We start from the raw sequence: 286,521 nt of genomic DNA, 5'->3' as shown, positions 1-286,521 counted from the left end.
CGAAAACACCTGGTCAACCCTTTTTTTCCTTTATTCTTGACAATACAATATTTACCTATGCGTGAAGTCCGCTTTCATTCTACTCTTTGCACGGCTATAACCGCCACTACGTTCATAATATTTATAGGTACCTATATATATATATTAATAAATTATGCGTGCAGGTACAGTATGACGTTAAGATCGTACATACTATACATTTACTACGAGTCATATTATTCTAAATATATATAATATATATAAATATTTATATCACATAAAATAGGTATATCCGAGTCTTAGATTTTATGGTATGTGCGCATACCGCTAATACCCATAAAAGGTTGCACGTAAGTTTATAGTTTTATTCCTATAATTTATATTGACACGTTTAGGGTGGTTTTGACTGCATGCGCGAGACCGACGTCCAAATCATACTAATAAACTGCAGTTTGTAATGCGCGGTGGTTGTTAAAATACTATTTATATTTGTCATCACAATTTATTTGACGACACTTGTTGTAGGTACAGTAGAAAGAATATTCTTCAGCGTTCAACTTCGAGAGAGAGATTTCTGGTGACAAATTTAATTTAGTTGCTATATACTTTGAAGTGTCAAAAATCAAAATATTTTCCATATTTTTCTTATTAACGAGAAAAATTAACATAGAACAACGAATAACCGGGAACATTATTTACAGATAATGTTATTATTTTTATAATTTAAAAACTAATCACCATAAACACTTGAAATCTCACTAAATATATTTTAAATGTCTTTAGACATATTATGATTTTAAAAATATGTTTGCTCTATTTAGGTTATTAAGTTCAATTAAAATAAAAGTTAAAACTAAAATTGAATTCAGGGTTCATCATAGACAATTTTTACTAGAATTAAAAAAAACACTTTATAAAGCTATGCATTAATTTAAAAAAAAATATTAAGAAATTTAAATAATGGAGACATTGAACTCGTGATTTTTATAATAATATTGGTCAACAAACATCTAATGTAATTTTGTTGCAATTCAAAAGATATTAATGGAGAAACTTGAAAATCTGTAGCATTATTAATAAAACTATTATCTTCAAGTTTTCAACACGGAGAAATTTAAAAAAACTTCAGTTTAATTTTAGCTATAATCATCGTAGTACTACAAAAATGCGAGTTTATCTTACCTAATAATATAAGCTTGATAAAATAATAAAGAACTTCTTCGCATTGCTGCGGATAATAATTTTTCATATTAAGCATTTTATATTGAGCAATTATATTTATTAATATTATTATTTATTACTTAGTAAATTATTCCCCCTCCTATGGTTTATCCATAAAAAATTATTTGTATTTATAATTCTATTTATTTATTTTATTGTTACTTAAGGCATAAGCTTATTCTTCAAAGCTTAAAAATAAAACTAAAAACAGTAAAAACTGTTTTCTTACTGCAAACAAAAAATAACGGACGGAAAATAAAAACCAGCAGTTGAACTGCACTCGCGTCTCGCTCCCCCCCCCCTTTAGCTCAATGTTATGCTTATGATATTAAATTTGAAGTTAATGATAAATCTGCACCGCATTCAAAAAGTTATTGTATGTACAGAGAATCTACAGATATCGGTAAACAAATCACATTGCTAACATTTATTTAATGATTTACCTATTATTATTCTTAAGGAATTTTATCAAATTGTTTTGACTTCAATAAATTATTATGTGAACACATTCAAACCAGAGGACACGTAAGGAATACTGGCTGTTATCTAAAAATAACATTTTACTATGTAATATAATATAGTTAAATCGTACAGGCTTGAGGCTATAACTAATTATTTTAAAACATTTATCATATCCCTGAAATAATAATATAACATTTAAGTCAATAGATTATTTATATCAATATACTGAACAATTAATGACGTAATAGAAGAACGCCAGAAGAATAAAAATACTGTAATAATGTGATATATGTGATATATATCTGCCTCTCACGCACGGATATTTCATCAAATCCAAAGAATCGTATATGTTATTGGCTGATATTGGGCTCTATGCATACTTTCACAATATTATTTATATGTCTTATACACATATTATTATAAAGTGTATAACAATATATATAATACAGGTCGATTCATCGCCAAACATATGATCACCTATATTTTTGCTTCTGATTTTTGAAATTTTTTTATATACCTATACTTATATGTATCCTAGGACTAAGATATTTTAATGACACATGCGTTGTGAAAGGGTACCTATATATGATATTGAGTTCTACAATAAATTATCATATGTTATGAAGTTCCAATATACAAGAATGTTATAATAACATACAATATAATACCTATTATTAGGTATTAAAAAATCAAGTATAAGATCAATATTGTTATTCTGCATCAGAGTTAAACAAACAGCCAGAAAAATAATATCAAATAAATAATGAATACACATATGTTATATACAACTAATACAAGTGTATAAATATACGTAGGTATATATACTTGAAGTAGTATATAATAATGTGGTATGCTCTCTGCTTTGACTATATATACAGATCACATATTATATATATCTAATGAAAGTATATAATGTATATATGATCTTATATAGGTACAAACCTATATAAGGTATAGGTATACCTATATATATATATAAGTGTATAATAGTAAATGTATTATTATACGCGGAGAACTATTATATATACTTATATATTATACATTATACATATTATTATTATAAACTTATATATTCGACGTCTGAGTACCTATGCACGACCTATCCAGCATTGAAGCAGCCCTCTACTCGCCCCTTCACCTTCATTTCGACGGATTCTTAACGCGACAGTGTCTTACGTATATTATATACATATATAGCGTACACATCTTACAATATAATAATACAACATATAATGGTAATAATACACAACAAAGCTATATATATATGTGTGTGTGTGTACTATCGCGTGTATATAAACTTATATATATATATAGACGCGTTTTCCATTGGCCGGCATCATCACACGCGGGTCGTGAATCGTGATTTTTATTTTTATTTTTTACTCGCTTAAGAAAAAATGGCGGCCGTGGCGTAATGGATTTCTGTATAATATATACTTTACATGCACTCTATGATTATAACACCGCCACAACGCATTTGTCTAAAAACCGCTCAACGACTGGTGCGAACGCATTTTTTTCCTGTGCTGATTCCGGGGAGGGGGAGGGGGGCGTAGGCCTATAGTGTATGCAAATGTCACACCACACTGCATTATATATAGTGCCTATTATATTATATATATAGGTAGTATTATTATAATAATAATATGGGGTATACAATTGCGTGTTTTTTCTACACACTAATATGGGTATACCTATATACGGTTTTATACCTATCGGCAGGTAATAATATTATATTGTTATTATAAACTAGGAATGTTATTCGAATACAATAAAACGAACAACGTCGCCGTGGATAGTTTGTTTTCACGGTATCCGATCATCGTGTGGATAATAACAATAACGCGCATACGTGTTTCGCGCGGTCTAGATACCTATATATATATATTTTATATATTTATTTATATACATTTTCGTGTGTATATATTCACTTATATAAGCATAGGTGTGTATACAGCCTATTCGGGCAGACGTAAATATGTGCACTATCCGCGGGGGCGGCGCCTTTGACACGGGACAACTTAACCGGAAACGTGTCAATACACGTCAACGCTATTCGGTGCATCGGCGGTGCAGTCGTATTATAGTATAACTATATACCTCTCTATCACTTTCGCGCACAGTCTCTCTCTCTCTCTCTCTCTCTCTCATTCTCACTATCTACTTTATACCTGTTTATATATATATAGCTGCAAAGGCGAGCAGCAGTGCGCGAGTGACGGATAGAGATAACAAATAACAATATATGTTATAGCATAATATCTAAAACGCCGTCGTCGTGGTGTCGGTTTCGTGCGACAACGAGAACCGCAACGCCGCCATCGAGTATAATATTATAATAATAATATATATATATACAATGCGCGCGGGTATCGAAAAAAAAGAAAAGGGAATAAGATAGCATCTCTCCAAGCTTTTTGGTCTCTCCGTCTACACACAAACAGTGCAGTATACACGCATTATTATATACCGTGACATCTATACCGAATAGGTAGTATATACAATGATAATAATATGCAGCGAGGTCACCATCATTGTTATATATATAATAATAAATTTATACATTATTATTATTGATAATAATAATAATAATATTATACATATGATATCTTAACACAATAGGTATTATAATATAACATATCATCATACAATAAGATATCTATATACATAATATATTATGTTCTTCTCTATGCAATACTACGGCGTGTAGGTACAACACTAGGTATATTATATGATATGATAAAATCCATCGTATAAGCATGCACAAAACATTTTTTTGCAAACACAAAACAATGACGAGATTACACGCACGTATATCTATATAATTATTATTATAATAATACATGATGTGCATACCTATACTTGAAGGTCGTTTTCTTTTCGAATACTACGTCTCTGCACACCAGAAAAAATGTGCTTCATGGTACAGATATATTATTATTTATTAAATATTTATTTACACATAAAACTAATATAGCCCTAATATATAGGTAATAAAATAAATTATATATCATGTATCATAGAATCACATTATATAATATATAATTATACGCCTTTCACACAGTAGTAGATATTATAGTAGATACCCATATTGGTCACATTATTGGTATAACGATGGTTAATAGAAAACCGGTTCGATGTGTAAAATACGCAAGTGTATTATAATACCTTAATGATCTGTCAAATATTTATATTATAGAAGACGCAATTGCTATTTTTTTTTTTTACCTATGGCTATAGTGCTTATGTTATAAAGCTTTCTCTATTTGCATATTTTGTTTATTAAGATGATGATTTTTTTTCACGGACGTTTGGGGTATAATAGATACCTATTATGATTTATGTAATATGGCCTATAGGTCTGAAGTATATACTCGTATATATAATATATTTTATTTATAAGTTTTTCCGACTTAGTCTACTAAACTTAAACCAGAAAATATAATCGTTTAACATTGCGGAACAAATAATAAAACAACTTATGCATTACAATATAATATATAGCTTCACAAAATCAATAAATATAGAATTTAGGCATGACCCATAAATAATAAATATTAAATACTATATTACTATGATATATATATTATAGAACAGCGTTTTTACTCTTCTTCTACATCTACTCAGTCTATATAGGTAACTAAATATTGAATTTATTGAATGATAATTGTTCCATTGTACCCTATCTGTAGATTAAGGACATAAGAGCTCTTATATAGGAAATAACGTTATTTAAAAAAAACAATTCAAGTTTGATAGGTAAACGCACGCTACACCTATATGATCATAATTATAACACCCTTCCTTGGCTTAAATTATTGTTAAGTCTAGTTAGAAATAAAATTAATTGATGTTCATATAATAGTTGTGACTAATGTGACTTATTATGAATACGCACAAGAAAAATATGTATTATCTATATTGAGAATACGAATATATTAAAATTCACTTTTATTGTTCCTCTAGCGTGACTTATAATAACCAATAGCAATGCATATTATTTTAAATTATAATATATACCTATAACTTCTTCTTATTTTAGACTTTCAGCGGAGCGTTGATCGATGTACCTATTGATTTTACATTAGGTACCTATGGTGTTTTTTTTTAAATAATTAATTTTTTGTGTCTGTCTATATCGTTTGAAGCAATAATGTAATTTAAAGTAGGCTAAGCAATCATTTCAATCGTCAATTATTAAATGGCGATATTTTCTGGACAAGAAAAAGGTACCTATATAGTAATCTATCATTGCATTAAAATTTTACACACCCATTACAATGGCCCACCTATAATAAACAGATAAAAGGTACACTCGGAATCTAATATACAGGTAATAAATACATCACATGATCAAGCGACTTCCCTGGTTTTTATGTTTATTCATCATTTTCTTATTTAACTAGTAAATTTAAATCCACTGCAACAAATGGATTAAATTTTTTTAAGTACAGTGCAACTATATCTATATAGTTGAAATATAAATTAAAATGTGGCTTGAATGGATTTTTGGAGATATTGTTATTTTATAGCTTTTTATGTGCTGATAATGTGCGATAAAAATCACTGCAAAAAACGTTCAGCTGATGAGTATTAACATTGGCTGTTGAATGTTTCTTGAATTAAACGGGTTATATATAATATAAAACGTGTGTTGAGAGTTATTCTAATGGCGGAATATAAAGATAAACGTCAAGCAGATTAGAATTTGACCTAAGAACACGAAAATAGTATGTATTAAATAAATCTCTTATAAATCTCTTATAATTAAAAAATTAAAAAAAGTGATGAAGATAAGATGGAAATAAAATACATGTTATATTTTTACATGATAGAAAAATAAAACATAAAACCGTATAAAACAATTAATATAACCATAATATTGAGTAAAAAAATCGAAATACAGTGAAACCTCGACAACTCGAATCAATTGGGGGTGGAAAAAAATTCTAGTCATTAAGAATTCGACTTATAGAGGTTCGAGTTATCGAGATTCCACGGTATATAACAAATACCTATCAAGAACACAGCATTAAATTGTTTTTATGTGATGATAAAACCTAATGCACAAAAAATATGTTTAGCTTTAGGTATATGTTATTAAGACTTGAAAAATTCGTTGGTATAAACGTATTGCAATTTAAATTTGTAATACTAAATGATTTTAAAATGTTTTATAGCCTCGCAGGTTTCGGGTGTAACAACTTTGTATGGTAGGTAACTTATTATAAGATTGAAATTACATTTTACCATAATATTATTATATCTATAATATATTTTATAAAAACTAAACATCCTGTAGGTATGTAATTATTGCGTCATCAAACCTTTTTTTTTATCAAATATGATGAATACATATTATATTAAATACATAACTCAATATATAATATTATGTATTACGTAGGAACTCACGCAGTGTATAGTAATAATAATAATAATATATATTTTGATAGTAAGCCGCGGGGATTTGGTTCGGTTTTTTAAACACGAATTAATACAATAGGCAGCCAACAAAAGACTACGCGCTGGTTGGACGTGCAGCAGAAGAGCGGTCGTATAACAGTCGAGTTCCTATATGTTTATAATATACATAATATATTATTATGTATAAAAATACACTCGCGAAATGTACACTACATGTTTATATAATATATAACATATATTATATGACACGCGTAAAAACGGGTGTGCGCAAAGCGTGTATAATGCGTGTAAAAACCGGTGTGGTGGACTGTCGGCACGGTGTACAGCCGCGGACGGCGACGAGAGGGTATGGAAAATGCAAAAAAAAAAAATCGAAAATTCGATGTGTCCTTTATGTTTGATAAGTAAACATTTACTGTAGTGGCACACAATATAAATAATAATACGGACAGACCGCAGCGCCATTTAAACCGCAATATTGTACCTATATACCTACCTACGACGATAATATATATAATAGCACGCTCGTCTAACAGTTATTATTATATCGCATATGGTATATATGTATATACATGAGTCTTTGGTAGGTATGTATTATATTATGTGCTTATGTATGGTATAATATAATAATGTAATGTTATAATAACTCGGAGCAGATGACAAAATGCCGCCGGTTCACGGGCCGTCGGTTCGTCTCGCGCGTAATCCTCGGTGACGATATATAGAGCTGCCACAATAGGCTCAAAAGCCGCGGTCCCATGTGCGGTGCACACACATTTCACATCATAATCGCTTATTATTATATTATAATATAGGTCTGTACTATACATACACCTATCGTCAGTACCGCGGTATACATATAACAGCTGTGTATTTATCTACTTCGGGATATTATATATATGTATATCGACGCGTATATTATAATTACAATCTCGTAACAATTAATGTAAAGAATTATTGCATTATTTACTTATATTGAGTTAGATTATTTTAGTATTTATTTATATGATTTTAGTTTTTTACCATAATTATTGATGTTTGAAATCGTGAACTCGTGAGCCCCCACACGAACATGTTCAGCGGGGCCCACCATTATCTTCTCGAAGAATAAATAAATATAAAATATAGATAATGGACGCGTTTAAGATAATATACTATATTGCAATACACTGTTATCTGCATAGTATTAATTATTGTGATATATACCAACATAAACATAAGATCGACTTAAATATTAAAATTATTATACGTATTATATAGGTAAATTTGAACAGTATTGCAGTTAAAGTGTACGAAAGTTTATTACGCTTATATAGGTAGATATATACTATGCTAGTGACAGATGCGCGCGTATTAAGTATATAATATAATATGAAATAGGCATTATTCTTGCAAGAAACCTGTGGACCTTGAATTGTGGACATAACATTTAAATATATAGGCGGTATAAGGTATAATATATGTTATATTGCATGATTGGTGCCCTACCATCATTACAATCCATCCGGCGTGTAATCCACTAGCACAAGTGGCGCGTTTCTTGAGGCTGGAAGTGATGATATGTCTGGATGGAGACTATATATATTCAAGACTAAATACAGACATAATATTATACGCCGCACCTTCGGACGACGCAGCGAAAATCATGTTATTGAAAATATAAACTCCGATCGGGCGATTGTGGCGATACAGACGCGCAGAAAAAACGAATGGCGCTGCAGCGGTTGATCGTAAACTGCAGCCAATAATAACTGCAAGTCTCCATTAATATATATATAGCTTTTATGTGTATAGGTACAATGATTTCATGAAATATGATGGGCGTCCCCCGAGCTTTCTACGGTTGCTGACATTTGGTGGAATACAAGTTTATACATATAGAATCTCACTGAAATTCGTCCGCGTTCGAAAGGTTGCCGTCAAAACATGTTTGACAAAATCCGATTAGTTTTTAAATTTGTGTTTAGAAGTTTGTAACCTCGAAATCTTCTGTCGATCAATTTAACAGTGATAGTGAGGTTTATTATAGGCACACTACATATTTGCTCACTAGAATTGTTGATGTAAACATTGTCTGCACTTGCCAGTATTTTGAGGAATATCAAAGGATAGGTATAATTTTCGCAAATTTTGCCCATTTCATAGAATAAATGAAAATATATACATAGATAATAATGTATTTATTAAATTAGATTACACATTACCGATCAGCTACCAATATTATAGGTACGCGACCGGTATACTTATAATATTTTTTAATAGTAATTAATTTCATAAAATATGAAACATGATTTAACAGAATCATATATTATGATTTATGACACATAACGTCGAATTAAATTTTACAATACGGCGGTGTACATGACACGCAAGCAATACAATTTTATTTATTGATATATGGTGATTGTTAATAAATGTGTATTACAAATTTACAAACATTGAGTTTTCGCAAGTTTGATTATAAAATGATGAACATTTCCAAATTATATTTGAACGACAAGTTTGGTGTAACGGGTCTACAAAACTTGTTGTTCAAATAAGAATTTTTTTTTAAAATAATTCTGTTAAATGTGTTTTACTCGTTTGAAATAATACATAAATGGAAAATCTATATAACCTATAACACAACTAACAATATTGTTTATTTTAATTAAACTTATTATCTATTACCTACATGTTTATATTAAGCATCATAGTTTATAATACTATTATTTGTATATTATTTTACTATAAATGACAACACGCTTAACTATGTATAGGTATATATAGTGATGCACTGAAAATTTCACAGATCCGTCGACATATACTTACAATATTATATAGTGTACACGCCATGGAAACACTATATATGTAGGTATAGTACATACTAAATAATATACAACTGCTTGCTGCACCACAACTCACAGGGTTTATAAATTATAATGTTATACGCGAATACCATGGAGACTTGTAAAATATCATTATTAAACCTCTTACCGTGCGCGTCAAATTAGTAAGTATACATATAGCTGTGTATAGGTTGGTATAATATATAATATGTATATCGCTTATTAAATGTGCGTGTGCGTATGTATTGTAATATGAATATATAGTCTATACATAAGCACCTAGCTTTAACCTATATAAATGTATATAATATCATGTATATAACTTTACTCGCTACTACGCCCTTGGCAAATATACTGCACCAATCGTACCGCAGCTATATAGAAAAAATGTTAATTTTTGTTATACATTTTATTTATTATTTTGTAGATAACAGCGCGATATGATTTATCATGTAAGTACTTATATATATGTATCATATTATTCACATTACACATGAATATATATTTTTTATATTCATATATACCCTCGTACAATGTAATAATATTTAGTAGATGTATTTCTTATCGTCCATAATCATAATAATATAGGAACCTTTTATCTAAAAATGTCAATGTTCCGATTAATACGTGATAAGTTTGGTTCACAAATATACATTTCCATATACATACACCTTTTGAAAATTGACATATATATATAGGTCCTGTATAAGAAAAAACTCAAAGCAACAAAAAAAAAACAACACGATGGTGAGTGGTTTATAAATATATAATATTGACACACCTATAATATTATGTTCTATAATGAAAAAACCATAAAATATAAAATATCATGACATCATTTTTTATATTTATTATTTATAGTTATTTTCCGCCTGCTTTTTAACGGTTTTTAATGAGTAATAACACTTCATAAAATTAAATTAAAATAAAATTTTATATTAATTGAAAAAATCTGAGGAAAATAATTTATTTTTCGAGGAATAATACGAATAGTATTTAACTGATATGTAAGGGTGGAAATACGCTTGGGCGCGCATTTACCCAAAACAGAACACTTTAAGGCGTAAATCCATAAAACGTTTGAGCGTAATATTTCCCTTTATAAAAGTACGATTGGGCGCATTTATTTCTTTTCATGTATTAACATATTTTACTAAATCTGAGCCTATTAGCGTTGCCCAGAAGACACCGCGAGGAGGTTGGCTCAATAGTCTTCCAAAAATAAAAAAAACGGCATCCTCGGTATCTGTACTAGTAGATAAATATCTATAGCTTTATTTGGTGTGGTATTTTCCAATAGTATTATGGTCTACAAATCAAACGATTAAGTACTTATTAGATTAGATTAATTTTTAATATACTTTCGATTACTAGTTGCAATAACCATAGGCGTGCAAGTGGTGCATTCCTATTTTACAATTTATCACTATTCAGTATTCACTTCTATTTTTGCCACCATGCCAATAAGGCAATAACATACTTGAATAAAAAAATAGTTTTCAAGTTTCCGCAGGTGGGGCATAGGCTCCACCACCCGTGCGCACGCCTATGGCAATACCTATTGTGCCCAAAGGTGTTTTCATTATATGCGCCCAAACGTGTAAACAATTTTCAGGTAAATTATTTACACTGCGCCCAAACGGGTTTTCCCCATATGTAAGTACTTAAATTATTTTAAGGTACCTATAATATTAGAAATTTATTGCAATATTTTGGGTACAGTTTAAGTCTTAAAGAAAAAATTTTCTTGAAAATAATTCATTAGTAAGTGCAACAGTAAGTACCTAGTGTTGTATTTCTGGTATTATTTAGTTCAGAAATATAACATAATAGTATATAATATCAATAATTCAACATTTTAATTTATATTATTACTTTATTATAAGTACATAATGTATATTAAACTAATTATATATATTTAAAATAATATTAAATTAATGAAATATTATAGAAGAATACAATTGTAATACACAATCTGTTATTATTAATAATTATTTTTAAAGTGGGTCTCTGTAAAGCCTCTGGTCTAATTATTACCTATTATTTAGAAAAAATTTAAATATTTAAAGATTTATACTGCTGGAAGTATTAAAGAAAAATTCATTGTTTTCACGTACATATTCCGTAAGCCGCGGGAGTTCGTTATTTGCACCAGAATAAGTGTTTGTAATCTGCACCATCGTAGGTAGAGTAAATTAGTGTTCGTAATTTGCACCAAAATGAGTATCTCTATGTACCTATATTTGGTTATTCTGTGGATACCCTCGTTGACGTCGATATTCGATAAATTATCAAATGACAATAATTGTTCAGGATTTCTAACTGACCGCTGTGACCATATCTGGAAATCATTATAAAGTTTGAAATCCAATTCGTTGCATATTCGAGTTATTGGTATGAAATGTATTAATTTTTGATTAAAAAAAAAATCTTTATTGTATATTATTTAAGATTGTGTTAAAGTCGATACTTGCGACATACCGTGCGAAACGGTGTCGTCGTATCGGTTTGGATAGATTAGTGAGATAAAAACTAAAATGGAAAATTCTGTTTTATTACTTATTATTTAATTATTTATTGCTATTAATAGCTTATCTTTTATCAATCTTTCATAATCTTAAGTATAAGATAGTACCTATGTCCTATACTATATAAAACATGTATAACGTACCTATACTATCAAAAGAATTGATTTGAATCTTGATGCAAATTACAATTGATATGGTATGCATAATATAAATTTTTGTTTAAACTAACTACCGTCCGTGATCGTATACCCTAATCTAATGGTATAAGCAGGCCCTAAACACCTAAATGTCTAAACACCCTATACCGATATTATAGCCAAAGTGAAAATCAGTTGTCCTAAAGCTATTATGTTATATATATATATATATATATATATATTCTAAATAATGTGTGTATTAATTTTATGCTTTTATATCTATATTATACATATATTGTATAGATAAACGTTTATATTATTACGGACCATAATATACCTAAGTACTTACTCGTATAATCATAAATCTATAAGCTAAACATATATACGGAAATGAGAATAAAACTATATTTCCTTTACTAATTGCCAGTAATTGGTATACCTAGACACCTAGTGTATATGTGTTCCTCTATATACATATTTTATATCAAACGACATCGACTGCCTGCCGAGTGCAGTGAAGTATAATACTATTATATAGTGTATATGATATAATATATTATATTGATATACGTGTCACCGCGCCGCAAAGAGTCGACGACGTCTCATCGGCAGGTACTCGAACGTATATGAACAAAATGAACACACACACTGCACACGTATATACGCGAGTTGTCAATATAAGTATTTATATATATAGGGTGTGGTGGCGGTGCCCGATCAGGGCTAAAAGAGACAGTTTATATATATATTGTATTGTATAACTATATATATATATATATACACACACACGTCATTGTGCATAGCTCGTCACGCAGGGTGGGTGGAGGACGTGTGTTTTTGTCGCGATGCTCACACACACACATACGCAAATAAGTCGACGAGTATAGTGTCAGTCGTACGATGACGAACGACGACTGCGGCAAAACGAGAGAGACGCGCAGACGACGCGGTATACTACACAAGCATAATATTATGTGGCAGCGCTGTGATGCCGCGCGACTGGCGTCAAAGGCACCGCCGCCGACGACAAGTGGCCACTCGAAAACGCCGCGCGAACGATCGGCGGCGGCGGCGGCAGAGGCAGAGGCGGCGGACGACAGGGGGAGGGAGGAGGGCTGTTTGCACACGCACACACATCGCGTACGTTACGCGCGCGCGCGCGCGCGCGCTCGTCTTCTTCCCTCAATGTCGGACATCGAGTGTTCGATCAACAAAACGCAGCGGCGGCGGCGGCGTCGCGTACACGCCCGCGTGACGACTAAATATTAAAAATAATAATATAGTATAACATTATAATATACCTAAACTGTGTGTGCTGTACACTGTTATGTACATAGTACGACTATAATATATACGTTGGAGTGACATTTTTTTTTTTCGTCAAAAGAACCCGTCGATAAATCTATACCTAAACGTAGGTGTAATACGTATATAATATTTTATTATTATATTATATTATATTATATTCGTATAGTGAATATTATATTCAGTTGGAGTTTTGGAAAAGAAGAAAACTGTTAAATTGTCTTAGAGATTTTGTCACGTGCGGATTACGCTATTTTAGCATAATATTATAGTCTTAACTATCTTGAACGATTTCACGGAATGTTTGACGTACAATAATATGAATTTCTATAATTTTATTTTATATTTTATCTTGGGGTGTAACATTTTGGCGCTTGTCTATAAAAACAGTTTTTTCAGTATGCTAAAAATGGCACCATGACCTTAGTAAGTACTGAATTAGGTAGTAAGTATATAATTTAACAATATATATTTATACATAATATTATTTACCATAAATTATGGTAATAATCGTGTATTATTGTTACAGTAATAAATGATGTTATCTATATATATATCGGAAAATAACGATATTCGCCAGTTATTAACATTATTTATCAACAAATATGTGATTTATTGTTATTTTCTAGTGAATAATGTCCAACGCGAGCAATGGTAAGGTGATTGCTAAACTGATTGTGGTACTAATTAAATAAAAACAATAACCAATAAGAACCAACTATTGAAGACGAAATCATAAATGAAATCACAGAAAAAATTCGGAACTTGGTAGGTACTTATAACGATAAATAATATCTGAACCCTAAATATAAGACTAAAAAATATAAATATTTTTTTAGATAATTGTCAAGAAAATATTTATATTGCAGGTAAAAAGTCAGAATACATTTAGAAAAACAAGCCGAGAAAACGATAAAACTTTCTATAGAAAAGTTTTATCGGCTTGAAATAGGCACAGCTGTGCGTGTAACTATACCGGACGTCGATAGAGCTCATGATTCTCCACGAAATATACTAACAGTTGTCACCCAAGTTATGTAAACTCTGTAAGTTAATTCTTAATGAAAGAATATGTCATTAAAATTTAAAAACATTTAATTATATTAAAAATAATTTATAAATATTTCTTTTATAGGTACAGAACGTGGTTTTCTTAAGAACAATTATTAAAATTACATACACCAAGAAATAGTTGCTTGAGAAGAAACATTTTTAGACATGAACAATGTGATCAAATTAGCAGATGGTACACAGTTGACAGCGTGAACACTGAGGAAAGCAGTTAGTAATAGTTCTGTTACCGGCCCTCAATGGTACCAGCGTTGTCATTGCAAGATTGGTTTACAACAATAAACGTAGTTGTGCTTGTCGTGGGGCTGAAAAGTTGTGTAACAGTAGATTTCATGGTGGTACAACTTGTAGAAATTAATAAATATAATAACAATGCATTTTTTCTATTTTTAAAAATACCTAGGTACCTACATAATTTTTCAACTTGTAGTAGATATTTGAGACTCGCATGTATATATCTGGTCCATAAAAATAATTATCTGTGTATTTGGTGATTAACGTAATTCTCTAGTTTATAACGATGATTTACCTGTAGGTACCTATGTATTTGGTCAATTACGTTAATAACCGGCGAATAACGTTAATTTACATTTAACGTCATTTACCGTAACATATATATATAAGTATAAGCAGTGGCGTGGCGAATTCGAATATTTTCAGAGGCAAGTATATTTTGCGATACCCACCCACCCACCCACCCATCAATCAACCATAATTTTGTCTCTCAATTGGAAATAGAGTTGGGGGGGGGGGTGATTGATTTTCACAGACAATTGTACTTATTAGGTAGGTATTATTACCAACTAATGGTTAGTAACCACTGCCTACTGGATACTAGCTTTCGTTTATAATATCTATATTAGACAATATTAAAATATCATTTTGTGTTATTTTCCTAAATTCTTTATTATGAATTTAAATTATTTCCCATCCACCCAGTGTCACCCATCGCCACGCCACTGAGTATAAGTGCCTTACTGATGTATTTGTCCAATACCTATCATATATTATACGTATCGCGATGGTTGATTTTCCGTTCTCGTTGTTTGGTAAACCATCCACAAAAATAAAAAATCACATACCTTCATAAACTCAAATAGTAAATCATATGCACTACCACAGCGCTATGAGTATAACAATAATGGTACACACAAAGTGTTATTTCGTAAATGGGAACTTACCTTGGTATTATAATACTCAATGTACCTACTTATATTATACAATTTAAATATTATCTATTCACTGTTTTTCGAGAAAAATATGTGAAACTGACAATTGCTTTTTTCCATCATGTTTTTTTCAATTTATTATATAGTTTAAATATAGCAAATGCATTAAATGACTGTCCTTTCTAACAACTATGTAGTAGATGAGTATCCTATAAACTATAAGATATTATACACTACGCATTACGCCAATGAAAATAGAAGTTAACACATTTTTGCTCTTGTACATAAACCATATAAAATATAAATTACCTACTCTGACCGGCGTCGATGACGTCGTGTCGTAACACACAATAATTGTATGATCGTAATTCGTATTATCAGTGCCACGATTATTGGGAGAGAGCTAGGAGGGGTTTAGCTTCACTGTTCAGAAACAGCCTATACCAGATTTAAAAAAAAAAAATCAACAGTATTTTTGTGTACTATATTTTTTATGATAACATGTACGATCGTTATCTGCAATACGAAGGTATAGAATTAAAACTTGGCTATACGAACATGTTACGATGTATGAGCAGGTTCTCATATCCGGTAATTTTAAGTATATTATAGAAAATAATTATACTACAAATAATATTAACTCAGAAGAAATGTACAAATATTGTAAGAAAAATGTATAGCTTTGAAACTATAGTTTGTTAACTACTTTATATTTTGTTGTTAAATATTATGATACTGCGTACCTAATAATATAATACATAAAATTATTGTTTGTCCAAATTAAAACGCACAAACTGTATATTGTATGTTGTGGATGTAATTTTAAGTTGGTTAAGATTTTTTTAAGTTCATTGCTTTTGAAATTGCAGTGGCTAAAATTACCAAGCACTAACTCATCAACATTATAATATATACCAACTCTCCGTCTATATTTTGCAAATCACACCTAACAACCAACTTACAATTACTTACAAGCTAAGCTTTACAACTTTGAATTTGTCAGTGTAATTTGAAAAATTGGGGATGGAGGGTGAACTTCACAATATATAATACATAAACACTTCGTTTTTTCGAATTCAAAAGTACTTTTTATCTTGGTTAAAATAATTAATGTTTATCAACAAATATGTAAAATAAATAAGATGATAATATCATATAATATATCCATAATATCCATCATTGTATAACAAGTATATTATATGATTAAATAATTGTTTTATTAATTACCTTACGAAGACACAAACAAGTGATTTTAATATAAAATGTGATGAGAACGTTTTCTGTACAAAACATTTATTCCTTTTTTCCCCATGGCATTATATTATATGTAATCTCAGTAGACGAATCGAATTATACCTAACAAAATTAAGATTAACAAACAGTTTAATTTCAATTCTTTATCAGATTTCAGCTTTAGTCGGGGTGATCCATGTGTGGGCGTTTATCGAAATAACCAAAAATCAGGTCAGGTGAACCCCACCTTATGTGCAAGGCAAGTATGTATTCAGTATTTCAGTCTACACTCATGAATGTCTGAATGAAAGATGTTTAACCTGATATCGGATTGGAGCCATATAATATGTATTACCTATACAGTATACATCCGTTTTAAACCGATTCATTGACTTTTATCGGACCCACAAATCAATGTATACGCCCGAACGTCGTCGCTGTTGTGTCATTTGGGTAATTGCATCAAACAACAGAAAATACAATTTTTTTTTTTATTGATCATATTTATCGTCTTTTTTATGTGCGACATTTTATTATTGTATTATTGCCGGTGTGCGTATACATATAATATAATATAATACAAAAGGTGGTTGTAGTAAATAACGTACAAAAGTCGAATTTTCCGAGCTGTTTGATACGAAATGTTGTTTTTGGTTTTTGGGGGCATAAAAAAGAAAAGAAATAATTTCCAATATTAAATTTCCAGTCGATTGGGCAGGGCGGACAGCGGCACGGCGAGGAAGAGGTCGCACGTGGATCGTTAGCACAGTGTTCAAGTGTCGAGTTTCCAATATATGTGTATATGTGTGTGTGTGTGTGTGTTCATGCTATATGTACACCCTCTAAATCGGCAGCTGCAACCACACTCGGACACATATCATCATAATATAGGATTGTGTGATTACAAAAATTATGCAATTCCTTTTTTTTCATATTATATGCATTATTGCCGAGTCAGTTAGTTTGCCAATCGGCGTAAACTAAATAATTGTTTTTTTATGCATTCATGTCTGTTAGTCGTTATATACTTAATTCACGAACATCTGTTGAAAATAAACAATAATCGCCAAAAAGAGGATTCTTGCAATAAAAACGTTTTTAATACAAATGATCCATGCAACTATACGTCTATACCTGATACCATATATACATATTTGTTCTAAAACCAATAAATAAAATCAGTCATCAGGACATATGTTATGTGTAGTGTAAACTACGAATTAAGTATTAGGTATACCGTATACATAAAACTGTACTTTTTATGCGTCATATATATATATATATATATATATATATATATATATATATTGATGACTATTGTTTTCAGTTTCAAAATAAACCGAAATAATAAAATATACTCGAAGAAGGCCAATATAATACATGCAGTACAATGTTACATTAATAGACAATTTAGTCTAATCCTATGTACAAGCAAGTATGTTATGTATATACATTTGTGATTTTCGAGACTGATATTTTGGGATTATACTGTATGTAATTGGATCAACTGACGGTTAGATAATTTGTTTATAGCTGCGGTATTACAGGATATATTATCCTGGCGGAGAGTGCCTAGAGGAATATTCAACACCCGCCCACACTTACTATCCCTTCACTAATAATCCACTTATTGCTTAAACCCTTTCAGCATTCCACTTCAACCCCTCAAGAATCTACCAGTTGGGATACGTTTCTGAAATTCTATATATACATAGGTATACGCTATAAAGTCATAATTATAATCTATTTAAAAATACTATTTAGAGATACAGCCGAGTACAAATAATGACAAAAGTGCATGGTATAAATGCGCGGGCTATATGAATACACAAAAAATTCAGTATTTAATGTTATATATCCATATCTATATAAGTATACCTATATAGCACTATATATAATAGTCAGTAAAAAAATAATAATATAACGGTGCATACAAGGCATGTAACGGAAAATTGTAAAAAAAAATTCATAATTTGTAAGGATAAATTAATCGGTTGCCGATGAAAAAAAAACCATACGTATATTTCATTTAAACAATATATTTTATAGGCTCTGAGTGGTATGATGGAAACATGACGTTTATTTATTCCAGTTCATTGATACGGGGAATTATACGAAACCATAAACGAAGAAGGGTTAAAACCATGCTCATGCCGATTGAAAGGGTTAACACTAAGCAACACATTTTGTTGTGTATAGTAATAAGTAATAAATAATAATACATTCGATGGCGAATATAATTGAACAACTATAAATAAAAAAAAATATAATATATATAATAATAGCGCAGAGTTAAATAGATGATGCGTGGCGCGTGCAATTACATAATATGTGCAGAAAATTTATAAAAAGGTTATTATGTTGAAGCTATGTTAACAATTATTCTTTTTTATTTACGTTACAAAATAATTGATTAAGTTTTTGCACCTTCCAGAATCCTCTTTTCGCATACAAAAAGGGTAAAAAATTGTTTTATTGCCTATATAGAGCGACGATTTTTATTTGTATACACTTTAGTTGTCTAAGTTTCATTTTTATGCGTTTACGTGCCAAATATTTTATGTTTATTTTGATTTAATATGTCTGTTTAAGCAACAGCGCATTGTTTAAAATCAGCTTCACAGTTTCAGATGCGGGCCACGTCATATCTCGTCGCCGAACAGTGGTCTCAAACTTCTTAAAGTTTAAGGCAAGTGATTACAACTCATTGTTAAGTGTCAACTGCTGCCTATAGATATCATGACAATATTCATTAACATCTGTCATCCAATACCCAACGGAAATAAAATGTATTAAAGCGGTTATAAATCAGCGATAGTGTATAATATAAATACATTTACTATAATATATACAAGTCATAATTATACGTTTATTTTTTATGCAGTTTGTACAGTTAATAAATATAATATGCAATACACAGCAGGATAGAAGATCTGGCTTGTATCCAAACAACTTTTGTAAAAAAAACAACGTTTTTGTTAATCATACTGCACATATTTTTTTTTCGCATGGAGCATGGGGCACCCGTAGGTTTCTGCCATGCCCCGGAGCGAGGGATGGCGGCACTTGTTCTCCGGACACCGTGACTTGCCCGGAAAAAATGTCGCCCGATGGTCCAGGATCGAACCCGGTCCGGCTGAGCCACAGCCGACGCGTTAGACCGCTCAGCCACCTCGTCACCGCTGCACATATAAACTAGGCGTATTGAAATATGAAAAAAAAAAAAACAAATTTTGACTGCTATATAAATTATTAGAGCAATATGTTTAAATCTTTAAATATGTGAAAATATTCAAATCTTCACGACATACATATACCTATACCTATACGTTTATGTTCTTATGGAATATATTCAAGGGATTAAGGATTTTGGATCCTCCCCGAAGTTTATTGAGAATTTTAGAAAATTATTAAATTCTATACCAATATATGCCTCTAGAGAAATATTATGAATATTGATTAAACGTTTGTTTAAAATAATAAAATCATATGTAAATTTACTCGGAAATTATTGTCTTTGTTTTATTGTTTGAGCAAATAACATAAATAAATAATATATCCCAATCAAAGACCAAAGTTAATCAAAATAAATAAGACGTAATATTAGATTTATCATTATCACAGTCGCAACCTATAAAATGTTTTTATATCCGCAATAAAATATCAAATGGAATCAATAAAAAAATAATTCTTATTAGTTGCCAGAATGAAATCGTGAACCCCATAACATTAATGTACATAGTTTTATTTTATTCATTACCTACTAATTTATTTAAATATAATCATACGTAGGTTAGGTTAGGTAAGAATAATGCGAGACCGTTTTAACAAAAAAATGTTGACTATACATTTTTGATATTTTTTAATTGAGGTGAAAACCAATTATAAGAAACCTTGTATTAATTTGTGGAAACATTTAATCAAAAGCAAAAATGAATAAGTTTAAAATTGCAAATCTCTTTAAATAGCAAAAAAACAGTCAATATTTTGAAAATCATCTCATCTCTAAGAAATGCTAAATTTAAATATAGTTATTCGGTAAAAATTAAATCTTGTTTACTTTTGAACAAAAAAAAAACATAATTGATTTTTTTCAGAATTAGCTAATCATAACAAATTAAAATTTTCAATTTTCAATTTATTACGAAAATTACGCAAATATTTCAAAGTTGAAGAATGAATCATTTCTACTGCTTCAAAAGTTGATGACAGATACACATTGCAATAATTAATTAGAATAATAATAACTCGTATCTTTGTAAAACTAATATAGGTACTCCTTATTCATTGCTAAGAATTTCTGAAAATAAAGAGTCGTTTAAAATGTCCGAGTTTATTTCTTATCTCGGTGGCTAATATAATAATATAATATCAAGTTTCAACAGAAGACAATCAATTAAAATATATTTGTAATTTAGATATCGTTTTGAGTTTTTGACAAGATCTATCAAGATTCTATTAGTGTAATAGTGTCTATTATATAGGAGTACCTATTTGTGATGTAATTGTACGGTTTATGATGGATCTAAAACTTATTGCGATATCTAGGTATAATGTGTTTAACATTAAATCACCAATAATTTGTAATATAGGTAAATATTATATACATCACCGCAGTATACTATATTATTCCCTCGACAGCGTATGATAATAACCGTATATATATATAAGAACTAAATGTTCGTAGATGCACACGTGTGTGTAAATTAGTAAATATAGTAAATAAAAATAACATCGAAAAGAGTCGTGTGTCATACTCGGAACTGTGGTTAAGACAAGCCTGCATAACATATAGTTATACTTTTATATAATATTATATGATGTACTATATATACTTCTGAGCATAATATAGGTACACGTTTTACGTTGCGCAGCTACCTAATAGATTATATATAGTAATATATCATCCGTTTTCGAGCGGCGTTTATTGCCGCGTACTATATACCTATATACATGCTTGACGTGTACATGTTTTTACCCTGCATGGTTGTTTTCGGGATGTTCGGGTCGTATTATACATATATATATATATATATATATATATATATATATATATATATATGTATAATATATCCATACAATAACATTATACACATAACAGACTAGGTGTATAATATTATTGTATGGATATATTATACATATATATATATATATATATATATATATATATATATATATATATATATATATATATATATATATATATATATATATGTATAATATATCCATACAATAACATTATACACATAACAGACTAGGTGTATAATATTATTATATACCTAGTCTGTTATGTATACCGTTTTGAACGCGCGCTCGCGGACGACCGACATGATGGCGTGTTGTTAACCCAGCTATACATGAGCTGCTGCTGCACTGGTGAACCGTAACTCTGACGGGTTCACAGGCCATCTGTTCTCGAATATTATAATATTATGTATCGTTTTCTGGGGGCACTACGCGTCTCGTGTGTGTGTGTATATATATGTGTGTGTGTGTATGTATAAAAGAGCCACTGTTTTGACGTCACGACGCGTCAAAAAATTGACCATTGTTTCCGGTGCACGCGAGTCATATCTGACTGTGCGAATATCTTTGTCTCCCGCCCCCGGCGCGGTTGTCAATCACCGTGGCCGTTGCGCGTAAATTATTAACGTTTTTACCCTATGCTCGTATTATATACTGGTCCAGGAGACCCAGTCACAGAGATAATATATATATATATATTGTGAATATGCATATACGAACGCACGGAGTGAAATAATCGGATTTACATGAAAAATTATAATTCATCGAATCAACAACTACCATCGGACCAAGTCGAATTCGGGGTCCTGGAAATCTGTTATATTTATACAACAACGAGAATTTATTTTTTTCAGTTTTTGCGAAATAAATTTTAAATTGATAATGCGCTCCTTTTTGATTAAAAGATATTCAGAAATATGATTATTATTTAATACATTTTTTTTTCTAATAGATTTTTCTTGTGGACTAAGATCAAATCTACACCGATAGAATACATAACATTAAATTGTCATATTATGCTCATTGTATAGCGAACACGTTCATAATAATTTCTTTCTATTTTACGTCAATATTTGTAAAGATAGTAGATACTTTCAATATAATACTTAAATCGCTACAATATGAACATAATATTCTCTGTAAAAGTGTAAATAAAGTATCAATATTAATTGTACTAAAATCTAATACATATTAATACCTTTCGTCTAAATGTTAATTAAATGTAGGTTAAAACCTTGTGTTGTTTAATCCTTTTTATCGAATATATAAAAAAATAACTTTAATTAAATTATGATGTATGTAGTTAAAATGTTTATAATATGTTAAATAGGTAGTTTATTTATTAATTATGGACGCTTTTTTTCATCTATATTAAATATTAATGCATATTCGATTATACCTATAATTTATTAATTTATGACTATAATATATTATCTCTTTTATCCAAACATAAAACAAGGTTCGTTATTATTTCACTGAACACTTTAATATTATCTAAATGTTTACAATTATTGGTTTTAAATTTAATTTATTAAATAAGGAAAATTATAAAAATAAATAAACTGAACACGTTTATTGTACCTAATATATTTTTTAAGCTGAATACATAATATTAAAATCTTTTTATGTATACTGATGTAAAGGTTTTCAATATTAAAATCCCATACTATTGAATGATTTTATTTCTAATTATAAATATTATCAACCATAGAATAAAAGAATAAAAGAAGAAAAGGGGGATTACAAAGATATGGCGATATTATTCTAATGCTTTAGTAGTTATTACGCTCAATTTATTGTCCCCTAATGTCTATAACGCACAGTAGATTGAACAAAATGGCTTTATTCAATAACACTTCAGTTATTAAACCAAACCAACAGAAAACCCACAATCACCCACACACAAAATATACGACAGTAAAATAAAACTGATTCTTTTCGTCAGTATTGAGTGGTTTTCAAAATTATAAATGAATAATTACACGTCAAATATATCATAATATATCATGATTATATAATATTAATCATTAATCAGAATTTGATTTTTAAATATTTTAAGGATAACTCTTTTTAACATTTATTAGAAAATAAACAAATGTGTATAAACATAATTGCAATAAACATATTAGCAAAAAGATATATTGGCAGTGAATACTTGAGGACTCCCCTCAGGTATATACCTATATCCTATAGTTATACCCTGCAGTATAGCAACACTCGACGAGATTTTTAGGATAATAATTAATACATTTTTTTCCCTGAATATACGTAATACCAAGATGAGATTTACTGTCGAAAGCGTATAATCTTACGCATCGCAGTTTTTATTACAATATGTTATGAGCATGTTTTATATCAAATTAAATTAACTATGGATTTTAATTTTGATCGTTAAGATCAAATCTGTAAGTCGTTTTATTCACACATCTGGTTTAAAATAAGATGTGAAAAAGTATGGTGTATTATATATAATATAAGTATGTAAAATATGTATAGTGGTCGTATATTGTATATTGTTTAAATATATATATATATATATATATATATATATGTGCGTGTATATTTTTTTTGTATATAAGTGATTCATGGTGGATGTGCTACGTCATGCGAAACAAAATTAGCCGTTCGAAAAGGAATAAGGACCCACTTGTGAAATGGTAAATCCGTCACAACGAAAACACAGGATATTATATTATATATAGTTATAGTGGGAACTGTATACTGTCTACGCACATATATATATATATATATACATACGTATATTATACATAAAGCTGGCGCTTTGTGTCTATATGCGTATATACGTATATATATATACAAACAATCGGCGCGGCTGCTATTGCTGTGGCTGGTGGTGGCGGTGGTGACTGCTGGTGATGGAGGTGGTAGTGGCGGTACGCGTTTAATTTGGACTGTCGGGTTCTGTTTGTCTGCAAACAAAATCTGGTTACCAAGTGTTTGGATAACGAGGAATTTTGAATTAATCCGCGATACTTCAATTATCATTGGCCCATACAACCCTTTTTGAACCCCACTATATTCTATTACGCTACTCATCATCCGCAACGCATCATAAGGATTTTCGTTATTTCCGTTAGTATATATACTTTATCCAAATGTACAAATATACCTATACCTACCAATAGAGTTGTTTTTTCATGTATATATTTTTTATTAATAATACACTATATGTAATATACATCTTATATGGCTATATGTATTGTGTTTAAATAAAAATTGAAACCGTGATGAGCACCTGAAATTTTCTCAGATATTTTATTTCCCGTCAAACTACGTTCGCTGCAGTACGAATTCATAGGAAATTCACGTCCCGAATCGCATCATAAAATAAATCATAAGTATTCTTAAACATTGATATCAAAGCACCATCACTATATATATATATATATATATATATTATAATATATTATGTATATGTCTGGTGCAGCTCTCTCCGGATATTTGGTATTTTTCGACATTTTTATTTCTCCTCTCCCTAGCTATATATGTCTATGGTCTCTGGTGGCTTTGAATTTAGACAACCGATTCCCATGAGGTGGACAACAACGGGCCACATGCTTTGCATGGAAATACGATATACTTCCCCCTGCATCAATGCACCCCACAAACGGTAGTTCATCGTATACAGATATTATTTTATGGACAAAAAAAAAACAGGAGCATCATCATTATCATTATGACGTGTACGTATGTCTGAGTTTAAACAATACATAATATAGTTCCCAGTTCGGTGACATGTGTGGGTTCCCGGAGATCTGACCCCATTATTTTCGTCTCTGGATTAAGATATTTGCAAAGTACCTATAATATACTTATCTGTATTACACGCAAAAAAAAAAAAAAACTGTAAGAAATCTTCTAAAATTAATAGTAAAAATAAAAATGTATTCTGCTCAAAATTAAAAAAAAACTTATATTTATTATTTTATTAACTATAAAGATTATTTATGAGTTCATAGGTACATTTATAATAAAAAAAAAAATGCATTTTTATAAATTGCATACCACATAATATAAACTAGATTTATGAAAATACAAAATAAAACGTTATATTATCTAAATAAGCAAAAAATAACACCAAAACTTGAAAAATAGCACTAAAAACCTAAAATACTTCAAATATGCAAAAAATAGCATTATAAAATTTCATATTTGAAGTCCCTGGTGCATAAACCAAATTTATAGCTCACTCTACTATTTTTATCTCTATCCTATAATAATTAGCAAATGCTATAAAATCCGAGCCCTGGCTTATAACTAAATACAATAAATAAATAATAAACCGCTAAAATTTTGAAACGTTGACAAATTAAATTTCAATTGCATGCATGAAGAATGTTATTAATTTACGATATAAATGGAATTGCCAACGGTAATAAACAGTAAAACAAGTTTTTCTTAAATTGAATATTATCTATAATACTCGTGTTTATTCAAAATAATTAACCCCTAAAAAATTATTAGTTTTAGCATAAGCCGTTGCTTATAATATATTACTAGCGAAATATCAAAAATGATTGATATTACAAAAGTATACTATATATATCTACCTATTATTAATTTAGAATAATACAAACGAAATTATTTGAAGTTAAAAATAACGAATGATAGAATTTATTTATTTAACTATATTTTTGATAGTTCGTCGAAATATAAAATATTCACAATGCGTATTACACGCAATATAGCTTCGTGTATTTGTTTCTCAAAATTATTGCTCTATTTATAGTTGGGGGAATGGTGAAGTTTATTTGAAATTTTACGAGTTGTGCTTGCGCTGAACAATAGACTAACGGTGTTCGGCACGGAAGAAAAACGGCTAGTTGTCACGGCCACGTTGACCGGAAGCTGTTTGTCTGGACTATAGCTGACCGGAAACGACGGACTTTGCTCACGAGCCGTTTCCGGCCGGTGCGCTGCCGAAACGTCCGCGAAAACGACTTGGTCGGAGGATTTTCAGTGGGGCGAATTTCTGGGAATGTTTTAATTGAACTGCAGCCCCACGAAAAAGAGTCAATAAATTAAGCTACTGAAATGCCGCATCAATGAAAACACAAACAGGGTTATACTGTCCCTTGAGACCGTGCGGTTAATTATCGAGCCTCGAGAGTTCAGCAAATACCGGGACGGAATACCGCGTGGCCATGAAATGAAAAATTAAATCCAATCTCTGCGATTTGTTTTGTTTTTTTGTTGTTTTTTGTTTGTCTAGTGCGAGCATCGAAAGTTATTTTTTCATTACTCCGAATGAAATTCATTATCGGAGGGTCATCGTTGTGCATATATTATACAGTTGTGAATGTATTATATATTATTATCTAATGTGTAATCATACGAGATTATGCCAGTGTCAACAAGGGGTGAAATAATCATATTATATTGGCAGTATTGTGGTTAGTAATTCATATTTAACGCATATACCAATACGTATACATATTTTCATATTTTAACACATATCGTAAAAAAACATTTAAAAGTAACTATAATAAACACGAAATCGATAATTAAATTAAATATTTCCATACATCACGAAAAAAAAATAATTTGATTGTGTCATATAACGATGCATTCAAAACTAGGTTAGAGCGGAATCTGTACCTAACGAATTTAGGTGTGGTAATCGTTTGTTACACTATCGTGACCTTATCATTCAAATCAAAATGAGTTCTTTCGAAAAAATTAAATTACCTAATGTTCTTACCCTTAATGTTTTCACCCTGATCAAATTTAACGTTATAATATTATACAAACTTTAAACGATATTTCGTATATTATAGAAAATTATGAGTAAATCATATAAATAGGTAGGTATGCACTTTTAAACCATTTATTTCAACTCTTGCCAAAGTCGATACAAAGCGATAATGCTTATAATTTTATATGTTTTATGAATACAATAAGTTTTAACTAAGGTTTGGGAAAATGAGTAAATAATTTTGTAAAATATATATATTTTTTTTAAACGATTTTAACCAGTTTTTTTGTGTTTTACTGTAAATACTATAGTCGGGTGAATGAAAAGTGGCCGCTGATGCTCACGCACCTAGCGGTGAATTTTCATCATTGTACCGCAAAATTATGGAAAAAAGCGCGCGCATTTTGAATTATTAATCATTATTAATCGCATTTTACGTGATTCACTTTGAGAACCCATGGCTTATCGATAAAAAAGGTTCCTATCATATATTGCCAGCGGCCACTTTTCATTCACCCGACTATAGGTAGGTATTTACATAATAATACAATATTATAATGTTTATCCAACCCAATATATTATACCATCGGTAAAATTGTAAGACTTATAACCATGGCTGTGTACTAATAATGTACGAGACGCTGCAGTGATACAATATTAATAGTTTTTACAGATCAATTTATTATTTTGATATGTGCGAGTTGATATACCTTGAAAAAGCGGACACAAAAAACGTGTCTGGACGAATAAAACCGACTAATACATTTTGTTCTGGACAATAAAAACGAAAATTAGGTGTATATACGTAACCATATAATAATCACCTAGTCATCACGCCTTGAACGAGATCGAGCCTGCTCACGGTTTCCGTACGTATAATATATATTATGACCTGCGATATTGTATAAATGTCTTAAATTACACACTCCTATCTATGTCGAATAGCAAATAATAATAGCGATGATAATTTATAGTGTAATGCGGTTTGTGCAGGTTTCTAATGATCGCGGGGTGACGATCGGACGTTGCAGTGATGATGAAAGTTTAACATATTAAATTATTATCCTGGAGTGTCACCAGTGGGTGGCTTCTCCTTCATATTTTGCTGGCTGTAATCTTAATTTGTTAACACTTAAGCTTATTATACATAACTTGTATAGATTGTTTAACTCAAAAAAAAAAAAAAATTATTATGACTGGTATTTCAACGAACGTCATAATATATGAACATAATATATTATTAGAGGACGTATATATATTATATACCTACACGTGACATGCCACTGTGTCAGAACCGTCGCTTATCACCACCACGCAATATAATATTCTAATGTCATATCATTACCTACGCTTGAATATAATTCGTTTTCCCCGAAAACCGTCGTCCCCGCGGATCGTTGATGCGATGGGTTGCGCGCCGTTTTCGAAAAACACGCCCTCGTTTTCGGCCGCGGCGCGCGCGTGTCATTGCGCGCGCGTATACGCATAACAATAATAATAACAACAATAATAACGTACGAATTACGGACGAACCGGCGGCGGCGGCGGCCGTACGGAAGGAAATAATATCGCAAACCGCGGCGCGCGTTCAATCGGCGGCGGCGGGACAAAAATAAAATAATAGAAAAGTGTGCTGTGCACATACTATATAATATAAAGTGCGTACAATACCGCACGAGGCTCGCCGCGCCCCATTGTGCGACGCCCGCGCGAAATTGATATCCGCCGGCTTGAATCCGCGCGCGGCGGCGGTGGCGACGATGACGGGCCCCGTCGCGTACCTGCAGCGGAACGGCCGGGACGACGGCAGCCCAGTAGCCGCCGCGTGCGCGCAACAACAACAACAACAACAACAACAACAATACGCAGTGCGATAATATATCATATACGCGCGATGACTACGATAATAATAACCGCACGCCCGCCGAGGACCGCCCGCCGTTGTTTTATATCACGAAAATAATAATAATAATAATAATTAGTCCATCATCGTCACAATCTGCACAGCGTACCGCTCACCGCGACGATGATAATAATAATAATAATAGGTACAGAAATCATATACGCATTCGACTTTTCGGTCGACATTTTGCGGTATAGATGAATCACAGAGAAAGACGAATTTTCAATAATAATACCTCTATTATAATATGGTTATGATAATATTATAATGGCGAAATTTGCGTATAGATTATAATAATTATAATTTAAAGCAAGGTCAAAAGGAGTAAGGTCCATGTCATATTGGGTACCTACGTGAGAGGGAGGTGCGTACGAAAAAACGGAAATTCGGTGTAATTACCTATACTGCTTATCGTGCTCATCACACCTATATTTAGCTACCAGAACCAGTATAGATGAACCGCTTCCTTAGCTCGTAATTATTATATAATTTCAATAAAACAACATAACATAAAGTTTTACAAACATAACAATTATTTGAATTAAGTACTTACATAATATAGACACTTCTACATAGTTAAAAGTGATTAAATTAATTGCATTATTACTTATTTAATATATTTAATTCAAACCAACAAAGCCAAGTAAAATAACATATACCTACTGACTACTAAAACATAATAAATAATAATTCATTATCATAAACAACACCGCTCAAAAATTTTATTTATTATCTTTTTCTAAATATAACAAATAATTTTGGGGGATTTATCTCCTCAATAAACTTCCCACCCGACCATTCCTAATAAATTCCTCTTATGGGCTTTTGGGGTCGAAATGAAATGTTGTAAACTAAAAGGAATTATTATCAATCTAATATCTATATATAACCACTTTGCGTCTACAGGTTACCAATTACCATACTGTACTGCTGTACTCAGTATAGACACACTCCATAAGAAATTATTCGCTCTAATTTTGGTAGCACTCTCCTTTTACTGATAATATATAACTATAGCTTTAATAAGTTCATAGGTCAAAAATCTGAACACCTTATTTTGGGAACATCCACGGAGTCTAGACTTCTCCACGACGAACTAGATTTTTTTTTTAATTTGTACTTAATACCTATGAGTGTGATGGCAGTCGTATATACTTTTTGGTCTGCGCGATGAAAACTATAAATATATGTAATTATATATTTTGGCATAAATTAACCTTGTATATGGTACGATTTGGCACCGCGATCGATGATAAATACTGCAATGTCGGTCTAAATAATATAATATTTAATAATAATTGATAAAATATTATTTTTTTACACAATATTTTGAATTTTCTTTCATATTTTTAAAACAAAATATTGTTTTATATTCATGATTTATAGTAAATATTTTTTTTTGACAAAACAAACCAAACTCTTTTGAAGAACCTCATGATAATCACCTCGTTTTATGCTCTGATCAATTTCAAATGTCATTCATAATTTACTCTTATAGATACCTATGTAGTAATTGCAGTATATAGATGTCATATGTAGTATTATGTTTTGTTGAGCGTTCAATTCAAAGTAATAATATATGTATGGTATAGTACAGTGCCTACTCGTATATTAATTGTTCATAGTTATATTTCACATTTTATTTATACACTCCGTATAATATGGGCTATATATCTAATATTATGATAGTTCTTGTATAGCCCAATATAGGTAGGTACCATCATTACTTTTGGCGAGTGTCTTAATATACATATAAGAATAAAAAAAAAAATTAAAAATCCGTAAAACGTTCCATTATATATATATTTATATATACGATACATTGTATATATATCACGCACACGTATATATTATGCAGCTATATACACACAGTTGTTTATAATATACGCAGTCCGTGTCGTCGCATGATGGCCGCGGGGAGTCGCGCGCGGGACCGATATGCCACATATATGTATGTATGTATGTATATACTATACATATATATATATATATATGAGCACGTGGCCCGGGGTACATTACACAGATATGCTTTTAACTCCCGGGGACTATCCGCTATTTTCGTTGTTGTTGGCCCGCCACAGCCGCTCGTTCTTCCGCTCTCCGACCCTTGCGGAACGCGCGGCGTATATATTGCGGCGTTACAACCCCCCCCCCCCCACCACGGTTCCCCGTCATTGCGGCTGCTGTTATAAAGACCCTGCGCTCTGTGTACATATATACAGTACGTTCTAAGCGTATATATATAGTGATGGTCCCGTTTCGAAAGAGACACAAAATAACGGGAGAGGCGGCGAACCCCTTTTTCTTCCACTGCAGCAACGGCACAGCCCAGCAACATCATATTATACATAATATAAATATATTTACGAGTATGCGACACGGCTGTATACCTATTTTATATTATAGAAAACGTTGCAGGGCATTATAACTACAGTTTAAAAGTTATATATTTTTTAACTCCTTAACTTCATAACTGTAGTTATGTTTTATATTCTATGGTCAACTTATGGACCTGTCTATAGTTTAATTGACAGTTTAAATAACTTAACTTTTCTCATTTGATTTAAAAACAATCCATCAAGTAAAAACCATTTTGAAATTGTTCGTTTATATGCGTAAATATTAATATAAGATTAAAATAATCCAATACTATATAATAACACAAACATTTGTGTTCATTTTCTTGACAAAATTATTTTGTATAATTATATATATTTCATTAGATTGTAGATGGGCACAGTCAAACTTTATGTGATTTACACACTACAATTAAGAAAAATAGATTGACTTTTTAGTTAAATTTATAACTATTGTTGACTGTTACCTTTCAACTTAACGACCTCGAGAACCCTCCGACGATCAGGAGGAAGGTAATAGCGCAATTTTAATATTTATATCTAGTAATATATAACTATTGGCAGGAGCCTTAGTTATATAATAGTTATATTAACTTAAATATTTTAGTTATATTATTATTTATTTTAGAGTTTTATTTTTATTATTTTTATTTCTTTTCTTTTATTTTTGCGTTATTACAATGTGTACTCTTAACTTGAATTAATTATTTTCATTACCTTGCCCATCTTTGTATTATAGGTAATAGGCACACACACATATATATTATATAAATATATTATTTGGTCGGGTGTAGCAACGCTGTAGCTGCAAATATGTAACATTTAAATATGATTTACACTTTATTTGCGACGATTAACATATAGCGTCGCTAGGTACATTATACACACGATCGTGTACATTATCTAGTAAAATGTATAGCGAAATACTATAAAATAGCGCTCTAGAAATGTACGGTTAGCGAAGCGAAAATAAAATTGTCGGCTATCCTGTCGTGTGCGTTCTACCGCAGATTGCGGTCTACTAACGGTTATGGGATGCTTAACGCGAGCACTGCGTAAAGTACCATGCTATTTCAATAATGATGGTACTTAATGCTCTCTAAAAGGGTAAACATTTTGTGGAAGATTCCGAGGCCAAATATTTAAAAAAAAAAAAAATTAAAAAATGTGTGGTTCAACTTCTGATATTTGCTTCCAATGTAAGATTATAGAATTAGTTATACTTCATAATAAGATGTAATAAGCAATTATGCAGTTGAAATATATCTTATTGAAACGTAGTGATGACGAAGAATCAAAAGACACGGATATTTTAATTTTTTTTCTTTTCTTATTATTTTATTATTTCTAATTGCTAACTTTATTTTAAAATAATTCAAACTTTGAAGGCATTTATTTTTAAGTGATTATTCATAAAAATTACCATATTTTTATTCGTATCATTGCCCTTGAACTTTGTTGGACTGCACATATCTATCTATCCAAACAACTATATACACCTTTACATACCAGCTACGACGACATCCGTGCAAAAAAAATTATATATATATATATATGAATAAATAAATAATAGTTTATTAATTATATTGTGTGCCTGTTTAATACCTTACAAATATAAATCATGAAGAATATTTGTTTTTAAATATAATTTCAAGTCAACATAGTATTAACTATGAGTAATTATAATAATAGTTACAAATTTTATGATCGTGCAGCTATCACTTATATCAATAACTTCGCAATAAAATTTATTTATTATTCATATAAATATAATGAACCTACGCTTCTACTATATTATATACATGTATGTAAAAAGTATAAATGTTGATAATATTATGCAACATTATGCGTGATGCGGTATGAATGATTTTAATGATGGCTTTAATGTTCAGAAAAATAAGTACAGTTTGAGAAATATACATAAAATGTTATTTTTAAAATTTTGTAATATACTCGTAAATTAAATTAAGAGATTGCCTATGTATAGACATGTTTATTTGTATCTAATATGTTTTTATTATATGACTTTGAGACATGGCTAGTTTTTAATCTTATATTATGACAAATAAAGTGATTATAATTTATCATTAATATTCTTTTTTATGTACCTATTTTGCACATATACTTCAATATATTTAAATTTAATTATATTAAAAACTCAACCTAGCTAATAGGTAGCCTATTACAAACTGAAAATCGCAAATATTTGAACTAGTCAAAATGCCTTATAATTCAGTTCAAAAATTGAATCAATTTAAATCGAATTCATGCTAAATTTGATAATATAAAAGATATAAAAATAAAATGTAAGCACGCATTTGGTAGGTTGTTTTTTATATTTTTTAGAATTTTTAAAGTTTGGTAAAAGGGTTCGATCCCAAATAAAAACTGCATGTCCAATTCGGTTCGAACCTGTTAAAATTCGGTTTGTTTTCAAAAATTCATCATTAAAAATATTTTTAATTATTATTGTTTTAAAGATTTTTATGTGTGTAGCGTGCATCTGCTTTAGTTTATCTCTCGATTTACAAAACAACTAATTAAACTAATGTAAACTCATATGAACGAATTAATTGAGAACAAATGTATTGATATTTTTAATAGTAGAAGTAGGACTAACTATTATATGACAGAGTAATATTCTAATTCAAAAATAACGTTTTACACCCTATTGAAATTAAAATTGTCTATATGATATGTGCCTGTCAACAATTTAAATCATTTAAACGTGGTAAACATAATATTATGGTAAAAAACACGAACATTAAAAAAGTTACACAACTGCAGATATAGACCATTATTGTCATCACAGGAAGTTTAGAAACGTTTTACATGTAGGTATATAGTGCGTGTATACCTATTATAATATTAGTCGGTTCACAAAACAATAGAGACGAGCCATTGTAATGGTTCAGTATATAATATATATATAGTGAAGATTACTATATATATATGCGAATCGCGGGCTAAATATACTTAACAATAATATATTAAGGTGCAGTAAAACGTGCGCGCGTCAACCATCAGGAAGGACATTGTTCTTGGCAAACCAATTACAGGGAATTTCGACCAGGTGTACACGTAATTGGTCTTATATACTCTGTAAACTTAATATAATACACTTACTTGTCGGCAAACGAGAGACAGCGGCAGCAGTATAGGTATATAAGGCGGCGTAGGTTGATTACCATCGAATATACGTATATATTAGATTAGGACACGTTGCAGGGTCGGTGCGGTTGTCAGAAATCAGTCTTCGGGTGTCACACGTATTCCGTCCAGTCATCGTATACGTAGTCTGTCCGATGATGATACCCTTTTTTTTTTCCGTGGCCATATATTATTTTGACGGCCGGCTACTTTATACAAGCGGCCATCACGAATACATTATCTCGTCAAAGAGGAAAATGGACTTTCCATTAACGTTAATGCATGACCTCTGAAAAGAAACGTTAAAAAAAATATGCCGGCGTATAATTTTGGACTATACTTATTATTATATATACGCGCGCGAAGGGTAATGCGACCAACCAATCTTATATAGTAAAGACCTGGGCGGATAATATTAATATTGTTTTTTTTTCCAGCAGATCCCGTAGGGAGATTGTCCGAGGTTTTTATTAGTGACTTGCCGTATACGTAAAAATGCTGTCAGTTGTCACAGACGCATATATAGTAGGTGCCACGGAACATCAGCGGTGACGTCGCAGGGATGAAAAGTAATAATATAATAATATAAATATAGGCGGAATACTTTGCACATCAAAAACGACGCACGGAAATATTTAATCGATTTACATCTAATATATCTATTGAAATTCACTTGTCACTATCGGGTGAAAATTTTAAATCCATTTTTTTAACACAAAAAGTCTATATATACACACATGACCTACACAATATTGAATGTATGTGGTGTAGATCACTATATATTCTCACGTTCGGGCAAACACGGCTGTTCACTAAATCGAAGCCGGCACTTGAAAACGTGTACAAAAACCACTTAGATAAAATTACTGCGTTCAAGTTGAATTATTGGAACGTTTCAAAATCGATTAAATGTGTTCCAAATATAAATTATTTTTATTATAACATTTTTGATTATCATGTAAAAAATTAAAACTATAATTTTCTATAAACCGAAACTTATAACCTCATACTTTTGTGAAAATAATTTGGTACCGTAAATTCGGTTGACATCATGAAATACTTTTTTTATTATTATTATCAATATTAAAAAGATGAAACGTGTTTGGTTTTCTAATTTCTTTTGGAATTTGAACTTTAATAATAGGGTCTAGATAAAAAATTGTATTACACATAGGTATTTACTATTTAGTTTAATAAATTAGTATAAAATATTAATAATAAATATGAAATATGAATGAAATAAATGTATACTAAAATAAAAAATACTTCAATAAATAAAAATAAATATTTAGTATTTAAACAAATTAAATGAATAATATAATAATAAGGTTTATATAACATTATGTACTTTATTACTAATAATAGTAATTTATTTTAGAACTCGGCATCTAAGTAAAACAAAAAACAATTTTCCTGTTTATTAATTTGTTTGTCGTAGGAATAACTTTTGATCTAATATAGTATTATATACAATTTTTTTTTTATATATATACCTATATATTAAGGCGAGTCGTTATTTATATAATATCATTAAATTTTAAACTAATTTTAAGTGCATATTTATAACATAAAATTAATTTTAATTTCTTGTTTTAATTATAAAAATAACATTTGTAGTCCTTATTCAATAATATCCAATCTCTGGAATTTGAGTAGACATACATTATGTGTAATAATTAAAACAAAAATAACAAAATATTGTTTTCAGGTTTGTGTAGATTAACAATTCGATTAAAATCTGAAGAAAAAACAGTAGGTAAATTTGAAATGATTTCGATGTTTTATTATAAAAATACTCTGTCCCTAACGGCTTACACGCAAATAAAATGTTATTTTTTCAGACAAAGATTGGTATCCGTACTATGACGCCAGTGGGTGGTCGTGGGTCTCATTAAATAATAAGTATATATAAGATAATATTACTTGTTTTTCGATCATAAATATTTACCCATCATGGTTCTGTACGAATTAAATTACACTAATAATGTCTATACTATAACAACTAAGTAATTTTATTTGAGACTATCGAAAATTATTATTACTAAGTAAAGTACTCAATATATAGTATTATTATAATATTATTTTACTTGGTAGTTGGTACCTATCGTTTATTAAAAAAACATTGTAATAAAGCACACACTGTACTTAATAAAATATAAAAACTAATCAGTATCATGGTCATGATCATATTAAAACGGTAAGTAATATTTACTTTTGTCATAGTAAATTTACATTTACTATTTACAGTTTACACTTTTAAAGTGTAAACACATTAGGTACCTTTATATCGAGTAAATACGAGTAACTTCTTAGTATAGGTTTATAAATCACGTAATTTCAATAACATTATGAAGGGCGGAGGCGATCGTTTAGACTCGTATTTTTAGAGAAGCTTTTTTCATGAATGAATGGACCATATGGACACATAGTTTCTGCACGGCTGACTGCCGACAAAGGTCTTTTTTTAGTCGGCCAAAATGAGAGGGTTCTACATTGTTCACCCCTTCCGGTTTAAGTAAATTATATAAAATTCGCGAATTAACTACCAGACACAGTTTCCAATCGAATGGGCTCCCCTGTAAAACATTGAGGATACTAATTCCAAAGGCATTCACCGTGATTAGACCCACCCCATGTGTAATAAATGTATGACTCCGTTATTCACATAACTAGGCACCTAAACATATTCGAAACAAACAATTTACTTTACATAAATTTATTTAGAAAGTATATAAAATTAAAAATCAACCGGTTCAAGATATTATAAAACTAAATTTTGATATACTCTCACCATAATATTTATATTTATATAAACACTTACGACTTAGTCCAAATAACGACACGTAATAATCTTATTAATTGTAAGACTTTAAATATATTACATAAAATATCGTATATTAAATTTGTCGTAGATTGTTAGGATAATTGAATCAGAATTTAGCTATATGATGATTTATTTAATTCATACAAGTTCATATTTTTTAAATAATGAGTGCAATATAAGAAAATAGTAACTAGCTATGATATATCTTAATATCTATCAGCGTATTTTTGATACCATACTTTAATCAATGTAAATAAAAAAATAATTTACATATTCAAAGAATTGTTTTATTTTAGAACAATGTAAATTAATGTTTGAAATTAACGTTGAAAACCAATTATCATTCTGAATATTAAAACTTATGAATTATAACATAATACCTACGAATATCTAAAAATACTAAAAATGAATATTTCTTGCAGAATCTTTGCATAATTAGTAATTAACAATTAAGTAAAAACAAATAAACAAGAAATAAAATACAAATAACTAGAAGGCATTAAATACATTTTTAGTACTATAGTCTCGAGCTTGTTAATTATAAATGCATTGATTAAATGCGTAAAATACAAGGACGACATATTAAGCAAACTAAAGTAAAATATAAATGAACATCCAATTCTGATAATTCATCAATATTTTGTAGTTGGTTTTTTTTCTGGTGAAATGCATATGCCATTAATAATACATAGTTTATTACTATTTAGTATACCTATATAGTATATATAGTATGTATGTATATTTTTTGATGATACTATATTTTTTCTTGCTACTCAATTTATTAAAAATTGACCAACGAAATATAAAACTCAGTATTTTATTCCGAAACGTGATCCCCAAAAATCTTTCTCGTTCAAGGCGGATAATGTCAAAAAGTTAATGTACCGTAATCGAATACGTCAATGACCGACTGTCCATTAGTGCTCATACGTATACATATTATATGTATGTGTACATACAGTGTGTTTCGTGACTGGGGCTTTTTAGGGGTCCGCGTGACTGATTAGAAGGATGACCCTATGTATAATATACTCTTGTGTGTGTGAGGATAGCATAAGTCGTCGTGACCAGCACACGCAAAAGCCTTGCGCCCTATACAACTTGTTTGTTGCGTGCAAACATTCGATCCTCCTGGTTTGCTCCCTGTTGACTTCACCACTCAGTTGCCCCTACCCCATACCAATGCAACTACCGATTTCTCATAAACTAAAACAATATATCGATATTATATTGATGATCGTATGAAATTAATGTGAATGATACTGAACCTTTAAAATAATTAATGAGTTGAGACAAGAAACTTTTTGTTTTTTGAAAACATTTCTATCTTTTCTATCATTTCAGTCTTTAAAATCGGTAAGTATAGTATAAAAACAGAATGTCGAGTAATATTTATAATGATTTTTAATTTTGACATTACACCTAATTACAAAATTAATTTGTATATATAATATCAAAAAGAAAGAAAGAGTAGTTTTAAAAAGTGTCTAGAAGTTTAGACGGGATATAATTGGATGACCTAATCCGGAGCAGAACTTAGTTAAAATCACGATCACTTAAATTTCTTCGACTTTTCTTTTAGGTAAATATACATATATAGTACATATATATCGTTATTTCTAACGCTTTAACGCGTAATCGCTTAAGCGTATGGAATTCCTGAGAAAATTATCCTAGGTTTCAAAATATCAATTATATACAATTTTCATTAAAGTTCCAATTCCTAATAATTTGCATTTTTAAATTACTGAATAAGATGTGTTATGTTTTAATATTAAAATAAAAACATCACCAGACTTTTTTAAATATTGATACCTTTAGTACCTTTGCATAAGTTCATTCGTCCATTCATATGTTGCTAAATTCAAAGTTCAAATAGATATTCAAAATTAAGACATCAAATATTCTTCAACACACAATATCGATTATGAGATTTAAAAATGAGGTATTATATGTATACGGACCTACAAAAATAAACAAGTCACAAAGAAGTCTTAATTCAAGATTTTCGTGGCACGCGAAGGTGTAGGTACACAGTGGGTGGTTTGGCACATAATATGACTCATATCAACCCCTCCGATGAATCGACAGATGCTGCTGCCCCGGCGCCCAATACTTCATGGCCATTAGTTATGGTTAATCAGACAGCCGGTTATCTATTTGAGGCGTGATAATGTCTGATTATTCATAATATTACAGATATTATTGTCATTTAAAATTTAATTTTTACACCCTTTCACACCCACTATTTAGTATTATATAAAACATAAAAAAATAAATCATAATACGTCAAAAATATAATATAGGTAAGTACACAAAAAAAGTAATCATAAGTTTAAAGACCACGTCGTAAAATATTTTAACAATGATAATTAACTAATTCATTCATGATTACATAATATAGATTTTTTTTTGAATTTTTTTTAGCTTTGTTATATTATGTTAATTATTCAATAAACGTTAGATAAATGTAACTAAGTAGGTACCTATAATAAATGAGTTGATTAAACAAAAAAATTTTATTTATAAAAACGATTATTATAAGATATTTGTAAATCTATTAGATTTATAATTTATTTAAGCTGTTGCAAGCTACCTATTAATGTTATTGAAATAATATTTAGGTCATCTAACAAATACAATTATAGTTTTCCAAAATACAATTAAGTACAAAACCTGAAAATGTTGGTACTTACCTAACATAATATGTATTTTATGAATAATTACTGTTGACATTTTTATCTGAGCCAGATAGAATCGTCTTCGATCGCCACCCGACTGAAGCCGTAGGTGTAAAAAAATAAATAAATTAGGTAAAAAGTTCTATGATTGGTCGATTAGTGTTCACTATAAATTACGAATAATATCATTCAATTGTGTCCATTATACTGCAAGGGAATAAAATAAAACTACTCCGATGTTAGTTAAAATTTAAATAAATATCTCATCATAATTTACAAAATATCAATATCAAAAACATAGCTGCAGCCTCTAATAATGAATAATTTTTTTTTACTAGCACCTTTTAAAGTCAATATAAATGACAAATCGATAATATGTCCATATTATATTATGATGGGTATATATCAGTTTATAGTTTCTTATGTATTATGCGACTTATTGTACTGCATGCTGTTTATCGCAAAGTTTGTTCAATAGGCATATGTTTAATTATGTTTCTAGTTTGACTACGCTTAGGTATTATGCATAGTATTTGATTTATGAAATTATGTTAACAATAAAACACACGATTGGCGGGTGTATAAATATTAAATATAGGTACTGTGGCTAAATTCTGTGTATAATAGTCACTAATTCGTCGAGATAAAATAAAATAATTATTTTTTGGTGGACTACAGACGGGGGATCGTATTATGTATTGAAACTTATTCGTTCGTTATTGGGTCGGAAAAAGGGTGTCGAAATGTCATTTCCGGGAGTGACGTTAAATTAAAAAAAAAAAAAAAATCGTATACAGGCACACGCAATATAATATAAATGTAGGTGATATCGACGGAAACATTTCGTGTGAAACGTTTTCTGTCTGATTGTTTATCCCTCTGCGGTTCCCATTAAATCGCCTCGGCGATATATACATAATATATTATAGGTATTAACGATGAATAGGGTACAGGTGAATATAATGCGCGACGTCGAAAAATAATACATATATAATGTAAAGATATTGTATCCTATTAACGCGCGTCGTCATCCAGGGTATGTGTGTGTTATCATTTGTTTACGGTGGCGCCACGTGACGTGCGGTACGCACAGACACAATACGGCGTTAATTATTATTATTATTATTATTGGTGTCTACGCGTTGCGGCGCGACACGTGTCGCAGGCGCCCGCGTACGTCCACATCGACTACCGTATAATGGTAAAATATTATGCACAGTCCCCGGACTATCAATTTTTTTTTCTCTTTCGCCCACGTCCGGTCTCTATTATACGCACACGCGCGCGCGCACACACACACACACACACACACATGACATTATAATATTATTGCTGTATTCTATACATATAACAGTCATGGCCGATAATATAGTCTCCGCAACGTCGACGGCGGCGTTTTATTCGATTCCTTCCGTTGTCGATGTTGTTGTTGTTATTATTATTATTATTATTTTTTTATCGTCGCAGCACGCGCCTGTATCGTGAAGTATACAATAATACTTGGAGAGGGTCGATGACGGCAGCGGTATGGCGGCCCCGGTGCAGACGGTGGCTGCAGTGGCGACGGGGTCGTGTGAAATCGTGGCCGCAGCCGTGACATCGAGAGGTTCTCGATGATTAATATCGGACACGGTGATGGTAATCGGAGACCGGAAGGGTTCGGGCACGTCGCCGACGACGAGCGTTACTATTCTCGGGGAAGGTCGTGACGAAGAGCCGTGGGGACATTTTTTTTTTCCGTGTTTATATAAATTATATCGTCGAACATCAGCTATTATCCCGACATGAAATAAGTGAAAACAATTTGTAAAATGATTTGCAAATTAATATCCGAGCTATGGTCACATAATATATATATATATATATACCTATAGCCTATATATTTTAAATTTATTATGCCTATATGCATATAAACTTGCGATTTCAATGAAACTATGAGTTTTGAATGATTCTATACGGTTTACGGGCCGACTATCGTAACTCACAAGAACATAATTTTTTTTCTTAAGACGATGCATGCGTATTTACCAGCCCAATCGTTGTCAATCTAATTAGTACTTACCTATCTAAGTATTTATTTATCCTATGATAATACTGATGAATCTATAATCTTAAGAATTTATTATTTACATCACAATTCAATTTTTATTTGTGATGTATAGGTGTGTAGGTTTACCTAGGTTATACACGATTTTAATGCAACGACGACTGATGCAGCATTTTTTATTAGGGACCTAAATTGATTTAAGTTTGATTAGGAGTTATTATATTTTAAATAAAAATAATATAGTTATACAATATTTGTTCTCAACAATATTCGGTAGATGAATCGTTTCATTTTGAAAGTTTAAATATGTTTATGTTATTTCTAACATTTCAATATTTGTCACACATAATGTTGCAGGCTTATTGTGACGTCCAAATAAAATAAAAATGGAAAACTTGTTCAATATAAAAATCGTATTGCTAATTTTTTATTTTTTCATAATATATTTGATATTTGTATATTTTGTCCAATTTTAGCTCCTATGATTTTTCTACTCTATATTGATAATGTTCCCGTAAACATATAATAATAAACACAATTTAATACGTTATGGGAATAAGTAAGATTTCAATACACATAGAAATAAAATAACACTTGAGGTAAAGTGAAAAAATATTAATTTTATAGTTTGAATAATGCGTTTGTATTTATAACGATTTAAACTGTTTCTATTGGATAAGAGTGCGTTAAAAATGTCTCTTCTTTGTTTTCGATTACAATAATATGTCAATCGGAGGGTGCAAATTCAACGATGTCCAAATAAATAAATAAAATAGTAAAAAAAAAAAAGGTTCGAATATCGCCGTGTCGTCTCCAAACCACACGCGAATCGTCTGCGATGGTGCAGCCGATAACGACGGCGTGGCGACGATCGGACGGGGTTTGTGGAAAAACATACAAAATAAAAATAAAAATAATATAATTTAATATGACCCGTACAATGTAATACTACAATATAATAATAAAAGACCGACACGTCCTTGTTGTGACGTTTAATTGGGGTGTCCACCTATACATAAACGCGTACGCTTATATATATCGTATATACCTTTATATGTATATAATATAATAATATAACATGTATATATGCCTGCAGATACCTACACTATACATTATATATATATATAAAACGACGAACACGCGAGTGTCTCGGAAAAAAAAACACTGTGACATATAGTGAAAAGGGAGAAAAAGAGAGTCATCGGTGGCGGGGTGGGGGTGGGAGAGAGAGAGTGAGATCTCGACAGACGAGAGTTCTTACGTGATAGATGGCGTCAGATTAGGGCAAAACAGGAAACGCCCAGGGTCAGCCCGGCGCTATATTATTTGCCCTGGGACTGCTCTGACGCCGTGTCGCCGCGGTTTTTGACGATCGGCAGGACACCACAACGGCTGTGGCGACATCACCGGCAGATATATATCGTACTACACAACAGCATAATATATAATATACCTACCCACGTCACATGGCGTGTTCTTATACAATATATATATATATATATATATATAACAGGTACTGATGTCTACGACCATCATCGCCGTGTATATCGTATACATGACCTGCTATACGCTATGCACACGCGCGTAAAATATAATATATATATACATAAGTGTGTGTGTGTGTGGGACCTATGCCGATAATTTATTATCGCGTCCGTTGTTTCCTGAAGAAAAAAAAAACGGACACGAATGATGTTGCTGCACTGCTGCAGTATGTGCGCGTGACGATCCAACCCTTCGCAACGGGCGTGTACCGCATATATAGTATGGTATACAGTTTATATATATATATATATATGGCATATGTATTATGAACGCGTACCTACCCATATATGTATATGCATATTGTGTGCGTATATATAAATATGATTGCTACACTGTCCAACTCGCACGCTTTGTCTTTGCCGATCTACGATAGCGATTTTCGAGGAATATACATTATTATATACAGGGTGATTCTTTTAAGTGGGTACATTAACTATCTCGAAAAGTATTTACTTTTTTCAAAATATTTTTTTACATGGTTTCAATTTGTTAAAAAACCAACGTTTTTATTAATAAAAATTATATTTTTAAATATTTTTTATCCTTATATAATTTTTTAAGTTTTTTACTCTTTTGAATGACAACATAGAGTTTTAATTTCACATTCCAAAGCAGAGTATTTTTCTAAGTATTTTGATTCATAAAAATCGAATTTAGGACGAGTAGTTTATGAGTTATAATATGTATTTAAAGTTTTGACAAGCGGAGTATTATAGTGGACAAACATTTTGCGGGGTAACCCCGTACCACTCCACTCTGTCAATCTACACTTTAAATACTTATAACTCAAAAACTACTAGCCCTAAATTCGATTTTTATGAATCAAAATACTTAGAAAAATATTCTGCTTTGGAATATGAAATTAAAACTCTATGTTGTCATTCAAACTTAAAAAATGATAAGGATAAAAAATATTTAAAAATATAATTTTTTAATAAAAACGTTGGTTTTTTAACAACTTGAAACCATGTAAAAAAATATTTTGAAAAAAGTAAATACTTTTCGAGATAATTAGTGTGCCCACTTAAAAGAATCACCCTGTATATTGCTCCTATAAATTATATATATATATATACACGTTGAAAGACAATAATAAATATTAATATATATTAATTGTATGTAATATATTATATACTCACCATCGCGCATTTCTGTTCGGTCCTTACATCATCATATTACATAGTATCTACCGATAGTGAATATATGGTAATTGGTAACTACATATGTCATAAATAAAAACAATGTTTTAGTTTAAAACCCGTCGCTACAACTGTGGAACCTTATTTAATTAATCGTTGACAACTTGTGTCACATTTAAAAATTTGAATTGTCTGTAAGTATAGCTGAAAAAACCAATTATATATATTATATGAAAAAGTCTATAAAATGATATAATTCGGCAAAAATGACAAGTATATTGGCTATTTGTTTTGAATCACAACAAAGTATAGATGAAAGCTTGTCGAAAATTGGTGTTGCGTGAATATTATTCCCGTGTTTCGTTTACTTGTTTTTTCAGAATTATTATTATTAAGCAAAGTACGTGGAATTATAATGTTCTTTTTACCTTCACAGTAATTAACTACACAAAATTCAATTTTTATACCAATAAAGATTAAAATATGTGATGTTGGAAATAAGGAATTAAAATGTGCATTGCTTACATTCAAAAAACGCGAAAACTTAAGAAATAATAATAATAATGACAATAGAAAAATATACACGCAACTATTATCAAAAATGCTGTTTATTCAATAAATGTTTTCAAAACCTTTAATACGCGTTTTGGTAAATAAGTTTTTGCAGATATCTACCATGTACCAATTACCTATAGGTATTAGTATAGGGTTAGGTTAGGTGATGGTCATATGTTATGCCTGTTTAGTTACTAAATATTATTATAACTCATAGGTAGAAATGGTGGAATACACTTTTTTTCAATTCAATTTTGCTTGTAAAATGTTTACTATTGTTATTTTTATAAAGACGATAATTTATTATGTTTCATACACATTTCTGATGTTTTATTGTAATAAATTACACATTAAAATAAAATGTATTTCGTTTTACATAATACGCATAGATGTCTCTTACGTTTTGGCCACCACACAAAATCAAGAAACTTTCGAAGTAGATGACGTACACCCATGTCATGTACACATAAATAGTGTTAAAGTTATAAATGATGGCTGAAGAAGATTTTTCACAGAATTAGTTGGCATATGCTGACTGCGATAAAAGTGTTGTTTGACTCTTTGGAGTTTGGAATCGTTCCAAAAAGGTTGAAAATGGTAGATTTGTATTACGTGAATATTGAACTTCAAGAGCAACATTTAAACAAAAACCAGTAATTGAAAGGAATAAAAATTAATCTCGATTTAATGGTTGTGCTGAATTAATTTAAAATAACATTTGTACCACCTTAAATTGTATTTAAAATACAATATGCGTACTACTATGTTGGTGAGTAATACTACCTACAGGTTTACAATATTTTACTCACATCGACATTAAAACATATACTATTACGTATCTATTAGGCAATGCCGTGAAGCTGTTTTAGTTAATTGATATAAGCCAATTATTGTATAATTAATTTTTATCAAGTAATAATCAAGCATAAACATCAACTCAAGTTAAATACTGATTTTATTTTATTTTTTATTTTAATATGGGGTTATATTTATGTCTCGATAAAAATTCGGTATTCGTTTAGCATGTGACCTACCCAGCGATAATTGAGTTTAATATTTGACCTAGCAATAAGACGATTATTTATATATATTGTATGGCCCTACCGATCTAATTAACAGGCAGGATACATTAAAAAAAAATTTTTTTAGAGATGTACAAAAAATGTATTGCTAAAAATTTTTTATTAATAAAATAGTTTTATGACATTCTTTTTACTGATATTTTGTTTAACTGATTTTTACATTATCAAATGTAACCCTGTATTTTTCATAATTGTATTACTAACTAATTAATTGATTGTAAAATAACATGATTTTATGATTTTTAGCTTCACTAAAAATATTATGCGAATACCCAATTTGGTAGGTCACACGGTCCGGTAGTTCACATACTCAACGAATACCGAAAATTCTTCAAATACTGTTTAAAAATGTGGAAGTGCATTTTATTATCTATGTTGTATATACAAACTGCATGCACTGTACTTAAGCAGTAAGCATGCTGAGTGTAGGTACCTATAACATACATTTTTTTAAGCTATATAATTGATTAAAATGCAATTTGAAAATATGCAAATAAATTAAAAATATGATAATATTTTTCTAGCGTTACTACTGATAAAATCAAAACTTCACCTGCAACTACAGCAGTTACTTTTGTTACAAAATACAAAATCACTTAACTTTTATTTCTATTACATATTCTATTTATCGCACAAAGGTTTTACCTATACTTTGTATAAAAGGTTGAATTAAATGAAATTTCTTATGAACGTATATTATCTTATAATACGATTATTGATGCAGATGTTAGATGAAAATATGCATGTGCTCTATCGCGTAATTAATAGAATATATTATTATACTATATGTGTGAAATACTACGAGCAATGGTTGTAGATGTAGAAATTTATTATATACGTAAATTATCATTGTGAAAACGAACTAGACTGCAGTATATAATAATACTGTGTTTGTGTGGACGAATTTCATTTCATATTTCATGTCAAATTCACATTGTGAGAATCTCAGGGTCCTCATGTCAGGTGGCCAACTCATCAATTTCACTCAAAAATCTTCTACTCGTGCTTTTCCATACGATATCACATCATATGCACATCATTTATTATTATTATTATTATTATTATTATTATTATTACGTTGTGAATTATTGCTCGAATACTGCACACGTGGGAGAAAATCTCGAAATATAAATATACATTATAAGCAGTAAATATGAATAATCTCACATTTTTAACACAAGATTAAAAAATACACAACAATATAAATTTTTTTAAATATGAATTAAATACATAAGTAACATTAATTGCATTCAATTTACAAACTACAACTCATTTCTATGAAGATATCTAATTAAAAATAGGTACCAAATCAAACAAATATTTTTCAATACTAAATATATAAAGATATAACGCTAAACTAAACAATGAGTTTGATGGTTATCTTTCAGTACTTACTTCCTACTAGCATAGGTACATTTAATAAAGGTAATAAATTTTATGATGACATAAAAAACCTATAAAACATAGTACATAATACCCGAAGATAGTATTTCGAGATATGTACTTTGAACTAAATCTATTTATCTTTAAATATAGCTTGTTTGTGTTATAGTTTGTTTTGGTTTACAAACGTAAGTAAAATATTATAAAAATCAATAAAAACAAACGCATATCTTTAATTGCAATACGAGTAGGTACTCGTAAAAAATCATTAAAAATCATTAAATACCTATTCTAACAATCTAACATAGGTACATTTTCTGAATTCTAAAAAAAAAATAGGTATATTTGAAGCGGGTCGATAACTATTTTAGTCTTGAAACTGAACAATTATTATCATACCATGTTAATTTAGGTTGTAACTATAATATGACATAATATATTTATAGTAATATTAAGTCTTTTGATTATTGACAATAGCACATCAATTCAATTTTAATCGATTTCAAATACAATATTACCTAACTTAACCTAATCTTTACCTAAGTATATTAGCAAGTATACTAATATTGCAATAATTAATACTTATATTCTATTATATTTTAACGTTATTTTATCTTTTATTACATTAAAAATTAAATTTTAAAATAAGTGTTGAAAGTTATATTATTGTTTTTAAAAATTATGCGATTTTTATTCAACATTTTTTTTTTCTATAATATCTATTATATGAATACGAATTATTATTGAATTAATGGAAAGTAAAAACTATTAAAATTAAAAATCAATTAATACATATATTACTATTTTAAATACAAACAATTACAATATTGTTCAGTGTATAAAATAAGTATTGAATACTCATTGAATTTGCTTAAAAATAAACAAAAAATGGATTTTTACTGTATTGTGTAACACATGTGTTTATAACCAGTCAAGTCAATTTTATCGCATAAGGGAGTTATGGTTATTTTTTTGTCGGATGAATTACCTGGCGATATATGATTAGTAATTTTTTTTTCAACCTAATTTGATCACTATCCGATATGGTATCATCTGCCGAGTCACGCGAATCAACCCCGGGGGCCCAATAATTACCCCCACACCTGGTCAATGACGTCACGGAGAAACGGTATAATATGCACGCGGACAAAAAATAAAAAATCATTAATCATCCTACAGTAAAAAAAAAAAAAATAATAGAAAAAAAATATAATATGATAATGATACTTAACTGTGCACTCTGCAGTGTATGTATATAGGTTCGGAAACTAAAAAACCACCAAACAAGAGAATTAGAAGAATATATAAGCAGTGCGGTATTTAAAACGAGATAAATCCTTGCCCGTGAATATTGTTTGGATGTCTCCTGAATGTATTTTCAAAGGAACGACAGGAGCTGGAGCAATTAGAGAAAATGGATTTCCGGCACTCGGAGAAAAATGGTGAAACATTGGTTTCCGCTTTCCTCCCTATACACACATAAAAAGAATTTCCAAAGATACACGAATACTTTACTCTCTCTCTCTCTCTCTCTAACCGGCCACCCCTTTTTCTTTTCACGTCCATAGGGTTTTTTTTTTGTACCTTACATGAAAACACAAAACAAAAAATAAATAAAAATATACCGTTTCACTCTGCCAGTCGCTGCCGAATCGATTATTCGATCGAGACTCTTTACTAGCACTCATATAGAATTCAATAAAAAAAAAAACCTGTAAGTGTATATTATGTAAAAAAATGTACAATTGTACAATTGAAACATAGCAATCACAATTACTCGCGTACACCCTCTTCGTTTGTTTCTGTCCCCATTCGTCTAAAGCGTATAGAATTCGCAATAAATAAGAACAATTGATTTTTAATGGACCACATTTCAATAAATGGTCGAGTGAAATTGTTACTATTTTATTTTTTTACCCTGAATCTACACCTCCTCACCTATTGTGGTCTACCCTATTTCGAAGCTACTACAGTCATCTGTCTAATTTTCATTATATTGTTTCAGTTTACGAATCGCTGTTAGACTTTTATATGGCGTGATTACTGAAATTATAAGTGGTTGTGACTTTAAGTATGTCAGAAATTAAAAAAAAGAAACCTTAAGATAGTTTTATTGAACAAGCATAACACTCTATAAACTAAATTTGATTTCTAATAATATATTTACATGATATATTATATACATGCTGTTTGATGTATATAAATTATAAGTTTATAGGGCCATCTTGCTGTAATGCTATATTTCTCTTGCTTGTATATTTTATTAAATTTACATATTTGTCAACTGTTAACGTAATGTAAAAATTGTTATCGTACTGTGCTTCCAAAATCTATAGTTGTTACTTATAACTACCACAATATTGTTATCTGATTTACTAAAATGTCGAAAAATTGTAATTTTATACAACCAAGTTTAAATGACACATTAATAGTAGTCGGGGAAACTTAAAAATTTAAAAATAAAAAAAATCCTGCTGTTGCGCTTTACTGGAAACATTGTGACTGTAGTTGTATACGCTATTTTGTTTTTTCGACTGTATAAACATAGTTTATATATAGGCATATATATATATAGATTTCAGTAATATTATGTTCTCGTATGAATTAGATGTCACAGAAGAGGTTTTATTGAAGAAAAAAATAATAATAAAAATTATATTATAAATAGGCGCCTAGTATTGATGTGGCTATATAATATGTTTTTAAAAATGATTTAAAACAAGAAATAGATACCTATTTATTATTAAAAATGATTGTGTTATATCATCGGCGCTGTCATAGTCGTCGTCTCGATATTTATCACTTATCATACTGTGTTTCACCTTTTAAAAAACATATTATAGATAATTCTGATAACTTCAATAATTAAGTAATAATTAAGGGTATAAGGCACACCCACTTGGAGATTAAGTTCCATACTCTTAAAATTAACCAGCCACATTCATTTTTAATGAACGTTTAAAGATATCAATTAATGTTGATGATATATTTGATATGCAAACGTAAAACAACGATTTTGCATCAAAATATTGATCATATTTTATTGAAACACAAAATTTTATTATTCACACCGTTTTATGATGACTGCCTATTACCGTTGTCAGAATTAACTTTAAAACTTAATATTTTAATAAAAGTGTTGGTATGCGATAAAATATTTTACAATTTTATAATAGTTATTGTAAAAATTAGTTTTAAGTACAATAAGTTAGTTATTATATAATTAGTTTTAGCTAGGTACCTACATATAGTAAATAGTAGGAAATATAAAGTGATTAAAAAATATTCTTAGTAATAGAAATATGACCATACTAAAGTTTCCTCTCAGAACAGTCAGAAGCGATTTTGTATGCAAAATGTATTATTGAATTCAAACGTAATAGATTCTCATTACAGTGACCTATACACAATGAGCTAAGATAGTACCTATCGAAACCTTCTTCACAGCAAATCGATTAATCCGGGTTTTTCCTATTATAATATGTTAACGTTTTAATTTATTTTTATTTTTTACCATTAATCGTAATAGGTGCCTTTCTAATTCATACTTAATGATATAAAACGACTGAACAATAAAAAGGATGTGATGTGTAGCCAGGTGCAGTTAACTTGTTTAGATTGCCTGTACAGCTGTATTGAAATATTCTGATATTTTTTAACTAATAATTTAATGATAATAGTCTTAAAAAAATATGACAGATAGTCTTGGGATTTTTAAAAAATCGTTTTAATTTAATGGAATTATAATATATAACAGTAATTAACTTCCAATTAAACTTTAAGGTTTTTTTTTTAAAAGAATATTTTTATCGTGTTGATTTGTGATTTTTGATTGCAAAAACTTTATAAATGTATACGTTATGAAACACTATTTTTTAATCCAATCAACGCTATAATGATTTTATTTTTTAAATGTTACGTTTTTATCAAAATTTTCTTTACCTCGATTTTTCATATTTATTTATTTTGCTTGATTTTACACATCATCGAGTCGTGGCTGTTGTTCGTGTCCTGCCATGTCATATTGCATACTTACCAAATAATTGGATTCGGTGTAAGTCGAGGATGGCCATCGGGATTTCGACGACGAGCACAACAAGTTCAGTTTAAATTCATTCAATATAATAATATGGGACATACTCACAAATTACGTCATAGGTGCCTACTACTGGCCTATTGTGATGACAAATTATACCTACGAATATTTTAATAATGATATGGTCGGGCTGATAGTCTTATAGGCTAGGGTTGCGTAATTTGAACGACTGTAAATTTATTTCACCAATGTGCACGTTACGTAATTTCACCTCAGCCCACTGTTATTGTATTTTACGTCGTTTTTACTATAGGTAGTTTAAATATTTTTGTAAATCATCATAAATCATATATAACCTACAGAGTGTATTACACTTATTTTGACCAACATTTTTTTTTTTTTTTCAAAGTTTATTAAGGCTTCAACATCACAGATTTTTAGCCTACTTTAGTTAAAATTTATACAAGAAAAAGAAAAAAAAATATATATATGTATACATTAAATTTTGGAATACATTTTACTACATTATTATAGTTATTATTTACAATGGGTATTTAGTGTTTATATTATGGAAAAATGTACTGATTGCAACTGTGTTTTCATCTTTGAAGGCTTGATAGAGTGATGCTGGATTTTGGAGTATCTTGCGTGCTTCAGTGAATTTGGGGCAGATGATTACGATATGTTCAATTGATAGAGTTACGTTGCAAGTATCGCATATGGGTGCTGGTTCTTTTTTGATGAGATGTACATGGGTTAAGAAAGAGTGGCCTATTTTGGCTCGAGTAATTGTTACTTCGTCTTTTCTTTTTCTGCCGGGAGGATAGTTTAATTTCTTGACGAGTATTTTAGTATTTCTCAGTTTGTTGGTAAGGGGAATATTTTCCCAAAAAAGTTGCCATTCTTCCATTATTTTCCGATGGATTGTGCTGAAGATTTCAAATGGACCAACATTTTATAGGTAGAAAGTATAATGATTATAATAGAATTGGTAACAATGTCTTTGTGGACTTACTAAAGTTGACCCTTAAAGCGAATACGGTAAACTTGTTTGTTATTGCCCCACTCCGTAAGTCGGGTGTCTTTATTAGGTGGTGGGTATATTATATGTATTATGTAAATTATAAATAACGCATTCAACAAAAATGATTAAATCATATTTTCGTAGTGCTGTTAATATCATGTATATTAAAACTATGTATTTTATCAGTGAATTTTGAAAGCTAGCTTAGCTACCTACTTTTCAAATCCCGTATAAGACCGGCGAAGTTAACATAATATCATAACAATTCACTTTTTATTACTCATATACCTGATAAAACTCAACAGTAAAATATCAAATTGAGATCGGGTACTCGCATATTTCATAATAATGAAATATTATTTAAGTATTTGAGAATCCATGAATATTATTTATTCATAAAATTTCAACACATCGCTAATATATAAAACTAGGTACCTGCTAATTCGTATTTATCACAATAATCAATAATGATTAAATAACAATAGAATATTGACGTCATGCTGTCAATCGTAATATAATATTTAATGTTGATACAATAGTCCTGACCCTTTGTTTAATACATTGTACCTACAGATTAATAACCACAATAAACAACCCCACTTTACACATATCGATAATATATTCTACCAAATCGAGAAAAATATTATAATTTCAAATATATACCATGGTAACCAAAAATAGCCATAATAAATGTCACATTTAACACATAGAGGTTATAGGTAAGTCTTCAATTTACTTGTTTTTTTTATATTTTCTGTTCAATTACTTTACGACTAGAATATACGCGCATCGCGTAAATATTAAATTATAAGAATCACAATATAATGTGTATATTGTATAAAATTCTTGTTTGATTTTTAAAGAGTTCTAAAAAATGTATATCAGTAGAAGAATGTTATTTTAAACGAAAAAATATTTTTAATTTAAATTCTACATTCACATTGAACACAGCAAATAATTATCATTACCTCAGTATCATAGTAATTGATTACTAAAAATGCTTTGTATTTTATAATTTTTATGAAATATACTTTTATAAAATCTCTATAATATAAGCTCATTGTATATATAATGAACAAATACAATTTCCTATCATTACTTTCGACCGTCTATACAAATCTTTCATCAACTGATCATAACCGAAATAATGTCGTATATAATAGTAGTTATGTCCCTCAAATGCACATCGGAAACGCCGGTTTTCGATTCCGGTTTCAGCCACAAGCTCAGTCTGATTCTCTCTAATAAACTATATAATAGTTGGTAATAATAATAATAATAATAATTACGGTAACTACACGTAATGGACAGATTTATCGAAAGTCGTTGCACCATCAATAACGCAACCGTCGATACAAGGAAGTGTTTTACCATTAGTTCAACCCCCACACCTACCCCTCGTACTGAATATAGTAAGGCTTTCCCTTCTAGTATTTTTTTTTTTTTTTTGTCCACACCACCCCTCGTCCGTCACTATATGTGTATATATATATATTAAACCGCTTTATTAATATATTGTATACGCAGCAGCATAATACAACGATAGTGGAAAAAAACAACAAAAAATACCTCACACAGGCGTTAATCTCTGGGCCTCTATCCAAAATCGTGTTTGTTTTCGTCCGCCAAATTTAAATCCAATTGGGGGCGGAGGGTGCTTTTAAAAAAACAGCTTTCAGCAGAATCGCGTAGGATTCAGTAAATTTTCGGAACTAATCCTCGAACCCGGCCACATGCGAGAGGATTTTAAAATTAATATTTTTGCGAGGGTAAAAACGATCGGCTGTTTACTTTTACCACTTCTGTGGTATTGGAAAAACCGTGACGAACGGCCAGGAATTAGTACGAGGGGAGTGGGCAAAGGTTGGAGGATGGATTAGGATGACCACGTAAATCGTCGGTTAATTAAATGGCTGGATGCTCTCCTCCATTATCGTCTAATAGTCATTTCTGTGACAGAGGTAAAGTGCAGACTCTACAACCCTGGCATAACGGTCGTCAGGGATTTTGTGCAGCTGTCTCCGAAATAGCCAACGGCAACTTTGAAAATTCGGTGCGTATTTCATATAATATAAGTCAACATATGTTATTTATTTTTTCATACAAACAATATGACGGTCATATTTTCCTATTATTATTTCAAAATTTAAATATAAAGATAGGAATTTTTAGTCAGATAGGTTTAATACATTTTTGGAATAAATAAAATATACTAAAAAATTACAAGCATTAATAGTGTTACACAGTCAATTTTTGTTAGAAAATAACATGTAGCTTATAAGATATAGCCATATAGGTCATTATTATAGGTTAAGCGAGTCGATCAATATAAATACAAAGCACAAAGTAAATATACCAAATAAAACTAGGGGGAAATAATTAGAAATATATAGTAACAAGTAGCAATATATCCAAAAAATGTTAATACATACAGTTAAATAATACTTAATGCAAAATTATTTCTAAGGTTTGTTTTGATTTGTTAAGTAGACGTTACACAAACATTATTTGTTGTCTCCATCAAGTGCGTAACATATCAAATTTTAAAGTTAATATTAATATCTAGCGCATCCCATAGGATTTTTAATTTGATTTTGATTTAAAACTTATGAGATGCCCTAGAGTACTGTCTAAAAAATGTATTAAATATTACGACAAATTTTTAATTTAACAAAAACCATAATGATTAAATAAGACTTATTCATACTATAAAATACAAAATGTTAGTTTTAATATCATTGATTAATTTGATAGTAGGTAGTAAACAAACATCAAAAAATATTTCCTTAATTAAAATGTATTTTTTTAATTTAAAGATTTTGATAAGCAATTTACTTAAACCTACTAATATTAATAGAACCTTATTATACTTAATTAATAATTTGTATTTGTAAATAATAAGTTAAATTGTGGTTATGTTACCATGCATATAGGTTATAGGTATAATGTATGTATTACAATTGTTAACTATCCGAAGGTTAGGATAACTTAATACATTATTTAATATTTACACGATTATACAACATAAATAAATGAACCTAAATATTTATATATATAAAAAAAAACTTTACTTTGGTAGAATGATTTTTCTTTAGACAATTTCTACAAAAGATTCACCACATATAGTTAAATGTTTTATAATCAATACTTCATATTAAAAACAACTGAATATTTCAAACTGATCATCACAATAGCATACGACAATGAACAGACGAATGAAAAGGGAAAAAACAGCGTTTTGCTTCCTGTGTTACGACGGTAGCAAAATCTTACATCTCTCCTCTTCTACTCTTGCCTGACCAAGAGCTTCCAACACTTAAGATGGCGCCAGTCTTGAATCACGAGGCGGCAATGATTAACGTTAAAAAGCATCCGGGCTCCGTCGAATCATACTGAGACGATAAATCATGGTCTATCAAGGGCAGTATATACTTAAAGAAAAAAACGTGGCGTAAAAAATGAAGAAAAAATACATACACAAGGCATCCTTAAGTACATTCACGTTAATAAACAACTTGTGTTTTGACTTTTTCCCCTCGCTAACGGATAATAATTTATGAGCAAGCCAAAATATAAAATAAATACTTTTGTTTTTTTTAAATAATAACGACGGAATGGGAAAGCACTCAGTATGTAAATAGTTTTATGTAAAATTATTTAAATTATGTTTATCAATATTGATAATACATAACATATTTATTTCGTTTTTGAACTATTTTAATACTTTTTCTGTTAATTTAAAATACAATAATATAATATCAGTAGGTACTATTGAGTCCTATTTTAATAATATTATAGGTAGTATAAATGCATAAAAATATTACTATTTTTAAACCAACAACACTTAAATGTGTATTTGGCCATCTACAAAACAATATTATGATAAGTATAATCTGTAATGGCTAATATTCCCCCGAGAGGCCTACACAGTCTACATTCTACATTATGTGACGATGAAAAAACATTGCGGCTTATATGCAGCGTTCTAAAAGATTTCGGTAGTCCGTAGACCCACCCTTACAATACCAGGAAAATTCAGTAATTCTGTTTAAGCAGAGGACTCGCGGGAGCCGGTCTATAGGGTGAAGTATAAGAGGGAAGACAAAGCTCCTAAATGAATTCAGATGACAAAACCTCTTGCATGGATAAACAGAAATATTCTTTTTTACTATGCTCGACTTACGTACGTTGTTTTTGTCTAGTATTGTTATTTATTTTTTTCAGTAGTGTGCCTACCTTTTGTTTCAAAAAATTCTCTCCAAGAAATATTACGATTTTATTTCACGTTTTGTAGTCATATTGTACACCATCAACGATATGAGAACAGTTTGACAGTGACGTGCGTATTTATGTATACATATATTTTCGCCTTATTTTCAGTTGAATAAACAATTTCACCATTCATTTTCGGTTCACGAAGAATAGTTTATCGACTTGGTAGATTTGCGGGTGTGTAGAAAAGCACTACGATGAAAATGTTAATGTGAATTCGCATAAAAGATTTTCATTCGCGTATAAGGACTCAATGTACCAATCGGGGGTGGACTCGTTGATCCGTAACCTGAATCTACTCAACCATAAACAAATTCCCTCGCATAATATTCAAATTAAAAATGTCGAGTACACACGTGACAGAACTATAAGTCTAAATAGAGATAGTGAAAACGTTTTATGAAAAAAATTTAATATTTTTGTATAAAAGCAAATACCTACATACAATATATTATATATTTATATTTAGTTAGATTTACGTCAATAATGCATCATTATAGTTTAGGTGAATTGAAAATTACTAAAAAAAAATAACTGATTCAATATTCCAAAAAAATAATCAATATAAATAAAAATTGTTTTTAAACATTTTTTAATGACCGAAGTAAGTGCTTACATTTTGTGTTACAAAAATTAGAGTACCTAATAAATATATACAACTAGGTAATATATATATTTAGTACGATTAAAGTAAATACTTGTGGAAAATAAATACTAACTAATTATTATGAATAATAATTTATACAATGTTAAAACGTTTATATTTAATATGCCTTTTTGACTACGATCACATAATGTCTTCGTATAGAAAAAGATCTTCATGACACATGTATAATGTATATAAACTTAAAATTATAATAACGAAAAAAATTGAATATTTTAATTATCAGTTTCATGAAAAATGTATTGTACCTAACTGGTTGTTGATAAATGTTTCTTATTAAACATAATACTTAAAAACAGCTAGAATAAATTAACCTCTGTTTAAAATCATTTTTAAAATGAGATGATTCATTAATTATTATTTACTATCAATATATCTACTATAGAATATAGATAATAATACTAAACTGGTCTTGAACTGAAATTTACAAAGCAATACGATCACGTCCAATTAAATTATTTGTCATCGTGATTTGTAGAACTTACATTTTATAATGTTTTATGTTATAAAAATAATTTTTATAATATTCGTTTTCAAGTATACAAAAATGGAAAAAACTATGAATGCATAATTTATTTTTATAGTAATATTGAAAAAATAATGAAAATGTTAATATTGTTAAAAATAAACACTTCAGATGCAGGAAATGTGTTTAGAAGCAAAAGATTATTAATGCGTTGGCTAAGTCGTGTATTTTTGGAATAAACATTGCAGGGCTTGTCTGCTGTCGTATATCGTCACATAAGGGGCAAATGTCAAAAGATGTATAATATAGTTGTATGTAGTAATATTAAGTTAAGTAGATCGTGTTTATGTATCACAAAATAAGGGTAAACGTCAAAAGAAACGGCCGCATAAATTCCCCGGGGCTAAGTGGTAACATTTTGTTGTAAGCATACATGTACTACTGCAACTGTTCCGTCACGTGTTTCCCATTGACATTAAAATTTTTCAAGTTACTTCATCAAGAATATTCATATTGGTTGAATGAGATGTTTTAGTCAAAAATATAAATTTACCTATGATATACATGAAAAAATCCACAGTGATGAAATTATATCCAAGTTATAGATAAATTATAATAACCTATTTAAACCTATAAAACAGAATTGAATGTTAACACAATATAAGCTTCATGCTACGCTCAATTAATATAATTTTAAATTAAATAATCATTTTAAAATAGACCATTACCTACATGTTTTAAATAGTTTATAATTATTATTGTCAAAATTATAAAAAAAAAAAAACATTATTTTTGTTTTTAGTTGATAAAACTATTTTAATTTATATTTTATCAAATTAAATTGATTTTCACCCGGAATTCATTTTTAAGGTATACCGAATACATAATATTATAATATCTTTTACATTACTATATTGTCTATATTGTAAGTGGTTTAACCACGTACTCAATTATTAAAATTCTGTTCAAAGATGAAAGATTTATAGTTAAATTAAACCACCATAAATTCTCGAAGTGCAAATATTTTTGATTAAAAACATTTTGAGTGATAAGCTCAGCAAAAACGATATGGATCAGTTTTAATTAAAATAAAGTCGTCGCCAAAAGTTGAGAGACAATATTAATCCACACTAAATCCAAAGTAAAGCGTGTAAAGAACACAGTCTGCAATTTATGGCGGGGCTTTATGAAATTTAAATATTAGCAAATGGATTTAAGTATATGGAAGCCAAGAAATATAATTATTAATAAAAATAATAATTGTCCGTAGAATAGATTTGTTATTGAAAAATTCTTATATGTATCCATATTATAAAATTAAAACATAAGTATTGATTGTTATACAGACTGAAAGTTTTTAATTTTTTTTATAAGAGTAGACACTTTAGTTAGATTGTACTGTATAATTTTTAACTTAAATTGAATTGGTGTAGCCAATAGGCTTTAATGGTTTAGGAAGTATCAAACACTTATAACATATAATTTATTAATAAGCAAATATGAATCATAATATTTTATATATTATATAAGATCAAATGTATTGTTTACGTGTATTATTAGCAATCAAAATTATAACTTTTAGTTAATTATTATAAAAGTTAAAAAATAGGCGTGCGTTTTAAAAACACTCTCTTTCAGTTAAATTGTTAACCGTTAAATGCAATGTACCTAATACATATACATATAACATATTAACGCTAAGAGTTAAAAATGATTTGACCATTTACCACTTTTTACAACACAAAGTGAATAGATATCTATAGTATTCGTGAAAACTAAAAAGTCACGTTTATATGAGCTAGGCACGATTTCAATTCTTATGTAATGCATATAAATTATACACAGACACATGAGACATTACTGGTTTTAGTATTTTCTCGTGTTCTCCTAAGATACTAAAGCTATTTGCGTATAGTTAAAACTTGAAACTCCTAATGTGTTTTTTTATGCTAACCTTAGTTACTTTATAACAGCACTAAAAAAAACATAATATTTTAAATTTTCATGAAATTTTTTGAAATTTAAGTTTTTAGTTTGGTCAACTAGTGAAAGGCTAGGTACATCCATATTTATTAATACTATTATTTCTATATAAAAAAAAAAATGTATAAAAATCGAATTTTCAATAAGTATAAAATTAGTCTTAATTCTTAAGTATTTAAATAGAGGAATAATAGACCAATATTTTTAAATACCCCTGACCAACTTCAATTGTCTCATCTAAAGTTTAAATACTTATAATTTATCAACTACTAGTTCAAAGCTTAATTTCATGTACCAAAATACTAAAAAAAAGTTCTGTTAAAAATACGAAGTAAAAAAAATGTATGTTTTCAATCAAAAAAGTAAAAAATTAAGAAATTATATAACGGTAAAAATTGTATATTAATATAACTTTTTTAATTCCTATATTAAGTTTGGAAAAATGGAATGCTTAAAATAAATTGAGTACACGTCATGGTGATTATTTTTCAAATTCTATCTAGACTTAAAATTAATAAAATAATATTAGTATATAATAAATTTTTTGAAATCATTTCTGGACACTACCAAAGAAATAACAACATTTTAATAATTCTATATTGTTTTATTATTACTCATTATTCGTTTCTTCTAAATCATTAAATGTTTTGTTTAAAGTTTATTTAAAAATAAGTTATTCATTAATAATTATTACTATGATGTTTGAAAGTATAATGCACTTATAATAAATATAATCATTATGTTATGTAAATCATAAACCATCACTAGGCATCTATAATGTCCATTATTCTAGTAACAATGTTTAAAATAATTTTTAAATTAATTTACTAATTATAGTTTAAAAATGAAAGATTTTGTATTACATTTAAGATAATATCGGTTGACAAAATAAAATATGATATCATAAAAATTTAGAACACTATAGATACCTATTATTAATATAAATTGACATGCTTAAACATGTTTCACTTGTTAAATAAGTTTTAAACCAGATTCGTTTTTAATGACGTTTTTATTATATAGTTACTATATATGTATGGTATCGAATTACGAACATAATGTTATTTTTAGAACATATATATATAGAGAGAGAGAGAGAATATAAAAATTCAAAAACGCCCCTTATACATTAGTCGAATTTAAAAATTTATTTGCATACACCCTTACAACCCCATCACAGAGCAATAATCTCTTTGTTGCTCTGGATGCAAATGTGCTACGACCAGTCCTCCCCTAAATATAATGGTATAATGTCTTAATTTAAAGCCCACCATCATTGACACATAATATGCATACTGTCAGAATATATAGTTTAAAAAAAACGATTGAGCTCGTTACAACCCTTTCAGTATAAATTATTAAAACATATCAATAACTTATTTGAACATAAAATACATAATAATGGCGATTATTTTCTAGAAAATAAAACGTTCCTCGGTGTCATTTCATATGAATATTTTCAAACAGATTTTTAAATTTTACACCATATTGTTATACTTTTTAGATTCTGAGCGGAGCGATGAATGTATTGATTTTACCATGATGTGGGTTTTTTTTTTTTTGTGTCTGTCATAACGTTTTGGGGCAGTAAAAATGCTTCGATTTTTGACTTCAGTACCTCGTTCGATCAGAAAGTGAATCTAGTTGGTACTTTGGGGGGTCAAAAGTAAAAAATTCTTAATACTTTTCTAAATAATTGAGAAAAACAAACTAAAAATTAAGGGAAAAACGGGAAATTTTACGCACACTCATTTTTCGACAAAATCGATTTTGGTTTTTGATGTAACTAAGTAACTTTAAAACAAATGACCATAGATACATGAAATTTTCACCTAATGTTTATATAAGTATATTCTATCCACCATGCAATTTCCAAAAAATTTCGACTTAAGTTGAACTATTCATAGGCATTTCAAATTTTCGATAATTATTAGTTTTTTTTGAATTAATATCGATAAAAATTTATTTGTTAGGCAGAAAAGCTTGAAAATTTAATACAAGGCTCTTAACATATTGTTACAATAGCAGTTGAAAAATAAAAGAAATTCATAGTCACAATTTTTTTTATAAGCATTCAAAGTTTGAATCTTGACAAAATACGTAAAAATCACGAAAATTCACAAATTATTTTAAGCTAGAAATTCATAAAAAATTTTCTTTTTAAATCTAAGATTTTAAAATTTAATACAAGATTCCTTACTAGTTTTTCAATCTTTATCACAAATAAAAATTCCACCGGAAATTCAAATTAAATTTTTATGAGCATTTGAAATTTAAATTTTTACAACATTGGATTTTCACTTTTAGCGATTTCCTTATTTTGGTGTAACTCTAAAACAAATTACCGCAGATACTTGAAATTTTGACTGAATGTTTATATAGGCGTTTTATATATTTGATAAAATTTTCAAAATATTTAGATTTGTTTTGAGCTGTTTACTGACATTTTAATTTTTCAACTTTTTTAGTTTTTTTTTCTATAAATATCGATAAAAATTTATTTGTTCGGTAGAAAAGCTTGAAAATTTAATACAAGGCTTCTAACACATTGTAACAATAGAAGTTAAAAAATATTAAAAATTCGTAGGCATGTTTTTTTTTATAAGCATTTAAAGTTCAAATTTTGACTAAATACGTAAAAATTACGGCAATGTTCAAATTATCTTAGATAGAAATTCATAAAAGTTTTCCTTTTTAATTTTAAGATTTGAAAATTTAATACAAGGCTCCTAACATATTTTTACAATAGAAGTTGAAAAATAAAAGAAATACATTGTCACGATTATTTTTTATAAGCATTCAAAGTTTGAATTTTTACAACATATTATGTAAAAATCACGAAAATTCGTAAATTATTTTATGCTAGAAATTCATAAAAAAATTTTCCTTTTATATCTAAAATTTGAAAATTTAAAACAAGGCTCATTATATATTTTTACATTAGCAATTGAAAAATAAAAGAAATATATAGTCACAATTTTTTTTTATAAGCATTTAAAGTTCAAATTTTGACTAAATACGTAAAAATTACGGCAATGTTCAAATTATCTTAGATAGAAATTCATAAAAGTTTTCCTTTTTAATTTTAAGATTTGAAAATTTAATACAAGGCTTCTAACATATTTTTACAATAGCAGTTGCAAAATAAGGTTTTGACAACATATTATGTAAAAATCACGAAAATACAGAAATTATTTTAAGCTAGAAATTCATAAAAAAATTTCTTTTTATATCTAAGATTTGAAAATTTAATACAAGGCTCATAATATATTTTTACAATAAAAATTGAAAAATAAAAGATATGCGTAGCCACAATTTTTTTTTTACAAGCATTCAAAGTTTGAATTTTGACAACATGTGTAAAAATCACGAAATTCACAAAAATTCGCAAATTATTTTAAACTAGAAATTCATAAAAAATTTTCTTTTAAATCTAAGATTTGAAAATTTTTAATAATCTATAATATATCCTAGACAGATAATCCGTCTTCGCTCAGAATCGTTTTTTGTATACAATGATATAATATCATTGGATTCAAATTTAATTCCATCCATTACAGTAACATACTTGTAACCTACTGTACAGCAGAGCGACATACACGACTTACCAGCTTTTTTATATAATTGGCTTGAGATTGTTAATAATTTTAAAAATTTTAAAGGCATATTTTAGTCAACTTATATGAAGTTTAAGAGCATTTTCCTGATTTTTAAAAATAATTAAGGTTTGAACTTTAAAGAAGAAACTAGATCAAACTTTTCACTAGAAACCATCCTCGTGTCTTCAAACATAAAATAACATACATACATAAACAAAAAACTAATTCATTTATCAGTTCTCAGAAATCAGAATCTAAAGTTACAACTAGGTACAGTAAAAAATATATTTTATATTTAATCAGATTACCTACCTATTGAAAGTTTTATTATAATTCGTATTATTTAAAATAGCATCACGTTATATATTATAATTATGTATCTTCTATTATAAATGCAAGATAATATTTTAAGAAATACCTTTATAATTATTGTATTAATTATTTCCTTATTGGTTTTCTGAAAATATACTGTAGTAAATAATATATTATAATATTCTACGCTATGGCGCATTTATAGTATATTAAATTCTATGACATATTATTGTTAAAATAGTTTATTATGAAAAACCCGAATTCATGAAAATCTAGGAAGACAACATAAACCCAACAAGGATTTCACCTAAGCCTACTGATTACATGAAGTGGCTGGGACCACCCTCTTAAATAGCTGCTAATCTGAAAAAGGGATGAGTCGGCAGGCATAACAACCATATACGTATACTGAATCAATGTTTACAAGTTCATGCACGGATAGTCAGCGTTCGTATTTGGGATTCGAGTGGCAGATAGCGGTAGGGGATGATGGTTTGTTTTAGGTGCCGAAATTGAAATTGTAGTTTTACAAAAAGGGTGGATTTTCCAATGCAGAAAAGAAACCACGAACTTTTTGGTTGTAAAGTAAAAAAAAAAAATAATAATAAAGAAATAAATATTTACCAATGACTTGAACGTGTTTTTTTCTCTTGCGTTCACAGACTTGTTTCTAAATTTGTGTAAATATTGTTACAGCGGTGGTACTTAAATTGGTTATGGGCACAGTTACCTAAGATGCTGCTGCTAAACTTTAGTGAGTTTAGTCTCCTGCTTATACAATTATTACACGCATTGAGTATTTTTGTAGCTCTTCAAATGATATTAAAAATGTAAGCAAATAAACATATTACAGTTATTTTATACAATAAATAAAGAGACTGCTTATCAAAACTCTCCACCATTTATGTAGCTCAATAATTATGTTAATACAATTTTCAAAAAATAAACAGAATATGAAAAAACAAAATAAGTTTGATAAATAATATTGAAAATAAAAATTTAGTTAAAAATAATAAAATTGTTATTTAAATATTTGATTAATCTATTTATTTTTATATACGTTTTTCATTCACATTATATAATAGCTCGTGGGTAGTGACATTTATATAAAATGACTAAAAATTGACAGAGGTCTTCCAATATCTACATAAATATTAAATAATATTAATAATAAACACAAATTTAATATCGATTGACTTTTACATCATCCTATCACACACCATGTGATAATTTCTACGGGAGCATTTTAATTTCGGAAGCATGTTAAAAAGTAGCCCCGTTTCACGAATAACCGGATTAGTTGTAATAGGCGGGAAGATAGTTGCACTCATATAAAACATGGTGACGGGGCTACAGGGTTACCATATGGGTCTGATAAGGTATATTCGATAAAACACTCACCCTCCGGCCAACAGATGTTTGCACTTCGCACAGGAGCTTTGATCGGGATTACCGAGGCAAGCTGTATAATAATGGGGAAAAAATATAATTCTAATGCTTTTTTTTACACGGCAACGCGTCAAGTGATTTTAACCTCCTCGCCTCAACGCGCCCTCTACGTATGCACTGGTTTCAACGAGCATATAATAATAATACTTAGATTATTGGGGCAGATAAGAGTCATCTCTATACTTGAGCGCACAAGTGCACATTTTGGATCATATACAAATGTATAGTATAATAATAATGATTATATATAAGTACATACTTCAATGAAAAACTACCGTAACTGTTATCTTATTGTATAAAAATAAGGACATTTTTTCATTACAGATATATAGGTAATCCTTGTTATATTATACTATTTCATTATAAATTAATATCAAAAAAACCTAACAGAAAAAGACTTATTTTCGTTTGTACCTACTACCTATTGTTTGAGATGATTCAAGTTAGTTCAAAACAGTTTTGCATGCAATGCCTACCTTAATAAAATTTAAACTTCTTTGAACGCACACTAAACTTATTTTTACAACGGTTTTTCAAGTCTCTGCGAATATTCCTTTTTGTAAAATCGATTTTATTAATGAACTGGTGATGTAGTAGGTACCCTGTATTTTTTCACCGTTTTGTTAACAGTTTTTATCTAATTATTTTTAAAATCACTAGAAATATAACCCCCACAAAGTATCATTTTGGTCCACTTTTGCTAACTATATAAAAGCCATTTATTATTATATATAACAGCTGTTTATGTTTAAATTTAAAAATATCGAAAACACATAGATATAATTTTTGTATTAACATTTGAAGTTTAGTTTTTTTGAAAATTGGATATCTTAACGAAAAATTACAATTTTTTTCTTTATACCAATTTTAGATATTAAGTTGAATTAGATTCAACAAAATATGAATTATAAATTTGAAACTTTGTACCATTACGTATATTATTATTATTTTCGAATTCGATGTTTATTTTAGATGTTTAAAATACTTAGGCTATAGATACCTAATTTAAAGCTACATATTACAAGCATTGAACCTAATATTCTCACCAATATGCGTGGTAAGTCGGTATTCTTCATCAGAGTTAATTATATTCATATTAGATACCTATAATTATAATATTATAATTTATTATATTTTTGTCAAATATATTTTATCACTATTTACCCTTAAAAATATAGAGGTTGACACCATCTCAGATTAAAATCGTTGTTCGTATAAACGTAAGATTTATCATTGGATTCGAGTTAATTGCACTCATTATTGTATAACTCACGTATTCGAGGTAGGTACATTAAAAATCTGTTAAATAGCAAGTTTTCCAGTTTTTTTTAAACAATGAATTCGACTGAATGGCAACTATCATAACTGTAAATGTTAATATTTACCAATACATTTGTTTGGCTAAAAGTTAATAATATAAAATAAAATAAATAGTATAAAGAAGTAATAATGTTTATATAATTCTGGGTAAAAATATAATAGCCTCAAATTAGTATATATTTGTACATCAATGGAAAATAAGAATGATGAATGATAAAAAATGTTAGCAATTAAAATTTTAAATATAGCAGATATTAATATCAAGTAGATACCATCTATAAACTATTATATATTATTGAACACTATTTATTATACCGTAGATTTATATATGTTACGGTCAATAACGAAAATGATAATATTTACGTTAAAGTCCGGCCAATGTCGAAAAGGACCTTGTAAAATACAAATTTACGTAAATGGCCGGTAATTTACGTAAGTGATGACACATAGTGGTTAATGTTGTAAACACGAGTATTATTTTACTATTAACGTCAATTCCCAACTCCTGTTGGACGTTGTTGTAAATTATACATTTATACTTTTATAATAACATACTGTCAATTATCTACCTATAGCTGATGGAGTGATGGCCAAGTCAAATAATGCCGCGATAATCTAACCAAAGGTAGATCATTTATTTATTGGATTTTTTCCTATATCGTATTTTAGCTATTTTAGTATCGCTGCGGACATCGTATGGTTTGACATCGCTTGATTCGCAGTTCGCCATCTTACATTTCATTTAATTTTTAAATATTTACATTTTATTTACGTAAAATATTATGTATGGATGTAAATTGTAGATACTAAAAATGTCACAACAGCATGCCTTGCGAAAATAAATAATTACCTAATAAATAATAACTTATAGGTTAGGTATATAATTAATATTTAAAAAAATAATGTGTATTTTCAGTCATTTACGTAAGTGACCAACAGTCAATGGTTAATAATGTTAATATTCGGTCATTGAGGTAAAATTGTTTTATTTTGTTTTATAATTTACAACAATAAACTATTATCTTGGAAACTGGCGTCATTGACGGTAGTTTACGAAAGTAACCTAGCAACTTGGTTTATAACGTTAATGACGTAAATGTTCAATTTTCGTCATTGACCGTAACATACCTATATATAAAGGTTAGATAACTACCTAGCAAAATACCAAATCCACTAACAGAATTATAATACAATAAAAAATAACGTGTCATATAGTATATGTCAAACCTGCCAACACCGCTCTAGCCTGAAAAACAATAAACTTGGAACTATTGAGATTCCCCTAAATATGTCTGCCGAATGAAATAATATCCTAGTGGTTGGAATACAACAATAATAAAAATGAAAAAAAAACATTTATTAATAATAATCGAAAGAACGGGACACGAACATAAGGGATGACAAGGCGGTTTCCGATGATTATTTCGACGATTGCATCGGTTTATTTGTGCAATAACTGCGGACAAACCTTCATCCTACCCCTACAATGCTAATGAATATTTACCCGCGAAATCCACCCCACCAGAGTTTGTATTGCATATGTAATGTTATTTATATAATGTAATGCCATATATACAATATTCTTGAAAAATCCCTCCGACAAGAAGGTTATGCGTGCTCGCGCGTTTTTAATCATGATTGAAAACAGTACACGACTATAAAACGTCGCGCCACATTGCCTCCAATTGGTGACCGTTTTACTACGGTTATAACGGAGAGAAGTAATATTTTGATCGCTTCAACTTCTCACACTTCCTTATATAGGTAAAAAGTATTTTCACGTTTCAAAATTATTCACGAATCTTTATTATTCTACAATATTTATTTCACTTCGTATATGTTCATACTCATCAAGTATTTCGGAATTTATATTAAGAGTTCACGATTCATAAGCCTGCATGTTTTGAAAACATGTCTAATCATTTTGTATCAACATGACAACTGCTCATAATATTTACTGTTTATAACGCGTAATTGATGTACATCGTATAGCTTTTGGAGTGCATAGAATCGTATATATATATATATATATATATTGTATAACATATATACCTATTAATTTAATTCATTGGCATTTAGTCAGAGAATAAATATTATTTTTTCAATCATCACACATGAACTTATTTTATGTATCTACATCTGTTCATTCAAAATTTTTTTCGTAAAAAATTTAAATATATCGAAATTAATGAGTTTATATCACAGTGTTACTCGCCTTTCCAAAACGAGCCGATTTCAATACTATTAGTATACGCTGCAGCAATAAAAAAAAAATAAAAAACAGTAGTCCCCCACGTGTCACTTGATGCTGATTATTATTTGCGCGCTATCGTTTACGCCCTTTTACGTTTAGTCTATGGATGGAGTAAAATTAATAAAAGCACACACTACAATATACTATACGTACAATATAATATTATACTGGTTCTCAGTCCTCACCGACACCCCTGTTATATCAGTGTTATTCAAATGGTTGCATTATGCTTAGCTATACTAACATAAATTTCTAATATTTCAAGTAAAATACAATACACAACATAATTATTAGTAATTAGTTATCATGTATATCATGTAATTAAATATCTTCTTCCGCAATAACAGTTAAAAGAGTTAAGGCTTTAAGTGTTGGGAAAATAAGTAAATTGCCAAACAAATGAGTTATAATATTGTGTACGTATACTATATTGTGTTATTATAATATACCAATATTAAATAGTTTAAGTGATTCAGAACAACCAAATTAGTTAATTTAGACATAGGCAATAATTTTAACTATGACAATCATTATTTGAAAAGTTATTTTCAAATAAATATATAGGTACCTCGTAGTAGAGCTCAGTATAATATTGTCATACAAAATATGTGTTTGTAATGAAATGGAAACAATTTTCATTAACCTTATCCAAATCAATACAATTTTCATAGTTGATAGATATGTTATTCTTTAAACCAAAACAAATATTGGAAGAAAATATATAACATCACATATTTTGATCTTTCACTGCATCATCAAGATTAATTATAATAATATTACCTGAAATAAAATGCCTTAATTAAACTTAATTAGTTTGAATCAATGTAAGTATCTGTTAAGTATAAATACCATTTTTGTTAGATTTTCAAATATAAGAGAAAAATTCAAATTATTTCAAATGTTTGAATCTACAGAACAAGTAAAACTGAGGTGAAGTAAAATTGACTTTGATTACAAATAATATTACTGTAAAATTAAAATATATCATGTATGGCTCATCGAATGATTTAATAATTTATATGAATACAATTTAAAATATTCAATAACTAGATAACATGAAAATAAATTGGTTGAAGACATTAGATAAGTATAATCATTTCAGAAATATGTTAAATAAAAAAGAAATTGGTATCGTTTACCTTCAAATACATTTATATTAACAATAAAACAATTAATAATAATATAGTTGAAAAACGTTCTGAATAGTATTAATAGAAACTGTAAAATATGAAGAGCAAGTCAATCTCCCAGTGAGCCGCTAAGTATGGAAACATAAAAAATTACAAAAGGAACTGAAAAATAGAGCAGGGACGATGACAAACAAGAGAGGTGCGGCAAAGAGGGTTAAAAAAGTGCAAAAATATACTAGGGACAAAAGATCCCCGCCGCAGTTCCCGTGCTTTAGTACGCACACTTTGGCCTATTGTCACACTACTCGCGCGGCCGCGCCCGCCGTCTCTGCATTCTCTCTGGGATGTTGATTAAAGAAAATGAAGAACGTTTATGTTATTGTGCGACGGACGCAATTCCCTTTAATTTGCTCGACAATCGTTCCCCCATCAGTGTGATTGGAATGGACAAAAAAATTGTATATTATGTCCCCGCGACAAAAATATTATTTCTCTTTCACTCAGTTTTAGTCAGTTTTTTTTTTTAACTTAGGAAGTGAGGAACTTCAAATTAAAAGAGCAATACGGCAATGCCATGTAATAATTTAGTAGAGAGTATTTAACAAAACTACGCACTATATTATAAATGTGGTGTAATATATAAATAACATAGAAGAACATTTTTATTATTTTTAAACTGCTTCTAACGTGTTAAAACGGTGAAACAGAATACAATAAAAATGATTGAATATTAAAATATCGATAACACACTTATTTCGATTAAGAATAGCCGAATCACCTACATACACCTATATTATTTATAAAAATAATATATATAATCACCAAAGTTCAAATTTTAAACTAGCTGTAACTAAAAAATATAATATTTTTAGTACCTATGCATGTCATTATATAAAAAAAATATATTATGTACTATATAAATGAGTATTCACTATTCATGACATTTTTTAGGTTTAAAACATAAAACACTTAAAGTAAACTGCCATATATGATATAACTCAACATTTTGAAAATATTTATAACTATAAACTTAGTAACATATTATTACATGTTGCGGAATGATTCACCAAGCATTGCTCACCCTCTCATGTCTTTTAGATTCTGAACGAAGTGATGAATGTATTGATTTTACAATGATGTGTGTTTTTTTTTTGTTTTTTTTTTTTTTTGTGTCTGTGTACAGCATAACTAGTCGAAATAATGCTTCGATTTCAAACTTTGGGAGTGGTTTCCGATGTAAAATTGAAGATCCTTGGTGCATTATAGAGGTCAAAAGTAAACATTTTCCAACAGTTTTCAAAAAAATCGAGAAAAACAAAAAAAAAATGACAGAAAAACGGGAATTTTTACGCAAAATCAGTTTTCGACCAAATCGATTTTTTATATGGTTGTAATTCAAAAAATAATCACTTTAAATACTTGAAATTTTCACCAAATGTTTATGTTAGTGTTCTCTATATACAGTTTAATTTTCAAAAATTTTTGACTTTTTTTGAGTTATTTATAGACCACTGAAATTTACACTTTTTTTGAGAATTTTTTTTTGAAGTGTCGGTAAAAAAATGTTGGACGACCAAAAAAACTTGAAAATTTAATACAAGGTTCCTCATGAGTTTTTCTTATTGTAGCTAAAAACAATTAAAAATCGTAAGTCACAATTTTTTTTAATAAGCTTTTATAGTTCAAAATTTTACGAAATCTGTCGAAAACGCGAAAATTTGCAAGTAATTTTGAAGTTGAAAAATCATAAAATTTTTTGCGTTTATAACTAAGGATTAAAAATATAACAATAAGTTCTCAATAAGTTTTCCTTCAAGTAGCTATAGAGAAAACTCGAAGTATCATTATAGAAAAAATTTTAAGTGCGTTTGAATTTTAAATTTTTACGAAATAGCGTAACGATAACGATTTATCCTGAAACGATTTTAAATATTTGTTATTATTCAAAAAGTATAAGTCCTAAATACTTGAAAATTTTACCAGTTATTAGGATTGGTAATTTCTTTACATGATTAAATTTTCAAAATATTTTGACTTTTTTTGAGATATTTATAGACGACTGAAATTTTCAATTTGTCTGAAAATTTTTTTTTGAAGTGTCGATAAAATTTTTTTGGCCCTATCAAAATACTTTAAAATTTAATACAAAGTTCCTCATAAGTTATTCTTAAAGTGATTAAAAAATTATAAGAATACATAGGCACAATTTTTTTTTATAAGCGTTTATAGTTCAAATTTTTACGAAATCTGTCGAAAATGTGAAAATTTGCAAGTAATTTTGAAGCTGAAAAATCATAAAATTTTTTGTGTTTATAACTAAAGATTAAGAATACATCACTAAGTTTTCCATAAGTTTTACTTCAAGTAGCTATAGAGAAAACTCGAAGCGTCATTATAGGAAAAATTTTAATTGCGTTTGAATTTTAAATTTTTACGAAATAGCGTAACGATAACGATTTATCCTGAAACGATTTTAAATATTTGTTATTATTCAAAAAGTATGAGTCCTAGATACTTGAAAATTTTACCAGTTATTAAGATTGGCATTTTCTTTACATGATTCTTACCGGTTCTTTTGGTTATAGCAGTAATAAATAAAAATAAGTATTAACTTATAGGACTATATATGCGTATATGCCACCAGTCCCTAAAGTATTCAAATTTTCGTACTACACACATAGTTCCAAATCAGTCAAATCTAAATTATACATAGTACGTATCAAAATAATAATATGTATTTACAAAAAATTTTTTTTATATAAAACTCATTTTAAGGCTTCTAACACATTTTTACAATAGCAGGTGGAAAATAAAATAAAAATATAGTCACAATTTTTATTTACGAGCTTTCAAATTTTGAATTTTGACAACATACGTAAAAATCATGAAAATTCGTAAATTATTTTATGCTAGAAATTCATAAAAAAATTTCCTTTTATATCTAAGATTTGAAAATTTAATATAAGGCTCCTAACATATTTTTACAATAGCAGGTGAAAAATAAAAGAAATATATTGGCACAATTTTTTTTTACAAGCGTTTAAAGTTTGAATTTTGACAACATAAGTAAAAATCACGAAAATTCACAAATTATTTTAAACTAGAAATTCATAAAAATTTTTCTTTTTAAATCTAAGATTTGAAAATTTTTAATAATCTATAATATATCCTAGACAGATAAACTGTCTTCGTTCAGAATCGTTTTTCGTATACAATGATATAATAATATCATTGGATTCAAATTTAATTAACCTAACCCACTTGTAACCTAGCTACTATACAGCAGAGCGACATCCACGACTTACCCGCTTTTTTTCAAAATACATTTATTCAATATTTGTTTTTTGATATAATATAATATTCAAATTCTTAAATTATTTTATGCAGTTTAAGGATTATTCTATTTCGATATAAATTTCTCTTTTACTACTGAATACACTGTATTATTACTTGACAATTATTATTTTTTGAATAAAGTACTTACCGTTAACTTATAAACAAAGTTATATTGTTTAAATACCTATGTGTGCTGTCAGTTAATTTTTTTTTCCAAAACTTAAAATGAGAAAGTCTTGTGTAGAAATCAAAAAATAAATATATTTATCATCTTTAATGTTATCTTTGTCGGTCGTAGCGTTATTTAATCATTATTTTGACCATAATATATAAATAGCAAATGTTTATACCTATACACATTCATATTATATTATGTATATTGTATACTTATAAATATATAATGCAATAGCAAAAATTTTAAATTCTGTGTAAATTACCCCTATTCCTCTCTCAAACCACTTAGACAACGTACTGTTGACAGTCCATCACAATAAAATTGTAGTCCATTTCTATTTACGACACATAGCAGACATAAAAGAGATAAAATATAAATATAATATAAGCTTTGTTTGCGTATTAATCACAAAGTCCGGAAGTAATGCTAATGCCAGTTATTGCGTAGTAAAAGGCAGATTTATTTATAATAACAGGCCTCGGGCGAAACCTGACGCACATAGGGTGTTTTAAAGCGCTTTATTCGAACGTCACACGAACCCCAAAACAAAACTTACACCCCCTAGGGCGAAAAAAAAATAGAGAGAAAAACGATAATGAAATAAACATTATACATACACTATATAATATGTTGTATACATGCGTACTGCATAATGTGTCGGATTCGATTAATGCCGCAAAACATCGTATTGTGTTATTCAGCGATAATCCCTGAATCGAATCAAATATTGTTTATTTTCCACGGTTTATAAAGGAAAACACACGGATATGGAACCGGAACCCGTATATTGAATCCCCGTTCATTTCAACACCACCTAATACCTATATATACAAATTATATTTTTTACGTTTTAAAATTCCCCTTGACCAAAGCACCTGCGCACACAATAAACTGTGAGTTAAATATTGTTCTGCAACCGCATATTATTATATTATAATAGACAATAGTCACGGTAAACAGTAACTAAATTGAAATTGTAAAATAAGTTTGACATTACTCTAGAAAAAACAATTTGAAATGTATAGGTTTGGCGAGTATCTATATTTTATACCAATTTCAAGCACGCTAGTTACAAGATACCACACTATAATAGAGTTGTATTTTTTTACAGTGATTATATCACTATCTTGTCAGCTCTTATAATAATTAAAATTGTAGCTACAATGCTACATATAGGACATATATATTTATATATAATTTATATTAAATATATTTTAAAAAAAAATCTTTAATGCAAATATTGCAAATTATTACAACTGACTCATTCTAAAAATATTTTATGAGCCTATATGATAATAAACGTACCTAATATTAGCTCACAAATTTCTCAAAGAGGAAATAATACATTCGACACTTTTATCATCTCTATATTATCTTTATGATTGTAAAAAATGAATTGGTAAGTAATGCGCTACTGCGCTAATTAATTTTGATTTTATTGTTATTTATATTAGGTACCTATATCAAAGGTATTATAAATATAGGGTATAATAATAATTCCCATACTTCTCGTAAATAATACAAGCAGGATGGCGATCGTGAAGTACCTACCTACAAAAATACTGAAATTTTTCAAGTTAATACTACAATGACTATCAACTATATGATTAATCTCTAATAAACATTACTAGTAGTGGCTTACTATATAAATCGATTAACTTCATAAAAGTAATTACATTTTATGTATGGGTAACTAACTATATTCTTTAAAAACAAATTGCATAACATAAATTTATACGTAAATATTATGTTTTTTATCTGAATATCTAATCAAATAACACACATTAATTATTTTCAAATTTGTAGGTATAATGATTTATTCTAAAAACTATAGTAATTTCTCATAACACTAAACTATAAAACACAAACCGACCTCGCTAAAATAACAAATTAAAATAACTCTTGACCTGCACCTGTAACATTTGAAAATCACACGCTCAAAAAACTGTCATACCGGATACGACCCCAAACATTATAATACAACCGAATATTAGGTGTGTATATTGTGTATAATATTATATTATACTGTACCTGTATAATATATAGGTACGCACATATTAAGTTTGAAAAGAGGAAATGTTTCGGTACAAATTGTGCATGTTACTCGATTAATAACAATATGCACTACGACCGTTGTACATATTATATTATACATGTTAGTATTTAACAGTCCTGAGGCTATAATAATAATATAATTGTCAATATACGAACGCTAATGATGTGTGAAACGTACTATGTATAAACACGGAGCCGTCTCGGAGACACCTGTGCCGTTACCGCTGCTACCCTGTGGGAACTTGGCTACCGGCAATTTACATTTTCTGTACTAGAGTATGCACTTTATTATACTACTCCGCCTATCCGTACATATATCATCGTTTCCGCTCTACCTTTACGTAGTTCGAATTCGTAATTTCAATGTTTCGCCTGATTTCAAATAGGCCCATTTAGTATTTTAATAATATTGTATCATCATGTAAACGTGTACAACGGTGACGGTAGATAGTATATGTACCAATATTATGATATAGCTATGGAGAAATTATACAAATACCTAATACTCGTATATGTGACTAGTGACTGCGTACAATATATACAAACACAAATTGAGAATGTTCTTGAATTTTATACTGCAGGCAGAACGATAATTACGTAGATAGATACGAGGTAGTACCTATACGTAATTCGAGCTTAATGGTTATATTTGGACTATTTTGAGAATAACTTGCACTCAAATTTTGTGAATATCTTGACATTAACTATTACTAAATAGTTTTCTTATCGCATCCAAAAATTCTTAAAAAACAATATTAAATGAAAAATGACATTTTTTGTTTAGTTTTAAGTAGAGATTATTGTATATTTTTAAATGTTAATAAAATTAAATAATTTAATGGAATTGTGAGAAATAAATATAAATTCAGAAAAATACAAATTTATTTTAAGGAAGCATAAATATATAAATTTATATATAAAACAGCGCAAACTTCTATTTTTCTGAATAGTTTTTTATTGTATAGATATTCAAATTTCAAATTTAAGAGGAATTGAATTTTTTAAAGAAGAATTATGATTTTAGTTATTTTGTTGTAATTTAAAAATATTATTTGTAGATACTTGATACCTACTTTTAAAGTAGATAATTTTTTTTATTTTACGTATATATAAGGCTTTAATAACAGTTTTCTAGCCTACACACAATTAATATGAAGTGATCTTTTAAATGCCACTGTTTTCAGTAAAAATTAATTCAAGCTACTGTACCTACATTATTTCAACGTCTACTCAATATTTTGGAAACTCTGTGCCCCTCTCTTATGAACGGCTGTGGTAAATTATTGATGGCGACATTTTTTTTTTTACACTAAAATAGAAAATATATAAAATTAAATAAATACGTATTTGAAAATTAGTATTTAATTTTAGATACAGATACTTTGAGAAAGTATTTTAAATACTTTGTTCAAGTAATTTAAAAAAATATATAAAATTAAAATACCTATTTGAGCAGGTGCTTAAAAAGTATTTTATTACGGAATAGTACTTTACAAGACTTGCCATGGTCAATTGTTTATAGGGCTTGACCGCTTCGGTACTTTAAAATATAAAAGCTTTAAATGATAACTATAGTAATTTTTAGTTTTTCTTATTATTATTAATAATTTATTAATTTATTATATAACAAGACATTTTTAGCCTATGTAGGTTATTTATATATATATATCTACAGTTAATGAAAGTCGGCAGAAAGGTAATTATTTTAATTATTAAACATGATAATAATTATAAATGACTATAATAACAATGGTAATATATTAAAGGTTTGTTTTAAACGTATAACAATAAGTACTAGGTAGTGCTGCACTACTAGTGCAGGTGTAGAAATAACGAATATATATAGACATAATAATATATATAAATCTAAAACAAACAATTTATTTAATAGGATGGCGGATAACATTTATAGTTGAATCTGTCGTATAAAATATTGTCTAATGTCAACCCAGAACTCGGCACTATTGGAAGTACAGAAACCAATGTCACTCAGTAAGTAGGTACCTACCTATATCTATGTATATGTTACGCCTAATGCGTGAAATAAACGTAGATGAGTGATCCCAGATTATACTTATAAGTTCGTTGTTACTTGTTCCACTTGTTAATAACTATATAAATGTTATTTACCAATTTGTGAAAAAATTGTAGATATACAATATCAGGTGTATAACGTATGTATAAGGTATAACCACGAGAAAAAATAAAATTAGTAAATCTATAAACTACATAAGATAACTAAAGTCCAAATTCCAGATTAAATATGTTTAACATTTACGTATTTTTATTTACTTTAGTATTACCTATAAACACAGACTGTATAAAAGAAGTTCCGCCTGAGGAGATTTCTTACCTCACCCCTAAATACATAACTGTATTAATTATTAGTTTTTACCTATTCATTACTTATTAAAATATATTCAAAGAAAGTTTAGATCAATATGACATCTGCAGTACTTACCTATATACCTACTAACTATATATACTTTAGAACAATAGTCGATATTACATTTTATTTATAATAGTTATTTTTAGGTAGATTAATACCTATTATATAACCTATTAATTTATTTTAAAATTAAAAAAAAAAAATGTAAAAACAAAGATTATGTTGAAACAATTAAAATTTAATAAATGTAAAAAGAAAAAATTTAATTTTTATAAAGTCAAAATAGTTAATCAATCTATGTAGACAAGTGGACTGATACAGTCTTATTAACAAAAAAAAAAAAAAAAACTAAAATTCAATCTTCTGTAAAGTTGGATACAAAGTAACTCCCTAAATAGACCATATTTTTCAATTATGATCACGTGCGGAGTTTTTACGAACAAGAGAAGAGGGAAGTATGTAGTTTTGCTAAAATTACGTTCGTATTTAATTATTTATGTGAGATAAGCGATTACAAGTCACAACACCTGAGTCCACTTAACACAATTGAATTTCACCTACTGAAAAAATAACCAAGTAGGTAGTTTGTGAAACAATGACTTTGTTTTTCAGAACAAAACTTTTATCTTGTCGTGTCGTTAATTTTCTTTAAATTTGTTTTCTCATTCAGTTATAATAAATTAAATATAGTAAAAAATAGTAATAATAATTTGGACATATTGTATATAGCAGGTGCTTACCTACTTACTATATTATAGTATAACCTATATGTTATGATTAACTTTCTTCAAATTTATTAATTGTCAATTTAAAAACATCATGCTGTTTTTAGTTACATAGTTTATATTATAATTATAAATTATCATGTAGGTACTATTATGAAGAAAAAAAAATACTGTTACAATGACAATAATTGTCTTATTGAATTTCGTAGAAAGTATTGATGAGAAGGTTATTTTGGCATTTTTAGTTTACCAATTTAATAATCAATAATCTATACCTAATAGATACCTGATACCTTTACAAATCTGCCCACTGTATTAAAGAATTGGATCACAGCGGAATTTTAGTTTGAACATTTTATTTAAGAAATTAAAAAATTAAAATATTTTGAGAATTGAAACCATACGTATAGGCAGGTAGGTACCTACTTAAGGAAGTTTTTCCTATGCGATACCATTTTTATGACACAATATCTTCAAAATCACAGCAAAGATACCAACGTTTAAAAATATTATACCCACTAAATAATCGTCGAACTTCGTATCTACCGAGTTGGCATTGTTCTTTATTGTTTTAGGAGTAAACAAATTATTCGTCCTCTTATCTATTGTATATTTCTGTAAGCTGTCCAAGTCTGTTATCGATGTGTTACAACTCACCTGAAAATTTGCCATGTTATATACTTGTAAGAGAGAGAGAGAAAGAGACAACAAATGTCAGTTTGGCTACGTCATCTTACTATTACCTTGCAATCTTGTGTGGGTGAGCATTGGTAGGTATAATGTGATATACAAATTTAAAAAATTTTAAATTCATATAATATCTAAGTTTAGATGATCAATGTCAGGAAAACTTTAGTAATGAAAACTAAGCGTAATATAACAAAAACAATTTAAAAATATTTAACCATTTTACCCACACACGCACACTGTCCAAATAAAAACGGTTTTCTATATAACATTGAACGTCGTAGTATTGACGTTTTTTACCCCAATCTTAACCCATCACTCGTGAAGAGCGAAATCACGTATTAAACCGCTTAACCGCGCAAAGAATTTCTTATACCTTGGTAACCTACGGGTAACACAAACCTAGTACGTATTCGAATAAATTGCAAAAATTGTGGCTTTCTGGTGGAAATGCAAAGTAATGAGCCAATGAGGATGCGACCAATATCTAACCAACATTTTATAGCGTGTTATTATAATTTGTATAATATTTTATATCACACGTGGGCCGGCGTTGAAAGATTATCAATAATCGATTTGATTATAAATATTGTAAAAATATTGAATTGATCTTCAGATTAATTGGGGATTAAATACATTTTTTTTCCTGTTCAAAAACCAGGAACTGTTCAAACAAAATACTGCCACCCCGGGGATTAGATACCTAGATGCTACATTAGTATATTAATTTTTTTATAGGTAGGTAGAATGTTTGTTTTTTCGTTAATACTTTGGTAGAATAATTTTTACATTGAAGCTCGTCTAGGACATTAAGATTTTGTTATTTGGGTGCTTTTTACTTTTTATAGTGATCTTATTTCTTGTATGCTGAACGCAACAATTTAGGTTGGTGACAATGCTAACATCCACTGTTTAATACATTACATTTATAATTAGAACTGAAGTTAATGCCTAGCAAATTTTATCATAAGCTTATTACATACAACGAACTACACAATTCAGAATTCGTTCGAATTTTAGTTTATTTTTCATTATTATTATTATTATTATTATTATTTTGATTTTTGTAAAATGCCTAGATGTATTGTAAAAATTTAACAATGTCAAAAATGTATTATTATTATTATTTTCAATTACATTTACCAAAATTCTGTCGGTAGTTATAACTATTAAATAAATAAATAAAACAGTTTAACCACATAAATAAGTAACCATTTTATTTGTCTAAAACATATTTAATATTACTAAAAATCGATAACATAATACATATATATTTCAATTTATTGCAATAAACCACAACGATTAAAAACAAAAAAAAATTAAAATTAATTTAGGAAAAAAACATTAAATTACTATACCTACTTTAATCAATAATTATTATTTTATATTAGTATTATTTTTAGCTTCACAATGAAATACTGAAGAAATACCAATAGAATAATAATTTATCACAAGGTTAACAGACTAGTATGTTAATTTCACTTGATGGTGGACCCTTATATAAATTTAACTCATAAACAATGTTTATTTAAGTATTAGGTGAACATAAGAACATAACTAATTAATTTTAAAAATAATTATAATGATAGACAAATTACTTAATCAATTTAATAATTTGAATACTTTGATTTTGAATGGATTTTTGAAATTCTTCAAGTAGCTGTTAAAAAAAAAAACACAAAATAGTAGTAATTTGAATATTAAACTATACTAAGTTAATTATTATAAGTAATATTTTAAAGTTGTATTCATAAATATTTTCAACACCTACATCAAAGCATATTTCTGATTCCACTAGTACTCTGTTGTGTGCATTATTTGAACAACATGCCAAAAGTGTAGGATATAGAATTGAAGTCAATGTGGGATTGCTGAAATACTGAAATGGTAACGTACAAAGTAATTGGAGCACTGTTGGGGATTGTCCAGATTGTAACATTGACTAAAAAATAGGAAAAACATAAAGATTTAGTTTTGAACTTGGTTACACGTTTATTGTAAGTATTTCATAAATATAATTACTTGATGCTGAGAACTGTTTAAAGTGAAATATCCGACAGCAACAATAACTTCATTTAAAATATCTTTAGTTTCTGGTTTTTCTGAACAAAACCATAGCAAATATCTAGCTATATGCCGGAATTGAACTGACAAACTTTCGGCTCTAAGCACTTCCTGAAATATAAAATTTGGTGTTACACATTTTGTACACTAAATACATTATATTCTTTTAAAACAATAATTTATGTTAACAATTAATTTTACTTGGAATGTTTCTGGATCCATTTTAGCAATTGATGTCAACATACTAAACACAGCTTTGGTAACTTTTAATGCGGCAGCAGATATATCGGTGGGTCCTAGACCATTAGCACTACAGTCATCACGTAACAGCACACTGTATAAGACTGGCATTACACCTAATAACTCGGTGTTTTTAAGAATTTCCGTGAACTTTTTAGCTGGCATGCCAATGCTAAAATGATAGAATTTGAAAAAAATAAATAGGAAAATATTTCAATTATAATTTTTTTTACTTGACTTCTGAAAGGCTGCCGATAAAGGATAAACAATGAACCACAAAATCAGTCACATGTCCATTGGTTTCAGGGTAACTATCTCTTACTAAAGTGAAAAATTGTACAATCTTGTCTATTGTGCCAATATAACACATATAACTGAAAATACAATATGATTGATAAAAATAAATAATATAATTTATATTAGATAATTACCTGATCAAGTCATGAACATGTTCATCATCTTCTTCATCAATGATTTTAAATGATAAGAAAACAGTCAACAATAATTCTAAAAGTTGTCCACTAACTTCACAATCAGTTTGAGCTTTAATCTTAAAATTTTTTTCAATGCCAGTATCAGGTAAAATTTTCTACAGAAATAAAAATATTTAATGTATCTAAGTAAATAAAGTTATAATTAATAGTATGAATTATAATAGTAATAATTACATTTAATTCAGCTGTAAGTAAATCTAAAATAGTAAAGATATTTTCTGAAAATATCACATTCTTTGAGTTTGCATCACTGTGATTACATACTTTCAAAAATAGTTTAATTGCCTTTGTTACATGCCTGTGAACAAAAACCACAAACAATTAATTCTTTAGATTAAATTAACAAGACAATAGTAAAATGTATTTTAGGCATTTTAAGAAAAACATAATAAGCCATAACAACTATTATTTAGTTTAAAACATACTTCATCATAAAATCTGAAGTATTTGCACTTTTATCTTCATTCAACCCCATCAATAGTATTTTATTCAAAATTGTCAAACCGTTGCTTCGAGAAACTAATGATTGAAAATCTTTTACCTAAAAAAACAAAAATAATTTTATAATAATTATTGGTATAGATTTTGTTAATGTTTATTTTCATTATTAATCCTTAACCTAGTTTGGTGTAGATCTCTATGCCTCCCTACTTTAGTTTAATTGATTTAGGTTCTTGTATTTTTACAATTTATATAAAACCATTTAGGCTGTAGTTCAAGCAACCAAATTTCCATGATATAAAGAGGAAAATATTTACTGTGCAACATCGTTTTTATTTTTTCAACATAATAAATACAAAAAAAAGCTCTTATCATTTAAAAATGCATTATTTTTAACATTTCAAACTTGAATAAGCTTTACTGTATTTGTGATAGACTGATAGAAAAGAAATAGAAACAATGTTTGCAGTAAATATTTTCCTCTTCATATAGTGAACATTTGGTTACCTAACTTGGACTACAGCTTGAGTGGGTCCTCCATAAAACAGTTTTAGCTATGTTATAGGTTTTTAAGATGAAGACAACACTTGCAAGTGTGGTATTCTCCTTATATGTGCCCTTAGTTAATTTAGTATATTAGTCTGAATTTATATGCACTAAAAAAGGTTGAAACATTATGAATTTGAATATGCACCTAACGCTCATAAATTGCTTAAGAAATATGAAATATATGCTGTTATATGAAATATAAAAAATTTAACGTAGGCAAAAATTAAAGTAATACATTTTAATATTTTATTCATTGATTATAAACAAACTTGTTACTAGAAGTATAATTAAATAATATACATAATATATATAAATTTATCCTCTGTATACCACACCTATATGTGTTGTCTCAGTCTTATTAACGTGCAACATAACAAATTTTACATCAACAATAATTAATTTTACTCTGTTATTTTTAAAATTAAAGTGAAAAATAGAATTTAGTGGCAAGATTATTCAGAGAATCTTAGAAATTTTTTTTTATATTTTTAATAAGAAGCAATTAAGATCATTTTTAAACTGACAATTTTAGAGCGTATTTAAATTATCATAATTTACTTAAAATTAATAATATCAATAAAACCCTCCAAAATGTCCTAGATAATCTGGCCATTTAATTTTATCATGGGTCAATTACCTATAATTTTAAAATTAACTGAACAAAATGGATCATTTATAATGTAAAATTTGTTGTGTTGTATGTTTGAAATATGGAGACAACACAAAAATAAATTGTGACACTTTCTTACTTCCATCCAATTGCACTTTCAAAAAAATAATAAATGCAAATACATACAAACCAGATTAATTACAAACCAAATTATAAGTCAAGATATTTTGTTTACATTATAATTTAAAAATATAAATCTTAGATTTATAAAAATAACTAATATTGATCATTAAATTATCCTAAAAACCCAAAATATATAATCATAACTATTCTATAACTATTTTAGAGGTTAGTGTCAGTAGTATCTAATAATAATACATCAAATAGTAAAGATATTGAATTAAAAAAATTAATTAATATTAAAAAAATTTTTACATACTGGAATTTCATTTGATCGTTTTTCCAAGAATAATAACTTTGTTTCCAAGTTTTTTAAAGCATTTTTAGACCACTGTTCATTTTTGAGTTCATTCAGATGTTTATCAATAGTATTTACACAAATTTCAATTGTTGTTTTGTCCACTGATGAATCTTGTTGTGGCAAATTATCTTCAATTTTTTTACTTCTATGGGATTATAAATTAGCTTTGTAAATAATCGTATAAAATATAAAAATTATAAAAAAAATAATATTATTAATACCTAGTCAAAATTTTGTGTCGTAACTTCATACATCGTTTTCTGTTGTTCTTCATTTTTAATTTGGTATCATTATTTTCATCAGTTACATTTGTATCTAATGAAATGGTATCAAAAGATTCAACTCTTTTCAATTTTTTCTTCTTCATATCTTGACTAAACTTATCTATTATAGAATGTTCAATTTTTGTTTGTTTTTTAATTTTCTTTATACGTTCTTTATGGGTTTTTGTGCGTAAGTGGTGATGTAAAGCAATCACTGATTCAAACTACAAATTTTAAATATTAAATAAATAACAGTGTATTTTATTAAAACTTGGTTAAATTATTTTATACATAATTTATTGATGTTTAAGCTTGACACTGTTAAGATTTATTATAAAAATAATAGTTTTATTAACTGGTTCCACATTAAAACGGTAGTGTAATTAAACAATTTAAATTTATTAATATAATACTGTTGATCTATGTGTTTTTTTTCTAGGTATATCTACAATCCCATTGGCAAATTAAAAGAATTAAAATATTGACAGTATTAATATTAATTAGTTTAAATAATAACGCATGAATAATTATTTTAATCTATAATATTATACATACCAAGATTTCACAAGAAGGGCAATATCTGTCCATATCAATTTCATTTTTCTGAACACCTAACTCAAGAGCACGTTGCCTAATATGCTCAATATTTTGTTCATGTCGCTTGGCTGATTCCTTTTGTTTTTGTTGAATTTTTTTTTGTAATTCTTCAGCACTAGCTGATTGAGCTGCATATAACGCTGTTAATTTATTTTCTCTCTCCTTGGCTTTTTCTCTAGCTAGCTCAAGTCTTTCTTTTTCTTTTTCTTGTTGTTCTCGCCCAATACGTTCTTCTTTTATTCGCCTTCTTTCTAATATTTGTTCGATACGTCCTTGACGTTCAGCTTCCAATGCTTTTAAGCGTTCTTCAACTGCTGCTTCTTTAGCAGCCTTTCGCACTTGGTTACGTTTACGTTCTTCTAATATTGTTTGCAATCTGTCTTCTTGTTCTTGCCAGAGTGTAAGAATATCATGCCGTCGATTTTGTGCTTCCAACTCATTAATAAAAGCTATCTCACGAAGTTTTTCTTCTTCATCATGCGCTTTTTTTTGAATTTGTTGTAAGTGTAACTTACGATTTTCTTCTGCACGTTTAAGCTTTTTATCTATATTAATTCGTTTTTCATCAATAATTAGGCTCTGCAGCATTTTTCTCTCCCCAACCTAAAATAAGGAAACAATTTTTTGAGTAAATCACTTCATTTTTTTTTTTTATACAGTTATATAATAAATTATAAAATGTAAATATTACCTTTTTTAGCAATTCACGGACTTTAGTTGATTTGTCTTGCAATAGTTGTTGACGTTTTTGATGAGCTTTAGCTTGTCTTGCACTATATGTTTGTTTAATGGATTCTGTGGATCTGCTTATATCCCATGAAGGCATTGCAATAGAATCAATAGCACTCTCATTACCATATTGTATCAATGCTTTTATTTCATTTATCGTGTACATTCGTTCTGTTAATATCATGTTGTCTAAAAGGTCTGAATAACGATCAGATTGTGTCATATCATCACTACAGCTACTTTCGGCATTTTCTAACTCCCGTATTTCTCTGGCTAGCATCATCTCTTCATCAAAGAACTGTCTATTGCGCATCAATTCTTCATCACACATTCTACGTTCTTCGATTTCGTCTTTCAACATCTCTTTTCTCATCTGATCAATTACTTTATTTTTAGGAGCAGGTGGTTTATCAAGCTTACGTTTCTTCTTGGGGAAAACTACTGCATTAGAAATAATGGGACGATCATTTTTATCAGGTAAAATGCTCATAGCTTCTGGTTTATCTGGACTAGATACTAAATCTAAAGCTAAGGTAGGCATGGAACTAGCAGAAGATGGTACTTGAAAACGTTTCTTCATATCAAATGGTGATTTGAGTTTTATACTACTTGAACTTTGTGTCAATGGATTACTACGGCGTGACCTAATAACAGTTTCCCATCCATCATTTCCTTTTACAATACCACGTTTTGACATTTTTGGGACTTTTATATCAATTGAAGTTTTAGAACGAGTTAATTTTTCAGTTTTCTCAACTGTATTTACTGCAGTCATAGACTCAATTGATTTCTTTTTAGATTTAACTAAATTAGATTTCTGATCACAGGTAGTAATATCTCTGTTGTTTGAATAATCAACAAATTCTTTTTTAGTATTAATAAATGTTTGCGCATTTGTTTTATCTTCTTTAATATTGACCATAATTTTACTCTCATTACATTTTTGCTTGTTTTCTTTAGAGATTACAGTATTTGAATTATATTTTACATTTTCAATAGTCTTTGTGTTTGTAGGTTTTGTTAATCGAGGAGTTGACGTAGATGACACTTTTAACAGATCTTTTTTAGTCTTATCTTTTTCATCTACTTTTGATTTCAATACTTTTAAGGGTTTAGGAACAAGAACTGGAATTTGCTTTTTCTGACTGGAATCTGAAACCAAAGACTTAACAACTGGTTTTGTAATAGGTTTAAACACTTTTTTAGAAGTATCTAAGTCTGTATGTTTAGCAATAAGATCAAAGTCAGTTTGACAACACTGATTAGTATATAACTTTTCAGTTGAAATATTTTCTATGATAATCTCTTCACTATTTAATTGAGTAGAATTAATTGCACTTTTATCACTAGATATTGATTCAGATAGTAATTCCAATTTTCTTCGAGTTAATCCTGTTGAAGTAATAGGAGGCTTTTGGATCATCTGAAAAATGTAATAACAATAATAATAAAACATAAAATTAAAATAACAAAGTAGTTAAGAATTTGCCTTTCTAGGAGAAGCGCCTCGGATTTCCCAAGCAAGAAAATTTGGTCTTTGAGGGGGATCAGTATGCTCGTATTCCCATTTCAATCGAAACCATTCAACCAAGCTATGAAAATCATGTATATAATTTTGTAAGACCATAATTGCTTCCTAAAAAAAAAAAAATGTTAACTTGAATAACCAATATGGATATGGATATTAATAGAAATATAAAATAAATATAATTATAAAGATTACTCACTTTACATTCATAAACATTTTCATCGGACTCGCATATTTGGTATATTTCATCAATATTACGACGTAAGTTATCAAATAAAAATGCCCATGACCGATTTCGCAATTCTATTAATTTCCAGAAGTAAATAGGCCAGGTAAATAAAACATAAAACATGACATTAAAATTTAAACCACCTGAACGCTTATCCCTGCCTGCTGAAGCCGATCGTATGCGTAAACCGATCCTTTGGCGATTAGGCCACATTCTCATTCGGTTGCCCATAGTACTGTGCATGCTGACATCCATTGTATAAGGTACCAAATTCAGTCGCAAATCATAATAGTTCAGGATCTCTGAAACCGAACGTCTCACTTCCAATAAACTGGTAATACATCAAAACATTCAAAACCGTCTGAAATTTAAAATGTACAACATACGCACGTCAGTAGATTTTAAAAACAGAAAAGGAATAGATTTGAACTTCGGTCGCAATGCGACACATAATGTGTATTTGAAGTTGGTCTGATGAATTAATTAAAGACGGTTCATAGGTAAATTTACAGAAGAAACTGCAAACAATATCATAGTAAGTACGTACCGTTGGAATAAAAATCAAAACCAAAACAAGAAAACAACTGCTGCTACACTGTAGTAGTATATTATCCAGAATTGTGTATTGTGTAATAATTAATACGGTTGGTTATGTATATCGTTATTCGTTATTCGTTGTGTTTGTGTAATGATTTTTCATCGTCAGCGGTTTGTATTCAACTTTTCAGTGCGTACTGATAACGATAAGGTTAACGATCAGGCGCGGACAAAGTGGTTTGCGCCGTCGTCGGTCACACGTCATACACCATACGAATTACGAACACACTCGCACTGGCCGAGTAGACGGTGAGTAGTGGGCACACTCCGAGCTCCGGCCGGCTAAAGAACGCCTTCCTTGCTATATAAAATCAAGGCACTATATAACACTATAATATTATCGACAATGCCATATACTCGTTCGTCGTTCATATTTTACGCGCATTCCCATTTGCCATCACTAACCAATCCAACCTACGCCGGTAGCCACCGCCGCTGTGAATAGAAGGATTTCAGTATTTCAAGAGTGGGTGATGGAAAACACATTTTAGCATAATAACGTAATATACTTATTTTAATTTGAGGCTTGAGCACGAAACCACAGACTATATTATTGTAATAACGTAATGTTATAGTCTGTGACGATACTTACTGTTGTCTGTTGAGCTCATTCATTTAAATTCGTGAAGGCGGAAGGAGTGGCGTTCTCTCGCCGGCTGAAGTATGGTGGGTGGTGGGCACGGTTAATTGATATTATATTATTATATTATTATTTGACAGCTATTATAGAATATAGGCAGGTATATGAAATATGAACAAATAAAAATATATTATTCTATTAATCGCATTTAGTACAATATTGTACCAAACTACCAAGTACTGTAATAAGTACAGAGTTTCAGTCCCTAAAATATCCAAATTTTCGTACTATACACATAGTCCCAAATCAGTCAAATATAAATCTACATAGTATCTATCAATATTAATGATAATATGTATTTACAATAAATAATTTTATTAAAATAAAGTAGGTAGTACTTCAAATAAACAAATTTAAAAGTTCTTTAAAAAAAAAATTTGTGAAATAGAATTTTTGTTGAAAAATTATTTTTTTGTATATAAACCATTTTAAGTGTACAAAATGCATGAAAATAATAATACATAATATCAGTAAATAAATAAAAATGAATTTAAGTTACATTAAGTTATATTAAGTATGTAAATTATAGTTTTTTTTTATTCTTTGTGGTCGAAGAACTTTCTGATATCCTGAATTAATATTGTTACATTAAAATTGTATAGAATATAATTATAAGGGTTATTATAACACACTTTTACACTTTTAACTACACATTGAATTTTTCGTACTACACACAATTTTAGGGACTGCAGAGTTTTAAAAAAAAATGATGAGATATCCCGAAACTTTTTTATATATTTTTGGTCGTGGCGGATTCTGATAACAGTCGTGTTATGTAATCATATGTACGAGGTAATATATTACATAATCACAGAATAGATTAAATAGAGTAAATACCAACAGCAGAGCGTTTGTTTCATTTTGCATAACGTTCGATCGAAAATCGAAAAGGTGTGGAGAAGAGGAGTTTATTTGTGAGTTTCGCGTATGTGTAAGGTAGGTAGGTATATTATTATTCTTAATTCATATGTTATGTACCTATACAGCATCATCTAACATTCGTTTACAGCGTCATGATTAATAATTACCCTGTGATTTTTATTCATGTTTACCATGAAAATATTTTATTTTAATATATTATAGGTATAAAGGTGCTGATAATAATAATATTATAAATGACTGATAGTATTTTGTATTTTGTAGTCAATTCATAGAGTTGAAATTTAATTACATTCAATGTAAGAATTTAATTTAGACTTGTTTACATAACAATTATTATTAATAATTTAATATTTAAATTACTTTAATCAATTCACCACATTATACATCTAATAATTAATAAATAATAATTAAATGATTATTCATTGAGCGGAATTAGTTTTAACCAAAGTTTTTCATCATGAGGAATCGCTACCACAGATAATTTGGAGAGTGCTATAGGTATTTCGGTTTTTTCACACGGTTCCACTTCGAATTTGGATAAAATTTCAACTAAAGCTAATTTCATTTCCATTTCAGCAAAACGTTTTCCTAAATATATAAAAAAAAAAAATCAACAAATGTATAAATTATTAGTCACTCGACAATAAAGCTTTTATTCTATGACTATCATCTACAAGGAGGAACATTTGAAGACAGTATTTTCAATTTTGTGAATATTTTTAACTGTAGCAGGTAGGTATTTTTCCAAATAAGAATCATGAAAACCCGATGAAAAACATAACACAAAAACTCTGACGATACTTCGTAATCAGATAAATAATGAAACATTTTTCAATCAAGATTATTATTTATTCATTTGGCCATTCTATATTATATACCTAATTCTAAATATAATATCTGGAATTAAATACATAGGTATCTGGGATTTTGGTATTTTTGTACGATACAATACATTTTTTTCTGATTTCGTTTTGGCGCTTATGTTTTCTAGTTTTCTACTGAGTACTAATAAAATTCAATATATTATCTCCCATAAACGATATAAGGTTGACAAAAAGTGATTGGTTCTCAAAATATATATTGATAATCATGTAATGTCTATACCATCTGAGATTTGAAAAGTAAAAATTACACATAGTAATAGAATATTATATTTTTGTCATTTTATTATTATCACCTACCTTATGTGCGTCATTTTACCAATATAAGCAGTACCTACATCCGTATATCTCCCCTCCCCCCTTAGATCATATACATATGATCTAAGCCTCCCCTAACAATAAATTACTGCATATACATACCAATACAAATCCTAGGTCCATCGCCAAATGGAAGATAAACGCCGTTAGGCCGTTTTGCCTTTTCTTCGGTGGTAAATCTTTCCGGGTTGAATTGTTCGGGATCACTATAATATTTAGGATCAAAATGCAGTGAAAAAATGGGAATAATAAGTTTCTGTCCCTTCTCAATTATTAATGAATCGTTTGGCACATGATAGGTTTTTGTAGCTACTCTAAACAGAGCAAACAGTAAAGGATGTTTTCTGAGTGTTTCTGAAAGCATTTATTAATTTTAAGTATTTTTATGGTAATTTAACATCAATATTAAACTTGAAAAGGTTTAAATGAAACTCATAAGTACAGTGTCCTTATATAAACTGATTTCAACTTGACCAAAAAGTAAAATTTTACTTTCTTGCACTAATTCACAATTATAATAGGTACGAGTAAGCGTGTAAAACTTCAATTATATTTTTTTAAATCAACGAAACACTAATTTTCAAAATCGCCAAAAATAGCGCAATGGCCAAGATCCTACAGGTATGCAAATTGATTGTTTGGGATGAATGCACAATGGCTCATAAGAGGTCAATGGAGACACTGGACTGAACTTTGTAAGATCTTCGTAACAACCAAAATATTTTTGGTGGGGCCATGATTTTGCTGTCGGTGAATTCGTCAGACTCTTCTAGTTATTCCCCAATCAACTGTTGATGATGAATTAAACAAATGCCTAAAACCATCGCATTTGTGGCGGTACTTAAAGACGCTACAATTAACAGCTAATATGCGAGTTTTTTTGCGACAAGATGAAACTGCAAATGTGTTTGCGAAGAAGTTGTTAGACATTGGAAATAATTAAGTCACAGTGGACACCTCGACCGGTTTAATCAGAATACCCACAGATTTCTGTCACATCATAGACTCAATAGATGAGCTTATTCAGCGTGTTTTCCCAGATATAGCGCCACAGTTCAATAACTATAATTGGCCGAGTGAACGAGCAATATTGGAGGTGAAAAATAAAGATATCGAGGGTCTCAATGTGATTATTCAGAATTTTCTTCCGGGACAGTTGGTTACCTTCAAATCAGTCAACAACATTATACGAACCAGGATGATGTAGTCAACTATAATCCCGCGGAGTTTTTAAATTTACTGGAAATTCTAAACCTGGATTACCACCTCACAATTTGCAGCTTAATGCTAAAAATAAGATCAGTTGTCATCATGCTGCGTAATATTAATTAACCTAGACTATGCAATAAGACAAGAGTAGATGTGAATAAAGTGATGAATAATTTCATTAAGGCAACAGTCATAAAAGGAAAATACAAAGAAGAGTATGTATATTGATCCCGCATAACCGATGATTTCAACGGATTTACAATTCGATTTTAAAGTTTACAATTTCCAGTACATCTGGCCTTTGCGATGACGATAAAAAAATCGCAAGTCTAGTCGTTTGAAGTTAGTGGAATTAACTTGGAGTTTCCCTGTTTCACACATGGACATATTATACGTGGAGTGTTCGCACGTCGGAAAACCGCCATCTTTATTTATTTATGCACCACAAAACAAAACAAAAAAATATAGTTTATCAGAAAGTTTTAAATTGAATAACAGACTGTATCATAACTATGTGTGTCTGTCATTATCAAAACGAAACCTTATAAATAACCAGTATTTCAGGAAAATCTGTTTTGTTAAAAAGCAGCATCGTGCGTAATTAATCGAAAATAATAATAAAACTTCATTCATATCGAGCATTTTTTTTGATTAATTATGGATTCCTTTTGTTTGTTTTAAGTTTATTTTATACAAAAGTTTAGGTCTTTTATTTATCGATTGCGGCAGTACGAATATACGTACTGATATACGCTTATATACAAATACATATAAAAAAAAAAAACAAAAAATGTTGTATATCATTATGCATTAAAATAAATAAACACCTTTTTTGTAATATTTTTTTCATTGATTATAAAAATTCGAATTCAATATTTATAATTAAGACAAGACAACGTCTGTCGGGTCAGCAATTAACACACAGTTTAATATATTATAAAAGAGGTAGGATTTTTAACGGGCTACGAAGTGCACGGGTTCAGCTAGTATGATATAAAATTATCTTATATGTTCAACTATGGAATGATACACCCAATACCCAATCTCAGTAACTCGTACAGTTTCTTACTATTAACCTTCATTAATTACCTTACCAGTTATAAAATGGTGAAATTCAAAGCCTATCCATACTAAAGGTAACAAAAAAAATTGTCAGCATCTTATGGTTATTTTTACACTACCCATGTCAAATTATAAACAATGCGTTTAAAATATGTAAGCAATTATGAATTACCTGCTATAACCATATCCAAATAATTAAGATCATTTAAAAAATCGTGATTAATTACTCCATTGTGTTTAGATTTTGTCAAATTTATCTCTTCGCGTACTCGATCTTGAATGTTTTTTTTCAGCGCAAGCTCATACAAACAATAAGAAAGAGTAGAGGATGTAGTTTCAAACCCAGCAACAAAAAAACCAAACGCATTTGAAAAAATTTGAGTTTCCGTTAATCTTTCTACAAAAAATAAATTTTACAATAGCTATGGTTAAATGCTATAATTAGTTAAGTATGTTATTTCAAACTTCAAACAACAATGTTTACCATCTTTTGGTAAATTGCTATTGACAACCAAGTCTTGATGTGTTTGCATTAAAGCATGAACAATATCTTGCCTCACTATATTATTGTTTTTTCTGTACATCATTGTTTCTTTAAATACTGATCCGAAAAATGAAGTTGCACTTTTTGGGAAGAAAGGAAGTCTTACAATTTTCAGAATAGCTGGTGAAATCATCAGTAATATTTCTCTTAAGAAATAAAATATATTTGGCCCGAATGTGGTTTTTCCATAACTGCGAAATGAAGAAGTATCATCTTTTGCTACATTTAACTTCAGCCCAAAAGCACAAGTAGCGATAACATCAATTGAATAATCTGCCAAAATATCTCGTATATCAATTCCGTTGGGATTTTTCTTTAACTGAGCAAAAATATTAAGTATCAACTCTTTACCACACTCTTCAATTTGACTATACATCTGTTTAAGTTTTCCCGATGTTAATGAGGGGCTCAATTTATTTCTAAGTGTTTTCCATCGAGGATTTTCCATTAAAAACAGTACTTCTGACAGAGGTTCATTTGAGACATCCAAGTAAATCCCACGATCGGTAAAATACGAAAAGTCCTTTATCATTACATTGTTAATGAGTTCAGGATCGCGGATCATTAAATACGGTGTTCGCATCTGAAACATACCTCCATACTTGAATCCAGCCAGTTCATGATAAATTTTCTTGTACGTTTGCATTGGATTCTCTATGCCCAGTGCTACGTTCAAGTAGTTGCCAAATAAAGGAATTGGACGGACGTAAGGCACATTCTTTTTTTTCCATATATTGAATGTCGAAATACAATAGTAATAAAAAACTGAGAATAATACAGTGAAAAGTAAGATAAAGTCTATCCAAAAGTTGGTAAACATTAACATCGTTCAGATTTATGTTGTTTTTAACAGTAGAAAGAAAATACTAAACAATGAACATTTGAATAAATTTAAAGTTAAAACAATGACTATTAATTAGTCTGTATTCATATCTTTTATATACCTATCAAACACTTGAAACTCATATTTTAAGTTTATTAAAACAGTGTTATCAAACTATAACTATTTACACATAGATTATGTTTTGTATGTACCTAATAGCTTATTTATTTTAACGTTGTTTGATTAAATTAGATAAGTAGGTACTGATGGTAAGTTGTTTATTTACTATTGAGTTAATAGATACTTACATAAATTAAATTAATTTTTAATCATCAACAGGTTTAGATATTTACATAATATACTTAACCATTGTTTTTATAAAAATAAAAACGCATTGGAAATAATTTTCAAAATGCCCACAATAGTTTTCTACACATGTTACATATTGCCGTAATATCGATGATCTAACTGACTTTAACATTTCTGATGTGACTGTTTTACATGTTTTAGTGATACGCTCTTTTAAATCATCTAGCGAAGTAGACTGTTCTGCATGTACGGTGTTCTTTATTAAGTAACCCCATAAAAAAAAATCTAAAGGAGTTAAATCAGGCGATCGTGGAGGTCATTCCAGTGGACCATGGGTACCTAATCATCTTTGAGGACAATGTTGGTTCAAGTAATATTTTATCATATTAGCATTATGAGAAGGAGCTCCATTTTGTTGTAACCACATATGTGTCTTTATCTGAAGAGAGATACAGTCCATCAAGAATGGCAATATATTTTGTATAAACTCTAAATTAACGTTCCATCATAAAAATATGGACCAAACAATGTGTTATTCAATATAACACGCCATACATTTACAGACCAACGAACTTGGGCATTTGTTTCCCGTGTTCAAGTTTGGTTTATTTCATTCCTGAAAGGGGAATTATGACGATTCACAATTCCGTTGTTATCAAAACGGCTTTCATCAGTCCATATTATGTTATATGAGAGGAAGAAAGGAAAAGCCATTCATTATTCACTTCCTAAATGTTGGCCAATAAATAGTAAATAGTCTCAATTGTGCACAATCAAACAATCATACAACACAATCTCCTGGCAATTACAAACATATTTACCGCTGAAAACTTTGCAATTCTTGAATCAATCAAATTATCAAACTCTCTTCCAACTAATAACTTTTTGATTATTAGTGACACCCCCAGCGTCCTAACAGCTCTAAAAAACCCATGGCCAAAAAATGAAATCATCCAAACAACTCAATCGGAACTAATAAACACCCTAAAAAATATCGACTTCATGTGGGTACCTTCCCATGTAGGCATAAAAGGAAACGAAATGGCCGACGAAGCAGCCTCCTTAGCTAGTTAAAATGTACACGATATCACCATTGATAAAATATCTTCCAACGACATATTCACATCAATTAGACATAAAACCCACAAGTCATGGCAATATCTTTGGGACTCCATCCCCCCAACCAACAAACTAAAATACATTAAAAGTTCAACTAAACAATGGTATACTCCCCCGAACCCCAACCGACGTCAAAATATTGCCATCACTCGCATTAGAATCGGCCACACCTTTCTTACACATTTTTTTCTTATCAGTAAAGACCAACCCCCAATATGCAACACATGCCAAACTCGCATCACCATAAGACATATTTTTGAAGAATACCAAATACACGAGTAAACTCGCACACTTCTCAACCTCCCATTCAACATCAAAGAAGCCCTCAATGAAGAATCTACTCTAAAAATCATCCAATTCATCACCAACGAATATCTTATCAATAAAATATAGATTAAGCCCATACTTAATTGTAAATTTACTGAAATAACCTATTTTAACCAGATTTTGTTTTTTTTTTTTTTTTTGTAAATGTTGGCTAATAACCATAGCAGTTGAAGCCTGTAAACCTTTAAATAATAAAAAAAAAAATAGTGAATAAATCATTAAAAATCTTATGAATAACATTAAATTATTAGTTATTTTAATATTATTATCGTGACATTCATTACAATACCTTAACAAATAACAGCAATATTAAAATATGTATGTACATGGAGATAGTACAATTAATCAACTAAATTTGACTTGAAACAGGTGCTACTGAAATGTTAAATATTTAAATAATTAAACACTACAAAAATGCAACAATTTTAATGACTCAGTGGGACTCAAAGGGTTCAATAATAATAATGATGTGAAAGATAACATTTGCATAATTATATATTGGAAAGATGTACTTACCGATTTTTTAACCATATTGATGTACCAAGGTATTAAATTTTTTTTTCATTATTAAGTAATGATTAATGATCAAATCCATCATTAACTATTTGTGACATAATTTCAAAATCTCAAAATCTCTTGTGAACTCTTTTTATTATATTACTAAATATATATAACTTTCAAGTTTCAATGCAATGAAGTAAAAAATACGAATCCGATATCGTAGACCATGTGTTAAATTTAAGAATCATACTAAATTTATTTGTTTTCTTGAGTGTAGCCGAAGTCAACTATTCTAGGAAATAACGTTTAACTTCAAATTAAATATTTATATATTTATTATAAAGTAAATAAATTAAAATTTAATCTAATTACTATTTATAAATAACTATTTTTTTAAATGTTTAATTTATACAATTTTTCAATAAACATTAAACATTGAGTTATATTAGTATAAAACTGAGTACCTATTAAATGGCATTATTATTTCCACGGCATAGATGAAATAGGTACCTACTACCTACGACCTACAAATTTAGCTGTTATGTACCTATTATGAAATATCAAATATGAAAATTAATTATTAAATATTAACTGTGGACAAAATTTTGAATTCGTGTACATAGTAAACACGTAAAATCACATAATACATATTTTTATTTAGTATTAAAATGATTACGCATTTACGCATGCGCAATAGATATCAGTCATCTTCATAATGTTGTCTTCAACCACGAATTATTAATTAATATAATATATTAATCCGTGTCTTCAACCCGTAGTACACGTTTCTAAAGCAGTTGTAGGCTTGTAGCTCAGCGGCCAGTGCTGTCTAATGATCTATCCAATATCCATTGTATATTATACTATTATATGAATATGATCTAAACATTCTAAACCATAGACATAATAATATTATTATGTCTATGTTCTAAACGCATATTCCATGATAATAGACCTTATATACCTATATTCTTACTCTATGCCTTATACTTATCTCCATTTTTTAGTATCTCTGGTCCCGGTCGCTGAAAATGTCAGATGCCGAAAAATGATAAACAATAATATTGATAACAAATATCGAGTATCGACATTAATTATTTACTTGAACTTAATACTTAATAATAATTAATATTATTACAATTTGCTATAATTTTTTAATTATTAATATTGTTCTACTAATGCCGAGTTAGGACATTTTAGTTCATTATTTATTAGTGTTTAGTACTTTTGAGATTTGACACTAGGTAGTTAGGTGTTTGCAACAATTTTGAATTTTTTTCATGATCTCGATTTGTTAAGTTGTAAACTATACTTAAACAAATTAAATTACAATTTCAACATCCACTTTAAATTTATCATATTATCTAAACTAATAAGTTATTGTAAAATATATTTTGTAATTTTTAAAATTAAAACATTTTAATAGTATTATAACCACGGCTTGATTATAACTAAAGGTAATAACAGCATGCAGTATGAAATATCTGACAAAAAGCTCTTTATAATTTAACCATTATAATTTTTGTTATTATTATTATTGTTTAGATGAGTGGTGGATCTTTGGATGTTTCAAAAGCTGGAAATGCTTTGTGGCTTGTTAAAGTACCGAAATTTGTAGCAGATAAGTGGGACAATGCCCCTGGCAGCTTAGATGTAGGTAAAATTAAGGTAACAAATACACCAGGAAAAAGACCAGATATTTCACTTCATCTGTCTGAAGCTGTCTTGTGCTTAGAGGGTGAAAAAAACGAACCAATACCTAAATCATTCAAATTAGATGTGTCACACTTTACTAGCCAAACAATGGTTGCATTATCTGAACAAAGAATGTCTTATAATCCTGATGCAGTTGTTCAAGAAACTGATAAATTAGCCATTCTTGGAAAAATTAGTCAGAAACTAGAGTGTCGGCCAATTGGAGATCAGGTAATTTGTATAATAATCATTATTCCATGTTTTTGCGATTATGATACCTTGATGATTTTATTCAGGTTTATATGGACTTAAAAAAACAAGCTATACGGAAAGCACATATTCCAACTCGACAAGTTCAAAAGTTAGACAAAGTTGTACAAAACTTCAAGCCCATATCTGATCATAAACATAATATTGAATATAATGAAAAGAAGAAGTCTGAAGGTAAAAAGGCACGTGATGATAAAGATGCTGTCATGGCTATGTTGTTTAAGGCATTTGAGAAACATCAATACTATAACATTAAAGATTTGGTTACATTAACTAAACAACCAGTAGTATATTTAAAAGAAATCCTAAAAGAGGTTTGTAATTATAATCTCAAACATCCTCATAAGAATATGTGGGAGTTAAAACCTGAGTATAGACATTACAAAGAACAGGAAGATAATGAGACGAATAAGTAATAATTGTAATTTACATCATACATAATTATAATTTATAAATATTAAACCAACATTTTTCGAATCTTTTGTGTGTTTTTTGATCTGCAATATTCAATATTATTTTGTTAATTGTTATTAGTTATATTGCGATTTTCAAAATCTATTACCTTTAACTTAAATATTAATCATATATGTTGTACTATATATTATTAGCTATTAGAATGATGTCGATTGGTAATAAATAATAACTTATTAGGTATAAATGACAAGATAAATCAAAGTGTGAACATTGAACAAGGATACATATAATTTGTAAATTTATGTGATGGTTGAGGGTAAATTTCTTATGGTATTCGTGAGATGATTACTATCCCTCAAATAATTTACCAATAGTAAAGACTTATCTTATTGTAACCTTAGAGCTTTGTAAGATCAGTGTCAATGTAACAAGTTGTAGAGTGCTGCCATTACCATTGTCAATATCAGAAATCGGGAATTATTATTCCACTCGGCTCTTATATTAAGTGTAAGCCACTTAATTATTATTTTATAAATACAGCTAAAATGTTATAAATTCACTTTAAAATCGTTGAAACAATTTTGATACATTTATAAAATTTACTGTTACATTATAATATAGCCATATAGGGTAGCTAATACTATGATGGATATAATTGTTAAGAACATGGATACTAAATAAGTTCATAAAAATAAATCAAGTATACAAAGTTTCAGCATGTCTTCTTTTACTAATTTGGAGTTTTGAAAATTATTTTAATGTACTTAGCTTGTGTTAAAAAAAAAGTTTCCAAGATAATACTATGAATAGTTTACAATCCGAATCATTAGATTTTTTTTAACATCCTCTTTGACTTAGAATAAAATAAAGCTTTGATGATAAATAATTTAAACACAACACAACTTAGACCTATATAATATATAAATCACATTTATTGAACGAGAGCACATCACAGTACAATCTGAGCTAGACAACTGACTATTAGATAAATATCGAATTATCTAATTCATAAAGGTAATCATAATTCTTATGACAATAAGAACTTATAATAATACATTGTCAATATTTATGATACTAACTTCCAACATTTAGATAAATTCTTGCTCAGAAAGTAAAAGGTGCAGTTTGTAGATTTTTAACTTAATGAATTAAAGACTTAATAGTTTATGGATATAATTATCTACTCACACTTAAGAGGACGTTACACCCGCATGTGTTGTCTCCATCTTACAAGTGCTTAACATTGCAAAAACTGTTTCGCGCGGGAAAGAACCGAGAAAGCTACAGCTATAACGAAGAAACAACATTTTCAACACATAAAAAGGAGAATTTTGTCAGTGCAATATCGTTTTTATTTTTTCGATCACTTATACAAAAAGAATTCTTATTGTTTCATAATACATAAATTTTGTGATTTTTAAGCATGAATACATATTTTTTTTGCAGTTATGAAATCGAAAAAATAAAAATAATATTGCACAAACAAAATTCTCCTTTTTATGTGTTGAAAATGTTGTTTCTTAATTAAGACTGTAGCTTTCTCGGTTTTTTTCTGCGCGAAACAGTTTTTGCAAGGTTACGCATTTGTAAGACGGAGATATCACATATGGGTGTGTTCTCTTAATTCAAGTATTACATTAACTATTATTTTATTGCTTAGATATTTAAAATTGCACTTTCTTTAATATGTATAAGAAAAATAAATGAATTACAAAAAATAAAAAAAATTAATGCCTACCAACCTGTTGAGGTTTTTAAACAATTTAAAAATAAAATAAAACTACTTCACAGGGAGCATAGCATATTATATTAGATGTTTTAAACAAACATGTTGATTCATTAAATTAATTAATACCTAACAAATAAAACATTTTTATGTTTTACTTTTTGTTCTTATATTTTACAATGCAATTATAAGTGTTGAATAATTTTATAGTATATTGAAATTGTTAAGATTATCATTAGCTTAAAACAAACTGTGCTCCCACAGGTTTCATGTATGACCATAGAGTAATAATATTGTATATGACACAAAAATATAATTTATCTCTTCAGACTTGATATACTTTTAAATAAGAAAAAAATAATACAAATAAATAGATTGATTGTTTATTATTAAAAAAAAAATCATTCTAAGGCTTTTTCACACATTTCTAGTACTCCTTCTCTAGTCTTGTTACCACCGATGAATCCACTGGCATGGCAAAAAATACAACCTTGTACTCCAGAAATTGTGCTTAAATCATCATCTCTAATACCACACCAACTTTTTGGCAATGGTCTTCTAAGTGTAAACGAATGTGGAGTTAAAGGTATACATTGTATTCTCCATGCATCATTTGCAGTATCTTTAAAAATAACATAATCAATTTTTGGTAAAAGGTCATCACCCAGTTCTTCTTCAAGCACAAAATAATGTTCTTTCCAAGGACATGGTGCACTGAACTCTATGACACGACCAGACTTGTGTGTTTCGTATCGTTTCTCGAGTGCATCAACTACCAATGACCTAGCAGGTAACCATGTTTGATATGCATACAGTACAGTTTCTTCAAATTCACTTTTAATCAATTGCATCGCCTGTTTGAATGCTTTCATATCGTCAAATTTTCCAACATGGTTCCATTTTTTGTTAAAGTTACCGACTCGACTACTCAAATGAGTGTGTATATTGTATTTAGGTAAACCTTCACATATTGGAACACCGTTATCGATAGCATCTACTTCTTGTACAAAGGTTTCATATACTTTAGAATAAATAGTATTCAATTTATCTTCAGGTACGTCGGTTGCCAAAATTGTTTTCAAAACATCGTGGCCGTAATGTAAGTATACCAAACCTGCACTACTCAATTTCGTTGTCCATTTGGAGTTGGGTTTAAGTGTGCTCATCGAATGATCAAAACTCCTTTGATGATGATCATAACGGCGTTTACCGTGATCATACACACCACCAACGTCGATTACAATATCGCACTCGGCTAGCAGTTGTTCATCTCTCGTACGAATTATTTCCAAGTCAGGAAATAATAACTGTAGCATGTATGAGCCAAAAGCTTCATCGCAGTGGAATATACCATTGTGGGTACCCAATTTCTTTGGCGAAAATTTGGTGGTTAAATTCATTCTCGGCTCTCGGGTAATTAATGTAACAGATTATTATTTATTTATTTATAAATTATAATCAACTGTTGTAATAACGGTAAAACTAAAAGTATTGTATACACTATACAATATTATAGCACGATCATTTGATACTACATACAAGTACACAACATATACATCAGCAAGCTGTCGTCTACCGTCTACTTTACTGATGCTAGTAGCTAGTATGCTCCTAGACAATAATTATTGTAATTGTAAGTTAAATAAAGCTAGATAGCAAAATGATACCACAGATATATTATATATATACATATTATAATATAATATGCCCGTCCAGCTCAGTGTTGCCAACCAGTTATGCCACAGCCTACTATACAAATTATAGAAGTCTGTCTGTGCGGGGCTGGTACTCGTGTTTGTGTTATCAATTTTATTAATTTCAAATAATATATCACAGAACAAATTGTGAATATATCCCACGAACCAAAAATCTTAGATATTTAAGGAGCAAATAATTATATATTTTGTTGATTTGTTCTCAAATTACGATTATAGACAATCATTATTATTATTGAACATTTTTAAATAATATTTTAATTATTTAATTAATAAACAATATAATAATATTCTATGCTAATATGTTTATTATCTTGTTCATGAACGACATGAATCACGGACTAAGATAATAAATAGACAATTAGTAGATATATGTTAGTTCGAGATCTTGCTTAAACGTGCGGATAATCTAAAATAATATCTACTAATTACTATAATGTTTAAGTCGCAGGCGTAGATAATAAATAAAACCTGTCAGCAGCTGTGCAATTTGTTAAGTACAGATTAAATAATGGATCAGTATAGATTTTTTTCATCAACTCTATCTATGTGAAAAAACAGTTTACAAAATTGTAAATAATATTTGGGTATATAGTTTGTGTTCTTAAAGTTCTAGACTTTCAAGATACAAATATCTAATTTTAAACAGTTAAAATTAATTGATTAACCAAAACCTTATACCTATTGTTTATTTATAATAATAATAATTTATTTATACGTTGATTACTGGAGGTTCGATCATATTATTTTCATAATGTACGTGGAAATGATTTCAGATCTACTTGATTTGTTCAATAAACTATTAAACTTCGTAAGTGTAGTTAACTTAAATTATTTTTTGTTGAAATATATCACATTTGTATGTAGTTGAATGTAGCTTAAGTGACTTTTAAGTACCTAACACATTTTTCACTGTACATTTTATTTTGTTTGTTGGTACAATAAAGTATAAAACATATACATATTTTACATTTACATACCTAATATATTCATGTAATATACTTATTAACGATATGATAATACTTTTGTATGTCTATTTAGAATAGTTATATAAATATATTGTATTTACAAATTGTATTACTTTTAAATTTTGTGCTTAATGTTGGTATACTTATAAGTAGGTCTTTTACAGTTTCAATAGTATGTAAGGCAATTTTTTGGTGCATAATTACATGAGCCTTAGTTTTTACAGAATCCATGACATTGAATGAAAAACAATGTACCTATGCGTGATTTAAAATTATTATTATTATTATAGATGACTGAAGTTGGAGTCTTAGATTCTTTCACATTTGTACATTCTGCCATAAATCTCAACCCACAGCATGAGCAGTTCCTCAAAAGAATTCAATCATCAATTGATGAATTGAAGGTATGATTTTAAATATATGATTTTTCAAAATAAAATATTTTACTTTTTTTCTGTTCCCTGTTTATTTTATAGAAATGGTTACAAAATGTATGTACAGAATGGAAAGCAGAAGATTTAGCATCTCTTGGCAATGTAATAGAGCCACCAATGACACCTAATAATATAGATCTCAACATGAATGGCACTGATTATATCACGCCACTTATTAAAGAAAAAATAGACTCTGTGTTAGGTTTTCGAAATCCAGTTAGTCCAATTTTATGGAGTGTTGGATTAAGACCCATTCAAGATAGTAATTCTAAAGATGGTTTTGAAATAGATGATGATCAAAGGCTACATACAGATTTTGTTGCTCCGTCTTTTGGAGATTATGGAAGCCCGTCATCAGAACCTTGGAATGTTTTTCAGGAATCTAATTATGATCTGGATCACACAAATATGGTAACTTACAAAATATTATGTAAAAAATGAATGCTTATGAGATTAACAGTTATAAACATTTTTAAAGGATGAAAAAGGTCCTCAAACACCAAACATAAAATTATATAGAAAGGAAGAGGAATCAGACATTATACAAGACATAAGTTCAAATTCATCATGTTTTCCTAATGAGATTAATCAAAGTAAGGTATATTATGTCATTTATACTATATTCCTATCAATCCGTAATTTATTTTTATTTTTGTATGATGATTTCCAGTCGATAATTTATTTCCATGCCAAAAATGTAAACACCAACTCGGGTCTATTGAAGAGTTAGAAGAACATTTAAAAACTCATCAATTTAAATCAAAATTTACAAACATATATTTAACTTGTGGTAATTATATATCTTACTCTTTTTTATTGTCACTAATGATACTTTGATAGCATAGTTTATTTTATAATAAGGTAAAAATCTATAAAATCAATATTACTTTTGCTACAATTTTATAAAGATTTATCAATACCTACACTAATGGATTAAATTATTAATTTTTTTTTTACTTATACCTGTTATATGTTATGTAAACAGAATTTAAACCGCTATGTGTAGCAAGGCCCTCACAATATGCTGGTTTCTTTTTTTTAGTATTTTGTTTGCAATTTAAGTAAAATAAAATTTTTGGTGTGGATAAAAGAAAAACTAGAAAATATAGATTGTATTAGTTTTTTCATAAATTATTCTTATCACAGTTAAAAAATATCGAAATTAGCTTGTCACAATTTTTATTTATAAGTGTATAAACATACAAATTTTACAAAATTCATCACTTAAAAATAAAAATTTGATATGTAATTTAACATGTTTTTTATTGGAAATTTAAAAATATATATCATCATTTTTTATGAGTATCATATTTGGACAATATTAGATATTCAAAAATGTAATAATGGTTTATCTTTATCATCAATAAATTTAGTTTATAATATTAAGTTTTTTATCCAGTAAATATTATTGGTTTATATTTGAAACAATCTACTATTACTTAAATCATCAATTTTTATCCTCAATTAAATTTTTAGACAAATTTTGTACTATTTATAGGAAGGCATTATTTATTTTTTTGATAAAATGTTTTATTGTGAGTAAAAAATCTTAAAGATGTAAAAACATTTTTTATAATGTAACGGGGTCTTACAAAAACCAAGTTACACCATAGTTTTTTGTTGTAATAAAACATACATTAAATTTATTGTGAATACTATAGCTTTTCATTTACAATGATTTAATATTGAATTCTATTATAGTGATTTATTTTACTGTTAGTTTTTAGTAATATTATACTTAATAGTCAATAGCATAGCCGCATAGGTATGCTTATGGTAAAATAGACAGCTAAAAATTAATCTCAATATTTTGAAAAAATGTGATTGTGTTTTGTAAAACATAATATATGTAGAAGTTTCATTTGTAATAATATTTTTCTACTGACAATAAATAAAATAAATATATATTAAAATATATCATTTTTCAATATTTGAATTTCAAATAATATTTTATATTTATTTATATTATACAGTAAATGCTGATATGAATATTTTCTTGTTTACTTTTTATTATTTTAGATTCTGAGCGAAGCGATGAATGTATTGATTTTACCATGATGTGTGTTTTTTTTTTTTTGTGTCTGTCATCACGTTTTGGGGCAGTAAAAATGCTTCGATTTTTGACTTCAGTACCTCGTTCGATCAGAAAGTGAATCTAGTTGGTACTTTGGGGGGGGGGGGGGGGGTCAAAAGTAAAAAATTCTTAATAATCGAGAAAAACAAATTAAAAATTAAAGGAAAACGGGATATTTTACGCACACTCATTTTTCGACAAAATCGATTTTGGTTTTTGATGTAACTTTAAAACAAATGATTATAGATACATGTAATTTTCACCGAATGTTTCTATAAGTATATTCTATTCACCATGCATTTTCAAAAATTTTCGACTTAAGTTTGAACTATTCATAGGCATTTGAAGTTTTCGATCATTATTAGTTTTTTTAAATTAATATCGATAAAAATTTATTTGTTAGGCAGAAAAGCTTGAAAATTTAATACAAGGCTCACATATTGATACAATAGCAGTTGAAAAATAAAATAAATTCATAGTCACAATTCTTTTTATAAGCATTCAAAGTTTGAATTTTGACAAAATACGTAAAAATCACGAAAATTCACAAATTATTTTAAGCTAGAAATTCATAAAAAACATTTTTTTAATCTAAGATTTAAAAATTTAATACAAGATTCCTTACAAGTTTTTCAATCTTTATCACAAATAAAAAGTCCACCGGAAATTCAAATTAAATTGTCATGAGCATTTAAAATTTAAATTTTTACAACATTGGATTTTCACTTTTAGCGATTTCCTTATTTTGGTGTAACTCTAAAACAAATGACCGTAGATACTTGAAATTTTGACTGAATGTTTATATAGGAATTTTATATATTTGATAAAATTTCAAAATATTTAGGTTTGTTTTGAGCTGTTTACTGACATTTTAATTTTTCAACTTTTTTAGTTTTTTTTTCTATAAATATCGTTAAAAAATTATTTGTTCGGTAGAAAAGCTTGGCAATTTAATACAATGCTTCTAACACATTATAACAATAGCAGTTAAAAAATATTAAAAATACGAAGGCACGATTTTTTTTTATAAGCATTTAAAGTTCAAATTTTGACTTAATACGTAAAAATTACGGCAATGTTCAAATTATCTTAGATAGAAATTCAAAAAAGTTTTTCTTTTTAATTCTAAGATTTGAAAATTTAATACAAGGCTCCTAACATATTTTTACAATAGCAGGTGAGAAATAAAAGAAATATATTAACAAAATGTTTTTTTTACAAGCATTCAAAGTTTGAATTTTCACAACATGTGTAAAAATCACGAAATTCACAAAAATTCGCAAATTATTTTAAACTAGAAATTCATAAAAAATTTTTTTTTTAAATCTAAGATTTGAAAATTTTTAATAATATATAATATCTTCTAGACAGATAAACCGTCTTCGCTCAGAATCGTTTTTCGCGTATACAATGATACTATAATATCATTGGATTCAAATTTAATTCCATCCATTACAGTAACCCTCTTGTAACCTACTGTACAGCAAAGCGACATCCACGACTTACCCGCCTTTTTTTAAATCATTATATTTTAGTGTATTATCATTCATCTGTAATTTTATAAATGATTTCAAAATTGTATTATAAATTAATACCAAGTATCTGGTAAAATAATTTATGTGATCTATGTTCTTATTCATTATTTATATGATAGTTTGTTCTGCAATTGTTCTAATATGTATAATTTATATTTAATTGGTAATAGAAAACAATTGTTTTTTTGTAAATGTAATCCAAACTTTGTTTTATTTTTCTAGCTTACTGTAATAAAACATTCTATAAAAAAAGTAATTTACGTCTACATATGTTGATACATGAAAACATCAAACCTTACTCGTGTTCGTACTGTGATCGGCAGTTTACTCAGAAAGCAACAAGGGATATACACTTAACTAAACATACTGGTTGTTTTTCATTTAATTTATGTAGTTTTATAATTTACTGTTTTAATTTATTGCAATAATTATTTAAAATAATTTAATATTTTTATTGGTAAAAATATTAGTCTTTTAAGACTGCAATTTGTTGCAATTAATAATATATTTACAATTTCCAGGTGAATATTTATATTTGTGTTATATTTGCAATAAAAAGTATGCTACCAGAGGAAAATTAGACTTTCATATGAAAACCCATCAAGAAGCACAATATGAATGTACATTTTGCAGTAAAAGATTTTCTACCCAACAATATTTAAATAATCACATGAAAGTACATCCAGATCAGGTATGTTTACTGACTAGATGTAGCACATTTGCCGTACATATTAAACAATTCATTAAGTCACATAATTATATTGAATTTCCTATGTTTGACCAAAAATAATAAATGTTCATTTTAAATTTCAATAGAAACCTTTAAACTTCATAACACTTTATTTATACTTAAGAGGACGCCACACCCGCATGTGTTGTCTCCGTCTTACAAACGTATAACATAGTAAAATCTACTTGTTTGATAACATAAATATAATTAAAATTATAAGCTTAAGAAAATAAATTTATTTTTTATTTTTTCATTAAATTACTTAAAATTATTGGTTTGTGCTATCAAAAAAATAATGACGCTATGACAATGACACAGTTAAAGTTCTTACCTATGCGTTGTGAAATTTTGAAAATTCTATTATAAATATTGAGGGAGAAAAGTTGTCCCGCGCTAAACAGATTTTGCCATGTTATACGTTTGTAAGACGGAGACAACACATGCGGGTGTGGCGTCCTCTTAAGAATGCATCTGCAATGTAGTAGTAAAACCAGTATAAGTTTATAGGTACTTAAATTATGGTTAGGTTATATATATATTTTTGTGTTTAAAGTATTAAATGGCCAATTATTATTACGTAGAAAAAGTTTATTAAACTATTTTGTTTTTTTTTTTTTAAATAACCCTAACTTGTTAATTATGTTAAGTTTATACTAATAATTAATATACTTTATTAACTAAAAGCTTAAATTAAGGCCAAATTCAGAAATATATGTTAATATGTTGTATTGACCAGATTTAAAACCTATATAAAACTAAATAAAATACTTAATAAAACTATAATACATTTTAAATCATATATTTAGAATACAAGTGGATTCAACTGTGATGTATGTCAAACAGAGTTTAAGAAAAAAAGATCTTTCCTTGCACATAGAAAACAAGAACATCCATTTTGTATGTTTAAATGTCCAACTTTTCAATGTGATAAGGAATTTTCTACGATCCAACTGTTAAATAGACATATTAAACGATTACATGAAGCAAAGGAAAGGTAAATCATAATAACTTTTAAATCTTATCATTTTAATTTGTTGAAGTTAATTTTATTAAAATACTGAAATATTTAATTTATATGGTAGAAATGTGATTTGTTCAGAATGTGGAAAATCCTTTGATTTTCCTAATTACTTACAAAAACACATTGTTCGAGTTCATGGACCTAAACGTTTACCAAAATTTAAATGCCGACAGTGTCCCATGCGTTTTGAGAATGACGTAATGTTACATTTACACATGCAATCTCATCCAAAGGTATGGAATATTTTAGTATAAAGAAAATAATTTAAGCATTTAAAAAATAAATAACATTATTAATTTTAATTTAATTTCAATAGAATAATTATAGAAATTACACGTTTATACGTTTATTTTTTTTAACTCTTACTACCTACCAGGGCTCCTATTGCTCCTAAGCTCATGTTCTAAAAAATGCCTAAATAAGCATGCTCTTATACACTAAAAACTAGCCAAATATGCATTGAAATATGTCTAAGTCCAGAAATATGCATTAAAAACAAATAAATCATAAATAATTTGTATTACTAGATAAGACTACTTCATATAAAATGTTTTCTCTAATTGCTTAATGTGGAGCAATTCCATTATATTTCATATGATGTTAAAACCATAACATTGTTATATAGTTGATACATATATTGGCTATATCAAACTAAATTTGTGTTTTAAAACAATAGGATTTATGCTCTATAAATTGAAGGGGTTTTCAATGTGATATGTTTTGAAAATAATTGATTACATTTTTCTGTAAATATATATATATTTTTTTTTGTTTGCAGGATAATAAAAAGAAAGAAATCAAACGTGTGAGTTGTCCTCGAGATTCTTGTAATTTATCATTTTACAACCGCGTTAGCCTTCGATATCACATTGCAGAAAAACATGATAATATTTATCGGTAAGTTTATTCATCTAACAGAAACCATAAAATGTATTAAATTTTTAATGCAAAATATGGTTGTAAATTATTTTTTTTAACATGTTAAGTTTAAATATTTTTTTTTAAAGGTATGAATGTGAAGTATGTCAAAAAAAATTTGTTCGTAAAAATCATTATGAACTACATAAGGCTATCCACTTGAAACCAAATTTTACTTGCAACATGTGTTTTAAAAGATTTCGTAAAAAAAATCGCTTAGCTGCTCATTGGAAAAGGACCCATCAACAAGAGACTTTTGATTTTGGCATGCTTTTTAATGTTGATACAATTCACAGATTAAATTTATAATGTAACTAGCTTATCTACCCTTTGTTGATAGGGATAAGTATACAAAATGTATGTATTGTTATTTGTTAAGATTAAATATTGTTTAATTTTTATTTAGATAAGATTATTTAAAAAATATTTTATATAATATATTTATTAGTTATTGTTTTATTTATTATATCTTTTGGCAGTAGCTTTGCTTGTGCTAGTATACAGGTATAGACTACTCGGCTTCACCCATTGTTTAAATTGTTAAATTGATCAGCTGTTTGAGTGTTGAGTTGTTTTATGTTTTATAAAAATCTGACCAAGAAATAACGTTTTTCATTTCAACCCCTATTACCTTTTAATCACCTTTAGATGTTGAATTTATGAAAATGAGTTACCTACAGAGTCCTCCTATGTATCCTTCACCTATATGTGCAGTTTTTTTGTGTTACTCTATTATAGACATTTTAGTGTTACATTTTATTTTATCGATGTATTATTATAGACCGTGATTTAAATAAAAAATTATTATGAAATTGGAATTTTCTAAAATATATTTCGATATAATTATATGAAAAATGCGTGAAATAATTTATGGATAAGATAGCATTACACAATTTTTAAATGAAAATAAAAATTTCCCTGCAACATGTGCACCAAACGTAATCAGTTTACTAGCTGCTATAATTATTTATTATTTAAAAGTTTATTATATAAACACGCAATATGTACCTACCTATTTGTTATTAAGATATACATAATAGATACACGTAAAAATGTATTTTTGACAATTTCAACCTCTTAAAATCAAAATTTAAAAAAAACCTATCTTAGTTGAAATTATAATATTAATTTATCCCCAAAATTTCAAGTCAATGACTCTAAGGGCTTGTTTTACAATCATAGTTTAATTTAAACCTCGGCTACGCTTGGCCCACTGATTTTACCGGTCCAATTGCGCGGTTCAACCTAACTTTAACTATTGTAAAACGGGCCATAAGAGCCTCTGCGTTGATTATGAATCAGGAAGACACTTTTTTTAGAACTAAGTAAAGACACCAACATGTAGGTAGATAATATATTTAATAAAAGTTATAGGTCAACTGTCATAGTGTCATTTATACCTAAAAATTAACCAATGTTAAAATAAGATGCAAGGTAATTAGGTAAACCAATCAGACAAGAATCCACCGGTGGCTAATTTGAGGCATTACTCTCCCTAGTGCCTACCCTTTCGAAGTGTCATATAATAATGTTTTATACAGGGTCTATCTGAACAAACGCACTTCTTTCAAAATAATGTTACGCTCAAAGTAATATTTCAGTAAAAAAATTTTTATTATATCAAAAAATGCATACGCATTACGCATCAGTGGCGCACACAGGATTTTTTTTCGGGGGGGGGGGGGGGGGGTCAAGGTAAAAATATAACACATTTTACAAATAACAAAATATTTACTTAATAATTTACTTAAGTATTAAATATATTTAATTAAAAAATTAAGAATTTACAAATTTAACTTTAATCTTTTATTTGATGATTTACTCATCTCATTAATTATATCATTTGTAATAACTTCTATATCCCTATGGATATTTAATAAAGCTAAACTATTAAGCCTATTTTGTCTCATTGTATTTCTTATGTAGGTCTTAAGGCGTCGTAGTGTTGAAAACGATCGTTCTCCAGTGGCCGCGTGGTTACTGGTAAAGTAATAAATATTTGCAGCAATTTTGAAATGATTGGGTATATTTGAGGATCACACTGAAAGTACAGGTCTGTAACAGTTTTTTTTGTTTGAATAATATCTGACTGGTGCTTAAAACTATTTTGCCATAATTGTAATTCAGCATTTCTCGAATATTCACTTATATCACACAAATTATTTTCATATATTATATCTTTATACATTTCTGAAAGTAATTTAAAACTTTCTTCGATATCATTGCTAATTTTAAAGTCAGAATTAGGAAATAATCAAGTACAGCTGCTTAATATATTCTTGTGTGATAAAAATCTATCGTGCAGTTGATCTATAAAATTATCCAAGAAAGGGATAAATATTGTAATACGGTAATAACTTTCTGGACTGTTTGTGGCTATATTACTTCTATTATGTGCTTGACGACTTGATATTCTGGGAATGCAAATATCAATTCCAATTTTATTACAATATGTTTCAACAGACTTAAATATTTTACTAAACTCTTCAAAAGCATTCACACGAATACCTTTTAATGTGTTTTGAGTAACATTAGCAAAAGAAAGAGCTTGTTTTAAATCTAAACTTTCAGTTTGTAGAAGTCTACTCAGTGGCACAGATATTGAAAATAGTTTAACTAAAATCATGAGTGATACTTGGAACTTAGATTGTGTTATTGAAGCTAAAAGTTGATTAGCTGTTGATGATGTATCAACATCTGCCCAAGAAGAAATTTCTTCTAGAGAAGATATAATTGCAGGCTGTAATTCATGAAATAGCATGACAGCATTATGGCGCTCTACCCATCTGGTGGGGCAAAATGATTTTAACTTTTGTGATTTTTCACCTGGAAATAACTTTGTTATTGTAGACTGGAGAATATTTAATCTTTTAGGATATCCAAAGAAATTAGAAATTGTCTGCATAGTACCCATACAATTTCTTATTTCAGAAATTTGGCAAGCAAAAGACACAGCTAAATTTAAGCAATGGGAACTACAGTGAATATATAACGCCATTGGATATTTTTTTTCTTATATGAGATTGGGTACCATTAAACTTCATTTTATCATTTTAATAAATTCAAAGACCATATTATTAATAATGAAGATAAATGATAATGACATAATTATTATTCATGTATCTACCGCATTGATAATAGAATAGACTATTATATAACTGTGGGGACACGGCGCACATGTACCACATAACCAATGATAATAGGTATTACTCGATATTAAAAACTTGTAAAATTTGTAAATTGTAACCTAATTTCGGGGGGGGGATTACAACCTCTTAACCCCCCCCCCCCCCTGCGTGCGCCACTGTTACGCATATATGTAGTTTTTTTATATGTAACAAAATTTAGGTTTTGAAAGTGATGTCATACATATGGCTCATTTCGTGTTTTGGGGACATTCAGTAGCCTCCTTGCTCCCCTGACTTGACAATATGCAATTTTTAGGTGGAGTCACATAAAATCAAAAGTCTACCACTAAAAACCACGAACCCATGATGGATTGAAAGACGAGATCACTCAAGTGGTGAGAAAAGTTTCGGAACAGATGTTGATCGACACGATAGGATCGTTTCGCGAGTGCCTACGCATCCCTACTTTGTGACTCAAGGGCGCCATATGCAGTGCCTTACATTATTTTCAAAACCTAAATTTTGTTGCATATAAAAAAAACTGCATATGTGTATGCATTTTTTGATGTAATAAAACATTTTTTACTGAAATTACTTTGAGCATTTTGAAAAACATGCGTTTGTTCTGACGGATCCAGTATTTCTGTGTATTAATGGCATTTAAAACATAGCTATGTACAACATATGGCACTGTCAATATGACCATATATAGATTATTGACTTAAAAATTTAATTGACCAATTTTCAGAAATATGAGGTAAATTTAGAGAGCAGTTTGAAGTTTGAACCACGTTCGATAGGATACCAAGTACCATATCTAATCCATCATTGGCGGATTGCCCAAATCGGTTGAATTGATTCATTAAGCGAAGTAAACTGATGCAGGTTAATACTCGTGAATAAAATTGAGGTACACGAATAGGTTCTGTGGTACACCTTAGCGCGCCGTATTTATGTTTTTTAATTTTTGCCATGGTGAAGTCGGGTTGTACCGCATAGAATAATTACACAGTTATTACCTATGCCATATGGCCTATTTTTTTTTTTTTAGCTTATACAGGTCATTAAGACCCTTCGCTGCTTCTAATAAGCCTCTCCATCGGTCTCTGTTGTCTGCATCCTCAATTATTGCAATTTCATCTACTTGCATTAGGTATTTCTTTACCCAATCTATCCAACGCTAACACGGTCTTCCTCTGGGGCGTGTTTTATTTGGTTTATATGTCATAACTTGTCTCATTTGGCTGTCCTTATCTCGCCATATGTGACCAGCCCATTCCAGCCTCTTTGAGACAAGATATTTTTGGATATTTGGTCCTTTAAAGATTCTTTCGATATTTGCATTTGTTCTCCTTTCGTATTCCCCTGTTTCCGTATATTCTTCCAAGGACCTTTCTCTCAAATATTAAAAGCTTTGTCTCGTCCCCTTTAGTGGTGGACCACGTTTCGCACATTACTATGGGACGTAAGTAGGAAATATAAAAGCTTTTTCTTAGTTATGGCCTATATTGATATTATAATATGATAAAATAATAACCATTGACCAGTATGTACCTAATAAAATTATAGGAACAGTGAAACCTCCCTTAATGGACACCTCCAAATAGCGGACGTTTTTTCAGGGACGGGGACATTTTCAATATTTATGTATAGGAAAACCTCTAAATACAGGAGACTCTGAATAACGAACACTTTTATGGCATTGATATTAGTAAATTTTATCTTAAATTAAGAATAATTTTAGATTATAGGTACCTGAATAAAAACCTGAATTATTAAGTTGTCTTATGTGTACATTATTATACTATATATGAAAATCTTGTCCTATGTGCGTTTAGTTGTGTTTGTGATGCAAATGTTTATTGTAGTGCGAATTTATTATACGTATTGTTTATACGAACGTTTATTGAAGTGCGCTATGGCCAACAAAAGAAAACGATTTTGACTCTAAAAAAAAAAATAGACATTATGGAATTTCGAACATCAAATACAAATACAATGCCCGTTCGTGCATTAGCAGACAAATTTAATGTTAGTAAAACACGAATTGCGGATATTATAGCAAATAAAGACGTTCTTTGCAAAACTTGGGCTGAAAATGGAGAAGAGAAACGAAAATGGACAAAGCTACAACAAACAGAAACCTCTATAATCGACAATGAAGTATTTAACCGATTTGGATGCCAATTCAAGTCAACCTATCAACGTGTTGGATGCAATTTACTGCGTGTCTTCATCTACAAAATCATTCAACCCGAAACAGTTAAGAAATGCTTTTTGCAGTCTGGCTTTAGGCACCGTGATAACAACGTTACAGACGTTGGTGATCTACTTACACCAATAGAAGAACTTGGCAATCTTGATCAAATTACGGAAAATGAATACATAACACTAGACGATTGCGTAGAGACTATTACGACGCCGATATCGAAAATCCATCTGATAGATCGAGCACGTGACTTCTACACAAAATGAAGAAGAAAGTGATGAAGAAAATTATGGGTGCGAAGGTCAAGAAATTCCACAAATAAGAAGTCTACGAGAGACATTGCTGGCAGTAAAAGACATGCGTAAATATATTTCTTCTATCGAGGTGCAGAATAGTTCATTGTTCTCAAACACAGTACAATTAGAAAATGCCTTAACATACGAAATAACTGAATGTAGGGAAAAAAACCAAGCAAAAATAAATCCAGGGAAAAAAAGCCACGGAAAAAAAAGTAAAATTACAATAATTAAATGTATAACAATTATTAAAATTTAAGTATTAAATTAGGTATTATTTAAAAAATCTTTACACATTATTAGTCATATTGTATATATATATAATTATTAATTATACACAGATTATATGTTATTATTTATTATTCATAGTAATAAATATATTTTAGATTCTAAACTAAACAGCAATGAATGTATTGATTTTATTAAATAAAAAATATACATAAATTAATTTATTTCAAGATAGCTAGATACCATGTAGTTCATACTGCAACATGTACATTTAAAATAGAATCACTCTGTACAAAGTATATACATTATACATTTATACTTTACATAATATCTAGGATGTAAGACATAAATCAATTGATTTCAAGATAATATCCACAAAATATTATGTTATTTTTATTCAATGTATATTTTTATATTAACAATTTTATTTTTATATAATATGAATCTAGACCTACTTAATCCCTAACACAAAAAATAAAAAAAAAATAATAATATTAAGGTTAAAATAAAATAATTAAAGACGTAAGTGTCATTGGTAGGTGGCTTCTTCATTCAAAATTTCATTATATTGTCATTGTCATTAGCTCATACTTTTATTGTGCCGATTGCGTATAGATTGTGTATTTATTAATAAAGTAATGTAAAAAAAAAATATATGAATCTGGACAATACAGTATGATCAACTGTGTTAAAAATTTTGAATAATACTTTAGATTTTATTTTTTTATATATTTAATTATAATTATTTTTTATATATTTGACCAATAATGTGTAAAAAATGTTTAAATAATACCTAATTTAATACTTTAATTTTAATTGTTACATATTTAATTATTGTAATTTGACTTTTTTTCCGTGGCTTATTTTTCTCTTGGATTTTTTTTCTTGGTTTTTTTTTCTGATACCTAGCTGAAATAACTACACCTGCAATTTGTAAACAAACTAGCTAAAGTAACAGATTTTATTCAGAAATGTTAGTTTTTATTTTTTAAGATGCATTTAATTACCTAATGTAAAAATAAAATAACAATTTAGGTGACTGGTTTTTTTTCATAAATGTTAGTTATATCATATTGTAGGTATTTAACTAATGTAAAAATAATATAAAATAAAATGATTGAATTTATTTATTTATTAAAAAAAAATGTTTTCCACTAAATAGCGGACAAAATTTCGGCGACTGAGAGTGTCCGCTATTCAGAGATTTCACTGTAGGTATTTGTTATCTAATCGAAAGCAAAAATAAAGCTTCCTTCCTATTTAAAATTTCTAGATCCATGTCTGAAACTAGTGATAAAAATATCATGGTGATTTTATAGTTAGTTATTATTTTTTCATTATTTTATCTTATCTGATTATTTTTGATTAAATGTTTTAATTATATAAATGCCACATTTGAAAAATGTGTTAATGTACAAAATTGTATTTTATTCATTATGATTAATATGACCCAATGCATATGATGTTTTCATCAAGTCTTTAATGTAGGTACCTAGATAATTACGCAATTATGATGTGTTTAACGTTGAACTGTTACTACAAAGGTACGTACCTAAATACATAATAATTTTTATAACCCATAATTTCCTAAATATGGTGTTAATCTAAGTAACGTTAGAAAAGGTAAAATCAAAAGGGAATCTAATATGGACGGAAAAACTAATTACATAGGTACCTAATAGTATTTTAGTGTATAAGTAATAAATAATAATCATATAAAAAGTAGGTAGGTAATTTAAATACTAATTAGTTTACATTTATGCTTAAAATATTTATTTATGTACACAATCATATATAAAGTAGTTGTTTCAGTTAGTTTGTGGTTGTAAATTATTGATTTAATTTTTATGTGATATAATCCACAATGGTAACATATTAATATGAAAGTATCGTTATAATGGAAATGATAGGTTCCTACCTAGGTAGTTATCATCTCGTAATGCTTGTCCTAGACTTCTATATATCTTCATACTCGTTATAAAATTTCTATTAGTGTGACGTGTATTGTGTATATCCGTCAGAGCGAAGAAATAATAATAATAGTGGATTTTTGTGGATAGGTAACAAACAACAATAGTTTATGAGTGGCTTGGTGAGGCGCGGTCGTACGCTCAATCTGCGGAAACGCACTGAGCGTACGTACCGGCCGCAGTTGCTAGCTCCCGGATGGGTGACCACCCGGGATTTTTAGCAACATATCCTTACCACACTTACACAAACACGTGTTACAACCCTACCCAATTAAAAACCTACAAACAAACTTACAAAAATAATCCCTACCGTACCTCCCCACACCCAATGGCCTATGTTGCCGCGGGTTCTCCTTACAAAAAAAAAAAAAAAAATAGTTTATGAACATAAGTGATACCTCTACCTGGCTACTCGTGACCACAAACCTTTATGGCTGACTTTTCACATAATTAAAATTTAACACAGCCATTAATGTTAACCATTCAACGATTCAACACGCCTACCTACAATTATAATTAGTAATTATTAGTTATTACCGTACATTAAAGCGGTAGGTACCTACTCAACACTTCCCACCTTTTATAATAATATGTTCAATTTAAGAATTGATACATTTTTATATTTTATTACTTATCATGATTAGTTCTTCTAAATCTTAAAAATCAATTTTTTTCCAAAAACGTATCTGTTTGATAACATCAAAGGCGTATTTAGGAAAATGTAACCATAAACCATTTTAAAGAATCATATATTTTTATGTAATTAAATAATTTTAACGACTAATAAAGTACCTAAGTATTTTTGAAACGTTGTTCGAACTTGTATCGGTGAGATACACACTAATACACACAGATTATCTAATAATATTAACATCGGTAATTTTTGTAGTGGAGAGGTTTTCAAGCCAGGGTAAACCTAACTGCCAACTGATAGATTCCCTCCACTATAAATAAGTTTCCGGTATAGGTATGCATTATATTATGTATGATACAACAAATATGTACAGCCATAATTTGTGCCATTTAATACTCATTTGCGTAATATATACTCGCGTACGGTGTGGGCTCATATACAAGGGTTGTAGTAGTATTATATAAGTAATATATATATATATATATATATATATATATATATATATTAATTATTAACTATATCGAACTCCCTTTCACAGCATATAATTCTCTCTCTATATATATGTATATATGTATATACACATATCTAATATATAATATATCGATTATATCGACAACGGCCATCGTAAATCGTAATATGTTTTATAGTATATAGGTACTTATCTACATAGCCTATAAGTAACCCATTCAGCCGTTTCGATAATGTACATATATACATGTACATTGTGGGTCTTCGTAAACCTACACAACATAACTAATATTATAAGCGAATACGCCATGCAGCTGTTCGGTCATCTTTTTGAGTTTAATGCCTATAATATGTTTGAATATAATTTATACAAGGTGTTGTACTCGCCTACTACCTGTCCCTGTATGGCTGTATATATAAAAATTAAGCATACATAAAACATAAATAAATATAAATATACCAATACCCATCTCGGCACCTTCAACAAAAGAATTAAAACTTATATTATCCAGGTACCTATACCTAAATTTTTGAATGCATAGCTATTATAATATAGATACACTCTTAGTGGAAATTAATTGATTGTTCAACTATTAAAATATTTACATAAATTATCTGTATAATTTATAGTATACAGGGTGATTTTTTTATCGAAGAACACTCATTATTTAAAAAAGTATGAGTGTATGAGTATGAGTGTTCTTCGATAAAAAAATCACCCTGTATTTGTGTATAGAATTTTTTTTTTTTTTAATAAGCCAAAAACTGTTATGGAATATAATAGTTTTGGCTCTCTAATGTTCTATGTTACAAGTATAACTATTTTACATATTAGATAATTATACTACTCAAATTGATTACTAAATATACTGCTATATGTACAATATACTACCATATAGGTAATACTACTAATACTATATAGTATACAGTTTAGACAAGCGGAGTAGTGGTCAAACATTTTTCGGGATAACCCCGTACCACTTCACTCTGTCAATCTAAACTTTAAATACTTATAACTCATAAACTACTCGTCCAAAATTTGACTTTTACGTATCAAAATACTTAGAAAAATATTCTGCTTTGGAATATGAAATTAAAACTCTAGGTTGCCATTCAAAAAAGTAAAAAATTAAAAAATTATAAGGATAAAAAATATTTAAAGATATAATTTTTTAATAAAAACGTTGGTTTTTTAAGAACTTGAAACATGTAAAAAATATTTTGAAATAATGAGTGTTTTATGATAAATCAATCATGTATATTATACCTACTACTATACATATAAAAGAGAAAAGACACTATAAGTCTATAATATACTTGATTGTTTGATTGTACATTTATATTTATACCATTCATTGTTGGACTTGTGAATGGATATTTTTTAAGTACCTATTTCGAAAACCAAGTTACGCAGTAGGTAGGTAACATGAAACAAGATTAGTTAGATCTTGGATGGTACGCTTACTATATTCATCGATAAAGAATTATAAATAAGTATCATTTAACGGAATAGGTACCTATTTAAATAATTAAATATGTTTGAATATTGAAAACAAATTCAGCTCATTTTAATTACATTTATATACAGGATGTCTCAGAATGATCCGAAAAAAAATTATGCTAATTAAACGTATGACAAAAATTGTTAATATTATATGATAAATAAATAATTTAAGAAATATACTCATATTAGCAAATTCTTAAGAATAATATTTAAAAAAAAGTTATTACATTCCAATGTTCCAAATTAATTTTTATATATATATACATAAATATTTTTGCTTTTGTATTACATATTTACATACATAAATCTTAATCTTGGTAATATCTTCTTCGATATAGGTAATGAAAGGATCATAAATTCATAAGGTTAAATATTACTTTAGAACACTATTGTTATAACTTATAACTTATAATTAACATGCATGTGCTATATAGTACTTATAAGAAGTATCTACAGTTGTTGCCCGCAAAATATAAATTATAAATACGTTATTTATGTGTACACTCATAGTTTATACAATACTTAAAGTTTAAAGTCACAACAATTTCTAATTAGCGATTAAACTTAAAACGTTTACGACATTACCTTGAAAAATTTAATCAAATAAAGTGTTCTATAGGTATTCGAACATTATGTGAGACGTAGGTGAGTAAAAAGGAGTGTTAGATACACGAGATATCATCGATAATTCATCTATGATTAGAATCACTAAGTCTGAACGCAACACTTAAAAAAAAAAACTCAGCAGATAAACTCTTTTGGTCATTTCAACATGTAAAGACTATCCGTGGTTATTGGACTGAGTTGTTTGGAGGAGAGGCAATAATTATTCAAGTCATGAAGGGGTGATCATCCTCAAATACACCTCTGAAGAATGTAAAGATTGAATTTTTGATTTACGATTTTGTAATAACTATTTGACTAATTTTTTCATCCATCTCCACTATGTTAATATGTCATTAAATTTCTCTACCAACTGCAATGTTACTTCTATACCTGCTTAGGAAACGAACATAGGTACTATAGGTATATATGATGTATGATGTAACATCCGTCAGTCCTTGCATAGTTCTAGATTTTTCTGAGTTATTAATATAGTATTGTTTTCACAGCTTTTTGATGTACTTCAGAAAGAATTGGTTGTAGGAATTATAAACTGAAATTAAATTGAATTTAGATAGTTATGTACACAACGCCGTATTCTATATGTTTATTAATATTTTTCTGGGCGAAGTCAGATTACACACTTCAAATATATTTATTTTTTTATATATTGGTTAGGTTAAAAAAAATCCTATATTAACGAAATTGTAAGTGTTTTGTAATATATTACAACACAAATGATAATTCTTTTTTTCTCTCCCCAATTTTTATAGTTATGCATGTTGTACAGTATACACAACTTGTCATCACACATTAACACACGTAGCTCATCACCATTTACCTGACAATCTCGACCATTGGTGATAGAGTTACTCACACGCCACTACACTCGCAAAAAACTTACACGGTTACACATGAATAGTGGTAGGAAAGTAATGGTACACGACAAAGCTTAGGTAACCGAGTGTGTGTATTTACATTGTATGCTTCTGGCTCCAACAATTATAAAGCTTTATGAAAAAAAAGGTTTGATACATCAATCGAATAAAAAAAAAATTAACACGTGCAATCGAGTGTTTTAATCAGAAAAAAATAATTAAAAAAATATATTTTTTGTTATATTCCTATAAATACATAAAAAATCTAAAAAAAAAATACCTAAAATCTTTAAAAACTATGAAAAATGTGTTGTTTTATTGTATATACTTGAAACTTGGAACACTCTTAAAACGTTTATAATATTATGTTCTTCGCAGTTTATGAAATTGTACTACAATTTATATAGAAAGTGTTCAAACATTTTCGAAACTTATAAATGTTTAGAAGACACAGATCTAGGTACGTGACTACGTTTCTTAACTTTTAACTTTATACTATATGTCATATTGATGAACCCATTTTAAATATATGAAAGTAGTAATAGGTACTAAAATGGTGTGTATGCATTGTAGGTACACATGTTATATTTGGAATTTGATTTTGTTTAAAATACGCAAGGTATACATTAATACAAAATACATAAACATATACATTATACATAACTATTAAATTGAAACACCCCAACCTTTCATAATTTTATTAAATAAGCTTATGTAATCATATGTGGAATTAGAGAACTTTGAGGAACTTAGCCCCCAGTTTTATCAATGACACTCTAGTTTTTTTAATTATATTTTAATTTAAAATATTAACCATCAATATTTGTGCTGCTGATAGAACTCTAGCTTTTTAGCCCACTCCTATCAGAAAAGGAAAGCTTTCCCTATAGTTGCACCTATATGTATGTAATATGAAGTTATACGTTTATCTTTTATCTATTATTCTATATTTTGTTCTCCCAATTTGTATAGGTATTGTCTATTGCTTAGCGATTATTACTTAAAGTTGAAATTTGTGATTTTAAGATAGGTTTGAACAAACTACAAATGTCACTCTATTATTATATAACGAAACACTTATAAGTTATATATTATTGATTTTATTACTAGGTAGGTAACATTAATGTATAATAACTAACAGAACTTTTATGAAGGTTGGAAGGATAACATGTAGTTTATGAAGCCAATTTGAGTAGGTACGTTGAAGAGCCACTTTTAAAAATGTATAAAATTAAAACAACATAAGCCAGATACTTATAATGAAAGCCAGATGAATACATATGAAATTATAATAAATTAATCAATATCACCGTATTATAATTTATAAGCGTTGTTGTAAATGAGAACTACGAATAGAATATTTGTGTATAATATGTTATTTATATTTAAATGTCTTAAAAACTATACTTTTAGCTTGCGCGATAAAAAAGAATTATAAAAGTAGTAGTATAGAAATATTATAATGTATTTATAAAATCCAGTACCTATTGATTTTTATCCTGAAAAATATTTAGCTTGAGCGCTCAGTTATAAACTGTTTATAAATGCGGGGTTTTCAAGAAAACAGGCGTTGACATTTTTATAATATGAAAAAAACCCATTTCAATTTATCAGAGAAAATAACATTTTAAGTTAGGAACGTATTACTATATAAAATATATGCACACATTGCACACGCTATAGCTAAATGCCTAAATCCATTGCTTTAAAACTCTTTTAGTATAATAATTGCATTTGCTAGGCAACATTTTATTTACACTTACAGTCAAAATAAAATTAGTTAAGTATTCCAACAATTTATTTAAAGCCGTAATAAAAATATTTTATATCAGTTTAAATAATATTAGATCATTGAGATAATTTTTATAGGCAAAAAATAATTTGATAGTTTTAAAATAGGATAGGTTACGTCTTACGTATATAATCTTTATGCTATTAAAATATGATGACAATTTAATAAGCATATTATTATAATATCAACAAATATAAATCCCGGATTCTAAATGTCAAACATCATTATTATAAAGTGAAAATTTCTGAATCGGGAGATTTTTTTTTAAAAGACAACCTATTTTTTAAATTGTTTTAGCTATTAGTGTATTTAACCAATGAATAAAACTCTGATATTACTTTGAATTATATCTGCTGTACCTACATTTTTCTTTAAAGTCGTTTAATTTGATTGATATATTTAAAACAGATATACATTCATCAAAGATTAGAAATCCTATCAGTTTCCATCCCTTGAAAATGCCTCCCTTGGATAAAATTAATGAAAAAACTATATGTGTAAATATTGGAAATATAATAGATTATATGTGTAAAAAAAGAAGTTTTTCTTTAAGGAAATTGATTTATAAATATTGAAATTTAAACACTATCTTATAATACTAAAATAGAACGAACAATCCTTCAAGATTTAATGATCGTAGATTTGATAAGGTTAAAATGATTGGAATATTGTACTCATGATTAGGCAAACATTAAAACAAATTATACGAATTTAACCATCTACCTACATAACTATTTTTATTTTTTTAATACTTCGAAAATTCCAAGTCTACGATTATTTCTTTTTGAATTTGAACAAAATCAAATTACCACAAACTACTTACAAAATAAAATTTGGTATCAGAAACCATCATTAAAATAATTGAAGATTGGAATAAATGTTCTGCTTCGAAACTCAATGACATAGGCACACACACATAGCACATGATTATAAAACCAATACAATCTTCAAAACCTCAGAATCTAAAAGAATGTTATATTATTTTTACTAAATTATTAAATTACATTTACCTAACTATTGAAGGATTGTAAATACAGCATGGTATGTAAATATCATAAATCATCCATTAAATCATTAACTTACAATATATTTTTAAGCTTTGTAGTTACTAACGGCTAATGGCTATAAATTAGACATTGTGCAGCCATAGTTAATACTACTTCGTATAAGTAATACATGCTTCACAAATTCATATTTTTTACACATAGGTACCTTATAATAAAGAAAATATTAATCATTATGATTTACTTAAAGATCTTTGTCAAGTACCTATAGTCTTACTATTCTTATTAGGTATTTAGGCATAATGTGTAGTGAACACTACAGGTTTATGATAAAATTATATACGTAGCTTAAAAGTAGTCTAAATATTTTGAAAATTACTGCATGGTGTTTAGAATATCACAATTAAATTAATAGCGGGATGTTTCAAGGTTATACGATTAATTTTTTTTAATTTTTTTTTTGGTTTTCGGTCATTGAGACCATACCGCCAAACAAATTTCTCTCCATCTATCTCTATTTTCTTAATTATTTTTAATTACAACAATATAACAAAAACTGTTTGAGTAAAAATCGTTGTAATCATTTAAATATACGATTTCGTCAAAATTTGAACTCATGCTAAACTTTTCACTAATTTCAGGAATACTAACTGATCCTATCTTGTATTGTGTTACAGTTTATATTATAAACTTCAAATTTGAATAACTTTTAAAACGACTTTTACATATTCTAACAAAGTAACAAATGTCTAACAACGTCCAATAAGTGATTGTTGTGCCAACTTTGATGGTAAATATATGTGCGCAGAATCAATTTTGGAATTCCAAGAATTTCATTCCCTGGTGGGGAAACAACTGATTACGATAGTTTTGGGACTGATCGTGCAAATAGGCACATGCTAATAACATGTTAAATATTTGTACAGGAAAAATTGGAAATAAATATTGTTGATATGTTATAATATGTAAAAAGGTGTGAAACACGTATAACTATAGGCCTTTATTTTTTTATGATTTCGTGGTTAAATAAACTACTAAGAGCATGCGCACTACAAAGGTCAGCATGTAAATACATATACAATTGCATGTTAAATATTCAAGCCTGGGCATAAACGCGTTAAAAAGTTAAAAGTTAAGTTAATTTTAACTTTTAACTTAACTTTTAAAAATTTAATTTTCATAAACTTAATTTTTAACTTAACTTATTTTAATTGATATAAACTTAATAAATAACGAGTTACTTTTAATCAAATTCGAGTTAAGTTAATTTATAAATAATTAAATAATAAATATAATGAAGTATATAGTTGGCTATATTCTCAAACAGTTTTAGACTTTTAGTTTCCTGAAAAAGTATTCAGAGTACATTCTTAAATACCATGTTATTTTTATTTAATAATTTAAAAAAAAGTGCATAATACTTGTCAGTTGTCTGTATTAGTGTGTTAATAAATCATAAGATTGTATTTGTTTCGGCATTTTCAATTTTGTATTTTTTTCATACCTACTACATAATTCTATTAATTTAATACCTATGTATAGAAAAGCTATTGGCTATTTCCTGTGGTCAATAATATTTATGAGTTTTATTATTTATATAGATATTATATATAAAAAAAAAAATAACTTAACTTAAGTCAATAAGTTAATTGAAAATGTTTATATAACTTTTAACTTAACTGAGTTAAAAAGAGAATTAGATTAACTATTAACTTTAAACTTTTTAAAATGTTTTCCATTAACTTAACTTAACTCAGTTAAAAATTATCATTAACTTGCCCAGGCTTGTAAATATTTGCAAAAATCTTTTGAACATTTTTTTTGTGGGAGGGCTGGTGACTCGTACATGGTATACGTCATCAATATATAATTGCTCTATTTAGAATCTTAAATGTCAAATATCTATAAATAACCCAATAACAGATAGTTATATCTTATATAGTATTTTAAAAAATAAATTATGTTTAGAAAATTGTAATAAGTTTATAGACTATTCATTTCAGAATTGCAACTAATTAGCATTTACAGTAAATTATATTTTCATTTTCAAAATATTTTGATTCTTTTAAGTTATTTATAGACGTTTCAAAGTTTCTAAATTTTTAAAACAGAAATGTTCAAGTTAAAAGCTTGACAATTTAATGTAATTTAACTTAATGCAAGGTCCAAGTTGTTTTTATTTTGTTAGTTATAAGTAACATTTTTTTAAATCATTTTTTTCTTTAATAAGCGTTTATTCAAATATAAATGAATGATAGAGATTTTCCTTTAACGTTTTTAATTATTTTGTTTTAATTAAAAAAATATTATTCATTGAAAAATCATAGTGTATAATATTATTATTTTCTATAAATAATGCTATTTTCAAAATATTAATTATATTTTATACCCCGGTATTATACAAACAGTGTTCTAAATAAGGTTACGTATAGGTACCTACGTCATTATTGACTTAATACTTATAACTTATAAGCTATGAGTTGATAACAATATTATGTTTTTATAATGTATTACTATAAATTACTATTATTTATGTGGTATACTGTATCCAGCGACACGGTAGTGTCGCGAGCTAAGTAAAAAAAAAAGGAAGGCGAAGCACTCGACCGTGTATATATACAGAAACCTAAACATTCCCATTTAATACGTGTTAATATTTTGGTATTCTTTATTAAAGGCTGTAGGTCTAATAAATGAACCAAATAGTTAGAATGAGATATCAATCGATCGAGAAAATCATAGGCTACGTGCTTTTATAATTTTAAATAGAATCGGTTGAATAGTATTTTAGTTATGATCAAAAAACTGTGGATATTTAAGTGATCATTTTATATTACTTTCGCCGCCGGCTGCCGTATTAAACGCGTCATGTTGACGGGACGAGTGAGAGGATTCTTGCGACGGCGGCGTGTGTCTCCCACTACTATTGCTTCCCCCCACCGCTAGACACATACAACATACTAACACGCGAACATGGTCCACAATCGCTTATCAGTTATCGGTATCGGTGCATTCTGTTTTCGTAATTTGAAATTTCGTTCTTTCGTCTCGCGTCCTGCGTACGAGCTTGTTATCGGCGTTATTGTCTCGTGTCCATAATATTATTATTCAATGCACGTGGTATCACCAAACCTAACCGTATCGACTATCTATCATTTTCCATTGAGCATTTTATTGGTAAATAATATATAGTCGTTATAATAATAATTATTATTATAACAGTCTTTATTATAATTTATAATACTTTATTGTGACTGTCTTCATATTTGTGTCGAATTGTGTCTACATTAAAAATGGTAACTTAACTCCAAAAGGCGCGAGATATGAGGAAAAAAATATCAGGAGTCTACTCAATCTAAAATCGTAGTTGAAAGTTATAATAGTACTACTATTAAACAGTGCAGTATTAACACGGTACATGAAGTACCACTAAAAAGAAAGAATCCAAAATCCAAACAGTTATTTCCATTTTATTAAATATTGAAAAATGTACCAATAGATCAATTGGTAAATTAAAAATGCCTCTGGTTCAAGGTAGGTGTACTGCAGATAGAGTATTAAAATGGGTGCTGAAGTATAGGAAACAAAATGTACTTTTGTACAGAACGATATGTTTAAACATCTTAAAAAAATTATAAATAAGACATTACATCATAATAATGGAAAAAAAAATAAAAAATATCTTGACCCTAATAAAAACTAATGATATCTCAACAAAAACACTACGTCAACTCCGTGTAAAAAAACGCTAAGTAAAAAAAAAAAATATATAAATGCAATAAAATGTGTGATATAAGGTGGAATCTAAGTAAATAGTTTAATGAATAAAATGTATGTATAAATAATTAATTCAAATTTAATAAAAATTGGTTATTTATATTAATTTATAATATGAATTATTTTAACTCAAATTGATCCAATTTTGGTTTACTTGGCCGGAAGATTCAGTCTAAAAAATGTATAGCCAAGTACTAATAGTTTATGTAATAAATAATGAAAGCACCATTACAATAAATAAATTGTTTCCGGCTAAGTAAACCAAAATTGGATCAATTTGAGTTAAAATAATTCATATTATAAATTAATATAAATAACCAATTTTTATTAAATTTGAATTAATTATTTATACATACATTTTATTCATTAAACTATTTACTTAGATTCCACCTTATATCACACATTTTATTGCATTTATATATTTTTTTTTTTTACTTAGCGTTTTTTTACACGGAGTTGACGTAGTGTTTTTGTTGAGATACAACATACATTGTTTTTTTAAATAGAAAAATGAGTTATTAGGTAATAACAATGTTATAAAATATTATTCGAAATAGAGTCTGACGTTACAAAATGGATACAACTATATCGTTGAATTCATATTCAACACATCCATTTCAGTAATCTATAGGTACTCAATGATCAGTTCGGAGGTTTACTCCTGAAACTACTATACTTTACTACCTACTGTGTACCAAAGATACTTAGCTTGTTGCTTTTTTGTAATGCGATAAAATTCTTACAATAGAATTTAGAGCTTTTAAATATATATTTATGAATTTTAGTTATAAAAGATAATCTACTAAAAATACTCTAACGAATTTTAGTTTTCAATACATTATTTTTTTTAACCAAATGATTTCTATACTATTTGTTTTTGAGAATACTAATAAATTCTGAAATGTATAATTATGTAATAATTCATTGTTGTTGTTAATATTATAGAAATTAATATGTAACCAAATAATTTTCGACAGTGATTTGTAGATTTCCCTATTTCGGTCTTGATTCTATCTACCAATATGCTTTAATATATTTCTTTGATATACCATTCGTTACGTATTCCCTGTAAGTGAATAATGGGTATAATATATTATACAAGCGTAACCATTTGTCCCGTTTTGATCATCACATCCCGCTGTCTCGTTGTCCCGTTGTTCCTATATACATCAAACGTGACGCTTTTTGTCCCGTTTTTAGAAGATGGTCCCGTTTTAATCCCGTTATCTCTATATTAATATATGTCAAAAAAATTAATCAAAGAAATAAATGCAAAACAATAACAATATAGAATAAAACTACAGTTAAAAATTTGAAGTTTGAAAAGTGATTAAGTATTATAGTTGTTGTGGAACGAGTGTTGATTGTGATGAATTGTAATTAAAAAAATTATGAGTAATCAGTTTATCAATCCAAAAAGAGTAAGAATAGTTCGACCAATTTTTTTAAGCTCACAAAGTCACAACAAAAACTAATCCAAACAAGACGTGTTTTATTGAAATATCAAACTTATTTAAATTGTTTAGATTGTTTTTTTTTTTTTTTTTTTTGAGGAGTAGATACCTAAAAATGTTTGTCCCGTTTTTTTTTTTTTTTTTTAATGTTCACTCTATAGTATACTCATCATATCGAGCAATTATTTTTAAATTATAGGTAGCTTATTATATAGGTATTATAAGTATTCTACAGACAACGGACAAAACTGATTTGAAAGAATACTCAAACCGCGTATCCATACGGCCCACACGGCCCACACGGCCTACACACACACACACACTTGAGTGCACGCGGGGGCCACAGGTATACATATATATATATTATAAAACACGCTCGTGGTCGTCACTGGTGGCGCCACTGCTTTCAAGCACGTTGGGCTGGGCGAACATTTCGCGTGTTCCGCCCAGCGCGCAGATATACGTCGCGACGCGCGCAAACACGCGTTAGCGCATTCGCATTCGTCCACGCGCGCACACGGACGGACGAGTGTTCATCACCTTCTCCGCGGAGGCAACTTAACCGCGTACACTTACATATATGTATATATAAACGTATTATTCTCCCGCCACAGCAGCAGCAGTAGCAGCCGCCGCCGCCGACAATAACGTCACGTCGATCACGCACGCCGGTCGTCCAAATAATAATAAAATACTACTCCTCCACCGCCGCGCGTGTGTGTGCGTGTTCCGTGTGCTCTCGCCGCCGCCACCATCGTCGTCGCGGTCGTCTCGCCGGACTTTACTCGCTCGACGTCATCTCACCACTACACATCATCCACTACCACCACAATCGTCGCCGCCGCCACAACAACCACTACCACTACTACCACCATCACCACCACCACCGCCACCACCACCGCCACCACCGCGACCGACGTCACTACTGCCTCCACATATCCTCCGCTGCTGTAACCGCTATCATAACCGTCACCAACCAACACCGCTGCCTAAACCCATCCTATCGAGTACCCGTCGGATGGCTAGCGGCCACCAAACGTAATATAATCGGCTTGATCGTACATAATAATAATATAGTGTTAACCCACATGACGTTTAACGTGATGTGATGTGCATATAGTTATTGTGCGTAATATTATGATTTCGTAGCGATAGTAATTTAAATTTTAACACCTATATGTTGTATTCCCAATTAGATAATCATATATGTATATATGGGTACCTATATGTCTGTACTTAGGTGAAGGCAGCCAAAATTCTTGTTCCCGTCAGATCACTGTACACGATACTCCGCTGCCAAAGCTCATCGCCACCCAACCGGTTCCAGGTAATTTATAAGATAAACCTGCTGTCGCCGCTACCATCACCAAAATCACCGCCACTACCACTACCACCACCACGAGAACCACTTCCACAACTTCCGACACCGGAACTGCTGTCATTCGCCTGATCAACCATTACAGCACCGCTCAGCGTACACGCAATCGGACGCTACAAACCAACAGTCAATCAAAGGTTAGTTAGGTACCTATTATAAAACCTATTTCGTTTTTTTACACAAATAATCTTTCTATATATATATATTAGAGTATAAGGATATAATTAGGTGTACTTATAAAATTAGAAAAATGGTATGTTACGACTGTTACGTGTAAGGAAACGCGTGTTATAACTCGCTAAAATGACGATACATCAACTCAAACCAGGGTATTCACTAGATTTTTAAATTTTTTCCATCTGTCTCTAGTTGTCCTCTGCAGCTTCTCTCCTTCTGATTCCTGGATCTAACGTTTTTAAGTCCTTTTTACACAGTCTTCCCACCTCAACCTGGGTCTTCCTAAAGGTCTTTTACCTATTGGATCTTCCTCAATTACCTGTCTAACTAGCTAGAGATCCTTGCTTAGATTTTCAAATAAGGTTGTAAATTGTTAATGATTTTCTAGTGAACGGATTAAACTAAAATTTAACCAACTATTATACTATAATAACATGATAAGAATTGTTTTCAAATAGTTTCTAGTCTCGGTATAAACGAGACTTACTCTAAAACACTATTATGCGGACAACCTTATCAGTTGTCTGCAAGTATCTACTGGAGAAATACTAGATTTTTTTAGAACGAGTGAAGCTTATATTTCAACTATGTTAATACAATTATGTAGATAATTAGGGGGTTACAGTTTTTCCGTATACAATTTGGTAGGCAAGACTTCTGGCAAATGAAAATATTTATTATAAATTTAACTTGTTAGTTTTGATATTTTAATTGAACATTTTCACTTTCAGAGTATTTAAGTAAAGTAAATCACTTCAGATAAATTTGAACGAATCCGTAATTTTTAAAATACATAAATATAATGTTTTATGTATAGATCATTTTTAGATGGTTATGATTTGATCTATTTTTAGTCGATAAATATTTTTACAATGATTAATGAGTATTATTATATTTGTCAGAATTCTAATTTACAAATCTTCATATTTTTTTGGAAATAAACATAATACATTATTAGTGGTTAGTAGTTATTAGTTTTCAATATTATAACATATATGTTTTTAAAGGTATAAATTATATTTGGGTATTTTAATAACTAAGTATTATAAAGTAATTTACTTATAATATATTGATCTAAAAGTTTAATATGGTTTATACACTGAAAGTGAATAGCTTAGTTGGTACATTTGTTATTCATAAATAAGTAATAACAACACTGAGCCCACTTACCAGATAATCCTGAGTCCTGACCAAATAATTTCTAAAATATCCATTAACACTTTTTAAATTAAAACTCCGTTCTTTTTATATGAAAATGTTGTCTCATTTTTGTTAATCTTTTATAACAAATTTTTAAATATGCCTATTTATTTTAATTAATATATTACCCGTGGAGTTTTGATTCATTCTTTACATAATATATTATATAGTTTTTTCTCCAAAAATATTTTTTATGTAATTTATTATTTGTCGGTACCTACCTATTTTCAAGATATTTTTATTAAAGCAAATACCATTATTATCATACCAAAATTATTGTAGGCAGTAGGAACCTATGCATCTACGAATAAGTATTAATAGCAGAAAAAATGTATGAAATCCATATATATTTAGAACTAATCAATATATGCAGTTATTATATATGAGTGAAAAAAATACAAACATAAAAAATTATTAATTATTTATATAATGAAAAATATTTGTGTTGTTAGTTGTGTTTTTAACTTTTATTTAAAAAAATATCTTCTAGAGGCTATAAGTTCCTAGTTCTAAAGTTAAATTTCGATGTTAGGTACGTATCTTAAGTTGAAAATAGTGACTTTTTTGATAATCAAGTGTGAAAATACACAAATTGTTATATCAACACAATAAAAATTGAATTTCATATATTTTGCGTTTCACTTCACGTAACCTTTATAGAATCCTTTTTTAAATTCATTAACATATGGTATTTGTCTGTATAATAGACTATATAAGCCATTTTCTAGTTGCAAACTTACAGTTGCTACCTTATACACATATATCTATAACCAGTAAACCCTATATTATGAGTTATGACTATATGAATAAATCTAGACTGGTGAATAATTTCTTAATAAGTTTTTTTAATTTGTTAAGAATACGTGAAATATTAACATTTATAATTCTTAACCTGATTGTTGAGGACTGAGTTCATCTATTTACTGATTAAAAAATGTTGGGTGTAGGAAAAAAGAAACCATACAATTAATGGGAAGCCGCGTAACTATATATATTATCAGCCGTATCACCATAAATTAATTGATTTAACTACGTAAATATATATATAAATATTTTTTAGGTGAGTAGGTATGTTTAACTTGGAGACAACTTTCTTGAATACATTTTTGATGTGAGGATTCATAACATCTATTGAATGCATTTACGTCTCTTGGTCTCTTGCATTTTAATGAAACCATATTCTTAGGTTGTTCATTTTATTTACGATTTTAGAATAATTAGCGATTAACATTTTGCAAACACATTTTTCTTACTAGGGAAATAATAATAATTAGAAAAACATGTTATTAGTTTTTAAATTCATATGTTAAGAGTAATTATAATGTTCATATGGACCACAACAGACGTTTGATTACAAAAATACAAACCAATTGAATTTATAGACGATTATCGACCATTATTCCTTGAAGGTATTATTCAGCCATCTTGAAATACCACTTAATAATCGTAGTAAATAGTAATAAATAGTAATTGACAATCGTAAACAAATGCAACATCTCCCTAAGAAATAAATATGTACATTGTTTCTATTATTTTAGATTTTCCTTTGACGCCTGATGCTTGTTGAATTTTTAATGGTTCCCGCAACAAGTTACAAGTACAACACGTTTGTATAATATAACATTATTTATTACCTTTATGGGAAATCGTCTAGAGTCTTGACCATTAATGGTATTAGCCTACCAACGAAGAGAAATATAATAGATTCGGGTTAAATATTACAAGTGCAAAAACTTTATTTGATCAGATTTAAGATCGTGGCAACCCGCAGTGTACGAGATATTCCCTAGAGGTTTTTAAAAACTTACAAAGCACGTACGATGGTGTCACCGTCAACACGTTCGTTGGTTTGGGGTGATTTGAACTATAAATGTCTCAGAGAAGTGAAATTTGTCATGCATATATTATATTATGTTCTGTATATTACACGACGAGGGACGACATATATTTTTCTTCTAATATCCCGAAGGAACGGTGTGTGGCATGACACCAAATGTTTGGATTACTTTCTGACCCCGTAACTTTTACACAGATCCGTAAAGAGGCTAAGTGATTTTTTTTTATTGTATTCTTTTGGTCAAGTTCAACGTAGTACCTATTTTATTATTGTTTGTTGAAATATAACGTGTTGCTTTAATACTGTATCGTCTGTATCTTTGTTAGTTTTTTGGAAGTTAGGTAAATATATACTTATTTACAAAATGTTTTAATAGTTATATATAATACTGAAGACAGGAATACACTTATATTGACGATATTTTTAATTTTTAATCGAAACCACAATATGGAATGTCTTAATTCTCATCGAAAAGACTTTTTCCTATTTAAAAAAAAAAAAAATGTTTATTTAATTTATTATTACTTTTTTTTATGAATAATTTCAAAATGAGCATAATTTTATCTACATAGGCATTTCCTATAGACCGAATCAATTTTTTCTTCATTTTTTAGGTTAAACAATTACCGTTATGATTTAAAATAAAAATATCACATTTATACACGATTATATAACAAACGTGAAGAATTGAAGCACATGCCAATGTAATACAGCCCTATAGGACTACGAAAGTTCTTTTGACGACAATAGTATCGGAAACTTGTATTGTTCCTATAATAATATGAATTACGTCATATAAGTTATGTATATTGTACCTATCTTCTTTGTAAAGTTGTTATTTTTTCATCCGACGACCATTATTATTAGTGTTATGATAAGTGTTGTTTTTAAACGACTCGTCGTGTTTGCGTAAGTACACTATTGCACTCATATCGGTCAAATGAATCGTGAAAATCTAGTCCTAAAGTTTATGGGGTAGTGGTACAGGGGTTGTAGTGAGAAACAGTAAATCTAATAATGTGAACTTAGCGCATTGTTTGTGCACGTGCCGGAAAAATGGATGTTGGAAAATTAAACCGGGTCCATATCGCAGAAATCGTGACTTGGCGTAGTCGAACGATTAGTGGGAGGGGCGACTAGAAGATCACTGCAGCTAAAGTGCTAACTGTCCTCAATATAAACACACGTCAATATAATATAATAATGTATGTTATGTACAGAAGCCAGAAGGTATATCAGCTGATTAAACCACATTAATTGTTATATTATGCTATCCTATATTTATGCGTTTCCACTCAGTAAATATTACGCACATAATACAGTGGAACCTCGATAACTCGAATCGGTTGGGGGCGAAAAAAAATTCAAATTATCGAAAATTCGACGTATAGAGGATCGAGTTATTGAAGTTCCACTATTTATTTCGTACAGAATATAAAAATATACGGATTTTTCAACTATGCAAAAAGTATACTAAAAAAAATATCGATTTATGTATTTATGGAAGTAACAGTGTATAGAACCTACATTAAAACATCGTTTTTTGCAGATTACTATATTAGGTTTCATTTATTATTTTATTTAATACTTACTAAACTATTTGCTATTAACTTGTAAGTCAATAATGAAACATTGGTTGAAAAATGTTTTTAAAATAAAATCTAAAATACTTGTACGATTTAAAATGATAATAGATAGTTTAATAGTAACTATACATTGAATTGTGCAAAGAAAATGATAATTTTAATAATATTGGAATTTTTCAAATTTTTACAATTTGCATTTGCATTTTTGAATAATACCGTAACAATAAAATATCGTTAGATAATAAATATTGTTATTCTACCTTTGAATATATAATATTGTTTTCAAATAATCACAAAAAATGTATGTAGCTTTACATTTAACTTATTTTTATTTTCTAATTAACATGTGTATTGTCAAAGAAATACCTTGTATTAAATTTTTAAACCAAAGGTAAAACAAAAAATATTATGAATTCTCAAATATAAAAATAATTTATAAATGTTTGTTATTTTGTTTAATTTCGTAATATTTGAATTTTAAACGCTTATTAAAATGGTGAAAATGTACTTTTAACATTTTTCAATTTTCGTAAAAAAAACTCAGGATGCACCTTTTCAATACAAAATGTAGTTTGCAAGTCCTTTTACACGCAAAAAAAAAAAAATTATAATATAGTATCAATAAATGATAAACAAAAAGCGATAACATTTTCATGAGGTTACAATAAAAGTTGTAGACAATCACAAAAATACACATATATAACACCAATAGAATCATCGCCAACTAAATCTTAAAGCAGTCTTGAAGCATTAAAAAAATTGGAGTTATACTAATCCAAAATAAAATTATATACACGATGATTCAATAAGCATGCTTACCTCACTTTTTTATTTAATATTATTCAAAATCTGATATTTGATATTTTTAAATTTACTTTAAGACCATATTTTAAAACTGTTAAGATTTTTTATACCGTACTAAAAAAAGGTCATTTGGTCGATAATAAACATTCTGTTTTTGTTACTTTTATAATCAAATTAATTTAATTCTGAATTCTGATACCTATATGATTTTTTGGTATGGGATATATCATTATTTTTTAGATTTTTAGACACATGGAATAATCAACTATAAAGTATTCCTATTACGTAATTTCTTGATTTATATCTTATAAGTTTTGTGTATATGATGGTTAAACTTTCACTAATTGAGAAAACTACGATAGCAACAAGTCGCTTAATGTATTGTTTTATTTTTTTGCAATATACTATAGTAAGTTCTTTGATGGTTTTATGTTTAAAACTTTAAAATTAAAACCCATCGAGTTATAAATAGTTTTAGTTTCACATCTGAAATTCCCAATAAATTTTTTTTTCAAACAGCAGTTTTTTGTTTGTTTTGTGAGAGACATTGTCTTTGCATGTAATTATAGGTATAGATTACTAATTATAGGTATTTACTGTATCATGGTTGACTTTATTTGAGCCTTGAAACATAATGGGTTTCTAGATACAATTAATTTTTATATGAAATTATTTTATTTGAATGTGCTGAGAATATCTATTTTTTTCTATTTTTTTTCCTAAAATATTACATTGGTTCTCTGATATTCATAATAGGTATATTTTTGAAACTCAAATGTCATATTAATTATATTTGTTATAAATATATTATTGTTAGTGCAAGCAATAAAATGCTTGGTTATCAAATAAAATTACAACTTTATTGCAAATAAGCAAAATCTTATATCAATTATATTTTTATAGATTACATAGATAAATATTTTTATATTTTTCTTTAAGTGTTAGATCATAAAAATAGAAAGCGTAAAAATAATATGATAATATGATTTAATTTGGTAATACTACAATTATTAGGCAATACAGTTATTACTAACTGAAGTAAGACTAGACTATTTATACCTATATTATAAGTACACCCTTCATATTTATTTCATAGTTTTACAGTTTCTCAGTTACTGTTTTGTGGATTTACTGTGCAGTATTGAATATATCATGTTATATACTATATATATATATTAGTAGTATATAATATATAGGGATACCTACTATAACTTCTTGTATTACGCGGTGGAAATCGATTATATACAGATAGGTTTTGGCTGTCTGCACGATGGAACATCGCCGACGTTTGTTTGTTTCTGCTACAAATGAACTAACATTTTATTCTCTGACACAACAAAAATAGACACATATCTCCGTCTTGCTCATTCCAATTGTGTACACTCATCTTGTTGCGGCCTAAATAGTTTAACGTTTAAATCGGCGTGCGAATTCGTTGCTATTTCCTATCACTGTTTTGGCACCGTCTGCTGTCGCATCTCTCGATCGTTTTTTCGCTGGAATTCGCCACGTGGCGTGAAGACTGAAGAGTGACTAAATTTAAAATCAAAAAAATTCTCATGTTCAATATATATAATATAATATATTTGTATAATATTAGGTATAATGTACCTATTATAATATTAAGTCATGGACGAAAGACGAGTTTTGAAGAACTGAACTTCATTTTTTTTGGAAACAACTAGATTATGTTTGCTGGAAAAATACTAAAGCATAATAACATAATATTAAATATAGGTATACATAATTAGTTTTTGCATTAGTAGAAGAACATCTCACCGTTTATCACCGAAATTCGAAATAAGACGCTTTGCAAATACAATCATAAAAATGAATTTAAATATATAAACGATTTCATGTTTAATTACAATGTCGTTTAAATTCTCAAAAAATTTATTTTATACAAATTTATTTATTTATTTATTTATTTAATTTATTTTAATATTTGTATAAATTATTAAATTAAAATACTTGATTAATTTGTATGTTTTGCATATTATTAAAAAATAATGTTTTAACTATTATCGATCAGATGGACACAAGATAATAAAACTCCTCACTACCTGTCTATATATCTTTATATGTATATATATATATATATAACATATATATATATATTACCTAAGACAACAACAATTCTGAGAAAATTGGAAAAAATCCAAGAATTTATTATTATTATATTATGAAAAATTTAATATGTATTACTTTCGAGTTAAATTATTCACCTTTGAATTGATGGAACAAATTTGTATTTTAGTTTAGAATATTATTTTGAGTATAATTGAACAAAGCTCAAGGTAAAAACCCTGGAGGCTTGCTTTAGCTGTATAAGAAGTTTCAAGTGTACCTAGTAATCGATTAAGTCATTTTAATGCATGTGTGATAAATTATAATTGAATTCAATAATAATTCATAATGTTGGCTTGCCGTGGCGCGGACGTTGCTGCTATATCAGTCAAGAAATTTGATTGAGGTACCCACTGCTCGTTGCCACAAGTTTCCGGATGGGTGACCACTGACCACTGACCATCCAGGTTCTTAGTGGCAAAAACTTTCCCAAATACAGATCCACACACGTGTTATCAACCTACCGTACCAACCTTCACGGTTAAAAATCTACTAACAATAACCACTCAATGGTCTATGTTACCGTGAGTTCGTGAATCAATTAACAACAATAATAAAAAAAATTGTTATGTTTTAAATGCAATTATGAGTAAAAAAAAAGGCAAGTGCGTTTAAAAAAAAAAATAAGGATAGCTTTTATTATAAGAAATTTTTAGATTTGTTCTGTTGAACTAACATTTAATTTAAAAATTGCAATAAGCTTGATGCACTGAAGAAAATTTGATTGTGAGTAAACAATATAAGCAATAGAATAAAGTAGGTACAATAGTCTTTACGATTTATATTTTTTGAATAAAACAACATAACTAAATTCTATTAAAAAGAACTCATTTTACAAATTCTATGTATTTTTGATGTTTTAATTGTTTTTAAAATGCTATATTACCTATCCTAACTTAAAAATAAAATGAAAAGTTGTAAGATAAATCACAAAAAAACCATATATAATATATATATATATATATATATATATATATATATATATGAATAGCTAAAATATTTCAAAAATTATAAAATATCTAAGAAATATTAGTACAAGTATCTCATAAATATTTCAAGTCCCTATAGATACAATGAGTATTTCTTTCTAAATTGTGTTAAAAAAAATGAAATTGATCTTCAAAAACTAAGCACATATTTAACTACTGCCGCAAAAATAAAAAGTCACATAAAATACCTATTTCCTTTAAATAAATTTTACTATTGTTAGTTAATAAAAAACTTTGATACTTAAATTCTCAAACTCTTAAATCTATATTATATATTTTTATTGAATTTCCTAAACATATTAATGCAATTATAAGAGACAATAGTAACAAAATATAGTCAATATTCAATTTGGGCAAAATCTACTTAAGTATATTTTTTTATAAAATCACGTGTAGATTAGATATTAAACATCATTAATCATTTTCATAAACTTTTAATTAATTAAAAATTATTGAATACTAAAAAAATATCATTAAGCCATTATAAACTCATAATTCATAAGGTACATGATTCCACACATTTTATATACCGTGTAGGAATATATTATTAAAAACTAAAAAGTTTATATATACTTATTTTATTTTTCTGTGTTGTGTTTGTTTGTTTTTTTTTTTTTTTGGTAGAAAACAAATATCATTCTAAAAGTATAAAAACATTATACACATTTATTTTTTTCGTATCGGTATAAAAACAATATCGAATCAATGGACTTAAAAATGATTAAAATAATATTAAAAAAGGTGACTTTATGGAACTAAAATGCATAATTGTGGTGCACCCCTATTTTTTTTAATTGGAATATTTTCGTTCGGATGAATAATTCTAGTTTTTAAATAATTCCGATTTCTTTCCTTGTACAATGAAAACTTATGAACTGGTGATTAAAATAATATCTCTACAATTTATCAGGCGCTCCATGTAATAAATAACGATCGATATATTTTTTTTTCCTTTTGTATCGAGAGCCAGAGAAGGAACAGCGTTAGCATTACTTCTCCTCTGACTCCCATCGTTTATTGATTTCCGATCGATATATTGAATATTAATAATACTATCAAATCAAATTAAAACTACCTATAGTTAACCATACAATTCGTATTTAAAGTTGCAGTGGCCCATGTTGACGAGGGTATAAATAAATGAATATAAATAAAAACAATTGTATTTCCACATAATTTTAGGTTTATTCCAAAATAATATTGTACCTATACTGGCTACTACATTGTTAAATAGCTTTTATTTTAACATTTTTATTATAAACAAACGATGAAGTACTAAAGAAGTTTTAAGTCATGTTAAAAAAAGCGTTTTTTTACATATGTAAAAGAAGGTTTTAAGTTGTTATCGTGCAAATTACAAAACGTGTTTGAATTTTGTATCTTAAAATTAGTGTTAAAAGTCTGCAGAGTCAGTAGGTAGGTACTATAATGATTTATAAACTTCACATCAGAATTCAATTAATAATGAGATTAGATACTTGACTGTTTTATAAATCTTACACAACAATTTTTTTATTTTTTTTTAAATCCGAGGAAGTAGCTTTTATGTATCTTGTATCTATATATTATATATATGGTCGATTTTGAGTGTTTTTATATCATCATCGGGTCGGTGACTGTAGTCTGTGATACTACCTCCCTCATCTCACACACACATATATTATATAGTTATATACACATATCAATAACTTTAAAATAATTCAGGGTAATGATAATATTTTTATGATTTACGTAAATCCTTAACTTGAACGCACTTTTAAAAATTGTTGACACCGATTAAATGCGGAAAAAATTCCACAGATTTTGTTTCATCGTGATTAGGGATAGCGAATTAAATCCGCAGCAATAACAACTATAATAATAATATAACCGTATGTCGTAGCGCATGTTGATTAACCTGTTCATTCAAAACAAAGTAGTGACAATGATAATAATGATCTGCAGGTATCATGCCATCTTATCAATCCGACACCAAACACCCTACCCATCACGATCGTTATATACCGTACAACTACGTAGGTACGTATAATAATGTATGTGTATAGCCTGCAGTAGCCACGCACACGCGTGAGTACAAAAGGGGTAAGCACTGTCGGGTGGGCAGGGTGGGTGGCCCTCATCATGGGTAGTGGTTCGCGATGGTAGCCGGTCCGGAGCCATCGAAGAGAGCGCTTAATTTTATTATTTTGGTGAAACCGCGCGAATCCGATGTAGAGCTAGCGAGCGAGCGTGCGTGGGATCGCTGCGCGTGTGTGTAGCACCGTTCACCGTCGTGGCCGTTGCCTTGGTGACGATCCGTCTGCTGCAGAAGTGGCAGTGGTGGTGTCGATGGCCAGGCAAGCGGAGTGCGAGGTATAAAAAGGGGTAGTATAGCGACGGCACGAGACCGACTGGCGGCGGCTGTGGCTGTGACAGTGGCGGTGGCGCGCTGGCGGCGGTCCTGGGGAGTCGTAGCCCGTAGGTGCAAAACTGAAAGGCCCCGAGAGTTTCGCTTATAGATTGTACACACACACACACACACACCACCGCCGTCACTAATGGGACACGCGCGGGTGAGGCCATAGTTGCGAGCTTGCACGCGCGAGATGAATCAATGAGAGACCTCTGCCGCCGATGGGACTTTTTGCGCTCGCTATTCTTCCTCATCTGCCGCCGCAGCAGCCGTCGTCAATAGCAACGGCCTAGAGAGAGCATCGCCGTGCGTGCGCGCGCGCGCGCGAGTGTGTGTGTGCACGCGCGGCGGATGACGTAGACTGCTTGACGCCCGGGATTCGCCGCCGCAGCTGACTATCGATAACCGTGGTCCGTGAGCGCGCGCCGCATCGATTCCGCCACCGCCGGTTCGCTCACCTTTCTTCTTAACCACTCCACTCCACCAACACCACAAACCCACCACCCACCCTCCAAACAACCACCACATTCTCATCCAAAGCCACCCACCAACCCACCCGTCTAGCAGGCGTCTTTCAACCCGCATGCTGCCGTGCCAGCTTCAATGCTACCGACCACCGGAAGTTTTACCGAGAAATGCCGGTGGTGGTGGCGGTGCCCGGTGAATTCGGAAATGACGTTACAATATATATACATATTTCTATTATATCACATGTGTATATTTAATAATAATATATATATATATATATATATATATATATATATACTAAGTGAAAATATAGTTTATTACGCCTGCGCTCACGTGCGTCAATGTTCGGGAGCTTAGAGATAATTATAAAAATGTGTACGCGTGCAGAAACTCGCAAATACAAAATTGATTATTTTTTCGTTATAATAAGTGTGATGCGTATTATAGTTTTTGTTAATTTTTATGACTAATGTTATATATTATGAGAGTATATAATACGGCTGAAAGAACTAAAAAACGTCGTGGAGCCCATAGAGTTTTTTTCTTGCCAACACAAAAATAAACAAATTTTGACAATATCTTTACTTGGTTTTGTTTTTATTTTTTACACCACTTTCACAACTAATTGTGATATAGCAACTAATAAAATAAGACCTCTCTGTGTATTTTTGATTTTAATATAATAACTATAGATGAGTAATATTTTTATTATTATTATTATTTTTTTTTTTTTTGTCAAATGATTGAAAGATTATATTTAAATGTTATAGAAATATTCACAAAAGTGATAATCACAAAGAAAAAAATGTAAAAAAGTGAATGTAATTTTATCGTAATAATTCATGGTACAAAACACTTTAAATTTAATTCAAATTTAAAATAAAAAGTTTTGTAAAAACATATTATAGAAGGCGAGAAATATAATATTGTATTCCGTCGAACACTATTCAAAGATTACAAGAAACATTCTAAAAACTACATTTTAAAAATACATTAAATTCTCTGTGTATATTTATAGGTACGTCATAAGAATCTGTTGTGTAATAGTATAGGTAATTTGAATATTCTTCTAAATATTTAAATTTATATTAAGTTTATGCACATTAAGGAAAGTTTAGTTTGCAAAATATGATATTTATTTGGTTCGATGTACGAGTAACTTTGGTTTGTTAGATGTTTTAATTTATTTGTCTACAGCCTACAGTTATTTATATGGTATAGTATACGTAATGTTAACAGTTTAACACTCCAAATGTATTATTTATTATTAAATAGTTAATGTTTTGTTAAATAAATAGAATTCTTTAAAACTATTGAACTTAAACGAAATTGAATAATGTTTTGTGAAATAGCATTTTTTATAATAATATAGGCACCTATTACTTACGAAGTTTTATCAGTTCACAAACTTTATGAGGTGAGACTGGTGAGAGTACATAGTGTGTTCCTGAAAGGGTTCCTAAAAGAGCATTTAAAGACAAATTTTAATGAACTAAATTGCGAACATTTATCACGAATATGTAATTTTTTTTTTAAATTAACCGTCCTTGGATTTAACGGCGTAAGTACAATATAATTTCTCTTTGGCACCTATTCGTCTCATGAATAATATAACGAACATATCATAAAATATCTCAAGTATAAAAGCTTCAATTCTAAAATGACTAAATTTTATCAAATAACTACGTTAAATATAATTTGGCATTAAACGATTTAATTTTAGCTAGAGTTGAAAATAAAAACTGATCATTGATCGTCTTGGTGAACTCAGATTAAGATTAATCTGGATATAGTCCAAAACAATGTGAAAAGGTATTCGAACTCTCAGTGTCCAAAAATGGCAAGTTTCAATTGACAGTAGAATAGATTAAATGGGTTCACGCCAAATTAAACCGAAACTATGATATACCTACTTAAAATTTGTATCTTATGATTAACATAATAAAAACGAACAAATATAACACTGATGTCACTATATTGTCTATACTCTTTAAGGTTTATTAAGCACATGGCCTGAGATATGATTTTGATTTTTTCTAACTAATTAAAAATTCCTATCTACGCTTTCACACTTCTACCGTTTTCTTAAGCACTTTCGTGTGTCATTAGTGTTCTCATTAGATAGTAAACATATTAACATATGATGTAACTATTTATTATTTTATTATTTTTATAGTAATGTGTATTTATATTATAGTTAATATTATATTTTAGATCATAATGTTATAAACGAAGTTTGGTAATTGAATAATATATAATAAAGTCGTCAGGGTGTCATAAATAATAATTCTTAGAAAGATAAATTAAAAATTAAAGACAGAAAGTTTCATATTTTGTTTCAAGTAGATATCTAAACATCTAGAACAGTATTTTGTGTGAAATTCGTGCACTCTAATATTATTTTAAATATAAGTACGCATACAATTATACATAATATAGGAATAATGACATCATTATTTTGGACTACGCAACGCCGTTGTCATAAAAATACTATAATGATAATAATAAAAAAAATACTTGGAAATCTACATACATCTCGGCGTAAGCAAAACAACAAAACACATACAAATGTCGAGTACCATTCTTTATAAAGCCGTCTCTTATGATTTCTAATGAGTAGGTACAACCCCAGTCTCATAGTAGATATACTTGATTCTCATGGAAAAAATAAAACTCTCCCTTATATTTTCTAATTTTTACAATGGGAAATCTCAGTAATTTTATCCTTTCTTTTTAAGTAAAGAAAAACAGTAAAAATTAAACACCTGTAAGGGGTTAACCTGAGGCTATAATAAAACTTACTAACATTACAACTAATATGTTTGTAGTGTCTAGTCATGAACTCCAATTTATAGAAATTTAGACTTGTTATACTTATTATATAAAAAAAAAGCTAACCATTAATGAAATATGTTTAAAGAATACTGCAAAATGTTATGCAGAGTTAAATTTGTTCATAACTAGTTCAGTTTTATTTTAATCAGGGCATATATAAATCGATAAATGCTATGTTTATCGAATAGATATAAACAAAGTGTTTCATATAGGCGTTTGAAATTCAAATTTTGATTAAATTCACATTAAAAAATGCAAATTAACTTAGTGTTAAAAATTCTAAACATATTTATTTTAATACGCGCCTAATACGCAAAAATGAATTACATGGTTCCTACTAATTTGCATATCTAATCTAACTGCAGAAGAAGTGTAAAAAAATGTTCTCACAAAATTGAAAATACCACATTAATTTTTATAAGCATTAATAGCTAGGTAATGAATAGGTAATGATGGAATTTGATATTTAATCGTAAATTAAAAATTTTAGTTATTTTGCTGTAATTAAGACATTTTTTCACTAACATATATTATTATTTTCTATAAGCAATAGAACTTTTAAAATGTTTAGACATATTGTTATCGTTTTTCACCTGTAATGATTTATCATTGAATTATTTAATATCTGTTACAACGATATTAACCACAACGTACAGTGATACATAATAATGTATACATTGTTGTGTAAGAAAAACTTAATACCATAAATATGTTCATATTAATCATTAGAAAAATTGCTTTTCAAATATTTACACGCTTCTTTTACTAAAAAAAATTATAAAACATTTGCCTTTAGTAAAGATTCGAACATTTCACCATTGAGTACTTATATCATCATTTTCAATGCATACTAAAATATTCTTCGGTATTGCTTTATAAGTGATTTTTTGGTAATATTTAGTCCAACCTACCGAAGATAGAAATTACTGATGAGTGATGATGACACAGCAATTTAATATGTTAAATATTCTTAAAAATGTGTCTAGTTTGATGGTTTCCTTTATTTGAAATAAGCATGATTATTTTTCGTTGAATTTAAATTAAATATATCAATTACAGTGACTATACTTAATGATCAGAGGACTTCTAAGTACTTACATCAGATATTTAACGGGGTTTTTTATAGACATTTTTACATTTAATTATTATTATGAATCTTTAGTTAATTATACTTTTGTGAAAGTTAATATTTTACAAAATTTTTAAAATAATGATTATCGTAATTATTGTCCTTCAAAATCTGTCATGCAATGACTATTATACCTATATAACCTGCATAGATGTACCTACTAGCTAATGATGGTGTTCAAATAAATCTAAATCTTACAAAAAACCACATAACTCGATATGCTGCAGTATAATAGATTTCGTATCAACCTCGCATTGAGTAGGTCACCATAATTTATATATTAAATTTGAATTTAATGATAAATCATGGTATACGAAAAATGTTCTGAGAGGAGATAGTTTGTCAGCTTTTATTTCAAAAGATATTTTATAAAAAAATTATTTTATTACTATAGATAGCAGATAATTTTATTCCCATTAAAAGGTAATCCCTCGGTTGGGATTGACAAAATAAAATAAATTATATTATTGTTATTATAATATTGTTATTATTATTATTATCATCATATATTATTGTTATTAACTTACTCGTATATAATGTAGGATTTTGAATCGATTCATGCTATTAATATTAAATAACTTATAGTTAGACTAAATATTTTTTAATGTCGTTGTGCGTAGAAAATAATGACATGCGTAGTACGTACCTAATGGCGAAAAGGATCAAATATCTACGTTTAATATTGTTTTGATTACTAATAAAAAAAAAAAAAACTAAAATGGATAGCAGAAAACTCATTAAAAAAAGTTATTCAAATATCTAAAAGGTAATGTTAAAATTTTAACTTGAAATTCTAACTCTCTAACTACATACTTTAGATATTATTGAATTAATTAAAAAACATTTCTAAGAAGAACGTTGTATTACATATTTACACTATTAAATATTTAGGAATTTAAATAAAAAAGCAAAGTATGTATAATTAAATTATGTATAGAAATTCCTCAATGAAATTCGTAGTATAATTTGTCAAGTCACTATGTTTTTTTTTTTTTTTTTTGAATTAAAATCAAAAAAAAGCGGGTAAGTCGTGTATGTCGCTCTGCTGTACAGTAGGTTACAAGTGGGTTCCTGTAATGGATGGAATTAAATTTGAATCCAATGATATTATATCATTGTATACAAAAAACGATTCTGAGCGAAGCCGGTTTATCTGTCTAGGATATATTATAGATTATTAAAAATTTTCAAATCTTAGATTTAAAAAGAAAATTTTTTATGAATTTCTAGTTTGAAATAATTTGCGAATTTTCGTGATTTTTACATATGTTGTCAAAATTCAAACTTTGAATGCTTGTAAAAAAAAAAATTGTGACTACGCATTTCTTTTATTTTCAATTTTTATTGTAAAAATATATTATGAGCCTTGTATTAAATTTTCAAATCTTAGATATAAAAAGAAAATTTTTTATGAATTTCTAGCTTAAAATAATTTCTGTATTTTCGTGATTTTTACATAATATGTTGTAAAAATTAAAACTTTGAATGCTTATAAAAAAAATTGTGACTATGTATTTCTTTTATTTTTCAACTTCTATTGTAAAAATATGTTAGGAGCCTTGTATTAAATTTTCAAATCTTAGAATTAAAAAGAAAAACTTTTATGAATTTCTATCTAAGATAATTTGAACATTGCCGTAATTTTTACGTATTTAGTCAAAATTTGAACTTTAAATGCTTATAAAAAAAAATCGTGCCTTCGAATTTTTAATATTTTTTAACTTCTATTGTTACAATGTGTTAAAAGCCTTGTATTAAATTTTCAAGCTTTTCTACCGAACAAATAAATTTTTATCGATATTTATAGAAAAAAAAACTAAAAAAATTGAAAAATTAAAATGTTAGTAAACAGCTCAAAACAAATCTAAATATTTTTAAAATTTTATCAAATTTATAAAACGCCTATATAAACATTCAGTCAAAATTTCAAGTATCTGCGGTAATTTGTTTTAGAGTTACACCAAAATAAGGAAATCGCTAAAAGTGAAAATCCAATGTTGTAAAAATTTAAATTTCAAATGCTCATAAAAATTTAATTTGAATTTCCGGTGGAATTTTTATTTGTGATAAAGATTGAAAAACTTGTAAGGAATCTTGTATTAAATTTTTAAATCTTAGATTTAAAAAGAAAATTTTTTATGAATTTCTAGCTTAAAATAATTTGTGAATTTTCGTGATTTTTACGTATTTTGTCAAAATTCAAACTTTGAATGCTTATAAAAAAAAATTGTGACTATGAATTTCTTTTATTTTTCAACTGCTATTGTAACAACGTGTTAAGAGCCTTGTATTAAATTTTCAAGCTTTTCTGCTTAACAAATAAATTTTTATCGATATTAATTTAAAAAAAACTAATAATGATCGAAAATTTGAAATGCCTATGAATAGTTCAACTTAAGTCGAAAATTTTTTGAAAATTGCATGGTGGATATAATATACTTATATAAACATTAGGTGAAAATTTCATGTATCTATGTTTTAAAGTTACATCAAAAACCAAAATCGATTTTGTCGAAAAATGAGTGTGCGTAAAATATCCCGTTTTCCTTTAATTTTTAATTTGTTTTTCTCGATTATTAAGAATTTTTTACTTTTGACCCCCCCAAAGTATACCAACTAGATTCATTTTCTGATCGAACGAGGTACTGAAGTCAAAAATCGAAGCATTTTTACTGCCCCAAAACGTGATGACAGACACAAAAAAAAAAAAAACACACACATCATGGTAAAATCAATACATTCATCGCTCCGCTCAGAATCTAAAATCAAAATAATATCGAAGTGAACACTCCCTGGCCCTCTATTAACCACACTTGTGGTAATAAATAAGCGAGTTATCTCTTGGTGAAGACAGTAATTTTTTGCTGTGCGCACACAATGTTTCCATTAATAAAATATGAACAAAATAATAATCATATACACACTTAATTTATCATATATTCAATGTCTAATCAATCTTGCAGTCTGGTGTGAACCATTTTTCACGGTGTTTATATTTTATTTGACTGGTTATAATTTATAAAAAGTAAACGGCACGCTTTATTATTAATACCCATTTAATGTTATGTTGTATCGTTTCCAATTGTTTTTTGGACTTCACGTAAATAGCGATCAATAAAATTGTATTAATTCTCTCAGATTCCTGAAACGTGTAGGTAGATACTGAGTATACCAAAATACAAAACACTAGTAGGTATTCTAGAATATAATATAAATTATTGTTTTCTGTAATTTATGTACTAGCGTGCGGGTGTCTGTGTTTCAGATTGTGTTTCTATGAGTATGTATGATTGTCAAATATATGTATTGAGCATTAATTATTAATATAATCCAACTTTCTTTGTATTATATTATTGAACATTTTAACGTTATGTAATTGTTGAGCTATAATTATAAATAAAAGTTAATATAAGACAAAAAAATCTAATCCAATAACTTACCTAACTCATTTAAATATATGTTATGTGTGTCTTTACACGAAAAGGTAATTAAACACATATGCGCACGTGATGGGTGTAAATTTTGCGAGATTCCTTTTATAAATTGGCATTAAAGCAATAAGGTATCGTTCATTAATCATTTTATTGAAATAAGCTCGGAAAAGACTTTCTTTTTGCCTTTTTCTGATACAAAGTTCATTAAGCTTTCCTTTAAAAAAATATATTTCAAAGTAAAAGCTTTTTCTTTGGTGTAATAGAACACTCTAACAACTCCTAAAGGATTGAATTATTATTTTAAATAATTTATTTACTTATAATTTTACTCATATTGAAGCAGTGTATGTCAATTATAATTTTAAGAAATTTACATGATATATTAAAAATATTCTTGTTGTAAACGTTTTAACTTTATTCCATAATAAATTTGTTTAATAAAAACTATTTTAGCTTTGTCCTACAAACTTACATAATATCATACGATATTAAAATGTATAATGTATATATTATATTGAATTCATGTATCAAAGTACAATATGTTTTAATATTCACTTTGTACAAATATTTTATGCAGAACTATAGGTACACCTAATATAAATTTATGAAAGCAGTATGATAGTTAATTTTAATTTTACTTGGATATTAATATTAGTAGGTACAGTAATGTCTTTACCATAATTATTTTTGCCAATTATATGTACTTCGCGTATATTATCATGTATATAAAGTGTCCTTAATTAAGGATACTACAATGTTAAATATACATATAATTGCCTTTTATGTAGTGTAATATTGAATGGATACAATTTTTAATGCCCTTTAATTTCTGTTAGAAAATAGGTATTTGGGTAATTTTAATTGATTTATAACATAATAAGATGTAAATACAAATAAATTGATGTTTAATTAACATTTACTGTTAATTAATATTGTTCTACAATAACATTTTATTTTCTGCAGTAACTCAAATAATCAAGGATTACAGGGATTTCAACGAAAGGACCAAATGGACGCCAAATCGAAAGATGACTCCAATATCAGCCTTACACTTCGGCTAATAATGCAAGGAAAGGTAAATATTTTATTTTAGTTTTTTTTCTACATCATATTATTCGTTGTTTTTAAACAATTGTGTGTAGTCTGAAAGTAATCTAGGTAAAAAATAATTAAAACTAATGTAATAATTAATATTGTAATTTTCAATTTCACCTTCCGTTAGTAGACTCGAAGCCTTAAAAAGAATGTAGTAAATAATCCATTTAACGTTATTATTACCTCTACTATCCTGAATAGTCTCATGAGTGAAACCATATTACACTTGTATGTGTTATATGCACGTATAGTTTTAAGTAAATATATAATGTTATACAATTGGTTTAAGTGTCTACATCACGTATTTTTTTGAAAAATTAGAAAATTCACAACAGGGGTGTCTCGCGTCTCTGAATAATGTTAGTCCACTACTCTCCTCATCAAAACTCTCAATTAAAATACTTAAATAAATATACAACTTAATAGTTATTGACTACTCATCCAAAATTCGTTTTTAATGTATCAAAGTATTATATATTAGTATATATATAAGTATATATATTATATATATTTCATACTACAAACGGAAAAGAAATAATCACAAACATGAAAAATCGCGCTGTTATATTGTAGGTTATGAGTCTGTTGTGAATACGTGCATCGTTATTGACTAGATACGTTATTGTAAATAATATGTTAAATTTAAATTCTATAGTAAAATATTGCAAAAAAAAAAATTAATTTAAGTGTAAATTGAATTGTCTGGATCTATTTCTATAAGGATATCTTACAATTTATTTATCTGAGTATGACTTATCAATTTTGAAAATTATATCATTTACCGATTAATTTTAAAATAACAATTCATGACAGAATGACAATAAGTTAATATTGTTTAAAATTGGTACTCCGTAAATATTCCCGTTTTTCGTATTTTTTTTTTTTTTTTTTTTGTTTATTCAATTATTTAGAAAGATATTGGGACTTTTAGTTTTTGATTCTCTCAAAGTACTAACTGTAACTACTTTTAGAATGTGTTATGAAAAATATTTTTAAAAGTCTTTAAAACTCTATATAATCTTTTTTATTTGATCAAAATGGAAGTGATTGACTACCAAATTTTAAACCAACAAACTAGAATTCCTAATATTCATTTAAGTATAATATCTATTATGATGAAACTCTTTTTCTGGGAAATAAAAACGCTAGTTTAGCTCTTTTAAAAATAGATGATTGTGAAAAAGAGTCTACTTACATTAAACCTCCAAGGGATATAAGGTAAACATTGTACCTACACAAATACCCAAAAATTTCACTTATCGATAGAAAACAGCGAAGTTTGATTAAATTCAAAAACAAGTGCTGCTTACATTAGGAAAGGTCTATATTTTTATTCTGTAAATTAAAATATAGCATCTTTCTTAGCTCTTCAAATATTAGATTCTTGTTTTAGTTGTACTATTCCAATTCGATTGGAACAGACCTTAATTTCCCTACCAGAATAAATTAAACTATCATAATATAAACGAAAATAATAAATGATAAATCTAGTTGAATTGTATTATTATAGTCTTCCAGGATAACATTTAGGCTGCTGCATAACAAATTGTGTTTTACCTAAGCCATATATTGTCAGTATAATATATTAACATCCATAAACTTTTTAAAACTTTTTTTTAACAAAATTCTATATTATGCTATCTATTATATTTATAGATAATAAAGATATGGATAGGTCACGACTATGTTAAATATATTTGAGGCCGCGTTCTCGGAGGGGAAGGCATTGAGGCTCTTATTCCAATGATTTTATATTGATAGCTGACACTCGATAGGGATATACTTATTTGGCCTCAATTGTACACCTTAATTACTGCTGATAAGACCATTATTCTTTATTATCTATGGTCAGGGCCGTATTTAGGGGGGAGCTACAGGGTACTGTTGCCCCGGGCGCCTGAGTAGGAGAAGGCGGCTAATTTTTTTATAATTTAAATTTGTATTTTGAATAATGATTAATGAGGCGTATTTTTTTTGTTGCCCCTTGCTGTCAAATTCCTAAATACGGCCCTGGTTAGATCCGAGATCGTGACGTGTCGTCGTTACCAATTTTTTTTTATTTAATATAAAATATTTTTTTTTGTCTAATTTCTAATTTTGCGTAGACAGAAACCCAAATATATTTATTAATTATTAATTATTTTATACTCTTAAACTTATTTAAAGTTATATAATATTTACTTAATTTTTTTAATTTATTAATTAATTTATAATATTACTATATTAGCTATATTTTTGTATTATTAGCGATCTTAATTGTTTCAAGTATGTACCTAATGATAAAAAATATACACTTATAATTTTATAGGTAAACATAAATTTGGAAATGTATTCTATATTTAGATAAAATTAGACAACAGAAAGAATAAATAATTGCATATTAAATTACGAATAATTTAGTTTTATTAAATAGAAATTATTTTTATATAAAAGGTTGAGAGGAAGATGTCCTACTATTGTCTTACTATTGTCATGCTATTATATCGAAATGCATGGGAAAAGAAAATCGGTATTATCATTGAGTATGGTATTATTTTGAATATTTGATTAGGAATTCTCGAGTTAAATTTGTGTATATGGTAGAGAGAGAGAGAAAGTGATGGTAGAGTTTTAACGTTTTAAGATATTCATTATTTTTTTTTAAAGAGCTCAAAAAATTAAAACTAAATTTTCCAGATGATGTAGAACTGTCCAATTTAACATCAAACCTTTTCGTATTTCTTTTTATTTGGGCAAATAAAATCTAGTCACAAAATGAATAATGTAGTAAATCACTCTAAGATGATTATTTTATATACCTTATATCGTACAACGTGAGACATATTATACCTTTTAATGATTTTTAGTCATTAACATTTGATTTACACACTTAAAAATACGAAAAAAAGAAGAAACTAAAATTGCTTGTGTATACAAAAATTATCTTTTATTGATTTAACAAATTTATAATCAATTACAAAATTCAAATATTATAAAAATTGATCGAACAGTTACATATGTATAAATTTATATAGGTACATGTTTCAAATAAAAAAAAAATGAACATACAGTTTTGAAAAAATATTTTATAACAGTAAAAAAACATAGCAAAGTTTCTATTATCATAAGGAAAACATTTTTGAAGATACAATATGTATAAATTTTTATTAATTAGCACAAAATGGCTAAATTATTACATTTTTACAAGTAAAAGATTTTCAAAGTCAAAAAAGGGGTAGGAGGAATGCTCATGGTCCAAATACAAAAAGGGGAAACATTTTAAAAAAAAAGAGAAAAAATAGTACAAAATGACTATAATTTAAATATTGCATGTACAAGATTTAGTCGAAAATGGGGGGGGGGAGACAAACAATGTAGAAGAATCTATAAACAACAACAGTATATACACAAAAAAAAGTTTTAAATTAAATAAAAAAAAAAAATACGTCAGTCAGGAGACACAAAAACAAGGAGGGGAGGATACGGGATGGCGATTGGGTGCGGATTTGTAACAGTTTTGGCCACTGGTCACCTCCACAACGTTCCACGACCGGTCCCACGGGTAGACGAGTGTCACGGGCGCGTTTGCTTCGGACGCGTGACGACCTTGCCCAGCCGGCGAGGCCAGACCGAGACGGCCGCGGGAGCGATGGTCGACGGCGACAAGCAACGGCGGCTAGTGCGCGATGTTAGCGCTTTGATGGTTGACGGCGAGACGACTCTAGCGACAGACTTGCGGCGGATACCGTTGGAAACGAAGCGAGAGAATCGAGATTTGGCGCATGCGGAGTGGACGGTGATCGCTATGCGGACAAGCGACCCGGCCGATGTGGGTTTACCGCGGGACGAAAAGGCGAGAGCCATCGGACCGCCGCACGAGCGACGTGCCGCGATCCTTGACAATCGGTAATTTTCGTCCTGGCGTCGTCCCTTCAGCCGCGTCTTTGTCCTGCAATGACCGTCGCCACGAAGTCGCACGCCACCGGACCCTGAAACGTTCATAGTTTCCTCGGGTCCGGTGCCGCTGACGTCCGTGTTCCTAGCGCATAAATCTCTATACCACTTACCCCGTGCCAAGGTGTCCGCCACTGCCATCGTAACGAGTCGCCATCGCCGTCGTCATCATCGTAGGTACGGTCGGGGCGGAATCGTTGCCCTCGCCGTTGCCTCAACTAACCACCGTGCCGTCGACATCGTCGTCCGTCGATCCACGCGACCGTAACTGCCGGGCGCTCGCCAAGCCGCCAGAGGGTCTCGCGCGTCAACGACGACCGAGCGCGCTACGCTCGTGAACCCGTCGCTACGTGGGTGGTCGGGAAACGCGTTCGGGTGACTTACCGCCGTGCACCTTCCGTGCTCTTTCCCGTATCCTCCCCTCCTATACGTCGCCGTCTTCCTGACGACATCTTCGGCCCTTAGGGGACCGCCAGACTAACGTGGGTCGCGGACGGTTTCTCTTCGCCAGCAACATAGACGTCGGAAAATCCGCCTGACGCCTTTCCAGCACGAGGTCTTGTACCTTCGTGGCTGGTCGGATTTTCCGGTTGTTGCTGGCGGGTCCAGCCTACCTACGACCTCACCGCTGTCTGGCTCTTCAATGCCCTGAGCCGGCTCAATTTCGTTCTCAGCTTCACACGTCTTCTTCACCGAATCGTCGAGTGGGCCGTCCTCGGTAATCGGAGTGGGTTCGACAGGCCCCAACTCCAAGGACGGCGCGTCGCCACTCGACAATATTGCACTTCTGCCGACGAAAATTGACACGACCTGGCCATTGGTGTCATTATAATATTCTGCGTCGTGCGTTACGTCTTCGAGGACCACAGTGGAATCCACGGGTTCCGACTCTTGAAACAGCTCGACAAGTTTCGATATGGTATCTTGATCGATAGAATTCAGAAAAGTAAGGAGCCAGGTGTGCATGTTGTAGTGCTCGTCATACAATCCGTCCATGAAGCCCACAACTATTTCATGCAGGATATGGACTAGTTCGACTTGTATTTCGTGTGTGTTACGGTAATGAGTAGCCATTTTTTAAATGTGCGTATGTAGTCGCTGGTCGAATTGAGAATTGCAAATGAACTAAAAACGTCCCTTTCAACACAGAGACCGATAAATTTAAAAATCTCCTAGACGAAAACGTTTGTTACAAGCCAGCGAGTACGATAGGTAATCGTTCTTATCGGCCAGTAACATTAGAATTCCGAGCGCGTTATTTTCCTAAACTTTCTGCAATATTAGCGATTTAAATACCTTAAAGGTAACTTATACTATTATATAGGCTTAGCTATGAAAACCAAAATACAGAAAAAAATTTATAATGTTTATAAAAAGAATAAATTAATTAATGTTTATACTATACTATTATAACATGATGTGTATAGAAATTTTTCTTAACTAAATCTTTAAAGGGATATGGATATAAAATTAAACCGATCTGGTTCATCAATGTTATAAAACATATGCATATAACTATATTATATATTTTAAGAAAGAAAACTTTGAAATATCCAATTTATTACCATGATATGGAGAGTTATGTACACAAAAGAAATTATGCATTTTGAATAACTGTGACTTTAAGTTTGAGCGCACCTATAATACATAATGTATTGTAGTACATAAAGTTTATATATACAATATTTATTTTTATAAAAAAGAGTCTATAGAATACTTATTTACTTAAAGACGATGTTTTTATTTAAAAAAATATAATAAATTAAAAATATATGTAATAATATTTAATATTTGTGTTATTACTAACGGTACTGGGGCTTAGATTATATACCAACTATGGATTACGCCAAAACGTATTATTCCAATATAAAAGATTAAAGCCGATATTAGCGACGAGTCACCGAATTAGGTGTTCAATATGTGCATGCATGATGTAATTCGTCACTTATTTATCCACATGTTATATTGTTATATTTTGACCTTGGGTACTGCCTATAGATAATTATGTGACGAAATGAATCACGCATCCCCATATCAAACACTTAATTCAGAGACTTGTCTCTAATATTGGTTTCAAAATAATACGCTGTAGCTCTATCCATACTCCATAGTATGTGATCTAAGGTTATAATTACTACTTTAAAATGATTAATAAAAAAAATCAAATAAATATGAATCTATAAATCAATCCTTTTATTTGGTTTTATAAAATTATGTTGGATCCAGGGCCGTATTTAGGGGGTAGCTACAGGGTACTGTTGCCCCGGGCGTCTGAGTAGGAGAAGGCGGCTAATTTTTTTATAATTTAAATTTGTATTTTGAATAATGATTAATGAGGCGTATTTTTTTGTTGCCCCTTGCTGTCAAATTCCTAAATACGGCCCTAAATACGGCCCTGTCTATGGTGACATTGCTAAATAATAAGCTTAATTGATAAAATAGTACAAAATAGACAGAAGAGACTAAGGGAAGAGGCCTCCTATCGGAGGTAGGTACTTCAACATGAATATTAATTTAAGGTTTTAATCCTAAACTAATAATAATAATAATAATGGTATTACAGTGAATAGGTACATAATAATTATAAGTAGATAACAAAGATCATAGTTGTAGTGATACATTTTTTTTTTTTATTATATATTAGGCAGGTCACGACACCATTGTCTTTTTAGTCTTAGCAGATGATAGTTGGACGATAAGGGTATTAAAATGATGTGTTATAAGTGGAACTTGGCTAGCTCAGTGACGGTGAATAAATTGAAGTCGGAATGGAGGGAATTATTTGAAACATAGAAGGGAGCTTTAGAGATGACGCGAAGGACTTTGGATTGAAACCTTTGTATATGGTTTGTATTTGGTACTTTAGCTGAGCCCCAAAATTGCAAACCGTAGGATCAGATGGGTCTGAGTCATAGGCGTGCGCACAGGGGCAGCAAGGTGTGCTCTTGCTGCTCCTGGACGGTTTGAATATATTTGTATGGGCCGAACTATTACTATATAATAATAACATAACATAATAATAAAGAATAATGTGTTATTGATATTTGATGTATTTTTAATTTTGATTTGGTATACCGGTGTTAAGCAAAAACAATCTATGATTAACCAATGATTATCGTTTAAAATATTTTTATTTAAAGGTCAAAAGTTAAATTTTGATTTTGAGCTTAAAAATGTTAACTTAATACCCATGTATGGGCCGGTAAAAATATTCGCTGCCCCTGACTTGAAACTCTGCGCACGCCTATGGTCTGAGTAGTGGTTTATACAGCAGTAATTTATTAGGTAGTTTAATATTTTTAGAAGTTAGGAGCGGTTGAAGAAGGCGATAATGATCGTTAAGTGTTTGAGCTTTATTTTTAATGTGAGCTGACCAGGTAAGTCGACGGTCAATGTTGACTCCAAGGTAGCGTACACATTGGACAGTAGAAAAGGGTTGGTTGTTAGGACAAACTCCTTGTCGAAGCGTAAAAGTACAATGGATCGATTTAGATTCGTTCATTTTAACTCCCCATTCTTTGTACCATGCTTGGAGAAAATGTAGGTGGTCTTGAACACAGCTGGAGGCTAGATTAGGATCAGCACTAGAGGCTAAGATAGCTTTATCACCGGCAAAGTTACCAACAAGTGTATGGAGGGAAGAAAGTTGATCAGATATATAAATATATATATGTTAAATAGAAGGGGTGTTGTGACTGCATCTTGCGGTACGCCTGCATTAATTAAGGTAGGAACAGAAAAGGTGGAACCTACTCGCACTGAGAAGAATCGGTTTTCTAAATAGGATTTAAAGATTAAATATTAGTGACTAGGGAAAAGTTTATATAAAATACCAGCATGCCAGACGCAGTTGAAGGCCTAAAAGACATCTAGAAACGCACCAGTGCAATAGAGTTTTTCCTCCAGAGCATAGAAAATTTTGTCTACCAATCTGTGGACTTGGTGAATAGTGGAGTGGTTATTACGAAATCCAAATTGCGCGTTAGATAAGATTTTTGCAGTGTTGACAATAGGTAGAATACGTTTAAATAGCAGTTATTCGAATAACTTGGAAAGTATTGGGAGAAGGCTGATTGGTCTATACGAAGTTGGAGAGTCTGCAGGAGATATTTTGGGTTTTAATATGAGAATTATAGTAGAATATTTCCAAAGAATAGGAAAATACGATAGTCTGAGCATTCCATTGTAGATTTGTGTTTGGCAATTTAAACACTGGGGAATCCGTCGTTGCTTGTGTGGCTCATCGACTTTTATTTTTGTGTAGAGTATGGATGTTACATCAAATATATCACTATTGTTCTCTTCGATCTCAAGGTCTACAAAGAACAGTGGTAATGGAATTTTAGTTTGATGATGAATAATATTGATGACTTGCCTGACAGTACGACCAATTTCTGCTGAGATTTCGGAAACGAGAGTCGTTGAATGGAGATTTCTTAACACTACTCTGAAAGCTTTATCAGATTTTAATTGATATGTGTGATTCTGTGCATTTTTGTCTTTCAGAAAGTGGATTATTTTTCGGTATTTATCAAGGGTGTCAAGCTGAAGTTTAAGATATGAAGACGTTGACTTACAACTGAAACTATCTGGGTCAGTGATAATAATTCTTTGGATAGTTCGAAAAAAATTTTAACGTCTTTAACGAATATCAGTGATAACAAATCTATTTTCCTTTGTGTATGTATGGTAGAGTGCACGGACCTCTGGCTTTGTGTGTCGACGTCAACTGGATTGTTATCGTTAGAGTTGGTGGAGTAGGTCTCATCTTCGGCAAGGACAGACTAGCGTTTTGGAGAGACAAAGAATCTTAATTTTTTAGTAGTATTAGTAGCGAAGGTGTTAGCGGTGTTAGAGAAGGATTTCGGCGAAGAAAAGGTAGAGAACGTTTATTAGTTTCTAATTGTGACTGTGGTTTGTTGTCTGTGATTATATTATTAACGACTTTGTTTTTAAATATTTTTATAGGCAGCACGGTGAGTACAGCTGAAGATTTGTTATCAATATAGGCATTGTTATCTGAGTCCAAAGGTTAACGTATGCGACGTTGCCTTGGTATTAGGACATTAGGATCAATAATTTAGTAGTAGGATAAATAATATTTTAAAATTAGTATTATAGTTTATATTATTAATATTCATTTTTTCCGAAGGACTGTGAAGTTTTCTTTGGGTGCGATTTCGCTACTATTGTTGTAGGACTGAAACAATTGTTTCAAGATAGACAGTTATCATATCGTTACACGAGACCGCGAAAAAAAACGTGAACGCACTCGAAGGCTGTCCGCATGGAACTGCAACTGTTTTAAACTAAATCAAAATTATTTAAAACATTTATAATATAATATAGTCCATTCCTACAATTTTATTTTTTTACTTCTAAAAATATTATTTTAAACTTTTAGTCTTAACGTCATTCTTCATATTTGATACGGTCCGGTCAATGGCGTATACAACTTTTCTCTCATTCTTTTTATTTTGGGGTAGGGTGGGGAAGACAATAGATTAATGAATAATGATGAATTAATCAGATATAGAGATAGTTAGTTAAGGTCGCGTCCACTGACAACACTCTTGAATGGAACTGGTTTTTTTTTAATTACAACATTTTATAAATCCATTCAAAATATCGATTTCAATTTATTTAATGACAAATTTTTGCTGTAACATTCAAAGTATGTAAAAACAAACATGCTTTTATAGATTTTTTTTTTAAAAATAATTTCCATTAGTTTTATATTTAGACACATGTGCACAAATTTTCTGACAACCACCAGACAATTCCATCTTTAAATAGCGTACATTTACAAAAAAAATGAAATGAAAAAAATGAAAAAAAAAAGTATTTAATATAATTCTAATTTACAATAAGATACATTTATTCGCTGCGCTCAGAATCTAAAAAAGTTAATCTATTCTTAACTAACTTGACTTTACTTTTTACATTTAACTTGGAACATTGAAAAGTTAAAAAAATAATTAATTTTAAATTTTAAATTGAATTTAAATTATTATCTATATTAACTTAACTGAATGTTTTTAAAACATGTTAACTAGTTTAGCTATGTTTGAATGTAAATATATTAAATTATTTAAATTATGATTTAATATTTAAGAGGTACTTGATTTAATTATATAATCGTTTATGATAGTTGTGACATTGTAAACATTTATATTGTCAACTTTGGCATCAAACTCCAGTTTATTCCAATTACCGATGAGTGTTGTAATCCAATTGGTGTTCCTAATTTTAAGATTGAACTGTGGAGTAATATTACACGTTAACCTACTAAAAATATTTGCATTGACCACATAAAAAATTGTATTAATTCATTAAAAATTGTAATATGATTTTTATTTTTTTACAGGAAGTTGGTAGTATAATAGGGAAAAAAGGAGAGATTGTCAAACGGTTCAGAGAAGAGGTATGTATACAATTCATCTAACACTATTCTTTCCCTCGCGTCAGATTAATGCGGACCATTATGGAAGATATTAATCACGGGTTGATTTAGAAATGGGGTCGTAGAATTGAGTTCAGAAAGGTTTCGGAGAATAGTGAAATTATACATTGTGTGAAAAACTGAGAAACATTTCCGACAGTTTCATCCTTAGACAGAAGTATACATTTCTTTTGTGTTGATCGAACTTGGCGTTTTTCAACTGATGAATCTTTGCACGTTACTGAGATAAACTTTAGAATATTAAATTAATTATAATTATAATAATTAAAAACAATAAATTAAAAGTAAGCGCGAGTATAATGAAACTATTTTTTTTTTTTTTTTTAATAGTTGTAACATAAAATATACAGACTATACAGTGACAATGTATGTATTTCATAAAATAAGTAATTCATTATCAATTATGTGAAATAAAATAAGATAATATTATGATTATAAATTTTGTTTAAACCATACTCTGCAGAATACTCTTATTTATTATCTAACCTAATAAACTTAAATTCTATAATTACATTTATACAATTATAAACTTGTAGAAAATAATCCTAGCGCCATGCCAAATAAGGAGGATAATACGTACGTGTCTGATAACCAGTATTTAAATCTATGATATCTATCATTACCTAACATACATGAGTATGCCAAATACTTATATATTTAAAACATTATAGTCAGTTATTCATTGCTTTGGTAAAAAATTATATTATATATATTTATGTTTTTATAATATGGTTGATTATTAAACTTATTAACTTAAGTTTATAATATGTCTATTAGGTTAACTAACCTATACAAACTACCTACAAACTTATCAACAAATTTACCTACTAACAAAGATTAACTAGTGGCATTTTAATACATACATTTTAGCTTATAGTAGCCTTCTAGCATTACTTACCAATGTAAAACAACGTCAACGTGAATAGTTACTTTCAATTTCAAAAATCCCTATTATGTATTTAAGATGTATTGTATTATTCTCAAAAGTATTTTCGGTATCACCCTCTCCCCCACAGTAAAAACAGTAGTATTTAAATATTAATTAAATAACTGTTGGTTGTTAATTGTTATCGAATCGAAGTGTTTATTATTAAATTTTTTACAGTCTGGTGCCAAAATCAATATATCAGATGGCTCTTGTCCTGAAAGAATAGTGACCATATCAGGATCTACTGAAGCCATTTACAAAGCATTTTCTTTAATATGCACAAAAGTAGAAGAGGTAAGTTTTTCGCGTATTTAATGCTTGATTGGATATTATTTGTATTTTGACAGCTAATATAATTGATCAATAAGTTTGTTCCATACGTTGTATGTACATTTTGGCATTACTCATTTTAGTTATGGTTCAAAGGCAGATTTGAATGGTAATATTTATTATACATCAAGAAGGCCATGTCAAAATAAAATGGATACATTTTTTGTTTTCCCAAAATAAAAATGTTTAAAATTAGGAATGAAAAACAAATCAAGTAATCGAAATTCCAATACTACAAACTTTAAAACTTGGTCTGTTTTAAAAATAAATTTCTCAACAATGTTTTATTTTTAATTTATTGACATTGGGTCTTCTTGCAAAAGCCACAGATTTATAAATTACATTTTTAATTATTTTATTGATCAATACTGTATGCTTACTATAGTTGGTATTTGTTTTTATTTAATTCCTACTTATTTAGAGTGAACACTTGGATGAGCATTTTGAAAAAGCGTATAAAAAACTATTCCAGCAACACTGCGCACCCACACGAATTTTCAATAATCCCAAATATATGTTTTTAAAACTTTAAAACAAATATATTTAATATAATTTTATTTATTTGTATATAATATAAATTATCAACTATCGAGATTATTTAAATAGAACTCTTTTTTAACCTTCGCACCAAACAAAAGATGTTAAATTGGATCCCCCTCCCCTAAAATGTAGGTATAGTAAAAATTAGTTAACTTTTTTAATGAATATTGAATACATAAAAATTTTAATATTACATTGTTTTATTTTTTATTAATTTTATCAAACGATTTTGAATAATAATAATTACAAATTTTAAAGAATAATTATACCTATAATTTATTATCTATTTTATAGTTTTATATTTTATCATTATAAAACATTTGCCCTACAACTATTGAGTAAAAAATGTTATATTTACATAAAAATTATTTTTGTATTGGTAATGTAAACTATAACATATTATTTTATCGTTTAAATATACTATTAAAAAATTAATTCATATTTCGAATTTATAATATCAACAGAGTTTTAACTTGTTTGTCTTCTGACTATTAACTAAACAATATAATAATAGGTTAAACGATAAATGAATTCATTCATTATTTAAAAAAAATATATGTCATCCTTTGCATGATGAATATTCCATGGATTGACTATCTATTTGGTTTGGTATCTTGAGTAGTTTTTAATGGTTAACTAATTAAGGCGTCCGGTCCCAATGTCATTTTATAGTTACAAAAATACACTTTAATGATGATGACATTTTCAGCAGAACCCTTCATTAATTATTAATTATTAATCTTAAATGTTTCTGTCTTTATTTATTTTAGTGTCATTAGTTAATCAAAATAATAACTTTAATACAATTATTTATACCTTAATAGATTTAAATAGTTGCAGTTTTTATTTATAGGTAAATAGTTTTATATAATAGACTTAGCTTTACTTAAATAATTTAAATTTAAATATTAACTCGTCTGTGTATTATTACTGGGTAGCTACTCTCCAAAAGATTTCCGTTCGTGTATACCAATATATGTTTTTTTTTTGTCCACGTTCATATGTTTATTGTAAACGTTATCGCAGATTATATATATCTTCTGATAAATTTGTTATAAAAAAAAAAAAAAATTAAATATGAACTATTATTTTTAATGATCCAAATATTAATTCACTTTAATTAGTCTTAAATTTTACAAAACTAATATAAATACTTTTTTTTTCATTACAGTTTATTGAAATGCAAAATGGGAAAACTGGTGCATCAGCGATCGGAAAATGTGGTATGACTCTTCGGTTGATTGTTCCAGCATCGCAATGTGGATCTTTGATTGGGAAGGGTGGCAATAAAATCAAAGAAATTAGGGAAGCTACTGGAGCACAGATACAAGTGGCCTCAGATGTGCTTCCTCAATCTACAGAAAGAGCTGTTACATTAACTGGTACAAGAGACTCAATAACGCAGTGTATATTTCACATTTGTGCAGTTATGGTGGAAGTAAGTATACTAAAATAGTATATAACTTTAACAATGTTAATAAATTATCTAAATTTAGTTTTATACACAATGAGAATAAATTCTGATCATAAATTTTAATGAACAGACCAATAGTTCATATGGAAAAAATGTGTAGCATTAAAATTTTAGTTATTTCGAATGTTATGAATAATTTAAGAATTTAAATAACCGATGGGTAATTATATTTCAGTCACCTCCTAAAGGCGTAACAATACCGTATCGTGCTAAACCTCAGATGGGTGCACCAGTTATACTGGCTGGAGGACAAGCATTTACTCTAGCAAGTGCAGGATCCGCAGCTGGTTGTGATGTAGGCACCATGATGGTAGGTGGTGGCCCATATAACGCTCCAATGCTTATGGTTCCTCCATCGCCTAGTGCTGCAGCAAGTCTAGGCTTGATTGATCCACTGGATTATCCTCTACTGAAAAATGCATTCGGACCATCACAAGTATAAGTTTTTTTTCTTCAAATTAACGTTCAATAATTATAAAAATTCACTACTGACAACTAATGTATTTTAGCTGGGAAAATTGACTGGAAATCCGTTAGCCGGTCTTGCGGCACTTGGACTTGGAAGCTTGGGAGGACCTGCGAATTCATTTAATCCAGCAGGTAAGTTAATAGTTTGATTTCTAAAATTATTTGATTAAGTTATAATTATCAATGAAATACATATTTTTAAAGCATTGGCGGCATTAGCTGGCAGCCAGTTGAGATCTAATGGTTCTGGAACCAATATTAACAATAGATCTGGAGGCGGTCAACAAACCCACGAAATGACTGTACCAAATGACTTGATTGGCTGCATCATTGGCAAAGGAGGAACTAAAATCGCTGAAATTAGGTTGTGTGTTTAGTTTCATTGGTTTTTATTTTGTCACTTATAACTGATTTTATGATTTCAGGCAAATCAGTGGAGCAATGATACGGATCTCAAACTGTGAAGACCGCGAAGGAAGTGCAAGCACGGATAGGACCATAACGATAACTGGAAATCCAGACTCAGTGGCTTTAGCTCAGTACTTAATCAATATGAGGTAAGTACCTAGTGTTTAAATGACAGCATGAATACGATTACTACTCGTTTGTCATACCTTTTGGCAAGGACACACTTTCGCTTTTGCGTTCTCGTTCGGCTTTTTTTCGGTAGCGTTTCTGGGTCAAAACGGATAATAGGGGCTTGCATTAATCTACAGTAGCTTGCACTTGAACTCTGTCAAGTTTTATAAAGTTGTTAAATATCAGCAGTTTTCAGCTGACCCAGAATATATAGATGTGGAATACAGAGCCCGGCTTTAAAGCTGGTAGGCGTTCAATTAGAATTGGCTGCACTGTTACAGCGTGGCTATTTGCGGTCGAAATTTTAAGCAGCTTGTTAATTGAATCATGTAAGCCATTAATCCGTTTGAGACATCGTCGCTGTGATTAAATTTCAATGTATCTAACGCAACTTCGCAATGCGGTGAATATGATATTAGATGTATAAATGTATAATATAGCAGTTGATTGAATTCGTATAACATTTTAATGAATGCGCAATTTAGAATTAATAGAATAAAAAAAAAGTAATTTTCGAAATAAATTAATAACTTAAATATACGAACAAATATTTTATTAACATTTGATATGACACATATAAATATATAGTTTTTACATATATTTCCTTTTCATGCATTACATAGTTACTTACATTGCATAAATAACCCATCCCGAATTGTCCAGATGTATGCCAAGTCCCAAGACATTCAATATATAACTAGTAATTAATATTATGTAATTAAACAACTTAAAGGAACACTTAATAATCTTTAATAAAAACGAATCATATTTCATTTGATTATCATAATTTATACCTAATATATATATATATATATTATATAAATTTTTTTTTCGAAATATTCAATATAGCCAATTGTAAATTTGATTTCCAGAAAAATGTATATGGTAAAAACACCTTATTTAAGTCAAAAGGCTGATTTTTTACAATTTTTTTAAATATTTCCGTTGGGTAAATTATAAATTATAGTAATTTATTATAGTTTATACATCACACATTATTAAAATAAATACAATAAAAAAATTTTAGATCTCTGTGGGACACGCTATATATATTTGAGAATTAACAATTAAACCTATTTATATTTAATATACAAAATAATTTTAAAATATGAATAAAAGACTATGGATTACATAACAACAATTTTTAACTTACAATAATAAAACATATTAATTGTAGTGCTCAAGAAAAATTTTGATTATGTGAAAAAGAAATCAAGCAGTTAATGGTAGAAAAAGATAGTTAGCATTTTCTCCCGTAAAGTCATCCAATTCATATAAGCTAGGTACTGAATAACTACTAATTAGAATTTCATAAGTAATAAAGTCTAAACAATAATTTATTATTACCTCAATTTCTTTCAGCTACTCCAACAGGATCTTGCAATGTAGGGGGGAAATACAAGTTTTTGTACTCTTGGCATGAATAAAAAATGTACGCCTGTGTGGTTAACTACACAGAATTTCATTCTTGAAAATTATTGTATAATATGTAATTTCTTGTTTTAGTTAACCCGTGGCAACATAGGGAGGGTACTGTAGGGTCTTAAGTTGGGTAGGTTTTTGGTACACGTGTGTGTTTTTTTGGCAGAATTTCTAATGGGCACCCGTAGGTTTTTGCCAAGCTCGTGTGAGGGGGGGAGGCTCTCTTTCCAGACAGTGTGAACTGCCCGGAAAGCGAAGCCGCCCATGACCGGGATTCGTACCGACGACTAAATCCGCCCGGTAACTAATTCATAAATTAAAAATACGCACAAAACCCATAATAAATCTGTAGAAAGTTGTTTTTCACTAACATCCGATTGTATCGTAGATATATCTATTATCTACCTATATATTGAAACATTATTACTTTACTGGATACCCTTACTTTTTTTGAGGTGGGCTAGGTGTCTAGAGTATTTTGGTATGCTTAAAATTTTGATTGAAGTTAGAATTTGGCATTCAGTTACCTATATCTTCTTTTACAATATTACTTAAATATAAAATTCCACAATTTGCTAGTACCTATTGTATGTACCTTAAGTAGTTTTCTCTTCAATTTTTAACTTATTTGTATTAACTTTGGTTGGCTTAAGTCAAAAACTTAGGATTATTTTTGAAAATCAGAAAATCACCACATGTATACAGTTGGTTAAAGACCAATTTTAACTGCACTTATAGAAACAGCGGGGTTATTTGCTTGCTACACTTGCTTAGATTGTTCAAATCGAAAACCTCCCTCGATTTCAATACAAAACCACCACAGTTGGTACTAACGCTGTATCGGTGTAAAAATATAATTTATATATATAGACCAAGCGAAATTACTAGAACACTACGATCCCTCGGATGGTTAAATCTAAAATAGTAAAACATCCATCGATTTGTTGCATAAAATCACAGCCGGTAGGTCCCTGATTAAATTTTAAAGTAGACACCTCGGAGTCTAGTGGAGTCTAGCACTTCGCTAGTTCGTTCAGGTGGTTTAGATGAACGCATCTTTCATTAAAAACCACCGTAAGTAGATCAAATGGTAAAACACAATTTTTAGTTACACTTATTGATCCGTCCAGACAGTTAAAGAAAAGTTATATTCAAAACTCGCTATCCATTCCACCATGAAAAAGTGTTTGAAAAATACGAAAATCACTATTTGAACAGTACTTTTATAACTATAAACGTAAAATGGGTAAAAATCAAAACTAAATTCGACCAAAAAATGTAGACCTCACCGTGGTTTTCAGTACCAAAATATGTATTATGTAATTTGCAAAACAAAAAAAAAAAGGGTATCCGGTTAAGTTCATAAAAATCTCTATTATATACAGTAGTGTGTGTACACTACCTAACCTAACCTTGATTATTAAAATGTGTAATATCTGATTTATGTTTAGAAACGCGAACCGAAAATCGCAATCGAATACATTATTAGTTATACATTTTACAATGGTGTAGCCAGAGCCCAAAAAAAAGCTGCTGGCTATTATATTGATACCGGGTTGCACAAACGGTCGATAAAACAGTTCAATAAAATGTGATATCGGTTTGATAAACAAACTTATAAATATGTTTATTGAATCAAAAATTTAGTAGACCGTAGTTATACAAATATTCACAAAATTTGATCATAGACTCTGGTTAGTGATTAGTGATTACGACGATTACGTAATATGCTATATGGTTCATATATAGGCTGGGTCTATTACAGTAAAATTTAATTCTCATACTATATATCATTAATTATTATTTAATATTTTAATATTTTATTGTATATTCCAAAATATTATACAATTCATATAAAATTAACTATATTCAAATAGTATATGTGGGTATAGTATGGTGGGTAGCACCATGTGGTTTATGTAAAAATATTTGATACAATTTATTATAGTAACCGACTAATACAAAAGTGTGTATTCGGTGTTTATTGTAGTTTTATCTAGAATGTGTACTTAAATATTTATAGATTAAAGACATTTAATATCTAGTTGAAATCGGTAGTGCTTTTTTGAGAATCTGTAGTGATTAATTTGTATATTGAATCGTATTTCAACAAAAATATATACATAATATATTTTATAATAGCCCCTCCAAAGTCTATAAAATTAAAAATTATTCAGAAAATCGTACCCTGGCCGAACCATTAGTTGAACGTCACTGAAATACTTCAATCAGGGACTGGAACTATACCAAATATAATGGTATTGAAACCGAAATCTTTTGAAAATTAAGAAAATTACATTTTATCAATCTCATAAATGTTGTCTGCGCCTTATAAATGTATATACAACATAGCAAATTAGCGTTTAGCAGAACCTATTTTTTGTTATAAGCTTCAATACCTATTAGAGTGAATTTACTACAGTTTATTTTTATTTTTTTTGATGAACCAAGTTCTATGTACCTAACCGGTTCCAGTCCCTGAATTACATAATTTTATATTATTCTTAATGACATTTCCTTGGTTTTGTTTTTCTTATGTTTACTTACACATTATATCATAAATGGTATAACGATTTTTATTTTTTATTCTATCGATATTGTTTTTATTTTTATTTTTTATTACTACCCCCCACCGCCATTCCTCGACCACGACCATAGTTTGGACATACAGCGCGCCTCGATGTTGCAATCGGAAATCCAACACCACCACCAACACCTCCTTCACCACCAACAACATCACCAGCAGCAGCAACAGCAGCAGCAACAGCAACAGCAACAACAACAGCAACAACAACAACAGCAGCAACATCAACAGCAACAGCTAGTATTGCCGCCGCACCAGTATCCGTTCCCTGTTCACCACATGCTAGTTACATGCAACACCACGAACACCACCACCACCTCGGCCACGAATGTCCACCAGACCTCTAACCCGTTGTCAACCACCCACCCGCACCACCAACAACAGTACACGACCGCCGCTGACATACTACCCGTCCAGCACCATTTCCACGGACCCGCGGTAGCCGCACTGCTATCGCCACAGCCGGCCGTCGTCAAACACAAAACCGATCGCATCAAGTTCACACCGTACTGATATGACATCATTAAAATATACACAAACAAACCCATTTCTGACCACAGTTTCCGGCATATGTATTATAACATTATACATTTAGTACTCACTATAAAATAATATATAGTTTATCGCAACAATAAATATAGGTAGTAACTTTTGTCCGTGAACTACGACCACCGTCGAAAGACTGTAAATACCTATACGATTGCGCGGTCCTAATATCAAGAACTGATCGATGCCCGCTGCGAATCACTTAAATTAAAAACCATATAAACTATCGAGTCTGTCCGAAAATAATACACCAGACAACAATGACAGCTCGAAAATACTAAAACAAACGTGTTTTCATTATGGCCTTGTACTGCTATAAGCTATAACTTATAACCATACCCTTGTCCGCTTTCGTAGATTTCATAACAAGGACTGAAACTGTCCCCAAAATAATCGGTTCTGAAACGGAAATTCCCTGAAAATATCGAAAACTAAATCTCACTGAAACCCTCAATCATATATAATTTACTTATTTTAGTAATTGAAAAAAGTCATATAGCGTCCAGTCTTTGTACGTATCGTACTCAATTCACAAGTCTAAAGTGGCGAGGGGGGGGGAACGGAATCAGTTTATAGACACATTAACAACATACTGGACATATTTTCACTCAGCGACTTTTTTATTTAACTTAATTTAACTATGTTACAAAATAGGCTAACAATGTTGGTAATCTTACCAATTTTACGATTTGTTAAAAAATTGTTTATTATTATTTTGTGTTTGCGTTTTACAGTGCATTAATTGCATTCATGAAAATGGAGTGTTCATAGGGAAGAGGGGTTGGTAGGAATTCGTTACTAAATTATATTTACTAGTCATTTTTTGCAATTAGTTAATTTTATACTGAAATTATTTTACTATCAATTGAAATCCTTTATTAATCATACATAATTCTACTTAATTTAATTTGTTATTAATTATTTTATATTTGAAATGGTAAGTGCCTTATACTCAACCGTTCATTAAACCGTATTAATTTTGTAAAACTATATAACTATATTTTTAACCATTCAAATGTATTTGATATTTTATCATTCATTTTGTATCGAAATATTTATGTGATATTGTGATCTGAACATGATGCTCACTTAAACTAATTATAAATATAATATAGTTATGTGTATATTATTTAAGTTCAAAAATTTAAAGCCTTCACATTGTTCCGATATCATACAATAGTATTAATACTATGTTGTGTTATAGTTTTATAGTTTAATACTTCTGTAGACAATAAAAGTAAATATTATAAATTTTGTTAATATATTATATATTTTAGATTATTTGTGATAATATAAATTTTAATGAGTCTACAATTACCTACAGATTTTTTTTCTTATTATCAGTTATCATTTATCAACTTTTACAGAATAGCCCATTTTATGTGCATGAAATAAAAGCTCTCATAAATTAAATCAACAAGTATATGCATGACACTATATTATAATATTAAATAAATGGTTTTATCGTTAAGTTAAGTTGGTTTTTTTTATTCGTTATGTTGATTAGTGCATTACTAAGCATGTGTGTTCAGCAAAAAGATTGTTTGATTTTGAACCGATTGAAACTTGTATTTGAACGTATATAAAGGTCAGTAAACTCGAAATTTTATCAATATATTCTAGTATTGTGCATATTAATTAAATATTATAAACTAAACGATGATAATTGATAATCTCGTCCGTTGATCGCCGATCTAGTGTTGACTTTTATTTTATTAAACATGATTTTATTTGTTATCAGGATATCTATGGAGACCGCTGGACTAGCTTTGCCCGGTTATCATTACGTATCACCTAATCACATTGTCAAGTCACCGATTCATTAAATCAATGTAGAAAAGAGGTAAGCAAACGATTTATGAAAATAAGAGCGATAGGCAGCCAAAAATGCTGTCTTATAGAGTTAGGTTTGAAAATAAATGCCAGTGCATGTATTTTCTTTACCAAAGTAAATGATTTTATTCAATTTTATTGCCACCTCAATAAATTATAATCAATAAAAACCAACAATATTGGGGTTATAATAAAATATTGTTATGCTATGCTATGCATGTAATAATATGTATTGAATATTTATTAAATATTAGGTAGGTAAACTTATTATCATCTGTAAGCCTTTTTTTTAAATATCGTCTCTTTGAAATTTATCATAAAAAAATTATGTTTACATAATTTACAAACAAAAATTAAATTATAAATAATAATGATTATAAAATCAACATTAAAAATAAGTAATTATTTTTTCATTTTATATCAGTTGAACGGCACCCTGGGTATGCAATTTAATGGCATTCGCATCTGTCAAAATTAATAGCATCTAAAAACACTGTTCTAACAGAAACAAAAAGTTTTTATAAGATATTCCATACTCGCTTTGACTTTTGAACAAAATATCTTGATTAAAACCTTTTTGGTATTAAAAATACTAACTTAATTTAATAATTTTGTACGCTATTTATTTTTAATACAGTTATTTTCTGAAATTTAACCAAAATGTCAACCACGTGTTTATTTAACTGTGTCATACGATGCTAGATTTTACTCAAATACAGTTGGCATCCAATAGTGTCTACAGTTGGAAAAGTTCTTCTTTTTCAATATGTCACTTTTTTCAAAATTTAAGTATATAACTTATCTTACATAAAAATCAATGCACCTACTTTACGTACATAAAAAATCTATACATATATTTACTATAGTCTATAGATATAAGATATAATTCTGCACCAAGTTTGTAATACCGATCCCTTTTAAGTTTTAACCTGATAAAACCACACCATTGAACAATTGCACACCAAATGATAAATGTATACGTATTCTATAATATGTTGTTTATATACAACAACATAATATACACAATATTAATAACATAAGTAGTTATTTAAAAATCCATAAGTGGAAACTAAACGGATGAGCGCTGGTTTTTAATTATTTTAAATATTTTCTTTATTGACTATAAAATATTAGGTAAATATACTATTAAGTTCGAATTACTTTTATAAAAAGTTTATTCTATATTGAAATGTACTTAATAAAAAATATTGATCTTATGTTAAATTAATTATTTTTTAAGATCTGCTATACAACACTTGGGCATTGGAAAAGTAAAAATGATAATGAACATCGATAATAACTAATAAGGTATTAAACAAATTATTTTATTTATCTAACGATGATGATAACAATTTGTGAAATTTCCTGTTTCAATAGGTTATGAACTTATAATTAATCTTTTGTATTATTTTTATAGTTATTACTTATTATTTATTTATTTATAGTATTCAATGTTTAGTGTTATTTTCATTTTTAACCTAATATTAGCGTTAATGTTTTTATGTTAAAATATTATAATAATAATTATTAGTTAAGTTAAGTATGCGCGTTAGCGTTATACTCATAACTGTTCGTATTTATTCTTTTGAATTGTAATATTTATTTAGTGTTCTATTGGTAAATTTCTAAGATGTTATTTTTTTTTTCTGTACACGCATATTGTTGCTAATATTTGGAAATCGTCCCAAATTATTTCACACAATAAATTGAGTATTAAATAAGGTACAAATAGGCACTAATATTTAAATATTGTTCTTGTGTGTCAATAGAATCGGTAATTTTTATTTTTGCATTTATTGCCAGATTAAGCAATACCAACAATTAAATAGGTAAATATAAATGTAAACAAAATACAGATAATATAATATTCTATAGTAATCATATACAGGGTGAGTCGGATAATAGTTTAGAACGTATCCAATTATAAGAACAACTATGGCTAAGTCCGTCTGAGTATACATTTATAAAATAAGGTACGAACCATTTGGTACCTAATTTGGGTTATTTTGTCGTCCAATCTCAATCTTGAACAACATCAATGTTAATCGGTTATCACATTAGTTCTACCACCCCGCCCTGTATAGTTGCCTATAATAATATAATTATGTTAGCTTCGAAATATTGATTTCTGGTCTATTATTAAACTCCTATAAATTAAAGGTGATCAAAGTCCCCAATAATCAATTACGTATAGTATTACTCGACTTAAAATGTTTTATTCATAGCTTGTCAACGTTTTTAATTAAAATGTTCAACAAAGCAAATTATTATAGAACCAAAAAAAATAAAAAATAAAAAATAATAATAAAAATAAAAAACAAACCATCTTCGCTGGTTAAAATGTGAAAATATGTGCCAAGTACCAAAATTATATAATGTATTATAATTTATAATACATATACATTATATATATATATATATATATATATAAATATATTTACGATTTTAAGATGTAGCAATAATAAATATTATATTTTATGGAAATTATGACTTAATGGCCTTATTGGCGTTAGTGCGTATGTTATATTAGAGATGAATATAATGTTTCCAATAATTCAATTTTGTTTAGAAGCTTTAAACATAAACGCTATTTAAATATCACTCTTATAGATGCACTCTACTCATTAGCATAATAACATTGCGTTAATATAAACGTTTTCTTTTTGATATATTATTTTTTAAAACAAGTTTATAGACACCAAAGTCTTACCAATATATGAGGTACGTAAATTGTATACTGTGTTAAAAGGACAAAGGTGAAAGGGTATGCCACCGCGGGCAAATAAAAGGTTAGTGAAAATAAATACAAACTTATCGTCAATATATTGTTCTTGGCGCACACCATTTTTTATCTTCAATACAAGTTGTTTTATTTTATTTTTCATTTAAATGATATAAATGTAGTAAATTAAAAATATTTTTTGTAACGTATTCTTGTAGCTTAATGATTTTTTTTTGTCATAAACTAAAAAAAAAGTGTGATATGATAATTAGTCAGGGATGCAAAAATTATTAAACTTTGGTATCTTTATCCATAGTTTGATAAACGAATTGCAGCACATATTATATTTTAATAGAGTTTCATAAAGAATTGGTTTGGAAAACATCGTAGCAAATAGGTAGCATGAAACTTTTAAAAATCGTAATACACATTTAACAAATTTTAATAATTGTATCTAACTTTTAAAATTTAGAATATTTAAAATTAATAATAATATCGTTTATTATCATAAACATTAGAGACAATCATGAATTTTTATTTTAGATATTACATTAATTTTTTATAGTCACATAGAAAATTTAAAAAAAACATTTAATTCCCAATATTTAATGAGAAACCAGTTTGTGGTCGATAAAATTTTTGGACGTAAGCAATTGTCATCCTAACAGTAATTATTGATAAAATACGCAAGTGCATGGTTATTTATTTTTTATTTTTTTTAAATGTTTATGTACAACATAATAATATATGCATTTTATATTTATAAACATTTATAAACCTATTTAAAGTAAATTAAGCACGTGCTAAAAAATATAATAATAAACATTTTTGTGAAACACAAAAAGGGTAAGAATTTTTTTTATAATATGTATAAATAGATACCTATATACATATTTGTTTTGTTTGATCTCATTAAATTAATTACAAAAAAAAAAAAAAACAATATTCACGCAGAAATGTAAGAGAAGTTATTATTTTATTAATATTAGTTTTGTTATAATTAATCTTGATTTCAACAAAATAAAATAAAACCATATTTGAGAATCTAACATATCCCAATCAGAACCTAACAATTGAGTGATGACGATTATAATCAATGAATAGCATATCGCGTATTCCAGCATATCCTTTTTCCGCATACGACCATATCATGACGAATCGAGTAAATTTGTTTTTTTTTTCAAATTTGTTTTGTGTACTATTCTGATCGACTTGCCTTTGTGGTGTTTGGAATAGAAAATAAAATTTGAAAACTCACAGACTACCACTGTTATTTGATACCAGCAGTTAACAATCCGATGGTATATAGAATTATTGAAAACCAATTATTTTGTCACCAAAACATTATTTATTGTTGTATTATTTGTATTATTATTATTATTATTATTAATATAACAATTATTATTATTATTATTATTATTAATACTGTTAACTACCTATTAACCATTAATTATTATTCGATTTTATTGATTGTATACCTAGTTGGGTAGCTAGTTTTTTTAGATAGACACTTAAGTTTTATTGTTTTAGGGATATTTGCGTTAATCCAGTAGTCTAAATGTTATTGTAATTGTAACTCCTTGAATTTAGTTTTTCTAACCTTTCATAACACACTCTCTCACTCTTTCAATCTATCTCTCTCTCTCTCTCTCTCTCTCTCTCTTCCTACCTCCCTCATTCTCTCTTAATAATAATCATAATAGAATATACCTAAAAACTAATTAACACGTCTTGCATCAAAAAACATATATTATTAAATATTGTGGATTACGATTTCAATATTATTGTCACTACTATTATATTATAGTATATTTTAGTATATAGCCAAGTTTACCATTTAATCCGTAGTATTTTGACAATGCTAAAAGCTATTATTGTATTTTAACTTTGTTTGTTCGATATTGTATATCGCAGGGTTTAAACAATAACAATTATTATGCTTACACAGTTGTATTTAAATACATATTATATATTATATCCTTGATTGTGTTATTAATCATTTACATGTACCTATACGTGACTACGTCATAAAATCTCTAACTTTTTAACACGTACCATTTTACCTAATGTATTGCGTTACCTGCAAGCTTGTAGGTAAATAAAATCATAATATTAGACGTAAATTAAATGTCTCTACACACTTTCTAATTTCAGTAAAACTAAAAAAAAAGTTAACGTTATTTTTTAGCTATTGAATAACCCAGAAATGATCTATATATCTATACAAAATAATTCACCGCGGCACCCGCAACTATATTATGTATTATAGGCAGTGCTCAACTTGACAAAATTAAAGTAGGGGGACTCTGTTAACTTTTAAAAAAAGAGCGTCCCCACCACTTGTTAAACGTTACGAAACCGTGGGGGCTACGCCCCCACTCCCTCTAATACACCTCTATAAATCTTATAGGAAATATTTATAAATATTTAAATTTAAAAAAAAAAATTACGTAAATATTATTTTTTATATTATATTTTTAACTTATAAAATAAAATATAACAAACTCAAAAACAATTGAAACAAAACAACACAAAACTATTTATTTATATATATTATGACTTATCACGTACATTTTGATAAAAATTAAAAATTCAGAATGATGAAAATGATGGCATGATTTAGCGACCCATGCGTTCCCCTTTAAAATAAAAGTAGGGGTATGCTGAAATTTCTGAATAATTAGTTGGGGTACTCCATCCCCCCCTTCACCCCCTCCCCCAAGTCGAGCACTGGTTATAGGTGATGCTCAATTTTTTAACTTAAAAAATATATGTTTTTGCGCTGGATACAATTGTTTTTCGATTATTGATAGCGATGCCAAATTTCATAAAGTTTTTATTGTCATGGTTACTTATTTACAAAAACACATTAAATATAATTCATAGATTTTCCTCGAAGAAGAAAAATATCGGATGACCTGCTAATGGTACTCCTCAGTGTACGCATATGTCCTACTTGTGTATAATTATCGTAAATGGTTTTTAATTATTTATTTGCCATCGTTTTTCTGAGATATAGAGACCGGGTTACTTCAATATTTTATACAATTTTTAAAAACTTAGATAATCCTACTTACACTGATTACATAAAACTAAGGCATTGCCTAACCAGCTGACCGACGGACATTGAATGGTATAATAATGTGTAAAGGCGTATCCAGGATCGGCATTAAGGACAGGCCCGGTTGCGTAAGTATATTCCTATGATCATTTGTTTACAAATTTATTTATTTTTGATAAGAATTTTTAACATATTTTTTTTAATTGATTGCGTAGTGGCGTACTAATAATAAAAACTATGTATTTACAATTTTTTTTTTTTACAACATAATGAATAAAATCTCTGTAAAATACTAAAATATTAAATAAGAAGTCCTGACTGACTGATCAAGTCTAATCATCGCGTAACCTAAACTATGATAGCTAGACATTTCCTGGTATGTGTGTTATACTTAATTTATACACTGTATCCGTATCTTAATCAACACATATACCATATACGTATTGTGTGTACTGTATAATAAGTACAACCACAAATTAATATAATTATTATCATTTATTAAAACCAAAATCTTTATACGAAATTCAGTAAGTATAAAAGACTTTGTCTAACTGTGAATATTAATAGTGGTAATTTTGATGTATATTTATATATTATAATATATATTTACCGGTTTCAAATTTTTTTGTTTGACAAAATTCAACTATAGGTAATAGTTCCATCAGTAAAAAAATAATAAGACCCGTGTTAACATGTATTTTATATTTGATCAAAATCATAAAAAACGACCATGTTAAAAATCTTTAAAGAGATTAAGATGGCATAAATCGACGAGCATTATTATAATTAGCGGGAAACGGTTTATTTCAATATATTATAATAATGGTTGGATATAATTTAAAACAATGTACCGCAATTACAAAAACATAAGTCACTCATAAATTGTTTTAAAATTTAGCGGCGAGATTCAGCTAGCTTTCATATTAAAACCATTTGACGTTATTTATTGCACGGAAGACCGCTGCTATATCTTCAATATATCATAAAAAAACTTAAGTAAGTCCGATCGCGATGAAGCTTTGGGAAATTGTTGAGTATACTACCTCCAAGGTTTCTGGAATCTTACACCCTGTCATCATGGTGTATTACAACCGGAACTTTACTGGGCTAATTATATAAACCGAAATACACCAACATACACCTATTTTGGATTAAATGATCCTTTTTTCCAGGACGAGCCAGCTAGGTATATCAAAAACCAATTTATAGCACATTGTATCCATGCAATCCGCTATAGTTTGGATTAAGTAAAACGATAAACTTTGTAAAACTTTGAAACTTTAGAGTAAAAATCTATATACTTACGTTTACGTGGTATACGTAGGTACCTCGCGTACCTCCACAATCCACCGATTCCACCGTAATCCACGCATCATCATCATAAACTAGTTCCACGGGCAATGCCGGACGGCATAGCAAAAATATGTAATCGAACGTGTCCTGAGTGATCAAAGTAGAGCATAAACAATGTTAGCTTGAGATTTACAATTTTCATGAGACCTTCGTACCACCATTAACATTTTCCAAAATTCACATTTCAATTATGCGCTTGTACAAGTATTTTGAGAAGAGTGGCAGACGTCTCATAACATACTGTAAAGTATACCGTATTTCAAAAGTATAGATATGTCCCGTTAAGCTTAGTACTTCCGAGAAGTCAAATTGTCCCGTTTTTAAAAATAATAAATAATATTTCTATTGCATAAAAAGATATGTAAAGAAAATTACGCAAAATTAAAATACCTATAATCTTCATATATCTGTATTAAATATCAATAAATATATTATTATTAAGCATCTGTAGAATAAAATCTGTAAGAAAAATATTATTTTTTCTATATTAATGATATTATATTGTTTATTAATTTTTTTTTTTTTTATCATTTAAATAAATAAGCCTCGGCGTCTATGGCCATTGGCATACACAGAGCTTAAGGTTAACAATTTCCAAGGACACAGTATTTGCATATTAAATAAATAAGAACAGATTATAAACTATTATTTTAATTAAAAAGATCATCATGTGACTTATGGTATCTGTATGGGAGAACTTCCGAGTTCCGACATGATATTTGATACCCCAGCCCCACAAACGTCCGTTTCATAGAAATGGCATTCGGATACAATGGGTTTGATTGATAGGAGAGTGTACCTCGACTGGCGCATATGGGTATAAAAAAAAAAAATAGCGTGTTAGGGACGTGTGTCCTATGCGCATTTTACTTATTGTGGTTTCCATCTTCCTAAAGAAGTCCGGTGGAGAGGGCCAAGTGTGGATAGAATTTATTTTTTAATTTCATTTAGTGTTGAGTATACCTTGTCCCATGCCCTTGGCAGTATATTGTTTGAGATTGTATATATTGTGTATCGAATTCGATTTTTCGAATATGAGGTAATTTTTGCTTTTCTTCATAATGGATCACCGCTCGCATTGAGGCCACGACGACCAAGATGTCATAGAAAACCTAGGACAGACTATAAAGGCAATAATAAAGCTGCTCACACAGTCCCACACGACTCGTGTATTCGGCGATTATTCGTCAATTGTTATGCTTTACGAGTCGTATGGGATACGTTGATCGTAAAGCATAATAATCATTATTAATTTTAATGAGTTACTCGTAGTTTACCATCGGCTGTCGGTAAATGTGCCACGAGTCAAAAAAAAATAAAAGTAATTGTGGAATTTCCCAAACGACTCGTCATTGCTGGCCGCTCGTTTATAAGTGTATTATGAGAATTTAAATTATTATGTAATATTTTACGAAGGCACATATATACTTCATTCGTCCAGCCTGGAAGTACATTTTGATATACTTTTTTTTTTCCGTTCAAAAAACCAGGAACGGGTGGGAAATGTTTAGCACAATACTGCCACCCGGTCCCGTATCGTTTATTCGCCGTCAATTATCGTAGTTATTTTACATACGCGGGGGCCTCTACCCACCCTGAAAAACTGGCCTTCGGCCCACAAAATATAATAAAGTTTACCCTAACTGTCCACCCGCCTGTCTGGAGCGCTCTGCTTCCTCCTTTAGCCCAATAGTATTGTCTCCACCATCATGCCAAACGCTATCCTCTGATTATCCGCCAATGCCTCTATCCGCCTTCTCCTTGACCTGTCATCTGGGAGGAGCTCCTGCTCCGGCCCCAGAATGATATCAGGAACATCCTCGGGCCGTAGTCGCCGACCGATGAACATTTTTATAAAATTTACCATAATACCTACTATTATATGTGTTAGCAGTGTTGGGATTAGATAAGTACTTTTTTATCTAGATAAAGATAAATATAACAGGACAAAAATGTATCTAAATAAAGATAAAAGATAACACAATTCATATGTATCTAGATAAAAAAAAAAGATAAATTTTTTAACACATTGAAATCCAAAACATTTTAAGAGTACACCTTTGATACAATGATACTACTTACTGTACTTAGTACTATTAAATATTATTTTATAAACACCGGCTATATGAGTAAATTAATGTCAGCAGTAGACATTATTATTAATAAATAACTAAGGTATAACTGAAAAAAAAAAACATTTTTTTAATTAAGTATAAATATAAAGAAAAACTACATATTTGACACAACTCGTAACAATGGAATGTAGGTATATTTGATCACCGTGCCCCTAACGAAAATATCAATAATAAAATATGATACCTGTATAATAAATAACATTATTAAGAACATATTTTTTTTTTTTTTACCGAGACGATTCGACAATTCAAATTTAAAGTGTTGGCTAGTTATTATAAAAATAAATTGACAATCAAAATGTGTATTATTTTTTTTTGTATAGATATGAATTTATCTAGATGAATGAATTTTTTATCTTATTAGATAATTATTTAGATAAAATGCAACTATTTATCTAGATAAGTCTCAACACTGTGTGTTAGTAAGACAAAGTAACGCAAGCGAGTTTGATGTCCCCGTAATGGTAATAATTTCATCAAACATTGAAATATTATTATATCATACATATTTTTTGTCGCAGCAATCTAACGTACACAACATAAATTATTATTTTATTATGCATTTTAAAATGTCCATCGCATACTTACGTATTCCTAACTATTCCTGAATGTAGCTGTTCTTATATAAACTGCATATGAAAAGCCGTAGTAGTTATAACAAAATATTACTTAAGATGTTTAGATTTCCTACCGACGGTTCGGATGGTGTCGAACAGTCATTCAACATATATTATACAAAAGACGTCAGAATACTCAATTTAATTTTTATTTAATAATTACAATTAAGTAACTACCTACTAATCTAACAATGCAATATTCGATACAGAGATAGCGAATAGTACTCAGGGGTGGATGTGTAGGTGTAGTTACCTACTATATGTATTTATGCATTGTGGTTAAGTATTGCTTTATTGTACATATTATTATACATTTTAAATTCAGAGTTAATTTAAATTATGTATCTAAATGTCAAAATTAAAACCTTATTAAATTGTTGGTAAGTGGTGAGGTGGATTATCAATTATCATATATAATATTATTATATAACAGGAGTGGCGAACACACGGCACGCGTGCTAAAAGTGGCACATTTGTCAAATTTCAATGGCATGTGAAAAATTTAAATTTTGAAAAGTTATGCTAATCATAAATTGTTGCTTGTAAAAAGTTCGAAGAAACTAATCATAAACATTTTAAAAATTATAATATTTCTATGTAAAATTGATTATGTTACTATATTTATTGTGTTCTATTTAGTATTTACAATGTTTGGGCACATGAAAAATTGTCAAGCTTTTGATTGAAAAAATTTGGCACTAGATCTAAACAATGTTCACCACCTCTTTTATGTAATTATAAAATGTTTTTCTACACTTAGGTAGGGTATAGTTCTACCATAGGTTTTAAGTTTTAACCTAACTAACCTTTTCTTCGTTAGTTTTCGTGAAATAATGATTCATAGGAAACTATAGATACTTGAAATATTCATTATGGCATTTTTATCTTAACAAAGTGAAATTTTCAAAATATTTAATTTTATACTTTTTAATATTTATATCATGAAACTAATCACTATGGTATATGCTCAATCAACTTATAACGAAATATTACAACGATTAAAGATCTATTTTAATATAAAAAATAGGCAACAATTAGTCATGCATAATATACCACTAATAGAAATATTAACTATAAATTTAGTACTTACTTTATACTTGTAAGTAATATAAGTATATTCTTAAAAATAATACTTAAAAAGTGACAAGTCTTTGATCTGAAAAGTTTTTTGTATGCAATGATTTTACATTGATCATTGAATTCAAATTAAACACGTCATAACTATGGCCGGCATGACCATTCAATGAAAAAGTACACTTGTAACCTAATATTTATTATTATTATTAGATATTGCTGAAGTTGGCAAGTGTGCTTAAAAAACATTAAAATTGCATTTTATTTATAAAAGTAAAAATAAATTCATTACATTTTATGATTAATGAAAATAATTATAAAAATGTTAAATTAAAAAAATAATGTAAAGGTTAGTAAATAAAAAACATAAAATTATTAATACAGAATGATTGTTTTCACAAATTATTAACTAGTGTTAAAACTTGATAATTTATTAAGATTACTAAACGCTAATCGTCTTTGTTTGCAATCATTTTCAAATTCCTCAAGTGCTTGTTGGATTTCATTTTCTCTGTGTGTCAACAACTCATCAGTTTTAGTTTTGAGTTCATCTAGGAAACGAACACAGTTTACCAATAATTCATTGTAAACTATATGTTGTTTTTGGTTGGCATGTTTGTAACCCAATGCAGCATGTTTCACTTTTGCGTATTTTGCCTGTAATTTTTCCCACTCAGACACTGTTGTAGATAATTTATCTTTCATTTGACGCATCTAATTAAGACATAAAATAATATAATAATTGACAGAATTATCCCAAATATGATTCAAATATATTAAGTATAAATATAATACTACAAATTGTGGCTTGGCATTGGGCAGTTACTGCAATCAGTCATATAATGTGATTGAAAGTATGCACCACCCACTGTATCTATTTCCTGAATGGTTGACCACTTGGGTTCTTAAACAATTCTCAAAACGTACATGTGATGCCAATCTACAATAACCCCCGCAATAAGAAAAAAAAGCCTAAGAATAACCACTCAATGGCCTATGTTGTTGACGATCAGTAGTGTATTGGAGGGTATATGTGAGTATAAAGCGTACCTTAGCAACAGTTTGCTGATTTAATGTATACCTTGTATAATTACTAAAGATACGCAGGTGTACAAACGTATATCTTCAAAATTAATAAAAACTAAAAGTTATTAATTACTTTCAAGGGGTATAATCCACATCAACATTATAAGTTAATTTTAGGTTAGTTTGGACATTTTTTTTCGATATGAAGTAAAACCCCCCTCACAAAATACATCTAAAGGCTGAGCGTATACTATAGAAAAAAATTACAAATACATCACTGTTGACAGTTAATTAATAATAATAATAATATACTAATATTTCTATTTCACTTTCGTATATTATTATAATTTGAGTCACCTCTTGGGACCAATTGGTCATTATTTGTGCAAATTTTGACCTTTCCTCTTCAATTTGTTGTTTCAGCTGATTCATATTTGTTGAACTAGAATGCATTTCTTTGAATTGCTCAAACTGACAAGTTTTATTTGAAATTTCCATTTTGGCATTTTCTAATTTCATTTCAAGTTCTTTGATCTATTTCATAAAGCATATTGAATTGTTTAGAAAACATATAAGTAAAATATAAACATTAAGCAAATGTATTCTCACTAGGTTGTTTTTTAATGTAACAATCTCTCTAGCTTTTTCAAACTGTTCTTTATGATGAGCCAAGATTTGTATCATTTCCTGGTTTGCATAGTCATCTGCATTTTGTTTTGCAACAGTGTTCAATTTTTCTATCTCCATCTTATGTTTTGCCTTAAGCTCTTCAATTATTTTACCATAAGCAACTTTTTCTTCATCTAAACAGTGATAATATATTTAAAAAAATTTTATTTTAATTTCATAGTAATTTTTTGATTTTGTACGTACTGAATTTTTTATTGTAAATCATCTCTAACTCATCTAATTCATTTTTGTATTTAAATGTCATTTCATTCATCGCTAGTTTATGTTTCCTTTCTATATTAGACAGTGAATTTTCATAATCTAATAATTTTGACTTTAAAGTTTTTTCATCACTGTTTACATCAGAAGACATTTGTAGATCAGAATTGGTCAACTTACAAATGATATCTTTTGCTTGTTTTAATTCATCAACCTAAATGTTTTACAACATGTATACAACTTTTACATTTAAATACTAGTAAAGCATAAATTAATTATTATATTTTGTTACCTTTTCCTCATACTGTTTTTTTAAATTTTCTAACTGTTCAATATAAGTAGCCACTTTAGAATCACACTCTGATTGTAATCGTTGTTCCAAGGACAATACTCTTTCTTTAGATTGGATTAAATCAATTTTTAATTTAGCAATCATCTCTTTTTGACGTTTATGCATCAATAATTCATTTTTTAAATCTTCAATTTCTTTTATTAACTTGTAAAAAAAAACCATTTGATTAAATTCAATATTTTCTATTTGATAAAAATAATTATTTAAAAGCTTACTGATTGTTTTTGAAAAGAATCTTGATCAACATTCATTTCTTTCTTCATACCAATTAATTTGATAGCCAATTCTTCTTTTTCTACAAAAATATAACATTTTAAATTCCTATGTAATTCAAATAACAATTAATACATACCTTTCACTATGGTATCATATTGTTTATTTAGTGTTTCAAATTGAGAAGATAATTCATCAAAACGTTTTTCTAATTTGTCTTTTTCATTTAAACAATTTTCTTTCTCTGAACATACTTTAACATAAAGCTGTTTTAGTTCATCAATTTCCTTTACATATTCTTCCATTCGATTTCTATAATTTCAAATTTTTAACATTACAATGAATATTATTTTCTAACTATTATTTATTTAACTCTGAAACATACTTAAGTTTTTCTATTTCCTCGTCCTTTTGTTTTGAAATATTTTCCAATGATGATTGATGGTAATGCATATATTCTTCAATTGAATTATTGTTTATTGGATTATCATTTTCAATTGTTTGTTTTGAAAGTGTAGCCATTTCTTCTGTTCGAATTAGCTTACACATAGTATCTTCAAGTTGCAATTCTAAAGCATTTCGAAGTGTTTCACAATTATTAGAATGTTCACCAATTTGACTTTTATCACGAGAATATTTCTCTAATTCTAACTGAAACATAATAATTTATATAAATAGGTTATTATAATAATGTATAGATAATATACATATATTTTAATTTTAAATAAGATATTAGGTAACCATAATATTCAATGTACTAATACCTGTATTTTACGTATACAATGTTGATATGTTATTTCTTTCTTTTCCAATTCAGCAATACTTCTATTTTTAACATTTAACACTTCTGTTAAATTTTTTACTTCATCTCTTTGTTTTTGTAATAAATCTAAACTTTTCTGATAATCTTCTTCTAATTTACTTCCATCATTAATATTATGCAAGTCATTGCAAACCCGTGAATCATTCAAATTAGTATGAAGTTTCTCATTTTCAACCTAAACACAAAAACTGAAAAGTAAAATTTGAATCATTAGTTATTATTTAAAAACTTATTTTTACTTACTGTTAGCTTTTGTAATGTATTATTTAGTTGTTGATTTTGTTTGGAACATTCAATAAGTTGACTGTTTAAATTTAAAATGTGATCATAGTTATTGGAAATCGGTAGTTTATTTTGTTGTGCTGCATTCAACTCTTTTTTTAGATTAGAAATCAAATCATTATTTTCTGATATAATACGATGGTGTTCTTGTTGCAGTTTCTTTAGCTCGTTTGTTAACAAAGTACAATGACGATCCTATAAAAAATATGATGCTAAATAAAATATTAAATTTTTGACCTTGCAACCAATTTTATACTTTAAAACGTATTTGTTCTATAACACTTTTGTATTGATTCTGTAAATTAACTACTTCTTGGTTATGTTTTTTTTTCAAATCATTTACAATACAGTCCACGTTTGTATCATATTGCCTTGAACCATTATTACGTGAGAGGTTAGTAAGTTGTTCTTCCAGAGCTTTCATATTAATTCGAATTGTTTCCAGCTCTTTAGCTTGCTATAATCAATATTAAATAACTATAAGTATGAATACAAACATATAATGCATTTTTAAATAACTTACCTTGGAATTTATTGTATCTTTTGTTTCTAAATCAAGTTTTAATGTTAAATTTTGATTTTCCAAATGTTCAATATTTTCTTTAAGATTCTCTAAGCAAAATAAAAATATTATATTATTTAGTATGAAACAAAATAAATATCTTGACTAACAAACATTTTCAAACCAATTATTTATTATTATTTTTAAATTGGTGAAATTTGGCTTTAAAATCAAAATATTATCGTTGTTGTTTTAAACTTTAAAAAAAAAAATATATATAAAATTATAATAAATTGCATGTTATTCAAAAAAGTAAAACATAACACTTAAATGGATTACTCTGTAGAATTCTTTTAAAAAGTAAAAATATTTATTTAGAACATCCATTTTTAATTTAAATGTAAAATAAATAATATTTAATTTACAGAAAGACTATCAAATAATTGTATTATAGAAACTGTTAAGTAAATTTATCAATTTGTTTTATAACCATTTCACAGCTCCAGACAAACTATTACATCCAAAACATTTATACCATTCATTTCTCTAGATATACTAATACGATCTTGTGGTTTATAATATTATCGTTAGTCGGTAACTGTACAACTTTAGAAAACCCTAAATCGCATTATTTTAAACTTAAAAATTTGATCTACGGTCTTCCAATTCCCTACTCTCCAAAAAATCAAATACCTTGTCCTAATGACCAAATATCAAAATTATAAGTTAAAATTATTAAAAAAGGCCTATCAGTATTTTCCAATTTTTCTTGTCATAAGTACCTTTATAACTTTTTTCAGAACATTATGAACATTTTTTTTTTTAAATTGATCTTAAGCACGGCGATTAAGGCCAGTAGCTGTTGGGGATATAAATTGTGGTAGGGGTAAGGTTTTGGTATGGTAGGTTGTTTTATGGTTGTTATGGTAGGTAGCACACGAGAATGTGTGGCAAGGTTTTTAACTACTATGAACCCGAATGGTCGCCCATCCGGGAGCTAGTAGCTGTGGTCGTTACTTACTCCCAGTTGCATTCCGCGATTGGTAGCAGTCAATGCACCATGCCAAGCCACATTATGAACATTTAAAGTCAGAGCAAATTTAGAATCGTTTTTTTTTATGCAATGATTTATCACCTACTCAATTTTGTAGTACAGTTAACATCTACCATTCACCAGAGAAAGTTTGTATATTATAATACATAAAAATACCAGTAAATATCAAATCTATACCTACAATTTAAAAATTACATGCAAAATAATTTTTTATGTATTGTCTATATGACTATATATAATATATATATATTAGGTTATATAAATATCTTAAAATGCAATAAATTATTCTTATAGGATAATAAATAATAATTGTTACCCTCACATTAAGCATTACTGTTATTTACTAAATAAGATTTTATCTATAATTATTAAAATAGCTATAATGATTGTTTCTATAACTATTACAGTGAAAACTCTCTATAAAGAATCTGAAGGGACCATGTTTTTTACCACGATTTCTTTCGTTAATTGAGAGTTTTCGTAATAGAGAGTAATTAATAGGTTTTAAATCAAACCTATCATTATAAGTTTATTTAATGTTATTTACGTAATATAGAGTTTTTCGTTGTAACGAGTTTTGTTATAAAGAGTTTTAACTGTATTTACAAATTATTACCACATTGACGCTGATACTCCATGACTGTCCTTTGACCTTCAGATTCTTTGATTAACAAATTTTTACGGAGATTATCAATTTCTGCTTCTGCTTGCATTTTAAATTCAGATAATTCTTTTTCTAATCTATTTACTTCATTACGCCTCATTTCATACAGAGCTTGCAGCGTTTCATAATTAGCTTCATTTGACATTCCTAAAAAATGAGAAAATGATAAAAATTGTAATTAAATAATATCTAATATTTGATATTTTACTTTTATGTCTAAGATTTATCTAATTCTTGAGTAAAGTTAGTAATGTACTGATTTTCAAAATTATTTTTTCATGATTCTTGTATAAGATAAATTGTATACTGTTTCAAACAATAGAATATTTGATAAAAAAAAAAAAAATAGGTAAATTTAAGACTTTCGATGAGTTTCAACAGAAATTATTTTTTTCTTTACTTATTAGTTAGAAAAACTTATCTGCCTCACCCCCTCATCGCTAAAATTGTATCAACAGTACAAATCTGGTAATTGATATTTTAAACTAAGATAAGGTTAAACAGATAAAGGGCTCTTACAGCCTCCTCTTCAGTGGCGTAACTAGAGGTAGCGGTCATGACTCCAAAAATTGTTACGGGATCGTAAAGTATCATTTTGCTACCACAAAATATTTATATAATTTAATAAAAAAATTTGTGTTAGTGTGTATTTACTTTTTATTTATCTTTAAACAGTTATCAGGAAAAAATACGTTATTTGTGAATTTTTATGTCATAAAACTGCTAATATAATAATTATTTTTAGAATTATTTATGAGGAAGTTATAAGTAAGTGGTACCCACCCATTGTGCTTATTGAAGAAAGTGAAGCATATAAAAGTGTTTGCTACTAGTTTCTTGCTGCTAGTTATGCCACTGTCCCTCCTGATTATGCCTATGAATTCTTAACAAAGCTCCTAACCTAACCTAACCTTAGAAATGTATCAGTAACAACACCCAACATTTTAATATAAGTAGCTTGGTGAGGCGCGGTCGTTTGCTCAATCTGTAGGAACGCACTGAGTGTATGTACCGGCTGCAGTTGCTAGCTCCCGGATGGGTGACCACCCGGGATTTTTAGCAACATATCCTTGCCACACATACACAAACACGTGTTACAACCCTACCCACTTAAAAATCTACAAACAAATCTACAAAAATAACCACCCCACACCCAATGGTCTATGTTGCCGCGGGTTCCCATTAAAAAAAAAAAATTTTAATATAAAACATCTTTAAGACTAACAGTATTCTATAATATACTATAGTTATTTAAAAATATATATATTATAGTAATGAATGGTTGGATTTCAACTAAAACAAAAATACTATACACATTTAAATATACTATAATACAAAATATTTAAAATAACCATTGAATTTCAGAAATTATGTTTAAAAACTTAAAATATAATTTAAGTCTACATATTATGTGAATCCGATAATTATCACATTCAATTAACATTGTGATAACTTAATTTCAGCTCATTAATAAGACATTATTATTGCACTTTGTGAAACAATAATTAATTGATGTTCTAGGTATATGCAATATTGTAATAAGAGTATTGGACATTGGACTAAGTGGATTGAAATTAGTAGTAGGTATATTTTTCTTATATCTTTGAGAAATATTTAAACCATGTTACCTTCATAAACATACTGCTTGCTAATATTTTGTGCAGCATCATTAGAAGTGATATTTTTATCACTTTTAACTTGGGGATTATATTGTGGTATGGGTGATGGATATGAGCCTAAAAATTACAAATAAATAAATTATCAGTGTATCATTAAATTAAGTGATTGTTATTTGTTATATCACCATCTCTATGGAAATCAGGTTGAAAGTTTGTATTCATATAATGTTGCAAATGTTGAAAGGCTGGGTTAGAAAGAATTGATCCTTTTTTTCTCTTTGGTTTGTGAATAGATCTAGAGTGACTTTCATCACTTTCAAGCTCTGAAATATATTATTTATAATGCAATAAATATAAATTTTAATTAAAGTATAGAATAATATATTACATGCGGTTGCCAAGTAACAAAATATATGTAAACAGAACATCAACAACAACTATTACACATACAAATTTAATTACCTTCTTCAGAAGCATCACTACAATGGCTTGAACTAATAACACTCATGTTAGCTCCACTTTCATTAAAAACTTCATCCAATTCTATTTTTAGCTGAAACCATATTAAAAATTTTAATTGTTTAAGCAGCTAATCATTAAAATGTACAACATACTATAATTTTACCATTGTTGCATTTTAAAATTTATAAAAATTAATTAATTATTTAAAAAATAAATTGTAATGGTGATTCACATCATTACAGTATTTGTAAGTTATTACTTAATATTATACCTAATAAACATGCATCCCAAATCCAAACGCATGTGTCATTTCACATCTGTCCTGTATTATCACGGAATCCTGCCATCCATTAAAATAACTATTTTTAATTACTTTACAAAATGTATAATACTATTCTTTTGGCCAGCTACATGTTTCAAAGTAACATTGTATTAATCTTTGTTCTTTGTGATGGTACCAGCGACCAAGTCATTGGTAAAGTAAATTATATTATATAAACATTGTTTTTTTTTTTTTAATACATTAAATTATACTCGGTATAACTAGGTTTTTTAAATCTAATTAAACATAAAAATCTCCTCTTATACTCTTGTTTTATATTTATATAACACTGTTATAATACACATGTTATATAAGACCATATTTTATAGTTACTACTATGTAACATAAATAGTGGAGACTTTAGATATAACTACACATTACTGTTTTGAAAATATTCAAGTATTTTTTTTTTTTTTTATATACAAATGAGGTATATATAGTACCTATTATATTTGAGGAATGTTTTGGTGTTATAATACATATTAAAATTTTTATAAGCCATTTGGTAGGTAGGTAGTATATTTAAAAATGTTTACTAGTCTAATTCGATATTCCCGTATTAAGTTGATTTCTAAGGCATAAGCATTTGAAATTTGAATATTTGTTATAAACTTTAACATAATATTACTTTTGATAATTTGATGAGGATAAACTGATTTTTAAAACACAAAATGTGTTTGATCTATGACAGTATTTTGCAGAATTAAAACTAAAAGTAATGTAAGCAGTTATTTTGTTTTAAAAAAGTGTAATAATTTTACAAAATATATGAGTAGTTTAAACATGGATACAAAAGCTTGTGGAAATTAGAAAGATGGTGGGCACTGAGCGCATTTAATTTAAAACAATTACTGTACCTCTTGATCAAGTCTCTGTACATCCAAATGATCTTCATTGTCATCTTGGAAGTTATTGTTCACCTGAATACTGGCCAAATCAGAGCCCTGAAATATGCTCAGGCCGGGATTATCGTGTTCAAAATTATTCATTTTTTTATTTTACTAATGCCAAAACACAAAATCACTGTTCGAAATTGCATAATATGTACAATTAACAATGTATGATGTATTGGTAAGACACATCATGTCAATTGATTATTAATGTTTACTATATTTTAAAGCAATTTTGATTGCAGTTCGTAAAAAACCAAATCAAAACAATAATAACGAAAACGTTTTAAAATGTTTAACCTGTCGAATATTATATTATTTATGATCAAATTGATCAATGCTACGGCCTACTGGCTATTACCTATAAGTTTAACCATCTCGCGGACCTCTACCTCAACATCATCTTATAAAAAACAACAATTTGTATTGACTAACGTTATCAGTTTAACACGATTAATATATGCTGTCAATATTGGCGGGAAACGAGTATAAAAAGAATATTATCCAATTATTAAACGTAGATAGTAGCACAGATATTAAAAAGATTTATTATGCGTACGAGCCAAAGACATATTCATATAAATATATTTATACATACCTAAATATAAAAATGTTTTTATAGTACCATCATAAACAATAAACATTGTACTTTTATTCTTATATTATCTATTATTCTCTTATTTTGTTTTTAAATTATAAATCTGTGTACTCAACTGACGTACGCGCAATCATACTTACACTCATAGCAGGCGGCATCCAGTTTACTGTAGGGGCGTCATGGTCAGGATTAATTAATTATTATTATATAATAATATTAATTATAATTTATTATTAGATCAATTTTTGAAATGTTCATTTGAAAATGGATCTTTTAGGGCTGGTTTAAATCCTATCACTTGGTGGGCCGATATACCTTGTCTACCCGACGTTAACCATAATAATGCAATAATAATACATCAGTACCATTTAATATCGTAATATTATAATATTTATTATACTGCTATATTAATAAAAAAAATATCAATAATAATTAATAAATGCTAGTTATAAATACGACCACCGACCACCACGACATAAAGAAGATAATATGTCTTCAATCTTCTCTAGAATCGTGATTAACAGTATTAGAGCTATTATTATTTATTTATTATTCAGGAATGTTATGCGCTTAAAAACAACGACAAAAACCGTGACAACGTGAAACTCTTAAAATAATTAAAATTCGTTTATGACGTTTATGTGGAAACCAAAATCCTTCATATAAATATCTAATAGGCTGTAGTAAAGTTAATTTTCCAAGTCCAAAGAGAGTACCTATAATTTTGCCCATACGACATTATGAAAATAGACAAAACTGGCGAATGTACATTAGTCATATTTTATATAGTACGTAATTGTACGATAGTATAAATAAAAGAAAGTATAATAAAAGAAAAAATTATTCCATGCATTTTTTTTTCCTGTACATGCCTACCAGATTACTCCCATTTAAATATTTAAAATTAATCGATGTTAAAAATAAAAATATAATTTAATTTGATATAATCGAAATGGTAAGTATAAATCAGTGACGTTTTGAGCCCCCCCCCCCCCCCGAAATTAATTACCATATACGCCACACGCCACTGGTATAAAAAATATATGATACAATAGAAGACGTAAAATCTTATTGCTACGACCCAGAATATTCTAATTTCTAGGCTTCATATTTATGTGTTACATAATCTAGTTTAGATGATAAAATAATAATTCTAATTTGAAAATTTTTGGACCTTGGGAAGTGATCGTTAAGGACAGGAGAACGAGGAGAGCCCCTGTCCAAGAAAGTGAGAACCGTGGTAATTTTATGCCACAAATCTACAATTTATAGCTACATTGCCCATTTGGCCGTGGGTACCATGGGTGTCACCGTGCCGGTGCCAGCTCGGTTAGCCGGTATTGTCTTATCACGATTCACGAAAGGGTTGATCGAACTTTTGGTTGTCTAATGTGCACAACCTGTCCGCGTTAATTACCAAGTGATAAAGTCCATACAATCGTACGTACATAATATACATATAATTTCGTATTATGTACAACTACTACTACGACGACGACCACTACTACTACTATTACTACTATCATACTATTCCTACTACAGTCTACAGCACACTATCTACAGGTCGTAGTGTGGGTTCTCCTCACTTATTAAGCACACACACACACACACACACACAAACATATATATTATATATATATATAAAATATAAATATATATATATATGTATGTGTGTGTGTTGTATTATATTATACGAAAAATTGTTATTATCATTATTATTATTATTATGTACGTTACCTGTGTACATAATATTGTTTCACGTTTCATTTTAAGTTAGTTTGTTCGTATTGTAGGTAGTCCGTGTGCCGTGCCGCGCTGTGCGTCTGTAAAATGTTTAGATCAATTTTTAAATTTTCATTATTACCTACATTTTTATTTAAATAGTGAGTAACCGGAATAGTTTTTGTGCGTTTTAGTGTATAATTTATATTATATAATATTGAATTGGTATCTGGTATCCTTAAGTCCAATGGGAAGAATATCAGAGTATGACTGACACCTTGACTGCTACGCTTGATGTGTCCGACAATCAACTGGATTTCTGTCCTAGCGGCTAGCATACATCTATAGTTTCATCCTAAAATCATCTATGTATGAATATTTTTCAAATGATCGATGCCATGAAACACTCATCCTAATTGGTTCTTGCCAGTTTAAAATAAATCAAATTTTGAAAAGTCGTCCTATTTTAATCCTAATTACATGTACATAGTTACGTGAAATAACTTAAAAAATACTTGCTCTTAAGTCAGTTTTCAAGAAGGCAGTGATCACAAATATTACGGTAAGAACATACTACAATACCTCTATTATATTTTCACAATTAATTCTGTGTATGGTTTCTTATTTTCTAAAAAATTATTTATTTTCAAACTTTTGAACAAAATTTAATATGTTTTTAATTAAAAATACTACGCACCTTTGTTATAAATAAATATTTTTATTTTATCTCTTCTTGGAAATGATGTAAATCATATTATACACTTAGATTAATTAAGAGATAATTCATTAATCAATATGCATGTATATATTTTATGTGGTAGATTAGTATAAGGTGGCAATGTTATCAAGCACCATCATTAGTTCAAAACTCAGTGCCAGCTAATCTATAGTGTAAAATGCAATAGGAAACTATTGAAACTTATGCTATCCTAGTTAAGCAACATTAAACATTGGTAGACAATTGTTGTACTTATCTCATAGTTTAATTACCTAGGTTACTTACCTTAAAATTTTTTTCCTGATCCATCTCCTCATAAGTATTAAATAATGATTGGCATCTTTTTATAAATTAGCATTTACATTTTAAAGCTAAATTTAGTTAGTTGAGTTTATCCTATCCAACTTTTAAATGTTGAACACAGTGAATTGTTACTAAATATCTGTTTGAGGTACCTACCAATCTAGTATAATATAATCTTCAACTAGGTATTTTCTTCAACCAAAATACCTACTATATATTTCTCATGTGTAATCTACTACAATTCTTTAAGTAATCCATGTTTTCTTTGATAAAATTAGAATTTTTTGTGTTTAAAGTAAAAATGCTAAATTGGTCATTTTATTTGACCTATGTTTTATGTCCCAAAGTAGTATCTAATTACATAGGTTATATAGCATTATATTCTATTCAATATTCTATTTTATTCTATTTTTATACCTAGAATAATAATTACTTAGTACTTACTCATAGTTCATAAACTATAATAACAATAGTTCAATGAGACATTGTTTCATTAGTTTTATACTCTGATATTAATTTTTACAAGGCTTTTTACTTAATTTGCCTAGTATAATAATGATAAAAAATGGATTGTTTCATAATCAGTTATGAAATGTTTAAATTACATAGCTATATTTTGTATTGTCATATATATCTATCCAACAGTGGTAAGATATCTTAAAACCACTTGAGTGAAAACCATTTTTAAGTGATTGCATAGGAAGTTTTTTATAAAAATATAATTTAAAAAGTTAACAAATAAAATATTCATGTTTATTAAAATTGTATTTTAGAAATAAAATAGTTAGCTTTTATAGAATGTTTCAAGCTAAATAATTATGTACCTACATAAATTAGGCATAGACGCAACTAGACCAATAATTTTGGGGGTGCACAAATAGTGAAGAGCTTACTGACCCGTGGGGGCAAGCCCCCACACACCCACACCGTTCATCACATTAGTTTTCATATTACATTTATAAAAAAAAGACTGCTAATGTAAAATATATATAATATACATACTTTGTTTTAATAATGGTACCTAATACAATTTATAGGTTAACAAAATTAAATGATCAGAACCACCTATTTTAACATGATTTTACTTGAATGAAAATTATATTTATTTTAAATTTGTTCACTTTTCAAACTATTTGTTATATACCGCTCAATATTTAATATTGATGAATTGGTTAGGTTAGGTTTATTGTATAAGCGTACATTGTACCCCTGAAAGAATAGAGTGGCACAAATCAAAATATAAAATATATTTTTCATGAGTATTCGAGTATTTATTCCAAATACTTTTCAAAAGTATTTTACACAAGACTGCGATAGATGTTTTAAACTGTGTGGCTTTGTCTACACTCTACAGTTATAATATTGTAGACAATGTTTTTATTAGATGAATAAAATTGGTAGATATAATTATTTTTAATTTAATTTAAATTAAAATGTCATGATCTCCATGAATATATATTAACCATTATAATAAAATATATCCGCACATTTCACCATGTCCTCAAAAAATTTCTAATCAGGCCCTGCCGGTTTATTAATTTGAAAAAATAAACATTTTTTTATCAAACATTTGAATTTTTAAAAGGATTAGGTACTTCAAATAATTTAATATTTACTACTGGTTAATTAGTAAATGTTTACTTTTTTCCATTTAAAAATAATAGATTTCACATTGCTTGTTTAATTGTGTATGTAGTTTATATAACACTCAAATAGATTTAAAATTAAAAAATGGTAGGTTAGCATTGCGGTGTAGGAAGTTTGTCCATCGTCCCTTCGGTCCTCGGACAGGATAGTGTAATCTTATACAGTATTCAATTTGAATGCAATGATTGCATTCGATAAAAAACGATTCTGAGCGGACGAAAGAATATTTTTTATTTTATTTGATATTTAAATATTACACATTTCTATGTTGATAAACAAAGCGTTTTTTGCAAAGCAAAATTGAAATCCCGTTCATTCGTAATTTTTCGGTGATTTTTTATCGAGGCGTTAAATAACTATTGGGAGAATTGAAAAATTACCTTCCTAAAGTACCACCTGAATCCAATTTGCTAAAAGAGAGATATTATATAATATGTGGCAATTCGAAGCACTCCTTCAGGTAGAATTTTTTTAACATTATAAAAAAAAACATTATTTTTTTTTTTTTTTTTATTAAGAGAAAAGCCTCGATAACGTGACCATTGGCTTATTTTTACATCAAATGACGACTTAAATTAAATTGTACAGTTCAGTATCTTTCAAAAATAAAATTATGTTTTGGGTGGATTTTTCGTCAGGGCCCAGTGCGTCGTGAAGGTGTTCCGGTATGTTGAATTTTTGTCTTGCCTCTTTTGTGTCTCTGCATTCGGTGATAATATGTTTGATTGTAGATGTAATTCCGCATGTAAGGCATATTTTTGGTGGCTCCTTTTTCATGAGGTGACCATGTGTGTAATGCGTATGACCTATTCTGAGGCGATTTAGTACGACTTCCTCTCTTCTTTTGAGCGACATAGGGTTATTCCATTTTTCGATAGTTCTTTTTATCTCATTTAATTTACTATTCATTTTGAGCCATTCTTTTTGCCAGATATTTTTGATTTGGTTGTATATAATTTTTTTAGTATCTTTGTCGGATTTAATATTCCACACAGTTAGTTGATGTAGATTATTGGCTTTTTCCTTGGCAAGTAAGTCGGCTCTTTCATTACCAGGTATTCCGCAGTGCCCGGGAATCCATGCGAAGATTAAGTTATCGTTAAATTTATTAGTCAAGTTAATTATTTTATTAGTTATAACATTCTTGTTATTAATATTACTAAGACTAGCTAGAGTGCTCATGGAGTCTGTAAAAATTATGTACTTATTATTATGCAGGTTGGCACTTATTATATAGGATAGTGCTTTATATATAGCTAGTGCCTCAGCTGTAAAAAACATTATTGTAATACCAACATTAAGTCAAAATGTTGAAAAGTTTTGAAGATATATAAACAAATGAGCGATAGGTTTAGTTTTGATAAAAAAGTTAATTGCCTATAATTTAAAAATAAAAAAGTTAGACCAACTATTTAAAGGGTATTTTTTCATCATTTTTAGTATACTTTCATATGACGTTGGCCAGTCACTTCCCCTGGAGGCCTGGAACACATTGTATTTATTTGTATATTATACAATATGCCTATATACGAGTAGTATATCTAATATAGGTACATAACATAATAGACACCTACCTATTTTTCTCAATATAATAGATATCTACATTATGGTACATTGGTACAACATATTAAAGAAAAAGACTTATATATTTTTGGGAGTGCACATTTTAAACTTGGGGGTGCACAAGTCCCCTGTGCACCCCCCTAGTTGCACCAATGAAATTAGGATGTAGCTCTCCGTAATTTTATCACTTATATAAATTATAATATCTCTGTATATTATGAGATTGAACAAAAATATATACAATATTATATTATCATTAAGAAATTTGATTGAATTTTTACATGAAAATAAAATACTGAATTTGTAGTAGGAACTAAGTGCTATAAATATAAATTAAAATATTTGCCTGATTGTAGTCTTATTCCAGGTAGTTGCATACAATGTATTTTTTATTATTAAACAATTATGATTGCATTTATTTAAGTTGTTTAATTAAAAGTATTATATAGTTAAACATTCATGAATAGGTTTTAGCTACTACCACCTACCTATTTTATTTGGTAGAGTTGGAATAGTAAATCAATAAATATTCTACAACCAAATTCATTTCAAAATATGTCACAAGTCAAAATAATTTAAGATTGAAGGACTAATATAAAATTATTTATCTCTGAATGAAAAAAATCTTACAATGCTATCATATGATTTTATGTAATAAATAGTGAAATTTTGTCCATATGATTGCTAATGATGTCAATAAAATAGTATGAATTTTATCATTAGCAATTATTTAACCATTAATGATCTTTCTCTTAAGTGATTTCTCACATAAATAATATGCTTGATATTTTATTTTATTTATAAGGTTAAAAGTCCATTTTGATTTTTACACCTTATTTATTTCTGATAATAATAACTATGGGTATGTGTGATTGATAATAACAATTATTTAAAATTATATTTTAGGAATCTCCTTATTATATATAACATATTTAAAGTAATTTTGTTCCACGAAATTCCAATTATTATTAATAAATTAGATACTGTCTACAGGCTATACAATTTTATTATTAAAATCTATAAAAAATAATGTGATTGAATATAATGTGCTGTCAATGTACTAATGTATGGGTAGGTATAAATATAATTTAGTGTTTAATTGAATGTAAGAAAATAGAAGCCATTTGTAGTACTTATTGATATTTTATTTTATACTAAACAATTGTCATTTACTATAGATTCATTTGAAAAATTTTCATTAAAAAAACAAATTATAATAAATAAGTATTATTAATTAAATATCAAATCTGATATTAACAAACCTACATAATTTAAACAGCAAAAATGTTTAAATAATGTACCAATTAATATTGTGTAAAATAATAAAAAAAAATATTGTATGCAAGGTGCAATGTTAAATAATTTTCTACAAATACTTAAATAATACTTAATAACAGTCAACAATGCTATTAGGCATACGCTTAGTAATAATTTATGAATTGATATACTTAACTATAGTTACATAACCCAGAATAGTGGGTACATATTCTTTAACTATACCTACTTAGTTAGATGACGTAATTATGTTTTTTTTTTTTTTGTATCTTATCATTGTTGAAATAAATCCTGTTATATTTATTTAGATAATCTATTTGTTTTTATAGTATTTATTATATATATTACTTGTAATTTCATTAATGTACAGTAAAATTATTGTTAAACATCAACTTGATTTTGATAGACAGTACTCTTCAAGTAGTATTTATGTTAAGAAAAAAAAATATCAGGAAATGATGAGGGAAATGATAAATATTTAATGTTGATATGTAAATGGTATTAAGGAGTCATATAATGTTCATTAATTCATATTTTTCTGGTTAAAGTCCAAAATGAACAATTGCCAAATAACTTTTTCCTGATGACAATAGTTTCTATATTTCAAAAGCATAATAATATGTGTAATTAAATTTTTTTCAGAAATTCAACCGATTTTGTTTAATACGACTAATAGGTATACCTAACCTATATAATATTATGATGTACATTAATATGGGATAAGATAGATAGCATTAAAAAAAATTAATTTCTCTGAATATAATATTAAAAATTAATAAAATTAAATGTTAAAATTTGTACATAACTAGCTGTAACTAAACTAATTTTAGAACTACATGATTTAATTTTGAGAGTTTTATCTTTAATACTATAGAGGTAATCCATAAAATAAAACCTAAGGTTGTGATAAAATAGTAAAAAGTTATCTAATAGTTACTCCATTTTATATATATTATAAAAATTAAAAATATTTTCTGATCATAGCAACTAATAAATAACCCTAAATTATTAGGTATATTATGCACTCTTATTGTTTCATCAAACTAAACTGTTTTAAGCTATTATGTAATTTATTCTTTTAAAATATTAATACAATCGTTTTATACAGTGTATTTTTATTAAAATATATTGTAAGTTTTATTGAAGTGCAGAAAGTAAAATATGTATATACCTAATATTTATAGAAAGATAGACATTTAGACATATGTATCAATTTTTTCTTCTACTTAAAATCTTAATTTATATTTAATGTTAAAAGGAATTGTTCTTAGGTTTTATTATATTTTATATATTTAGATTTATATATTTAGATAATTTATAGAGAGCACAAACTAAGATAGTATCTTTATCTTAGTTCGTGATACCTAGAGAGTTCTTTGATTAATATATTCCAAGATATTTTCTTTTATATTGAGTGACATAGAATACTAAAATTATTATATCAAGTTGGTAATAGCCATCTGTAATTATAATCTGTACCTATATAAGAAAAATTCCATGGTTTCATTCAGCATATTATCAATGTATTGTTTCTAATTTAAGTTATTTATTAATTTATTGTTCTTATCATCAATTAAAATATTTACAAAACTCATTTCCTCCTAAATTGTAAAACAGTGCATATACCTAACATTTTAGTTAAACAATTCCAGTTATGGTCCATATAATAGATAATTGTTTGAATTAATTAACTTAAATTAATGTAGTAATATTTAATTATTTGAAGACTATTTGTTTTAGACAGGGGTGTGTTAAAATGGGTGAGGGTTATTGTGACACCTATTCACTATAATTTATTCTTTTTATTCACTATTTTGTGATTGAAAATATGAGTTATAGTTATATAATTCAAAAAGCTTCGGCCTAACATAAGAGTCAATCCTGTTTCTAACTTATATCTATAATGCTATACTACATTTGTCTTACTTCCCTTCTTCATGGAAGTATTCCATTCAATTATCTTTATGATCTCTAAACCTAATAAGCCTAAGCACCTTGCCAGTTCTTATCATCCTATCAGTTTACTACCCATTTTTGCAGAGCTCTTCGAAAAACTTAATTCTACTTAGAATTACACCAATAATCTACCAACTTAATATATTATCAAAATTATAATCTGATTTCTGTCACAAACACAACACAACTCACCAAATCCATAGAATCACCGACAAAATCTCGGCCTCCTTCAAGACCAAGCAATACTGCCCCGGTATAGCGTGGCCTTTGACCACGTTTGGCATAATGGGCTTCTATTTAAACTAAAGCGATTTCTCCTTTTGCCATATTATTTAATCATCAAATCATATCTTGAATATCAGTTTTTTCTGTCCAAAAAAATAATTATTCAACTGTACAGTACATAAAAGCTGGAGTTCCCCGGGGCAGTGACCTATCGGCCTATACTTTATAATATCTTCATCGTTAATATACCTACATCAAATCAAACTCTTCTCACCTCATTTGCTGACTACACAGCAATACTTACGTGTTATGTCAAATAAATTTTCTGATATCGCAACTCAAAATTTACTATTACATTTAAATAAAATAGAATCTTGGTCCATGAACTAGAAAATTAAAATCAGTGATGAAAAATCCGCACAGATGAATTTTTCACTAAAAAAAAGGAAATGCCTCCCACTAAAGTTCAATAACAAACCAATTCCACTTCACCCGTCAACCAAATGCCTAAGTATAACTCTGGATAAAAGATTAACCTTGTCAAACCACACCAAACAAAAATAAAAACAGCTTAACTCCCACCTTTGTCTACTTAGACCTCTACTAAAATCAAACTTGAGTCTCAAATACAAACAACTCCTATACAAAGTAATTATCAGTTCAGTATATTATGGCATCCAAATTTGGGGCCCAGCAAAACCCGCAAACATTTGCCCTATACAAGCCTTCTAGTTAATTACCTTAAGATTTATCACCGGTGCTCCATGGTACATAACAAATGCAGTCCTCTATAACAACCTAAAATTACAATAATTAAACGAGCTTGCTAAAAGCCACTACAAAAGTTTCCATTCAAAATTAACAAACCACATAATCCCCTTCATTCAAAATATGTTCTCTCTTACATTACCAAAAATTCACCGTCGATTAAAAAGAAACTGGTCTAGAGATCTCCTAAAACAGGAGAAAAAAATTCTGAAGTTCTGTTAATGAATGGTCTCCTCTTCATGTTATTCATGTTTGTATATTTTTTATGTTATCCTTATTACTTATTGTTTTTTATCCTAAACAGATTGAATGTATTTAAATCAAAAAAAATTTATAAATATGTATATTTTGAATTTTTTGTTTGTGCTTCTCCTGCATAAGATATCTTTAAATACGCTCCTGGTTATAGGTATTAATAGCTTATAAGAAATCATTTTTGCATAGGTTGTGTAGCATATTTTTAAAAATTTAATTACTAATTACTAAGTTTTAATTATTTTATTAGTTTTAGGATTATTTTTTAAATCCATACGTATCCAAGCTATGTATACTAGTTGTGTAACCCTTTAATTATAAAACATAGTGTTATCTAATATTAGGTTATATATATATATTATACAAAAACTATATACAATAAGTAATAGGTACCCATTTGAAATATAAACTATGTTTTGAATAGCCGATTAAAAAGTTTTAAAATAATATAAATTATAAATATAAGTTTTGGTATGAACAATATTATGTAGGTCATAAGATGTAAGAATATTATGTGGATTCCAGGTAGATAGTTTCAACTTTCAATAAAGTAGGTAATAAAGTTTAGTGCTTAGAATCATAAAGTAAGCAGTTTAACTTTCTAATTGCATTGAAAAAAAATTTCATCAGAGATAAATACATTAAAATAATTGTTGATATAAATATATTGATGTAATATTGATGTAATATTTATTTTTTAATTTATTAGGTACATTCTATGTATACTCATCAGATATATCCTTTGCATCTTTAAATGTTTTCAAAAATAATTTTAAATGAAATAAAATGTTTTCAAAATTATATCATATCTAGATACGAGTAAATGCTTATAAATTATAAATATTTAGTGAATGATTAAATTATGTTCGGTAGCTTAATTTTGAATCATAACAAAAACAACTTATTTTGACTATATTTTGTGTTGTGTCAATATTACAGATTTCCCACCATTTATTTAGTTAATCCTTAATACTTAAAAATTGTATGATATATTTATTTTACTTCTGACCCTCAAAGTTGAACACAATAGCTTTTTTACTGTTCCTGAAGATGATTTACAAAAGCACACTCTACACAACAGTGTATAAGAAATATTGGTACATTTCAATTGCTTCACTGAGAATAGAAAATTATGTTTGTATGTATTAGCATATTTTAAGCTATTCTAAGTAATAAACCAATAACCATTAAATACGTATAACTGTTGATCATAAGTAAATTTTATAATCCAAGCATAATAAGAAAGCTGTTAGACAAATTATTTTATAGGTAGAATAAAATTTAAAAATAATTTAATACAAGATTATAAATAACTTTTAATTTCAATTATAGCCGAGCAAGAATAACAAAATATTTTATATGAAGTCTGTAGTTAATAGAAATTCAAATTTAAACGAGGTTTGATATTCATATATCAAATGATTTCTCATAAGAAAATTGTTTATATTTTGTTGTAATTTAAAAAACTGTTAACCATAGAAACTTAAAACATTTCTTTGCTATTTAAATCAACAGTCTCTATTAAGTGGATGAAAATTTCAATAGATAAAAAGTTGATATTGGTGTTTGCTCTGCTGTAACTATAATTAATTTAAATTTAAGATTTATTTATTCCTAAGAATTGAACATTTTATAAATTTTAACTAAAATATACTTCGCAAATATTCATTATTTTGAAAAATTTTGTCAAAATTCTAACTTTAGAGCCCTGTAACAAAAACTTTCATGAAAATTTGTATTACATTTTAAAGTTATTTGACAACAAGTTTTTTTGTTTTGACTATAATTAAAAAAAAAAAAACAATAAAAATCTGAATTTCCTTAAGGTTTATAAATACCTTAAAAAAGAATTAAAATATTTTGAAAATTTTATCATGTATTAAATATAATACAATAAATATTGAGTGAAAATTTGAAATATCGAGAGTTATTAGTTTTTGAGTTATTTCAACTCGACTAATTACTGTGCAACAGAGCCAGTACCTACTTGCTCACATTTTAAATGTCACCAAGTACATAAAACAAAAAATAAATTCTTATTTTTTGTATAAAATGTATTTAATTTTATAATTATTGAAATTTTCATATTTATAACTTATATTTGTTTGTTTATCAACATCAGTTTTAGCAATAAAAAGTTTAGTTACATAATGTGTACCTACTGTAAAATAATATTATCTAAATAATTTATTGTTGTCAATAATATTTTTATATGTATATAAGGTATAATGTTCCAATATAAATACCATATTCTACATATTTTAGATTATGCAAATTACATAAATATTTTATTTTATAATATATTATTTGTAAATTATCTAATTCAATAAACACTTTTATAATTATTTTTTAAGTTGATTTATTACTAGTAAGATAAAATGATGTAGGTTCATAGAATGTTCTAAATGCAAGCATAGAATATAAATATTTATCTTGGTATATGATACAATTGTATAATTATTTATAAATTATTATTTTAAAAGATATTAGGTACTAGAATTAAAATATTAAACTTATTAATTTTTATGGTATTAAAAACTATTTTAATTGTTTAAAATTTTTCTGTAATTAATAGTGTGTTTTTCATTTGTTTATTATTAATATTAATAAAGTTACTTAATCTGATTATTTTTTTAAATTTGCTTTTACTGATAGATATTTTTCCTTGTATTTTGCTTTATAATTTGTATTTTAAATGTTATTCTATTGTACTATACTCTAAAGCCTTTCTCTTTTATTCCCTAAGGCTTTTATAATTGCCACATTTTTACTGGGGTGTGAAATGATAATTATGTACAGTTGTCATAGGTACTGTGTTTTTTTTTTTAAATTATTTAATTTATTTAAAAAATGTATATATTCAAGCCCTTGAGACCACTTTTTACACATTGCCGTGTATAGGTATACATTTTCATAGATATTGATGAAACATTAAAATTAAAAATGTATTATATATTTATAATAATAATATATGTGTGTACATATATATGAATATATATATAATAAATTGGTTTAGATGTTGTACTTCTGATACGTGATATTTACATTATATATTATGAATTGCCGTTACACATTATTATATCCAACCTAACATAAAACACATTGATTAAAAAAAAGTTACAAGTTTTAATTGTTAACGTTCTTAAAGTATTTTTAAAATTTAACTCTAAAAAAACTTTTAAGTGGGTAACACTACTGTACATTAGGTGTCTAGAGACTATATAGTCACTATAATGGGTGTGTTTTAGAGAACGGTGCATGGACATTCGTTGTGTCTATTTAAAATGTGTAACATACCAAAATTTACACTCAGCTGTCAACAGATCATATTTGATTTGGTTTAAAACTTGTACATTAATTTTAAAGCAAGTTATCTGTGTTTTAAAATTGTAAATTATCTATACATCTTAAAATACTCATAACTGACTTTCAAATTAAAATATGATAAAAAACTATGAAATTCCTTAGAGAATAATTTTACCTTTAAATTTTATGAGAGGTAAATTTACTCTTGTTTTTAAGCTAACAGAGCTAAACGTGATCTACAGCTGATTACAATGTTAACTATTTATGAGAATCCTTGTTTTAAATTTTCAATTTTTAGCTATGTAAAATTATAATGTTATAATTTTTATAACCAAAATAAATTTGAAAATGTTTAAGATTTTGTTAAGATTTGTACTTTGAATACGTATGAAAAAAAATCGCGCCTTTAATATTTATTAACTGAAATAAAAACAACGTTTAAGGAATCTTATATTTAATTTCCAAGTTTTTTGATCCGATTGATAAAAAATGTATCGCATTTATAGAATAAAAAGTTTCAAAGATTTCAAATGTCTTTAAATAACTCAAAACGATTTAAAATATTTTGAAAATTATATCAAATATAGGAAATAATAAAATAAACATTTGATAAAAATTACAAGTTCTTACATAGAATATTAAGTTTTTAAATTATAAGAAAATTATTGTTTTAGAATTTGTTAATTTACTGGTTAATCCAACATTGAAAAACGAATTGCTAACTCAAAATAATTTGCCAATTTTCGAGATTTTACAAACTTTATCAAAATTTTAACTTCAGACGATCATGAAAAAATACTGTAGATTAACGCTCAGTTTTTTTAATCTCCACTTATAACAACTTATGAGAAACATATTAAATTTTCAACTTTTTTGCCCGAGCAAAAAATGTTTATTAAAAATAATTTTAAAAAAAACTAATGAAACTTAAAATTTTCTTATGCCTTTAAATAACTATAAAAGAATCACAATGTCTTGAAAGTATATAGTACATATAATATAAATTACTTATATATAAATTCAGTGAAACTTTGATTTGTCTACGGTTATTTTAGAGTTACGAAAATTAGTTTTGCGTAAAAATCGTAGTTTTCTTTGTTGTTATTTAAGATTTGTTTTTTACATTAGATATTCAATGGTACCTACCTGCATTTTTTAAATATTTTTGAACTCCTATTATAACAATTTATCATGAATATTGTATTACATTTCTGGTCTGTTTGACAATCGAAATATTTTTTACCGATATAGGTAGTTGAAAAAAATCCATGAATAATTCAAAATATTTTGAAAATTTTGTCGTCTACAGAAAAAGATCAAATAAATATTTGACGAAAATTTCAAATTTCTATACGGAGTTATCACAATAAGCGATGTTGTCAAAACTAATTTTGGTATAAATTCATGTTTTTTTATTTATTTTGTTTTTTCCGCTTATATTGAAAAGTACTTAACATTTTTTACTTTTGATTCTCTCAAAGTATCAGCTAAATACTGTTTTCTACCAGATACTACCCCTTGAAAATCGAATAAATTTTACTGTATCAAAAGACGACAATGGACACAAAACAAAAACAAAATATAAAATAGCATTAACATAATTAAATTAATATTTTAACTACTCCGATCATAATCTAAAATTTTAACTTTAAACGATAATTAAAAGAAAAATAACATATGACTTTCGACGATGTATATTTAATCATTTTGAGTAATTGGAGAAATTATGATAAACCTCTAACTTAATTTTTATGATTTTTCAGCTTAACATTTTTTCTTACTTATTATTCGTATTAATCGAAAAAAAAAACTAAAAATAGCCATAAGTGTTAATTTTATAACCAACTCTAAAAGTAGAGAAATATTTTGAATATTATATTTATTTAACTAATGCTAGTATAAATATTTGATAAAAATTTTAAGTATAGGTAGGTTCAGATATTAATTTATGAATTACAATAAAACAAAATTAATTTTGCCGTTAACTTTTTTAGTGTTAAAATTGAACTGAATAATTAAATTACGTTAATTTTTATTACTTATTTAAATTTTCTTTTCTAAAAAAATAAAATAGAACATTAATCAAAAGATATTTTAATATAGAGCCTTAACTTAAATATATATGTAGGTGGTATATTACATTAATATATTAATTAATAATTTATTAGTTTTAATTAGTGACGATGCAATAAAATCAGATCAAAATATTTTCTTATTTAATTACATTTTAACTGTTAGTTCTATTGTCAAAAATTTAGTGTGTTTTTTTACAATTTAATTGATTAATTAGTTTCTTATATTAATTTTAGTTTGTCAAAGAGTTTTATTCCAAAGACGACTATAGATGCCATGATAAATTCATTTGTATAGGTACTCATTGAATTTAATTATGGTGACCTTGCGTTAATCAACGATGTAGGCCTGTCATAGTGTCATGCTGCATGTAGGTTTGGATAATAGAACTTAAGTTTTTTTGTTTGTTATCTATTATTTTTGTATTTAATGTCAATGACCCATTTGGAAAAAACCCTACACTTTTACGAGTCTATAGCAGGTCGCTAAGTTTAATGAGCAACTAACGATATTCGCATGTGCAGTATGGTAATCCACTTTGGTTAATAACTCTAAGTCATAACCATCCCCAATTGGTCAATACTAATATTCAAACCTTAAGTAATCAGACGACGTAATGTTGTGGTAATTCTTTTGTAATGTATATTATCTATTACTATTAAAATAAATATAAGTTTTAAGAAATAACGTATTACATTTCGTATTTAACTCATAAAAATCTAGTTAATAAAATATATATAGAAATGATTGACATTATTTTAAATTCGGTTTCACAGTAAATAGTAATATGTTGTAGGTTAAAAGTTTATAACCTATGACAGATTTTATAATTTATATTAATTATTCTTCAGACCGACAATTTAATATAAATTTAGAATGAGCTTTGATAAAATAAAACTAGTATAATACGATTTTACTAACAATGTAAAATATAAACACGTTTATGTATTAAAGGTAGATACATATTTTTCTAAAACTTTTTTAAATAGTATGACTTTTTAATATGAATTAATAGTTCTTTAATGTCATGAGAAGTAAACATCACCATAAGTTAAAATTGAAAATTGGTATGTATTTGTATTGTTTACGGTATTTATTTCTAAGATCAAACCATCTTGTATAAAATAATACATACAGATTTATATTCTACGCAGACAGTATAATTATATTATACGATTGAATCAATTTGACGTGGTTATCAATATTGAGGATACATTCTAGATGTAGATATTCTATAATATTAGAGGGCGCTTGATTTTCAAATCAACATAACTAAAAAAAATATAGAAATATCAATTAGTATTTTTATTTTTAACGGTAGTAAGTAATATAATCACGACATTTTCTAGAGGTCTTGACATGGTTTTATAACTATTAACTAAGGCCCGCCCAAATCTACCTATTACGTCAATGATAATCGTTAGACACCTGAAATATTTAACAGTTCAACTGTTCAAACACTGTTTTTTAATCACCATAAACTAGTCTTATGTTATTTAATTTTATCCTTGATTCTTACTACTTTTAGGTTAGTAAATTAATTATATTGGTAAATATTTCAATTTATCTTGTGTAAAGTATATTGGAATAACCATTAAGTATGCGACAATTTATTACAAATATTATAAAAACAGAGTTTTAATTTTATGAAATTTAATATTTTGCTGTTGTGTATCTTATAATTGTTTTATTACATTGTCTCTGTATTAGATTATAAAAGATATATTAATAAAATTATATTATAATTCAAACAATAAATTAATAAATGCAAAGTACTAGTTTTTTGATTTCAGAAAATTTCTAAAACTCGTTATTGTTTATATCTTTAGGTACCAGAAGTCCAGAACAATGTATGCTATGAACTAAGTTGATTTTGATTCTAAAACTGATTTTATTTTATTTTTAGACGTATTCAGATTACTGTTGGATCTTCTCTTTTAAATTGTATTTGTCGATAATATCTACTCTGCTAGTTTTATCCACTCAGTTCGTTGTATAAAATGTCCTTTTATATTTTTAGTGAATTTAAGTAAGTACACAAATAAAAATCAACAGTCATTTTTTGTTCACATATTTGTATAAATGATTAGGAATATAAATTTTTAATATACTAAGTTGACTGTTTTATATAATTAAAAATAAATTAACAAAATATATGATGTAGTTTTAAATAAACAATATAAGTAATTAGTTATTAATTATAAGTCATTATTATAATATACCATATAAAAAATGGATAAGTAACCCACATCCCACATAATTTTAAATAGGCGCGTGAAATGCATTTTATAGTGTCATAACTCATACTCACCAATTCACCATACATACTATAGGTTTGAGAGAACCAACTGGATGTAACATGACAATTGACGACCTCTTAAAATTTAAAAGGAGATTTTATTGTTACAATAGATCTTGTATAATATTAAACATTCTACTCATCATTTTTAAGGTATTGTTAACGAAAGATATTCAATTTTATATTTATAAATTGTACATAGCACAATTGTATCCATAGTAAAAATATATTATCTAATCTAATCTTATAACAATGAATATAAATTTTAACCGTTAACCAGCTTTTTATTTGTTAGAACAATTCGATAAAATATACTGTTAAGAGGTAAAAATAATCAAAGTTCTCATTTAGAATAATACTTTAAAAAAATACCGTTTAATGTGATTTGTTTTTATTTTAAAATTTTATTGATAAAAGGTTCAGCTACCTAGAATACTTATATATAGACAAAAATTTGCTACTTTTAGATTCTGAGCCGAACAATGTATTGATTTTACAATGATGTGTGTTTTTTTATTTATTTTTTTTGTGTGTGTGTACACGATAAGTTGTTGAAATAATCCTTCGATGTTCAACTTCAGTACCTTTTCCGGTTGGAAAGTGAATCTAGTTGATGCATTGGGGAGGTCAAATTTTGAAATTCCAAATAATTTTTAAAAGCACCGGGAAAAACCAAAAACAAGAATTGTTACACAAAATCAATTTTTGAGAAAATCGATTTAAGATATTGGTTAAAACAAATTACCGTAGACACATGAAATTTTCACTGAGTGATTATACTGGCATTTTCTGTATATTATAGCATATAACATTTTCAAAATACTTAATTTATTTTTTATAAATTACATTAAAATTTTATTCGTTGGGTAATAAGATTCTAAATTTAACACAAGACTCCCAACATATTGTCACAATGGAAGTTAAAAAATATTAAAAATACATAGTCACCATTTTTATTAATAAGCTCTAAAAGTTAAAATTTTGACAAAATACGTAAAAATCACGACAATTTGCATTGTATTTTGAGTTAGAAATTCATAAAAATGTATTATATTAAATCTAATATTTGAAAATTCAATACGAGATTCTTCTTTTTTTTTATCAAATAAAACATGCCTATCGGAAAGCCAAATAAAATGTTTATGAGCATTTAAATTACAACATTCATTCAATTTTTCTTGTACCGATATTCTTATTTTGTTGTTATAAAAAAACAAATAACTGTAGAAACTTGAAATTTACACCAAATGTTTATTTTATCAATTCCTAAACTTGAAAAAAATTTCAAATATTTTTATTATAAAACTTTTATAGCTAAGGATTGAAATTTTATAACAGAGTTCAGCATAAGTAGTTAATTCTGCGGCAAAAGAATCTAAAAACTTAAAACCAATTTTTTTTTTTATAATTATTTTAAGTTCAAATTAGGACGAAATTACTTATAAAATAACCAAGAATAACAATTTTAGTTCTAATATTAATAGTTAATGCTGTTAATGACTTATATTAATACTTTATAATAAATTTTATATGATTGTAAAATGTTTATCTTTGAATCCTGTGTTGATTTTACAATGATGTGTTATTTTATTTGTGTGTCTGTCAACATATTTTAAAACACTAAAAGTGCTTCTATTCAATTTAAAACTTTAAGAGTGGTTTCTTTGAAAAAAATATTGGTTTTCTTTAATTTTTTGAATTCATTAGATACTCCCTTATAAAATAACAATTTCTCCTGGACTAAAACTTCTCATTTAGTACTTCAAAAAATATTAATCGTAGAATTTCGAAAATATTTAACCTAATTGTAAATTAATTATAGGCATAATTTTACCTAAATGATCAAATTTTTTTTAGATTGTTGATAAAAAAAAAAAAATAATTTGAAAAAAAAATAATATTATCTCGTACAAGTTATCTTCACCAATTTAAAAATATCTAAAATATATGAACACAGTTATTTTCAAGCGTTTGAGTTTGAAGTTGAAAATTTTACTAAATAAACGAAAAATCTCATACTAAGATAGGTGCGTATATATATTATATACAATTAAATTTGCAAAATGTTGATATTAATTTTAAATCATGTATACGACGAACCAGCGCTTCTTATTGAATCATACGTTAATAACAGCTAGTGTAATGAAATATTCTTAAAAATTAAGGACAGTATACGATCAGAATCGTTTATTGCATGCAATGGTTTATCATTGAATTCAAAATTAACACAACGATTATACTATACCTTACTCAATGATAAGATATTTGACAACTTATCTATACAATATGGCGTCTTCCCCGGTTTTTTATTTAATTTATTTGTTTTTCTTATTTAACTATAAAACATGCATATATTTAATTTTTATTCTGAATAACTAACATTTATAATAATTAAGCAGGAGAGCAACATAAAATTATCATCGGTGCTCAAAAATTCTCAGTATGCCTCTGCCACTCTCTACGTAGGTTAGGCTAACCTGACTGGTTTCTGGTTATTTTTAAATATGAAATATATTTTTTAGATACTAAACGTATATATTAGTAGGTACCTGTAAATAGTTTATAGTTATGTATTGTTGCCGTTAAATAACCTTCTAATAATTCCCTAATATTAGCATAATTTTTAAACATTTCATCTGTCCACAAATGATAATAATAACTATAAGTAGTAAGTTATTTACTATTGATAGTTATTTGTTATAAATAAAATTATAAGATTACCTTTTAATAAGAATTTTATATTAATAAAAAAAACATACATGATACATTTACCTCAAAGTTAAATTAAAAACAAATAACAACTAGTGTCACGTAATTTCAATCGTCGTTAATGCCGTGTTATTGAATTGGCCTGGGTGGACTCTCTCCCTTTGACCTAGACAGAGGAAGCATCCTAGCTGTGACGTCAACAGGCTACCCCACTTGTCCCATTGGTATTTTTGCTTTTTGTGCTGCCCAATATGCCTTACTAGCCAATGGAAATACATAATATATTATGTATAGACGACAAATCAACCGTGTACATTATTGTCCATTTATAAATATAAAAGAAAGTACAAATAATTAAAATGTATACTTTTTGTTAATTTGTGTATTTTAAAGTATAGTAGGTAAAACATTTAAATTAATTATACTATATTATATTCAAATACAATTTTTTATCAAGTAGTGTGTTCATCAATTTAGAAAACATTTAATTTCTTGGTCTGTTTTTTTTTTTTCATTTAACCGGGACTTCTTAACATAATATATTAAATGGGGTTATTAATATTAATTATATTAATATATATTAATATATTAACTCTCTCAGTACATACATATGTAGTCATACTTAACTTTGTTTCAAAATAGCAATGCATATTAATTTTGCTTCCATATTTTAGAAGACCATTTTTTTATACTAATTTTAATTTCATACCTATACTATAGCCCAAAATTAATAATAAATTTAATAATTGTCATAAAATATAACTGTAGTATTTAAATATTTAATATATTTAAGTAAGACAATATGTATTCATTGTATTTTTTACAAACAATTATAACGCCTACCTAGTAAAAAAAAAACCAATTATTTAAATTTCAGACATTTTGATACACCGAACACTACCTATGTATTTATAATCTAATTGGAATGTTCTTTGGCTTTAATGTAGTCTATCTGGGATTCTGAAGACATTAATAAATTATATAATAATATTTAAATATTTAATAAATGTTACAAGCTTTATTGATTTGAAGACGCTGGTTTAATTATTATAGATAGGTATATTGTTACAATAGAATGTATATAGGTAGGTAGATATTAAAATAGTACTTAAAACATTGTTAAGTCTACATTTATAACTTATAATTTTAACACATATATTATATTTTTACTATTATTCGTTTGTTTTTACTATGTATAATATAAATATTTATGCAATTTACACATTTTTTATTATATAGAAATAATAAAAATTGTTATTAAAATAAATAGGTATATTTTCTTTTCGTTGTTAATGCGGTTAGACATGCAAAAACCTTCCAAATTCATTAATATTTGAACGAAATAAAAGTGCATTCTGCCTTATCGCGGATCGCAAAATATGTTGTGTTTTGTGTGTATGTGTATTGATTCCAATGCTTATTATTAATTTATTCTACAACTTCTATTGGGAATTTCTATCATATGGTCTATTCTAAACTAATTCATCATATTTACACTGAATCACTTAAATTTAATAAAAATACTTTTTTGTTGTACCTGTCTGAAAAATAAGTAGTAATTTGTAAATATAATAAATTATATTAATTAAATATTTTGATATTATTTTTTTGAGTAATACCACTTTATAATTTATCTTAGAATTATATTTTTATCTCTATTTATATTTATATAATATATAATATAATCTATGTAATTTCTTAAATATTATGTTTGATTTTTGAAGAACTCATTATTAACGTACACATCACATCGAATAATCACGTCTATAGAATTTAAATATTAACATGATTGTACTGAATTGTTGTTAATTATACTTAATAATAGTATCAAAATAAATATACGAAATTGGAATTTAAAAGTTTCAAAATCACTAACTGTTCAATAATTCAATAACGAGTTTGTGTCTTTTCTTATAATTTTAATAAATCTTATATAATATTATCAATTAAATCAGTACCTACTCAACGTTTAAAAATAACTTATTTATTAATAGTGTTGGATAAGGATTATCCATTTTATAAATTGAAAGCCCTTCACTTCTTATTCTAACTACAGATTATTAAATTAAAAAGAAGATGAATATTTTTTCATAAATACCATATTGCAATTTTAATATGTTTAAATACTTAAAGTTAATACTTTGTACTAGTAAATTATTATTGAGAAAAACAATTCGTTAGGTAAGTATTTATAATATTGCAATTGGATATTTTTTGTTTTTAGAATATAGTGTAATAAAATAATTAAAAGCAATTAATTAATTAATTAATAGAACGGATAGGTAAAAGGTAGGTACTCAATTTTAGATTCAAATACTACTATAGTATTATGTACCCATGAAATACACTAATTTGACCTAATCTAGTCTATCATGACAAATATAATAATTCAAATTATTTTTTCTTATAATTAATTCAATTTGGTTTGATATTTTATACATAGATTATTATAAATATAATATATTATGTACGTTATTCAAACAAATTGCAACTTTCAACTGAAAATGTCTATTGAAATAATGCCGAAAAATTTGATTTGTGCTGTTTTAATTTATTTTATGAAACTATAAATAGTAAATAGCCTTTATTAACTTGTTTGTTTATCTTGCACTTAACAAAACATAACGAAAATGTAAAAATTATATTATTTACTACGTTTGTCGGTTTAAGTTTAGTAATTATGAAAGAATAATTAATTATTATATACCAGGGGTGGCCACTAACCTTAACTTTGGGAGCCGCAAATTTATAAAGTTAATTCAAGGTGAGCCACATATTGTAAAGCAATGCTTATAAATTAAAGATATATTTTTCATTTTAAAACAAATGAAGGAACATTTATTTACTTTTAATTTTAGTACAAGTTTGGTTCAAGAGCCTGACGAAATTATTTTAAGAGCCGCATGCGGCTCGCGAGCCTCGTTGTGGCCACCCCTGTAATATATACATTTAAGAAAATTAGGATTTGATTTTAATTTTCATTGATCTAACTTATTTTATCATAATAGGAGCATTAATGACATGCTGGTTATCTCTTTAATGTTACATACGTAACTCTTCATAATAGTTAAATAGTCTGCCAAACACGTGTACCTTTGTATATTTATCAGTTTTTACTGTAAAAATGACCTTTCAGATGATATAACAAATTAAGATAGTAATTAGTAATTACTTATTATCAGATAGTATAGCTGACTAGATAGCGAATTTTTTGGTTTTCTGCTTTAGCATCTTTTTTATTGGTAAAGTAAATTTAGTTGGCATTTTGGGTGATCAAAAGTAAAGTATCCTCAGTACTTTTTATAAGTGTTCAGAAAAACTTAAGATTTTCACGCAAAACCAATTTTAAAGAGATCGATTTGTTTATTGGTATCTCTAAAATTAAGAACAATTAGAAGACTAAAATTCCAAAAATGGAAGACATTTTCACCGAATGTTCACTCTGGCATTTTATATACATGAATAAATTGTTTAAATATTTTGACTGTTTGTGAGCTATCTATAGATATAATTAGACAAATTTAGATTATTATTATTTTTTTTTTTAATTACCGTCGATAAACACATTTTTCACTTGAACAAAAACCTGAAAACTTTATTCAAGATTCCGCATAAGTTTATACTAAGTCGAATAATTTTTTTACTGAGATTTTATTATTGATAGCCCAGGAAAAAATTCGCCGTAAATTAACAAATTCTCATGATGGTACGACTTTTAATTTTGTTGTAATTCAAAAATTCTATTAACCGCAGATAGGTACTTGAAATTTTTACTAAATGTTTATTTATCATTTTTTACACACGATAAAACTATTTTAATGTTTTGTCTCGTTTTGAATTATTTATAGAGTTTTTAAATTTTATTTTTTTTTTGCTATAAATTAAAAAAAAAAAAATCGTTGGGTTAATAAATGCTAGAAAATTTAATACAAGGTTGCACAAAAATTATTATAATAGCAGTTAAGAAATAATAAAATTAATTTATATTTTTATAAGTATTTAGGTAGTTCAAATGTTGTTATTCATCAAAATAATTTTAATTTAAAAAACATTTCTCGAAAATTTGCAATTTATTTTGTTGTTAAAATGATTAAAATGTTGACATTTTATAGCTAAATAACGAAAATTCTATAAAAGTGTCTTATCAACTCTAAATATATATATAAAAAAATGTATAACTTTTTTATGTTTTAATTTGAACAAAATAAGATAATTTTTAACGATGTTAGTTATTCAAAAACATTATGTGTGGAGACTTAACACTTTTACTTATATTATAGATTTTTCTGTTGTTACTACTGTTACTAGTTAGTATGCAATGACAATTTCAAAACATTTAAATTAATTTTAACCTATTTATTCCTTGAATCTATTCACAATTTCACACAGTTCTTACTTTCTAATTTTCATAGTAAATGTGCTCCTCTTTATAGTTATGACTTATGAGCTTTATAGTATTCTCAATTCTTTCCCGCGCAAATCTGCAGTTTTTAGTATGTTGTAAAACGAACAACACATGTAAGTGTGGAGTCCTCTTAAGTAGTGATAAATTTATTCTTTAAAACTCTCCAAAGTATAAGGTTAGACACAATTTACTACCTCGATATTTTTTTTGAAGATTGGTGCATTTTTCTATTGTAAAAAGTGTCTTTTAGATACGAAAACAACACACATCATTGTAAAACCCACCATCTCTGTTCAGAATCTAAGACCTCCCTCAAGCCATTCTGCTGTGTGTTAAGTGTCCGGTATTGGAGGTACCTACTGGCTAGTGGCTACAGGCTACAATGAATACAATAGTAAATTATTGAAATATTTTTTGTGATGCTTCTACTTCATAATATATTTATGGTTGAAATAATGTTTGTCAAAAACGAATCACGTATTATTTCATATTATATTACTATCTAGCAGTTATTAACTTATAAAATTCAATATTGACGTACCGTGGAACGGTTTGAATAGATAACAGTCTTATATGAATAACAAACAATTAAGAGGATGCCACACCCGCATTTTGTGTTGTCTCCGTCTAACAGTGCGTAACATAGCAAATTGTATACGTTTAGCTCCATTAGTTTAAAATTTAGAGTGAATTGACCTTTTATAAAAATTAAAAGTAAGATTATTATATAGGATATTTCATGGGCTTTTTATTATATTTTAATTTTAAAGCGAGTTATGATTATTTATTATTTTAAGATATACAAATAATTTTCAATTTTAAAATACACATAACTCGCTTTAAAATTAAAATATGATAAATAGCTCATGAGATACCTCTCTTAAGTAAAATATCTTGAATAACCATGTCATTGTGTTTAGTAAATATTAAATATTATAGGTATTTAATTGTAATATTGAAAAGTTTAAAGACTTAAAAAATACTATTTCTTGAACTACCAACAACAAAATAAATATGTAAAACCGCTGTTTTCGTTTGAAATTTTGAATACTTATCTAATTTCGTAAACATTTGAATTTGGAAACACTATAAACTAAAATGGTGCATATGTATTTTTAGATTTCAACTCGATCCAATTTGGTACCAGAAACAACCCTCGAAATATTTGTTGATATCTCTTGATGTTGACAAACATAAAACAATATTACACTCATTTTAAAATCAAAAATTATCAATCCACTAAGTTTCTAGAATATAACGTTAATCATGAATTTAGTTTTTAAATTTTCCTTAAAATTTGCATAGTATATTGCCCATTAAACAAGTCTGATTTAATCAAATACAATCTTACCTAGAAACTAAATGTTTCGTAATAGTGAATACACGGTTTATCATAGTACTTAATTATTAATTATTGTACTTGATGTTTTAAAGGCTGCATACGAACTGAGTTTCTATAAAACCTTTTAGAACAAATTAACAATTGAATGCCGATTGTTTTAAGGTAATTGAAATGCAATATTAATCGAGTCTGTGTTTGAATACTAACTAACCGAGTCCAGTTGAACTCAAAAAATCACATTTTCACAATCTTCTAAGACTATTAATTATGTCTTTATGGTAAGATTTGTATGTTTCATTTTAATTTGGAAATATTTTATAAATGTGTGTTATAAATGTTATAATATATTGTACTATTAACTTATATAAATTATTAAAGAAGTATAATTTTAAGTGTTAAAATTGGTAAAAACTTAAATGATACATTTTTTATGTATTTGAAATTTCAGGCTTTGATGTTTGTTTGTAGTAGCAAGCAACATTTTTTTATTTCGTTGTCTTTAATTATGAATTTTGATATAATTTATTTTAGTTACGTTCAGTTAACTTACTAATTCAGTGTTTAACCGTGTTGGTATTTTTGTTTCAATCCAAACTATAGAAATGCATAATATAACAAATATAAAAATAAAATGGTTAGATGTATTAAGTTTTTAAAATGTTCATATAGGTAGTAAAAGTTAATATACATTTTAGGAAAAATGAAACCATACAATTTTAATGCGCCATTTTTACTAATGATATACAAACTATTTGCATTGACAGATAATGGGGTCCATGTTCAGGAGTGAGGAAATGGCCTTATGTCAGCTTTTCATACAGCCAGAAGCCGCTTATGCATCTGTGGCCACAATGGGTGAAGCAGGAGTTGTACAATTTCGAGACGTAAGTAGCACAAGTTTGATAAATAACGACTGCAGAATTTGTGAATAATGATGAAATGTTTTCACTTGAATATGTTACATGAAATAATAATATATATATATTAATATATTATCATATGATAATATATTATTTTACTCCACGCTCAAACTAAAAAATGTATTATATAATAACACTTATATTGTATTGTAATACCAACCAAACAAGGTAATCACTCTGTAATACATCAAATATGTAATACTTTTTCGCTGTACCACGCGTTTCTGTACAGTTTTTATCGATCATACGAAATCGTTCACATTTTTAAGGAAAACGATTGCGTACATTTTTAATCAAACATTTGTATGCAATGTTGCCGAATTTTCAAAACTTTGCGTAGGTATTTGTAAGTTAATGAAACATGTTTATATACATTGTTTTGACCAAACATTTAAAGACTATTAAATTTAAATTATTAAAAATGTATTGTGTTACTTGTATGTTTTTGTCATAATATTAAAAATAACGTTATTTTGTTTTAAATTAAATCTAGTAGTGAAATTCCTCTTAAATAACTTTGAAATATAAATAAATACTCTTTAATTTACTCGTTGAGTTGAAAAAAATGTTTAATTGCTTAAACGAGTTAGTGGTAATGAGAAATAATAGAATAAGATTCTTTTTAAAGATCTGTTGAGTATAAAGAAAAATTAAAAGTTAACTTAAATCATTTTTTTTATTAACGCCCTTATATTTAACAATAAGATTAAATAGGTAGTATAAAAAGGACGTGATACCCGCATGTGTGGTTTCCGTCTTACAAGTGCGTAACATAGCAATTTTTACGCTCAGCAGAACACGTGTTTCTCTGTTAGTTTAAAATTTTAAGTGAATTGACCTCTAATAAAATTTAAAGCTAAGATTATTATCTAGACAACCTCATAGACTTTTTATCATATTTTAACTTTAAAGCGAGTTATGAATATTTTAAGGCTACAAATGAAACATTTTTTACTATTAAAATATAATATATTAGTGTGAACAATTAGTTATTATTACTAATTACATGCTATTTACGTTGTATAGTGTAATCAATAATAATAATGTATAAAATTACACATTTTCTTAGGAATAACTAATAAGTATATATTTGAAGCTCTTAAATAATATGCCTTCCTTCTGTAATTTGAGTCATAATTAATTCAAATTATTATATAATTAATAATATAGCTTATCTCATACAATTTAATTAAAAATGTGGTGTCTATATTTCTAAAGATGTAGTATTATTTATATTTTATTGAATAAAACCTTCAATATCAATGGTCATTAGCCTGAAAGTTATTCAGTACTTCAGTAGGTTAGTTTTTAACTGTAGATGATGGTATGGTCAGATAGAATACGTTTATATGTGCCAAAAATTTGTTACTAAAACCCGGGTGGTCACCCATATAGGAACTGGTGACACCGGCTGATGATTGACCTCAGAACACGTTTGTGACTGAGGCCAACCACTGTGTCACACCAACGCACAAATAGATATATTATCATATATTTTATATTTATATTTTTATTGTAGTAATTTTGTATTTTATTTTGTACTAATTTGATGATCCGTATTATAAATGGAATTATTTTTTGATTGGATATAATATTTTTTCCTGCGTTAAATTAATATATATTTATGGTTTTTTTTTCAATCTGATGTATTTCTTTATTTAGTTTGTATTCGAATAATTGGATTGGTAGGTATTATATATGTAATCTAATGAAGTAACTTCAGATTTAAATTTTAAATTTATATATATTTAAAAAAAAAAGCCTTGTCAAGAGTTAATACTAAAATTAAGAATAACTAATTTTGTATTCAATGCTAAAATTTAAGCAATTTAAATTCTCTGGTTTATTCATAATTGCTAGTTTATCATTTTTATTTATATTTTTATTCATGAAAATAATACATTATACATTTTACATTAGTCTATATTTTAATGTTTAATATTATTATACTTAAGAAACTTGACTAAACATATTTCTATATTTATATTGAATGTTCTATTGATAAAGTACATACTTAAATACAATTTTTATTCTTTTAAATTCCTTTATAATTGACTAGACCAAAAGTCATGAAGATTTTTAGCATTAATAAATATTTATCTTCCATTTGGCTTGTAATCAATTTGATTGACATCACACAACAAATATTTACATGTTTCTTAATGTTAATCTCTTTTTTTTTTTGCTTCAAACTTTAGATAGACATAATTAATTTTTTTGTACTTAAAAAGACTATCTAATGGCATGATGTTTACTAGTTTGTATACATTAGTTCATTTTCAAGGACTTATTTACATATATTATAGCTTATTTTTTTATGTCATAAATCGAAAAAAAAATGTCTCCTCTAAGTGTACTTTCTATATTTATGTGTAAAAGTGTTAATATTAATGACTATACCTGTTAAAGTTGGCTACTGTTTAAATCGATTAAGAAAAAAATTATGTTCATATGACATTTATTTATAACTTCTAAGCATATAATTGAAATACACTAGATATTGTTTACATAGGTTTAATATAGGTACTTATAAAATATAATGCATTATAATTTTGCAGGTAATACCTGTATCTGATTACATTAAAATACACAAGACATAAGATATAAAAAAATAACCATAAACAAACAACAAGTGTATTTTGTTTTTAAGCATAAGCTATTATTTTTTTTTTGATAAAACCGGCTCTACAAAATATGTATAATACAGATATAGATAAACAACTATTATTTATTATTAAATAGTTATATAGTTGGAAATAACTAGAAATAACTTTAAAGAAATATAATCTATACAATATTAGTGAATTACAATTATGATTAGGTGCTTCTTAAATGTCATACATTTTTTATAATTTTATTAGTTACCACATTTTAAAGTTAAATAAGACTTATAAATGTCAATACTCGTTGATTAGTTATTAATTAATACTTATCAAGTGGCAATACCACAAAGAAGTGGTATTCAATATTTCAAATGTCTTAAGAGTCAAAATATTAATATAATTATAAAAAATTTTCCTAAATAATAATCTATTAAACACATTCTCTTCCTTATAATGAGTTATATATACAGTTTATATATATGAGTTTATGACATTATATATATATATATATATATTTTTTTATAATCATAAACACAATTAATAATAAGTAGGGTTAGGATGTTTATGGCCTTAAAAACACTAAAAAATGCATGCAAATATGCACAATAAATATCAAAATATGCTCTTAAAAAAAATTAAACATGCAATTTTAAAATTTTATTTCTAATCCAAAATGTATTTTAAATTAATTTACAACTTTTTTTATAGCTTTAAACTTAAATACAAATATATAAAAATATGATATTTTGAAATTAAAAACTAAAGTACTTATCGTACCTACGTATATACTACGGGTTTCATATTTTCTCATTTTCGTTAAATGTGAAACCGACTGTGCCTACCTATGGGTTTTTATTGAGGTTTATATTGTATTTAGGTTATTTTTTGGCGAAATATGCATTTATTTACAATTTTTTCCAAAATATGCATTTATTCATAAAAATCCCGAAATATGCAAAAATATGCAAAATAAAATTGAATGTATCTGATTCTATGTCGCACAAAACAAATTTATAACTTGGTCTGCAATGTACATGACTAAAAGAAAAAATATGCAAAAATCATAAACATCCTAACCCTAATAATAAGTCTAGTTTAGGTTATAATTGACATTATTGTATTTATTAGTTTATAATAGTTCTACAAATTCCATAATTTTTCATCAGCATGGTTTACCATTCGAAAAATAAAAATAGATCATCATCATTATTTATAATTTATTTACAGTATTATAAACTTATAACATTCAATAAAAAACAAAAATTAAAGTAATGTTTGAAAATATTTAAATTGTTAAACGTTAAATACCCTAAGAATGTAAAAACAATATTTTTTTTTAAACTTAAGTCTTGTAAATTATATAATGTAAGTAATGCACAACAATGTACTTATGTACTTGACTATGTAAACAATAATTAATTTAAACTTTAGACAATCCTTTAAAATTTGTTTTTTGTTATTTATCTATCTTGTACGTAAAAATGTGTTTGTACTTTGTACTTAATTAAAACTATAACCACCAATATATTGTAAGTCCCTTTATTGTATTAGTATTTTTTATAATTTAATGATGATATAAATTATAAATCATTTTGAATTTATAATTTATTTTACAGTTAAATAGCGAAATGAACGTCTTCCAGCGAAAATTTGTCAGTGAAGTACGACGTTGTGATGAACTAGAACGTAAATTGCGCTATATTCAAGCTGAAGTGCACAAAGACCATGTGCATGTTCCTGTACCCGAAAGCAGTGTTTTCCCATTTGCTCCTAATCCGAGGGAAATTATTAACCTAGAGGTTAACATATTTTTATTTGTTGTAGATACATTAATATAACACGAATAAATATATTTTTTATTTTAGTCACAATTAGAACGCACAGAGAGCGAAATATTAGAGCTTAGCCATAATGCTGTTAATCTAAAGTCTAACTACCTTGAGCTCACAGAACTTAAACATGTTCTTGAAAAAACTCATGCATTTTTTGAAGAGGTAACTATTATAATATTAATTCTTATAAAATTATATTTTAAAAAAGTTATCTATTTATGCATATCAGTAGCGTATATATTAATAATTTTCAGGGTGGGCTATAATATATGTATAGCAACTAACTATATTAGCAACATAATGTTATTATATATCATCATAATGTTGCTAAACTAACTATATAGCAACTATATCATTATAAATGATCTAGCACCTAGAAGCTATTATATATTTAACAGTTAAGTCTGTAATTTTGGGAGGGGCTGCAGCTCATTTGGCCACCTCCCTATATACGCCACTGTTGCATATTATAAGTTGAGTTATATAGAAACTAAAAGCTAATTCAACCTAGTGGTCATAAATATTAAGCTATTGGAGTAATTATTTTTATAGTTTTATAGCTATTAATCTTATAATTATTTGATTCCAACTAAAGTATAATAAGATTAATTTATATTAAATGATTAATTTATCTAATGTATTTCTTTATATAATTAAAAAATATCACATAATATAAAATTAAGTATTTTTAATAATAAATATATAATGTTTATTTTTTAAATTTTATTGTAATTTTAAATTTTACATTTGTGTACTATATTGTTAGTTCTAAACCAAATACTTTTATAATCAATTACATCCATAATCATACTAAATTTACATTTTTATAAACTAGACAGGTGCCAATTAATTATTATAATCATTATTTTTTATTTAAAATAGTTACATTTAGTAAGCTATGATGTTATATACATTAATATTGTGACAAATAAACACCTACAACGGAATTAAGTATATAGTGTAATCTCATTAATTTAAATGTATATTTTACATAAAATATGATAAAATAATTGAATTCCAGAATATATTATACATTGAGTATAATTATATTCACTCTAGAGTATAGACATAGGTATAAAATTATATTATTTCAAGAATTATTTGTAAAAACATAAAATGTCATGATGTATTTCCTATGTATGTTTTATAGTCAAATTTGGTACACAAACATTACCATAAATTCTACTAAAAGTTAATTTATAATAATTATTTAGCCAACAATGAACTACATTATACAACTGAATGTATTTAATTCTGTATAAATATAATCAGGTTTTAATTTTTAACAAGCATATTATGCTGTTTGAAAAAGTTTAAAAATGTTTACCTGTCATAATCTGTAAAATCTATCAAAAGTTCTTTTTAATATTAGTCCATATTTTGATCAAAGAGAATACTTTAGAATATTTTAGGAAATTTCTGCTTTATATTGGTTTATATTAGAGAAATATTTTCAAGTTATTAAGCTTGATTTTAATTTTTAGTCACCAATTCTGTAATTTCCTATAGTAAATAAATTGTTGTTTATCATAATTTATTACCAAATAAATATTTGTTTACTAATATTCTCACCAATATTAAAAATAATAGAATGAAATAGCCTAAGCTACACAACATCGCATCATATCTATAATTTTACAATAATTATTATTACTATAATAGTTTAGAATGCCAACCAATATATCAACAGATCTGAAAAATTCTAATATAACATCTGTTTATTTCTAAGCATATTGTATAAAACAATGTGATTAAACCACCATACTAGCCAAACTTACAGAGTTCTAACATTATTTATGAAAATTTGACACAATATATTATTGTACATTCCTTTATAAACATTATATAATATTAATTTGGATGTTTATGTATTGCATATTTAATTTAACTAAATAATAAATAATAAAGTTTCTATAGTTTTATTTTTTTACTTATAGTTCTATATTTTTAAATTATAATTAAAGAAATATATAACAATCAATGAATTTTTTCTTAAAATATTTTGAGAATATTTCATCAATTTTCGCTGCATATAAACATATTTCATATATTTTAACAGAATATAAATCCAAACTCTGTTTATAACAAATATGTTTAATCGATCTATCATCATTCTATTGTATATTAAAAAACTACTGAACTTCTATTTATACAAATTAGTAGAGTTTATAAATAAAATAATTTCATACAATTTTATTATATAGTTACTTTGAAAACAACATATTAGGTATAGCTTAAAAATGCATATCTATGTAACTGAATTCATTTCAATATTCAAACACATTACAAATGTATTGTCAAAACATTATGTTATGTTAGAGAAAGTGTGAATTTTCAGAAATTATTAAAACAATATAATTTTTTTGTTTTTGAAAAGTCTATATTATTTTGTTTTATAGAACCTAAGTGAAAAATAATATGAAATAAAATTTTATTTTATTTATAAATAGTTAAACTGATATAAAATTAAATTCCTGCTATAAAAATATGTCTATATAATACCAAATAAGATAAAATATTTTTTCTCAAATGTCTCTAACTGTTGTTTTTTTCTTGTTCATCCATTGAGCTTGATATGGATTTCTTAGACGTAAGTAATTTTGAGTTTAGCTTTATTGCATGTTATTAGGTCTTGATTTATTTTAAAGCTGTTAGAAAACATATAGTTTAAATAATTGAAAATGCTTATATTTTGCTTATATTTTAACATCAAAAATATTTTGTGTACCAAATTTGAATTGAACACAGTTTTATTCATTGTTTTTTAGTTTGTTCTAATAATCTATTGTCATATTATATAATAATCGTTGTACTTATTTTATTTCAATGAATTTATTTTAAACAGCATTTAAACTGCTTAATTTAGTTTTAATTAAATTTTTATTAGCATATAGATTTGATACATTAGTGTTTGAAGTAGACATAGATTTTCTTTTCTTATTTGTCCTTTAGAGTTTCTCTTTTCAACAGCAAGACGGTGCTAGCGCATCAGGCACAGATTCTCTGACAAAGGCTTTAATCAGCGACGAAGCACTAAATAGTCAGTCCCAAGTCACTCGGGGCCGTCTTGGGTAAGTAGTAAATTTCATTTTTTCTTCTCTTCATAATCTAAAACACAATTTTACTAATTTCTTATTGAAGAAAAATAATTTCAAAGTTCAACAATCAAATTGTTTCTTAATTTTTACAAATAAAGTGCCAATAAACTTTGGTGAGCCGAATTATATTTATCATTGTTATTATTTTATCAAAATTATCTTGTCTAAATTGAATACTTCATTAATAAGTTTAGGTTAGGAACGGTCAATAAGCAATAAACAAGTTTTACGTTCGGCAAAACACGTGTAACTCTGTTAGTTTAAAATTTAGAGTGGATCAATTCATTCTAAGTTTAAACTAACAGAGCTACACATCTTACTAACACATAAAATAGTAAATTTTACGTTCAAAAAAATTCTTTTTTACTCTTTTTTTTAAAATAATCAGAGTGAATATTTATATACAGTGTGTTCGCAGTAAGAGGTACCACTAAAAATTTCAGTTTGATTACCTTGTATTGAAATGGAGTTTTTTTTCAAAATTGTATGTATTGCACCAACTGATATACTAATTTTTCGAGATACATGTCTTATTGATGATTGTGGATAAGCACGTATGTTGGCCATTACCTGCAATTCAGTGTCTTCATCAAAATTATTTGGTCTAGGCTGCTGTTGTCTATTTTGATTGTTAGGAAATTTAACGTTTTCATTTAATTCACGTAAAAGTCTATGAACATAATTATGATATGGATGAAACCTATCTGGATACCGATCTACGTACACCCGAACTGCTTATCGAGAATTATGATTACATTCGCTGAAAATTAGAATAAGTTCAACTTTTTCACTGTTATTCATTTCAACGAATTTCTTTTATGTAAAACAGTGTATTAAAGCAATAACAATTTTTTCAGAAAAAGATGTGATACCTAACCAGAATAAAAAAAAGCACGATGTTACATGAATAGCAATTGTCACATGACTAGTTTGAAATTATTAAGACAATTATTACTAGTCAGTGAAAATAATTTATTTATATTTATTTGTAAAATAAATGTATAACAAACAGGATATTTTATTATCTTAATTACTGGCAAATGCCTTCATATTTGATAAAGTTATTTTTACTATCTTATCTGTGATGTGCAAATAGCTATTTAACAATATTAGATACTAATAAGTAAAAATAAATTTCATCAAAAACAAATTACTCATAAATATTAAATTTTATCGTTTAAATACATATGCCAATTTTGAAATTAGAAAAAAAAATTCTCTATCCGAATATGTAAGAAAAGTTGGTGTTACCATTTAAAAAAAAGTATGTTGTATAGTGCATGCGTGTATTGAAAGTGGTACCTCTTATTGTGAACACATTGTATATAAATATTCATTCTGACATTTAAAAAAAAAACAGAGTAAAAACAAATTCTTTTGAATGTAAAATTTACTATTTTATCCTTATCCCAAATTTTGCCAAAGATGACTAACTTTTTTCCAATAAAAAAATAAATATTTTTTTGGACTGAAATATTAAACAATAAACATCAATTCTGAAATTATTTAAATACAATATATTTATCGCCACTGTTATTTTCACATTAGGTTTGTTGCCGGAGTCGTGCCCCGAGAACGAGTACCTGGTTTTGAGCGTATGTTATGGCGTATCAGTCGAGGAAATGTGTTTCTACGTAGGGCAGAACTTGAAGATTCGCTTGAAGACCCATCTACGGTAAGAATTATACCTAATCTGAACATTTTCTGTAAATGATTGTGTTAATCATCTTATATCTAAAAACACTGATCACTCATAACTCTTAAGTTAAATTTGTAATTATTTCTATCATTAAGAAGATGTACATTCTGAATAATTTTATTTAACTTATTAATTTATTATGTTTAATTTACAGTGAGCGGCCTATTAACAAATTTAGAAATAAGAGTATTATATGGCCAATGGCAGGATTTTTTTATATTTAAATTTAAAAAAGAATTATGAGCATTTTAAAATTTACAAACAATTAACAATTTAAAAATGCTTAAAATTTGCTTTAAAATTAAGAGGAAGTCAGTGCACTATTTTGTTTTCTCTCTGGCCGACGCTCAACATAGATATATCACATTTACGCATAATGATTTTTTCAATATTTTTAAGTTATCTTTGAGTAAAATCACCCCTTACAAAAAGTTAGAAAATAATTTTTTTGAGGGATGACATTGATTTGTCTAAATATTGTCTCAAAACAATTTAAATATCATTTAAATTTACATCATTTTTCTTGTTTATTTTGAAAGTTGAATACAAAATCAAATAACAATAAAATATAATATCGATATTCATTCTCTCAAAAATATTATTCTCTATATTTTTGTAATAGAAGATTTTGCTCTAAAATTACTTAAAAACATAGCAAAAATGATTCTGTGTAAATGTGTTTTGTCTATGTTGAACGTAGGCAAAAGAGAGAAAACAAATACTGCACTGGCATCCTCCTAAAATATAAAAAAATCTTACATCATTGACCATGCAATATTCTTATTTTAAAATTTGATAATAGGTCAATTCACTGTAAAATTAAACATAACGGAGTTAAATAAATCATTATGATTACATAAATATAAAATATGTTAGTAATTAATTAATAATTATAAGTTATATTAGATTATCTGAGAGATTGACTGTTATATATCTGGTTTCAATAAATAAATTGTGGTTGCTTGTAATGATTTAACCAAGAAGGATTAAATGCAAAAACAAATGGGAATATCTATGGCGTACAAAATGCACATGAATTATTTGTACCAACTTTAAAAGGACGCCAAACCCGCATGTGTTGTCTCCGTTGTACAAGTGCGTAGCATAGCAAATTTTACGCTCAGCAGATCACGTTTATCTCCGTTATTTTAAAATTTAGAGTGAATTGACCTATTATAAAAATTAAAGGCAAGATTATTACCAAGTGCATCTCATAGGCTTTTTATTATATTTTAATTTTAAGCCGAGTTATGAGTATTTTTAGATATAAAAATTATTTACAATTTTAAAATACTCATTACTCGCTTTAAAATTAAAATATAATAAAAAGCCTATGAGATGCACTTGGTAATAATCTTGCCTTTTATATAATAGGTCAATTCACTCAAAATTTTAAAATAACGGAGATAAACGTGATCTGCTGAGCGTAAAATTTGCTATGCTACGCACTTGTACGACCAAGACAACACATGCCGGTGTGGCGTCCTCTTAAGTGATTTTAAGTAATGTATCATTATTATTTCAATAACTGTTTCCATTGTGATATTATACTTTAATATTTTATACAAATTAGAAGTAAAATAAATAATATAAATAATGTAATATGGATGGATTTTAACATTAGAATAAATCTACAAATATTTATTATATATTAAATTTTAAATTGCTCTTGTTCAGTCAATTTTGATTTTTGTTAATAAGTCAAAATTTCTGAAAAATATAGATTTTTGAATTCTATTTAAATATGATATTAAAATTAGGTGATTTTATTTTTAAAGAAATATTGATAGTATGTTATTGTTGAAAAATTAAAATTGTTCTTATAATTGTGTATTTTTCAAAACTTTCCCAATGCAATCCAATGCAATCCTGCCAAGAAATAACATGTTCCCTAAATCAATGTACATTTTTACACTGTATTGTATATTATAAATAAATGTATATATTATGTATTATTTTAGGGAAATGAGATTTTCAAAACTGTGTTTGTTGCGTTCTTCCAAGGAGAGCAGCTCAAGTCACGGGTGAAAAAGGTTTGCTCTGGATTTCATGCTTCATTTTATAATTGCCCAAGTGCACATTCTGAAAGACAAGAGATGTTAAAGGGTGTTAAAACAAGACTAGAAGATTTGAATATGGTAATTTGTAATATTATTTAGCCCCTCAATACCGCTTATTGACTTGCTTAAGTTAATTAATTTATTATTTGCTGTTAGGTTTTAAATCAAACAAGAGACCATAGGCAGCGTGTGTTGACAACTGTTACAAAAGATTTGCATAATTGGGGTGTTATGGTTCGCAAAATGAAAGCTATCTACCATACACTTAATTTATTTAACATGGACGTTACCAAAAAATGTCTGATTGGTGAATGCTGGATACCAATAAAAGACTTGGCATTTATCAGACATACATTAGCTGAAGGCAGTGTAAGATCATTAATTTCTTATAAGTATATTTATCAACTTGATGGATTTTGATTGCAATTTTTGTTATATAGAAAGCTGTAGGCAGCTCAATACCTTCATTTCTAAACATAATTGAAACTAATGAAAATCCACCAACATTTAATAGAACTAATAGGTTCACGCAGGGCTTCCAAAATTTGGTGGATTCATACAGCGTTTCTGGTTATCGAGAAGTTAATCCTGGTGAATTAAAACTGGATACTTTTGTGTATATTTATTGTTATTAATGTAATTATTTTTTATTTAGCCTTATACACTATAATCACATTCCCGTTTCTTTTCGGTGTAATGTTTGGTGATGCTGGCCATGGAATAATTTTAACAGTGTTTAGCGCATATATGGTCATATATGAACAACAATTGTCTAAAACAAAGTCTTCAAATGAAGTAAATATAAAAATGTTTAATATTATTTATATTTTTTGTTACATCATTTTAAGCATGTATATAAAATATTAATACAAAGATCTACCTACTTGGGCTTCTCATGTTTCAAGTAAATTGTGAAAGTTATTATTTTTACTGCAATAAGATTTTGTATAGTTATAAATAATAGCAGTTTTTTTTAAAATTATTTTTGTTGTAACATTTGTATCCATAAGATAATATTACAAATATCAATAAAAGCAATATTTTTGATGAATAAATGACTAATATAATTTACTAGTCTCATAATTGCGCATTGTGATGTAAGTACAAAGTTATGAACTTGTCAGATATTCTAACGTGCGTGGAAATCAACAATATGGCAGAATTGCAAAAAGTGAAAAATATTTACTATTAAAACTTAATAACGATGAACTGTCATTGAAAGCTAAAAGATAGATTACAATTTAATCCATCAAAGAAAACATAAGATGTAACTACCATTGATGTATAATTGATTTATACTGGTGTTAGTTAACTGTTTTCTATCTCTGGCCCATGCTCAATATAGGCAATACGCATTTACATAGAATAATTTTTTTTCTTTTTCAGTTATCTTAGTATTCCCGCATTTTGCCCTATATAAACCTTCCAATCAATTACCCTAAGACAGGGGTCTGGAACCTGTGGCTCCGGAGCCGCATGCGACTCTTTGGATAATTATCAATAAATCGATATCCGTAAAATATCAATTATATTACTTATACAGGGTGATTCTTTTATCAAACAACACTCATTATTTAAAAAAGTATTGACTTTTTTCAAAATATTTTTTACATAGTACCAAGTTGTTAAAAAACCAACGCTTTTATTAAAAAATTATATTTTTAAATATTTTTTATCATTATCATTTTTTAAGTTTTTTACTTTTTTGAACGGTAACATAGTTTTTTAATTTCATATTTCAAAGCAGAATATTTTTCTAAAAATGTAGATACATAAAAATCGAATTTAGGACGAGTAGTTTATGAGTTATAAGTATTTTAAGTTTAGACAAGCGGAGTAGTGGACAAACATTTTGCGGAGTAACCCCGTACCACTTCACTCTGCCAATCAAAAACTTTAAATATCTATAACTCATAAACTACTAGCGCTAAATTCGAAATTCTTACGTAATAGTTAATAAAAAAATAGGTTTATTAATTTATGAAATTTTAAGTGTAGGTTACCATTTAAAAATCAAAAGTTGATAGTGGTTTATCTAATAAATATAAGGGTGAAAAATATAAAAAAAATAAACAATTCAAGAAGAGTATAAATCTACAATTTTGAAAAAAGAAAAATTTGAAAAAAGTCAATACTTTTTTAAATAATGAGTGTTGTTTGATAAAAGAATCACCCTGTATACTAAATAATATTATATTTGTATAAACAATAGTAATAATAATAATATAAATATAAATAATAATGAATTAATGAAATAAAGTTTTTCTATATTTTCTAAATTTAAGACGTATTATTATGTTTTTATTGCCTACTAAAAAAAGGTTGTCAAAACCTTCAGTGCGACTCCCTGGATATCATAGTTTTGTATTTTTTTGAAAAAATGGCTCTTTCCTACAAAAAGGTTCTCGACCCCTGCCTAAGACTTATCACTGGTGCTCCGTGGTACATAACAAATGCAGCCCTCCTTAATGATCTAATTTAGTAAACGAGCTTATAAAATGTCACTAAAAAAGTTTCTATTCAAAATTAACAAACCGCATATCGATATTATATTTTATTGATTATTCATTTATTTATTCATTTGATTTTGTATTCGACTTTCAATATTAACAAAAAAATGCTCTAAATTTAAATGATGTATAAATTGTTTTGAAACAATATTAAGACAAATCAATATGTCATTCCCTCAAAAATATTATTCTCCATCTTTTTTGTTATGGGTGTTTTTTCTCTGAGATCACTTAAAAACATAGAAATAATAATTCTACGCAAATTTGTTTGTCTATGTTGAGCGTGGGCTAGAGAAATAAAACAAATAGTGCACTGATATCCTTTAAAATAAATTACTTGTCAACTCTCAAAACATTAATGCTGAAGACCATAATACCAATGGGTGACTTCTTAATTTAAAATATTCATGCTACTATTATATTATCATATATACTTATTGTGCTATGTTGTACAAATTGTGTATTCCAAATTGTAAAAAAATAAATACTTATATACAAAAGCGCCCACTTTTTAACTGATATTTACAGAAAAAAACTTTAAAAAATCAAAAATTTTGAATGATTTATCATTTAATTTAAATTTAAAACATCTAGTACAGTGCCTCACTCTTCACCTTCTGTCCAGCAGGCTGGTCTCCACTTGCTCACTTGTTTTTATTCATCTCGTTTATTTTGAAAAGTGCTGTGAGTTATTTTTTACTTTTGACTCTCTGAAGTATCAATTAGATCCAATTTTCTACTGGAAAGCACTCTCTTGAAAAATTAAGCACTATAACTGCCCAAATAATTTATGACAACAGACCTATAAAACTACACGCATCAATGTAAAATCAATACATTTATCACTTTTCTCATAATCTAACCAATAATTTATTAATTGATCATAAAATAAAAAAATTCTTAACATAAAAAAAAAATGTTGCGCAAAAATATTAGGTTTTTTCACATGTAATATTTCTGTTTATTATTTGTATCTACCTATTGTACATAATCATAATTTTTATATTATATTATATACCTGTATTTAGAGATTATTTTCAAGATATTTATTTAAATGATCTTTTAAATATTTACAGTTTTTTGTTTTTTTTTTTATCTTAGTGTCGAAAATAATATAGGTAATATTAATATATAGTTTAAAGATATATAATATATAATTAAAAATGTATACCTGATGTGTGTATTTAAAAATAATTCAATGTTATTGAGATTAATTTTATTGTTTAATATCATTATGGTTTAATTTATTTACCATATTGTATTAATCATAAAATTTAAAACGATTCATTTATATTTATTAGATTTGGAACATATTTTTTGGTGGTCGCTACATAATCTTGCTCATGGGATTGTTTTCAATTTATACCGGAATTATATATAATGATGTATTTTCAAAGTCTGTGAATTTGTTCGGCTCCAGTTGGTCAATCAACGAAAATCCAAGTTATATCATTGGAAACAAAAGTATCACATTAGATCCTGCTACCGAAGATTATTTGCAGAAACCTTATCCACTGGGACTTGATCCAGTTTGGCAGGTAATTTAAACTAAAAAATATGCTTTACAATATGAATTATATCAATGACAATTTGCAATAATATTATATTCTTCAGGTCGCTGTTAATAAAATAATATTTCTTAATTCATACAAAATGAAACTATCAATCATTTTTGGAGTTGTTCATATGATGTTTGGTGTTGTACTCAGTGTTGTTAATCACGTGTATGTATATTACAAACGGTTTCTAACAGTTCAATGATGTAAATATTTTACTTAAAATTTAATTTTTTTCGTTCATAGACATTTCAACAAAAAAATCAACATAATTTTACAATTTATACCTCAAATGTTATTTTTGGTATTGTTGTTTTTGTATATGGTGTCCTTGATGTTCATGAAATGGATCTGGTATGGTCCTAAAAATTGTATGTGTATTTAAATATCATTGTTATCATAAATGTTTATTTTGAAAGTATAAATTATTATAGCGTTAAAGACCAGCCCTAGATGTGCACCATCCGTGCTCATTATGTTTATTAATATGATGCTTTTCAAACACACGAAACCATTCGACGGATGTGACGAATACATGTTTGAAGGACAAGTAAGTAATTTCAATTTCAAAGAATGTTATTTATATTTTTTCATACTTGACACTTTTTACATTTTAGGATCGTTTACAAAAGATCTTTGTTATAATCGCTATGCTATGTATTCCAGTAATGTTGTTTGGTAAACCATTGTACATAATTTTGTACGAGAGACGCCACAAGAAACATACGGTTTGTGATTTGTGTTAATTTATTACAATTTTTTTTCAAGCGCCCTAGAGCTTTGTTATTTAAACGATTTTGAATGATATGTGTTAAGTAAAAATAAATACAAATAGGTAGTGTTTTTACTGGATGGCTTCTTCCCTCACATGGTTTCAGTCATAAATTCCCTTTTATCACACATTCTTATTGTAACTAAAGGCATAGATTAAATAATTTTCTTAAAATTAAAAAGAAAAAGTGGTATTTGTGACACTCAATTTTTTCTCTACTAATACTTTTACAGTTCATTAAAACTGATGTTCATTGCCTGTTAGTACCTTAATTTCACTATTAGTAAAAGTTTTCTTTTGTTCCTCATGCCCCACCTCAGTTCTTCAACTGTTTACTGAATGTCATGGATCATTTACACCCCATGCTTACTTTTATTAGAGATGGTTTGAGAATTTTTAAAGGAGTTCTCAAAACTTCCTCCATCACTTTAATCAAGGTGGACTAAAAACTCCCAATGGTTATTCTAGAGTCTGAAGTTTTAATTTCTGATTGTTTGATAGTAAGATCGCTAGGTCGCAAGACCACTTGTTTCAAGGTCACATTTACATTTTGTATTTGTGTCCAAATAGTAACATCAACTATTATATGATATTTTAAAATGTTATAAAATATTATTGCAGAATACAATATATGATAAATAATAATATATGTTATGGATGTGTTTTTATATCAGTCCGATAGCTGTGGAGAGTTGAACGGGAGTATTGAACTAAAAGAAACTGAATTGAGTGGTATGCTTAACAACGCTGTTGGTCATGAAGAGGATGAACCAGCTTCTGAAATATTCATTCATCAATCCATTGAAACTATTGAGTATGTGTTAAGCACCGTTTCCCATACAGCTTCGTATCTTAGGCTATGGGCATTATCTCTAGCACACGCACGTAAGTTCATGTTTATTATTATTTCATAATTATCTATATACTGTAGTGAAAAATAAGAGTAGAACTATGATATATAGAGATTTTATCAGTGATAATAAAAAGTGATCTAATGGTGGTTTGAGAGATAGATTTATAGTAATCCATTTAACTGTAATTTTCTCTGTTAATTTTCAAAAAAATATTTTTGTATGATTCAATATGGTCAAAACAGTACCAAAAATTGTCAGTATTGTAATTTTCTAGACTTTTTAAGTTTTTAAATATAAACTCATTTCATTATGAAAGATATTTTTTCAAATATTCTGTATTTTATTTTATAATAAAATATATAGATGAAAAATAATCATGATAATAAAAATTTTGTGAAATTAGAATTTTTAAATCATAAAAATTGACTGAGAAGATCATTTTAACAGGCTAAATAATTCACTGCAGTGTGTGTGTATTGTATGTACACTGCATACCATGAATATTATATTTATTATATTTATTATGGTATCTCATATCTATACAGATTATTATAATATTGAACCCATTATTTAAATACAATTTTATCCATAGAACTATCTGAAGTATTGTGGAATATGGTTTTGAGATTGGGATTGACCAGCGAGACACATTGGGGTGCCATCAAATTATATATTATGTTCAGTGTGTGGTCTATGTTCACACTGGCGATATTAGTCATGATGGAAGGCTTATCGGCTTTCCTACACACACTTCGATTGCATTGGTACGTATTTTTAATTTATATTCCTACTTATGAAGACCCTACACCCACATGAGTTGTCTCCACCGTACAAGCGCGTAGTTTGCAAATTTTAGCTCAGCAGATCACATTTAGCTCTGTTAGTTTAAAATTTTGAGTGAATTGACCTATTATAAAAATTAAAGGCAAGATTATTATCTAGGGCATCTCATGGACTTTTTATTATATTTTAATTTAAAAGTTAATGATGAGTATTTTAAGATATACAAAAAATTAACAATTTTAAAATATTCAAAACTCGCTTTTAAATTAATATATCATTGATATATCTTATGTTATTTTATGATAAGTCATTATTTGCATATTACAATTGTCAGGGTTGAATTCATGAGCAAGTTCTACATTGGAAACGGACATGCATTCCAACCCTTTTGGTTCAAACATGTGCTTGAAAATGAAGAAACTGTCGAGGACTGAGTTTGTTTTTACTTACTTGTTTCACCCCAATACTTGAATTTTACTTTTCATTTTATACCAGTTAGATTTTTAAATGTATAAAAATAATTTTTAATTCTTTTGATTTGTTATTGTTATACATAATAATATGTTTATTGTTGTTGAATTTTAAGTTGTATCAAGTAGGCCTTCTTTCTATATTTGTATACAATAATCGTATTTTTATTTTGCACTGCCACTAACTTACTGAAAAAAAGGTTTAATTGCTTGAATACTGTGGCCATCATATTGCTATAACGATTTTGATATTTCTTATTACGCATATCATAATATCAAATTTTTATTATTCTATTACTCAAGTAAAAAATCCAAGGTAGCTTATGTATATAGAGTGTACAGAATGACCTGACAAATTCAATAACTTCTATTATGGTCAATATATTTTTATTTTTATTTTATTTTTTATGTATAATTTATTGACGTTTATGCTGCATGTTAATTGTAACATTTTTTTTTTTTTTTTTGATACTAAAAATATAAAATTAATATCAGATAAAAATATGTTATGAAAAAATATCAAAATAGCCAATTTTTAAATCTGTTTTTGGAAAACTCTTGGCTGTAAAAAAAATACCTATGTCAAGTAGATTTTGTGATTTCTTAAAATGCCAATATTTTTTGAAGTAAGCTCCATTAATTTTCAAATTTAAACTTTTTGAATTTAAAATGATTTTTACAGTTTGATTAACTTTGTTAAAAAAATTTAAAAATAAACTACATGTCTCAAATAAATGTTTTTACAGTCAACATTTTTCTTAAACCTAGATTTACTAATTGGCTGCCTTTGAATTTTTTATTTTTAGTATTAAAAAAATGAAAAATGTTACATTACACATGCAATGCAAATGTCAATAAATAATGTATAAAAAAAAGTTAATAAATATTGATTAAAACAAAAATTATTTCATTTGTCAGGCCTTCCTGTTACAGTCTGTTTATATAAATAATTATATTTGAAACTGTTGCTCTTCATGCTTAAATATTCTTTACATGTGGACACTTCTATGTCACAAATATTTTTCTCTTTAGTTTTTATTGTTGTACAGGGTCCTGACTTATGATACATCTTTATACAATAACAATGTTATAGGTAGGTGACTTATATAATTTCCCTTCTTGTTATTTTTGCTATCATACCAACACATATTTTATGTATGGAAGAAAATATTCTTGCATGGTGCATACTATAATATTATTGATACGGTAGTGTAACATAGATCATGTATAATTCATAACTATATTTTATAATACACTTGTGAACAATTTAAAATCTACTTGACAATCATGATCACAATTCTATTGTGTATATCTACCCATACCCTGATATTCTAACATTTTACATTTTTTAAATAATATTCAGTGCCTTAATATATTGCTTCAAATGAAACTGTAAATATAATTATACCCGTGTATACAGCGAGTGATTCACTAAACATGCTCAATACATTTGTGATTAGATAATGGCATTTCTATTACTCCATCACTATTATTATATATTATACTATATTATTATAGTGAGCGTGTTTAGTTAACCACATTGTATGTAGGTATTATATTTAAAATGTATATTGTTAATTTTTATTAATTCATTACATTCGATTAGTATTCTAAATTAAGATTAAGATAAATGTTGCCAATTACTTCTTAGGTAATAACTGTTATGAACTTAACATTTCTAGATTTAATTATAACATTTTTATTTGTTTTTGACAATCGAATTAATAGGACGTATTACTAGGTGCTTTTATATCGACCGTGTGTATATAATTATTATTTACACGGAAATTAATTAGTTTCATAGGAAAGTAAATTATATATTTGTGTCTGACAATCCACTTTTAAAACTTCGAACATATTCATGCATTTTCTTAATATTATAATACATTGTGCATATATTTTTTAATTTATCTTATTTTAAACAACTTTTATATACTTATATCTTATGCATATGAAGCAATACGTTTTAAAATTATTATTATTATTATTATTGTTCATATATATTATTATACAGGTATTTATGTAAGTTAAAAAATATCTATATTTTATAACAATCGCAACGATGGACTTAATAGAAAACTGAAAAAAAAGAATTATACACACAAATGTTGAAAAATCATTTCACCATATTCTTTAATTTCGAAAATATTGGGTTCACAGGGGAAGGATAGTATGAGGCACACAATTCAAAACTTTATAGTGCTTACAACAAGATCCTTATTTAATTTGTACAAACATCCCATCTATCTGTAGCTGTCCACCGTTGCTCAATTGTTTTTCTAGCAATAATATTAATTATTAATTAATGATACATATTCTAAATATAGATTTTATCTTGTTTTTTTATACAAATTATATGTTGATTGTATATCGATTACAGATTATTATATATTATATATATTATAAAACATATTTATTTAGTTAAGTAGGATAATCTTATCTTACATAATAATAATATAATAGTTTAATTTAGAAATTGGTAATACATTTATTTGAACATATATTGTTATTTGAAATATAGCTATACAGACATTTACTGTCTATACCGTATATACCTAATGCTCAATAATCGGAATTTAATTTTAGATGAATTCGAATTTAGATATTATTTTAACGTTGATAAAATATTAGACTTAGTTCATTTTCGTGTACATACAAATATTGTAATAACATAATATAGAATGTACCTTATACGAATCGTTTATAACAACAATATATATTATTATCTTGAAAGCTTATTTGTTTTTTCATGATTTATAAAATTTAAAACCTAAAAGTCAAATTTGAAAACTGAATAGTGATTAAGCAATAATATCACAAAAACGTATTAAAATAATTTGGTACGTATATAAACTCTGTGACTGTTTTGAATTTCAAGTTGTTTTCGTGCATGGACAATTTCAGCCACATAGTTGCAAAATAAATCATTATTATTATTTATATGATTTAATAATTTATGCCATATCTCGAACTTTTAAACTTAGACGTATCAAAATACACATTAGATACATCATAACGTGTTTTTCTTTAGTTTTTACTTCCCATTTTTTCAATCCGCACAGCTGTTTAATGATATTATTAACTATTGTTATTGTATCTATATTAAATTTTTATTTATTATATTAAATAGAATGTCTACAATTAACCATTATTTTTTCTTACCTATACAGATACCTGCATAATATAAGACCATATTATAGCACATAAATGAACCTAGTTAATGAATATGTCTATTTTATTTATTATTATTATTATTATTATTATTATTATTATTATTATTATTTGTTATTATGATACTTTAGTGGGACCAAAATAATTTAATATTCAATACCTATTCTATTGTTACCTTAAAGACCTAATCAGTTTTTGTTTTGTTTTTTTTTTTTTTTGTACCTTGGTGAAATAGATATCTATGTGTAATATTAAAGTATTATGTTACAGTGTATTAATTTTAATGTCTTATATTTTGATGCAGTAAAGTCTAAATATTATAATTATTTAGAGTATAATAGTTGGCATGCACTTCATCGTATTGTTTTTATTGTAATAAACAACCATTGTTATTTTACAAATCTGTTACTTTATGCTTAGAAAAATATGATATTAAATTGTTTTTGAATTTTATTATTAATTTTTTATCGTTTTTAATATTTTATTTTTGTTTTATTTATTGTATGTTTTCATATTATATATATATTGAGAACTTCAAAAACGAGAAACAGATGACGTTTACTGAAGTATTAAATATTTGAATGTACGGCACATTCATATTAATTTGTAGAATACGAATTTGAACTTGTCTAATTTGCTCTATATGACTAAAATTTATTCTAATAAATATATTGCAAAAGTTGTTACAATAATGTATTTATATTTACACTGCACTGATGAAAAAGAATGATTTGTTATAATGTTAAATGTTAATTACCCATGTTGTGTTCGTTGTGACTGGTTTCCGATCAAATGCTAGAACTAATAATAGTAATGCTATTGATTATTGCTACTAATTGTCATTAAGTACTTATACTTATTTGATCATATTAAAAGATGTGTAAACCTGAAACAATAAAATATTATACATTTTTGCACGATATTCTGGATAGGATTAATGCTATTAAATACTAATAAAATCCTTCAAGCTCCTACATTAGACCTTAATAATTCGAAAACGAAACTTTTAGCACAATATTCAACTAGATCCTATGGGCTACAAGAGCTCATCAGGTGTCTAACTTAATCCTTTAGACTTTTTTAAATATATTGTTTCTACCTGTTAATTGAGCAAATTGAGCTAATTGAGCAACTGTAAATTTCAATCAATCAGAGACAGAAAGCATAATATAAAGTTATATGTGATCATTTTAGTTGTTTTCGATGTTTATATAAACTTAGTAATGAAAAACTGCAAGAATCACCTAAATAACTTGTAACAGTTTACAAAAATGATTTAGATAAGTTATTATGTGTTATGTGAAATTGTTAATTTTCTTGAATTTATGAAACTTTATTCTAATTCTGAACCAACACAAATTAGTAGGTAATGAGCATTTTATGAACAGCTTTTCCAAATGTTTCAGTAGCATGCATTTTTCTTGTTATAATGGTAACCAATTTTAGTGACAAACGCACAATTCCATGATTAAAAATTATCAAAAATAGATTGACGACTTCAATGCACAATGATAAATTAAATTTTTTATCCATTATGAGCATTAAAAGTAAAATACTTGATTTTCATCATTTAATGAAATTATAGACAACTTTGTATGGAAAATATCAAGAAAAGTACGAAATAATAAAAATGTATTTGTCTAAAAAATGTTACATAGAAAATAAAATTAGATTAATATTCCTACTTATCTATGCTTAATATAATTGCTATCTTTAAATAAATTTTGATATATGTGATACATAAACAGTGGTATTTCAAACTTGAAATAAACATGTTTTAGGTATAGTTTCAACATACAAGTTTGCAAAATTTTTTGTATTTTTAATTTTTTATTGCTAGGCGATTAAAAATTGATTTCCCCAAGCCTACAAATGTCTAAATCCAACTCAATTAAACCATAAAATAAGTTTTAAGACGTGTGTAAAAACAAACAATGAAGTTATGATTTAAATTTTGGTAAGTTAAATATTTTTCTTTCCGTCCTTAGTTTTGAACCCAGTTGAGCCGTGCGGAAAAAAAATTAGTTTGACCTAGGTTAGACTGATAGTGATGTTTGACTATACTTTGATGACATGCCATGAGGCATCTTACCTGTTTGTTTTAATTTTAAATGGAAGAAATCAATTTCAGAAATATGCAATCAATAAAAGTTCAATAGTTACACTAGATACTGATTTTTAAGAGAAAAAAATTAATTTAAAAACCATATTTATGTTATTTGACAACATATCATTATAATAAAGTTTATTGAAGCATACAAATATAAAACAAAAAAGTAGGTAACAATCAGACTACATACACAAAGTAAACATTAAGTCATATTTAAACATTATTATGGTTCATAATAAATCAGGTCATTATAATATATTGTATAACAAATGTATATAAATAAAAAAATAATTAATAAGGAACTGTTATCCACAAAGGTTAAGTATTTGATTCAGTTGGTCCTTGACTGCTAGAGTCTTGATTAGACTGTTGATGAATAAACACAGGTCTCACACTGTCAGAATTTAATATCCGAGCAAACATTTGTGATCGCCCTGTAACATATTTTTTATTGAAGTAAAATTTGTACAGAGATAGGAAACTAAGATCTGTTTCACATGAACGTATACGATATGTATTCATGTGAAACAGGCATGACGTAAAAATATAAACCTTTAAGATTATGCTGTGATATTGGTATAACCTTTAGCCCTTGAAAAGATTTCAAAGAACTTGCAGGCACAAGTATTTGTTGAGAACCTTGCTGTACTACAGTGTAAGTGTTAGCAGTAGAACTAACTACTGTTGATGATGTTGATATACCAGAAAGAGCCGATGAAATTTGTGCCTATGAAAATTAATTTAATTTAACAAATATTTATATGAATTTAAGGTTTCAATGTTTTCTATTATAACTCCAATCATAATATTTTATTTGACGTAATAATGATCACAAGACATAATCAATTTAAGAGGATGTTACACCTGCATATTGTGTTGTCTCCGTCTTATAAGTGCGTAACATTGCAAAAACTGTTTCGCGCGGTAAAGAACCGAGAAAGCTACAGTTATAACTAAGAAACAAAATTTTCACTACATAAAAAGTAGAATTTTGTTTGTGCAATATTGTTTTTATTTTTCGATATCACTTTTACAAAAAAAATTCTTATTGTTTCATAATACATTAATTTTGTGTTTTTTAACCATAAATTACTTTTTTTGTAGTTCTGATATCGAAAAAATAAAAACGATATTGCACATACAAAATTCTACTGTGGTGATAATTTCGTTTATTAGTTTAACTGTAGCTTTCTCGGTTCTTTACAATGTTACGCACTTGTAAGACGGAGACAACACATGCGGGTGTAACGTCCTCTTAACAACCTTGTGAAAGAAAAACTAAAAAATTCACCTAATACTTATCTAACTTGAATTTTTGAAGAAAAACATGTTTACCATTAAAAACTTCACTAAAAATATTTTTCATCACAAAACTAATTACTTTTCAAAAAATATACTTACTTTATTAGTAACTAATAAAGGTTTTCCACTAATTTGCGACTGAACCACACGTACAGTTTGTGGTTGATTGGTTTCACCAGATTTTAAACGATCATTTATAGTTGATATTCGAGTAGGTGTTTTCTATATATTATATAAACATATATACATTTAAGTATAAAAGTAATACAGTTTAAAGTAATTTCTAATTAATTATACTATTATAATTTTATGTTAAAATCTCATAGAAAAAAGATTGATTACTTGTCCAATATTTGCTTGATTGGATGTCATAAGTTTAGGTTGAGCAACAGTTACCACTGTATAGTGCGGCTGACCACTCTTAGAAGTCTGCACTCCAGAAATTCGCAATGGAGTACCTAAATAATAAATAGAATACATTTACGAAGATAAATTAATATAAATTTTTTATTATCTAACCAGGAACACCAGATAATTTTCTATTTGCAAGAACTGAGTCAACAGGTAATTGTGCTCTTTGATTAGACATAAACTTGCCAACAAGGGGATTAGTAATTTTTTGTTGAACATTCTGAGCAGCTGGTTTTGCTTGTACCAATAAATTAGCAGTGTTTGCTGGATTTTGTTGAATTTTTGTACCACGGAGTGATGTTAATATTGGCTAGATTAAAATTAAAATAATTAATTATTAACATTTTAATAGATATCACACATTTAAAAATATATCTTAGATACTTGGTTGAGTTCTCTGATGAAAAACTCAAAATGACATATCAATTTTATTCATAATTTTATAAAATCAATTTTCACAATAAATTTAGATTTATTCTAGTTAATTGATTTTAACCAAATACTCTACATTATTCAGAGAAAATTTAAAACTATACTTAAAGAAAGAAAAAAAAAAGAGTAAAACTGAGTCTTCCAGTGATGATTTATGTTTCATCACATTCACATGTATTGTATTGAAATAATAATTTTAAAACATTAATAAATTACTAAATACAAAAATATATTATGCTGGGAAAAGTCAAGATTTTTTGGTAACAAAACTAATGAGCTTGCTTAGTATTTTTACTATGTTTTTATTTATTACTATTAAGGAAATCATGATAAGACCTCTAAGAAATAATATGTATGTTTTATACCCATTGACAGAGCTTACTAAAAAAAAAACCTTTTCATTACAGGAACAAAAACTAAATGATAATTCTGTCAAAGAATATGTTACATGTTTTCTAAGATATAAATTTAAAATAAAAAGACGAAGATAAAATACAACAAACCTTAAGTTCAATAGATTTCTGATCATTTCCTTGTTGTTTAACCATGACAACCTGAGCCTGTTGCCCTGCTTGTTGTTGTGGCCTTAACATCAATAATTGTTGTAATTGTTGCTGTGTTATCTGTTGTGTTTCTTGTTGTTGGACATTTCTTAGACCCTGTTTTAAGAATATAACTTGGGGCTGTTCAGAGTCTCCTGCTTCTGTCTTATCATCCACATCAGTCTTTCTGATAATGACTTGCTGTTTGTTTTGTTGCAAAGATTGCTGCTGGATTTGTTTATGCTGCAAAAGTTTCAGTTGTATTTGTTGTTGTTTCTGCAACTTTTGTTGGTGCTGTAGTTGAATAAAATGTTGAACAGTTTGTGGTTTTCCAGTATCAGTTTGGTTAACAACAGTTGTATTTTGTTCATAACTAGATATTGATTGATCTGATCGCTTTTGTTTTAAAACTAATATCTGGCGTTGGTGTTCTTTGATTTGAGGTGGTTTGGCAATATTGAGTTGATGTTCATGCTGATAATTTGTAAGCCCTAAAATAAAAAAATTTATTATATTGAATACATTGCATACATTTGAATGACAAATTACAAATATAATATAATATACCAGAAGATTGTCCAATAGGAACTGGTTGAGTAATTTGAACATGTTTTGTTTTGTTCCTAGAGCCAATTGTTATCAGATCTCCAGATGATATTAATTGTTTCTAAAAATACATTCAAATTAAAAATAATAATAAATAAAAATAAAAGTTGCATACATTTGAGGAAATATTGTTTACAACCATTGTAGTGTTATTGATAAATGCTTGATTGTTGCTGTTCATAGTTTGGGAAATGTTTATCATCTGTCCACTATTGGATACAGTTTGACTACTAATTACTTTTAGACTATTTCCAACTTTTGACTGACTTAAAATATTAGTACCAACTGATTGACTATTTATATTACTGGCAATTGGTTGGCAGGTGAAACTATTAGCAATTGGCTGACTATTACTAGTAATTATTGATTGACTACTACTAATGTTGCTAGAAAATGTTTGATTAGGAATATTGCTAGAAGTTATGATTGAGTTATTACTAGTTGTAACTGTTGAAATATGGTTTGAAACAGGCATGGAAAATACTTGGGAAGAGCCAGTATTATTTTGATCAATTAGTGTTGGGCATTCTATGTTTAGCTCAACTGCATTATCAGTCATTTGCATGGTCTGTGTAGGCGCTTTTCGATTTTTGGTAACCCGGGGTGCTTTAATTGATTGTTTTGAATGGTCTATGCTAGTCATATCTTGAGTGTTGCGCATATCAGACAACACTGGTGATGTGCTTGAACTTGGCATAGAATCTGAAGTCGAACTTGTAGGTAAATCTAACATTGATAAGGATTCTAAAAGAACGTTGGATGTTGATTTTCTATTTGGAGTACGTTTAGGTTCTAGAGTCTTTTTTTGTGTTTTATTTCTTCGCCAGCATTTCATCTTCACTGCACCTTGTTGTTCTAAATGCAAACGTTCTGAAACATAATGGATATTTCTAATAAAAAAAAAAATTAAACATGATGAAAAAAATGTTAATTTTGTAACCATCTTTTGGTAATCAAATATAGAGTTATGGTATATTGCATACATACCAAATTCTTCTAATTTTCGCCCTCTATGTAAGTAAATCCATATTTTGCGTTTTGGATCATATTTAACACATGGATCATGTTCATAATGCAATCTATCCAAAGCCCCACTAACAGCATTATGCAATTCAGTAAGATTTGCTTCCATCAAGTATTGTGAATCTCTAAGTAAGGTACAAATATCACTTCGAGTTCCCATTCCATTCGGTAATCTAGCTGTAGCGTCACGAACTGAAATTGCATAATATTATATATTGATATTTATGTATTTTTTTTCTTCAAAAGCATAAATAATAATAATAATAGTTTACCTAATACCAATATTGATATGAAATGAGGTCTATTTTCAATCAATAAGGAATGACCACGAGCTGCTTTGTGAATATTAGATGAATTATAAATTCCGCGAACAGGACCAACAACCGACTCATAACCATGCATTTGGTAAACAAAAGAACGATGTGGTTTTAAAAATCGTTGCTTTTCCTAAATTGTAATAAAAATGTAATTGCAATCAAACAATTTTTATTTCATAATAATTATTTATTTTAGTTTACTTGAGCCTGGAAAATTGCACGTTCTTCAACACTAGAAGGAGTCACTATCCATGTGTCTAATAATGGTAACGTTAAAGGAATTGTTGTATCAGTTTCAGACCTCTCAATCGTTGAAATAATATCTGTGGTAGATGGTATAGGTGAATTATTAATACCAATTACATCATCTTTGATACTCTTCAATTTTGAGCTAATGTTATTCAAATTATGTAGCCAACAATTGCATAAATCTCCAAGTCGAGTATCTGAATCTCTACCAGCACCAATCCATTGATAAATATCCAAGCTAGGCTTATATTCAATATAAGGAACAAAATCTTCGGGTTGCCACTCTAAAGAAAACGGTATATTAAATAATTAATAATGGAATTTTTTTAAGGAAATAAAAAAAAAATTACCAGGGAAATGTCCTGCTAAGAAACCTATAGCTGATTGTAGTGATTTAGGCCAAGTCTTTAAAGTTAAACTGTGGTACCAATCTGGATTTTTTCTGTTGTTAAATGTAGAATTCACCCAATCAAGAACACGTTCATTTAGCGCAGTCATATCCATACGGTAATCCCAGGTAGCACAGATTATATCTCTTATAAGAGCAAAGAAACTAGAAACTATTTTATTCATTTGAGGTCTAAAAATGTATAATTGAAATAAGTAAAATATTGTCAACACCATTTAAATATAATACACAGTAAATAATTAAATAAATAATTTTAACATACGTTTTCAGATCTAAATCCTCATTACACATATTTTTAATATCTAAAACATGAAAACCCTCTAACTCTGATAAAGATCCAACATAATTAGAATCTGTTATGGCTTTACTAGGAGTAGATACTGGTGATAATGATAGCTGTTTAGAACCATAGTCACTTGCACTTAGAGGGTGTAAACAAGAATGTACTGTCCTAGATGGAGATCTAAATAATTCATAAAATGTACCATAATGTTAACTCATGAGAAAATGTCAAGAATTACTAATTATAAATAATAATTACTCCGTATTTATGTTTTGCACTGTACTAGTTAACATGTCTTCTGGATGATATTCTCTCTGAATATAGGTGGGTGGACTGAATTTAGAATCAGACAGTTGTTGTGGAGAGTGTCTTGGTGATTGAGATGGTGAGAGTGGTGGTGATTGAGGTGGTGATGGTGGTGGTGATGGAAGTGGTGGTGAAGGTATTAATGGAGGATTATACTTTTCTTCAACATCACTCATTTGTTCTAATAACATTGCTGCAGCAGCTTGACCTTCTTCTGCTTTACGTATTTCATCAGCTGTTAAGCTGATAGGTTCCAATTTAATAGGATCATTTAATGTTAATTCTTCTTCGATTTTTAAAAAGTCTGTTAGAATAGGAGTACAAGGATCTAATTTGATTGCATTCAAATTAGTCTTAATTGATTCTTCTTCAGCCATATTTGATAAAGAAATTGACAGTGATGATGGTGAATGTAGCGATGGTGAAAGGAGTGGAGGTGAAACTACATTATGTAGTATCTCTTCTTTGGCGTATGAAATACTACATGGTTCTGATAGAGCCCTATCTTCTTGCTTCGATGACATTTTATGTAATTCATCTAGCTCCATAGTAGGTTGTATATCTAATTGCACATGAGGTTGTATATCTAAATGCACTTGAGATTGTACATCTAAATGGTCATGAGGCTGTACATCCAACTGCACTTGAGGCTGTATATCTAACTGCACTTGAGGTTGTACACTTATCTGTACGGGAGTTTTTACATCTAACTGGGCGACAGGAAGTTTTACATCAAGTTGAACAGGAGATTGTGCGTCTGACTGATGAGATGGTTGGATTGACTGAGTTTGTTGTTTAACAGGTTTTGTACGTTTCAAACGAGGCCGGTCACTATTTGCTGATCTCTTTTTCTCAGTGCCTGATGATACTACTGGATGAATTTGTTCTTTTATATGGTCAAATCGCATTCGTTTGTGTTCCTTAAATAAATACATATATTATTATTTTTGTTACTACATACATTAAACTAGAATAACACACCTCTTCCATTTTCTTTTTTTTTCTCTTATGAGATATCAACATTTCTTTATACATATCATCAGAAGGCTCAAATGGATTACTTGTAGGCAAAGCTACTTTAGACAAATCTATTTTATCAGGAAAAGTAGCTAAGGTAGAAGTAATAGTTTCAAGTTCAGGTGAAAGAGAACTTTGTATAATACTTAAATTACGTCGTTGTTTTTTACCCAAACGAGTAGGTGGTCCTTCTAAATATTTAAAAAAATTTAAAATAATAAAAACTTTTAATCAAAAATTATAAAATGTTTAACCTTGATAGTTGCTATCTGAACTTTCTTCGGAGACATCCCCCACTAAATTTTTAATATCAGAAAGCTCTCGGAAATATCTCCTTTTAACTTGTTGATGCATAGTATTACTACCTCCATTATTTATCATAGATGTAGTAGAACCATTTAAAACATCAATAACTTTTTTACGCCCAGAAATTAATTTTTTTAACATATTGAAGTTGTATATCCGTTGATTTTTTCTGAAATATTAATACAAAACTATTATCATAATTAAAACATAAGTAAAAAAATTTATAATAATTCTTACCTATACTCTCTTTTGAGTGATCGTCGTAAAAGTGATTTCATTTTGACAATATCAGGTCTAAAATGTCCATTTTTTAATTTATCATGAAAATCATCAATTGGATTAACACCAAACCGAAAACTCTGTCCACCAAAAAGCATTCTTAAAGTAATTTCTTTTTCCATTAAATCATTTTCAGAAAATGTAGGTAAAAAATTCTATAGAATCAAATTGTATTAATTAATTTTTTTATAAATTATTATGTACCTAAGTTAGGTTAGTGAAGGTTAAGTTAAGTGTGAAGATTTTACATTTGATGAAAAATAAAAAAACAGCTTGTGAATACCATTTACCTTTAAATGTTGCTTTTGTTGATCACTAAGGCATACCCAAGAGTTAACAGAAAACAATTGTTTGAAAACTTCTTCATCTTCGCACATTCCAGCTGGTAAGCTAAGCTCAGTTTTATTGGCAATCACTGTTTCTGTTTTCAACGATATAATTTCATCTTCATCAGCAGTGCTAGTACTCTCAGAATCTGAACCTGACTGACTGCTACCACTACTACTTGTAGCTGAAGTACTTGTACTAGATGTAGATGACTCAGTATCATCATCACTATCATCTTGTTCAATTTCAGGAGATGACAATTCATCTTCATCTGAATTTGATGTAGATTCTTGAGGCCAATGTTGATAATCATTATAACTCGACATGGTGATAATTTCAAACCAAAAATGATGCTAAAACATATGTGATTATAAAATCAAACATAAATACTTTCTAGGTACTAGGTGTTACTAAAATAGCTAAAATATAATTTTTTTAAAAACTTAACATAAAATTGGTACATAAATTTACTTTTTGTTTTTATATGTTTAAGATAGAAAATAATAAACAAATATAAAGTTGTTCAGTTTTAACAATAATAATGATGGTTAGGTAATGAATTTCCCATGCATTGATGTATTATCTACTATTTTGATAGTGTGAATAAATATAGAAAAAACACACATCATAGTGAATGAATATATAAGTAACTATTCACATATGTATTCAACTTGTTTATACAGGGTGTCCCATGAGGATTTACCCATTGCGATATCTCCCGAAATAATGGTGATATCGAAATTCTAGTTTTGTAATAAGACTCACAGGGATAAGAACTACAATTAGTTCATATTTTAATGTTTTGGTAAAAAAGTTCAAAAATATAGTTTTTTATTTAATTATTTCAAAAAAAATTAAAGATGGCCATTTTTCTGAAAATATTGACGTTTCAAAATTTTATTTTCATTAATTTCTTGATTTTTAATATTTTTTTTAGTTTCGAGAAAAATTGCAAATTATTTAACACCGTAATTTTATCAAACATGTGACCCGACACGCTGCGCGCATTCCCATACATCGGGCCGAACACTTTCCGTGTTCCTAATAATTATAAATATTTATAATCATATTTTATTTCTTCAAAACTATTAAAAATCAGGAAAATAATGAAAATAAAATTTTGAAACGTCAATATTTTCAGAAAAATAAACTCTACAAAATGGCCATCTTTAATTTTTTTTGAAATAATTAAATAAAAACTATATTTTTTAACTTTTTTAACAAAACATTAAAATATGAAATAATTGTAGTTCTTATCCCTGTGAATCTTATAATAAAACCGGAATTTTGATAACTCCATTATTTCGTTAGATATTGCAATGGGTAAATCCTCGCGGGACACCGTATATACTTATAATTTTTTTAATAAACAAATTTTATTTTAATTAGTAAAAATACCTAATTGAAATTTATAATAATATAATAATCTACAAATTTAAAAACAAAATAAAATTGGGATGTTTTCATTCATTCTAGAAATAATTAATTAAATTAGGCATCCAGTAATAAAATATTATAACATAGTATTTAAAAGTATAATTAAACAAATCTGATGTTAGACTATTATCATATCTATACTATAACAAAAAATAATAATAGTTATATTAAACAAAATTACCTACTGTTCATTGATTTGTAAATAAAAACCACTATAACAACATATTTTTATATACTTTATTTATAAAATCATAAGAATTAAGCTGGATTAGGTACTTTTAAATCATGGTGATAAGTTAATCTTAAATGTTAATCTTGGATGAATACCTATTGAATATATTGTATGTATATCTAATATATATATAAACATTAAGAATAGTTGTAATTAAAATTTATCTAAGTAAACTAGTAGACTTATGAATGATAAAACTGTCATTGGGCAAACGGTATTTCAAAAATATTCCAAACAACAATTTATCCAGTGCCGACATAGACACATCTAACTTGAAGGCTACACACTAAATAGTAACAGTAATGTAGTAAACAATTTATCATGTAGGTTAACACATACCGTCAAGATGTTATGTTCACAGGGGTCCAACTAGCCTGCAGTCCAAGTATGAGAACAACAAATTGGACTGAGGTAGACCAGTGGTGATTCAATTCTGTTGGCGAGCCGCGGGCGGCCAAGCAGTCACAATCTTGGATTTCTTAAACGAAGGCAAGTGGCAACCGATTCCACTGATAATTTCTGTTGACATACGTTATACAGAGACTGACGATGACGGACGGTCAGTAGGAACAACAGATTGCAGTCGTTGTGCTATGTGCAAACTTTGAGTACATAACGTTATTATCGTTAGTGTATTACCGATTGACATAATAACAATATTATTAAATAAATAACAATCGGAATGAATAGATTAGGTGTAGTTGTTGGTGTAATTTCACATTGGATTCCTTCTCGGCGCCGAACGTCACGAGAGGAGCCTGAAGCTAGTGGAGCTGCTATAGCGCTTTGTACAATTGTTTACAATATAGAAATTATCGTCTGTCGCGAATTCGTGATACTGATAACGTCGCCCGCCACTCGGCTTGGAAGAACAAATACACTTGCCGCTTACGCCATGACACAAGAAAGTTTATTCATACTATTCATAGACCTATCTAAACTTATGATATATATTTATAGGTCCATGTATTTATTGATTCATCATTCTGCATTCAGTATCAGTTGCTATGTTCTACAAGACCGGATAATAATTGTAGATACACTAGATACTAGATCAAGTAGATTACGATGTTGGGAAGATATCTTCTCTGAATTCTGTTCTAGGGTCGAGGACATTGACATAATATAAATGGACTGCGCATTCCCTATACCTTAACGTGCAATACATTGGGGCCATCATTCAGGTCATTCACCCTCAACTTGGTAGTAAATTATCATGGTTAGGTTATTATCAATTATTATGTCAATGGTCGAGGGTACTGACTGGATAATGGCCACTGACGATGGTGAGTATAAAAAATATAATGATCAGTGACGACGTGGAAACGGTTCATACCCACTTTGCCGACAACTCAGTTCGCCGACAAATATACCAGTTTTAAAATATTTTAGAAACATTCCCATTTCGCCGACAGTCTAGTTTGCCGACATCTTGGTTTGCCGACAAATTATAAATATAGTTTCAATTTTCCCGATTCGCCGACAGGTGACAATAATTTTTATCAAAAACGGATTTTATGACAGCGATAACACGAATCGCGGGAAAAAAAGTCCCGATAAATCTATAAATACATAAAAAGTCATATAATATAAAAAATGTTAATTACTTACTAATAAATAGTCAATAATAATTAATATGTCAAATAGTCAATAATAAATACATTTAAGGTACTAATATAATTATAATAATAGTATTTTGGTAAATTTTCCAGTAAACTTTTTTTTCTATTATTTATTACTTATTATGGTAGATGACAAATATATAATATGTACAAGCATTTTATTCATTACACTTACACACTAAAATACGAAGCACAACTGACTTTTTTTTCCGGGACTTTTTTTCCGATCACCCGATAACACAGTATGTTGTCGATAAGTTCAATGATTAAATGATTTCCCACATATAAAATCCAGAGGGAGTACAGATTGGTGAATTTAGTTCGTTCCAGCCGTGTGTACTGTAAAGTTCAAAATTTAATAGTTAGCCAGTTAAAAATTAAAATGGAATGGTTTAAAATAAATACAAATTTTTAGCTACAAATTCGGAAGTTATAGATGCTATTCCCGTATTCACCAGTGGCGTGAGGTTTTCGGTGTTTAACCTATTCCTACTATTACCTTTTACCCCTTAATAAATGCATAATTTATTTACGAAAACTCCTGTTAAAAACTTGGTTTAATTTACACTTCAACCCCAGTGCCGACCTCATAGTTTTCGGAACCCGGTGCAAAATTTATAGGGGCCTCTCATGGCCTATTTCGTCATGTATATCAAATATCAATTAATTAATTATTTATATAAACATATATATACTTCTTTAGACTTTATTACATAATTTGTGGCCTGTGGAGCCCCCACAAGAGCTGGGCCCGCTGGGCCCGGTGCCCATTCCCCTAACTGTTTAACCTCGCCCCTTTCAAAATCCTGGCTACACTATTTGCTACCGAGAACCTAACTATTATAAAACGTATAAAAGTTATAGCCATCCAAAGTTTGCGATTTTACGTTAATACGCATGCGCGCAACACTGCTTTTTAATTAGCCGTGGAGCGTAGCGGCGTATGCCGATACACGCGTAATCACTGCAACTTTTAATTCACATAACTTTTGAACGAGTGACCACACTAACGGCCATCGAGTCTGGCGACCGGAGCCGGTAGGTGACGGGAGGTCCTTAGAAACACTCCGATAAATCGCACAAAATAAAATACGTTTGAATTTGGCGATTAATTGCCAAGTCCCATGTGTATATGCCACTCTAGACTTCGGTTATTCCAGCCTCCGGATATTAAATATGTATTTAATTGGTTTGGTACAATATCTTTAATCTTATTGGTTACGAATAACTCATTTGTCACGTACGTCTTCATAGAGTAGTGTTTTGTATTTGCTCGAGTAATCGTGTATTAAAAGACATTTATATATTTTTTTTTTTATTTAAAAATTTAATATTTAATGTTTATATTTTCTGGAAAACTTTCTTGTTTTTCAAAAATGAGCAAATCATCCACTGTAGTTTGGTATTATTTTACTTTGACTGGGGACAAAGTTAAAAGTGACTTGTGCTCTACTGCTACCTATATGAATTATAATCGATCTTCAACATCAAACAATCTTTTTTCTATGCATCTACGTTTGAAACATGTTGTAGTAGACATATCTATAAAAGAAAAGATTAGATGAAAAAGTTGATAATCCCAGCACCTAATTCAAATTTAGTGAGTACCTAAGTATTATATTTAAGTTAAAATTTAAAAATTTGTTTGGTACCTACCAATTAACTTAAATTTTTATTCTTATTATCTTATATAAAATTATCCTTTTCGTCCAGATAATAATAATAAAAAAGAATTTTATAATTGTTTATTATAAGAGGTTTAAGGTAGGTATTATAATACAAATAATAAAATTCAATAACGAAAGAATTATAAATTAAATAATAAATTCTATTTTATTTAATATTAAAATAAAACAATAATTTTTCTTAGACTGTTGTATCCCAAATACATGGTGATTCAAATGAAATACCAGGAACGTCAACTTCTACTGAACATTTTGTAGCTCGACCAGTTCAATCTAATATAACTCGCTATATATGATTGATATTTGATAGCCATACAACGCGCCACACCAAGTCACAAGCATTTATTTTGTATTTGTACAACATTTAAAAATGTATTCATTTATATCAAACAATCAATCAAAAATAGAATTAAGAAAAAAGCAGTTACTATATTTATTAGTTATTACTTATTACAGACATTACACACTTTTAAATTTTGAATTAAAAACTTAGAATTTCGTACTAAACATAGTGTGTAATAGGGCCTAATACTACACACAATTTTAGTCCCTGTAGGTAACCAGGTAAAGTAAGTATTCATTAGTGATTACTAATTAGTAGATAACACCAGAAGATTCTGTCAACATTCAAAATAGAACCATTATATTGCTATACAAACATAAAAATATGCTATAGAAACCATTAATCAACCAAGTAAACTTTCAATTTAGTTTCAAGTACCCAATAATCAGGGCCGGATTTAGAGGAGTGGAGGCCTCGGGGCATTAAAGAAGTGGGGGCCTCCTGGCCCCAAATTATTTAAAAATAAAATGAACAGTTTGGATGTTTTAGCTAAAGTTTCTTCAGATTTCTTGTTACGTTCTGCTTGCAATTTCCTCTTCTGAGAGCCACTAACAAAAACTCGAGGAGTTTTGTGGCAATCACTCATGATTCCACTATAAAGTAATCTCGCGTATTAGTTGTAGCCTTGTAATTATGGTTATGTACACCACTGTACCACTGTGTCTGTGTTAAAGCTTTATTTATCATATAGATAGTCACAACATTACCCAATAACATAAAATCTTATTTTGTTATTCACCCGCTAGTTGCGGAGACTATCAACTAAAAGTGTCCCCAAACACATACATTACATAGGTTATGATAAAACATTTCATTTTTAAGTCAGGAAAAACATTATGACATTATAGGTATTTCAAATCCTTTTGTCATATATACAGTGGATATTGGACTTAATATAATACAATGGCAGTTAATTTATATTTATATTGACAAAAAATTGAAATGTCATATTTTAACTTTTATTGCACCTATAACATTGATTTAAGTTGAAAAATGTATACTTAAAAACAGTGGCGTATTTTTTTTTAGGGGGGGGGGGTGTCTTCCATGTCTTGACACCCCCCGACATTTAAAAAAAAGTCCTAATATATTGTCACTTATTTTATAGTATACTATTTTTATCAAATGTAAAACTTCTTGTCAATTCCTAACATATTAATTTGTTAAAAAATTAATTCAATAGGTATCTTTTTACATTAGTAAATAATACTAAAAATTTTGTTTTTGAGGTTCAATAAATGTGACACCCCTGGAGAAATCAACCAAAATACGCCACTGCTTAAAAATAAATATATTTAATTAATAAACTGGACTTTTGTTCGTCGAATTTTACGACAATCGGACTTTTTAGTTTTTTTACCGGACTTTTAGGTAGAATCCCCCTATTTTCAGCAAGGCTGTATTCTTAACAAGACTGATAGTTACAGATGAAAGTTATATAAGCACACAGACACAGTCCGATCAAGTTTTACTCCCAAGCAGAAGTTAAAATATAGCGGGAAATGCATGTAATCACCAGTTAGCACAGGAAGTATTTATAACTACTCCCGTAAATCAGGCCTATCAATTATAAAATTTCGTATTGCACGGTTTATTTTACTGCTCTAAACGGAAATTTTACTCTCGCTACTGTCTTAGAAAAAGTAATGTACTCGTATTACAGATATATAATTTTATTTGAATTTGTATATAATAATTTAACAATTCAATAAAATAAAATAACAAAATTCAGGAAATCCCACTCATATTTCCTAGTAACTGTTATATTATTTAAATTTTGTTTAGTAAACCGTTATGCACACATCACGTTCAAATCATAGTGCACACTTAAATATTCGTGGAGCTCATTATCCATTTTTTTACACATATTTTTCATTCCTATCATCCGGGGCACATTATAATAAAATATAATTATAATAACAAACGCTCTATTAAACTTATTAATAAAAACAGAAAATTAAAACTCATGTTTGGACTATGAAAAGGTTGATACTATGATGGTTGATGCTTTTAATGCTAAAATGAGCGATTTATTAACTATAATAATAAAAGTTATAAACTATAACTAAAATAATAATTAATGGATAGCTTCTATAATTATTATTTCTATGAGAAATAGAGAATAGTTATCAACTAAATTAAGATCTATATGGCCTTTTGACACTCATTTTGAGTACTACTACACCTTCTAAAGAAATATATGAAATTCATTAATAAAAAAAATCCAAATTATATTGTCTTGGTAGATTGCAGCGCTCTCAATCCAGTACTAAATGAATCAGGAATATTTTAAATGAGATCATAGTTTAACCATACAAATATAAATAAAATAAATAAGACATTTATTAACAGATTGTATTATTACATTTAATGTATTATGTATAAATGTACAATGTACAACGAGAAAGCAATCAATTGTTGTTTATTGACATTGATTTTCTTGAACTTAGAATAGTAGTTTGTTAGGTACATATTTTCCAAAACACCAAACACAACTTTGATTTTCTGTAACAAAATGTAAAACTAAATTAATATCAACAATAAATTATACATGACAAAAACATTGTAGGTTAGTACCTATGTTAAAGTTTAACTAAACTACAGTCATAAAATAAAATTAAGGATTTACATTAAATTTTTTTTTTTTATTTACACTAAAATTAACTTATGATAATTGAAGAACCTTGTACTAAATTTTCAAGTTTTTAGTTAAAAACTAAAAGACATAAAAAATTCTTATGCCTTTAGTTTGAAATGAGTTGAAATACTTTGAAGATTATATCATGTATAGAAAATGCTAAATTGCGAAAAAGAATTTTAATGAAACTATAAATACTATATAAATACTATAAGTTTTAAAATTATTTTTTTGATAACATTGTATAGTCATATAGGTAACAGGTAAAAACAATTAAACAAGTAAGCATTGGTTTTTAAACAATATTTTGATTATTTTTATAATTTTAGCTGTTTATCGACTCACAATTATGTTTTTATATGTTTAAAATTCAAATTTTGACAAAATTCATCAAAATCTTAAAAAGGTTTAAATTATTTTTCAGTTAATGTGATAATTTATTATTTATATTATGACTACTTATATGATCACTAATATTATGACTGATATATTTATTGTATCATATTACATATTATTATTATCACCAATAAATATCCGTGATATCTTATAATTTGTTAATTATTCTATATCGGTACGAATCGACACTTAAGATTAAAGACTATACTGAGAATCAAGTGACTTATCAACTACAGTACCTATTCAGTATTCATACTTCATAGCGCTGGAGCCCAACGCTATATCTCTTAATGGTGTGGCTGAGCCCCCTGTATTCAACTTTGTCACTGGGCACCTGATTACCCAATATTTATCCAAACACCAATTTCTCCATACCGGACGACTAATACTTTAGATACAACTTTTAATTTTTTAACTATCATTTTAATCAATTGAATTTTTTTACAGATTTTATCATGTCATACAAATATAATATATTTTTCAAAAAATAAAAATTACAACAGATTAAATGCTTACCTGCATTAACATTAGCCATTGTAAAACACATAGAACACACTAAACTTGGCATACCGAGTGGTCCTAAAGTAACAGGACATCTAAGTTCTTTGTGTCCTTGTTCACAAACAAACATTCTGAAATCTGTAAATGTTGACAAAATCCGTTCACATGTGTTGCAAAAGTAAGTATGTTTAGCATCAATAAAAGAACCAATCAAATTAGCCGCATCTACTTTAACTTGGACATATTCTACAGATAGTTTTTTCATATAATATGATAGCATTGTATAACAATAATATTGATCTTCCTTTTTAAATTTTTTTTTCTTATTAGAAAAATAACTAATCATATGACGAGTATGAAGTAAAATTTGTAACTCTTGTAAAATATTTCCATCGTGTTCATTTTTCTTAATTTTAAAGGCTATATTCCAATAAATAAGCTTAAGATGTTGAATGGATAATTTGTCTAATGATTTCCTATCTAACTGACATACATTATTTGATTTGTCATCCATTCTATTAATCCTGAAAACACACAATAAACATAAGATAAATAATCTTAATAGGTTATAATTTTATTTTTGGCATAGTACCTTAGAGTCTCAATACAATCAGTAACATTATCATAATTACAATCATTTACTGATAAAATTTTTTTTTCAAGTTCCACCAAGTTTTCAGGAATTGCACAAAATAGCAATTTATTTTTAACATGACCATCATTTTTACTATACTTGGCTATGTTGCACCTAAAATGTAATATAACTTATTAATACACAATTAATCATTTCTATTATAAAAACGTTTGAACTTACTGAAATGTGAGAACACAAATACACTCATTTTTTGAAAATACTACCGATGTACAAGTATAGTTTTGCACTTGTTCACTAAAATTATTCTTTATTATTTTTAAAGTATAAGTTACTTCTGATTTTAAAGCAGAAAAATACAAACAAATAAATTTTCCAACATCTGTCACTAGTATTAACAAATTTTTTTCTAATACAATTGTAAAACCTAAACATAAACATAACTATAATAAATAATATAGTTGGACAAGTACTCCATTTCAAAAAAAAAATCATGAGCCGAGTTCATATACTCGAATTGATATGATATTCTTTATTGTAATAAATGAAAACTCTATATAGTGGACGGCCATAGAGAAACGTGGAATTTTACTATAGGGAGTTTTTCACTATTGAGAAAACTTCTATAATGGACATTTGTGAGAAATTATTATATATCCACAATAAGGAGACGCTATATACATACCTTGATTTTGGTACAGAGTAATTTATTATTAATTATAATATACACAATATGTATGTATTTAAAAGTGGGTAAAAAAATGAGAATAAAAAATGATAATGTTTATTTACAGTTAAAAATACCTGTAATCTTTTATTCTGTAAATTTTTTCTGCTCTTTGTAATGATATCTACATGTATTGTATCCATTTATGAGAGATAATTCTTAATTTTGTTACCAGTTTTTTGTGTCCACGTCCACTATTAGGAGGATCCACTATTAAGAACTTATAACTCCTATTATGGGGGATGGAGTGGCCAAGCATTCTAAGGCATCGATTGAATGTGCACTGTCGGCGGTTCAAACCACGGTCATGGACGGCAGTCACGGTGTCTGGAGAGAGAAATCACCATCTTCCACCTGAGCATGGCAGAAACCTCTGGGTGCTCATTAGAAATTTTGCTAAAAAGGCATCAGAACTAGACCTTTGTGTCTACTCCAAGACATAGCGCCATGTGCAAAAAAAAAACTCCTTTTTATGTACATACATTTTTGCCTGGGAATTTAAAAGTGTCTACTATTGAGAGGTGTTCATTAATAGAGGTTTCACTGTATATACTATTGCTTGAATGGTATAATTTATTCTCGATAAGAATACCAATTAAATTAAGGTTGAAACTCTGTAATTTTCATGCGCACAAGACACTTTTCAATACTCAATCAATTTTGAGTTTTGAACTCGACTTGACAAATTAATATTGACTCAATGTGTTGTTAATAAAACAATTCTCAGATAATTAAACATAAGGTTATTAAAAAATAATAACAAAAAATTATATTACCAACTATAATTGCAGTCTTAGGAATCATTTCCTTTTTTGTTGATAAAATTTGTTTTTCGGATAATGAATACAATACCACTATTACAAATGACATTTTTGTAAAAAATATTAGACATTTATCATTTGAAATACTTTCTACCCGTATATTTTTTACACAGGCAAAGTCTTCGTCCGGCCACAAGATAAATGTACGGTGAATATTAGGATATTTCAATATTTCATGAACATAAATTTGACCATTTGTCAAAGAAACTATTAACCAAACTAAAAAAAAAAAAATGAATTTAAGAATATCAAACAAATAAATTATTTTCAAACTTTTTTTACGCATAATTACATAAAATACAAAATGTATTATATTTACATAATATTATACTTACATAATTCACTTGATATCTGAAACCATTTAATATGTTTTATAGAAACAGTATGAAATTCAAATTCTTGCAAAAAAATTGATTTTTCTGATGAAGTTGACCAAAATGTTAACATATTATTTAAATGACAACATATAGTTCCATAAACGTCTGTTTTATTTTCATGTCTCAAGGAATGAGTAAAAACAAAATCTGAAATTATAGAGTAATAAAAAAAATAGATTAAATAATTAATGCTGGTTTAATTATCTTATAATTGATTTATTAAACGGGTATTGTGTATACAACTCAAATACCACTATGGGACTATAGTGTATTCCAAATAAGTATGACCACTCAACCAACAAAAACTGGCCACCACTGTGCATCCCCTCTTGCAAACGGTGTCCAATTGTAGAGCACTAGCACCGATTTTTATGGTCCAAAAATTCTGGCAGCTCAATATGCATGTGTGAAAGTGGTCATACTTATTTTGAATAAAATATAAATATAAATATTATATATTTTATAATTTATATCATTAATTTATTACAATTCGTAGTGATAACTTATAGTATATAACATATTACTCAATGAAATTAATTAATAATATTAAATTTGTGTTTGTAATGAAATCTTACTTTTAATTTGTACTGATTTTTCTTTTTCACGGCAATAATAAAGAATTCGGTTTTCAGTTTTAAAAAAATTAAGATTCTTTTTGTCTATTATGAAACAAGGTTTCTTAGATACTATCAAAAACCAGTTTTGAGGTAGGTCGCTTAATTTTTCTATCCATTTATTATTATTTTTTTCTAAAAACACTATATTGCTGTTGTTTCCCATATAAATGACATGCCAACTGAAATAAAATATAATAATTAATAAAAGCATCTACCTTAAGCTTCTTTATGATTAATTTAGTTATTTTAACTATGTTAAATACATTTGTTACTTAATATATTTTAAACTACAAATACATTTTAATAGACTTAAGATAAGAATTCTAATCTTCTTAATATTAACAATGACTTTTTAATATTCTCTTAATTTAATTTAAATTTAAAAAATAATAATAACTACACATTGTTTACAGCTTTAAGTTTTTTAAACACATTTCCTTTATTGATTTTTATACTTTTTACTTTATTGAAATATATTCTAAAAATTACTAAAAACAGCATAAATGCGCTAAAATAATTAAATACACATCTAAAAATCAGCGTAAAAATAAATAAGAACATATGTTTACAAAATAAGAACTAATTTTGAACCTTTTGATACAGGGATACAATTTTATGAGAAATGAAAAAAATGAATAAAATAAATGTATCTTGCACTAAATTCTAAGGTTTGTGGGCTATCGCGGCAAATTCTTGTTATTTTTTTTTTATGCAAAAGATCTTCAAGATCACCACGGTGAATGATACTTGAAAGTAACTATATTAATCCTCAAAATCTTGCATGATTTTACATATTGTGTTTATATCTGCTTAATGCACCTTAATACCAGCAGCTTATAAGATGTTATATAAACTATCAATCTTCCCATAGTATGTAAAACATATATAAATTAATCTCAACTATTTTAGTTTGCTGAATCACTTAGGAGCAACGTTAATAACACATTAATACAATAAGAAACAAATCCATATTATACCTACTTACTTGTGACTGTTGGGATACACTGTTAAATTGTGTTCTTGGCACACCACTGGTCCTTGGTAACGTATTTCTTTGAAATTTTTATCTTCAAACGGTTTCTCCTTCGAGAATGGAATTAACGTCCTAAATACCTTATAGTCTACGGACGGCCTGAACAAGTCTGACTGGATGTCCTATAAAAATAGCCTAATCTGTAAGACAATCCCAACGCACGGGGAACGAAATTATACTATATAGAATACTGTGATAGACGTACAATAATCAACAATCCTTCGTCCGTCGAGAAGACGAACGAATTTTCAACGGATACGCAAGATATGAACTTGCTTGTGTATTCGAACTCCTGGACTAGATTGACAGTCATCTTCCTTACCAAAATAAATTTTCTGTACAATTTATTTAGATTTTTGTATTTCGAATGTTTTCATTATTCATTTGAAAATTTGAAATTGAAATTGAAGTTATCACGGATTCAACGGTGCGCTGTAATCTGTAAAATGTATCATCGTCGGATGCAACGTTGTCAGTTTGCTTTTTGTTTTGGTTTAATATCGACGTTGCCTGCTCTGCCATCCACTTAAGACCACGAACCATAATTTATTAATTTCACAAAATTCGATTTTTTCTTGAACTCTAAAAAAAATACTCATGTTGAAAATTGATGAATTATTTCGACTACTTATCATGAATATACAGACAAAAAACATAAATTTAAAATCAACGTACATTCATCAAATAAGTTCAGGATCTTTAACAAGAATATAAATTTTTCGGCATATTAATGCAGGCACGTAGCCAGGATTTTATTTTGGGGGGGTCGAAATATATTGTTAGTACAATTTTTATACTTAATTGATATATAAAACCTATTGCTATTAAGCCCTAATGATTTTATGTGCCGGTGCACAAAAATTTTTTGGGGGGGTGGGGGGGGTCCAGACCCCATGGACCCCCCTCCCCCGGATACGTGCCTGTATTAATGTTTTAACAAAAAAGATTTTTAATTGATGTAGGTACCTACTACAAAAGTTTAAGAAATTAACTATGATATAAATTCCAAAATATTTTGGAACTTGTTGGTGCTGGTCGCTGGAAGGGTGTTTATATTGGAATTTTTCATCACATTTTTATATTTCATTATTTTATTTAATGATAAAATTGGGAGGTTAAACTTCTATTTTAGAATAGTTCAAAAGGTTATGTATAAACACATTTTTGTATTCAAAGGCTGATAATAGTATAGAATTTTAGACTAAAAACTAAAAATAATATACCTAGCCACCTAGGTGTAGAATCTGGATAGGAATGTGTTTTCAATGTGTATAGGAAAGGAGCGATGTCGCTTCTCTGAGGGACATCGGCTAGAATGTTTTGTGCACTGGAAAATGTGGTTTTTAATTTGTCTCTGAATGTTCTGTTATTTAGGTATGTTTTTAGAAGTAGATAATAGGGTGCCGGGAAGATTTTTTTAAGTTTTAATAATGATAATAATTTCAAACGGTGTCAAAGGCTTGAGCTACGTCGAGAAAAAGTCTTGAGCAGTATTTTTTTGTTTCTAGAGATGTAGCAATGTGGTCCACTACGCGGTGGAGCTGGTGAAAAGTTGCATGTTTGGCACGGAAACCGAATTGAAAGCTGGGAAGAGCATTTTGTTTGAGTGCGATAGACTCAAGTCTTTTGAGGAGGAGTTTATCAAAAATTTTTCCAAACGTGGGTAGTAAGCTGATTGGTAGACCAGAGGTATTAAAACTTTTTCAACACGCGGCTCCTTTAGGTGTTCACAATATTTTTACGGCTCCCAAATTATAATGAAAAAATTGAAACAACACACGGATACAATATGGGAAATATGTTATGTGTGTGATAATAACATTGACTTTAGCACTAGAAATTAAACTTCAAATGGTCGGATAGTAAGGTGTGTCGTTTTCATTTCCATAATGATTGCAAATAATATTTATAATAATTATATAAGACCTAGGTATGATGATGGTTTTCGGTGCTTTTACGCGGCTCTCTTTGCAAACTCTCGCGACGCCCCATGGGAGCAGCGACGCACGTTTGAATACCTCTGCAGGTCTATACGATTCAGACATATCAGGTTGTTTGCCTGGTTTAAGTATAGTGATAATTAGTGCTGATTTCCAAGTGGTAGGGAAATAAGATAGCCGAATCATTATTACTTATTAATTTATTACCTATTAACTATCATTATATAACATGTAATTAGGTACTCAATTAAATAATTCTGTTCAGATCGTTTTCATCAAATATCTTGAATCTCGATACTTTTAAGTTTCAGTTCAGCATAGGTGCAATTTTAATAAAAGAAACTAAGGGTGCTGAAAATGCATTTTCTCAATTTAGTTTTTTTTTTTTTGAAAGAAGAAGTTGTTGATACATAAACACGAACATTATTTGAAGGTGCTAATTTTAAACTTGGTGATACTAATACTCCCTACCCCCCCCCCCCTATTTGCGCAGTTCAGAACGAGATGTTGGTGATGAAGATACCTGTTTCATCAGTGGCAGAGTAATATTTATTGCATTTCTGCAATCTAAATATGGCACATGCAGTCGCACAGATAGGTGTCACTGGAAGAGTTGATGTAACGATATTTAAGTACCCGTAAGTTGGTTTTCAGATTATATTAGTACTTAAATTGAATTCTTTTAACCTAAAATTAATATTTTATGCCACGAATATATAATATATCATATACTCTGGCATTTTTTCCAAACCAATAAAAGGGAACGATTAATTTAAGCGTACGTCACTTAACATATACACAACTTTTATTTTTCGCCTAATATCTATATATCATTGATACGTTTTACACAATGCTTCAAAAGTTAATATTATTTAATTAATTGGTAGAATACTGATAATTTATTGAAATAAAATTAATATTAACTTATTACATAATAATTAATATGTATAATTAGAAATTGTAATATTATATTCATGTACCTATATTGTATAAACTATTAAAATATAAAATTAATGAACAAACATTATAAAGAGTACAATATTTTTCCAGTAGTCAAATTCTAGGTAAGTAGTAGATTTCGACATTGCAGTGTATAGAAGTTTTTATTTTTCAGCAGGTTTACTGCAATCAAAAAATATATACAATATGTCCTCGATTATCCAAACTAATTGGGACCACATCGACATCGCCAAGTTCAAATACGCAAAAGTTCGGATATTGGAAATTAAAAAAATAAATACAGTTTAACACAGTTAAATATTTTATATTATACACAATATATACAGATTTATTATTATTAATGTTATATTAGAGTTACTCACATTACATTATAAGAAACAGGTACATTTCATTTTCATAGTTTGGAACATACAATGTTTGTTATATTTTTATGACAAAATTATCGATTTTCATTTGGCGATGAGCTGCAACGCGCTTTTCTACAACCAAGTTTCACAAAGTTTGGATACGCTAATTGTAGTTCGGATAATAGAGGGTTCGTTTAACCGAAGTTTCCGATAATCGAGGTTTTACTGTAATTTTTATTTTTCGTTAAGAGATCGTAATACTGGCATTTGTTGTCTCTTTCTTACAAGTGCGTAACATACCAAATTTACCCTCAGCACATCGCCGTAGCTTCATTAGTTTAAAAATAAGAGTGAATCTGACTTCTTAAAAAACTTGATGGCAAGAACATTATTTGTGTTTGTATGTGACTTTTTTACAATGATTGAACAATTTTTTAGCAAGTTTTGCATATAGGTACATTAAATATCATAAATTAGATAAATAAACTTTTATTATTTATAACTTTAATTAAATTCATAAACGACTCTTTTTGAATTGTGTGAAACCTCTTTCTCCCGGGGAACATTGGGCATAAAATTTGTCTGCGGGTACCCGTGTTTTGAGTTTTCCCATCATTATTTTTCTTTAATTTAACTTCTGTTGATATTTTTACATAGAATTTAAATATTGACAGTGTCAATTCGACACAATGGTGTCATTTGAATTGTTTTGTTTTCTACATAAAGAACAATATATAAATATTTTCAACATTCGTTAAAACTCGAGAAAAAAAGGTAAATAATAAATATCTATAAGCAATTAGCAATTTAAATACCATTATGCATCTTTAAATTTTTTTTTTTTTTGCACAGTATGAAAATGTTATACATACAATTATAACTCAGTCTAAGAAAGCCAAATAATCTTTTTATGAACCATAATTGCATTTCATATGTTGACAAAATTTGACATACGTATAATATAAAAATGTTCCGGTACAACGATTTTTATTATTTTATTGTTATCCAACTAGTATTAATTGTAGAAACTGCTTTAAATGTTCCACTTTAACCTTAATAATTAAACTTATATTATTTTTGTTGGTACGTGTCAAAAAGCATGGTTTTCACAAGTTATGGGAAGGGGTGTACAAATTTGAAAATTAGGTTACAATTTGTATTACAATAATAATTTTAGTGTGATGGCTTTTATTGCTTTTAAGGCAAATTTCAAACATGCGTGCCAGCGTCACACGACACACACAGTTCTAATTACTTTCAAATTTGAACTTAATCCTTAAAATAATGTCTCAAAAAAAGTAATAATAACTGTGTTTGTATATCACTTATTTAGAGTTTTGCTCTATTTAATGCTGTTCAACATCTACACGAATGACCAACCGGTAACGCAACATTTTATATATTATACGCAGACGACCTGGCGTTAACGGTACAAGGAAAGAAGTTTGAAGAAATCGAAGAAAGACTGGAAGATTTGATAAAATTATAATAGTTATTTGCTTTGAGTACTAGATGGGCAGATGGCATAAGTAGGTAGACAATTGTTGATTGGACTTTGGACATCTTTAAAGAAGTACTACACGATAGTAATAGGTATGTCGATATTGACAATTGACATAGGTAATCTGATTTTAAACTTTCTAGTATAGATACTGAACACGATGTAGAGAAGATCTACATCGTGTAAGAAGACATCTTCTCTACATCGTGATACTGAATATCTTTACTGACTTTACTGTGTTCTGTATTCATAAAAGATAATTCTAAGCTATAATTTATTTTAGTCCAAAGTGGCGTTGCAGTACAATCATATAGATAATGACTTTATTATCTGCGTGAATAGTCGTCAAAGATAAATAATATTATTTGTCTATAAAGAGTATGAGCTTCAGGCTCATAGAGTATTACAGACTACAGATCATTATTATGTCGTATTATTCTAGGGATCTATTCTATAATCGTGGCTATATCTTAAATCGTGGCACAGATATAGATAATACTATTATAGGTTCTCTAGATAATATCATAAAGTCTAATTTAATTTAGTCTTCATAAACAAATCGATAAAACCACGGTCAATCGATAAAATTTAAAATAATTATAAAATATATGTACAGAATACATCATGTATTAATGTATTATCTATATTCATACATTTTGTTGATTAAATTTGTGGTTTTTAGTTTTTTACACAGATATAGATAGTATAGGTTAGATAATATTTATTATCCATATCTGTGGGTTTTTATGATCTATTAATGATAAGAACGCATCGCAGTGACGTCAACAACTACTATACTACAACTGAGATTGGTTTATAAGCTTATGGGGTTTATGGTATTGAGGTGGGTTAATCTCTTTTCCATGGTTGGTACGGTGCTGCGGCCTGCGGCCGGGTCCGGGACACCTTGCGACTATCTATATAGCGAGTTTACGACGCGACCGTCGCTGGCCGTCGCTCACCGGCCACTACTCAGTCGTGCTTGCTCGGCTGCTCTCGCTGCCGCAGTGGCGTCTTACTGCAGTTGTTACTGTCCTATCATTATTTCTCGATTTTTTTTGTTCGATATACGATTTCTTTGTGTGACAGACGGCAGTGCTGCAGCTGCACTGCTACGTGCCTGCGTAGTGCGTGTGAACGTGAACATTGTTCTTCATCGGCCAGTGGCCACACGCTTTAGCGACCGGACGGGATACGTTGAACCTGTTGGAAGACGACGACATGAGCATTGCAATCTTCGTGGCGTTGCAGTCGTCGTCCGTACAGAACGTCGTATCTGCGACTTGCATCTGGGCCAGTGTACTCGGGTACGTACCCATGACCCATGTACTCTGTTGATCATTATTTAATTTTTTTCTGACTGACGCTCGCGCCGCTTTTCGACGTCGTTCTTTGTGCCTTTAATGTATATTGTTGTAGTGCTGGTATTTCATATTGTTAATATTATTTTTTATAAATATAAATGTCTTGCCTATCAATTATCATCATTTATCATCATTATGATTTACAATAACTACCACTATTATAAATTATAATATTGTTGTTAATTCTTATTCTACTCAAGAAACAACTATTAGTCATGTATAGTGCAACTGTTACGTTTTCCTTTCTTATTATTAATTTGGTACTGCTCAACAAATTGTTGTTTTTTCAGTAGTCAGTAATCAATTGGAGACCTACGAATAAACAGCCCAGCCATGCAAGAAAAATTGCCCATATCTGACCCTACAGATGTGCAAGTAGTTTCACAATATCCAGTAAGTATTTTGTATTTAGTCTGGTCCTATTAATAATGAGTATATTATATTGCGTTTAAAAATATCAGTTAAACTTGTAAGCCTAATAAGTAATGATACATGCAAACTCTATTCTAAAAGAAAATACCAAGGTATCCATTTCTGCTCATTATGACTGGCAACTATGATAGCGCTAAGGCTCACACTCTACCATTTACTACCCTATGTGGCTAGCCTATGAACCATGTTTCCCAAAGTTAAATCTCAATATCTTCCCAAATGGTACAAACTTGTCTTGTTTGTTATTGTGGCCTACTCACCACCTGTGAGAAATGTGATTTACTGGATGAAAATCTGCTTGAGAATTTTCTTTTGAATGGAATACCTATAGGTTGCATTGTTGGTTTATATGTGAGTTATGGACACTTACCTAGTGTCCGAGTAAAGTTAATGTATTAATGACCTACACTTTTATTTAGCATATAAAAAACAAAATAATATATAGGTATTATGATTTATGTAAAATCTATCAATATTAAACTATGTTGAATACTCAAAGAGTGGCTAACTTATCTAAATTTGTTATTAATCGAGATATGTAAGTGCTTCTTTTAGGTAATTTATAAGGCAATTATTTTTATAAATTGTGCAAGGGACTATTGGTGTACACAGATATTTTCATTGGGGTGGAGGGAGGGTTTAGTATAAGTGTGTAAATATATATATACATATATATATATCAAAATATTATTTAATTTTATTAATTTTTATACCTACCTCTATAGTCTATACCTATATATTGTACAAAAATACTGGGTGCATTGAACATTCATTGTGAACGCCACTGCAGATGACCTATTCTTCAAAATATTTACTTAGAGATGCCATCCCTGGAAGACTTCACTTTTCTGGTCCTGATTTTTCCAACATTCCATTTATAATTACTTATTATATCTATTACTGTAGAAATTTTAAATATATTTATACATGCAATTTTAAAAAATGTAGGTACATGTATGACATTGTATTGTTACATTTATAAAATTCAAACTTTAGTATACAGGTCAATTGAATAAATATAGTTTTTACTGCATGTTTATTGTTAAATGTGCTGTTTGTATCCATTATATCAAATAATTAATATTGTTATAATATTTATATATTTAACTTATTAAATGATTAATGAGCCATATCTGTATAAAACTAGTATGATAATATAATATATTTTTTATTTTAAAATTTATAAGCTGACATATTGTCTTGTATTTCAATTTTAATTATCAGTAGTTATGAATACATTTATATTGGGAATAAAGGTACAAACACAGTATAATATTTAAAAAAAAGTTTGTAATATAGTTTGAAAATTACAATTAGAGATAAACAGAGTCTATAAAAGTTTATAAACATGAGTTCATATTTTGCTATAACTATTTTTACTTATTGTACGTTTATGTTTAATTTTAATTTTTTTTTATACCAAATTCAAATATATCTAGGTCATTTTAAGGTCATTGTGTCCTTAGCCCTACTGATAATTAATAACTGAATTCTGACAATTACTTTAATCTTAGTTGAATATTTGAGTAACTTTATGTTGTATTGGTTAGTGTTGTTAGTAATGCTGTGCACCTACTATACCAATTCTGTCAATGATTATATATATAATTAATATGGATTTAAAGTGCAATTAAACTACAATTACTTGATCCAAAATTCATGACAAATTTTTTCATTTACTTCTTTTTTATAAACATATAAAATATCTGTATCTATTATTTAGGTGTGAGATCATAAATTTACTGTTTAATGGAAACGATTCTTTCAGAAAACCATTTATTGTCTTAATTTTAGTTTTATAGTACTACAACTACACTCTAAATAATTGTGTAAATTTTTACTATAACTCCAGTGATAAAACCCAGCCAATTGGACATTATGTAATATTATATTTATTCATATTTATTGACATGGCCATATCCGAGAATATCATGATAATAATAAATTAGGTATAATAAAAACATGGTGCTAGTTTTGTACATACTGTATAATGAAAAAAAGTTGATTTAGATAACCCAAACAATTTTTATTAATATTCAATTATTTTTAGACTATAGAGAATAACTTCATGTGATAGCAGGGCTAGATTAAAAAAATTTGGTCTACTTACAAACTTAATATCTTAATATGACTTAAACGGCCTAAAATTGTCATGGCTCACCATGTTTTACTTGGTAACTTGCCGGGCCAATCCAGCCCTGGGTACTTTACCTTCTGCCAAACATTGACATCATTAGTTTTTTAGACCACCTAATCTATGTATACATATATAAACATAATTAAATGTAAGCTGATAGATATTTGTTATTACCTAATAGTTTCTCAATTTATTGGTTATTTATCATAACACATAATTAATTTTTTTATCTTGAACTGAAGGTTATTAAACTTAGATTTAAAGTAAGTATTTTTCTGCTTGTCAAAAAAAAGAAAACAATAACAAATCCATGAAACAACCTTATCATCCTTTATATATCACCTACACTTTAGATTATTTTTTTATTTAATAACCTCAATGACCTATAAGACTATTCCTGGCTATACCTTCATAATTACAAACTAATTTTTAATATAAAATGTATCAAGTTTGTACCTAGCTAAAATTGTTTCCATTTAATTTACATTAAAAGTTTTAATAAACTTTTTTTTTTCTGAAATTTAACATCTAAAATTATAATTTCTAATACATATATACATTTAAAAAGTTGGTACTTATTTAGTTACATCTAAAGTCATATCAAAATCTACATTTCTATGATTCACAATGAGTTTTTATACATCTACAAGTGATTAAACTATTATTTTATTCTAGACTTAAATATTTTTTCAACTCATATTAATTGATCATTAGGTATACATATTGTTCAAAATTTAAATTCTTAAAAACATTTTGTTTTGTTTTCTAAACACCCTATAGTATAATATATTAAAGGTGCGGTCAAACAGGGCGTGTTTACGGACTGTCAGTACGCTGATTGCGGCGGGCAGCAATCCAGTTGTTTTATTTTACAGAGACGACGCGGGCAGCCTGCTTTGTGTTTGAATGTGCCTTAAATGTATCATTTTTTGCCGCCTTATATTTATATAAATAGATTAATTTTTAATTTATTTAACCTATGGAGTGCGATTAATAATATTGTGATATTTTAGTTTGTCAGCAATTTTTTTTCTTTAGATACCTATTATAGCTAAGTTGGTGATTTTTCTTGTATAGAGTGCTTACTGCTTAGAATGTTGTTTTTACTTTATTTTTTTTTATTAATTTCTGGTTTGAAAATAACATTTTAATAACTTGAAAGTTATATTTTATTATGCTATTACTTTTATAATACTTTTGTACTAATCTACTTCCCATATTTTCTACTTAAGGAAATTTGATGTGGTATATTATAAAAACTCTAATGTCATTGATATGTCAGATTTTGATAATTCATTTTTATTTGAAAGATAAGAATTTTTTTAGGTCAGATCAAAGCACATATTTCTGTAAAACTTTAAATATTCCTAAAAAAATAGGTTTGAAAAATAATAAATATTATGCATTGTTTAAATTTATAACTTAGCTTCTGTAATTAAAATTTTGAAATGCTTTGCCAATGCCAACCTGCAAAATGTTATTATTTTAAATTAAAAAAAGTTAACAGTATCCGAATATTCTACAGGATGTAAGAGTTTTTCTGACAAGATACATTTTTGTATTAAAAACGCTCATTGGCTCCAATGCCTTTAATTGTTAACTTTTAATACATTCAATTGAGGTCAGCTAATATATTATAGTTAGGTATTAAAAATTACAACATTTCTATTATTGGTGACTCACTCAAACTACAAAAAATAAATTGTACTAGTGTCCCTCTGAAAAAAAATTGACTTTAAACTTTAATCATATGATATAATCTTTAATGATAAACATATTTTTTTACACAAAACTTGTTACTGAAACAAACCTTTTATTATTAACTAATAATCATTATGTATTTCTAAAAAAAATATTAAACTTTATTATTTTTACTTTTATTTTTGTTTGTTTTATATGTATGTTAATAAAATAAAAAATTCTGTTTTTGATTTTACTCAAACCCTAGTACTAAAAATCTTATTTAATTACTACATTTATTTAATAACTTATTAGGTATTATTATTTATTTAATATTCACAGCTCATTAATTAATTAATTAAGTGGTTATTGAATGCTTATTATCTTTATAATATACTTAATATGATTAATTTATCAAATATAATTTAACATATTTGTAATTGACGCATATTTTCTGTGTTTGCTCGTTTAGTAATTTTATGTTATGTAATTGTTAGTCATGTCTCATATGCAATAGTATTTATTTTATATCATAAATACTCTATTGCTATCCACACTAAAGATAGTATCAACTATAGGATTATTATTTTGTATAAACTATATTGATAATTTTGAGCACCATAATATGTTAAAAAATAATTATCCATATATTAGTGTTTATAATATTTATTTAGTTTATGATTATTATTCTAAAAAAATGTAATATTTGATATTTAAAAAAAAATATGTTTCAATTGCTTAAAGGTGCTTATTACTATTTAAAAGATATTTGTGGTTTATGATGTCTATCATATTAATTCATTGTTTATACTAATTACTGCCAATGTGAAAAATAGTACCTTTTTACTATAAATAAAACAAATAATGTAAATATAGTATCCGTTTTGTTCTTTCAAATGTATGTTACTAAATATCATATATCCATTGACTTAAATATTTTTACTAATTTATTTTTCAGAAAATGAAGAATGATGAAGGATTTTCTAGGAACACAAGTTTTTCCTCTATGAATTTTGACATTTGCAGGTATATTTTTCTAAAGTTATCAGATTTTTATTTGTTAAAAAAAAAAAAATGGTTGTAATATAAATAATATTTAAACGTAGAGATATTTTCATTTTTCAGTTCCTCCCACATTAGTGTTAACCATAGTTGTTTTAGATACATAAGCAATCTATAAACATTAAATTAATCTATATAAATCTAATGTATTATAGTCCCTTAAAATATATGATTCGTCCAATTTTATTTTAGTGAACTACAATGAGGTTAATCTATTTTTTTATGCTACTCAACATTAATGTGGTATAATTGATATTGTACAATATACACAATGATAATTTCATAAAACAAAATATTACTATACACTGGTTATAATATAATTATTATAATTGTTTATATTACTACCTATCAAATTGTTGGACATTTTTAATAAATTAATAACTTTTAAAATAAAATACAAGATAGTACGAAAACAAAAACAAAAACTTTTAATTATAAATTATTTCAGAAAAACAATTGCAATCCATGTTCATATTTTGATTATTTTTGTTTAGAATATGTCACTGTGAAGGCGACATTGACACACCTTTGATAGCACCATGTTACTGTGCTGGTTCATTACGATTTGTGCATCAAGTGTGTTTACAACAGTGGATTAAATCATCAAATATACGATGCTGTGAATTATGTAAATTTCAGTTCATTATGCAAACCAAAACCAAACCATTCAGTCAAGTAAATTTATTTTATTATGAATTAAGATAATGTGTATCTTAAATCTTGTATTTTTAGTGGGAGCATTTAGAAATGTCTGGTATGGAGCGTAAAAAGTTGGTATGCGCAATGCTGTTTCATATAATTGCTATGACATGTGTTTGTTGGTCCCTCTATGTACTTATGGATCGAACGTTGGAAGAAGTTGAACGTGGACAGTTGGACTGGCCATTTTGGACAAAACTGATTGTTGTCGGTATTGGCTTTACAGGTGGTGTTGTTTTCATGTACATACAGTGCAAGTCATATTTTATGCTTTGCCAAAGATGGAAAGCATATAATAGGTAACTTATTAATCAAAATATTTGGATTTTAAATATACCTAAAATGTTTTCTAATTTATTTACTACTTAATTATGTTTAGGGTAATATATGTACAAAATGCCCCAGAAAAACCACGAAAAAATCAAACTATACTCATTGATGTTGCTGAAAGTAGCTCAGTTGAAACTAATGCGGCTACATCAGTTGTGCCTTTTAAACCACCTATTGAACAAAATGATGAAACCAGTATTGATCTCAAAGGTGTACGTAATGTTCATATATTTTTTAATAATGAAGATAATCCCATTAGATTTCAAGAGGTCGATAATCGAGAACAAGAAGTTGTTGAAAAACCAATTTCAAGTGACACTGGAACCTCGTGGCATATACAAATAGGAAAAACTCAAGGAGAAAATCCTGAAGGTGAATGTAACCAAGCAGCTGTATGTCAAAGCAATCAGTCAGACCCATCTTTTTTGAAATTACAAATTAAAACAGCAGAAATAGTTATCAAATTTGGACAAAATGAAACTATTCCTAATGAAAATGAATTTGACAACAAAAACGTTAACATTCAAATTGAAGAATCAAAATCTAAAAATGACGTGCCGGATATTGCAAATCCAGTTCAAATACGATTGGATTTTGGAAGGGACAAGAACTATGAAGACATGGAAGAAGCCCACGGGTCTCCTTCCCAATCGCCATTATTATCATCTAGAAGACTCTCTAACTATAGAGATGATAAATAATAACTGAATATACTTATTATAAGCTAATCTGTGATTTTACAGAAAATAAAACATCATAGAATTTATTTTCTTCCCACTAAATTCAAAACCATTTTTTTCTTTTTTTTTCGAGCATTTATTTCAAATAATCGTTTATAGATTTTGAACACAGAAAAAAAAATATTTTCTTCTTTTTATATACTTATATTTTATGTTAGTATTTAAGTTTTTATGGATTTACTCATGTTTAGAAGCTCAATTTTTAATAAGTGTGGTTTTTATTAGAATATATTATTTTTAATCACATTATTATTAATAAATAATTTATGATGATGAATGATGATAATGTAAATTTTTGACCCGGCAAAGACTGAGTTACAAATATGTGATGTTAAATTTCAAAAGTTTTATGTATTTCATTTTTGAATCAACTCATCATTATATATTATATATATATATGAATGTCTCTTATTAATATCACTTATGTTATATACATAAAAAAATTATTGTTTTTCAAGTCATTTTGATTTTTCTTTATTAATGTATAACGTAAAATAATTTTGTTTTAAGTTTCATTTGTATTGAATAATTGTGTATGATGCTAATATATGTGATTTGTTATACAAAAAACATTAAAATATGTAAATGTCACTTAACATAGAGTTATTATTGCTTGTTGTAGAAGTATATAAGAGATTGAATGATCTATATGTATATTACATTATTAATTATTTACTACACATATTATTCTTTGACACAATATCTGATAAACATAAGGTATACATTAAAATTAAATAATGTGTTTGTTTCAATTTATTTTATGTTAATACACTATTTAATTATTTTGCTCCTTAAACTATAAAATTAATTAAAATATATAGTCTATATTTACAAATAACTATTATTTCTCATTTTAGTCAATTGATACAACACTAGGTTTGATTCAATTTTACCTTTTACCTATAGATATGCGATGTATTCTTGTTTATTTGCGTTTCCTTAGTATTTAAAATACAAATCATAATTATCACTAATGTTGCAATGGTATAATATTCACATGTGGTGACGGTGAGTCACAAATCATTAAGCGTACAACCCATTTATCGCACTCAGGGATCAGTCATTTCTAATATGAAATATGTACAACACTCACGTAATATGCCAGATTTTCAAGGAAGAAATTGGAGTGAACTGATTTAATTTTGAGTGTTCAAGAAGTTACACGTTCAATATTTGAGCGATACATACCAACCTGTATTGGGCTTAGACTTCGATACAAGTCGGAACATAACTATTCTCAGTCGATGCGTATCGAATTCTTCTTGAAAAACTTGATGGTTACACGTATGGGGGCTATCTCTTGTTGATAATATGGTCTTTGTTGATGTTTCCAGAGAGAATAGATGGCCGGAAATGGGATATAATGTCCAAATAAAGATAGTCCTTTAAAAGGGAGAATATTGTATTTAAGCGACCTTATCTCTCTGGCTATTGTGGTTGTATTGTCTGATCCACAGTGTATGGGCAACAACCTGTTCTCTGAATATCGAAATAGTAATTATTGTCAACTGGACTTCTTTATAAGCAGTACATTTTCTTATATTGGATGACGAAGACATCACATTCCAGAAATCGAGAGATGCATTATTTTATTTCAATTTTCAATTTTGAGTACGTTTTATTTTTGGTATTTTTTTTTTACGCTCTTGTGATAGTGGCAGAGTGAGGGGTGGGTGGTAAAAAAAAATTGTAGTCACATCATCTGCTACATAAGTTTGCGCACGCCTATGATATGTGAATACGCTTAAGCCCTAACTCACGATTCAATTTTTTTTTATAAATCTAAATTTATAAATTCTAGTTTGGAACGGCGATGAAGATGAGTTAAAGAAAATAATGATCCATTTAGCAGCGCCGCAATGGGTTTCTCCAAAAGAGTACCTACCTAAATATTCATGTTTAAGTTCTTAGAAACCTAAAATTTATATTTTTTATTGTCACCAACTACAACAAGCTACTTAGCTATTAGCCATATAAATGTAGAATGGAAGGAGAAGTATATTTTATTACCGAGTGCGAGATTCAAAAAATACATAATAATTCCGAATTAGCAGTGTGGGTCCAGAACGGCCAAGTGTCGAAGTCGTATACTTTTACAGTTTTACGAATTTCGCCGATTACCGTCAATCGAATAATAAATGATAATATTATATTAATATATGAAATATTAATTATAAATAGTACACACACACTATCGTCTAAGCTCCAGGCTTTTCGACTTGAATATAACCAACATTTTAATGGACATACATCGAATAAATAAAAATAAAAATAGTTTTAAATGTGAATGAATGTGGCATAAAAAGAGCCAATAATATTTTGAAAATAATACAATATATTCCCTTATCCAGCTGTTTTTGATAGTTTTTCCCAATTATTATATGAGCACTTGATATTTTTTAAATTTTTTTTTGACTCCGCAAAGTACACTTTCTATTAAAAGTCTAAAACCACACTTTTTATTTTATTAAGGATAGAAATATTGTTAATGCTCAAAAATATGACGACAGACGGACAATTTAAAATGAAAACACGATAAATTACAATAATTTCTGAAGTTAATAATTCGTGTTAGTTTTTTTTAAATAAATTTTTAAACTTTTCCCAGCTGCTCTTGGTAGAGCTCTAAATCTAGAGGACACCTAATAAATTATTTGTTGAAAAACTAATTATTGTGAGTAATTTTTTAGGGATTAAGAATCTGGAGATTGTAGCAGGCTGTAGTCTTCAGCGTAATATATCTTTATTCTATACTATACATTTTATAATTGAATATTAGATTTTTTTTTTGAAATGCTTTTGCCAGAGAGTGTCCATTTCCATAACAATTTTTTTTTTATTTACTTTTTAAATTTTTACTTTTACCGGATATTTTGGGAGACTTTTAAATAAAATTTAACAACTCAAAAAATAATATAGAAATTATAAGTATAACTTAAAAATAAAATTCTATGGTTATAATTTGTTTGTTTTATCGTCATTCACGTGACACAACAATTTCATATATTATAAAAAGATAGTTTGTTGAAATCAGTTTTTCAACATGTGAAAGCCACTCAACTGTATAGTATAGTTGCACAGATTGATCTGCAGAACTATAAATCAGGAGGGGTGATCATAGTCAAAAATTTCTGATAATATAGTATAAACTATTTATTGTTTTTGAAAGAGATAAAACAATATTACATGAAATATCAGGGTGGTATGCCTCTTGGCAACTCCCCGCAGGCGCTCATGTATTTGCGGTCATTGAACAGATTATTGATCACCATTAAGATGTGTTAGATTCGGATTTAATGATAATTCATATCATACAAAAAAAAAAGAAATACATATTTTTCTAGTTAAGTATTAAATAGTATACTATTAATTTGAATGGTTTTACCACTATATTCTAATATTATTATTCCTCTACATAATGATAATAAAACCAACAAAAATCTGACCATGAAAAAAAGACCTAGTCCCCCTTGAAACCCATTTTGAATTGTGTACAACCGTCAACCACTTTCTCTCGGTGAACGAAATATACTTTACCCTGATGAGCTAAAATAATAATATAATGAACAATATAATATTGTCAATATTAAATTGATCACTGTTACAATAATGTACCTATTTTGCCTATATAATACGCCGTAAATACATTATGTTTGTACGAAGTATGTAAAAGATCAAATATTTTACATATTACTAGATGTATTAAAGTATTACTCGGCGTTACCTGGGGAATAAACGAAACCAAGATAGGCAATGGCTTTTCGGTGGATAGTAATAAGTTATACTTATTTACTATTAAGTTTTACCTATTTATTTATTTTTAATAAGGAACTTTTTCTTATGTGTAGTATTTAACCAATCTATACCAAACGACAGACAATTTTATATTTCATTCGAAATTTCTAAAGTTTAGAATCTAAACAATAACAGACCAGGTGGCTGACGTATGACGTCAATGTTCACTAATCTATCACCACTAAAACAGCTGTATCCGAAAATTACCCCAATATGTTCACCCCACCTTTACCAACCACCTGTCACTGCCGTTACAGCAGAAGGAATGAGAACCCGTATTTTAGTTCATGTTAATTCTTTTATCACTAGTAAAAACAAACAAAATAGCCTGTTGTTGTGATATCAGAGCTTTTTCACTTCCCCTGGCCTTTTAATTTTATTGCTAATTGGTATTTCCAGTTTCTGATTTTGCCTCTTTGGTGTTGTCAACGACTCAAATGTGTTTCATATTATCATGGTTATTTTTCTTTGAAACTGACTAAGTGATGTACGCTAAATTTTAACGGTTAAAATTAATATAGATTTGTTGCATGAATATATTTGTGACATTTGTGTGTTAACTTTAGGTTCTTTGTTATCAAAGAATAAGTAGATTTGGTCGAAAAATAGATATATCACTACTTAATAGTGGAGAATTTGTTTGAAGACAGTTTGGGACTTGACCTTTTTTCTTGGTTAGATTGTTGTTGGATATCATTCCTTTTTATGCCGACTCCTGCATAGTGGACATTTTCTTTGGCTAAATACGATATCTATTCCACACCTATCATTATCATCTACATAAATTGGTATCATTTCATTCTTGTGACGGTGTCACATCCACTCGTACTTAGTACTTACTATGATTTAAATTCCTGTGACTATACGTTTCTACCTTTTAATTCCTTAATTTATTCAATTTGAATACCATATTTTCACAATAGTCTGTTGATGATGCCGCTAATATTTTCAACGACGCTTTTCGTAGTGCTATTGAACAGTTCGTTCCCAGTAAAAGCTTTAAGACTTTAAATGCTTTACATTTCCACATCGGGAATCTTGTCCATTTAAAAACCTAATTTTTTTTTTTAAGTGAGCATATGTGTCATTTATGCAATCCAAATCCAAATTATTCAACTTTCTCTCATATCCAAGCTAAATGTAAAGATTTAGCGAGGTCTAATTACAAGAAGTTGTATTAATTCAATCCAGCCCATCTTCTTATTAATTTTAATCAGCGCATTTAACGCATTAATATTCCTTATTCTGTTTGTCTAACCAATGGGCTAGCTATCTCATTAACTCCGCCGCTAACCTTTTCTCTAAATATTTCTTATAACAGCTATTCTTACTATAGATAGGCCTTGATAAAACTCTGTTTAAAAGTTATAATCTTTTGAAACTTCTCATTTTAATCACATAAAAAATTCACATGAACAAAAAATAAATTTAAATGTTAGTTTTTCGTATTTTAAACTTAAAAACATGATATAGGAGTTTTTAAAATTGTTGACTTTAACTTCTTAATAAAATTTGATAAACTTCCAAATTAAAGAAGAAAGTTCCATCTTATTTAGCATGTAAATAAATTCTCAAAATCCTTTGGAAGCTATACTGCATTTGTACCCAAAGGCCAAAACATGAAATATAGTGTGAATTATTATATCATTATGATTATTTATAATATTGTATTAAACCAGCAATTCAATACCAAATTTTCGTCTTATTATAAATCTAGAGTTATCTTTTCATTCATTAGCTTCAAGTACACACCTACATAATTTATACACACTACCCGAATACTAGTACTCCAAGTTTTGATTGGCGAACCCGTTCACTTCTCCTGAGTCGCACATTCATAACTTACGCACATACAAACAGATCAGTCAGTGTGTCAGACGTGTCAGTGTGTGAGTATAGCACACGAAGAAAACGGTGACCGGGCAGCACGGACTTTTATTGCAAATACACGTTTTGTATACCTATTTTTGAATTAGAGTTTTAGTTTGCATTATTTGACAATATTTTAAACTTTAAAGTAATTCATTCATTTTTTAGATAATTTTATGTATACTTTATTTTTAAAGTATTTTATAATATTTAAATCCAAAATTAGAATTCTAAATTTTATTTTAAGATTATTAGATAGAAGTATTCTTCATAAAGTCTTAAATACTTAGGAAATAAGAATGATAAAAATGTAATATAATGAATACTTACATTTATTATGATGCTCATATAAATCAAAAATTCCCATTTAAGAAGATGTGCACTTTTTAAATGAATTACAGAACTCACGTGTAATTTTCAATAATAATTTTAATTTCCACACTCATAATTCATTTAAAAATGGCCAGTCCATGCCATAAACAACGCATCGGATTCCTCCGGCTCCACTGGGTCTCGTGTATAGATGCGGCGTTTAGCTCGCGGGCGGGACACTTTTCGGCCAAAATGAACCCTTCCCTTTTCGGCCAGTTCACTTTTCGGCCATTCTGGAATGGGCTATAACACGATTCCGCAAATTTTGCGGAATCGTGTTGATTTTAATAGACACTGATAAACATACACGACTCCGCAAATTTAATATATATGTATACGATTCCACATAATTTTAAATGCAACGTTGCCATACAAATATACAATTAATTACTCTTGTTATATAAATTGTAATTTTTTTTTATAGTTAAGTATACTATATTTTTTAATATAGTCAAAAAAAGTTATAAACATTTTTATATGTAAGTTAAAAATAATAATGAGTATAATAATTTTAAAAATATATGTAATATGAATTATAATGATTTACCTTGATAAGTATGGCCAGTTAATGATAAATAATATAATAAATAATCTTGGGATTTACAAGATTTATACTTATCATATGCCCTAATAATAGTTTCAATGCGATCTGTTTCTCTAAGAGTCATTTTCTTTTTTTCATTTTTAGAAATAATTGAATATATTTTTACATCTGTTTCGGACTGTGTT

At 28.0% G+C, this 286,521-nt stretch overlaps 11 protein-coding genes, 2 long non-coding RNA genes and 1 pseudogene across 27 annotated transcripts; 6 read left to right on the top strand and 8 right to left on the bottom strand.

The window, feature by feature from the left end:
* Nucleotides 1-14,757: 14,757 nt before the first annotated feature.
* Nucleotides 14,758-15,521, top strand: LOC149058997 (uncharacterized; annotated as a pseudogene). Its single transcript, XR_016190096.1, has 2 exons — nucleotides 14,758-14,930; nucleotides 15,020-15,521. The product of XR_016190096.1 is annotated as an uncharacterized LOC149058997 (transcript).
* Nucleotides 15,522-81,840: 66,319 nt separating this feature from the next.
* ssp3 (SCAPER domain-containing protein short spindle 3) lies at nucleotides 81,841-89,619 on the bottom strand. 3 transcript variants are annotated; one of them, XM_015523427.2, is made up of 16 exons: nucleotides 89,413-89,619; nucleotides 89,009-89,226; nucleotides 88,836-88,939; nucleotides 88,598-88,744; nucleotides 87,071-88,531; nucleotides 86,338-86,982; nucleotides 85,741-86,006; nucleotides 85,478-85,664; nucleotides 83,864-83,979; nucleotides 83,613-83,736; nucleotides 83,376-83,533; nucleotides 83,178-83,318; nucleotides 82,906-83,116; nucleotides 82,663-82,815; nucleotides 82,412-82,582; nucleotides 81,841-82,300 (listed from the first exon to the last, which is right to left on the bottom strand). In XM_015523427.2, the coding sequence occupies exons 2-16, from the start codon at nucleotides 89,118-89,120 to the stop codon at nucleotides 82,235-82,237; spliced, it is 4,062 nt and encodes a 1,353-aa protein (XP_015378913.1). In that variant the 5' UTR covers nucleotides 89,121-89,226; nucleotides 89,413-89,619; the 3' UTR covers nucleotides 81,841-82,234. The 3 variants fall into 3 exon arrangements, with proteins under 3 accessions (XP_015378913.1, XP_089076253.1, XP_089076254.1); XM_089220127.1 differs by having other exon boundaries at nucleotides 89,009-89,167; XM_089220128.1 differs by lacking the exon at nucleotides 89,413-89,619 and adding an exon at nucleotides 89,252-89,383 and having other exon boundaries at nucleotides 89,009-89,167.
* A 1,318-nt stretch (nucleotides 89,620-90,937) lies between these two features.
* On the top strand, nucleotides 90,938-100,520 carry TfIIFbeta (transcription factor TFIIFbeta). Of its 3 annotated transcripts, none has more exons than XM_015523410.2 (3): nucleotides 90,938-91,038; nucleotides 99,623-100,003; nucleotides 100,069-100,520. In XM_015523410.2, exons 1-3 carry the CDS (start codon nucleotides 91,030-91,032, stop codon nucleotides 100,456-100,458), a joined length of 780 nt encoding a protein of 259 aa, XP_015378896.2. In that variant the 5' UTR covers nucleotides 90,938-91,029; the 3' UTR covers nucleotides 100,459-100,520. The 3 variants fall into 3 exon arrangements, with proteins under 3 accessions (XP_015378896.2, XP_089075022.1, XP_015378897.2); XM_089218896.1 differs by having other exon boundaries at nucleotides 90,959-91,042; XM_015523411.2 differs by lacking the exon at nucleotides 90,938-91,038 and adding an exon at nucleotides 99,046-99,534.
* On the bottom strand, nucleotides 91,219-95,905 carry LOC107173052 (putative cytochrome P450 6a14). The gene is made up of 4 exons (XM_015523409.2): nucleotides 94,939-95,905; nucleotides 94,627-94,851; nucleotides 92,286-92,537; nucleotides 91,219-91,572 (listed from the first exon to the last, which is right to left on the bottom strand). The coding sequence occupies exons 1-4, from the start codon at nucleotides 95,822-95,824 to the stop codon at nucleotides 91,400-91,402; spliced, it is 1,536 nt and encodes a 511-aa protein (XP_015378895.1). The 5' UTR covers nucleotides 95,825-95,905; the 3' UTR covers nucleotides 91,219-91,399.
* On the bottom strand, nucleotides 97,846-99,031 carry LOC149058996 (uncharacterized). The gene is made up of 3 exons (XR_016190165.1): nucleotides 98,542-99,031; nucleotides 98,093-98,369; nucleotides 97,846-97,951 (listed from the first exon to the last, which is right to left on the bottom strand). It is a non-coding gene; the product is annotated as an uncharacterized LOC149058996 (long non-coding RNA).
* Nucleotides 100,521-102,549: 2,029 nt separating the features above from the next.
* Nucleotides 102,550-103,810, bottom strand: LOC107173039 (MYG1 exonuclease). Its single transcript, XM_015523391.2, has one exon. The coding sequence runs from the start codon at nucleotides 103,580-103,582 to the stop codon at nucleotides 102,584-102,586; it is 999 nt and encodes a 332-aa protein (XP_015378877.1). The 5' UTR covers nucleotides 103,583-103,810; the 3' UTR covers nucleotides 102,550-102,583.
* A 236-nt stretch (nucleotides 103,811-104,046) lies between these two features.
* On the top strand, nucleotides 104,047-112,395 carry LOC107173038 (uncharacterized). Its single transcript, XM_015523390.2, has 11 exons — nucleotides 104,047-104,708; nucleotides 105,156-105,269; nucleotides 105,342-105,710; nucleotides 105,778-105,892; nucleotides 105,970-106,089; nucleotides 109,131-109,277; nucleotides 109,430-109,599; nucleotides 110,445-110,632; nucleotides 110,721-110,892; nucleotides 111,438-111,556; nucleotides 111,667-112,395. Exons 1-11 carry the CDS (start codon nucleotides 104,652-104,654, stop codon nucleotides 111,884-111,886), a joined length of 1,791 nt encoding a protein of 596 aa, XP_015378876.1. The 5' UTR covers nucleotides 104,047-104,651; the 3' UTR covers nucleotides 111,887-112,395.
* A 20,121-nt stretch (nucleotides 112,396-132,516) lies between these two features.
* Nucleotides 132,517-178,779, top strand: mub (poly(rC)-binding protein mub). 2 transcript variants are annotated; one of them, XM_089219164.1, is made up of 12 exons: nucleotides 132,524-132,647; nucleotides 132,763-133,037; nucleotides 152,842-152,953; nucleotides 163,274-163,330; nucleotides 164,475-164,591; nucleotides 166,339-166,605; nucleotides 166,817-167,077; nucleotides 167,151-167,241; nucleotides 167,314-167,473; nucleotides 167,535-167,666; nucleotides 173,982-174,083; nucleotides 175,314-178,779. In XM_089219164.1, the coding sequence occupies exons 3-11, from the start codon at nucleotides 152,888-152,890 to the stop codon at nucleotides 174,064-174,066; spliced, it is 1,236 nt and encodes a 411-aa protein (XP_089075290.1). In that variant the 5' UTR covers nucleotides 132,524-132,647; nucleotides 132,763-133,037; nucleotides 152,842-152,887; the 3' UTR covers nucleotides 174,067-174,083; nucleotides 175,314-178,779. The 2 variants fall into 2 exon arrangements, with proteins under 2 accessions (XP_089075289.1, XP_089075290.1); XM_089219163.1 differs by lacking the exons at nucleotides 173,982-174,083; nucleotides 175,314-178,779 and adding an exon at nucleotides 171,769-173,491 and having other exon boundaries at nucleotides 132,517-132,647.
* Nucleotides 178,780-185,273: 6,494 nt separating this feature from the next.
* LOC107172354 (uncharacterized) lies at nucleotides 185,274-194,556 on the bottom strand. 2 transcript variants are annotated; one of them, XM_089219156.1, is made up of 18 exons: nucleotides 194,100-194,232; nucleotides 193,192-193,260; nucleotides 192,921-193,011; nucleotides 192,644-192,781; nucleotides 192,468-192,575; nucleotides 190,792-190,986; nucleotides 189,143-189,231; nucleotides 188,876-189,076; nucleotides 188,581-188,814; nucleotides 188,279-188,512; nucleotides 187,900-188,165; nucleotides 187,654-187,826; nucleotides 187,517-187,596; nucleotides 187,242-187,445; nucleotides 186,935-187,163; nucleotides 186,671-186,864; nucleotides 186,419-186,595; nucleotides 185,274-185,749 (listed from the first exon to the last, which is right to left on the bottom strand). In XM_089219156.1, the coding sequence occupies exons 3-18, from the start codon at nucleotides 192,964-192,966 to the stop codon at nucleotides 185,441-185,443; spliced, it is 2,877 nt and encodes a 958-aa protein (XP_089075282.1). In that variant the 5' UTR covers nucleotides 192,967-193,011; nucleotides 193,192-193,260; nucleotides 194,100-194,232; the 3' UTR covers nucleotides 185,274-185,440. The 2 variants fall into 2 exon arrangements, with proteins under 2 accessions (XP_089075282.1, XP_089075281.1); XM_089219155.1 differs by lacking the exon at nucleotides 193,192-193,260 and having other exon boundaries at nucleotides 194,100-194,556.
* A 1,838-nt stretch (nucleotides 194,557-196,394) lies between these two features.
* Vha100-2 (V-type ATPase subunit a family protein Vha100-2) lies at nucleotides 196,395-244,316 on the top strand. Of its 3 annotated transcripts, XM_089219157.1 has the most exons (19): nucleotides 196,395-197,014; nucleotides 222,061-222,180; nucleotides 226,436-226,618; nucleotides 226,685-226,813; nucleotides 229,221-229,241; nucleotides 229,622-229,722; nucleotides 231,298-231,424; nucleotides 233,410-233,586; nucleotides 233,665-233,877; nucleotides 233,949-234,099; nucleotides 234,164-234,303; nucleotides 237,320-237,556; nucleotides 237,633-237,742; nucleotides 237,821-237,945; nucleotides 238,009-238,124; nucleotides 238,192-238,302; nucleotides 239,021-239,231; nucleotides 239,793-239,964; nucleotides 240,318-244,316. In XM_089219157.1, the coding sequence occupies exons 2-19, from the start codon at nucleotides 222,064-222,066 to the stop codon at nucleotides 240,415-240,417; spliced, it is 2,541 nt and encodes an 846-aa protein (XP_089075283.1). In that variant the 5' UTR covers nucleotides 196,395-197,014; nucleotides 222,061-222,063; the 3' UTR covers nucleotides 240,418-244,316. The 3 variants fall into 3 exon arrangements, with proteins under 3 accessions (XP_089075283.1, XP_089075288.1, XP_089075287.1); XM_089219162.1 differs by lacking the exon at nucleotides 229,221-229,241 and having other exon boundaries at nucleotides 196,396-197,014; XM_089219161.1 differs by lacking the exon at nucleotides 229,221-229,241 and having other exon boundaries at nucleotides 196,398-197,014; nucleotides 229,604-229,722.
* Nucleotides 229,318-230,765, bottom strand: LOC149058995 (uncharacterized). Its single transcript, XR_016190200.1, has 2 exons — nucleotides 230,202-230,765; nucleotides 229,318-229,759 (listed from the first exon to the last, which is right to left on the bottom strand). It is a non-coding gene; the product is annotated as an uncharacterized LOC149058995 (long non-coding RNA).
* A 1,517-nt stretch (nucleotides 244,317-245,833) lies between the features above and the next one.
* On the bottom strand, nucleotides 245,834-256,005 carry LOC107173055 (uncharacterized). Of its 2 annotated transcripts, none has more exons than XM_015523414.2 (19): nucleotides 255,552-256,005; nucleotides 253,507-253,896; nucleotides 253,175-253,371; nucleotides 252,886-253,106; nucleotides 252,596-252,822; nucleotides 251,567-252,534; nucleotides 251,288-251,488; nucleotides 250,967-251,196; nucleotides 250,569-250,900; nucleotides 250,323-250,497; nucleotides 250,015-250,242; nucleotides 249,167-249,897; nucleotides 248,989-249,088; nucleotides 248,383-248,912; nucleotides 247,556-247,757; nucleotides 247,379-247,494; nucleotides 247,136-247,258; nucleotides 246,287-246,461; nucleotides 245,834-246,168 (listed from the first exon to the last, which is right to left on the bottom strand). In XM_015523414.2, exons 2-19 carry the CDS (start codon nucleotides 253,867-253,869, stop codon nucleotides 246,053-246,055), a joined length of 5,235 nt encoding a protein of 1,744 aa, XP_015378900.2. In that variant the 5' UTR covers nucleotides 253,870-253,896; nucleotides 255,552-256,005; the 3' UTR covers nucleotides 245,834-246,052. The 2 variants fall into 2 exon arrangements, with proteins under 2 accessions (XP_015378900.2, XP_015378899.2); XM_015523413.2 differs by having other exon boundaries at nucleotides 249,143-249,897; nucleotides 255,552-256,004.
* A 5,178-nt stretch (nucleotides 256,006-261,183) lies between these two features.
* LOC107173036 (uncharacterized) lies at nucleotides 261,184-267,001 on the bottom strand. 3 transcript variants are annotated; one of them, XM_015523389.2, is made up of 9 exons: nucleotides 266,770-267,001; nucleotides 266,517-266,686; nucleotides 265,490-265,710; nucleotides 264,873-265,061; nucleotides 264,493-264,756; nucleotides 263,212-263,416; nucleotides 262,990-263,145; nucleotides 262,413-262,921; nucleotides 261,184-261,367 (listed from the first exon to the last, which is right to left on the bottom strand). In XM_015523389.2, the coding sequence occupies exons 1-9, from the start codon at nucleotides 266,875-266,877 to the stop codon at nucleotides 261,309-261,311; spliced, it is 1,881 nt and encodes a 626-aa protein (XP_015378875.2). In that variant the 5' UTR covers nucleotides 266,878-267,001; the 3' UTR covers nucleotides 261,184-261,308. The 3 variants fall into 3 exon arrangements, with proteins under 3 accessions (XP_015378875.2, XP_089077098.1, XP_089077099.1); XM_089220972.1 differs by lacking the exon at nucleotides 266,770-267,001 and having other exon boundaries at nucleotides 266,513-266,654; XM_089220973.1 differs by lacking the exon at nucleotides 266,770-267,001 and having other exon boundaries at nucleotides 266,509-266,645.
* Nucleotides 267,002-272,295: 5,294 nt separating this feature from the next.
* Nucleotides 272,296-280,352, top strand: LOC107173064 (uncharacterized). 3 transcript variants are annotated; one of them, XM_015523430.2, is made up of 6 exons: nucleotides 272,296-272,619; nucleotides 272,970-273,069; nucleotides 277,884-277,951; nucleotides 278,482-278,662; nucleotides 278,720-278,985; nucleotides 279,066-280,352. In XM_015523430.2, exons 2-6 carry the CDS (start codon nucleotides 273,010-273,012, stop codon nucleotides 279,715-279,717), a joined length of 1,227 nt encoding a protein of 408 aa, XP_015378916.1. In that variant the 5' UTR covers nucleotides 272,296-272,619; nucleotides 272,970-273,009; the 3' UTR covers nucleotides 279,718-280,352. The 3 variants fall into 3 exon arrangements, with proteins under 3 accessions (XP_015378916.1, XP_015378915.1, XP_089076278.1); XM_015523429.2 differs by having other exon boundaries at nucleotides 272,967-273,069; XM_089220152.1 differs by lacking the exons at nucleotides 272,296-272,619; nucleotides 272,970-273,069 and adding an exon at nucleotides 275,876-275,894.
* Nucleotides 280,353-286,521: the final 6,169 nt, after the last annotated feature.

This window comes from Diuraphis noxia, unplaced genomic scaffold, assembly GCF_037042655.1.
Source record: "Diuraphis noxia isolate RWA-SAM2 unplaced genomic scaffold, SU_Dnox_SAM2 contig0002, whole genome shotgun sequence".
Lineage (NCBI taxonomy): Eukaryota > Metazoa > Arthropoda > Insecta > Hemiptera > Aphididae > Diuraphis > Diuraphis noxia.
Note: the sequence above shows the minus strand (reverse complement) of the source record. Positions and strands in the feature narration are given on the sequence as shown.

What these genes read in the sequence shown, in the direction of transcription:
- ssp3 (XM_015523427.2), bottom strand. Translation starts at nt 89,120, where the DNA reads ATGGATGTCAGCATGCACAGTACTATGGGCAACCGAATGAGAATGTGG. An exon ending in TCCGTGAATTGCTAAAAAAG is followed by an intron (nt 86,983 to 87,070) that starts GTAATATTTACA and finishes TCCTTATTTTAG; the next exon opens with GTTGGGGAGAGAAAAATGCT. An exon ending in ACTTCAGATTTTATGATGAA is followed by an intron (nt 83,737 to 83,863) that starts GTATGTTTTAAA and finishes TTTTGTTCACAG; the next exon opens with GCATGTAACAAAGGCAATTA.
- TfIIFbeta (XM_015523410.2), top strand. An exon ending in GTCGGCCAATTGGAGATCAG is followed by an intron (nt 100,004 to 100,068) that starts GTAATTTGTATA and finishes GATTTTATTCAG; the next exon opens with GTTTATATGGACTTAAAAAA.
- LOC107173052 (XM_015523409.2), bottom strand. Translation starts at nt 95,824, where the DNA reads ATGTTAATGTTTACCAACTTTTGGATAGACTTTATCTTACTTTTCACT. An exon ending in TTTGGATATGGTTATAGCAG is followed by an intron (nt 92,538 to 94,626) that starts GTAATTCATAAT and finishes AAATGCTTTCAG; the next exon opens with AAACACTCAGAAAACATCCT. An exon ending in TGGACCTAGGATTTGTATTG is followed by an intron (nt 91,573 to 92,285) that starts GTATGTATATGC and finishes TTATATATTTAG; the next exon opens with GAAAACGTTTTGCTGAAATG.
- LOC107173039 (XM_015523391.2), bottom strand. Translation starts at nt 103,582, where the DNA reads ATGAATTTAACCACCAAATTTTCGCCAAAGAAATTGGGTACCCACAAT.
- LOC107173038 (XM_015523390.2), top strand. Translation starts at nt 104,652, where the DNA reads ATGTACGTGGAAATGATTTCAGATCTACTTGATTTGTTCAATAAACTA. An exon ending in TTACATGAAGCAAAGGAAAG is followed by an intron (nt 110,633 to 110,720) that starts GTAAATCATAAT and finishes TTTATATGGTAG; the next exon opens with AAATGTGATTTGTTCAGAAT. An exon ending in ACATGCAATCTCATCCAAAG is followed by an intron (nt 110,893 to 111,437) that starts GTATGGAATATT and finishes TTTTGTTTGCAG; the next exon opens with GATAATAAAAAGAAAGAAAT.
- mub (XM_089219163.1), top strand. Translation starts at nt 152,888, where the DNA reads ATGGACGCCAAATCGAAAGATGACTCCAATATCAGCCTTACACTTCGG. An exon ending in TCAAACGGTTCAGAGAAGAG is followed by an intron (nt 163,331 to 164,474) that starts GTATGTATACAA and finishes AATTTTTTACAG; the next exon opens with TCTGGTGCCAAAATCAATAT. An exon ending in TATGCACAAAAGTAGAAGAG is followed by an intron (nt 164,592 to 166,338) that starts GTAAGTTTTTCG and finishes TTTTCATTACAG; the next exon opens with TTTATTGAAATGCAAAATGG.
- LOC107172354 (XM_089219155.1), bottom strand. Translation starts at nt 194,231, where the DNA reads ATGAATAATTTTGAACACGATAATCCCGGCCTGAGCATATTTCAGGGC. An exon ending in TAGTGATGCTTCTGAAGAAG is followed by an intron (nt 192,782 to 192,920) that starts GTAATTAAATTT and finishes AATATATTTCAG; the next exon opens with AGCTTGAAAGTGATGAAAGT. An exon ending in ATTGTATACGTAAAATACAG is followed by an intron (nt 188,166 to 188,278) that starts GTATTAGTACAT and finishes ATTATGTTTCAG; the next exon opens with TTAGAATTAGAGAAATATTC.
- Vha100-2 (XM_089219157.1), top strand. Translation starts at nt 222,064, where the DNA reads ATGGGGTCCATGTTCAGGAGTGAGGAAATGGCCTTATGTCAGCTTTTC. An exon ending in CTCATGCATTTTTTGAAGAG is followed by an intron (nt 226,814 to 229,220) that starts GTAACTATTATA and finishes TCATCCATTGAG; the next exon opens with CTTGATATGGATTTCTTAGA. An exon ending in CACACACTTCGATTGCATTG is followed by an intron (nt 239,965 to 240,317) that starts GTACGTATTTTT and finishes TACAATTGTCAG; the next exon opens with GGTTGAATTCATGAGCAAGT.
- LOC107173055 (XM_015523413.2), bottom strand. Translation starts at nt 253,869, where the DNA reads ATGTCGAGTTATAATGATTATCAACATTGGCCTCAAGAATCTACATCA. An exon ending in TCACTCAAAAGAGAGTATAG is followed by an intron (nt 253,107 to 253,174) that starts GTAAGAATTATT and finishes TTAATATTTCAG; the next exon opens with AAAAAATCAACGGATATACA. An exon ending in ATCAAGCAAATATTGGACAA is followed by an intron (nt 247,259 to 247,378) that starts GTAATCAATCTT and finishes TATAATATATAG; the next exon opens with AAAACACCTACTCGAATATC.
- LOC107173036 (XM_015523389.2), bottom strand. Translation starts at nt 266,877, where the DNA reads ATGACTGTCAATCTAGTCCAGGAGTTCGAATACACAAGCAAGTTCATA. An exon ending in TAAGACTGCAATTATAGTTG is followed by an intron (nt 263,417 to 264,492) that starts GTAATATAATTT and finishes GTTTATGTTTAG; the next exon opens with GTTTTACAATTGTATTAGAA. An exon ending in AATGGCTAATGTTAATGCAG is followed by an intron (nt 261,368 to 262,412) that starts GTAAGCATTTAA and finishes ATTTTGTTACAG; the next exon opens with AAAATCAAAGTTGTGTTTGG.
- LOC107173064 (XM_015523430.2), top strand. Translation starts at nt 273,010, where the DNA reads ATGCAAGAAAAATTGCCCATATCTGACCCTACAGATGTGCAAGTAGTT. An exon ending in ATGAATTTTGACATTTGCAG is followed by an intron (nt 277,952 to 278,481) that starts GTATATTTTTCT and finishes ATTTTTGTTTAG; the next exon opens with AATATGTCACTGTGAAGGCG. An exon ending in AGATGGAAAGCATATAATAG is followed by an intron (nt 278,986 to 279,065) that starts GTAACTTATTAA and finishes AATTATGTTTAG; the next exon opens with GGTAATATATGTACAAAATG.